We start from the raw sequence: 285,425 nt of genomic DNA, 5'->3' as shown, positions 1-285,425 counted from the left end.
GCTGCTCCCAGCGTTAACCCTTGGGGCAGGGCGCTTGTTTATAAAGAGAGGCAGGGTATTAAATTAAATTAAGGATTGTTAGGTAATCATGAAAGCATTTCCCAGCAACAAAGGGTAGGAAGAATCCATCAGTTTTCAGAATGGAGCGAGGTGAATAGTGGGGAAACCAGACTGGGACCAACATAGTCATAAATAATCTGGAGAGTGGGATAAAACTGAGGTAGCAAAATTTGCCGCTGCTACAATATTATTCACCATAGTTAAGTCCAAAACTGACTGCGAAGTGAAACAAATGGATCCACTCAACTGGGTGACTGGGCAACAAAATAGCCGATGAAATTCAGTGTTAATAAATGTAAAGTAATGCACATGGCAAACTATAATCCCAACTGTACACACAAAATGATGGGATCTAAATTAGCCGCTACCACTCAAGAGAAAGATTTTGGAGTTGTAGATGCTTCTCTGAAAACATCTGCTCAATGTGTAATGGCAATCAAAAAAGCTAACAGACCATTGTGAATAATCATGAAAGTAATAGATAATAAAACAGAAAATATCATATTGCCTCTATATAAATCCCTGGTACACCCATTTCTTGTATACTGCATACAGATTTGATCACCAATCTCAAAAAAGATGTACTGGATTTGGAAAAGGTACAAAAAAGGACACCAGATGTGATTAGGGGGATAGAATGGCTTTCATATGAGGAGAGGTTTACGAAGATGTAACTTTTCATCTTTGAAAAGAGATGACAAAGGAAGGATAGAGGGGAAATCTATAAAAATCATAAATGGTGTGGGAAAAAGTGAATAAGGAAATATGGTTTATTCCTTCACGTAACACAGGGACTAGGAGTCACGCAATGAAATATAAGGGGGACACAGATTTAAAGCAAACAAAAGAAAGTTTGGGGTTTTTTTCATGTAACAAATAGTCTGTCTGTGGAGTTCTTTGCTGCAGGATGTTGTGATGTCCAGTACTATGATAGGGTTCAAAAGAAGAACTAGACAAGTTCATGAACAATAGGCCCATCAGTGGCTGTTAGCCAGGATGTTCATGGATGTTGTTCCTAGCTTCTATTTGCCAGAAGATGGGAATGGGAGGGAGACAGGAATGGAGGGATGGGAAGGAGACAGAGGATGGGTCTCTTGATGATCACCTGTTCATTCTCTCTGGGGTATCTGGCACTGGCTCCTGGTGAAAGATAAGACGTCAGACTAGATCAGCATTTCTTAAACTTTTTGAGACCGTGGCACACCAAACTGTGATAGTTTTTATGCAGAACTCCTTTGACAATTTTCTTCAAAAAATTGTTGTCATGCCAAAAAATACCCCCCACAAACACAGACAGACAACAACATATACAGCAAAAACAAAATGAAGTAATTTAATCAGATATCGTAGCAATCAAGAAGTAACATTGTATCTGGTTTCAACAACAGAAATTATCAGTGCATTTCCCCAAACGCTCATGGCACACCTGTGAGTTGTTCAAGGAACGTAGTTTAAGAAACGCTGGACTAGATGGACCTTTGGTCTTACCCAGCGTGGCCATTTTTATATTCTTACAGAGCACCCAAATGTGTCTGCCCCTGTTGTAACCCACTAGACCCTATTTCCTCGCAGAGCTGAGAAGGAGCTCAGGAGTCCTGAGGGGGTCTCTCTCTTTTTGCAGAGTAAGTAAAGCAAAACAAGAATATACATTGGAGTGTTATATCTCAACAGGGCTCCTTAGCTGACTTGCCCCAAGATGTCAGAACATGTTAGTTTTAGAGCTCTAATACATGTTTCATCCCCTTTCTTTTATAGAGGACTTAGATACAAGGCTCCTGGCAGTTTACTGCTAAGTTACCTGCCCCAAAACTAGCATTTTCAGATCTCTAAATGCCCCTGGAACACAGCTGAAGTTTTCCCTCCATCACCAAAAGCTGAGTGGGCCCCTCTGCTGTGCTGAGGGGGAATGTGAGTGTTGGAGGAGGCAGGAGCTGCTGAGCCTCTGGAGCATCAATCAGCCAGTGTGGAAGCAGAGCGTACTAGTGTGTTGGCTCAACTCTGAGCCCCGGGGGCATTCTCAGTACTGGGTTTGGAGCTAAGACATTGCAGTCAGAGGTGTGACTGCAGCATATGTAGAAATCCCGGAGCCAGCCTTCCTCCAATCAGCTCCAGTAACACTAGCAGCGAAGCTGCAGGAGCAGGGCTGTGTACTCCCATACTGCTGTCCTGCTGCAGTCATACCTCTGCCTGGAGTAAAGACAGGCCCCTGGATGTTCATCCAAAATACACAAAGAAAACAGGGTGTGAAATTACAGTGGCATTTCCCTAGCCTGTGGCGTTACAGCTGGGATAGCGATTGGTCCTTTGCCTTCAGGTGAGCTAGAAATGTAAGGCCTGGTGAGGAATATGTAGTTTAACTACCAGGCAAAGGTCAATGTGGCAACCTGGAACCCATCCTGTGAGGTTGTGAAATGAATGGGAACTGCTGCAGCATAGCTCCCCCACCTGGTCAGACTGTGTGGGGAGCCAAGCAGGACAAGTGGGGTCACCATCACTGGATTATCACGTGCCCAGGATAACTTGGGTGCAGTGCTATCGCACTTGCTGTGCTTGTGGGGAGAGAACTAGGGCAGCTGTTCCCATTCAGATGACCACAGTCCAGGACCTGGGAGGAGCGAGTGCCTTCCTCCCAGTGAGGAATGATGGCACTAAGGGATCAGGTGTAGACTGTTTGTGGCAAATGATTATTACTGCCAAGATGCTCATGGCAGAGCATGAAGTGATACCCAAACGATTAGGGGGAAAGATTCTGTAGCCCCAGTGACTGCTAAAGCTACCATGGCCATTTTCTGCTCTTTGTCCTGTCTGGAGTAATTCTACTGACTTGAATGGAATTACTCTTCATTCCCTAGGGGCCCTTATTCTTAATTTAAAGGCCCATGTATTTATATGGCGTTATGCTGGAATACTTATGGAAGTATATAAGATTTTCCCATGAAGGCCAAATGAATTCAGTGGGCTCGGTGGTGCCGCAACATACACTGAATGGATGAGTAACAATGGGGCTCTTAAAATGAAGTGCTACCAAGCAAAGCCCCTGTACAGAGGGGAGTTCATTGACTCAGTGGCCCAGTAGCGTTGCATGCAAAGACCAAACCTTTCTGAGCACTGCGCACTCTCTCTCTGTCTCTACCTTGGCTTGTATTGTTTTACAAGTGGTAATTGAAATAGATTGAATGAGGGCGGCACGGTCTGCACCGCTCCTCACTGAAGGCAGACATGGCACCTTTTCTCTATTACCAAGCAGAGGGGGAGATGTATTTTGGAGGGCATGTTGCAAGGCGATGGTTATTATTTTTCCCTCCCTCCCAAGCTGTAGATTAAATGAGGGTGGGAGAAAGACATATAACTTCGTCCTCGCACCCGTTTCTGCCTGAGATTAGTTGTCAGTGCTCCTCTCTTCCCAGGGACTCCTACAGTGGTTTTGGAGCGCGAGAGTCTCTGTTTGTTTGGGGAGCTGGTCTGGAATCCTCCCCTTCCTGCCCACTTGCTCTGGCTCTGGACTTCAGAGGCATCTAGGAGGCTCTCGCGGAGGTCTATGCGGGTTTGTGCTGCTGGGAAATACTCACCCCACTGCCAACATGAGAAAACTTTCTATACCGACTTGGGACTGGAGCTGCTGCTACTACTGAGCATTTGCAACACGAGCCCAGGGCTGAAACCAGGCCAGATTACCCAGCAGGGAGATAGCTTAGCAGGTAGAGCATTGGCCATGTAAACGTAGGGTCATGAGCCCAATCCTTGCAGGGTGGGGGCTGGCTGTCAAGGGTCTGGGGCAGGTTAGATTTAACAAAAAAACTCTATCAGGAATGGTGATAAGCCCTACTGTGAGTGCAGGGGACGGGAGCCAATGACCTCTCAAGGTCCCTTCCAGTTTTGTGATATGATACAGACACACGTACTGCTCATAAATAGATAAATCGGCTTTACAAAAAAATAAACATTGCAAAGACATCACTGGCGTTAGCTTAGGCAAGAATTTGGCTCTTCCCTTATTCATCTTATGTGGTATTATGAAGCAGAGATGGTTGTCCCTGCTTCCTGGGTGACTCTGTCCAATATCCTGGCCTGGAGCAGAGACTCCTGTAGAGATGAAGGCACACCCAACAGGCCATGGCGCTCAGACGTGGAACTGGGCTCATTTGAAACAAGTCGGAACCCATATTCAGACCAGCTGCAGCTGTCCCCTTGTTTCTATAACAAGACTAATCAAAATCCCAGATCTGAGCTCCCAGGGGAGGGGAAATTCATGTTCCAAGCTGAATCTGGACAGTGTCACGTGAGCCTATTATTGTCTTTGACTGCCTAACTCTTGCCCGAGTCCTTTCTACAGATGTAGCTCTTGCTCCTCCGTAGTGCCAGAGTAAGGTTGTGTCTGAGGGATGCCAGCATGTGTCAGTAGGAGAGCTGGCCTTGTCCCGTTCGGAGAGGTTCAGCACTCAGCTGTAAGAGCGCCGTGCTCTCACTGGGCACAGATTGGATGTAGATTCTGGTACCTTTGCCTCTCTCTTTCCCATGTCTCTTTTCTGCCCTAAGCACAGTCCAACACCTCCTGCCTGGTGAGCTCCCCAAAGGTTGCTGAACACTCCCTTATGTGGAAGGGAGATGAACAGCTGCTGAGCTGTCCTGACAGAGCTGAGGGAAGGGAGCCTGGAGAGTCTCTCTCAAACTCTGGCCAGTGCTAACCATCCCACAGTCCCATGAAGACGACAAATTTGGGCGCAGGCGTACATTTGCTACCAGGCTCGGCATCTTGGCTGCTGGAGCTTCCTGTTTCCTAAGGATGAAGGTTGGACATGAAGTCTAGGTGTCGGATGGGATCGTGCAGCAGACCTGTCCTTTCCTCTTCCCCTTCCTCTTATGGGGCAAGAGAGCCTTTCTATGCCAGCCTGCATTGTCTGTGAGGAGACACAGTACCAAATGCCAGGCCCGATCTGGAGGGGGCATCTCACTTCTTTCCGCTTGTGATGAAGATAAATGAGCCGGTTATTTTAGAACCAGCAAAGCAATGTATGTACCGGGGCCCTACTCAGAAAGCAGGTAATGTAATTACTGTCTGCATTTGACAACAGCAGATTAAAACATGGCCCAGCTGCATGTTCCTTTTCTCTTTTTCTTTTTGCACATGGCTAAGAAGGCAGCTGGGCTCCTCAGGCCACAGAGCTTGGATGTCACATGGGAAACTCATCACATTCGGAAGGATAACTTAGGTGGAAATTAAGGGCATGTTTACTCTCCAGAGTTAAATGACTTAAGCTATGTCGATGACCGTAAGAGGCTTGAATTGCTTGCGTGCCCACGCAAAGCTCATAGTGTCAGCAGAGTGCTCCTCCAGTCAGTGCTTGTGCATCGACAGGGAGAGCATTGCATCAGAGGTAGCTACCTCACTGTGCAAGTGGCCACCCTTTACCGCTGGAAGCGCTGGAAACTCCTAAGAAATGAGACATTATAGGACTTTTCCTCTCTCTCTGTCCTTGGAGCACCTAGTCTCCTGGCTCCTCTGTGGACCAAGGATGCCCCTACCTCTTTGTCCTTTGAAAGGGTGTACAGGTCCAGTTTGCTAAGTGGGCTAATATGACCATGGTGGGTCTGTCCTCTGCTTTGCTGAGTCAAAGCACCATCCTCTGTGATGGTGTCTTCATTGTGAGTTGAGGGCACTCAGGAGCCTGCAGCAGATGCCTCAAGCACAGAGGTACTGAGAACCATCCACTCCCACTGAAGTCTGGGGTGTTGTAGGTGCTCAAAGTGTGTCTCACTTTCTCTAACTCATCTGAACTCCATGTTGTACTTCTGCCTGAATCTGAAACCTCGTCCCTTTGGCAGCTTCATCTTTGCTGCTTCCAGGGCTTGTCTTTTAGGAAGAGCTGGTATCGACCCCATTGACAGAGGCATCCCCACAGGGCCTGTGTGCTGCAGGGCAGGGGGAAATGTACTTTTCTCTGCTGTAGCCTTTCTCCTACTCAGCCGCAGAATGGCTGGCCTGGGTTGAAAGGAAGGTGATTAGAGGGGCGTGACATTCAATCCCTCTTCCTCGCACTTGTGCGCACTCATTCATTTTTTTGTTCCGCTCCCTTGTTTCTGAGTCCCGTTTTTGGCCATGCGTGAAATTAACAGATGTTCTTAGATAAGCACAGATGCACAGGAAACGAAGCCAACTGAGTCTGAAATGTGTGTTTGTCTGTGTATTCACCTTTTCCGCCTCCCCCCAACTTGTACACTCCATTACGGACAGAAATACAGTCACTGACTGGTTGTTTATGCCCAGGGTGAGGCAGCAAAGATGCAGTGTAGCCATCTCCTGTGGTTTCATCATGATCCTCTTTGTGGCCACTGGTTTTCCTAAAGCCTCAGCTCCTGGAGGTGTGTGGCAAGGTGAAAATTTCAGCTTTTATGCTCGTTTTTTAAAAAAAAATTCTAGCTCTTGTGGTAGCAGAGTAAAGTGTGAAAATGTGACTTGAGACCCCCCCCCCCCCCCGCAAATAATGAAAATGTGGCCCCAGTGGTGCAATCACAAGAAAAGCAATTAAAATAACTCCATTTTTTGGGAGGGCCATCTCATGGTTTCAAGGCAACTGCATGGTCCCCTTGAGGACACTCCAACTCATGCCTGGAAACTCATGTTCCTCTCTCTCCAGACCTGGAGTTAGGCTGCAATTCCCTTTTTAATTCACTGTCCACACTTCAACGGGTTTGAACTCGGTCCAGCCCTGCTTCTCTCTCCCAGAGGCTAGGACAGTGTTTACCAAGGACCTGCCAGCCATCACAGAGCTGTGAGTTCAAAGCATTACAGAGAACACATCCTGTAAAGCAACATGCAGTCTAGAAGCACACCTAGCTTACCAGGTAGCACCCATCTTCCACGTGAGGGCCCTGGCAAGTCCCAGTGCCCTTTGAAGCCCTTCCAGGAGCGTTTTGCACTCTTGATTAATGTCTCCATCAGTTTGTGGATCAAGTGGGGGTCTCCTGAGTTAGAGCTTGTCAATGCTACACACCACCCTTCCTTCTTTATTTCCTGGGCCATCTGACCCATGCTGTCCACTTCACTCAGTGGGTGGTGCTTCTCCCAGATAGTTCACTTGACCTTGCTTTTGCATTATTTATCCCCCATCTGATTTTAGTTCCTGGGGAAAACCAGTAACTCTCTCCGTGGAACTAGAATACTGTCCCAAGTTCCCAAAGAGACCTATAACACTGATAGATCTTACAGTCCATGGATGTTCTGTGTGCTTGCTCATAGCATCTCGTATCTCAAGATGATAGTCCCTGAAGGAGGCTCTGTTATATCTCCCCCACTGGAAACAGCAACCACAACAAAACTCCTTCGCACCCGGAGGTTAGCAATACAATGTGAGCAGGAAAAACAAGGCATGTGCCTTCTTTCCTAAAAATTAATGAGGTGTATCCCAGTTCTCCCGAGGCCTGACTGCTGCTTTTGGAGCTCTGGGGTTGAGGCTGCTCTGCCACTTCGTGTGACACGCCTGCTTGGCAGAGCCATGAGGGCTGCTGTGATGGTGCAGTGGTCCATTCAGGAGGGAAGAGCTTTGGCTTGTCCCTGTTGGTTCTGAAGGGGTTTGTGTGTGTGGGCATACCAGGACAAGCAGAGGTGGGCAAGTAGAAATGTGGCTGGTGCGGAGGGAGAGGGAAGCGCTGAAACCATTTGTGAATTTGGGCCAAATTTGGCAAATAGTTTCAGCTGAAAAAATCCAAGCTTGGGGGAAATAGCAGCCTTTTAATAGCAGCCTTCAACTTCCTGAAGGGGAGATCTAAAGAGGAGGGTGAGAAACTGTTCTCAGTGGTGTCAGGTGGCAGAACAAGGAGTAACGATCTGAAGTTGAAGAGGGAGAGGTGTAGGTCAGATATTAGGAAAAACTACTTCAGCAGGAGGGTGGTGAAGCATTGGAATGCGTTGCCTGGAGAGGTGGTGGATTCTCCATCCCGTGAGGTTTTTAAGTCCCGGCTGGACAAGATCCTGGCTGGGATGATTTAGTAGGGGTTGATCCTGCTTGAAGCGGGGGGCTGGACTAAATGACCTCCTGAGGTCCCTTCCAGCCTTGTGATTCTGTGAAATCTCAGGCCTGTCAGAATGGGTTGTTTCAATCTTTTCAGCAGATATTATTTCAGTGTTTTTGTTTTGAAACAACGTTTTCACAATGCGATGCCAGTTTGAGTTGGCGTTTTGTTTAGAAAATGTTGCTTTAAGTTGACATCTGAAGGGTTTGGTTCACTCGGAGTGGATTTTCTTCTGTTTCATCAGGAAAAAAAAAGGAAATTAAAAATCCGTTTGGGTTTGAAACAAAACACCTTTTAGGGGGATGTTTTCAGTTTAGCCACTGAACCAGCAAATCAATTCTTCACTCAGCTCTGATAGCCAGGAATAACATCAGCACCTCCAGTTCTGACACCATGAACCTCCACCGTTTGAGCTGGGGGATGCGTTGGACGCTCCCTGCAAATGGGAGGGCAGAGGGATGTGGAGGTGGGAAGAGGGGAACTAGTGAGTCTCAGAGGCAGGGCTTCCAGGCTGGGAAAGAAGGTCCCCAGGGTTTCATTCCCTCTGCAACCACTTTTGCTCCTGCCACCCCCCCACAAGGTGAACAGGGACCCCCATATTCCCCCAGTGCAGTGCTAACCCCCACTTTCCCACCTCACACTGTTCACACTTCCCCTGGCTCAAGCTAAAGGAGTGAATCATAGAGCTGGGAATTATAACAGACTCATCTCTTGACGGGACATTCTGGGGGACATGAAACACACTCTGACCCATGTGTTACACAAAGGTGCCTCTCTCTTTCTCTCTGCGTGCATGTGAAAGAGAGAGAGAGAGTGCCTGTTCCAACAGGCCTGAGAGTGAGCACAGCTTTCCAGAGCTGGCATATTAGCGAATGGAATAGCTAAAACCAAACACATCTTATCTGTTGCCTTCCCCGTTCCCTAAACACAGTGCCTGAGTTGTGCATGGAAATTAAAGGGCCCTGAACCCAAATGCTGGGATCAGGGTAGGAAGTAGTTATCCACTGGATTTGCAATGAAGCAGAAGCAGGTCTCCATCTGTCTGTCACACACGTGCACCCTCCATCCTTACTGACTTTCCCCCATCTCTGTTAATTTTAGCCTCCAGGGAAACATCTGCACCCCCCTGCCCTGTGCACAAACATCTGCTTGGATGTTGGCTTTAAACCACACTGTCGGAACCATGACAGACGAAGGTCGGTGGGTGCACATGGCCTGGACTCAGCCACGGAACTGAGAACTGAGGCAGCAGATAACTGCAGAGCCATGTGCCAGCCTGTGCTCTTCCACCCGTTTTAGCCCCCCAGTCAGCGTGGGGCAGGGCAGGTTGGCTGTCTGAACAGGCAGCAAGCAGGCTCTGATGGGACTCACAAGCATAGGGCCAACCCTATGGGTGTTGCAGGGCTGGAGCACCCACAAAACATTAATGTGTGCTTAGAACTCACTGACAGGTAGCTCCTCTGCTTCCCCAGCCTTCTCCCCTGTGCCTCCCTCTTCCCCCTGCCCTGTCAAGTAGCTTCCCCCGACCTCCATTCCAGCACCTCTCACCCGTTGCAATCAGCTGATTGTGATATGCAGGAGTCACTGAGGGGCAGGGATGGGGGATGACCAGGGAAGGGGGTGGAACTGGGCAGGAAGAGGTGGGGACTTGGAAGAAGGGCTGAAATGGGAGCAGGGCCTGGGGTGGGGTGGGGTGGGGCAAGGCAGGATGGGTGGGGGAGTTGGGTGCAGTTGGGGGCTGGCACCTTTGCTCACCAGTGTGAGGGTGGGGAACGCGAGGGCAGCAACCCTCTGAGACAATGGCATGATTCTGAGTAACACTGAACCCTGTGTTTCTGCTGTGGGCTTTACCAGAGAGTTCTCAAGCACGGCCCTGGGGTGGGAGTCAGGATGAGCTAGTAGGTCGGATGCTGGGCCCCAGGGGATGACGTTTAATTGCTCATTTAGATGCAGGCTTCCTGTATGGCCTTGAGTAAGTCACTATACCAGCAACATGCCCCTTTTGCCGCCTGTAAAATGGGAGTAGCGTGTCGTACGTCCACGAGTGTTGTGAGGGTACAAGCCACCAGGGAGCACGGAGCACTTAGCTATGCTGTGGAGGAGACCCGGATGAATTCCTCCACAGATCTGGGGACAGGCCTATTAATGAGGTGGAGACAAACACCGTAAGACCATAGTGGTTCAGCCCAATGGCCCATCTAGCCTGGGACCCTCCCTTCTGACCATGGCCAGTATTATGTGCTTCAGAGGCAAAGAACAAAACAGAGCACAAATGTCTACGCCCAGCTTCTGACATTTGGAGACTGATGGGCGTCTGAACCTTGGTGTTTGGTTCTAACTGTCTTCGCTAATAAGGATCGAGGGACCTGTCTGGCGTGACCTTAGCTGCTTTTTTGAGCCCAGTGGTACTTTTGGCCTTCAGAACGCCCACCGACACTGAGCTCCACAGGTGGACAGGCTGAGAACAAGTGCTCCCTTATGGCTGTCTGGAATGTGCTGTCCATGTGGCGTGTGCAGCCGTCAGTCTCATCGGGCAACTCTTGTGGGGCAGACCCCTTTCCTCAGATCTGGAGATACAACATTTTGCTACATGACTGCTGGTGTGTTATTTGAGAATACAGACTACCGTGGCGACCTCTCTGTTACTACAGAACAAATAACTGTAAGTGCAAAAATCAGTTTCTCTGGAACTGTTCTCAAGGCATCGGCTACTTGCCTTCAACTTTTACAGCAAAGTTCTAGCACTGTATTTGCACACAGACCTACACAACTAACATGCCTCTAAAGTGCTACTAGCAATTTCCCTGTGGTGCAACATAGATATTGTTCTGCTGAATATCCTCCATCTAGACAATCACAAGAAAAAGGGCAATGAAAATAGAAGAGGCGCACATTAAACCCAGCAGAATGCATCTTTTTTGCATGCATTATAGGTTTCATCTGGTGCACTGCACTTGTATGCTACATATATATAACCAGACAGGTTCTGCAGCATATTTCTGCTCTAGAGTTAGGTCTGAGCACGACAGTGGGTGAAACTGAAGCTGGGAGAGGGGAACTCCCCATACGGTGTCCACACCTACACTCCAACTCCGCTCCTTGTAGGCTCTGCCTTCTCCGCACTGTCTCCCTCCTCTCTGCTCACCCATTCCAGCCAAGTCCTTGAACCCAAATCTAGCCAATGACATTGTGGGGAGTGGTGAGAAGCCCTGCTCCTTTAAAATTTCTGTCTAAAGAAAATGCAGCATGTTTTCCATGGCATGCCAGATTGTGAAGACTGGGCATGCAAAAGGTGTTTAATTAAAAGTACTAAGTTTGGGAATGAAAAATGTCGGTCACTAGTTCTGTGATATGACCTGAGATTTGTCAGAGAGCTACATGCAAAAACTTTGTAATAAGGTCAACTCAGTTGTCCTGCTGAAAACAACATGAGATATTATGGAATACCTGGTGCTGCCCTTCTTTGTTTTACATTTCCTTAATCAGCATTTTTAAGCTGATTTTATATTTTAAATATACTCTTAAGCCTTCCTAAAGCAATCTCTCTAGATTGCTACATATTTAAAGTCACTGAAGAAGACATTATTTGAAATTCATCAGTCAGAGCAGTTTAGGGTGTCCATAACAAAGTTCATTGCTTTTAGAAAAAGAGAACACAAATTTATTTTGTGCAGTTTTCATCAGAAGGCATGATTAGGAAATTTCACTATAGGTTTATGTTAAAATAGGTTTCCAGAAATTTTAAGCATAACAATTGATTTTCTGTCTTAGTAAGATATTGGTTTTGGTGGAGGGATTCTCTAAAAACTAGTTCAACAGATAGTCAGAATTAAAAGGGAAAGTCATTTATCCTATCTGCAAGAAAAGGAATGTTGGGGGGCTCTCCTCAATGGGGCTGAAATGAAAGTATGGATGTGTAGATAGGACAGGAAGATTTTGGAAGCAAGTTTTTGTACTACAGTAAAAAAATTAAAATGTGCAGTATGTATTAGGTGAAGAATGTATTTAAATAATTTATTTGAAGAATTTTTTAAAAACGGTGCCTAAAGATCCAAACAGTTAAGCCTCAAGCTGAATACTCAGATTGTGCATCTAAGCATCAATAGACGGATTTTTTTAGGGGTGTTCTTTTAAGATTCAGCCACAAACTAATGAAATGTTTAAAGCAAATTTTAAACTAAGATCCTGTAGACATACTAATGTACAACTGGTTTTGCCAGTAAATTCAGGGTTGGCGCATGCCTGCTAAATGGTTTTAATTACTGCTTCATGGCTCTTTCACAGGTTCAGTGTTATGGGAATAGGTCTGGCAAGCTGGAAAGCTTTTCACTTTTAAGTTAACACAGCCACTTCTGGGGAAGAGTCACCTGTCTGCAAGCTGCAACAGCCTGTAGTAAGAGCCATCAGGAGCTGTCAAAATGGGGATGGGAAAAGGGGAGAGGTGGAGAGGTAACACCTGGGAGAACCATTGCGTCCCTTTGCCTACAGTATCAGCAGCCCATGTCTGAGACCCCTTCAGTAGAAACAACCATACCAGTTAAGCGAAAGTGTGCAGTGTTTTTGTAATGTGGAAAAATGTCTGTTAGAGTCTAATCTGAGACCAGCCAACTCACTTCATGTGTGAGCCAACTTAGAGTGACACTTGGACTTCGGGGTGAATAAGTAATGCAGTATAGCCCTTCTGTGCTCCCTTGGGGGATGCCCATTTTACACAGCATCCTATTGGTCTGATTTGTATGTGTGGGCTTTATGGTAATAGGTCTTAGAAACCCCAACCAAGATCAAGGCCCTGTTGCGTCAGGCCCTGTACAAATCCATACTAAAAGACTGTTCCTGTCCCAAAGATGCCCTGAGCCTGGAGCAGTGCTGCTCAGAGTGGCTAGCTGCTCCCTGTGGCTCTCTGACTGGTGTGTGCATGTGGGGAGGGAGAGGAGAGGCTTTATGAATTGCCTCCACCCCCAGCAAAATCTCTTAGTTCCCATTAGTGGATTACTGGCCAATAATAGCTGAGAAATTTTGATGGGGGCGGGGAAAGTGCAGCACAATTTCTCAGCTCTCATTGGCTGATTTCTGGCCAATAGGAGCTGAGAAAGTGTGGTGGGGCTGGGGGTAGCATGTGAAACTGCCCCCTCCCCAGCACAGAGAGCCACGTGGAGTGGCCTAGGGCTGCAAGCAAGCCTGGAAGCTTGCTTGAGAGAGCTGCTAGCAGCGGGGTGCCTAGGTAAGTGCCTCCTGGCCAGATCCTGCCTCTAGCACACACACCCCAACACCTTCTCTGACCCTGCACCCCTAGCCCAGGCCAGAGTCCTTGCCTGCACCCAGACCCCCTCCCAGACCCTGCACCTCAACCCCCTGCCCCAGGCACAACACCCTCCTCCACCCAAATGCCTTCTCAGATCTCCCACTCTCCCCTCACCCCAGTCCCTTACCCTGAGCTCCCTTCTGCACCTAACCTCTGTCCCAGACCCTGCACACACTCCTGCACCCCTGCCCAAGGCCAGAATCCTCTCCTGCACCCCTACCTCCTCCTGGACCCTGCACCCCTATTCCCACCCCAGGTCACCACCCAACCCCTCTGCATTCTCCTCTCCCCCACCCCAGGTCACAGCTCCCTACCAGAGCCTGCACCCCCTTCTCAGCTCCTCCCCCAGACCAGAGTCCCCTCCTGCACCCACACCCCCTCTGGTGCCCTGTCCCAGGCACAACCCCTGCTTCACCCAAACTCCCTCTTGGACCTTTCCCCACACTCTCGCATGCATTCCAGTCCCCTAGCCTGAGCTCCCTCCTGCATCCAGCCGCCATCCCGCACCACCTCCATAGAGACGTGCAGCCTAAGTCTGGGAGTGCCCACCCCGGTCTCTCCAGACCAGACCGACCAGGGCAGGATTACAGTGCCCTATGTACAGGCAGGGTGCTGAGGCTCAGAGAGAGGCAGTGACTTACCCAAGCTCAGACAGGCTGTTGTCCTGACTCTCAGTCCAGTGCTTGGACTACACAGCACCCCTGCTAGGCTGTATCAAGCACCTCCCAGACACACAGTGTGTGGGAAATGGGACTTGGCCACACAAGGGAATGAAAGTAGCACCACACTCTTAGCGTCTGATGCCATGTGCCTTCCGCAGCCACCACTCTTCTGGACTTCAAAGGAAGCCCTGTCTGCATGAAGGACACAGGACCAGTCCCATGGGAGATAACTGCCTAGAGGACTCCGACCTCCTGGCAGGCACTGGGATCTGTTTTGTGTCTTGTCCTACTGGTCATTTTGGGGTTATTGACCACTGAAAAGCACCCCCACCCCCCATCCCACTCCTGCACTCAGTCAATAGCTGCTCACGGAGCCAGCACTAGTTAGCAGCAGTGGGTGAGCATCTGGGTCAATGGAAGGTGACAGCGGCACAGAGTTGACTCCAAGATTAGGAAAACAGGTTATTGCCCAGCACTAACGAGGCTTGTGAATGCAGCCGGCATCGCCAGGCGCAGGCCTCAGGCTTCTTTTCAGCCAGCAAAGATGGAGCTAAATACTGAAAAGCGATTTTGCTATCTAGCGCCTTGGAGCATTTCCCTCAGAGGAGGAGAAATCTCACGTCTGCAGTCTGCCTCCTTGGCTCTCTGTTAATTCCTGTCACTGTGCTTTCTCCCTCAGTCCTGCCCTGCCTCTCTGTTTCTTCTCAGGGAGCCGTGCCAGCCTTCGCAGCATCGCTACCGTTAGGTGTGAAAGGAAGAGCTAATAGACTGTCTTGCGAAGCGGCAGTGCCTAGCACTCGGGGCCTGATCTCAAGCCTTTGGAAAGATGTTGAATCAGGCCCCCGTTGAACAGCGCAGGTGTGGTTGCGTGCCAGGCACGTGTCCTGCGCCGGAGAAGCTGCCGAGGGTGGACTCCTGGGTGGGGAGAAGGAGAGGAGAATGATAACTGGGTGGTGCTGTGGCAGCTGGTGAGTTAGCATAAAGGTTGCATGCCACAGCCACACAAAGCAGCTATCAGAGGGGCAGCCAGGTTAGTTTGCACTGCAAAAACGAGGAGTCAGTGGCACCGTAAACACTGTCAGTTTTACTTGGGCATGAGCTTTGGTGGGCAAAAACCTACTTCAGGCTGCAGAAGTGGGTTTTGCTTGTGAAAGTTTATGCCCAAATAAATCCATTGGTTTTTATGGCGCCCCAGGACACCTTGTTGAAGACGTAGCTAGGCATGGGCAGTGCAGACGGCCTTTCTTGGATGAAGGAAAAACAGCAGAGCAAGAAAGGACAAACGTCCAACACACGTGTAATATTGGCAGCTCCACATGTTCCCAAATCTGGAGAAAGGTCTCCAAACATCAGGATATCAGCTTCAAAATGGTAACATATTTAAACAAATAAATGTGAGGTTCTTACTGTTTTCCTTTGGGTATGTGAGCCTTTCAGGGTCACGCTTTCCTGTTTTACTCTGAGACCCAGAGCCCTGGGAGCATACTGTATTTTTAGATGAAGCTCAAGGTCTTGTGTAACTACATGACTCCAAGAGCTGTGGCTTTGAAAACCCACCACATCCTAGGAGGTGATACAATCGCAAGAATTGGCAGTGCTGTGTGTGTCTCTTGCCAGCTGCACCGAACTCTGAGAGCGAAATGGCTCCTGAACTGTGCACTCAGGGAACTAGCTTGGGAATTTCCTGGAGAAGGACACAGAAAGCAAGAGACCCCATGACTTCATAGCAATGCTGCAAGCTTAGCTAGGAAGCGCTGTGAGATCCTACTGAGAACCTCCTTACATTAGCCAACAGACAAGAGCGAGCTCTGAGTTAAACTGAGCTGCCCCTAAGGCCTCCTGCAATTTGCGATTACTAAAGTGCGGTTTGTTATCCATGTCACCAGATTTATGTAAACCAGTTGGTAGAGAGTCTAGTAAGAGGCAGGTGACGGGGCCCATCTTGGTCATGAACCCAGCATTAGCTCATCCAGCATGTTCACAAGGTCCTAAGACCCAGATCCTTAAAGGTATTTTGGAATCTAAGTCCCAGTGATTCCGTGGGATTTACCCCTTCCCTGGCTGCGTGAGGTACATGGCAGCTCCATGGCTTGAGCCTGGATGAGTCTCTCCAGGCCATTTTTACCAGTGGGGGAGCCAGTGCTTTTATTTGCAAAACTATTTGTGAATCCATTTGTTGTTATTTTTAAACATTTTCCAAAGTGCTTTGCCTGCAAACCTGTTAGTGCAGTCTGCGACTGCCTGGTGTTCTGGGAATCTTTTGGAAGGGCCCCAAGGCCAGCCAGTACGTTTGAATTTTAACCTTGCATCAGGACAGGAGGGGCGTGAGAGAGGGTGGGAGGGCTGCTTCTCTGGCAGAAGTTTGGGAAAAAGGAAGGATAGATAGTTTGTAATCCTCTGACCTTGCTGCGAGTTCACTGCCTCAGGCTTGTTTCAGCCGAATGTGATGTCCCTCGCTCTCCCAGGATCGAGTGTTGCTTATGGTAATCCTCCTTCACGGTGTGATTGTTTGTGTTTATCCATAAGTATTAAATGCCGTCACTGGAAGTCTGTTCTCCGGTTTGGTGGGGGGTCAACTGTTACCTGGCTGCTTATGCAGCCTAGACAGAGAATCTCTAGTGGAAAAGCAGAAATCTGCACATCTGTGAGCCTACAGATTGCACTGGTCTGCTGCCTGGGAGCCCGCCTCTTCAGGTCGGTGGCATGCGAGCTGGGGGTGGGATTTTCAAGTGCTCAGCATTAAGTTCTCCTCCCACTGACTTCAGTGGAGCAGAGGCAGGCCGAGGCAGCTGGCTGGCACTGGGCAGGGTGGGACACCGGGACATTGACAACTAGTCTTGATGAAGCACATAGCACCAGTGCGAGAGGGAAGCATCCTGCCATGACCCCAGGCAGATGGACTGGATGGGCTCTGATGAGTTCCTTTCTCCCTCTCTAACTTCTGTGAGCTGCAAGTCACCTGGGCAGCTGTCTGCCTAGACCTGCTGGTCCTGTGAGCTCGTGCAAGGGCTTCCACTCAGTTCAGGCAGGTGTACCAATTTCCCGGTCTAAGGCCCGCCACCATCCCTCTGCCCTCTGACCCCTGGTGGGGCATGGGCTGCTCCGGATACCAGCTTCTCATTGCTGGGTAGGGTGTGTGCAAAGGGACAAGGGAGGCGGGTGCTGGGTTACGTCAGCTGCTAGGCTAGAAGCTGACTGTTACGACAAGGAGCTTGGAGGAGCAGTCCCGTAAGTGCTGCAGAACTGGGCCTTGTCCACAATGTAACAGGTGGGCAGAACCCACTGGCCTGGTGGTAGCTCATGGCACTGGCCTGGCAGCCCTGCCGGGCTCCTCGGCCAGTGGGGAAGTAGAGCAGCTCAGAAGCAGTGATCTCAACCCCTGTGAGGCGGGGTTGGCCGTCCAGCTCCCTGGCTAGGACAAGCCCAGTGCTCTACAGCTGATGGACAGATTCCTGCGAGATGTGTGGGACAGAGATCATTGGAGATAAGACTGGAGCCGGCTGCTGTCTCCCTAAACCTGCTCCTCGCCACGGAGCGGACGGGTTTGCCCTTCTCTACCACTCCTGCCTCAGCACCACTGAGACCAGCCGGAGTGTGTGCGGTGCAGAGCAAATTGGTAACCACGTAGTGTGTGTCCAACAGAGGGAGCTCACCCGAGAGGTTTTGGTGGGGCTCACATAAGCCACCATTGTTGGTCTGGGTTTTTGCAGCAGAAGGTAGGTTTGGTTGGTGAGAAAGTCCCTGCCCCAAAGAAGTCAGATTCTGAGTTGGACAGAGAGGACATCATAGGACTGGCCACAGTGGGCTGTGAGGTACTCCTGGTTAGCGTGGAAACACTGATTCCACATCACTAAGCACATGGTGGCTTTGGCAGTGACACATTCCTCAGTCAAGAGGTGTCACTGTTCTGCTAAGAGACTGTGATAATGGACTGAATTGCTTAAAGGTTACCAGGGCAGAAGAACATTGTTACCTCTGTGGCTTTCCAGTGCCTTAGGAGCAGCCTGAAGGGTTGGGCGTCTCTTTAAAACGAAAGTGGGGTTGTCACTCTGCTTGGGCTTTTTCCTTAGAAATAGTAGGACTGTTGAGTCTGATCTTGCCAGGTTTTGTGGCGGGATTCCTTGGTGGCCCAGAGAACTGGAGATTCATCAGCCATTTGATGAAAAAGCGGAGACGCTGAATCTTTCCCAAGGAGAATTTTCTCCAGAGGATTTGCCAGGAGTTGGAGTTAACTAGCTCTTGAGAAAAACAAACAAAACAGCTTTTTAAATGAGCTGACTCAAAATTCCTCCCCTTCTCAATGGCTCAGATTGCCTCTTGATGTCATAATCCCACTCATTCTCCAGTCACCCACAGAGTTTCTCAGCAAACGGCCTATAGGAGCCCTGATGTTCTTAATGCTTTAAATATAGAAGAGTAAACAAAGCATGAGTGCAATATAAATCCGTTCTGGTCACTGTGTCTTGTTAGGAAAAAAGGGAAATCCCGGGAATAGATATTTTGCAGTTGTTTAAATATAACAGTGAGTGATTAACGAATAACCACAAACTGCCCAGTTGAGAGTCCAGAGTAGAACTTGCCATTCAGTTATCAGGAAGCCAGCACTGCCTAGGTGTAAGGTCCTTCACCAAAGATCTGTCAATGCAACAATGGGTTTAAACACAGTTTGGTGAGAAAACACCAGTAGGGTCTCAATGTTTGCAAACCTACGGTTCGCGAATTCAATTATTTATGAGTGGCTGTGCCGGCTGCTTCCCCTGGGCTCCTGGGCGCTGAGCGCCAGCAGCTGCCACTTCCCCAGGGCCCTGGGCAGGGAGCGCTAGCAGCCGCGGGCTGCCATATTCACAAAATTCAACATTCATGAGGGTTCTCAATACGGAACCCTCGCGAATGTTGAGACCCTACTGTATTTCTTCACAGCTTGCAAAGTTTCTGGTTTCCCGTTGTTAGTTGTAGGTTTGTTGTAACCATGATGGTCCTCTGATATTAGAGAGACAAAGTGGGTGAGGTAATAACTTGTATTGGCCCAACGTCTGTTGGTGGAAGAGAGAAGCTTGTGAGCTTATACAGAACTCTTCCTGGGTCTTCTGAAGCTTTAGGTCACTCTGAACTTGTCTCCCTACCCCCTAGAAGTTGGCTCCTTGGACGATATTACCACTCCCACTTTGTCTCACTGGTTTCCCAGTCCAGAGCTTCATTCCCTGAGCCCTGCTTGCTGGGCATTGGGAAGCACTGGTGTAATAGCAGTCCACAACGAGAGGGACCACAGTCCAAGCTACTGCAGGGAGCTAGTCAGATGGGGAGACATTCCTGGAACTGGCTTTGAAACCCCTCAAAGGTGACTCTGTGTGTTCTTAGTTAGGACTGGATCCTGTGATACTCATTTGGGGGAGGCATCATACTCAGTGACGATTCATCTGAGGAAGGGGTGCAGAATCAGGCACTCTGAGCACCAAATCACGTAAGTCCTCTATTGGCAAGCGCCCGCTGACTTTGACATGGTCCCGCTGAATCCAGCTTTGGCCCTGGAGCGTTGATCACTGCAGCTCCCCATCGCCTACTAGTCTGTAGCATTTGTTTTTCTGTTGCTCAATGGCTGGCCCTCTGTGACTGCACTTCCTGATTAACAGGATGAAACTGCAAGGACTATCTGCAGCCCTGGAGCTTGGTATGTTTTTGATCTCGCACGAGCTATGGTTTTTTCTCCGCTCGAGCATCACTCAGACTCCTGTCCCAGCATTCTGTAGTGACGTGTGGGGGCCTGGGAAGACCCCTTCATCATCTTAGAAAGCTCTGGGTTCTCTATTTGCACATGATGGATCCAGCATCTCATTGCCTGGCAACGGTCCTTTCCTAGCAACAGAGGAGAGAAGCAAAGGGGTGAGGAGAAAAGAGAGGGGGCTGCAGCTGAGGAACGGAAAGAGTAGGTGGCTCTCTCTGCACAGGCATCACTATGGACCCAAAGGTATGTGTGCCTCATGGACAAAGCTGTGTGCATTTTTCTGTATGATCTTCAGAGGAAATGCAGATCAGTTGTATTTACTGCAGGAAAATACCTGTGCCCCAGAACCGATGCCCATTTCCTGGGACAGCAGAGGGGCATACACTTGGGTGGAGAAGCAGTGTCACTAAGCCGGTGATGGTCTATTCTAGAACCTGCAGACAACCTGACACGCCCTGGCTCTGTGTTCTCTTGGCATTGTGCATCCTGGTTCTTAGGGAATCAGATGGCTGGTCAGCAGGAGGCTGGGGGGAAGTGAGAGGAAGCAAGAGAGTAAAATCCAAGTGCTCACTTCTAGAGCACCCGCTGTATGGAATGGAACGGCAGAGGCTCTGAGCTGGCGGCCACGACTCCTGGAGGGACGTGATGTGGTGGGAGGATGGAAGCTACGTAGCCACAAGAGATGGGGACTGCAGAGCTGAGCAGGAAAGGGGGTCAGATAGAGACTCCTCTACGAAACACAGGACAGAGAGAGGGGCAAAATGCTGATGGCCGTTTAGTCACCGGTAATGACTGCATGGAGGGGAGAGCGGAGCTGCTTGCCAGGGATGAATAGTTTCACAGTGTCTCAGCCTGCACTGAAGTTTGCTGTGATGAAGCGCTCCAATCTGTCATGGTGACAGTGCAAAGGACAGCACCAGCTTTTCTGCTGGAATCCAGTGGGCATGGTGACTTCTGCCAGGCAGAAGCCCAGGCTGGTGGCGATGTCCTGCTGTGAAGGGAATGGCCTGCAATGAAACTGAGAACCTTTGGGTGCAGAGTTTAATGCTCACGTTGGCATTGCCTCAGCCAGGAAAGCCCAGGGATTCATCAAGGGGATGGCAGCCTGGCTGGTATGCGTCTCCTGCCCAAGTGGGATTTCTCCTTGAGATCCCTTAGGAGTGTCTCAGCCTGTCAGATTTACTACAGCCAGACGTGGGTGCTGGATGTAGGGGTGCTTAGGGTGCTGTTGCACCTCCTGGCTTGAAACTGTTTCCACTATATACACTTTGGTTCAGTGGCCCTCCACATGCCCACTGCACAAACTGCTCCAGCCCCCTCAGCCATGGTCAGTAGGACGTCTGATGGGCCCATCCCGCTCCTCCTTGCCACCTCTCTTTAAGGAAGGCTGAGGCCACCAGTCCTTCTCTCACCGGGGGCAGCTAAGCACAAAGGTCCCCACAGCTTCAGCGGTAGCTCCCTTGACACTGACTCGTCCTGGAGGTGTGTGCAGCCTCTGATGTTTGTCCTGTAATGGCTGATGGGCCTAGGCTGGCTACTGTGGGTATTTTTGCCTGCTGAAGTGTGAGTCAGTCACTTACTGAGCATCACCTTGGCTAATCTGTGCCCTTGTTCTATTTTAAGCTGCTTTGCACTGTGTTTCCAGTTACATTTTCCTTGTCTTAGTGATGGCTGATCCTGTGGAATGCAGGCTCCTGGGCTGGGCCACCTTATTTTAAGCTATGAGCCTTGAGCTGTGAGTCAGATGTCCACTGGACCTCTTCAAAACCCATTGTGAGCATGTTTCCCCCCCCTGGGTTAAGGAGACCTTCCGCACTATCTCAGGAATAGCAAATTAATTGGGAGCTGAGGGCAGAATTCCATACTGAGATCAATTATCAGAGGGGTAGCCGCGTTCGTCTGTATCCACAAAAACAACAGAAAGTCCTGTGGCAGGGTAGGGCCAGGAGAGGGGAGGCGGGAGTGAAAACAGAACGGAGATAGAGCTGGCAATCAAAGTGGAAGCAGCTGAGGAGAGGCTGCTCTAAATCAGTGAGGGCCAGCTGATCTGACTCAGGGCTACCTTTGTAAGCCCTTCTCCATGCAGGGTAAGAGGAGGGTGGTTAAGGAGGGTTTGGAAGGTGAGTGAGGAGAAGGAAGGAGGCTTAGAGGAACACCAGAGACCACAAAAGAGAAGAAAAGTCTCAGTGACTGGGGACGGGGCTGAACTGCCACAGTCTGGGGGTGTGTGCCTGAAGCTCAACCAGAGACTGTGAGGAGCTGGTCAGCCAGAGGAGCCAGACAAAGGAGGGGACTTGCTACCATGGCTGGGACTAGCGGAAGGAGATACCGGGCGAATCGTCTGGGGAAGTGGCCCAGGGAGAGGAGCTGAAGGGGCAAGGGTGAAGCGAGTCAGCCCTCACTGGTAGCGGCTATCCTGGGTCCCTGGGCTGGAACCTGGAATGAGTGGGTGGGGACAGGGTTCCCCCCCCCAGACTGCCCCCTGGCCCAAGCAAGGGTAATGGGGCTCACGTGGTGGGGCCAGTGGACTGAACAGAGGACCTGAGGCCCAGGAATGAGACTGACCCTGCCATGCACCTTATAGACTAACAGATTCATTGGCGCATGAGCTTTTGTGGGCCAAGACCCACTTCGTCAGATGCATCTATTCACGTTACAAGAGGCATCTGACAAAGAGGGTCTCTGCCCAGGGACGACTATGCTCCAATGACTCTGTTAGACTATAAAATACTGAGATCAGGCCTTAGCAGGCAAGTGTCTATCAGAAGACCCACTGTGTCGACTGGAGGTTCCAGCATCTCTGAACAAGGAGGTGCAGACCAAGCAGGCATGGAGGTAGAAACAATGTGCTTCCTTGGTAGGGCTCCTGGTTAGGCCTGATGCATTTTATCAGGGCAGCCTGTGGAGACTTGCCTCACCCACTAGCACCTCACTTGCTTTATAGCAAACAAAGGATGTCTGTCGACAGCACCATCAACCTGGCACCTTCCCCCAGTATGACGTTCCCCTAAGAAACCCTCATCAGTCCAGACTCTCCAATAGGAGACGCCGTGCAGGGCTCTGGGGCCTGTCGAAAACAAGGAGCCCTAGGAAATGCTAGAAGCGGCAAGATTTGAAATACAAGGAGCTGTCACTGGAGCCATTTCTTTGCACTGTTTCTCGGCATGCCATCGCTATTCCTGAGCTGTGCAGACATCTGGGACAGCCCCAAAACGGCCTGTGCAGCAGGACAAGGGTGCAGTTTGAGAGAAAGTTCACCAGAGGCTCATGTTTATGCCCAAATCACCCTGTCTGTGGGGGGATTTGACTGCCAAGGTTCTAGCATGACCCCTACATTGACACTTGCCTGGCTTGAGTCTTTACCTGCATTCCCTACCCTGCAAATCAGAAAACAAACTGTACCCTACAATGTGATTTCCACAGAGCTCCCTCCTGCCAAGCGTGGCCTGTCTCCCTGGTAACTCCCCCTGCACGCAGGGGCTATGGGCCACTTCAGTCCTTACAGCAGGACCTCAGGTGTGCTGGCCCTGCCCTGAGGGGCATTTCGTATACAGCAAAGAGAGGCGGGGGCTGGCCCTGCTAGAGCAATCCACCCTGCTTTAAAGTGGGCACTGCTGCACGTGGCTCCCAGCCAGCATCACCTCCTGAGCTGAATCTATACCCTGGCCAGGAAGTGATCCCTGAAACCACAGAGAGTTGGCTGGCTCAGGGGGCCTCTGATGGGACAAAGCTCGGAGAGGGTATGCCAGGACCTCAGCATCATATGCAGTGAATTCCAGTAGACCTGTGCCTGTCAGCAAGGTGCTAGGAATGTAGGCCGAATGCCTTCACGCTGCACTGATATGGGGCAGAGCAAACTCCGGAGCTGATTGTGCAACCCTGGGGGCACTTGTAGACTTAATCTTCATGTGGTCGCTGCAGTGGTAGCGGGGTGAGAGGCCCTGGGAGCAATGCAAGTGTATCAGGGGCCTTGTACCAAAAGGCTTTGGGTTTTCTGTGGAACCAGGGATGGATCTGCAAGAATTGGCTCCATGTAATTATTGTAACTGAAGAGAGACACGTGGCTCCAGTCAGGGGGACTGTTCCCTGCCGGACGGTTCTCCGTTTGTGCCTGTCTATACTGGATCAGGACTACAGATGACTCCCAAGCCTCTGTCTACTGGATACAAGGGGTCTCTCCAAGCTGCTGCATGTGCACCCAATTGCAGAGCCTTGTAGCTGTAGAAAAACACCATGTCCAGCAAAAATCAGTATAAAGATTGTAAGATCCTCTGCGCAAGGACCAAGTTTCTGACAGCTTGTTACAACATCTAGTGCAATAGGGACTCACCTCTCCCACTGTGGTCTCTGGGCTCCTACTACAGTATAAACACTCAGCAGTGGAAAATAGCCTACAGGGCTACCATAGGCGGAAGAAAAATTCGGGTGAGATCCCGATCCCACAGAAGTGAGTGAACATTTGGTATCAACTTCAGTGAGGGCAGAATTTCACCACCGGAGTCTTTCGCATAGGAAAAGAAGAGCTGGAATAGAGGGCTCAGAAAGGACGAACGGTGCTGAGAAAGCCTCAGTCCCTGATAGGAAGGGTACAGTTTGCACGTGACAGTAAACTTGGCGGAGTGGTAAAGAGTGATGGAACAGGGGCACAGCCCCAAGGGGGCCTTGGCCCACTCACTTAGCATCCGAGTCCACCCCTCCCCACCAGCAGCACGTGCCCGTAGGCTTTTCACTCCAGCCAAGGAGCAGGACAGAGCACTTCTGCTAGCAAGCTGGGTCAGGGCTCACGCTGCTCTGCCCACAAGGGAGTGGAGTTGGGGCACAGGGGCTTGTGTGCAGACAAGCCCCCACCTCCTGCCCCTGCACTCTGGCAGGACCTCCAGGTGGTGGTGGTGAGGGGCAAGCCTCCACACCTTGACTCACTTCCCCCACTGGAGAGCCAGGCTGGCGGAGTGGACAAGCCCCCAAGCTGGACTCCACTCTCCAGCTGGAGCACTGGGAAGGCAGAGCAGGGCAGGTCCCCACACCCCAGCCCCACGCGCTGGCTGGAGCGCCAGGTAGGTGGGAGAAGCAAGGCAAGCCCCCAGCTGGAGTGAGTCAAGCTCCTGTGCCTCCATCCTGCTGCCTGGCTGAAGCACCAATGGAGTCCCCATCCCCTCTTCTGGGGTGAGCACCTAAAGCTCAGGGAGGGCCCCTATCCAGAGTGACCATCACCTCCCACAAGGTCGGCTGAAAGAGGTGGGGGAGGTGGCCCCATCCCTCCTGCGTCCCTCCCTTCCCTGCCCTTGCCCGCTTTCCTGAAGTTCAAACCCACCCAAGTGTCCCCTTGTGGCTACATCACTGTGATGGAAGTAGTGTCATTATACAGACTGCTTGGGATCACTTGGTAAGGCAGCTCATTGGAACGCTGTTTTAACACAGCCAAATACACCAGTGCGCTCAACTGGGGGTCCCTGCTCTTATCATGAAGGAGTCTTGTGTGTGCTAGCTCTGAATCAGCTCCCTGAAATCAGCCATCTCTGGTAGACCCAGCAGGGCCATCCAGCCCTCATCCTCTGTGGATAGGTTATCAACAGGCACACAAGTTCTTGGACCGTTCCCTGCAGTGTTCAGCCTTTGATCCACCATGTGCTCACACTACTAACAGGTCTGGTTTTCCCGCAGGAAAAGTGCACGCCAGCTAGTAAGTGTCCACGCCGGATGAACATTTTGCTTAACATCACGGCACAGAAATATTTGTAGTGACAACAAGAATAAGTTTATCCAAAATTCAAGTGAGAGTGAGTAAGAATATTGGAAGGAAACGGTTATGGTTTTTCACAAATCACAACACACTTTCTAGAAAATGAACTTACCTGACAGACTTTCCTCCTAGCTAAAAAAAGTTATTTAATCACCAAAGTCCTCTGCAGCGTTTTCAGCCCCGGCTGGCTGAGAGCCTCCTTTAAGGGATGCAACATGCTGTTTACTTCCTTGATGCAGAATTGCAGGGTGTCTTCTTTGCCTAGTGAATGTGTCCACACAATTAATTGTCTGTACTCAGAAACAGGGCACCGTCTCAGGGCTCAGTTTTTTTCCTGTGTGCCTTTCCCGTTGACTTCACATCTCTTCATTAACTTTTCACATTGTATGTAAAAGGACAGCTTGTGGCAGCTTACACTGATTAATTTACATCCCAACAGAGAGATACAGTTTCTTACCTCGTGTCTGGAGGATAATCTATTTTTCACTTTTGCTGGTGACTAATACCTTGATGCAGACAGTAAAAATGTGTTTGTACACAGAATTCCTTACATAGTGTCTGTACGTACCTCTCACAATGATATGAACAACCAGAGAGACATTGACTCTTTTTGAGACCTCCCAGGACTTTCTTTAGTGAACTGAAATGTATTCACCAGATGCAAGAATTTTCTGTAATTCCTCTGCACCCACTCGTGAGTTGTCATTATGAGTCATGGGAACAAAGCTTGTGGGTCACATGAGATGGAGGATTGTATCCAGGGAAGCAGTAACAGATAACCAGTTGAACATAAGTTTCCTGTGGTAGATGCTAGCGGAGGGGATGAACACAGTGCTCAGTAGTGTCCTCAGGGGGATACTGAGTCAGAGTAGGGAGGCAATGTTACCTCTGTAAGGCTGTGTAATGGGCACAGATGATCATCACAGCACCTCCTGCTGGTGGCATGGGAATTAGCTGTTCCAGCCTCCTGAGCACCCTCTTCCGGCTGGTGTCTCACTCACTGTTGAGCATACACCTGTTCTCCACCTTATATCAGGATCCATGTCCCGCCCTGACCACAGAGCCCTTTCCTCGGTATGCTGCCCCACTGCATTACCCCACACTCTGCAGTCCTCTCGTCCCAGAGAACCTCAGAGCCCCTAGACACACCTTGACTCAATGACCAGTGACAGGCTTCGTCTAGCCCCTTACCTCAGGGACAAACCGCAGTCTGAAATGGCCACTGATTATTGGTAAGGGGTTGGACCTGCAGCCTTCTGATACCCAGGCTGCCTCCCTACTATCCTCAAGTCTAGTGTCAGACTCTGCAACCTAGGGATTGCCTGGCCAGAGCTCCCCTGACTAGCCCAGTCTTTTCCCAGCACTGCTCTGTCCACATTACACAACTGTAGCAGGCAGCTAGGTCCCAGTTCCTCTCTATCCAGGACTGAAGCACCAGTGTCTGCTCACTCTGGCCAGCCATCTCTTTTATACAGACCTCTGGAGCTCTCTGATTGGCTGCAATAATTCTTCCCCCTGATTGGCTCCCGGGATAGCCCTCTCCCAGGGTTGTTTTTAACCCTTTCAGTATCAAAACAAAAAAAAGTAGTTAAGTAGCACTTTAAAGACTAACAAAATAATTTATTAGGTGAGCTTTTGTGGAACAGACCCACTTCTTCAGACCATAGCTATGCCAGAACTGACTCAATATTTAAGGCACAGAGAACCAAAAATAGTAATAAAGGTGGACAAATCAGAAAAAAAATTATCAAGGTGAGCAAATCAGAGAGTAGGGGGGCGGGGGAGGAGTCAAGAATTAAGCCAAGTATGCAAACGAGCCCCTATAATGACCCAGAAAATTCCCATCCTGGTTCAAACCACATGTTGATATATTGAATTTGAATATAAAAGAGAGTTCAGCAGCCTCTTTTTCAAGAGTATTGTGAAAATTCCTCTTCAGTAAGATGCAAACTTTTAAGTCGTTAACAGAATGGCCCACTCCATTAAAATGCTGGCTGACCGGTTTGTGGATCAGGAGTGTTTTTATGTCTGTTTTGTGCCCATTAACTCTTTGTCTAAGAGAATTTGAAGTCTGTCCAATATACAAAGCATCTGGGCATTGTTGGCACACGATGGCATATATGATATTAGTTGAGGAGCATAAGAATGTGCCCGTGATTCTGTGAATAGAATAACCTGGTTAGGTCCAGTGAAGGTATCTCCAGAATGGATATGTTGACAAAGCTGGTAACGGGCTTTGTTGCAAGGAAAAGTCTCAGGACTGGTGTTTCTGCAGTATAGAGTGTGGCTGTTGGTGAGAATCCTCATAAGGTTGGGAGGTTGTCTGTGGGAGAGAACAGGCCTGCCACCTAGGGCCTTCTGGAGTGTGGCATCCTGATTAAGGATCGGTTGTAGGTCTTTAATAATGCGTTGCAGTGGTTTGAGTTGGGGGCTGTAGGTAATGACCAGTGTTCTGTTCTTGGCTTTTTTGGGCCTATCTTGGAGTAGCTGGTCTCTGAGTATTCGTCTGGCCCTGTCGATTTGTTTTTTTATTTCTCCTGGTGGGTAATTCAGGTATATGAATATTTGGTAAAGATCTTGTAGTTTTTGGTCTCTGTCAGTAGGATCAGAGCAAATGCGATTGTACCTAAGGGCTTGACTGTAAACAGTGGATCTAGTTGTGTGTGCAGGATGGAAGCTAGAAGCGTGTATGTAAGTATAGCTATCAGTGGGTTTCCGGTAGAGTGTGGTACCGATCAGGCCATCCTTGATTTGTACTGTAGTGTCCAGGAAATGTCTCTCTTGCGTGGAGTAATCAAGGCATAAGTTGATGGTGGTATGCAGATTGTTAAAGTCTCTGTGGAATGCTTCTAGAGTCTCTCTACCATGGGTCCTAATTATAAAGATGTCATCAATGTATCTTAAGTAGAGGAGGGGTAATAGGGGACGAGAGCTGAGGAACCATTGTTCCAGGTCAGCCATAAATATATTAGCATATTGTGGGGCCATGCGGGTGCCCATAGCAGTTTCACTAATCTGGAGGTATAAATTGTCCCCAAATTGGAAATAATTGTGGGTGAGAACAAAGATACAAAGCTCAGACACCAGACTGGCTGTGGTGACATCAGGGATGGTATTCCTGATTGCTTGTAATCCGTCTTCGTGTAGAATATTTGTGTACAGAGCCTCTACATCCAAGGATGGTGTTGTTAGGAACTTTTCTGATGTTTTGTAATTTCCTCAGGAAGTCAGTGGTATCTCGAAGATAGCTGGGAGTGTTGGTGGCATAGGGTTTGAGGAGGGAGTCCACATAACTGGATAGTCCCATGGTAAGGATGCCAATACCCGAAATGATAGGGCGTCTGGGGTTCCCAGGTTTGTGGATTTTGGGAAATAAATAGAATAATCCAGGATAGGGCTCAGATGGTGTGTCTGAGTGAATAAGGTCCTGAGTAGCAGCAGGGAGTTCGTTAGGTAGTTGTAATTTCTTTTGGAATTCCAAAGTGGGATCAGAAGAGAGAGGTCTGTAAAATGTGGTGTTGGAGAGTTTTCTGGCTGCCTCCTGTTCATAGTCTGACTTATTCATGATGTTCTGTCCCTCTACTCTGTCATTTGCTCACCTTGATAATTTTTTTCTGATTTGTCCACCTTCATTACTATTTTTGGGTTTTCTTGCCTTAACTATTGAGTCTGTTCTGGTATGGCTATGGTCTGAACAAGTGGGTCTGTCCCACGAAAGCTCACCTAATTATTTTGCATCTGATGAAGTGAGTCTGTGCTCACGAAAGCTCATGCTCAAAACTTTTCTGTTAGTCTATAAGGTGCCACAGGACCCTTCGTTGCTGTTACAGATCCAGACTAACACAGCTACCCCTCCGATACTAATTATTTTGTTAGTCTTTAAAGTGCTACTTGACTGCTTTTTTTGTGTTGATAGTATATAAACTAGCACGGCTCGCTCTCTGTTACCTTTTTATATCAGTGCAGGCAACCTCCCTGTCAGACAGCTACTGGATACTGTCCATGCTGGATGTCTACGTTTTGTAAAAGGTATTGAAAAGGACCAGAAAAGAGCTATGAGAATGATTAGGGAGCTGGAAATAGGTCTTTGCTTGAATTCTATTTTTATAATTTTTACAGATACTGTTTGTTTAAGCATTTTTTCTGTTTTTGTCTATTTAAGTTTTCACAGTGTGGTACATTACAGGGAAACACAATGGGGTCAAAAATTATTTAATGGCAGTAGACATAGTTTCTAAAAGTTAAAGCTTTATAAATTGTTAAACACAAATTGTTAACATCTCATGTCAAAATATACAAAGTAAATACTCTCAAGTCAAATGCTAATAATTTCTCAAGTGGCATTTTTCTTACTTTGCCTGTTTGCAAATTTCAGTTAACCTCATGGGAAATACTGTTTGGATTCTGTGCATGCGGTGAAATTGACATATACTGACATTAAACAATGAACATCTAATCTTTCCATGCCTTGTTACAGAGAGAGACTTAAGAAGTTCAGTTTATTTACTTTAGCCAAGAGAAGTTTAAGAAGTGTCTTTATCTCAGTCTACAAGCACCAGTGAGGGGAGGAGATTTCTTAGAGTAGATGGCTCTTTAACCTAGCAAAAAAGACAAGGGTCATAGTCAGAAGCTAGACATGTTCAGATGAGAATTAAGATGCGTGTTTTAATAGGGAAGGTAATTTACTATTGGAACAGGGATGTGATAGACTCTCCTGCACTCAGTTTTTAAATGAAGACTGGATATCTTTCTAAAGGAGCTGGTCGAGCTCAAACAGACATTATGGGCTGAAGATGAAATCACTGGGTGAATTTTCTGGCCTGCACTATGTGGTAGGTCAGACTAGATTGTGATGCTGGTCCCTTCTCCCCTTAGAATCTGAGGATCTATGAAAAACCTGTGGAACTCACCTCCACTGTATATTATTCTAGAAAAGAACTTAGCACCTCTCAAAGATAATTAGACAGTTACACAACTAGCAGCAGCTGCTGCTGCAGTTACAGTTGCTGGAATAAAATTACAAGGGCTATTAATCCTCATGCTTCAGGACATAAGATGATCACCAGCTGTGTCAGGAAGAAATCCCCTTCCCATACTCAGTGTGGGATTGCACAATTAGATGATTATGGGAGCTTTATGTCTTATGGTGGCAGCATCTGGCACTGATCACAGTCAGAGGCAGGAAATGGAGCACCCAGCTCATTGGTCCATTGATCTGTTCTTGTACGGCAAAGCCTGGGTTGGAGGGATTGTCCGTGATTAGAATGACCCTTCAAAGGCTCAGAGGCCATGTTATGTTATTGCTGCATGCGTCTTACAGTTACATTATGATTGTGTAAGAGTACTAATAAATTGTAGAACTAATGAGATGTAATTACAATTATGATTATTGTGTTCTAATTAGAGTTTTTGTTATAAAATGGCAAGAAAGACAGGGCAGTAATAGCACCAGCAAATTTATTTCCAGTGCCTCTGTGCATCCTGCACAAACAGGAAGGCAAAAGGACGCAGACTGAACTCCCTTTTTATTTTTCTTAGGCGTAAAGGGGTTTCAAGGCTCATCAGCAGTGTTCCCTGTAAACTGAGTGCTTGGGCAGAAGCCCAGGAGAGATTCAGGTGCTGCCCAGCTGATTAGCAGAACACACACAGTACCCACAGCCAACAGCATGTGTTTCTAGAGTGGTACACATCTGCACATGCCTTGCTGCACACAGCAAATTTTCTTCTGCTCATGGATGGAAAACAATTGGAGGGAACAGTGCCCATCAGCCCCCCTGGCAGCTGACAGTCCCATGGGACCATAGAAATTAGAGTTGAAAGTGGTCGGTTAGATCTTCTGGCCCAGCCCCTGCCAGGTCCTGTCTTCTTAGGGCATCTGTCCCTGACTTTGAGCTCACTGCCTTTTAGAACCCTAAGCCCCTTGCTGCAGGTGTCAGGCCAGGATGCTTTTCTTTGAAGAAAACCAGTGAAGAAGAACCAAACCTCATTAACAGCCACTACCCCAGAGGGGGCTGCAAAACCTTTCTGATAGGAGCACAAAATGTGCCACCTCTGATCAGCCCATTGTCCTGTCTAGCCCAGGGTCTGGCACCTCAAGCAAGGCAGATAAATCCTCATAATCTCCCATCCAGCTGTGCCACACTTCGCAGGGTGGAAGCTTCTTCCCTGTCATTTGCAGGAAATTAACTTCAGCTCCAGAGAATGGGCTCTCAGTGTCCTCTCCTCACCTTGTGTATGCAGAGATCACACTGAGTTGGCCAGCTCTTTGACAACCCAGCGTTTGACTCAGCTGGTGTCTGTGTTTATATCTGTAATCACCTCTGGAGGATCATAGGTGGCCAAGGAGATGGGTGATTTCCTGTTTGGCAGATTGATCGTGCACCTGCCAGCCCTGCCTAGGTGGGATCATCATCACGAGCTGAAAGGGAGCAAGACAATGCATGGCCAAGCTCCAGGCCTTCTCCTGTTGTTTCCCCTTCCACTTAATACAACACCAGAACTCATCCAATGAGATAAATAGGTGGCAGGTTCCATTCAAACACGACATACTCTTTCACATTTTGCACACTTACCCTGTGGAACCTATTGCCATGGGTTAGTCTGACTGCAGAAATTACACCTGGGCTCAAACAAGAACTGGAGAAGTTCATAGAACACAAGTCCATTGATGGCTATTGGCCAGTTAGACCAGCTGGAGTAGGTGTCAAACAGGAGGCGGCATCTCTTCTCACACTGCCTGGTACGGAATGTGCCGAACATACCTGCTGGGTCTCTATCTAATTCATCTCTGCAGCCTCTGCATCCCCACACCAGGGTGTCTCAGCTGATCGACTCAGGCAAACACAGGAAGAAATTTGGATTCTAACATCATTCTGCAAGAAGCTGTGTTCCCCCTGCAAATCTTCCTCTATGGTGACACTGCCTTTTGTCTCTCTTTGTACAACATCTTGCACAATGGGCCATGAGTGGGGCTCCCAGGCACTGCTGCAGTACGAATTATAATAATAAAAAAGAATGGGAAGGAGGGACAAAGAGGTAACGCAGCAGCATTCTGCCTCCAAGAGAATTTATCTCCAGTCTTCTCAGATCACCAGCGTTTCTGAGTCTGACCATCAGAGCATGCTTCAGGCAGATGTGGAGGGGACCTGTCAGGGGCTACACAGATCACCCCTTCCATTGTGGCAGCACCAGGGATGATGATGGTTTCTGCTCTCTCTCCACCACACCATCCCATGCTCTGTACTTCCCTGCACTGTGTCCGAGCAGGCATCTGCCTCAGGATAGTGGTCAGGAGCTGGTGCAAATGACTCTACCCACTGACCCTTACAGCCCCTGGCAAGCAGAGAGTAGCTATAGTTCCGTGCACCTGGCCACACCCCTCATCTGCCCCCTACAGCAGAAGCTGGCTCTGGGCCTGCCACACAGCACTCCCCCCAACTCCCCAATGGCCAGGGAGACCCCTTTGCTAGGGGGTATTCTCACAGGTCTCTCTTTGGTGCTGTCATATTGCCAGAGCAGCACAACATGGCCTTTATATAGTGGAGGAGCCAGACTGATAATGAAACAGTTTCTCCGACCTTGCCTTGGTCAGCCCCTCTTGGATTGCTGTCAGAGCAGTCTCCCCCACCCCAGCCAACAGCGGGCGCCGGGCGCTGTCTGTGTAATGCAGCTGCAGCAGGCAGGGTTGGAAGGCAGAGCGACTGGCTGAAGGAGTGCAGCGCCCACTCCCTGGTAGCCCCGAGCCGCTGAGGAGGTAGAAAGTGCAGCTGACGGCTGATCTCTGCAGTGTCGCCTTCAGTCCACTGCATGACTGCTAAATCCAGACCAGGAGTTACAAAAGACACTGAGCAGTGCTGTCGGTGCGCTAGAGAACCCAGAGAGAACTCTCCTGGCTGTCTCCAGCAGCCTCGATAGCCCATCCCCTGTATAGGCCTGATCCGAAGCCCGATTCAACTGGCCTTGCTCCTGACTTCAGGGGGAGCTGGATCAGGCCCTATCACCGTTGCACCAGAGAATGGCTCTCCTCTCCTGCAAAAGACACCCAGTCTGCAGGCTGAGCAGGGCCTGCTGGCTCTGTTCACAGTGCTTTACAGGGGTGCTGATTAGCTTGGAATGGTTCAGCTGTAAAGATTTGGGAGACAAACCCTTTGGTGAAGTCATTGTGGCTCTTGGCTCACACTAGCCGACTCTAGTCACTTGCCAGTTTGTCTCACTGAGTCACAAAGCACTGTGTTGTTAACAGGCATGAAGGCGGTAGTGAGGGATGGTTCCACAGGCAAGTGAGCAGGGACCTGGGGTCCAGCCTCCCAGGGGTGCAGAACTGGTTTGGTTTTCTTCTTTTCTCTGATTGGCTGGCTATGGGCGAACGTTGGGTTTTGGAGCTCCAATGCTTAGGGGAGGGCCCTGAAAACATTTTTTTCCCTTCATCAGCAAAATGACTAGAGCAGTTCCCACTGGCACCTGCATTCTGCTATTTGGAAGCTAACGGGTGTCCTGGAGCAGCTGCTGCATTCTCCCAACTGGTTCCTCCTCTCCTTGCCACACAGCAGAGAGATCAACTCAGAAATCAGCACTCTTCTGGCACTTGTGAGCTGGGGGTTACTGACCTTCATTTGAGTCCACTGCCGGATCCAACCTGTAAACCAGTCTGTCAGTCTGACCATGCCTTTGTTCTGTTCCACTAGCTATCCAGCCTATCCATTTTGTCCACTTATTCTATCTGCTTTAGCTGTTCACCCAGTCCAGCTATTCCCTGCAGCCGGGTCTGTTTCATTGCAAGTGTAAGGGTCATTAGCCTCGGCACTTCTACAATATTTAAAAAAAAATACAATGTGAAGTACAGAACTAGCATACGGCTCTCGCCTTGCTGTACATATGGATCTATCAAGCCATCCATCAGTCATATTTGTTCCTAAAATGGGAGTTTTAATTCTTCTCTTCCTCCCCAGGGGTTTCGGGAGGATTAATTAGTTAATGTTTGTACAGTGCTTTGAAGATAAGTGCTAAGTGTAATTATGATAGTAGTGGGAATGGAGTCTTTCATCTCGTTTCCATTCTTTTTGCTCAGCCTAATGTTAACAATGTACCCCGCTGCCATCACGAGGTTGCACATGTGATGTAGTGTGGGGGCACACTGGGCTGAGCCCATAGAGAGTACAGTATGCCAGGCTGAAGATGGAGATATGATAATAGAGCTCGGTTGGCAGGGCTCCATTTGAATAAACCATGGAGGCTGACTGCTGCCTCTCTAGGTCCTGACGGACTTGCTGCCTGATTGATACGGACAGTGAGGCACACCCAGATGGGTCAGGGAGCTGGATGGAGGGATTGAATCAGCGCTCGCATTGAGCATCGGTACCTGGGGCATTAAGCATGGAATAAAACCTGACAGGGTGTGAGGTTGTGCTGAGGTTGTACTGAGATGTGTTCACTCTTCATCTGTTTTGTAAAGCATGAACTTGGAGCCTGCCCAGCGCCGAGCGTGTGCATTTTAGCAAGAATATACACCATGTTAATAGAATTTATAAACAAACTCTGAGTGGATTTGTGCTAACAACGGAGCTCTGTTCCATGTAATTTCAAGCTGAGGGGAGAGAGGTACAGGATGGGAGTATTCAGGGTGCAGCTAGCTTCATGGTTAGCACTGGAAACGTTTCTCTATCTAAATGCTGCCTTGCACAATAGTCCTTAACTGTCTCTTTTCCTTTCCTAGTCCCAGGTATGCCCCTCAGTGCTCCTTGTGCTAAGGAAATGTGCATACATCATAGGGATGATCAAACTGTTTGCTATGTGCAATGTGAATTATGAATTTTTAGGTTAACGAATTATCTGTGAAGTGATCCCAGTTTCCTTCTAACTGATCTAGGCTTGGATAGGATCACCTGTCACTGGGGTGATGATGCGAGCAGACCAGGTGCCAAATCATGCCAAAATCCCCATGTCTTTACTGAACACTGAGAAATACAGAGGTGGAGCCAGTCTGGCTCTCCTGGGTGTTACAGTTGTTCAAACGGGGATTAGAGTGGTAGGAAAATGTTTAGTGATTAGACTGTAGTCAGTGTTTGTGAGTTACTGCCAACATTAACCTCACTTAAAGTGTCTCTCCCATATTGTAAGGTAATATTTAAGCATTTGTGTACTAGCCTCTGTGGCATTGCAACTCACCGTGTAGATCTCCAGCAGAAGGCAGTAAGTCTTGGCCAGCAAGGAAGGCCCTTCCATGCCAAACAGGCTACTGTGGAGCATTAGGGAAGGCAAAAAAATTTGTTGCTCTGGCCTTCCCCTCACAAAGATGAGGTGCGCCTGTGGATTCCTCCCTCAGATGAGTTTGCCACTCAGAGCATGAGGAAGAAGGAAATAAAAACTCCTAACAAGAAGGAGCTGGGTCTCCATGCTGCTTGGTTTTCTAGGCATAAGCAGCAGGTCCCCAGTCTTCAGTCACTGCAGGATGCCTTGAAAATGATGTCAGAGTAGAAGTGTCTGCCCAGTAGCTGAACAAATCACAATGGGCCCATAGCATGTTTGCAAACACTTTGTTTTGATCCTTTGCTGTTGATCACCTCAGTTAGCAGAGAGATTTTCTGCTCATGTAATTTCACTGGTACATCAGCTAGTGTGGATGCAGCTATTCTGTGTTACCACTTAGTCCCCTTCCCATACAGGAATAAGCTAAACGGGAATAAGCCTATTTGTACCAGTGTTGAGCGGAGGTCGTGCCACTTTACCTACAGCTGTATGGTTGAAGCAGTGCAACTTTTGTTGTGTGTTCTGTGCCTGGGTTGGGTGTGTGGCAGGAGACCTGGGAACAGGGCCTTCTGTGGCATACGTTTTCCACACAGAAAAGCACAGTACAGTGTTTCCCAAATGGTGTTCCTTAGAACCCTGGGATTCCATGAAGGGAGAATACAGGTTCTGCAAGACAACTCTTCTGTGGCTCCCTTCCCTGCCGCTGCTGAAACAGTAAAACTAAATTTAATTGGCTTAACGGCTGGCAGGGCGACAGGAGGGATCCAGCCATTAAACCAACTGAACTGAGTTCCATTATTTCAGCAGTGGCAGGACGGGAAGCCGCAGAGAGCCCCGCACTCGCCCTGCTAGCCGTTTGGCCACACCCCTCCGGTGGGTGTGGCATGGTGCACCCCTACCAGCGGAACACCTCCATGCCAGCCTTCCTTCTGCTGGGCACATGTGGCCTCCTGGTGTAGGGTCCCCAGCCAGTGCCACAGATGGGTTAGTCCGGGGGACCCTTTGGGGCTGAGGTGGATTAATTCTGGGAAGGGGGGAGCGGGTTTGGGGCTGAGAGGGTTAAGCCTGGGGATGAGGGCGCAGGTTTATGGTATGGGAGATAAAGCTTGGGGATATGGGGGAGCATTTGAGGGTAGAGGAGGGTAAAGCCTGAAGATGGGAGTCAACTTTGGGGGCCGATGGGGATAAAGCCTGGGAATGGGGTTCTGCAAAAGTCTTTTGAGTTTAAAAGGGTTCCGTGGTCAAATAAAATGGGGAAACACTGGTGCAGAACGTGGACAGACTGGGGATGTAGTGCCAAAATGTTAATAATCTGACCCCATCCAGAGTGAGCCAAACTATTCCCTTGTGGAAAATGTTCTCCCAGAAGCTTGTTTCCTGTTCTTGATGAAACATACACAAAATGGATCGATCAGGGCATGGCTTGCTTCTCTGCTCAGAGGGGCCTGGTCCAAGAAGCTGGAGATGGGGAGAAGTTGGGACCATCTGGTTCTGAGTCCCGCTCTGAACTTTGTGTATTAAGCTCAGGCCATGCAGTGATGGGTGCTGACCTAAGAACTCGGACATCCTGGTGATTGTATTATGTTTCTGGGTTATTTTCCCCCCAGAGGAAGACTTTCCTTTCACTTGAAGTTTAACTGTCACTGCAACTGACATTTGTGCAGTTTGAAGTATTGCAATGGGGCATAGAGTTCAGATCTCACTCTGGCTTTGCCTTTCGCTAGAGAGACAAGGGGCGGCATCTGGCTTTTGATGTGGGTTCATGCAAAGTTTCGAGGCGTGTCCCTCTGTTGCGATGTAATCTGGCAATGGGCTAGACCTCTCAAATCTGCACACTTCTGGAATGGGGGTGGTTGGAGTGGGGCACTGGGTCCAGAGCAGGCTGGCACTTAATGTCTGGTCTGCCATTTGAATACCTAGTTCAATACTCTCTTCTTACTCACTTGCGCTCTTCGGTAGCCCAGGTGGTTTTGATGATGTGGATGGAATCTTGGAAGTTTCAGTTCTCAGCAGTAGGAATTTCACTAGAACAGCTGATCTCATAGGATCTCAGGTATTTGGGGTGGTAGTCTCAAGAAAGCAGCTCATGCAGTTTCACTGCCTTTGGAGCCTCTACCAAAACCTAATTCATTCTCAAACCTAAATAGCCATGGTCTGCATGTTGCAGAAATGTGAACCTAAACAACAGCCACTCATCCCATCTATGATGAACGTGGAGTTTTCCATCACTGAGCCCTCTGTATAGCATTGGAGGCTCCACTGGATTTGGTTTCAGTGAGTTATCTTTGAAGGGGTTCTAGCACATAGGATAAGTTTTTCTTCAAGAATCACTCAAGCCGTCACTAGAGTGGATCAAATCTTGTCACACAAATGCTGTGTCTACACTTGGGAAAACCTTCAAAATGGCCATGGTAATGGCCAAATCCGAAAATACTAATGAGGTGCTGAAATGAATATTCAGCGCCTCATTAGCATGCTGCTGGCTGCAGCACTTCGAAAGTGCTGCGTTTCGCTTGCGCGCAGCCCGTCTACACGGGAGTCCTTTTTGAAAGGACCCTGCAAACATTGAAATCCCCTTATGCCTATCACATGATAGGCACTTTCAAAGTGCCGTGGCCGGCAGCATTCTAGTGAGGCTCTGAATGTTCATTTCAGCGCCTCATTAGTATTCTCCAGTTTGGCCATTAGCATGGCCATTTCAAAGTTTTTCCCAAGTGTAGATGTAGCCAAAATGTGTTGGGAAATGGCCCTTTTTTCAAACAATAGAAAGATAATCAACACTTCCAGTTTTTGCAATGTTTTCTACAATTTTTACCACAGTATTTATCTGTCATTGTCCATGATTAACTCAATTACTCATTTATTGAGAACTGCATTTCCAGAGAAAAAACTGAGCTCTGATTTCTTACAGAGTCAGCGAACAAAAGATTTAAAAAAAAATCAGTTAAAATGTTGAGGAGAATGTAGTGAAAATTTCCACTCAAAACAGGGCCATTCCAAATTCTGTGAAATGGCGATGCTTATCAAATTCCAAAATCCTTCACCACAACCATTTCTGACTAACTCTCTTCACCAATGAAATGCAGCCACCTCTGGGGTGGAACAGAACAGCTGTTTATATTGCCAACTGAAAATAAAAGAACCATGTATCACAAGCGAACAGATCTTAACCACTGAAACAGAAGTTTGCCCAGGGCTCTGAGACAGAAGGCAACTCCAGCGTGGGGCAAGAGAGAATTTCCTTCTGGCGGTGCCACCACCTCCAGGTTGACTGGGTGGGAAGTTAGCAACAGATGAGCTTCCACCTTGTGAAGGCCAAGAAGAATGTATCATAGTTAATATTAATTAAGGAGTACTCAGGCTGTCAGAGATTTATACACAGGCTTTTAGCTAGAAACTGGTTTTACACAGCTGGGAAAATGAAAATTGGCCTCCTTGGTCATTTCATCTCTGCTCCAAAGGAATCGATAATTATTGCACTAATCTGCATGACATACCAGGGAAGCTGTTCCCTCAGTGATCACTCCCACCCCACCCCTCCCTCCCTGCCAGGACAGGGATGATCTCGGCCGGTCAGAGCATCACAGGGCCTGATCCTCTTCCCTGCCCTGGCTCTGTCAGGAGTGAAACCAGTGACTTGAATTACAACTGGCATGAGGGGGAACCTGGACTGAAGAGGCTGATTTGACCATCCAGTCTTTCCCCCAGGCCAGTGCAGGACTGCTCCCCACAGTCCAAGTCCATGTTCCCTGTCCCACCTCGCTTTAATTACCTTAGCGAATGGGGCACCATGCCCTATGGCTCCACAGCTGGATCTATTCCACTTCCTAGAAATGTTCCAGCTAATTTTCCTTGTTCTTGATTACGTCCACATGCCTCATCTCTCACCTGGAATAATTAATTGCCCTCAGTGGCAGCCCCTTTGCTCTGCACCTCATTCCTTCCCCCTCCTTGGTCAGCAGCAGCTGCCCCCACTCCCCCACATCTTTGAGCTGGCCTTTACCTTCCTGCTCTAGTTTGCTGCCCACATCCCTTCAGTCCGTCTTGCGCATCCCTTCTGAGTGACAGTCCTGCCCCTTGGTGCATGCCAGTGACCACCTCCAACTCAGCTGGGCTGTGTCTTGCCCTGGCTCCTCGAACTACCTTCTGCTTCTCTCTGATGCATCTTTGGCTCCCCCTCACTGCGGCTCTTTGTCTTGATCGCCCAGTCTCTTCCCAGCTCCGCTCCCCAGCTTGCGCCTGTTCTCTCACCCCTTCCAGCTTCCCCTGTCTGAAAGAGAAGACTGGATTTCCTGCTGTCGTCATGGCTCCTTGGACCCCTCTCTCGCCTCATCCCATGCTGTGCTGCTCCCCTGCTTCCTTGTGGGGTCAGCTTCCGTGCTGGTGCCACCGTTTCTCTCCCATTGGATTCCAGGCAGATGTCTCCCCTCAGCCAGGTGAGGGTGCAGCAGGACAGGAGAGAGGGACGTCCCGGGGACGACAATGGGGAGAGAGGTGACGCGGACATATCAACGGGCAAGGGGGATGATCTGTGATGATGGGTCAAAGGGGCCAGAGGTTGCAGCAAAGAAGGTGTGAGCTTGGGGGCGCTGGACGAGAGAGGTGAGTGACTTTAGGGACTGGAAGGAAGGAGGGAAGGAAGGAAGGGCTGTGGAGAAGTGTCCCAAGGGGTGGTAGGAGGGAAGCTCAATGCAACTGCGTGAGACATTTAAAAATGGGCTGGCCAAAGCACTCCAAGATGTACTGTAGGACTGTGTGGGACAGGGGCAGATTCATAGCTTAAGGCCAACCCTGCATGTCTTGTGTACTCAAGAGGCCTGCTGAGGTCAGTGGAGGTTCTGGGTGCACAAGCAATGCAGGATCGGGGCCCTGAGAGCCACTTCTCAGGAGGTTTCCAGGTAAGAGGACATGTGTGCTCCAGTAGAGCAGGGAGTCTGGAAGGAGAGGTTCTATTCCTGCCTGTGCTACTGAGATGGTAAGTCGCTTCCCCTGCTCTGTGCCTCGGCTTCCCAGCCTGTATGCTTGGGATAATGGTTCCTTCCCTTGAGATCTGGGGAGAACTGTGCCACATGTGCGCTGAGTGTGGTTATTGGCTCCAGAATGGGCAGTACAGTGTGTTATTTTCCAGCCCTGGACGTACATTCAACTCTCTGTATGATGGCATATTGTCTTCATTCTGGAGTCACAGAGAATCTCTGTCCCTCTCCCTGCTGTGCTTCAGCCAGCTGGCCTAGAACTGGAGCTGTTGGTGGCTTTCAGGGCTCCCCCTTAGACTAATAAACCCAAGTGGTTATCCCTGTCAAAGACCTTGCATCTTCCCCAGCAGCCCTGCTGCAAGCCCAGAATTAAACCATGTACCTTCCCCTTGCCTCTGCTGTCTGTTCAGTTGCGCTGCAGCCCACGAAGGCAGACCATGCAAAAGGAGTTTTGGCTCTCGTGAAAGCAGCAGCTGTTTGGAACAGGCCCAGGGGGTTATATGCTGTCTGGCCTAATGTTGGGGGCAGCCCACTCCATTTGCTGTACAAATCAGGAAGCTGATTGGATGGCAGCAGAGGAATGGCATCGCTGGTGCTGCAGGGGAGGAAGGATGGAGGAGTGGGAAGAAGAAGCATGTTGACTGTTATCCCTTTATGTGCAGGGGGCCTGCAAACTGACCTCATGATGCAGTGCATGAAAATCCTCTGCCTAGTGCCAGAGGAGGAAGCAGCTCTGCAGAAGATTGGCCTGCTCTTGTCTGCATACAAATCTGCTTCCTTTAGAAGACTGCTGCTGTTAGAAAGGAGCAAGGGGCCTGGTTAATCTTCATGAACGTTATAAATAAGACACTTCTTTTCATGTGTGCTGCCGTCTCAGCAGGGGTCAGGTTCTGTGACTTTGCATAAAGAGGCAGAGCTTTGCTGCTGACTCACTGTGGGGTCCTACTAGCCCAACCGAGGAGTATAAAAGGGTTTTAGTGTGTCTGTGAGGAAGAAAGGAACCAGAGGATGGTAAAGATCCTGCAGAAAAAAAGACCCTTCTGAGGAAACTTAGTCTGAGCTTTATTTATATTTTGTTGGTGGTTACCAATGCAGGCAAGAGCCAAGAAAGCAATAAGTTTAGATTGGATCCCAAAATATTTGTCAGACTTCTGTCATTAACCTTTGAGTTGCACTGCTAATGCAGGAGAGAGAAGGATGCTGAGAGGATTCAGCTGAGAGAGAATGTGTTGGGGTCTGAATATTTGCAGAGGATCTTCTGAGCGGTGGAGCTGTTAAAATCTGCTGGCTCACAGTGAAGTGGTTTTCTCCCAACGAAGCAAAGGGAGTCCCATCCCATGGGCCTATAAAAAATGGAACAACTCGAAATGAAACTAGAATGACCTAGAGAAAAGTGCTGCATGGTGGACAGGATGGGACCTAGGTCTCTTCAGCCAATGATGTCTGTCTTCTATTTGTTCCCAAAGAGCTGATTCGCCCCTGCCAGTTTGAGTGGCTGTTACTGAGATCAAAGGAGTTCTGCCTCCATCCTACTGGCGTACCGTCATGAGGAAGCAGAGCAGATCCCAGGTTTCAGAACTAAGGGTGTGCTCCCCATCGCAGGACTTCACTGATAGGGAGCCATCACTCACTGAGTCCACTTTAGAGTAAATTTCTTCTTAGTGGCTCCATGACATGCATTCATTCCTTCAGGGAAGGCTAGGTCAGGCAAAATTCAAACACCACCTTGTTCATAGCATTTCCCATTTCCTATTGATTTTCTGTTGCCTTTCACAGCATTTGGGCGCAGGCAGAAATCATTTCCCTTGAGCCGTCACCTCCTCCTACTCAGTTATTGCTCCCACCATCCATCGCTGATCCCCAGGGAAGAGGTGGGGCTGTTTTCCAGCATGTGGCCGTTGAGGCTCAACAGCTAGAGGAGGCTGCTGAGAAATGAATGGGTTTCACCAGGTGAATGAAAACTTTGGAGAGCAAATGTGGACGGGAATGTTGAATCTGCGGAGATTCCATCTAAATACTAGGCCAGTTCGGAGGTGATTATTTCTTGGAAGTGCCATTGTATGTAAGGATATGCTGGATGGGACAGTAGCTCCTCACTGGAGACAGCTCACAGGACACTGAGCACCAAATAAGGGAGTTCTGTCAGAAAGATAGATGGGGTGGTTTGTCTACATTTCTCCTCAGTTGATCCCACTGCACTTTACAAAGGCAATCAGTGCTGTTGCCCGACAGGGCACAGAGCTAGGAACAGAACTCAAATACTAGCTGTGATGGGTTGGATCACAGAAATTCTCTTAGGGTTGTTCCCTGGTGTGCTCATCATGCCACTAACACATGCCTTCCTGCCCTCTGGGGCTCACTGCCACCTGTCCTGCTGGGCCAGAAGCTCTGGTCTCCCCCAGCCAAGGCACAGAGTTGGAGTTATCAACTTCCTGCAGAGAAACACAGATGCTGATTCAGTTCAACTCTGGGAGGACTCAGTTAAAAGAGCTCAGCATGCAGGAAACCCACCCACAAAAGGTATCCAAACTCCGAATAAATCCTCCTTATTCTGTTTAAAAGTTTAATACAGAGACAGCTCATGAGGTCAGCCTTCTTTATCAATGAAAGTGAGATATGCACAATGGTTGCTCCCCCCCAGGTAGCCATTATTTACATTGGGCTTAATAATAAACAAGTGTTTTTATTAAGTAAAAGAAGTCTGATTTACATGGTTGCAAGTGAAATCAGACAGATCAAAGTAAGTTACTAAATTAAAATAAACAAAAGACACTAGCTAATTCTAACATGCTAAGGAACTTGTTACATGAAATGCTTACCCAAAATAGTTGTTCTTACTGCAGATAAAATACTTCAAGTCACAGTTCGGTTTACTCTGCCTGGGTCTACAGCTTTTTTCAGAGTGCTTTAGAGTCCTTTGTTTTTAGGTTTCTTTATGTGTGTCCTCTTAGGGTGGGTGAGACAGTTTCAAAGGCCAAATGAAGACAAAGACCTAATTGCTCTGCATTCCTTAAATAGACTTTTCCCCAAGGTGGGAACCCTTTCTTCACTCTCTCCATTCCCAACAAAACTACAAGAATCGAGATAGATTCCAGTACATGTATTTTGCTAGGCCCAACCACAGTGTGGACTTACAGGAAGAATAAAACTATTCATGGGTTGTTGGTTTGAACACTGAGTTGTTAAGTTCCTAAAATATCACTAATGGCCCTCATTAGCACATTTAGAATTAAACCCAGATTCCCACTTCATACTTCTAACTACACATACATGAACAATGCAGGCACAAAAATAGGGTTACATATTTGGCATATTGTAACTTTAAAATTGATATGTTATCTGATTGGTTTTGCATAAAGCTTCTTTGAGTCATACGCAGTCATATTCATAAGCCAATTTTCATAAAGCATAGGGGGGCAGGTACTGAGAGTGAGTACTCAAGGGCTCTTTCATAGCAGCAAAAGACAAAATAAGAACTGATGGCTCAAAGCCAAAGGCAGAGCCCTTCCAAGTAGAATCAAGGAGCACATTTTTAACAGTCAGGGTGACTGACCTGTAGAACAAATGCCCCAGGGAAATGGGGGGATTAAGTCTTCCTGTGCAGACTGGCTGCTGCCTGGATAGATCTGCTTTAGCCAAGCACATGTTCTTGGGCTCTGTACAGGGATAACGGGTGACATTTCATGGCCTGTGATATTCAATAGGTCAGACTGATCCAGAAGTTCTCAAACTGTGAGTCAGGACTCCAAATAGGCAGGGCTGCCTTAGGCTAGCTGGGACCCTGGGGCTTCATCCCTAGGCAGCAGGGCTTGGGTTACAGGTCTTCTGCAGCTGAACCTGTGGGGCTTGGCTTTGACCTTCCCATCCATAGTGGCAGGGCTGGGGCTTTGTCCTCTTCACCCGGACAATGGGGCTTGGACATGCTCAGGCTTCAGTGCTACCTGCTCGTGCAGTGCACTCATTTGTGTTGTCAGAAGGGGGCTGCACCAGAGGGAAGTTTAAGAACTCCTTGACTACATGGTCTGGTGGCTCTTTCTGGCCTTTAAAATTTATGAACCTATAAATCTAAACCTGGGTCACCTGCATCCCAGTCCAGTGCTCTACATAGTAGGAGCCTTGAGGACAGCTGACAGGGATAATGTGTGAAATCCAGGAGCCACAGGAATCAACGGCAAAAATCACATTAACTTCAATGGAGTTACACCAGCTGAGGATCTGACTCTTATTTTTTTAAAATCTGAGTCAGATGGGGGAGAGCTCCTGAATAAGGTGCCCTCCCCTCACTTGTCAAGAGAGGTTGAAAGCTTGGCCCCGTTGAAGTCAATAGGAGCTTTGGTACTGATTTTGAAGGGGCCGGGTTTTCACCCATCGGCTTTGTCAGATGCCCTCAAGGTTACCACTGGAATAAGGAAGGGATCAGGTTCCAGAGTCCAAGAACCTCCATTGAGAACTCCCTGCCAGTTGTTCATGTGAACCCAGCTCCAGACTACTGCTTAAGCACTTTGTCAGGTGAGTTAGCACGGCACCCAAACCCCAAAGACCAGCACAACCCATGCCGTGACAGCACGCTACCCACCTGTGGTTTGCTCACAGAAATGGGCGCTTGCACATGCAGGCTGGGGATTTGCACAGATGAGTGCCTGACCGGCAGGGCAATTGTCCGGCTGAGTTCTGGTGCAACGAGGACCATGCACATCTAACAGGTACAGGTGCAAATGTTGCAGGTTCAGGTTAGCTGCTATTCTTTGAAAATGTGGCTTTGGAGAACTGGGGGCCTGATTCTTCTCTCTTGCTCATTTTTGCTGGCCTAATTCCATCTTTTATGTGGTTGTCATTCCTGATTTACACTACCAGGAGACAAATCAGAATCAGGCCCCCTACCCGAAGGGGTAAGAAGAGCAGAGCGGAAGAGTTTGTTGACGCCACCTGACTATAAACTGCCATCTTGCCACGAACTCCACAGAGACTAGAGCTTTGATCCGAGAATTGTTCTGTGCATTACTCCTCTCTGCAATTAATCTGATCACTGAGCAACAAGGAGAATGACCAGCACTACCCCAGCGAGCACTTGTCTATTATATGTTTAACAAAGGCCTGTCAATACACCCTGCTGCACTGAGTGAGTGTGAGGTGGTGATATATATTCACTACAGAGTGGCTGATTGCTGAGAGGTCACTAACACATCATCCACACAGGGAAAAAATATCATGACATCCATTTGCTTCTCAGAGTTTGTCACATAATAGTTTGATCCAACATTCCTTGTGCACCCCAAAATCCACATGGACTTTGGTGTGCTTGGGTCCGGGCTCTTGGTCCAGCCCAAAGTGGAGATGAGGGTAAGACGGCCGCGTATTTATTCAGGTGTCATGGGATGGACTAAGTCCCAATGCCCCCTGCAGGAGACCAGAGGTCTTGCCACACCCCATCCCAGTGAGAGGAGCAGACGAGGTCCTCCAGGAAGGATACAGCAGCTACCTCTGCTGCAGCCAATCATGGCCCAATATAAAAGAGCTGCTAGGCTAGGGCCTGGCAGGTCCTCACAGGAGCTTGACCCAGACAACTATATATACTGCCTGGGAGACCAGCCGCGCTACGAATAGCTCTGAGTGCGAGCTGAACTTAGATCTGGGTAAGGCCCAGAGCTGGAGTCAACACAAGCTTAATACAAACCAAGAGCACCATGGACAAAGCTAGTCAGATTCTAGCCCCAGAATTTTGCCAAGCAACCAGGCAAGACCTAACGTGGCACCCCTTGGCCACAGAGGGGTGCTCACAAGCAGGTGGCCCCCATTACACTGGGAAATAAAGAAGCATTTTGTGAAAGAAATGGGACACAGCAGGTGGGTATAAGAGAAATTCTGAAGGGCCAGAAAGGTTTTGTGCAGAATCCTACCTCTGTTGCACATATGTGCCATTATGGCTGGAGACAAGCTTTGTATCTGATCACATGCTTCCTCTGGCAGAAGCACCTCGTTGGCTCCAGCTCACAGAAATGTTGGCATCCAAGGAAGGCCTTCTCTGAACAGGAGAGATGGGGCGGGCATATTAATAGGAGTCAGCAGCAATGTCCGGCGCCAGCTCTCGATCTGCTTTTCCAAAACGTTTGGGCTTTCTGGGAAAAGCCTCTGGCTTCCCCGAGCAGCTCACTGACAGGCACTGCTAAGTGTGCAGTGTTGGGCCAGCCGCACAGCCAGGAGCAGAAGGACGAATAGAAAACAGAACTGAAACGATGATAATGCCATTGTAGGACCCTGAAATATGACCTGCAGCTCTGGTCACTGTGTCTCCCCAGGAGAAAGCTGCAGTGGAGGCAGGGGTCTGAGTGGAGCGATGGAGGTGAGGGGCCTGTGGGAAGAGTCCCACATAAAGACTGGAACAGAGTCCATGGTCCCTGTAAGCGAGGCACGTGAGCGGTCACCCAGGAAAGATTCAGGTGCTGCCCAGCTGATTTGCAGAGCACCCACAGCCACGCACACTGGGCAGCCTGTGTTTCCACTGCTGTTGCACATGCCTTGGTGTGCATAACAAAATTTATTCTGCTCCTGCGTGGAAAAGAACTGGGGAGAGCACTGACTGGTGCCCAGTGAGAGGAGGCCCTGGGAGAGCCTCTGGAACAATGCATGGACGAGAGGAGTAAATCAGGCTTCTGGGTTTGCTCTACCTCTTAGTACAAGACCAAGGGATCTGTTGGGTTACACTGAAAGGGGAAGAAAACCAAACTGATAAAGGGAAGCCTGGGTTTTGTGCAACAGATAATCAACCTGTGGAACTCAGAGGGTGCAGAGGGCATTGATGCCATAAATATTACAGCTGGATGCTGGGTGCAGTGAAGAGGAGTTCAAAGGAGATGGATGCCGTAGGAGGTGGAGTTGAACACTATGTGAAATGAGATGGGCACTGCACAGTGATGAGGGGTGCAGTGTGCGTGAATGCCATGTGCATTGGGGTTGAATGTTGTGTGCAGTGGGGGTGGGCACTGCACAGTGATGAGAGCTGTGTCTACACATGCACGCTACTTCGAAGTAGCAGCACTAACTTCGAAATAGCGCCCGTCGCGGCTACACGCGTCGGGCGCTATTTCGAAGTTAACTTCGACGTTAGGCGGTGAGACGTCGAAGTCACTAACCCCATGAGGGGATCAGAATAGCGCCCTACTTCGACGTTCAACGTCGAAGTAGGGACCGTGTAGACGATCCGCGTCCCGCAACGTCGAAATTGCCGGGTCCTCCATGGCGGCCATCAGCTGGGGGGTTGAGACATGCTCTCTCTCCATCCCCTGCGGGGCTCTATGGTCACCGTGGGCAGCAGCCCTTATCCCAGGGCTTCTGGCTGCTGCTGCGGCAGCTGGGGATCCATGCTGCAGGCACAGGGTCTGCAACCAGTTGTCGGCTCTGTGTATCTTGTGTTGTTTAGTGCAACTGTGTCTGGGAGGAGCCCTTTAAGGGAGCGGCTTGCTGTTGAGTCCGCCCTGTGACCCTGTGTGCAGCTGTGCCTGGCACCCTTATTTCGATGTGTGCTATTTTGGCATGTAGACGTTCCCTCGCAGCGCCTATTTCGATGTGGTGCCGTGCAACGTCGAAGTTGAACATCGACGTTGCCAGCCCTGGAGGACGTGTAGACGTTATTCATCGAAATAGCCTATTTCGATGTTGCTACATTGAAATAAGCTATTTCGATGTTGGCTTCACATGTAGACGTAGCCGAGGGGTGCAGTGTGTGTGAATGCCATGTGCATTGGGGTTGAATGTTGTGTGCAGTGGGGGTGGGCACTGCACAGCGATGAGGGGTGCAGTGTGTGTGGGTACCGTAAGCAGTGGGGTTGAACATGGTGTGCAGTGGGGATGGACACTGTGCCCAGTGGGATTGGACACCACATGCAGTGGGGACGAATGCTGGGCATACTCCCATTACTGTATAGTAGAGCCTAGTTGTCCGCAGTCAACATGTCGATTTGTGCCAGAGAGCACTTATGAGTCCTTCCTGCCTTGTGCCCCCGTATGAGGGCTAAAGCCGGTGTCTCTGCCTGTGCTTAGAGAGGATTGTGCAAAGACTGCTTCCTCCCAGCGCCCACAGAGGCACGTGGCTCCCCCATGCTGGAAGGGAGGGGCATGGCCATGACCCCACCACCATCCATGCTGCAGAGTATTTCTAGATGGCTGAGTAATGGAATGTATGCCGCAGCCTTTGGAGACAGTGCACTGCGTACACTCCCCCTGCATGCCCACTAGCACTCAAAAGGGTTATGCCAACTCCCCATGTCCCTAGTCCTCTGACTGCCAGAAACTGGGACTGGCAGACAAATCAGTTCTCAAGAGCTGGTCCTTTCCTAGGAGTTCAAGGATCCAGCTGGCCTGGATATGGCTAGGGGACAGTCTTTTATGCTGTGTCTTGACCCTTTCCCTCCTGAGACCCCAATCCAGTGGGCTGGTAAGATCAGACACCCAGCTGGAAAAAACATGTTATTTCCAGGTGTACATTTTATGGATTCCAGCCCAGAGATACCAGAGCAGAAAGCTTGGGTCCCTCACCATTTATCCTTTGCTTATTGCATTTGCAGAAATTGGGATCCAAGGTCCAGATGGCTGGCCTGAGTCCCAAGAACAGCATCTTAGCATCTTCAGCATCTTATGAGTGCCCAACAGAGTCCACTTAAATAAATTCCTGATAAAGACCTAAGATACAGCTCCTCAGAGTACTACTTTCATACCAAACTGGCAAATGCAGCAAAAAGCCTTTCTCAAAAGAGTTGTTCGCCAAAGAAAACAATTGTTAGTTTCGCTAATTAAAAGCAGCTGATTAAAGGAGTGAAGGGGAATTACTCATCTTGTTAAAGGCAGACACCTGCAGAGCTGCTGTTGCTATCAGAGGAATGGCGACCCATACAACAGAATGAAAAACCGCACCTTCTCATGAAAGGATGCAAATGCATACAAAGCATTGCAAGGCAATGCTAATCAATGCAACACAAAGCACTGTCAAACAATTGACAGCAATGCAATATGGTACAGCACAGCACAAATCAATGAACTACAAGACCAGACAGTACAACACAAAGCAGTATAATATAACACACAGCCAAACAACGAGCGCTATTCAAAGAAGGCTGAGTAATGTAGCACAGCACCACCAGTCAAAGCAATGCAATGCCCCACCAATCAATTGACTGCCATCCAAATCAATTACAATAAATCCAAATCAATTACAGCAGAGTGCAATGGAGAATCAGACCCTTGTGTTTTGTCACTGGAGTCGTCAGTGCATCTGAGACAAACTACCCTGCCAATGTTTATGTCTGGGTGTGTGTAACAAATGTTCTTTAAGAGCGCTGGACTATCTTTGCAGATGCTGCATTCATTCCCCAGTCACATTCTAGGGTTGCCAACCCTCAGTGAATGTCCTGGAGCCTTCAGGAGTTAAATATTCATCTTCAATTAAAGAGTGTATTGTGACGAAATCTCCAGGAATATATGCAGCCATGACTGGTACCCTGGTAATCCTAGATGGCCTCACTGCACTGTCAGCCACTTGCCACTTCCTCACACCTTTGTGAAGAAGTAGCTGGGAACCCCCTGAGACCAGTGGCTGTCTGGGAGCACAGAAGAGTGAGGTACCTCCAGGTGTCTCAGGTTCAGCCTATCTCTGTGCATCTTCCTGGTGTATAGTCTCAGAGAGGTGGCTGAGTTAGTCTGCATCTTCACAAAACGAAAAAGCAGTCCCCTTAAAGCCTAACAATATTATTGATTAGGTGATGAGCTTTTGTGGGACAGACCCACTTCTTCAGATGTGAAGAATCCTGAGAACTGAGAACTGAAATGAAGAGAATTTAAATGAAAGATAGAAAAAAAATGAAATAAAAGCTGATGAATCAGCTAGATAGGGCAGAAGGAAAGGGGAAAAGGAGGGGAAAAGCCCCTGCAAGTGTCTGTTAAGTTAAGTGGGATGCCTGTGGTCATTGCGAATATCAAAGGTGGGGAAATTATCCTTTTAAAGTCTAAGGTAATTGATATGTTTGTTGAGTCCAAGGTGATAATAATCAAGCTTGAAAATAAATTTCAGTTCAGATGGCTCCCTTTGTAATCTGGTGTTAAAGTCCCTTTGTTTTAAAAGGCACACCATTACGTGTTGAATACTGTGCCCTGCTAAATTAAAATGCTCACTTACGGTTTATGTGTATTCAGATTCCTAATGTCTGATTTGCGCCCATCCATTCTTTGGCGAAGTGATTATTCAAGTTGTCCAGTATAAATGGCAGAGGGGCATTGCTGGCACATGATGGCATGTGTCACATTAGTAGAAGTGCAGCAGTCTGAGCCCCTGATTGTGTAGCTGATGGGGTTAGGTCCAGTGATGGTGTCTCCAGTGTAAATATTTGAATAGAGCTGGCAATGGGGTTTGTTGCAAAGAAAGTTTCCGGAATTACAGGTTCTGTGGCACGACGTGTTGTTGCTAGTGAGAATTCTCCTGAGGTTGGAGGACCATCTGTAGGAGAGAACAGGCCTGTCACCCAGGACCTGTGAGAGTGCAGCATCATGTTCCGGTATAGGTGGTAGATTGTCAGTAATGTGCTGGAGGTGTTTTTGTGGGGGGCTATAGGCAATGACAAGCTGTGTTCTTTTATTAACCTTCTTGGGCCTCTCCAGAAGTAGCTGGTTTCTGGGTATTCATCTGGCCCTGTCTCCTGGGTATGTCACTCTGGGCTCGTTTCCCTCTCCAAGGCTCCCTCAACAAAATAAGGGGTTAATTTGCCTCTTTACCATGTCCTTGGGGAGGAACAGGGGAGGGCAGCGAGTGAAGAGATTCTCTAGGGAAATAGCTTTTTAGACCTGGGGCAGCAAGCTGTTTCCTTACCCGCTGAATTCTTCAGGAGCTCCTGCTGGCAGAGGGAGGGAAGCTCTGCAGCCCTCTTTGCTTAGGGGTGATCTGTGCATTTATATGGTCTCTGCTGCTTCTCACCACAGCCCAGCTCCAGAGCCTAGCCTGGGAGTGGCAGAGCAGGGGGGAACAAGGAAGGAGTTAGAGATGAGAAACAACAGGAAGGAGAAGAACACATAGGGCTTTTCTACTCAACAAAGAAGAATAGTTCCCTCTTGCTGCATGGATGCCACCGCACTGGCTCCCAACCACAGCACTTGGGTAGACAGCCCCCTGTGTCATGTAAACCCGCATGGAGTCATTGCACTGGTGCTGTAAAGTGCAGACTGATTGCCCTAATGTCACTGCACCCAAGGCGGCGGATCAGCACAAGGGCTGGACAAGGAGAGCACAGGGGAGCAGAGACTGTTCCTTGGGAGAAGGTTCCCATTCAGACTGTGCCAGGTGCCCTCACATGTCTTTACAGTTGTGTTTCAGCGAGTGCTTATTCAGCCAACTATGAATTCTAAGCTGGGTAGCACACCGGTGTTCCATCCTCCTGAGCTTTGGGTTAAACCAGCCAGTAACAAACATTGGTGACACACATCCCCTGCCCCCCTGTTTTCTGCACAGCTCAGAAGTTCTCCAGGGACGGAGTAAAGCGCTGCCTTGTTCAAACGTTCTGATCACTGCAGCAAGCAAAAAACGATGTCTTACAAAAATTACAGTGAAAGATTAGTACCAGATACGTTCAAAACATGGCATTCCTATGCAAGGCCATCTGCTGTCCCCTGTAGAGAACCAACATCCACTTGCTTGAGACCCCAGGAGAGCTGAAGGGAGTGTTTGATCCTAAGGATGCAGCAGCGGTATTGATAATGCGTTGGCACTTGTGCCTCATCTGGGGATCTTAGTTCTCTCCCAGCAGCTGTGCAACACAAAAGTCAGATGTGTGCTACCCTGGCTTGCTGGTGCTGAGAGTGACAGCCATATAGGCAGGCCACAGAAGCCTCTCCGTTTGGACTCGTGCTCCAAGTTTGCTGAACTGGGTTCTCAGCGCTGTTGTATTTTCATTTCTAAAGCCACAGGAGAATGTTTAGGTTCAAAAATGGAGGTAAGAACGAAAGCTACCATCTCATCTGGGAATCCCATTTCTGTGCAAAATCTAAAGTTGGAGCTCGAGCTACCCAGTGCTACCCCTTTATAATCTCCATGTCTGAGTTTCCTGTCCATTAGCAGCCAGTACGAGAATGGGTCTCTTTTGTGACTGCACAGGTCAAGAACTCAGATGCAAGAGGCTGTCAAACAGCATGCAGATTGTGTCAGATATAGATGGTCTGAGATCAGAACAGTTGTACTACAGGGGTTCCCAGTGTGGAGTGCCAAATGCCTGAGGTATCAGAGGGGTAGCCGTGTTAGTCTGGATCTGTAGCAGCAGCAAAGGGTCCTGTGGCACCTTACAGACTAACAGAAAAGTTTAGAGCATGAGCTTTCGTGAGTTAACTCACTTCTTCAGATGCTGGTCCTGGAAATCTGTGAATGGCTGGCTAAATACAAAAGCAGCTTCCCCTCTCTTGGAGTTCACACCTCCAGATCTACTGATGACAATACAACTCAGCCTGCCTGACTGAGCTAACCTCCTTATCCCCAACCTTGCTCTGGCCTATTTATACCTGGCCTTGCAGATTTCCAGGGCCAGCATCTGAAGAAGTGAGTTAACTCACAAAAGCTCATGCTCTAAACTTTTCTGTTAGTCTATAAGGTGCCACAGGACCCTTCTTTGCTGCTACAAATGCCTGAGGGTGTCACAAACCGGTGTCAGAAGTCATGACTCCCCTGTGCTTCCTATCTGGCTAGGTGGAAAGGGAGGCCCAGTCTAATGAGTAGCAGGGTCCTGGAAAGGAAGAGAGGTCACAGTATGGGAAATGCTGAGAACCACTGAAAGGTGCCTGTTTATATGATCACCTTGCCCGTTACTAGCTGGGCATGAAAGCAGAGTTCACACTGCTCTAAAACCACTGGCTGTAGGCGCTCACACTGGTTGTGTCATAAATATGGTTCTTTCTGGGTGAGGCTGGGACCTATGATTTAAAAACACCATCCCCTGCACTACTCTCTCTACTGGAACCAGCAGGTTTGGGTGTAATTGTAAGTTACTTGTAACTTCCCAATGGCCTGTGCTCTGACAGCTGAATGCTGTGATGGAGAACTACTCCACAATGCCCCTGAGCCAATGCCCCTGCGACCATTCGCCCCTGAGGACTGCTGCTGGGGTTAGCCAGGCACACGGGGTTCTCAAATGGTTCTTTAGAGAGCTTTGTTTCCCAGCAGCAGGTTCTTGGCTTTTGCTCCCTGCTGCCTATGGGGCCGGGCTGGGGTGGGCAGGGCTGTTGTTGCTGGTTTGTACTGCTCTTTATTTGTGACACCCCAAATGCTGTTTTAAGAAAACGAATCGTGTTTTTATGGTGCCGTGAATCTGGACTGTCTCCTGGAAGATGTAACCAAACATCAAATCAAGCCTGACTGTGCAGTTCTGGTCCTTTAATATTCCAGAGACGGCACAAGCATAGATGTCAGGACCCCAACAGGCCTTGGCTGCCCCAGCCTTCCTGAAAGCAGGGTTTGGAGAGACAGCTGGCTGCATTCCTCCCACTTCTTTCTCAGGGGTTTAATATTCTGGGCTCCGTCAGCTACCCCGACACAGGCTGAGCCAGGATTTCATTGAGACTGCCACTGTAGAGCTCCAAGCCAGCCTCCAGAGGCCTCCCCTGTGCCACAGTCTTCAGACAAACGCACAGGAGAGAGTAAATACCATTTTTCAACAATCAGGCATACAAAGGCTACCCAGTACTTGTGCTTTATTCCTGTCTCTTATAATCAAGGGCAGAGTCATTCAGAAGGGACAATGTTTGCTTTATAGGAGACTTTTGAAATAGCCTTCATAAGAACATAAGAACATAAGAATGACCATACTGGGTCAGACCAAAGGTCCATCAAGCCCAGCATCCCATCTGCCGACGGTGGCCAATGCCAGGTGCCCCAGAGAAGGAGAACAGAAGACAATGATCAAGTGATTTATCTCCTGCCATCCATCTCCTGCCCTTGTTCTGAAGGCTAGGGCACCATACTTTATCCCTGGCTAATAGCCATTTATGGACCTAACCTGCAAAAATTTATCAAGCTCTTTTTTAAACCCTAATAGAGTCCTGGCCTTCACAGCCTCCTCGGGCAAGGAGTTCCACAGGTTGACTTCCCCTTCATTGCTATGATGATTCCCACTGGGAGAGGCAGTGATGGAATTAGCTGAGCCCTCTCTGGGGCTAATGCTCTTGAGCATTCCCTGTAGTGATTTCTCCTAAGGAAGGCTGGCACCAGAGAGACCTGTGGGAACCTCCACAATGTAGGTGTCTCAGCGAGTCCTCCCTACCCAGCACTGCTTCACTAATTCATACAGCGACCCCGGGAGGGAGAGGCTGGAACTGGATAAGCCATGGGCTGCTGCAGACCAGTGCTACTGCGCTGTTACTTTCCCACAGGGAATCTCATAAGAGCTATCTAGCGCTGGCATGGGCGCCCCCCAAGTGCTGCTGTCCCGGGACACCAACTACCCTGAGTCAAACCACTTGTTGAAAGACGCTGGGAAACTGGAAAGGCTGCAGCAAGCAGCCAGGAGCTCTGCTTTACACGGGAAGAGACTAAGGGAATAATGGTATCGATTTAGGTTCTCTGAAAGAAGCTTTAAAGGTGACTTGATTACCGTCTGTGAGTACTTCTGTGGCGTGAATTTTTCTGAGTAGAAGGCTGTTTAATAGAGCTTGCCGAGAAACGGTTTTGCTGTGCCCCCAAAATATTTGAGATTTTGGAAATACTTCCTTTCCTGAATTAGGTAGAAAGTTCAAAAGTGTTTATGAACTGAAAATTGTTAAAAAAAAAAAAAAAAATTGTTCCCCAGACAACCAATATGTGGTGGTGTGATGATTACAGAATGTTTCATTTCAATGTTAACCAAATTTCATTTTAAAAATTATTATAATTAGCTTAAACTTTGAAACCCAACATTTTGAAATTTTTTCGTGTTGAAAATGTCCCAGAGAGTCACTTCAACAGTTTTAAAACTTTTTTACCCAAATATTGTTTAAGCCTGGAAATTCACCAAAACTGACTTTTTCCAGCACAAACTTTTGAATTAGACACGTTTCTGTGTTCCCACTATCAATCATTTAACTGCCAAATCAACTCTACTATTTAATCAAGTAGACAAAGGTTATGGTTTGATGCTGGAACAAGTAGGTAAAATCAATCGATTTGTGTTACATAGGAGGTCAGACTAGGTCCTCATAATGGTTCCTTCCAGCCTTAACATTGTACAGATCTGTGACTCTACGTCTTAGAAACTAGTTATTGTGACGGTCAGGCTGGACAGCTGCGGGATGGTGATCCTGTTGGGTTCCAGGAAGCAGGCAGGCCCAAGCTTGTCCATGGCCAAAGGAAGAATAACAAGACAAAAACAAAAGTAACAGAAAAAATAACAAGGACAGGTGTAAGGCTCAGAGGGTCAAAAGCAGGACTCCTGAGGGGGCACCAAGCAGAGAAGCCCAGACAGTGCCTATGGCTCCTCAGAGGCGTCAAGGGAGCCAGGGGATGCCACGCAGAGGAACGCAGCCTGGATATGTGAATCTAGGCCCAGCCTTAGTGCCAGGCAAGCAAGGCAGTTGCCTTGAGCCCTGCACTGTCAGGGCTGTGCGCTCCAATTAATTACAGCATCCGTTGCCCAGCAGTCAAGCCCTGTGGTCAGCGTGTGCCGTCCTGGGCCCCCTCACACTAGTCAGGCCCTGCTGGGCTGGCTCTGCAGAAATGATCAGGAGGTTGTTGGAGGGCCAATACGTTAGCCCTAGAATATTAAAGGGTCTTCTTCCTATAAGCTAAGAATGGGTTACGTGTGGCCAATTAGGGACACCTGCGCCCAATTAAGGGCTGCCTGAGACCTTTAAACCCCTCCTCTGAGGAGAGAAAAGCAAACAGGACAACACCCCAGCAAGGGGCAGGGACAGACACCCCCTTTGGTTTTGTGTTTGTCAGACTCACTTCTTAGGCTCAGCCTGAGGCCTACCCAGAAAACACAGCCAGAAGCGAACAGAACATCTGCCTGCCTCGTGTGGAGTGGATTTACCACAGGCCAGCCACCACCAGAGGGGAAGTGCTACATTTGGTGAGGTGAAGGAGGTGGATTGCCACTGTATGAGCAGACAGCAGCGAGGTGCAAGTTGTATTTTTACTGAACCTACTGCAGGTTTAAGTTCCCACCCACAGCATATGTTCCTACCCCATTTCATACAATGACTGCATGTGCCGCTACTTGTCTTCTCTTTGCACCACTGACCTAACGCCAGAAGGTTCCGGCACAAGCTCATTTTTTACATTCAGAAATAGCTTGATGACCTCATTCATTTGCTTTCTTTCACTGGACAGCCATGGCTAGCCTTGGTCTGATTGTGAAATATTGATGAGCAGCAGGTTTCTTTGCTTGATTTTCGCCATGAGGAACTCTGATTTCTTTTCGCGTTTAATGAGACGCAGAGACAGAGTTTACTGAGGTTCTTTTGAAGTTTGGAGAAGAAGCACAGAAGTTTCTAGCTGCTCCTTAGCTGTTTTTAACTTCCTCTGAGGCTCTGTGAACTGAAATCTGCCTCTCAAGACATTAAAATTTCATGAAACTTTCACAGGCCCACTTGTTTCACACAGAACAGTAGGTGTTCATGGTTCTCTGTAAGCAGCATGCTGCCTACGGGCCCATTCATCCCAACAGACCCCAAGGCACTCTGCTGGCTTTGGGATGAGTCCTGGCCCTAAGGCAGAGCGCAGTAGGAAAGAGCAGTGGCTAACTGGGCACAACCGAAGCCTCTGTGTATGCAAAAATTCCTTCACCTACCACTCAGGTGCAGCCACCTCTGAGGCAGAACCCCTGGAGATGTAACACCCAATAGGGGAATTGTGATTGTACTCCACTGGTGAGTACCTTCCCGCAGGCCAAGGAGGTCATGCTTCATCAGCATTCAGGTTAGATAATGCAAAGTACAGACTGCTGGGAACTGGCTATTCCCTTCCTTTTGGTGGGACCTGGAGACGCATTAATAATGTGTTTATTGCAAATGTTTGTTTGTTCGGTAACACTTGTAGCAACGCCGTCATCCTGGCTGGGATCTGACATCAGTTAAAACAATCAGAAGGTTCCTTTGGAATACAAGACTCAGAGGTGCGATCCTGCTGGCTCTTACATCCCTAGCCAAACTCCCATTGGTTGCAGGTGGGCCACACTTGGGCTGCCAGGATCAGGACCTCCTCTGCCCCCATTACTGAAAGTAGTCTCTAGGCTATTTGGAAGCTCACCGAAGCTGGACTGCGGTTTGCCAGACTAGGGCTGTGGTGAGTTCTTGCTGGGATGAAGTGAGTCCCTCTCTGCCCCCCTGGATCTTAATGCAGAGCAGTGATCTGCCATCTGTAACTGGCTCCTAATCCTTTATGGGATGCTACCTACGCCTTGACCCACTCGTGGATGTGAATTGGCTTAGAACACAAATGGCAGGAGCTCCTCCTCTCAGCTTGCTGCACTCCAGGGACAAGCCACTGCCTGCAGCTTCCTGGTGCTCTCAGCATCGTGCAGCAACCTGCCCTTTAAAAAGCAGTGCAGCACCTTGGGAGTTCTCTGCCAGCCTGGAAGAAGCACAGCTCTCGTGCAGGGCCTGCCACCATTGTCACCTGGCGATCCAGGAGCTATGGGGGTCTCACTAGGACACCCCAGGCTTCCAAGAGTTTTGGCAAAAGTTCCGTAGTACATACCTGGCCTGTCCCTCCTCCCTCCCGCTCAGCCCAACAGCTGTTGGGTGAGCCGGCGGATCTGGAGAGCAAGAAAGAGGGGGCTTGATGGAAGTGCAGTTGGTAGCTGATATAACCCAGGCACTGCTGTTCATTTGCATTTCCTTGGGGCGGTGATGCTGAAATTAATTAAAGGTAATTATAGCACTGCTAGGCTTGTGCAACTGCAGCATGCAAAGACAAAGGCAGCCTTACAAACAATAGGCTCTTCCCTTCAGAGTCTCGATGGAGCATTATTTTAAGAGAACCCAAAGGTGAGCGGAAAGCTGGGGTCCCATCCCCTGTCACAGATGTGCTACGCTCTGAGGGGGGACAAGCTGATGGCTGTTGTTGCTGATGGACGCTGGAGGGCAACGGTGGCAGATTCTAGCCATAGCAGCGAGGGACACGGATGACATTGTAGATAGATGCGAGTGGTGCTGGGGTGGGTATTGGTGGTGTGTGTGATGGGTGCTTATGATTGCTGTGACCAATGGTGGTGGTCATGCCAGCTGCTGGCAAACCTCCATGGGCGCTGAGCAAGACGCTGGTGGTGTTGTGAATGGAGGCTGGGGTGAGCGAGGGACGGTGGCGGCTTGGCAAGTGGAGGCTGGGAGATTAGAGATGTATGCTAATAGCATTTGTGCTGAAAGCCAGCCGCTCTGCTCCTGGGCCCTTGCAGCACTAGGGAAGGACACGGGTGGCACTGATGGATGCTATTACCGCTTCACTTCTAGGCCACCTGTTCAAATCTAGCTGAAACCAGCAGTGCCTAAAGTTATTGGGGCTGTGGTGGCTGCTCCGAGGCATTTATGAGATGAATAAATGTTGTCAGTGCAGCTCCTGCTGGATAGACACTGCAGAAGCCAGCCATCATTTGTGCTGCCGTTACACAAAAGATGTCCTCTCTCCCTCTGCGTGCTGTGCGCCACCTCTTCTCGTACGTGAAAGGGCAATACCTGTCTGGGATCTTGGGATAGGCTGGGCTCCATCTTTCCATTTGAACACTGTAAGGAAAAACGTGTGCACCCAGTTACCTGAGGTCCCTCCCCTTTCATGAGGTTCATCCACACTCACCGGGCAGCACTGGAAGCTGGAGCAGACTCTGAAATGATTCTGAGTCCCACTAGCTCCTGCCTTTTCACAGCAGGGTTTTCTGTCTCGGGCTTCTCTCACGTATCCGTAGGGCCCTGCAGGTGGCTGCTGGGGCTGTGGTTGAGTCCGGAATGCAGTTCAGTGTAGACATGGCAGATCCGTCGGGTGCCACTAGCTCTATTCTTGCACTTCCGGGGTTTCTGCTATCCCTGGACAAATTTCCTTGCTTTCCGTGGCCCTGGTGCTGATCCCTGATCACTCTTTTGCCTATCCCCCGTTATCCCCCACACCCATGGAGTCTGCTAATAGATGTTCATGTTTCTGCAGCTGGTACGTAGCTGTGCTTGCACAGTCTCTTCTCCCAGTAACCCCAAGAAATCCAGTACCTCTTGTCTCCAGGCAGGGGTGTGCTCAGTGCATGGAGCTGGCATGCTTGATGCGACAGTTGTGTATAGTAAAGTTGTGACACTAGGTGGCTTTCAAGGAAAAGGCATTTCAAAACCACATGGGGAGGGGTTACAGAGCAGAGCAGGGGGTGTGCCAGGTTGGGTCACAGTGATGTTCTGGAGACTGTCACTTGACGTGCTGAAATACCACTGAGGCCACCTACATGCTTTTGGGGCACGCCAGCACTCTGTCCTGCTAAGCCAGACCTCTGGTCTCCTCCAGCGGTGGCACAGAGTTGGGGGTCATAGCCCACAGCAGAGCAACACAGATGCCGAGATCAGCTCAGCTCTGAGAGGGCTCAGCCAAAGAGACTTTACAGAGCACCTAGAACCACAGAAAAACCCAACCCAGAGAATAGCTCCTTACACTGGGTTTATTGAAAGATATTTTATTCTTTCAGGAAAGAATAAAGGAAAGAAGTGGGATTTAAGTAGCTGCAAGTAATAGTAGATCAATGTAAAAAGTCCTGTGGCACCTGTAACAGTCAGGGCAGCAGAACCCAGGTGGAAGGCAGCCCAGAACCCAGCCTGGGCTAGGGAAAAGGCAGAGTTAATTAAGCTCCCAGGTGGAAGCAATAGGGTGTGGTACAGGAAGTCGGTTAGCAAGATTCAGCTGAGCTAACTGCTGGAGGCTTAAGAGCAGGAGGAAGCAGAAGGAAGGCAGAGGCATGTGAGGGACACTGAGGGAAGTAAAAAGCAGCAAGAGCAGAGGAGGAGGAGGAGAAGGAGAATGCTTACAGCAGGGCTGGGGAGGGACGAGTGGTGGGCTCCCTTCCGCAAGCCTGGCCAAAAGCTCTGCTAGGGGAAGAGGCAAGGGGCCTGAGCCAAGACAGAGGGGGCACCTTTCCACACACCTTATAGACTAACAGATTTTTCTGGAGCATAAGCTTTCGTGGGCAGAGACCCACTTTGTCAGGCGCAGGTGCCACAGGGTTCTGGGTGTTTTTGCAGATACAGACTAACATGGTTACCCCTCTGGTACAGCTCAAACTAAGTCATTATGCAAAATAAAACAAAACATGCCAGCGAAGCAATTTCTTTCTCTAACAATACCTCTAATCATCTTTTCTCACAAGCTGGGAAGTCTCCCAACTTGGGCCTGATCCTTCCACCTGTTCAGTTTCAGGTGTTTGCAGCAGACATCTCAGATGGTAAACAGGCATCTTCTGCTGTCAGGCAGCATCTCCTCTTGTTTGGCTTCCCAGCTTGATATCCCTGTTGCCAAAGGTTGGAATCCGTTGTGTTCGGTTTAACTTTTCACACCTCTAACGGAAGAGTGCAGAATCCAAAATGTGCTCCAGCATGAGGTGACCTGGCCATGGCTTGGTAACCAACCATAGTCCGGGCTTACAGGCAAAGCAGAACTCCCTCCACAGATCATTGTCCTGCACGCTGGGCCATTAAGTTCCTAAAGTGCTACTAATGGCCCTGATTTATCATGTCTAGATTGGTAAACAGGTTTATACTTCATAATTCTAACTGTAAATGCAAGAACGACACATGCACACAAATAGAATATACACATTCAGCAGATTATAACTTTTATAATGATATCTTACAAGATGTCTTTTGCCCAAAGCATCTCCAGGTTGTGTGTGTTCATATTCATAAGCACATTTCCATAAAGAATAAGAGACGCAATGTCACGGGTGACTTTCAGGGTCTATAATCCATAAGCAGCAGAATTTAAAACTGGGACCAGAATGGCCACTGCCACCAGGAATGAGACACCATGGGACAGCTGCTGAAGGACTGCTGGAGTTGAGACTGATCATGCAGTTTCTACCCTCGCACTGTATCACCTTTAGTGGATGGACCATGTCTCTCTGCCAGTTTGGGGAGATGGTTTTACTGTGTCACTAAAAAGGGGCGTCTACATCCTCCAGAGACAAATTTAAATCTAAACATGTGCAAAAGGAGGTTGATGCAAGAAGATTATGTCAGCCTAACTTTGTGGTGTATACTGAGCCTCTTTCACGGGTCTTCCACGCCTTGGACCAGCTTTTTAGGAAGTTGTTGGGCACATTTTAGGAGTCCTGCCTATACGCCATGTATATGGTCAGTTCAATAGCAGGTTCCTTCTCTTTGTGATGTTTGTAAGGCAGTCATAAGCCAGTTACCCCAGGAAGAAGACACCTCATGCTGTATGGTGGCAGATGAAAAAATTGAATGGGTTGGGTCCATTTTCAACATGCAAACACCCAGATAATTTCTGTGCCAGGAAGGTAGCCCTGTGAAATATTCCACTGAAAACCTGTGGCTGACTGTCCAGTTCTCATCTCTGATGATAAAATGCCATTGCTTCTCATCTAGTGAGTGTTTATTCTTCCACTTCTTGCCAAACAGAGATTAATCTAAACCACCAAGTTGGGTGGAGTTAATACTCCAATCCAGTCTTTCCACTTGGTCCTTTACGACTGAAACAACCCCCCAGCTCTTTTTAAAACCTCGGGTTATTGAGTAGTTCTGTTCCAGGTCTCTCTGCGTCTCAGACCATCAGTGTCAGTGAACAGGAGGCACAATGCCATTGTTATATCTCCGTTGTCTGATCCTCTACAGCAGATCTCTGACTGCCTTCTATTTCAATGGTATCATTTCCACATATGTCCAACAAGAACACCAGAAAGACTTCGATATCTTATTTGCTTTTATACACAGCGTCTTTTTTGGTTAAAAAAGAGAGAGAGCGAGAGTGAGAGAGAGGTGCCAGTACTCAGGCAGCTCCCTGCCCTCTCCCCCAGCCAAATCCCATGGCTGGGGCTGCTGAGGTGCCCATACTCAGTACCAGCAAGTATCAGCACCAAAAAACCCACCGCTTTTCTATCATTCCTGTGGCACTGAACTTGATGGAAAAACACACCGAATATAGTTTTAAAGGAATTGATGTAAATGCAAAACAACTGAATTTAATCTCAGCGACGAAAAATTATTTCTTCTCTGTCTCAACATTCTGGTTTTCGAATGATCTTGTTACACATTTGCTATTTTTAACCTATTAATTTGCTTAATATTTGTGTAGGGACTTTTTTTTTCTTTAGCTGGCAGATACTGCTGCCGCTGAGTTAAAATGGAGAGCCACAAAGCTAGATTTCGTTCCAGTAGAACGTAGTAACACCAAACAAGTACAGGCTGAACTTCTCTAACCGGAATTCTCTTGTCCAACAACATCCATAATCCAGCATGATTTTAGTTAACCAGACAGCTCCCGAGCATGGGTGTGGCCAAGTTTCCCGTAAACCCATAAAGGATGTTTCCAGCCACCAGTCCTGGCTCTCTCTCTCTCTCTCTCTCTCACACACGCACAAATAGTGAAAAGCCCGGGGGTGAGTGAGGGCACAACCTGTGATCTCAGGCTTAGATTCCAGCTCTGGCTCTGCCTAATTCTCCAGCTACAATGAATATTTAATATGCCCTTGCTCTGAATCAGGCAGAGTAGAGCTTTGAAACTCTCTTGCACACACTAGCTAAGTGCCCTAATCACCAGGCTATTGGCTAGTTCACATGGAGTTTTTTTCTGTCAGATATTTTTGCATGAAAAATTTAGAAGGCTCCTGGTTTCACTCTAATGAGGAAGAAAACTAAATCTTGAAAGACTGTGGAAGGCAGAATTCTTGCTTTCTGGCCAGCCATTATTCTGAGTTGAGTTAACCCGTGGCATTAGCAAGCTCCAGGCATTACTACTGCTTCTTCTTTTTAAACTTTATTTAAACACACAGTTAAACAAAACCTATACAAACACATTTACAAGGTGGAAATACCTTATAAATAACAAAATCCAATGTTCATTGTTTGTTAAACCTAGGGAAAAAACAAATGAATATACAAAATCCTGAGCTCACACAGGGCATCCATTGTTGAAGTGAACAAATAGGTAAATGAGTGAGAGCATGTGTTAGTACTGGTGACTCATATATACTAACATTCAGAAGTATGCAGCGGTTACATCTGTGTCAGATACCCTCGTGAGTTTTTTTTCGAGTGTCTGAGTGACAGGCTGGATCACAGAGATCCCCTTGAGGCTGTCACTCAGTGCGCTGATCACACCACTGAGCCCACCAGCCTGCCCTCTGAAGCTCCCCACCACCCTGTCCTGCTGGGCCAGAAGCTCTGGTCTCCCCCCAGCAAAGGCACAGAGTTGGTGTAACAGCCCCTCCTCTGCAGAGTGACATGGGTGCTGAAGCAGCTCAGCTCTGGGAGGGCTCAATCTAGGGACTTGATAGCACTCAGGAACTCAACCCTCGAAGGGGACCAAAATCCCGAATAAATCCGTCTTACTCTGTATAAACGTTTTATGCAGAAAAAACTCATACAGGTCACCTCCTTTATCAATGTGAGCAAGAGGTATGCAGCTGTGGCTCTGCCTCCTCTCCCTCTGTCCCCAGGATCAGTTATTTACCCTAGGCTGTATAATAAGCAATAGTGTTTGTATTAAGTATAAAAAAGTAGTGTTTAAATGATTTCAAGTGTAACAGACAGTTCAAAGCAAATTATTAAGCAAAAAAAAAAAAAAAAAAGCACACACTGGCTAAACCTGATACACGAAGAAACTTGTTATATACAAATTCTTACCCTAACAACTGTTCTAATCGTCTTTTTCAGAAGCTACGCAGACTTTTAGCTTGGGCCCCATCCTTTCCCCTCTTCAGTCTTAGATGTTTCCAGCGGGCATCTTGGGCGGTAAGTGGGGGCTGGGGGAGATGTCTTCTGGTATCTGGCAACTGCCCCTATTGTTTGGTTCCCCCTTTTATCTCCTCTTTGCCCAAGGCAGGAATTTGTTGTGTTCAGTTCAAACTTTTCTCACCTTGAGTGGAAAAGTAGAAGATCCAAAATGGGTGCCAACATCTGTTGGTCTGGCCACATGTCCAGACAGGAGCAACCACGAACCGGGCTTACTATTTGCAGGTCATTGATTTGAGTACTGAGCCATTAGGTCTCTGGAGTACCACTAATGGTCCTCATTAGTACATCTAGATTTATAACCAGATTCATACTTCATATTTCTAACTTCATATCCAAGAGTGACACATGAACAGAAATAGAATATGCACATTCAGCAGATTATAACTTTAAAAACATGTCACATGATGCATCTTGCCTAAAGGCCCTTTGCGTTATACATATTCATATTCATAAATTAATTTTCATAAAGCAAAGGGGGGCCATGACAGGCTCTATCTGACAGCCATTTTTTCTGCTAATGCAAAAGTAGAGCTCGCTAAACCAGCCTGTATGAGACAGGAATTGCAGATTTCCATTCTCTCAGCATAACTCTTTTGGCTGTTGTTGTAAGGGAGGTACACACCATCATGGGCTGTCAGGCCACATGTGGTCAAAGAAAGGTGAGAGGCTTTGCCACTGCTTGTTAGCACCTATGCAAATGACCCTTACTATAAAATGTGGCAGTACAACCTAGTGGCTGCAGCCAATAAAGTCGACCTTCTACTCTGCGCAGCACCGCCTAATGACCAGAGTCAGTAGAGTGGTCCTTCCACTCAGACACCCAGAGTAGGCAAACTGCTCCCCACCACCTCTCCTCAGAGCCCCAGCACTGGTGCTTGGGCTGCTTCCTACCCTTTTTTCACCAGCAATGGTCCCTGGTTCCCACAGATCTCCAGGGTCTGCAGGCCGTACACCTCCTGACAGCGTGGCCTCTTTTCTGGATTCATCAGACAGCCTAGATTCTGTCTAGGTCTCTGCATGCCTTGGCTCAGAGGCCAGGGCCTGTAGCAGCTCCCTAGAGAGAGCAGACAGGCAGCATCCTCTTCTTTCAGCAACCTGCCCAGAGCTATCTGGGCTGCTTCCTTTTGTGTCTTGCCTCCAGGCTGAACATGTCTTCCTCGGCTTGCAATGCACAGTTAACCCTTGCAGGGCCAGGGCGGGAGACGGTACACTGTCTCACAGCCACTGAAATAGTTACTGGTCATACCAACTTGTCAACGCCCCTAAAATAAATGGCCTTCAAGAAGAAAAAAATAACAACAGGTAAAGTTCAGAAAGAGCATGGACTATGGCATTCCAGAACACATGCATTTTTGACACGTATAGGGGATGTGTTCCCAATCTAGCATAAAATGATTCTCTGGAGTCCAGTGATACCTGTGTAACATCTTGTACTGGAAGGATGGCTAGGCTAAAGAACTTTCCTGTTAAGCCAGATATCTTCCCGGCTGTAATAGAAATGCTAAAATCTTTACTCCATTTCATTTTGAGACGGATGTTAAGAGGGTAATGCAAAACATTCAATCACCTATAAGTAATTTGTGAAAAGTGACCATGAGTGGCAGGTACTAGAGAAAAGGGAAGGCAATGCCTTGTTTGGGTCTTAGCGATCAAGCTGGTGGAGCGCAGCAGGATGGGGCTGGGTTATACTACTTCTCATGGCTCCTGCTGCTGCTCATGAGTGCTGGGGAGGGGCTTGGCCCCTGCTGCTGGCGCCAGACCCCCCAGTAAATCCCTAGGACACCTGGGCCCTGTGGGGGCCCCAAAAGTGCAGGGCCTGGGGTGGCCACCCTGTACCATCCAATGGATGGGACTTCTCTGTACAAGGGCGGGGGAGACTGGTCTGCTTCTACTCTCTCACCTTCAAACCACATTAAGAAATATGGAAGTGAAAGTCATTTTCATGGGTGGTAGGTGAAGCCGCAGCTTGGGGAGGCAAGCTGCCTGACTTGTGGCCCTGCCCAGATTCCACCCCTGCTCTGCCCAGGCCCCACGCTCCCCACTGTCTCCCTCTTCTCTCTGCTCACCCCTTCCAAAGGCTTGAACCCACGTGCGACAAATAAGTCTGGAGAGAAAAACACACTTCTGAAATTTCTTTCTAATGTCCCAGGCCTCACACCCCGCCCCAGGGATGGTGCTGTCTTGAGCATAGCCACTGAAAGAAGGAACTGCAGGACAGGGGTAGTTGATTTTTGTTACATGGGTAATCAAAGGAGGCCACTCTGTTCTTTTGTATTATATGGATATTTGCCCATTGGCTTAAATGTGATCTTCCCACCTCATGTATCGGTGCAAGGCAGATTACGATGTATAATCGTTAGCCAAGCTCAGTGCTTGTTAATGCTGTAAACCACCTCTCTACCATGGATGATTTACATGTTTTATTTTTTAACCTATGCAACTTGGCTCTTCGTTGGTTGTAAACATTGGCTCAATACAACTTGTTTATCTTTAATTTTTGCTAATTCTTTTTCTATTCAAATTATCTGAAGTGTACAGTTGGCCTGCATCCCCACGTCTGTGCTATTCCAAAGTGGTATATGAAAACAATGGGAAAAATTGGATGTAATCATCATTTCAACATGTTGCACAATGCCCTGTTTAGAGGCAAAGATTGGATTTTTCCTTAAAGGTGTGGGTAGCGTCTGAAGGTATATAAAAGAAAAGAAGGACCCAAATGGCATAGCTAAGCCTTTTACACTCTCAAATCAAGCTGGTGTGTACATGAACCAACGGGAGGGGAACCACCTTCTAGTGTGACTCAGTTGGAATGTTAGGTAATATAGGTACAGATCCAGCAACCCCAGAGTTCCTCAGGATTTTTAATGGCTTGGTGTAACAAATGTGGTTGTTCTTTATCCGACATAAATTGTATGATGTGCCTATTTAATCGAGCAAAGAGCAAGGGAGTGGCCTTGAAAGGCAATAAACTAATGATATAAGTCATTTGAAGGCAGATATTAATTTTGGCTACCTGTAGAACAATTTGGGGGGCTATTAGGACAAATTTTAGCACTTAAATTAGTAATTTCCTTGCAATTTGAAATGGAAAAAGCTGAACATGAGAAGGATCTGATCTCTCAGACATAGCCACTGTTTCCCTTATTCTGCTAATATGGAAGCCAGAGCTATTTCCAAAAATAACAACTGCATTCAGTAGCGATGAGGATGGATTCTTCAAAATTACACAAATATCGTCAGCATATAAACTGATTTGTTATGTCTTCCTGTTTATAGTCCCAACTTCTGTGGTTGAGTGCTGACATATGTACATAGCCAGTGATTCAAGAATGACGTTAAAAGGAGAGTGGGGGACCATAGGGGCAACTCTTGTGTTCCTCTTTCTTGTTGAAATGTGGGAGAAATAATTCCATTAGTTCATACTGAAGTGAAGGAAGAGTGTATAATACACTGACCCAATTCAGGAATATTGGTCCAAATCCACAATTTGTTAGGACAGCCACAAGATAAGGCCATTCAACCGTATCAAAGTCTTTCTTTGCATCGAGAGATAAGGCTATGGAAGGAGTATCTTACAGCTGAGTTTGCTAGACCACATGGGAATTATTTCTTGTATTAGCAGCAGCCAATTTGCTTTTAATGAATCCAATCTGACCTGCACCAGGAATTGATAAAATAGGTCAGTGGTCAGCCATTTGTCTAACATTTTTCCAATTATTTTGCTATCGGTTTTCAATAAAGGTATGGGTGTTAGCCACTACACTCGCAACCATCATTGTTCTTCAGCATTAAAGTAAATAAAGTAGTTATGTAGTAAGGCATGGTTCCTTTTTTGGAATGGTTCAACTAAGACCTTTGAAAGAACAGAAGATATTTGGTCATGCAGTATTTTGTAGAAATGTGCCTGAAAGCCATTCGTCCTGGGGGCCTTGCTTGGGTTCATATTTTCATTGCCTGTTTGCTCTCTTGTGTTGATAGTTTTGTCCATAAACAACACTGGTTCTGAAGTTGAAGGATTAAAAGACAGGCCTGCAATGAAATTATCAAAATTATTAGAGTCAAACTGCATGTCTGACTTACATCAAGATTTATTATTGATTATTTATATCTGTTGGTTCAAGGATGGCACTCCGATTTACTTGGAATAAGGAAGAAATACTGTTGCTGGCTAGTTCCACCTTAAGTCTTCTAGCAAATAGTTTACCTGCTTTCTCATCCTATTCATAATATCTTTCTTTGAGCTTGTGCAGTGTAAATTCAACTTGGCTGAATAAGCATTCATTGTAATTATATTTGGCACTGATTAGAAAATGAAGTTGGTTTTTATTATTTAGATCAGTCTTTATGCTGTCCCTGAACTCATCTATTTCTGTGTCCAGAAAGTCTAGTAATTTGAGTCTTTCTTCTCTTTTGGGAGGTGTTCTTTAAGCATTCACCCCTTACAGTAGCTTTGAGAGCTTCCCGAAAGATGCTATCTGAGATTTTCTTGTACAAAGTTAGAGATGGCTGAATCAAATATGGAACAAAATTTTGCATCTTTTCGTAGCACGGTGTTTAGCTTCCGCCTAGAAGATACTAATGAGACATAGCCAGTGTCAATGATAAGTACAACTGGAGAGTGATCTGAAATTAATATATTGTCAGTAGATGCCTCTAGACATGCTGGAATCAGTGCTGAAGCACAGTTAAAAAGTCAGGTCTGGCGTAAGATGAATGAATTGTAGAGAAATGTGTATAGTCTTGCTCTTTGGGGTATTTCAGCATCCATGTCTCCAGCGAGGCTGACAGCCACCATGGGCCCTGGGGTAAGGGGGGCTAGCTCCATGCCCTGGAAGGGATGGGGCCAAGGGCTCAGCTTGGCTGGATAAACATTCAGAGGGGCCCAGGGCTCTGGCTACTGCTGCTGCCAGAGTTGGTGATGGCTGGGAGCTCTGGGCCCCTTTGGGGCCATTGCCTCCTTCGCCCTGCCCCCACCAGCAGGCCTGTATGTCTCACACCAAGTTCATTCATTAGTAGTGAGGCTGATCGGCTGTGCTTTGGGAGCTGGTCTCATGCAGTTGGATTTGTGGAGATGGTTATCTTAGGCATCCGGTCGCCTCTATGTTTGCTCTAAGCTGCGTGGTGGGCGGCCACACCAACCAACCCCCCACCACATCCTTCCAGGGGCTTAGGGCAGCCTCACGAGTGCCACCTCTCCCCCCACCAGATGTAGCAACTCCATGCGGGGGCCTGGGGAGGGCACCTCTCTCCCAACCATGGCTGCTCTGTGCTGGGGCCAGTGGGGAGAGGCGTCCCCTCACCCCAGTGCTGGCAGCTCAGTGCTGGGGCCAGAGGAGCGCACCTCTCCCCCAGCAATGAGACCCAACCTGGAGCTACCCCAGAGGTGCCACTGCTGGGAGACAGATGCCCCCAGCTGAGGGAGAGGCACCCCTCTGCATGCTATGCCCAATGGAGCCGCAGCAGCCATGAAAAAGAGCCTCTTACTTGGCCCAAAGTGTCTGCAGCGAGAGAGAGCTAAGAACCCATCCCAGCCAGATCCCTCACCCCACACTTGAACGCTTTGCCTCAGCCTGAACCCCCTCCCCTTCCCCAACGCCCCAACCACAGCCCTGCCACACGCGGTCCACGGGCAGAATGACTTTTGTTATATGAACTGCGGCCTCTGTAAAGGTGCACAAAATGAAAGTCATTCCACATACGGACAGAAACATTAGCCGAACACGCCCAGTATTACAGGAATGCCTTTGTGATCGGAAGGAGTGTCTGAAATGTTTTTGGAAAATTCAGAATTACCACCATTTGGGTTGTAAATGGTCTCTATGATATTTTTTTTTTTTTTTTTGCTGGTTGAAACAGCCTTGGAGAAAAAGGCATCTTCTTCCTGCAGGATCAGACCAAAATGGTATACATTGAACAGTTATACTTTATGAATTAAGATGGATGCGCCCTGTTCTAGAATTGAGCGATGACTGATATTCGACGCATCCACACATCTTGATTCTACGAGTATCTGTAGCTGCTAGATGAGTTTCCTGAAGCAAAGCTACTTGGCACTTTTTAAAGGTGAAGTGTCCCAGGATTTTAGAAACCATGAAATGTTGATTAACTACTCTCCCATTCCAAGTGCACACTCTAAGGCTACATCAGTATTAGACCAAGAAAGTCAACTGCAGATACATAATTCTAGCTATGCCAATCGCATAGCTAAAAATGACGTATCTATGCTCAGAGGACTTGTCAGTCTGTACTGGGGAAGGGCAATGGGAGAGTTTCTCCCTTCGACCTCCTTAGTCCTCCAGTCTTGCACAGAGCACTGAGAGCTTGATTTCACACATCCAGGCTAGATGCACAAAATCAAATCCTGGAGGATCAACCCTCAGTGGGTCAATCTTCTGTGGTAGTGCAGACAAGCCCTAGGAAAATTCATGGCAATATTTTAAAAGATATATTAAAGTAAAGACCCCTATTGTAAAGATACATATGCCCCTGCTGAAATTTAAAACCCATAGTCTGCATTTATACATATTAGTTACTGTTTGGTTTGGAATGAAGTTATGACTTCAACTGAGTCTCTAAGGGTATCAGATACATGAAAAGATCTTTAGTTAAATATCATGTGTCTTCTAAAGTATATTTATAACAGAAAACAAAAATAATTAACAGACTTAAACAAAGCTCTGTGGGCGCATTCATATCCCTGATGGCTTCAGTTCCATCCACTTCTCCTCTCCCGATATTATCTCGTTAAAGTCTAAGTACCTCCAAATACAAATGTAAGTTAAGTAAAATATTACCTTGTAAACACCCTTAAGTATTCTAGAACATGTGTATTATAGTCTGACCTGCAGAAGATTTTTATGGATACACAAATGCGTATGTATGGTTTGATCAATCAAATATAAATTAAATACAATATTTGAAAGAATATGAAGAATACTATTACTATGATTTTATATGTATGTATGTCAAATGCCCTACACAAATTGAGTAACCGATGCTATTTAAGGGTGGGTGTTGGCTATTACAAGGGACCTGTAAGTACTATAACACAGTCCTCTCAGAAACAGAGCTGGTGAAGAGACACTGTCCAGCAGTGCAAGCTGTGGTGCTTAGTGTAGATACTGTAGTCACTGGGCAGTGGTATAAGACCCAGATTAGTGTCATACTGTTACTCTCTAGGCATTGCAGTGATGTACAGTTACTGTTATTGCCAGGAGATTAACAGAACAGATCAGCCTAACTGGTTCTCTGCTAGAGGAGCTAGAAAATTACATAAGCGAATACTACCATATCTACCAGGACATACCGGAAAACAATCTGATGTTTAAATTCACTGAGGTTTGCTTTTCATGATGAAAGACTGAGACCAAAAATAGCAGAATAGATTTTTCAAGTGTCTGCCAAGTTTCAGAAGGAGTTTTCCAAACTCTTAGGGTGCCTGCTAACTGCCTGGTGAAGGTGGCTGGGGACTTGATGCTGTATCTGACACTAGTTCCCCTTGGGATTTGCTTTATGCCATTGAATGCAGCCCTCTTTGTTAACCTCAGCTGAGAAGTCAGGAAAAAGATCAACGTTCTGGCCTCAGTGCAAAGGGATTTCTGCTTTTCCGGCAGCAGTCCTTACCCTTACTTTATCACTGAACGTCAGCAGCTTGAAGATGACATATCTTTGAGCTGACCAGACTCTGCTTTCTTCCACTGGGGGAAGTCCCGAGCCTTGTCACAGGCTAGATCCAAGGAAGCCAGGGGCCAGATCTGGCCCATGGGCCATAGGTTCCCCATCCTGTTCTAGTATCAGGCATTAGATGAGCCCTTCAATATCCAACAGGCAGCTGACTGTCCAATTTAACTATCTCAAGGATCAGTTTCTGAAGAAGCTGATATATCCTTCTCCTCTAGACCCTCAGTAACGCCCAAGAGGTGAAGGTTGTTTCTTCAAGATCTGGTTTCTCAGATATCCTTTTTTCCTTCTGGCTTGTTTAGTCTAGGCCTGACGGAGGCCATTTCTTCTTTAATTTCCGTGGTTTCAATAGCTGCCATTTGCAGCTCATTTTCCAATTGAGCCATTCAGGGTTTTATATCACATGCGTCTTTAGAGATGCCACAGACGTCTTTGGAGATTGAATCCAGCTGGTCGGCGAGGAGTTTTTTCACTGCTGCTCGATCCTGGGCTAGGTTCTGCTTTGTTCTTGCAGTTTCCCTGCATCTGCCGCAGTGATGCAGGCTGAGATCTCTGGTTGCCTCTCATTTTACTATTCGCGTCCCTAGTGAACTTGAAGTTTATCCGGGGGATTAATTGAAACCTTTATGATAGAAGCTTATTGCCAATTTTCTGGGAACATAATTAGTAAGAGACGAATTGATTCCTGTGAAGGGAGGAGGCCTGAGACGCAGCAGCCATATTCCTCCCAGGTACCACATGACACCCCCTTGCCCGCACCTTTCGCAGGATCTTCTTCAGAGCTTTCTATGTGTTTTTGGTTGGGCAGTAAATAAAGAAGGGCAGAACCTCAGCCTGGTGCCAGTCAGTGTAGTGCCCCTGAAATCAGTAGAGTTATGCGGCCTAGCATCAGCGGGTGGTCAGACCTGGGAGAAGAAATCCTGCCACGTTCACTTAAACATAAGGGCATTTTCTGCTTTTTCTCTTCCAGTCCCAGGTCTTCATGAAGGACGTCTCCGGAAGCCAGAGAAGTCGGAAGCGTGCTGGCTGCTAAGTCAGGTCGGTCGCTGAAGCCCAGTGAGGCGCGCGAGGTACAGTATGGCCCAGGTCTGGATTTTGAGCTCTTCCTTCTGAAACAACAGAAGGGTGGGGGGAAAGGGAACAGCTGCAACTTGCCTGGTTTGGAGCTTGTAGCGGGAAAGGCGCGACTGGGGTTATGTGGGGAGCTGTGGAAATGGGAGGCTGCAATGGGTTTCAGTAGCAACTGTTCCTTCCTCTAGCTGGGGGACTGTGTAACTCAAATAAATCTGGAATACACTTCAAATTACTCTAGCAATGTGGCCTCTGTGTGCTGACCTACTTGGAGACAAAGAAAGTGTTCCCCATCATGGGAGCACATCAGAGGCTACTGGAAAGCAGACTCTGTGATTGTTTAGAATATGCCTCTCTTCGCTATCTGCCTCCTCTATCACAGTTACGCTCATGAAAATAAGACTAGGACTCACTGTGAACAAGCCCACCACCAAACTGTGCATCCCATTCTCCCTCCCTAAAGAGGATAGTGTCAGAGCTGTGTCAGTCAAACAGCAATGCCCAGGGAGAAACAAGGAAACCAGCCCCTTGAGCAGCTCTGAGGGGAGAGGAGCTTTCCCTTGTGGGTGGGAACACGGGGCTGAGATGTGCATGATGGTATGTTATTTCCAGGGTAGCATGGGTGGAGCCTGAGGGAGCCACATGGTAAATCCAGCCACAACACTCAACCTCTGCAAAGCTGCATAGTGCTTCCCAGGGCGAAGCAGTGAAGTGTACCAATCCAGGAACCGGGGGCTTCTCCACACAATGCAGCTGTGCGCGCTAGGGGGCTGCCGCAGCTGAATCACTCCAGCACGCTGAGCACTAACTGGCCCATGCAGATTCTGCAGGCGCAAGCTGAACGTTTCCCAGTGTGAGCTGACATGGTGCTCCAGCAGGGTCTGCACAGGTACACAACGTGTGGGTGCACATTCTGTGTCCCTTAGCAAGCCCTTAGTATATCCTTACTAACGAAATCTGTTACTGAGCTCCCTGGAAAATGCGAGATGCTAGGCCCAGTTTGCCACTCCTTATTTTCCCTGGGTAAGTCAAGGGTAACCCCACTCCTATTGACAGCATTATGCCAGGTGCATGAGAGCAGAACCAGAGCTGCTTTGTGTATGTCTCCCTGACTCAGGGCGAGCATGCAGAAAGCAGCCACTGCGTCTGAGAAAATAGCTCCCCGTGGCTTCTGCCGACCTTCCTGAGCACCTGCCACACACGAATGGGCTGTGTTCAGAGAGCCATGGCGGCCCTGAGCCAGCCTGCCAGCTCTCCTTCCTAGGCTTTGGCTTTACTGGTGTAACACAATTCAGCCCTCATCCTGAGCTTAGCTGTCTCTGAGGTCTCCCTCGGGGACTTCTCCTATCCTAGCTCTGTAGCTCCTTCTCCCCAGAGTGCCACTCCCACACCACTTTTATAACACAGGTGGTGACAACAAGCCCCAGCAGCCGTGAGTCAACAGGAATCTGCCAGAAGTTTCATGTGGAATTCTAAGAGCATGGGTCTAAAAGCCCCACCATCCATTAAAGGCAAAGTCAGCCGGTCAGCCAAGCAAATACAGCCAGGCAACCCACCCCCGTTTGAAATGTGACATTCACAATGCACCGCAAACAAGAGGCCTTCATGTTTTCCAGGGCATCCCAACAGTGCAAACAAAAAAAATGTGCAACTTCCACGAACATTCTGCTGGTGCAATAGAACCGTCCTTCCAACCCACCACATGGTTGTAAAATCTCCACACACTCGGAAGTTCTTTGGGTCTTCTGTTTGTTCTGGACCAGAGCAGAGTTCCATGTGGGTTTGCTGAGTGCTTGTGGAACTGCACCAACTAGCTTATATCAGTGTCAGTCCTGACTCTCTTCATGAGTGACTCTTCTGAGCAATTTAATACACAGGAGTTTGTAGCTGACCTGCTGGTGGTGTGTCCTTTGATGTGTTGGAGAGCCTCGTTAAGTTCCCCAATTTAACAGCATTGTAGGTCTCACACAATCCTTCCTCTCCAGTTCATTACTGCTCCAGCTTTCCTTTTCAAACCTCTCTTTTTGATACTCCTTTTTCCCCCTCTGATCTTATCTGACCTACTTAACATGTTCCCCCCTGCAGAGGAGATGACATCTCCTGGGGAACTATGAAAAACATGCTATTTAGGGACAATCAAAGAGATAGGATCATTTCTGACTTTTTGTTCACTCAGATTTTATTTTATTACCAGGGACATTTGCATGAAAATAGGTTCCCTCTTTCTTCAGAGTTCATCTGCTCTTGTAGCTTTTTCAACACATGAAGTCAAAATTCTTTGTCCAATTGCAACCACATATTTCCACAGCAACCAGCTGTCGTGGCACAGAAAGAAGCTAAAAGGGCATCTCAAGCACCTAAGCTCCTAAAGATCTAGGACTATTTCTTTCCATCCTAGTTGGAGGTATCAGTAGAAGTCACCACCGCCACAATTGACTGCACTTGGCAGTGCAGGCTTGAATCATCTTTCGGTGCACAGCCACCCTTTCACAAATGATGGTTCAACATCTTTACCAATTACCTGGATGAGGGGATGGATTGCATCCTCAGCAAATATGCAGATGACACTAAACTAGGGGGACAGGTAGATACGTTGGAGGGTAGGGATAGGGTCCAGAGTGACCTAGAAACTGCAGGATTGGGCCAAAAGTAATCTGATGAGGTTCGACAAGGACAAGTGCAGAGTCCTGCACTTGGGGTGGAAGAATCCCAAGCATTGTTACAGGTTGGGGAGCAACTGGCTAAGTAGCAGTACAGCAGAAAAGGACCTGGGAATTACAGTGGATGAGAGGCTGGAAATGAGTCAACAGTGTGCCCTTGTAGCCACGAAGGATAAGGGCATATTGGGGTGCATTAGGAAATCTAGAGAAGTTGTTCCCCTCTGTTTGGCACTGGTCAGGCCATATCTGGAGTATCGTACCCAATTCTAGGCCCCCCAGTACTTATCTCCCTACTCTGTTGAACACACCTCCAACTCTATATCACCATGGACACATATCTCATAGGCTGGGACATTCACTTGGACTGTCACATCATCCAGCGCCAGTGGTCTCTGCCAGAATCCCATCTACACATCAGTTCCCAAGAACTTTGGACGGTATGCAATGCTTGCCATCACTTCCTACCACTAATATGAAACCAGACCACATGCATTCTCACTGACAATGTTGCAAGGAAGAGCCCAATCTTATTCCCCATGCACTGAAACTCAAGCTATGGAATTGGAGCATCTGCAACAACACCACCTTGACTGCATCCTACCTACCAAGTTACCAAAACACCACAGCAGACACCCTCAGTCACCATTTCTCAGAACAGGATGTGTGGGAGATGAACCCCACCGTTCTCAGAGTAATATTCTGCAAATGGGTTTACCTACAGATCATCCTCTTTGCAACACTGAAGAACTGCAAATGCCCACACTTCTGCTCCAGAGAGGGTTTCATACCAGGATTCCCAGGAGACCTTCCTAGTCACAGAACACACATTGCTTCTGTCTGCTTTCCCACCTATACTGTTGATCCCATGAGTGATACAAAAGAAAAACACAGACCACTCATACATTATTTTCATCATCCTGACATGGCCCAGACAGATTTGGTTTCCTTGCCTTCCTCACCTTGCAGTGTGCAATCCTCATCAGCTTTTCCTATGACCAGATCACCTCTCACAGCACCAGAGCCACATGCTGTACCTGCACCCCAGGACTCTCTGGCTCAAAGCATGGCTTCTCCATGTTTCCAGTATGGAGAAGAAACCTGTTCTGCAGGTAGAACGTACAGTATTAAATAGCCTTCACTGCGCAACCAGAAATACTTACCTGCACAGTCCTCCAAATGGTACCCACAAAAACAACTGTCTGCTACTGGGTGTTCCTGTCTGTGATACTAGATTACATATTAGCTCTTTCAGCACAGGCGCTGAGCTCCCTCAAATTGCACCTGGTGGCCATGATGATCTTCCACAAACAAGTGGGTGGCTCATCAGTCTTCATTCATCCTACTGCCAAACATTTCCTCGTGGCCATCTGGAACATATACCTGGAAGTGCAGCAACCTACAACACCATGGGAACCGGGTCACGCCCTGAAAACCCTTACAGAGCCCTCATTTGAAAGCTTGGCCACCTTCTCCACCTGTCAACGAAGGTCACATTCACGGTGGCAATCACGTCAGCCAAACATGTTAGAGAAATAGGAGCTCTTATGGCAGAACCTCCCTACGCTGTTTTCACAAAAGATAAAATTACGCTATGATCACACCCCACATTTTTGTCAAAAAGTCGCCACCACTTTTCCCATTAACGAACCCCGGCGCTTACCTGCATGCTTTCCTAAACCACACAAGTACACACTCAAAACGACCCTCTGCATGCTCACATAAGTGAGTTGTTGCCTTCTACCTTGACAGGACCAAGCCATTCTACAGCTCCTCAAGACTATTCGTCTCTGTATCAGAACGGTTCAGAAGGGCTGCAATTTCCACTCCACAGCTCTCCAAATGGATCTGTACCTGTATGTACACCCGTTATGCAGCACATGATAAAAGTCTTCCTAAAGGAACCACAGCCCATTCTGCTCGAGCTGTGGCTGCTTTGACAATGTCCCCTAAAAATGTCCCACTAACAGTTACGCAGAGCTGCAGCCTGGACTACAAAGTGTACCTTCACAAAACACTATGCCGTCACAGGTGGTCTTATCACTACAACTGCCATTGGTTTCACTGTAGTCTCCTCCATGTCCAAGACATAACTCAAACCCACCAGCCTTACAGGGCGCTGCTCCACAGACACCAAGAGCACCCCTGAGGACAAAGAAGAAGAAGAAGGTTGCCCACCTTGTCCAGTAGTGGTAGTTCTGCGAGATGTGTGTCCCTGCGAGCGCTCCACTACCTGCCCTCCTCCCTCTGCTTTGGACTTCACCTGTTGAATTCTTGGGTGGAGCAGGAACGGAAGGGGTGGGGTCACACTTACACTGCGTGAGTACCAAAGGTACCACGAGATGGCTACTGAGTATGTGTGACGTGGCTGGGCATGACTACCAAAAATCTCCGATCACAGGTGCGACAATCCACTGACGCCTAAAAGTGGTGCACACATCTCGAAGAACCAGCGTTACTGCACAAGGTGAGCAACCTCTTCATTTTCGCCTGTGTGAGCAGGTGGAGAGGAACTCGGCCTAGGCTCTCCTCACAGCGATCTCTGCTGGGTGAGTGGTGAGGCACACCGGCAAGGCAGGCGCACAGGAGAAGCTTGCCCTCCTGCAGGACTCACCTTTCAAATTGTGTGGACAGAGATCGCCATCCTCCCAGACTGTCAGTGCAACATCTTGAATAAGTACTTCAAGATCACTATGACAGAAAACCTCTAGGGCATTTAAATCATCAGCCCAGTCTGCCCTGTCTCGCCAAGGGGTGAGGGACGTAAGAAATCCCCTTATAGCCCTCTGCTGGCTGCCTTGGGTTCAAGAATCAGTGCCTCAAAGCAGTGCATTTTCATGAGCCTCAGAGGCACTGGGGCAGGTCCTCTGGCCTATGCTGCGCAGATGGTCAGACTAGATTATCATCATGATCCCAGTGGCCTTCAAGCCCAGGAATCTGCATCCCAGCCAGCCGGCATGTGTATCCCAAACACGTCCTGCTGTGTCTGTTCCTCGCCCGTGTAACTTCATGCCCTTTCCACAAGGCGGGAAGGAAGCTAACAATGGCTTGGTGCCTTTTGTCAGCCTGCGTAACACCTCCTCTCACCTCCTCCAAGCACAGCTGCCTGGTTTATTTGTAGCTGCTCTGGTTGCTCCCCTCCCATCCCTCCCCCGCCCAGGTATGAGTGTGAAGCAAACACCACATCTTGCTTCTTTAATCCATCGCTGCCAAGCAGGACATCATGCCAAGAAGGGCTTTAAAAAGCACTGGAGCTATAAGGAGGTTCATAAGAACATCAAAGCTGCCACAATGGATCAGACTATGGGCCATCTAGTCCTGTCTGCCAATGGCCCATACTAGTGCTTCAGGGCAGCTGGGCAGGGGGGATAGAACAAGGCAATTTTGCAGTGGTTCACTCCAGTCTTCCACTTCTGGCTGCTGGCAGAGCTGCCCTGAACACGAGGTTGGGTCCTGGCTATCTTGGCTTATAGCCATTGCTGGACCTGACCTCTGGGAATTTTATCAGTCCTTTTACAGAACCCAGTTATATTTTTAGCCATCACAACATCACCCACAGCCCAAAATCCCCCACTCAAAAACGCCCCGCATGCCAGGGAGAGCTGCTCAGCAAGATAACAAGCAACTGGCGGAAGACCTGTTGTATAATGAATTGTTATAAGTAGACATTTTCTATTTTTAGCCTTGTGATTAGACTCTGAACTCTTTGACTCATCATTAATGTATTGCTGTGGAAGAAGGCTGCAGCCTCAGCTGAATTTTACGCAGTCTTCTAGGCTAATTTGGGGAGCCTTGAAATCATGCATGTAGGCAGACCTACGTCAACTATGCCATGGCACAGTCTTCTTAATTTTGGTGGGTGGGTAACATTCCTTACGCTGATTGGCACATAGTTTGTTCTTTATCTGGCTATTAAGTGATACACTGCAAAGCTGCTATTTATAAACCTCTCCTCCCTTCCCTGTGGTAGCAGTCCAAGTGGAGGATGTGGGCATGGCTACATCTGGGCACTTCTGGACATATGAGACGAAGGGGATAATGGCACAGCCAGTGCAGTGTTCACCCAAATCCCAAACTGCTGACTGCCCCTCTGTTAATGAGTCAAGCTGTCCCTGGATTTAGATTATTTATGTAGCACCTGCCATGCTACCTGGGCACCCAAGCTGATTCGTGTAAGATACTGAAGAGCTCCAGAGAAACCAAATGCCAGGCCCCCCCGCTGTCTTTTTCATTTTACCAGGGGCTACGCCATTGGGCTCACCAAGACAAAGAGCTGCACTGCACAGCTCTTTTAGAACTTGGTCATGTTCCTGCTTAATGGTATTTCGGCAAGGAGCAAAACCCAGAGGCTACCAAGAAAACTCAGCCGCCATTATCTAATAACATCATCAAACCAAAGAGAAGAAGAGAGAGGAGCTAAGAAAAAGGTGTACAGAGGGAAGAGAGAGAGGGTGACCCACAGACAGCTGGAGAAGGGGTGGAGCAGAGAGGGAAGGAGGGAGGCACAGGCAGGCACTGGAAAGTAATGGCTCAGACTGGGATCTGCTCAGGAAGACTGCAGGGAAGATGAGGTCTTTCTGAAGACTGTGAGTTTCCTTATAGGAGAAGAGATCACTCAGCTCTCAGTCCTAGTGCAGCCTCCTGCATGCAGAGCCCAGAATGTGGGATCCAGAGACCAGCCGTGGGCATGTTGCTTGGAGGAGTATTTGTCTGTGGTGTAACGATGCTTCCCTAGGTGTCGACCCAGCCAGTCTGAAGCCCTCAGGCAAACAACAGTGGTGAAAAGCTAAGGGCTGAAAGATGAAGTCCTGTCAGTCCAGTAAAACCTTTGCAGCTAAACCATCCCCACTCCTTGCAGATCCGCTCCCCAGCCTGCAAGAAGCCAACAGCAGCACCCACCACTCAGAGCAAGAGAGCCACCAAACATTGCAGGGCTAGGACTGGACCTGCCTAGCCAGGATCCCCAAGGCACCACACACATGTAGCTGGTGGTGCAGTTGGAGGCCGCCAATCCCCACAGAAGGCTGCACCTCATATCAATAATACTAAGAGCAAGACCTTTATAACATCTCCACTCAGCCCAGTACAATGCAGCTGTAATTTCTGTACCTTTCAGTCATCACTCGTTATAAGTCCTGTAACTTTCCGTAAGCTTTGTTTTGTAGCAGCTGCTAGGTCTATAGGATAGTAAGAAATTGGCTGGTAGATACCATAAGTCTGTAAGAAATCCTGGCTGTTTCTCTGTAAAGGAACTGGCTTTCTCTGAAGTGAGCTTTTCTTTGTGTGAGTGAGGAAAGTTTGAATGTGTGCGTGTGCGCAATGGAATCGGTCCCTAAAGTCAGCCTGTCTGGACATCCAGCTGTTAGCAGCACCCTGATGGCCAGAGAATAACAGGAACTGAGCCCTGCAAAAGAACCAACCCAAGAAGAGCCCCATCAAGAGAAGATCAAAGTCCCATCTGCTGTTACCTGATGACTCATCGTCACACAGTGTCTTGGGACAGTGGTGATAACTCATGGTCATACAGCATCCTGGGAGAGTGGGACAGGGCCAGCGCTATGCACTGAAACATGTAAAAAGATGGGGGCCTAGCGATCAGGGAGGAGTTCTTGCCATCACCACTCTGCAGGAGTGAGTCTTGGCTGGATGGGGAGGCCCTGGTCCCCTCCCGCTCTCTCCAGGATGGATGGTGCCGGCCACTCGTGAGTACTACAGCTGACCAGAGAGCAAGCTGACAAGGGGGGTCCTATGATCAGCTCGCTACCCTGGATTGCAGGCAGACACGCACAGCTATGCCTTGGTTTCTTCTGCTGTCCCTGTGCACCTCTTTGCCTGCATGAGTTCGCCTGTGTAAGTGTGTGAGTGCAGGAGGGTGTTCTTCACTGTGGTCTCAGTGTCAACCCTGCTCAAGCCATTGGCTGGTGTGGGGGACTTGGGCTGAGTAGCGCAGTGGCACCAGACAGCAGGAGGAACCCTAGTGGGGGACTGCAGCCAGCTGAGTGCCACAAAGCAGAGCTCTGTGGCAGAACTCTCCACAGGAGTGTGGAGAGGCAGGTTGGAGTGGACTTGGAGAGTAGCTGGGATTGGCTAGTTCTCCATAGCACCCTGATATAAATCTCTCTAGTCCAGCACCCTTGGGACCTGACCAGCGCCGAAACCGAGAATTTGCTAAACCAGGGGAGGTGGATATTGTCTAGCAGCATTACCAAAACTTCCACTGCTTACCGGGCTCTTAGAAGACATTTAGGGGTAAATTAGAGCTAAAGAATGGCACAGAACACCGAGAGTCAGGACTGTTGCCTGTAAACAAATTTGATGGGACTGTGCAAAACTTGGACACATCCATGATAAGTGGACATCCAACTAACTAAAATCATGCTGGATTACGGATGTTGTTGGAGGAAAGTGCCAGACTAGAGAGGTTCATCCTATACCAACTCCTCCTTCTTGAAACTTCTGGGCTTTCAGTTTCTGTTTTTCAGCAAACTAAAGTGACATGTACAAAGAAAGGCTCAAGCTGGGTAGGATCGGTTTTGTCCTGTACTTATGTGGTGGTGGTGGACCTCAGCCAATCAAAGCAGAGGAGTTAGTAAGACATTGTCTTAAAAATGACAGACGATATATAGGGAAGGACAGAGGCAGTTAGGAAAGGAAAGAGGGAAAAAGGGAAGCCATTATTCAGCACACACACCCCTTTCTATATGCCACTATGCCTTTGCCACAGAAAAGCTGTCATTGCTGCTGGGCGTAAGAGAGACGCTATCTGGGAATATTTCAAAGAAATTCGTTCCCTAGGTAAAAAAGGAAAAAGGTGTCAAGTGTAAGCAATGCAATAGGAAGCTGCAGGGCCTAGTTGCAAGAGTGAAACGTCATAATAAAAACTGCTTTTTGGGAGAAAATGATTTGAATGAAGATGCGATTATATCTGAGGAACAAGGTGGATCAACTGGTTAATAACTTAAATCATTCACTTAGCAATGCATCATTCTACAAGAGTCTCTCTGTGCCTTTTAGTATAAGTGTGATTTCATGTCAACTCCCCAAGCTGCTTGCTATGCAGGATGTGACTAGAAAAAAAAAGTTACCTTAGCTAAACCTTATAGCTTTTTTAATTAGTTAACTAGGTTTAGAATCTATCATCCAAGTATATGGTACAGAAGGCTGCAGTAAGAGAAATCTAAAGTTGCCAGTTGCCACTGAATGTCAATTTCTTATTTTATGTTAGATAATACACACCACTTATTCTGAACATCATGGACGCAGACCATAATGGTGATGACATAAGTCTATTCCGTATTTTATGTCAGCATAACTCAGCTCTCCCAAGGGAACCCCTTCCTATACTTGTTTTCTCAAAAGCGCAGAAGTGCCACTGGCTAAGTCTACACTAAAGAGCGTTGTCAAAAAAAATCCCGGGTTTGTCAACAAAACTCACAGTGCATCCACGTTAAAAATGCATTGTCGACATACCGTCGATGGAATTCAGCACTTTTGGCAACAACCTTCTGCCTCTCCCTCATGAGGCATAACACCTTTTCTGACAGAATGTGTTGATAAAAGTCCGTGTGGATGCTTCAGGGGCTTCTATCAACAGACAGGGATTCAAGCTCACGGGGCAGCCCTGTTTGCTGCGCTTCCAGATGGCCATTCTGTCAGGAAAGTGGCCAGGCGCTCTGGCCTCTCTCTGTCAACAGAACAGATTGACAGAGTGATCTACTTTTGTGTCTGGCCGCAATCTGTCAACAGAATTTTTGTTGGAAGATCTCTTCCAACAGCAACTTCTGTCAACAGATCACTCTAGTGTAGACGAAGCCACTGAATTCAAAGGGGCTTCTTTCAAAATTAAGCACACTCTAAGCACAGCCAGGCTTAGCTTTTTTGGTAAATTGGAACTGGTTCTGCATCCTTGCTAAAAAAAATGTAAGAGTGTGACTGCACTGCAGAGTTATTACGGAATATCTTACTCCCGAGTTATTATTCTAAAACAAACTATTTCGAAATAATGCATCTACACTACAGGGAATCCCCAAAATAAGCAAAACTTATTCTGAAATAGTGCGTCCACACACAATAGAACCTGTTTCAGATTAGAGTCCCTGGAAGCACTACATCCAAAATACTATATATACACAGGAGCTTTATTTCAAAATAAGCTATTCCAGAATAGGTTCTCTTCCTTGTGGAATGCGGTTTACCAAATTTGAAATAAGGTGTCTGCTATTTCAAAATTATTTCTACATAGCAGTTGCATTGTTCAGATGCTTATAATGTTATTTCGAAATAACTTTGCTGTGTAGACACATCCTAAGTGATTATCTGAATAATAGAGTGAGAAGCACTAAGAAGAATGACTACTCAAAATAATTTTTGAATTTTGTTTCAGGGGCCTATTTAGGTATAAGAGACTTAGGCTATGATTAAAGTAAAGTGATCCTTCGACAGAAGTTTCTGTCGGAAGATATCTTCCAAGAAAACTTCTGTTGACAGATCACATCCAGACTGCCAGACAGAGCGAAAGATGGCCACCTAGAAGCACAGCAGACAGGGCTGCTCGGTGTCCCGGAAGCCCGGTCTGTCGACAGAGGGCCCTCCGGAACATCCAGACTGGCTTTCTGTCAACAGAGTCTACCAACAGTAGTGTTCTGCCTCATGGAGGAACGGCAGAACACTGTTGACGGAAGTGCCACGTTCTGTCAATTTACTGTCGACAGAATGCCTTGGGAATGTGGACGCTCTGTGGGTTTTGTTGACAAAACTCTCTAGTGTAGACATAGCTTTAGACTGTCTATCTGAAACAACTCAGAGCCATCCAGTGGTACTTTTAGCAACACTGTTACAACTAAGCGTGTTTCAAGTGTATCAGTAGCAAGCAAAAGACTTCAGTTATCCAGTAAAACCACCACCATGGACAGGTTTCTCGTAAGCACCAGCAAATGCCAACAAACCACCACAGAGGAAAGGATTGTCTTGAATGAACTAGGCACCATTTCTTCCTTTCACATTAATAACAACTTCATTGACATGGCTGTGTCCTTATGATCAGGCTACACTCCAGCTGGTAGAGCAGACATAGGTGGAAGGTTGCTAGATGCTGTCTGAGAAAGAATTTGAACAGTGTGCAAGAAATACTGAGGGGAGATTTGCCAGTTTAAGCATTGATAGCTGGAGCAATGTACACAATCAACCCAGTGATAAGTGCCTGTGTGACAATAGAAAATGGGGTTCCTTATCTTTCAGAAAGAACAGATTCATTGGGAAATACCCACATAACAGAATATTTAAGAAAAGTGGCAGTGGAAGTTGTAATAAACTGAACAAATATTCAACTGTTATGTCTGCAGTTTTGCCAAAGACAATGTTACAAACATAGCAAAGATGAGGAGATGCTTAGAAGAAGAAATGGAAGCATGCTCCTTAACAACGTATGGATGCAGTGCCCATTTAATGCATCTTTTAGCCAAAGACTTACATGCGTCTTCTCCAGGAATTAAAGAAAATTATGTTGAAGTCACAAAATACCATTTTACTTCAGCTTCTCCCAGGAAAGAATTTCCCTCAAAGTAATTTTCCTTCAAAATGTTCAATGGAATTCTATGGTCAACTGTTTGAGCAATTTATTAAAAATTGGCCTATTTTTATAGAAGTTCATGAAGAAAACTGTGATTAAATAGATGGGAGTATCTCATCCAAAGGATCTAACACTTAAAGAGGAATGTTGAGGCTACGTTCAGTATACTGAAACTTGTTATCCATAGTCTCAAACAAACTTCAAAGAAATTGCTGCTGCCGTGCTGATGCTGTCGACATTTGGAAGGCACTTCAAGTGACATTGATGAAAGAAATACCTCACCAGACAGTTAAACTACAGGCAATAAGGAAGTGAATGAATCAAGCACAAACCTCCACCTCATTGTCTCGCAGATATTCTGAACCCCATATATTAAAGGTAGATTCCTAAGATGCTGCTGCTGCCATGGCACGAGCATCTCAAAATCACCCCTCAGTTATGCCCAACACAATTTCAGGGCTGGAGCAAAACCATTTAATCAATACGTGCTTACTGATGATGTTTTGAACAGCGCCACTCCCCTGAACTGGTGAGAATCATTAGCCAGTTACCTTCACACAGAGGTCCTTCAGTTGCTCAGCCAACTGTTCACAGCAGTAGCTTCCTCTGCAGACACAGGGGGAGCATATTCTTAGTTGGGTGATATTCACACAAATCTAGGAATTCGACCAGGAGTTGAAAAAGCCGGAAAACTCTGGTTTGGTCTGTGACTCAAAATGACAGTGGGAGTGGGGGGTAAAGGGCTGAGGCTGTGACCAGTGGTGAGGGGCTGAGGCTGTGAATGACAGAATGGGCTGTGACTGACCAGGATCTGAGTTTCATCTGCTTCCCTTGCAGCTGGGGAGCTCCAGCTGGAGGGCTCTTCACAATACGTATATTCTGACCCTCTCCTAGCTCAAAGCTCTATTCAGGAACATGGCACTGCCCCTTCTTCCTATCCAGCCCCATTGCTTTCCATGATGCAGTAACTAGGTCTGTGGATATGGAGATGTCCATCATTATCTTCATCAATAACCGTGGGCTCAGCGCCCGTTGGTGTCTGATGCCTCTCTCACTATGTCCTTCCATCTTTCCCTGTCCAGTGCGGAGTGGCTTCGTTTCTGTAGACTAGCTCCGCACCGATCTACTACATCATCTGCCCACTCTCTGTGGGGTCTGCCTCTCCTGTTCCAACCATCCATTATGCCGAAAACCAGGGTCTTGATTGTTCGTTGGTCATTCATTCTGCAGATAGCTGTAACTTGTGTTGTATAACCTCCTGTAGTAGGTTCTCTTTCAGCTGTATCTTCCTATATAATTCCTCATTGGTGACCTTCTACATCCATCCTATTCGCAGGATCTTTCTATAACAACTCTTCTCGAACGCCAATATTCTTCTCTTTGAATCTTTCATTATCACCCCGGCACACATCCGTACAACATGCTGCTGAAGACGCACGTTTTCAAGCTGCTCGGCTTCATTCCTAAGCTAATCGCTTTGTTTTTCCAGATCTTATCCAGCTTTTGTTATGATCTCCCACAGCATGCTTGAGAGCAAGTTAAAGAAGTATGGATTGGAGAAATGGACTGTAAGGTGGATGGCAAGCTGGCTAGATCATCAGGCTCCATGGGTAGTAATCAATACTGCAGGGAGTCAGAAGAGGCACCAGCCACCTGCCCCTGCCCCACCCCCTCCCTGCCCATGCTCCACTCACACTCTGCCCTCTCCCCACCCTATTCTGCCCCCTCCCCTGCTCTGCCCTCACCTGCCTCTTCCTGCAGCAGTGCAGCGCCACTCCCGGTGGGTGCCAGGGCCACCCCCCACCCCAGGAGTGGCACAGTCTGAGAGCTAGGAAGCTCATACTGCTCCCAGGCCACACTGCTCCGGCGGGGAGGCAGGACTGCCCCCACACCAATGAAGGGGGGCATTGCTGGGGGAGGGGGTAAGTGTGCCCTCCCCGTGTGTCATCTTTGGGTCCACTCACTGGTTACATCCATGCTGAGCCAGGAAGGGGGCAACCACAGCTTCCTGGCAAGGCCAGATCACAAAACAAGGCATCGTACCCTTTCCCCCAGCCATGGCTCTGAGTAACCCTTCCCATAGACCCAGTGGGGGCTGCCTGTGCACAACCAGCGGCTGTCACTGGCCTTGTCCCCTCTGCTCTGGTGAATAGGCACAGTCACTTGCTTCCGCCCTCGGCCAGGCTGCTGCCATGTCTCACCCACCTCACCCTGCGCACGATGGAGATGGAGCTGTGAGAGACTGAACAGAAACAAAACCCACTCACCCTCCTGCCCGTCTCCATGGCAGGAGGTGGCTGCAGCCACTCAGCTCAGAGTGGGTGATAATGAAGAGAAACATTTACTCCACGGGTGTTCACATGTCCCTTCCCGTGTTCTGAGTTTGCTTCACTCAGAGGATGGGAAGGTCTGTTCCCAGGCTCTGGTCATTTAAAAGAAGAGCTTGGGGCACTGGATGGCGCAAGGCACTGGAAATGCAACAGGCAGGCTAATCCAGAGTGGCCCAACTCCACCCAGAGAGCAGCAGAGCCCGGGGGCGGGGGGGGGGGGCGCATGTCTATGCAATATATCCATATGCTCTGCTATCCGGCTCTTTACTAACCAGTATTCTTGGTTAACTGGAAAATGTCATGAGTGGCAGGGCAGATTTTTTTTTCTTTACTAACCGGAAACAAAGTAAGTAAATTATCCAGACCGCATTTCCAGCTGTAGTGTTCAGCGTGTAACAGTTAGTGTAGGGGGTGATATACGGCACGCTTAACTAGCAGCAAGAGAATGTCACATGCAGTTCATGTAGCAGTCAGACCCTTTGGGATTTTACTGAGCAACAACCCTCTTATTCTGCACAGGAGGTAATGCACACGCACGTTGCTTACAATAATGTTGTGAAAAAAGGCAGCTAGCTAGTAGACAAACGGTTATGAGGAACATGCTTCAAAGAATGTCTGCTGCTTGTTCCGCACCTTCAGCATCAAATGTTGCTGATCACACTCCAGAGCTTGCTGGCTGACGTACAGTCTGAAGCTGCCCCAGCGTCAGAGCGCATGGTGACTTCAGGAGCTGAGGGACAGCAGCGGTGAAGTGCAGTAGAAGTTGTGTGTACATGTTCGTTGGGTCTATAAGTCTATATAATGCCTTCAATAACGTGTTAAATTCCAGTGCGAGACATGAGTTTATCTAGTGCAAGCTGGGCTTGACCCTGCTTTGGGCGGGGGGCTGGACTGGGTGACCTCCCAAGGCCTCTTCCAGCCCTAGGAGTCTCTGATTCTATGAACAGTGATTGTTGGCTTTATACAATGAGTGAAAATTTAGTGTTTTGTGGTTTGTTCAAGTTGCCAACTCTGGGGGAAGGGCTGGGCCCTTGTTTTGGGAACCCGAAGGGTGGGACCTGTCTGGGAGCTGGAGCTGTTCCAAAGCAGTGTGTCCCTTCTGCCCCCAGCACTGTGGAGCTGGGTCCTGCTTGGCAGAGTGGCCGTGCTGTGGTCACATGTAATTTCAGGCTGCAGACTATGCTGTTTCATGACTTTTTGAGGGCAAGGGCGGCAGGCAAGCAGGCTGCAGGCAGTGCTCATACCAGTCACATCCTAATCCCTCTGAGCTCCTAAAGTTCCTGCCACTCTGATGGGAGAACCTGGAGCCAGAGAGAGAAATCAAAGATGTGCAGGGCACAGAAATCCCCTCGAGGAGCCGGAAACCAAACACATGGCCTTTGAGTTTCCAAGGGACCCTGCAGCCTGGCCTGTCTCTTGCCCTTGGTCCTCGTGCGGGTGACTCTGAAGCAGATCTGGTTACTTCCTGGCACTGGGAGCAGGGGGAGCAGCTATTACCAAGCTTGATGCACTCCAGTCCAGGTTCTCTCTGTGGCCATCACAGGCAAATCGTTAGCTAAGTAATACCTTTGCTGGGCAGCATATGGGGGCTCAGTCCTTTAAAGAGGGGGTGAAATTGACCTGGATTCCAAACTCCTGGTAGGGTTTGGCTCCAGGCGGCAGGGTCCTGCTGGACCCTCCTAGGCCTGCTATGGGAAGAGGTGGAGGCAAAGGGGGGGAAGTGCCCCCAGGCCAAGCCATTCAAAAGGGTATGGGGGTCCCAGCAGTTGCCGCTACTGTGGAAGCGGTGGCAGTTCTGAGGGTTGGTGAAGGGTGAGGCAGAATGTGGTCCAGGCTGTGCTGAGGGCTAGCTTCCAGGGGTTCGGAGCTGGGCCTACTCCCACTTTGCCCAGTGGTCCGGTGAGTCAGTCAGCCCTGCTGGACCCACGGGGAGATACGGAGTTTGGGCGGCAGGTATTTTAAGGATGGAACATCGGACTGGGCTCTCACTTTAAAGAAGTGACGCAAAACCTCCAGCAGAGGAGGAGAAACTGAGGCAGAGTGGTCTCTGACTCAGGCAGGGAAATGCTGGAACATACAACTGGGAAGGTAAGAAAAATGCTGTGTGAGAATTTCTTAGTATGGAGCCGCTACACTATGTAACACTGCACCTCAGGTACGCTGGGGGAGGGCAAGTCTGGAGTAATCGCCCTCAAGTGTGGTACAAGGATCCAGCTACACTAGACCCCAGATAATGTTCTCTTCCATGCAGATCGCCCTCTCTGCTAAAACCTCCCTGTGCTTGCCTAGCCCTCGCCTTCCGCTGCCGTATCGGAAGATTTAATCTCTTTCTTCTGTGGGCAGCAGCAGGCGATTGTGTTGAAAGGACGCTGGTTGAAAGTGCGGCATTGCTCTGTCCCTTGTGCTGCCCACTGTCACCCCATTCTGGTCAGGTTCTGCTCCAGTTCACCCTAGATAGCTGTGGCTCTGCCCTTTTCCCAACATGCCTGCGATTTATTCCCTCTGCGCTGAGGCGGCAGCTGCCTGTCAGGGGGGTTCCTGCTCTGCCCCAGCTGTCCAGCTGGCTTTAACTGAGGCCAAGGCGCTTAACTAACTGCCCCAAGGTCTCCCACAGAGCCAGGGACTCAACTGGGGATTAGAACCAAAAGGCTCTTCAAGACCTTAGCTGCTAACCACTAGGCTGCCCTGCTTCATAACAGGCTCCACAAGGGCGGCTTAGGTGAATGCGCATGCTTGCTGCATGGGGAACACTCAGGTTCAGGTCTAGCCTCCTGGTTCACAGCCCCCTTTTTATAGCCTCCGAGCGGGGTCAGGGAAGAGTTCCCTCCAGGAACCTTTGGGGAACTGGGAAAGCCAGGAAGAGTGCTCTATGAGAGGAAATAGCGTAGTTGGGCATCTTCCCTGCAGAGGAGCTGGGTCATTTGCTGCCTTGAAGATGAAGCGTGGTGTGGCAAGGGGGTGCGAGCAGAGGAGAGGTGGCTGAGATGATAGATAAAATCCCAGAAGTGCCAGGGTAGAGGAAAATCCTGTTCTTTTTGAGGCCCTGGGGCCAAATCCTCAGCTGCTCTAAACTGCTGGAGGCCCATGGAAGTCAATGGCATTACATCCCCTCATGCCACGTTCAGCCTTATCCTTCAAGGCAGCAAACAGCACTGGCCCTCCGGATGCCCGGGTTCTAGGCCTGGCTCTGCCACTAGCCTGTTGGCTGGCCTTGGGATGCATTGGAAGCGTGGCCCTTCAGGCTTGGTGCCCTGCTCTAGACAATACCTGCTGCCTCAGAAGAGGGCAGGTGTGAGGTGCCCGTAATGCACCTGGCCAGTCACGTAGGAGGGGGAAAGGATTCTGCTCTGATTGTGTTAAGCAATTAGCTTTCCATGGGAGTAGCTGCTGATTTGGTTGCTATTAGCCTAGCATGAATAGCTGAAAACATTCTTGCTGATGTAGGGTCCTGTCTCCTGTTGTTCTCTCTGTTCTGTGCATTGGCACATCCCCAGGGCTGGGCCACAGCCTGACTATATTATTTATACTCTTAGATTGTCCTTGACATTTCCCTGTCACTTCCCCAGTACGCTCCTGTCCATGGTCTGTGCTGGCCCTTTCAGCACATGGGAGCGCATCTCCATCTGCTGGCATGCACGAGAGCGTGTGCCGCTCTGAGCCACAAAGCCGTGTGATGGGGAAGGAAAAGGCGCCAAAGGAAAGCTGATGGCAGCCAAGGTTTTTAAGGCTGCTAATAAAGGATAAAGTCACCGTTTGCGTTTCTGCGAGCTGTGCCTGTCTTTTCATCAGCGCATTGCCCTGGCTGCTCGAGCAGCTCTGCGTATAGTGACAGGCTTGCAAAACAGACAGGGAACGTTACCTTTCATTAGCGACACAGACAGCTCCTTAAAGGTGCCTGAGTGGAAGAGGAGCAAACTCCTGGCCATTCACTGAACGTTCTTCTTATAGTCCCTCCTCTCAAGCATCCCTCCATCATCATCCACAGCCAGCCCTAGGCTGCGCCCTCGAAAGACATATCCATGAAGGTTCAAGAGAACTCCCCAGGCAATGTCAGATCCCTCTGTTTGATGGGACTGGGCTAATGTGCCTCTTACTGCAGGGACAAGTCTTAACTTGTCATGTGCGTCTAATCAATGGGTCCATACATACACCTGACTACCCACTAACACAGCTGACGCTGGGTGAGATTGGCCAGCTTGCCATAGGTGAGGATTCATCATCTATGCTATGGGTGAGATCGCCTGCTTTTACGGAAGGCTCAGTGGGCTTCACTCCAAGGGCCAACTGGAGTCACAGTGGAGTGTAAGCAGCTGGATTTCCCATGCGTAGAGGGGTGCGGGGTGGGGGGGGTCAACTGGCTGTGCCACAAGGGTCATCAGGTGTTGCCTGGGAGTGGGAACAGCATCAGTGCTGGGACAATCAGCGAGATTCCCTCTGGGGAGGCATCAGCTGGACTGAGCCTGGGTGGGGCTCATATGGATTCAAATGGAGGGCAGGTATTGGTGAGGTGAACAAGATAAGGTACTTTTGCTCTGGTTGCAGAGCCTTTCCTTCCGCGACCAGCAGGCGCTGAGTGGCTTAAAAGGAGGCCATCTGAACACGTTTAAAAACAAGTTTCCTGGGGTATGGTCCAAATCCCAGCTTAGAGTTTTAGCACTGGAACAATTAGGAAAAATCTCATTTGCTTTCCAGCATTCATACCGGCTTTGCTCAGCGTGGCAGTGAAAACCGGCTAGTCAGTGGTGATGATTCTTTCCTAGTTTGCTGGCTGTGTTACCCTCATTTCCACTCTTACGCAGTTTCTCTTTCAAGGTCCCGTGCAGGATGATAGATCAGGGTGGGCAAAATATGGCCTGCGGGCCAAACTTTCCAGTACAGCCCGCCATGATACTCTGGGCTGCCAGTGTCCTGTGGCCCAGCAGGGCTCTTGGGCAGCCTCTCTGCCTGCTGTGGCCCCATACACTGCTCAGAGTGGCCAGCTGCCGGGGCCATGTGCATCTTCGCGCAGTGCCCCTCTCCCAGCACAATCCTCACAACTCCCCTTGGCCAGAAACTGGCCAATGGGAGCTGCCTGGACTGTGCGTGTGGGGCAAGCAGTGTGTGACGCTCCCGTCCCCCACGGGTTGTGTGGCACAGAGATGAACATGGCCCGAGCAGCTGACCATTGTGTGCAATGTGTGTGGCTGTGTCAGGCAGGGAGCCTACACCAGGCACTCCACAACCTACCTCCTCCCAACACCCTGCCCCAGGTCACAACCCAAAACCTCTGAACGCCCTTTTGCACTCCTGGCCCTGGTCACAACTCCCTCCCAGATCCTGCACCCCCTTTTACAGCCCTCCCCCAGGTCAGAATCCTTTCCTACACCCATACCCACTCCCAGAACCTGCACCCCCTCCTGCACACAATCCCCTGCGCCAGCTCACAACTCCCTCCTTTAACAAACTCCCTCCCTGATGTCACGTCCCCTCCTGCTCCCCAATCCCCTATCTGAAACTTCCTTCCACACCCACCCCCGCATCCCACACCCCGCACCTCTTCCATTAATATCATAAAAGAGTGCAGCCCTCGGCCACTTACCAAATTCTTGGATTGTCCCCTCCATTACAACTTATTGCCCACCCTGGAAAAGATGGTTTAAGACACACACCAGGTGTGTTGCCGAGCTGAGAGCAGAACCCAGGAGTCTTGATAACCAGGTCTGGGTTTCCCCTGCTAGCCTGTATCTCCAGCTGGAGCTACAGGAAAACCTGGCAAAGTACAGCCCCGTCCCAGAAGGAGTGGTGATCTATCCAGGCAGTGGGGACTTGAACCTTGGAGCTATAACTGAGCAGCAGAAAATCCTCAGGCCAGGCCCTCGAGTGTCTCGGTAACACCATTGCTCTGGCCATATGTACAGAAGTATTTTCCTCTGACATACTGGATAATGTGGTCATGTACTTGTCTGAGAAGAGACGTTTGCCATCCCGTCACATCACCCTGTCTCCCTGCCAAACACACATCCGGTCCATCACCTCCTTTAAGAGATCCGGTAACCACGGAAACCTGAATAGCCACACGACAGAGAGCCAATCTGGTCCCCAGCTCCTCGTTTTCCTTGTCTCTGGCAAGGCCCTGGCACAGTATTTGACAGCAGGTTTTTGTTCAACCCCCTGAAATAACGGGACAGATGTCTGTGATTTTTCTGATAGTCCAGCTGCTAGCTCTAGTTATGTGGCTGGGGACTGAGCCCTGTTGAATGAACCCACGCAGAGACCAAAAAATAGCAGCTTGCCTGTGTTAAGTAGTTTGCATTTGAGCTCTGGGGTCCACATGGCTCTTAAATATGGCTAGGGAACATTAATTGGCCCGCTTCCTGTTGTTCTAACACCTCATCCTGACTGTTCTTCCATGTCTGAGCCTCTCACGGTGCCATCTCTGCTCCCATCTCTTCATGTCCTGTCTCCTGTCCTTTCTTCTCCTCCCTCACCAGCTCTGTGATAAGCTTTGTTGTCTTTACTTTTCACATGTGCCAGGTGCTCGTTGGGATGCTTTGGGGAGGAGCGGGGTGGAAGGGCCTAAGGGACTGAGAGCTTGGGGCGAGCTTTCCTTCCAGTGATGTGTGCATCTTTTCTGTCTCTGTGGCTGCAGGATTGGGACCAAAGGGAGAAGTAGCAAGAAGCCTCCTGGGGTCACTTGTGAAGTGATGCTATAGGAAACCGCAGGACCATGAAGGGCTTAGGAGATAACAGGAGCCGCCACCTCTCTGACAACCTGGACTCCCCTCAGGACTCTATTTATGCCTCCCAAGACAGGAATCCTTACCTCCTTAGTCCCACCGACCCCTACCCCATGGACCCACGGTTTCCAGCCCAGAATTCCCTCCACAGTGACTGTCTCCTCCCACTTAACAACCAGATTTCCAACAGCAGCACTTTTCCCCGGATCCATTACAACTCCCATTTTGAGGTACCGGACGAGAACCCCTTTCCAAGCCATGCCCAAGCCACTAAGATCAATCGCCTCCCCGCAAATCTCTTGGACCAATTTGAGAAGCAGCTGCCCATCCACCGGGATGGCTTCAGCACCCTCCAGTTCCAGAGGAGCGATTCCAAGCACCGGAGTGAGAGCCCCGGGCGCATCCGACATCTGGTCCACTCTGTCCAGAAGCTCTTTGCCAAGTCGCAGTCCCTAGAGGGCCCCACCAAGGGCAGTGTGAATGGCAAAAAAGGCACAGAGGACCCAAAGCAGAACCGGAGGAGCAAGAGCAAAGACCGGGCGAAGACCACAGAGACCAAGCGCAGGCCTAGGTCCAACATATCAGGCTGGTGGAGCTCAGATGACAACCTAGACAGTGACACCTGCAGCTATCGCAACCCAATGGGCCTCATGACCCTGGGCAGGCAACCTGACCATAGCCAGCCTACGTACTTCATGCACGCGTATAACACCATCAGCGAGCACATGCTGAAATCCTCCAAGAGCAATAACGACCTCAAGGTCACCCCTTGCACCAACATCCCCATCAGCAACGACTCCAACTACATCAAAAGAGGCTCCTGGTCCACACTTACCCTTAGCCATGCCCGGGAAATGTGCCAAAAGGCCTCTGCCACCATCGACAAAGCCCTGCTGAAATCCAAGTCCTGCCAGCAAGACTTAGCCTATCATTATTTGCAGGTGGGTGCCGCTCTGGGGTTTGTTCTGCTCTCTGTGAGGCTGATGGTCCTCTTGGTAGGGAGGGCTCTGGTTCAGGAAGCCTCGAGGCACCAAAGACTTAATGTGTTCCTGCTTCTTTATCCATCAGCTCAGGTCATCCTGATTTCTCTCCTCCTCCCTCAGAACAGAATTGTTTACAGGGCAGCCTGCTGGGGTGTAACCAGCCAGGGGAATAAACAGCCACTGCAGATCAAGTCTTGATCGAAGACCCAGCTGGCCTTTAAAAGCATAGCTCCAAAGGGCCCTGGTGCAGCCACGTGTGCCCAGGATGCCCCAAGATTGCTTGGCCAGAAAGGGTAGCTCCAGGGCTCCCTGGCCCATTTCAGGTGCACCTGCAAAGTATTGTTTTCTGGCCCAAGACCCATTGCAAATGTGATTCTTCAGAGCAAAGCTCTTGTTACCATGAAAACAACCCAGTTTCACCCACTAATTTGATGTGTTCTGTGTCTGTACAGCATCTGGACTGCTGAGCGCTAAGTCCAGGGGTGGGACTGCTAGGTCCTACTGCAATACAATGACAACAATTTACCATGACCCAAAAGTTCCAGAAAAGGGCAGCTGAGTTGTGCCCACAATGACACGCGTGTTCCAGACCAACATGATAAACCACTGGTGCACTCTGTGCTGTGTGTTCCCCTACGTGGCTCATCCACATTGAAAGATAAAAGCCTACTGCTACCACCCCCCTAGTTATTTAGTCCTTTAGCCCGTGTGGTGGCAGCTGATCATTTAATGTTGAGGGGTCCAGTGTTCAAATGGTGCTGGACAAGTATGGTCAGATATGTCAATATTTCAACAAGTTTCCAAGGGGTATCCGTGTTAGTCTCTTTCAGCAAAACCAACAAGGAGTCCTGAGGCACCTTGAAGACTAACAAACTTATTTGGGCATACGGTTTCCTGAGCTGGAGCCCACCTAGTCCGACGCGAGGAGCGGAAGCTTCAGTTTGGCAGGGATATACAGTAGGGTCTCGACATTTGCCACTGCCGCATTCGCAAATTCAGTTATTCACAAGTGGCCTCACTTCCCTGGGGCACCAGGCAGGGAGCGCTGGCAGCCACTGCTTACCCCAGGCTCTGCACCCTGAACACAGAACCCTTGCGAATGTTGGGACCCTACTGTATTTACATGAGAAGATGGGAATGTTACATCACTATGTGGAAGACCAGTACTGATGAGGTCAGTTCAGTCAGGGTGGATGTGGCCTACTCCCAACAGATGCCCCCAGGCCCAGCATTTCAAAGGGACCCAGAGCTCCACCTTCCACTGCTACTACTTAGGCAGTGGCGGACAGAGCTCCAGGCCCCTTTGAATTGACCTGGCAGAACTGCTGCATGTGGCTGTGAGGGAGGATGAGGCCCAGTGCCGGGGCTCAGGTGGTGCAGAGGACCAAATGCCCTAGGCATGGCCCTTTCTGCCTTTGGCTCCACCCCTTCCAGGGCAGGGCACTGGGCCTCCCACCACCTTGCTTCAGTGCCCACGGCAGCTGTTGGTGCCACTGAATTTCAGAGTACCAAACGGGGGAAAACACTCTGTCTGTTCAGAGCCAGTCCGATAGTATCAAATTTGTGCAGGAGTTCCAGCTCCGCAGTTTCATGCTGCAGTCTGGTTTTGAAGGTTTTTGCTCAATTATAGCAACTTTCATGTCTATTACTGAGGGCTCAGGGTGGTTGAAGGGCTCTCCTACTGGGTTTTGTATAGTATTGTTCTTAAAGTCTGTTTTACATTAATTTATTCTTTTGCGTAGAGAATGTACATGGCGGAGGGGCACCGTTCACCCTTGATGGCCTATGTCATATTAGTAGAGGTGCAGGTGAATGAGCCCCTGATGGTGTGGCTGATGTGGTTAGATCCTATGACAGTGTCACTAGGGTAGATGTGTGTGCAGAGTTGACAGTGGGGTTTGTCCCTGGATCAGTGTTTCTGCAGTGTGGTGTGTCGTAACTGAAGGTCAGTATTTGTTTCAGGTAGAGGGGCTGCCTGTAGACGAGGACTGGCCTGTCTCCCAAAATCTGTGAGCACGAGGGATCGTCATCTAGGGGAGGTTGTAGATCCCTGATGATGCGCTGGAGAGGGTTTAGCTGTGGGCTACTGGTGGCATTTTATTGCTGTCTTTGTTGGGTCCGTCCAATAGTACCCACCTGTCTCTGTCAATCTGTTTCTTCACTTCCCAAGGTGGGTACGGTCGTTTTGATAGCGATCCTGTCAATGTTGGTCTCTGTCGGAGGGACTGGAGGAAAAGTGGGTGTATCTTAGGGCTTGGCTGTGGACAATGGATGATGTTTGTGTTCTGGGTGAAAGCTGGAGGCATGTAGGTAAGTACAGTAGGTTTCCGATATAGGATGGTGTTTGTGCAAATCTCACTTACTTGCACTGTAGTGCCCAGGAAGTGGATATCAACAGGTGCCACTTAAAACACGAAACCTAAGTATGCTTAGGAGAATAAAAATGGAATGCCGGCCGTGGGGTGTAAGCCACTGGGCTGTGTTTGCAAATCACATCAGAGACATCAGTGCAGGGCCATCCCAAGGCATACGCCAAATACGCAGCTGTGTAGAGCACCTGGAAATTTGGGGTACCAAATTCCCAGGTGCCCCTTCTCAGCTGCATGTTCCTGTATGCCTAAGTATGGCCCTATTCAGCTCTGCTGCTGCTGTGCTGCAGCCTGGCTGGTACTGTTGCTGGCTACCCCTGCCTCTCTGTCCTGCCAGCAGCAGCAGGGCTGCGTTCTCCCTTCTCGCTCCACATGGTCTGCTCAGCCTGCAGCCAGCCACTCATGAGGGCTCCCTCCTGCCAGGCTGGGGGTGGAGAGGAGCTCTCATCCTCCATAGCTCTGCGCCAGCCCCCAGAATCCTCAAGCCCAGTAGAAGCCCTGCAGGGGTGTGGGAAGGAAGCCCCTGCTCCAGGCAGAAGCTATGTGGGGGTTGTGGGGGAAGCCTCAAGCTGCAAGCCCCCAGCAGAAGCAGCACAAGTTGGGACTCTGGGAGTGGAAAACCCTGAGCCCCACACAGAAGCTGACAGGGAGTCTGGGGGGAAGAAAAGTCCCAGGCCACCGGCAAAAGTCATGTGGGGGCCCCAGCCTCAGTGGCTCTTCCAGCAGTGGGTTTGTGGCTTTCAAGGCACAATCAGATACTGAAAAGCAGCTTGTGCCTCAGCCCTGTCTTCCACTTCCCACAGGTCAAGTGACTGGGGGATTTATTGGGCCGGGAACGTTGTTAGTTGTTTTCCTGTGGGTTACCTTTGGTTACCAGGTGAAATCAGCAGCCACAAAACACTCCCAGCCCACCCCGCACTAAATACTCAACACAGGGAAAGCTGCAGTGCCAGTGAGAACAGCATGAAATCACAGGGAGTAACAGAAGCCCCTCCCACACACACAGGCTCCCAGCCACCAGCCCTCCTGAAGTCACCTGGCCAGATCCTCCAGGCTCTTTTCCTAAATCATTACTGCTTCCCGGGAAGTTTGGCCTGCAAGAGGCTCTCCAGGTAAAAGGACCCATCGCCTTGTGAAATAGCTAGTGAACTACTACAGCTCAGTGGCTGGAGCATTGGCCTGGTAAATCCCAGGCTGTGAGCTCGGCCCTGCAGGGGTCTTTCAAGGGTCTGGGGCAGGTCAGATTTAAAAAAAAAAAAAATCGGTCAGGGATGGTGACAGATGTTGCTGTGAGTTCAGGGGACGGGACTGGACTCAATGAGCTCTCCAGGTACATGTATATCTCCACTCATGAATTGCTTGAGAATCTGACCGGGGCTGTGGCCACAAGTGTATGTCCAGCACAGAGAGGAGGCAGGCAGCCCAGAGCCTGAGCTGGTATAAATCGGTGCAGCTCTGCTGAAGCAGATAGAGGTGCAGCCGCTGGGACATGGTTCCTTAGTCCAAGCTATGCAACCACGAGCCAGGACTACACACCCGGCAGGATGGGTTGTGGACTGTCCCTGCAACTGTCTGAGCAGCAGCAGCCAGGGCCACATCCCAACAAGGGGGCTGCTCCTCATGTATCACCCTAGGATCTGGGGTTTAGTCCCCACACTTCCTATGGCAGTGATGGTCGTGGGCTGAATCCGACTTCTGAGATGAGATATCTGGGGCGTCAGGAGGGGCAGGGAGCTGAGCTGTGGTGCAAAAGGTGTTACTGTGAGTTCACTGGCAAACGAGGCTGAGCACGGAGTGGCCTTGGGCCACCTGTGTAGGCTCAGGTGGCGGCAGGTAAGAGTTGGTTGAGCCCATCTCTCCTCCCCAAAGCCAGGCAAAGCCTCATGGTGTGGGCTGAGTTTCCCTTGGGCACAGAGGGTTCTACCCCTCTGCAAAGCCAGCCCAGAGCAAGAGTCTGCTGCAAGTGCTCACACTCACCCAGACAATTCCTGCATCCCCTGAGGGTGGTCTGGAGGGCGGGAGAAAGTCACGTGCCTCAGGTAACCTAGGTTAGGTGCTCTGGAAGCAGCAGTGCTGAGCTCTCACAATGATTGTCAGCCAGAGAAGGCCGTGCACTGAACAGCAGAGGGCAGGGAGGGGTGTCCTCTGTCAGGGACATGGGCAAACTCCAAACAGACCCTGCTGTTTGCTTGCTCTGTTACTGGGTGCCTGCCTTATGTACTCCTGGGGAGCAGTGCAGTGCAGTGACTGAGGTGGCCTCTCCCTGGCTCCCAAAGGAGCTCTGGTGGAAGGCAGCCATGCCTTGCAGGAGTCCTGGGTAAAACTGGAGATGGGCCTAAGGGGCAAAGCCAGGCTCCAGCCACAGGGCTGATCTTCCCCACAGCTCCAGGGTGTGTGCGGCATTGAGGGGGGTCTCCAGAAGAGACAGCTCAGTCCTGAACCAGCTGCCCCATAAGCTAAGAAGTGTTTACTGAGGGAGGAGCTACAGCAGGCCCTACCCCGAGCTCTGGCACAGGCCTGGTGCAGCTCCTCCCCCAGTAACCACAGGCCTGGTTTGAGCATTGAAAAGGGCCACTGAATGTTTTTAAATCCTCCAGTTAAGCTCTGCACGACCAGGCCCAGGCACAGGGCCCCCAGACTCTAGGAGCCTGGCCAGCGGCTATTCACTGCCTAGCCAGAAGGGTCCTAAGGTCTCACCAAGAAGCCAGCCCTCCTGTGGGTTCCAGACACCGAGGGCCAGCTCCATGTTACCAAGGGCTCCTCTGGCCCTTCAGAGCTTTTCCCAGCTGCCAGTGCCTGACCCAGCAAAGTCTGTGGGACTCGTCCCATTGGCAGTGGAACGAGCCCTCGGTGAGGCGTCTGGACGCAGGGCTGTGTCATTGGCCCCACGCTGGAGGGGTGACAAAGGAGTCACCAGGTGCAGAGGGATGTGCCTGGAGTGCTGATCTGATGCTCCTCTTCCCGCCCCCCCTGTAGTCGTGTGGTCCTGAAGGGGTTTACGAGTTGATTCAGATGATTGGGGATGGAGCCATGGTCCACTTCTGTCTTACTTCTGCTTAGGTGAGGGGACATCCCCCGCTCTGACAAGGTTGCATGAAGCAGCGAGTTCCCATTGTGCCGCACTGCAAGTGGAAGGTGTTTCTTGTGCACCTGGCTGTCCCCTTGCAGGAAGGGCTCTGCGGTGAAGTGCAGGAGGCAGGGCTCCTCCTGCTGGTCACTGAGGCGTTAGCTCTACAGCCGCTAGAATGCCCACTTCCGGCCGTGCCTCGCCGGCTGTTACCTCCATGGCTGTGCTCCCTCCCCTTGTACCAGCACCTGCCCCCCGGCCCCCCCCAGACCACAATGCCCTTCTCTCAGGCTACTGCCCTGCCCCAGCGCCCCCGCCCTCTGGGTCCTTCCCTCACAGGGACCCGCAGGCCCCGAGAACCGTGGAGTCCAACGCGCTCCCCGCTCGCCGCAGGTGGCAAACGGGGCAGCGGGATGTAGCGAACGCGGCTCACACGGGGGGCGCCCCTCCTGCCTCTACGCACACACGTCCCGCCACGTGGGGGGACAAGCATGTGGTGGCAGCGGCGGCAGCTCCAAGCCGTGGACTCCAGTGGCCCCGTGGGGCGGCTCCCTCTGTGGGGCAGTCGCACGGTGGCTCCGATGAGTAATCTCGGGGGGCGGTGCCTAGCTGGGCGGATGGGCCGGGGGGAGGATGTGGCGATCCATTCAATTTCTCTTGGACACCGCTGCCGTATACCCACTGTGCCTCAGCGACCCGCTGCCTGTCATCGCCTCGCTCCTGAGCTCGGGGCAAACTGCAGCCTCAAATGGCCACTCGTTGGCAAGGTGGTGTTGGACCGTCCGCCCTCTTGCAGGCCTAGTGCCCTCAGGCCTTGTCTCAGCCCTGCGGCCTAGGGCTTGGCTGGCCAGCTCTGCCTGCTTCCTCCAGCCCTGCTCTGTATTAGGAAGCCCCTGTAGTTTCTCTGGCAGCTGGGTCCCTGCTGGTCCACAGCTAGAGCAAGAACTTTCTCATCTTTCCTCCGCTCAAGGAACCCTCTGCTTATACAGCCCTCCGCTGGGCTCAAATTAGCTGCAGCTCTGGTTGGCAGCTAATTGCCCCCACTGCTGGCTCTTTCTGCCTCAGCCCTCTCCCGGGGTAAGTTTAACGCTTCTCCTGCCAAAGTGGGTCAATTACATTAGCAGCTGAAGTGAGGTCTCTAATGTACACCACCAAACGGCCATCACATGGTACTGACTGAGCAGGGACAAACTCAAAGCGACCTGGTTTCATTGTTGTTCTTGTTCAAATGCTTAATTCTTATTTCAGAGTACCCAGGGTGTGCCCCCAGCCAGCTCCCTAAACCAACCGTCAGAGGCGCTCAGCCACCCTGTCAGAGCTCTGCCCATAAACCCCGCCCTAACTTAGGCTTTGGGCACCTCACTCTCTTTTCACTCCCACTGCTTTCACCCTGGTGTAACCCCACTGACCTCTGCAGAGTTCCTTCTGATTTACTCCCATATAAGTGAGAGGCGCATCAGCCTGGCTCTTTTTATTGACATGGAAACAGCAGCAAGATGATGTAGCAGAGAACTAGGAAACCCAGTGACCGTCACCTTATTTTTCCACTGGGTTGGGGCACAGGATCTGTTTCTTTAACACCAGAGGCTGCATCTAGGGGCCAGATTCTCAGCTGTTGTCAGTCAGCCTAGAGCTCAGTGGTGCAGCTGCCGTTTACATCACCTGGGGGTCTGGTCCCTGATCTTCACTCATCTCAAGAGGGCAGAGCTCTGGGACTATGAACCAGGGGTTTAAAGGAATTTGTCTGCAGAGAGTTGCCCTGTGGAGTTCTCAAAACCACCAGGTTGCTCAGGCATGTCTGAAAATCTGAGTCTTTAGGTTCCTGAATCCCTTAAAAACCTACTACTGTGCCAGCGAGAAGTATCTGGGACACTGGCAAGGATCTTTTTACTGGCCTTGTGCAATCACTAATGACTAAACCTGTTTATTCCACTCTGGTGCATCACATCCAACTGCTGTCCACCAAAAGAGCTTTTTGACTTTGGTGCCCCTGAACTGGTTGTTTGAGCACCTTGAGGAGGCTTTGACCTTTGCATCTGGATTTCTGCTTTGGCAGGATACAAAGTAGGGGAGGAGGGAGGGAAGGAGAGATGGACCACAACAAGCAGATGGTTGCCGCAGTGTGTCCCTTGGTTTCTAGTCAGTGAAGTCAACGGAGATTGTCACCCAGAGGGTGTTTTGTGGTACATATCTTGTGTTGGTGTGGAGGCACTGAGGCTTTGTCAAAAGGCTGCACCAGCAAGGAGCTGTTGGGCAATAGAGTTCAAAGACATTACTCAGGTGGCCTCTCAGAATATCCAGCCCCCCTGCTGCATAAGGGGCTGTGTTAGCTTGTGACACCTATACCTAGCAGGTCGTCCCACTTAGAGCAGGGACCTGAGCCTAGGGAGACATGAGTTCTTATCCCTACCCTTCCTCTGGGTCTGTTGAGTGAGTCACTTACATCACAATTTTCCAGTGATGTGTGACTGTGCCAGCCCAACATGTCTGAGGTACGTCTACACTTACTGGAAGATCGACTCCTTCGGGATCAATTTTCTGGGGTTCGATTTAGCGCACCTAGTGGGGACATGCAAAATCGACCCATCAGGACTCTACGGTCGGCCCTGGTACTCCTCATCCTCGTGAGGAGTAAGATAGGTCAACAGGAAAGTTCTCCCATCAGCCACCCTCTGTGTGGACAGTCAGAAAAACTGATCGATTCCAGCTACACAATTGTCGTATCGTAGATCGATTTTTCAGCCTAGTGCAGACCTGCCCTTTGAGGGGGTTATGAAAGTGCTGGGCAGCTGCCCTGGGAAGCCAGGCCCCTTTAAGGTGTCTCAGGTTGGGTGCCCAAGCTCACAAGTTGGTTTTGCAAGCCGTGGCTTTACCCTCTCTGTGCTGCAGCTCCCGGCCTGCAAAGGGGGGCAGGGGGCAGCAAGCCTTCCTTTCTCCCATGCTTTGTCTTACCCCGCAGAGCCACTCTCCAGGGCGGGGACCCTAGCAGCGTGTACAGACCTCGCACCGTGGAGCTCTGATCTTGGCTAGGGCTTGAAACTGTACATTCAGGTGCCTGCATTTGCCCATCGGGGGGTGCCATTCACTGCCTCTTCTCGCAGGCGCTCCCCTGCTTTGCATTCCCACCGGGTCTCCAGGGCTGGTAGCAAGCTGAGAGAGGAAGGTTTCCATTTCCCTTGCTGGGTTTTGGTCTCCCTCTGCTCCCAAGCAGTCAGCCCGGTGGTAGGTGCACAGCTGTGCGGGCTGGTGCCAGAGGGGCTGTCAGTGCTGGGCTGGTGAGTGCACCCGACAGGTAATTAGCATGGTGTGGAGCAAGCGGGCGCAGAAATCCAGTCTCCAGTCAGACATGGCTTGGAGGCTGCTGATGTAAAAGTGCTTCCAGAAGTGTCTTGTCACCTTCATTAGGAAAGGTCAAAGCCAATCACCCCGGCAGTGATCGCAGGACAACAGGGCTGTTATTAGGGCGATCCATCACCAGAGCCAGCTCACCAGCCCTGGGACGCGCAGCAGGTAGCAGCCACATCTTACAGAGCCATGGTGGCTCCCAAATAGCTCCTGTAGCCCGTCTGGACAGCCATGCTGTCCTGTGGCACACAGCCTGCACCACACTCTGGGGCTGAGGTGGAGGTCACGGAGGTAAAGCACTCCCTGAGGTTGAGCCAGCAACTGGGGCTGGGGCAGGTGACACAAATCTCTCCCCACCAGAGCTTTGCACTGAGTGAGTCACAAGTGTCAGGAGTTTGGCAGCCTCAGAGCCCATTGCTGTGGCAGCAGCTGATCACCTCCTCTTCAGGGGGCTCCCTACCCAGCAGCTGGAGGAACCCAGCCTGGGCTGACCAGGGGCAAGTGGGTTTTGGGGGTACTGACAGACAGAGGGCCAGGGAGTCTTCGGAAGGCCAAGAAACCCAGGACCAAACCCCAGCCCAAAGCGAGTGGTGTTTGTCACCATGGTAAAGCCCACAGGCTGGGCCTCCTCGAGCACAATGTTGTCATTTCTCTGGTTTGGAGCCTCTGCCTCTGATGGGAAATAACTGCCTGAGCCAGCTCACCCCTCAGAGAGTGGGTCCTAGCCCTGCTGGCTCTCATGGGACTTGTTTCAGATTTCAGCCAGAATCACCCACAGGAGCTGCAGGGGCACCCGCAGGGGCATTGTTCAGCCCAGCCCTCACAGTGATGGGGTCTAACACAGTCCTCTGCACCAGCACGTTGTGCTGGGCCTGGGCTGCCCTTTGCCCAGCTGTAAAGAGACACACCAGGAATTAGGCCGCATAGTGGTGATAGAAATTCCCCATGACAATCTCCAGCTTCCTATGCAGGGTATTGGCCCCTTGCTCACTGCCGGGACAGAGGCAGGGAGCACACGGAACCATGGCTCAAGAGCAGCTTAAAAGATCCTTGGCCATTTGTAGCTTTCCTGCGTCTTCTCTTTTCCTGAAAGCAGCTGGTTCTCGGACACCAGATCCAGCTGAGATGGGCCACTGATCTGACCTTCTCTGACAATTCCTGCGTCCCTACCTCCGCTCTCTTTCCTTTCAAGCATGTTGCTCTGCACTAGGCCCCTGAGTTTCCAACTGCTACCCAAAGGGGCCACTTCGGGACTCGGTCTGGTTGGCTTTTTTTTCCAGTGAAAACCCCCAGCGAGCCTGACCCAGACCCCAGCTACTTGTGGTCACAGAGAGTGGGGATGAAATGCCAACAGCACAGCAAAGCTGCACAATCAAGCGGCATCCACACTTGGTTAAAGTGGGAGCCTTCCTGGGCTCAGACCCCCGCCCCAGGTCTCCCCCACCCAGAGCTGTTTGTGACCCCATGTTGACAACTCCTGTGTCACAAAGCACCCCTAGGGGACTTCACGAGAAAAGACCGTTCTCCTTCAAGCAGGGTGTTGGGCTGGAGGATGCAAACAAGAGGACGAGCATTGTTTCACATTGGCCCTTCTGTTTGAGGGCACTTCAGCATGAGACGCACTTGGCCTTTCCAATCACTGAGCAAACAGTAACTACTTCATCCTCTCAGCAGCCCTGGAGGGAGGTAAATGGGATTCGCTCTTCAGCCGAGGTGGAGTCTGCAGCTCAAGTGATGGTCACTGGCAGCACTTCACTCCTCTCTGGTACCAGTTCCAAACCAGCAACACGTAGGGCTCAAGAGGGGTATGGCCATGAGCAGCACTTGAAGGAGGAGCTGGGGTCTGAGCTCAGGATTTGTCGATAATGCTGTTAGACAATATCGACCTCCGGTGGTCCGGCAAATTCTCTCATTTGGCACCAATCAGGTCTGAAGGGTGCCAGGCCAGAGAAGTTCAACCTGCATTAGAAAGTGAGACCCAACTAAGTCTGGGGGCTGCAACCTGCGGCTCCAGAGCCGCAAGTGCCTCTTTAAGGACTTCTTTGTGGCTCCCAACTCTATAATCACAAAGTTAAAAAAAAACAAAACAAAAAAAAACCCCCTCCTGATTATTTTCAATACGCCATGAACATCTAAAAGCCCCAAAATGAACAACTCCTATCTGAATAGCAAACAATGTGTGATCTCAAAACATTGAATAACTCCCCCTAGCATCCTCCAGAAAGAGAGATGGTTCGGGTGTGAAAGTCAGGAATACAGCAGTACAAACACACACATGCAAAGTGTGAGGAAACGGAATATGTAAAAAGTTTGTGAGCATCCTGCAGTAAACACCTATCGCGTTACAAATCATTGCGCGTGCGCTGTTCTTAAAAACGGGTTACCAAGAGTACGGTTTGATATTATTTATTTAGGACCGTCTCATATTCACATGCACTACGGCTCTTGAATTATTGAGTTTTTTACCAAAATGGAAGAAAATGGCTCTTCTTGCTATTTTGGTTGCCAACCCCGGCCTAAGTCAATGGTCTTTATTCTCCTTCCATCTGTCTCATCCCAGGTGTTAGTCCATTGACTGCTCTATGAACCAAACACAAGCTGACAATTTGTGGTGGCTGGGGAAGATTAAAAACTGGCATCTCTGCAGCCCTGTGTCCAGTCCCATACCAAGAGAACCAAACCACGTCACTGCGTGAAATCAGTGGCGAGCTGGAAATGCAGAATTCCTCAAAGCAAGCTATTTCTTCACACCCTGCTAGCTCACTCAGCCTCTGCTGGGACTCAAGAGCGCTGGCCTGTTGCACAAGGCTGAGTCTCATCTGCAGTGCAGAGCCAGCCTGCAGCATCTTCTGCCTCAGGAACTCAGAGGCAGAGACTGTACAGGTAGCTGGGCCCAAGGAAGGGATGGATAGCTGGTGTAATCTAGATGCTGTGGTATTGGTAATCAAACATGATGCTTCATGGCATAAGGCGGTGATGCTAGGAGTCAGGAAGGACTGGTTTTGCCCATGTATGACATAGCACAGCTGGTCCGGTACATATTACTACAAGGGGTTTTCTCCATTCCTTTGATGTGTCCGGTATTGGCCACATCTGGAGCCAGGATTCTGCTCTTGAGGGACCTACTGTGGTTCCTCCAGCTCCCGTGTTCTTCTTCCTCCCAGAGGTTCCTTCCTTCCTTCCTAGACACAGAGCATCAAGGTGCTACATTGTTCTTCCAGGTGCCTCAGGGAGAGTGGAACAATACACTGTCACGGGACAAAGACAACGAGATCCCATGCCGGCGCATGCGGAGCGGGAGCTACATCAAAGCCATGGGGGACGACGACAGTGAAGACTCAGAAACCAGCCCCAAACCATCTCCGAAAACTGCGGCTCGGAGGCAGAGTTACCTCAAGGCCACCCAGCAGTCCCTGAGTGAGCAGAGCACCACACACAGGTAACTGTCTCAGAGCTGCTTTGCACCCAGGGGCTTCAGCATCAATCCCAGGTGTGGACGCTGGAGTCCAACTGACGGCATCCACATCTAACCTGCAGCATTGCATGCTGGGCCTCCAGTGTCCAGGTTAAAGTTGACATCACAATCATTTTCTCTGGCTGAGTGTGAGCGTCAGCCTCATGGGAAGTTCTGAGTGCTGCCCTCGTTTGGGCAGGGTTAGGGCACCCCACCAGAGGGAGCTGGGAAGTGGGGAGCAGGAGGAGGAGGAGGCACATGGGGAAGATGAAGATAAGTTGGAAGACTGGAGCAGTTGTTTGTTCCCTAGTGATCCTAAAATAACCCTCCTTGTTAGAACTTGCACAGGGATCTCTGTCTCCAGGGCATGTTGGTTCGGAGGGTAGGAATCAGACATAGGGACAGGTCCTGAGACTGTGTATTCTGGTGTGTATGTGGAGCTACACTGGTATACACCTAGAAGAATCTGGCTCTTAGCGAGGGGTGAAGCTTAAACAAGATGAAGCTGCTGAGACATGGAAGATGGCTTATAGCAGGGTGTTTCCTGGCATGGCCACATGTTCACGTTCATAGCCTGGCCTTGGGACCCCTGCATCCTTTGATGTGCTGCTGTAGCTAACCCAAGAGATTCAGGGGAGCAGCTGTAAGTGGAAGGCACTGGCAGCAGGGTGCATGGCGTGGGAGATGGAATTGGGTGGGTCACCCAGCTGGGTGGAGAACAACAGCAGCAAAAGATGAGCGCAGGAGAGGGGAGCCACAGCCAAGTGACTGGAGGGTGGCAAGGGAGACTGACAGCTGCTCCCTCCCAATCTGTGGTCTTTCCCATCACTAGTTGTCTTGCTGCTGAGTGCCAACAGCACTGGACTGAAATTCACAATGGAGACAAACAATGCAGCCAGGTCAAGTGAGGACAGAGAACTTGCCCCAAGGGACCAGGCGGGTAGCTGGGAGACAGGAAATTAACCAAACGTGATTCAGCTTGAGACACTACAAGCTAACGTGTGGGGGGAGGAATCAGAGGCACCAGCGAGGTGAGGAGCAGCAGTGTGCAGAGCCCATGGCTGCAGATGAGATGCAGCTTTAGCGTGTGATACGGTGGGAGGGAGAGCATGGCGCAGAGGGTGGCATTGCGAGAGCATCTGGTCACCAAACAGGGAGTAACAGCCCCTGTCCAGAGGCTCTCCTTTCACCACACCGCTGTGAACTCTGGGACTTCCATGGGGGTTCTTGTGACTCATGGGCAAGGAGAATCAGGCCCTGCAGATCACGGGGGCATCAGGCCCTCGAGTACCAGAGCCAGCTTAGCTCACCTCAGCCCCGGGGAAATGCGGACGAGCCGAGGGAGCACAGCGACGCTCTGACCTCCGAGGCGAGAGCAAAAGAGAGAAATCCAGCAGCAAGGCTAAGTGCCAGCAAAGGGGAGACAACGGGGCTGCCTCAGGTCTGGCCACTGACGAGCAGGGAGGAGTCACGTGGAGGCACAAGATGAAAATGAGCCAAGGGAAGACTCAGGCTCTCTGGCAGGGAGCTCTCAGGCCGCACCCCGGTGTCCTGGTAGAGCAGTGTGATCCCTGGCACTTGGGCTGGTTAAGGCAAAGCACTAGAAAACGTGAAAACATGGCCTAGCAATCATTAGCAAGCCAAGGGGAGGAGGTGACAGCTTTTGTTACACCAGCTTCTACTGGGGGAGAGCCAAGCTTGGAGCCACACAGTGCTCTTTGTCAGGCAGGGAAAGGTACTCTGAGCATCACAGGGACCGGCGCCGCTCTGACCCTAGGGCTGGACTCAAGGGGAGTGAACAGGGGCTTGTCCGCGCTACAGGTTATGTCAGTGGTATTTATGTTGCCCAGGAGTGCGGCTGAGCCACCCCACAAGCCAGGTGCGTTGCAGTTCCCTAAGCGTGGCCAAGAGCAGCACTACCCCTCTCCCGAAGGTGGAGTAGTTATGCCAGCAGAAGTGCGCCCTCCTGTCTGCACAGAGCATCCTCACCAGACGTCCGACGGCAGCACAGTGGCAGAGCTTCCAGAGCAGACAGCCCGAGATCGCGTCCCTGCCGAAGTCCTGTACCACGTCCCACATCCTGTCCTGTGCCCGGCTCTCGCCTTCTCAGCTTGGCCCCACCCTTTCCACAGTGGGCACGAGGCAGGGGAAGATGTGGGCACAAAGTGGGCGTGTCCCGCCTAAATAAAACGCCCCACTCCAGCCATGGGCTGCCCTAGGACTAGCTGGAGACTGGCGCACTCCACCCCTCTCCGAGCGATAGCCTGAGGCCTAGCACCATCTGCTGGCATTTCTGCCTTTTTCCTCACCTCCAGTCATTTCGAGATACCGCCTGCTTGGTGTACCCTCCCCTCCCAGGACCGGGCTGCTCAGATCCAGACCAGCCAACATGCATCCGTAGCACATAGCTACCGCTCCTGCCCATTCAGGGCTTCTCACCAGCAGTAGGAATCAGTCCCAAAGTTGCCCATTAAAACTGACCTGTGCTTGGTGGAAAAGTCAATGGTTAAGACTGTCTGCTGCAAGACAGGGTTGAGTCTCTGCTCCTGGCCAAGAGAAAGGGGGATATGACCTGCCATACTGAAAGTGCCGGGGTGAGTGCAAGACTAAATAGGGAGATGCCAAACCTCAGTTTCTTGACAGACTGAACAGACGTGCGGCACAGGGACTCGGGAGTCCTAGAGTCTCATCTCAGCTCTGCTACAGACTCAGCCTACGTCTATACTTGCATCTCTCTTTCGAAAGAGGAATGCAAATGAGGGAAATCGAAAATGCAAATAAGGCACTGATTTACATATCTCATGCTTCATTTTCAGAAGAGATTCAGGTAGACGGGGCTCTTTTGAAAATAAACCCCATCTTTGAAAGAACCCTTCTTCCTGAAACAAGATAGGAAGAAGGGCTATTTCGAAGATGGGGTTTATTGTCGAAAGAGCCCCGTGTAAACTGCTTTGTTTCTTTTGAAAGAAGCTCTTCTGAAAAGAGATTATGCAAATGAAGCATGAGATATGAAAATCAGTGCCTCATTTGCATTTTCGATTTGCTTCGTTTGCATTCCTCTTTCAAAAGAGGAATGCAAGTGTAGACGTAGCCTCATCGGGTGACCTGGGCAAAGCATTTGTGCCTCAGTTCCCCCAGTGGCAAAAAAGTCTTAATAGCGTTTAAGTACCTCACAGAACCATAGAATCGTAGAAGATGAGGGTTTGCAGAGACACAGGAGGTCATTGAGTCCGACCCACTGCTCAAAGCAGGACCATCCCCAACTAAATCATCCCAGCCAGGGTTTTGTCAAGCTTTGCCTTAAAAACCTCTAAGGATGGAAATTCCACCACCTCCCAAGGCAACCGATTCCACAGCTTCACCACCCTTCGACAGGTTGAACCTCCCTAGTCCGGCACCCTTGGAATCTGATCAGTGCCAAATGAGAGAATTTGCCAGACCACAGAAGGTCAATATTGTCCAGCAGCGTTACCAACACGTCCACTGCTGACTGGGCTCTTAGAAGACATTTAGGGGTAAATTACAGCTAAATAACATCCCGGAACACTGAGAGCCAAGATGGGTTGCTGGAAACAAACTTTATGGGACCATGGGAAACTTGGCCACGCCCATGATAGGTGGTCATCCAGCTAACTAAGATCATGCCAGATTATGGATGTTCCTAGGTGAGAGAGTTCCAAATTAAAGACGTTCAACCTGTAGTGAAATAGTTTTTCCTTATATCTGACCTAGACCTTCCCCACTGCCACTTGAGGCCATTGCTCTTTTTTCTGTCATCTGCCACCACTGAAAATAGCCTGGCTCCATCCTCTTTGGAGCTCTCCTTCAGATAGTTGAAGGTTGCTGTCGGATCCCCACTCTTTCTTCTCTTCTGAAAACTAGCTAGGCCCAGCCTCTCCTCAGAAGTCATGTGCTCCAGCCCTCTACTCATTTTTTGTTGCCCTCTGCTGGACTCTTTCCCGTTTGTCCACATCCTTTCTATAGTGTGGGGCCCAAAGCTGGATGCAGTACTCCAGATGTTGTCTCACCAACACCAAACAGGGGGAAATAATCGCTTCCCTTGAGCTGCTGACAGTTTGAGGAAAGTGATGCACTGAATGCCAAGCAGTGGAAGGGTATGGGATGATGCTCCCTGCAGGCCAGCTGAGGTCAGCCAGGGGCTCCCATCCTCTTGCCTCTGCTGGTCCAGCAGGAGCCTAAGGCTGTTAATTTCCAGGCCATAGCTTGAAGTGACATCCTGCCATCCATACTCAGACAAGCCCCTCCAAGGGAGATAGTCTCAGAGGGGTAGCCCTGTTAGTCTGTATCCTGGCAAAACAAAGCAAGCAGTCTGGTAACACTTTGAAGACAAATACTGTTAATTAGGTAATGAGCTTTCATGGGAAAGACCCACTTCAGATTCTGGAGCAAAACTGAGAGGAAACTGAGACAAGCTAAGGAAGCACTGAGTAAACCATGCCTCAGTTTTGGGCAAGTTCTCTCTCCCAGCAGACAGTTGTCTGGGTAGTGATGGGGGTAACCATGAGGGATAATGTTGCTGTCACTGTTAGTGATGCGTTGGAGAGTGTGAGAGATGGTATTCAACCTCTAGGACTGAAGCAAACCCTGTGGCCTCTGTTCGTCTGTTTGGAAGCAGGATGAGGGAGGCACAGGATTCTTCCCTAGGCTGCCCATCAGCACCTCGTTCACTGGCTGGACACAAATACTTGCCAAATCACCTGGAGGGGTGGGGGCGGGCGCAGAAGATATGGGGGAGGCTTCCTCACAGCCCTGAGGGGAAGAGAGGGGATTATGCGGCGGGTGATCACAACGGGACCAGGGACATCAGGGCCAGATCCAAAGCTCATGTGTGTTGGTGAGAAGGCTCCTGTTGAGGTCAGGGGGCTTTGGATGAGGGCCTCAATGGCAAGGTTGAACTGACTCCAGCAGGAGCAGGTCCAGGCTGTTTGCTTATGGGCTCCTTGGAAGCGGCCCTGAATTACGCACTGGTGGCGGCACAGAGGCTGGCAGAATGAGCCCAGCTGCCTGTCTTGTAGGCCCCCGGGGTCACTGCATGGCACTGCCCATGATCAGCCATCCAGAAGTGTCACTAGGCTTTCTTTTAAAATATGGCCTGTGGCAGTCTGAGGCCCCTGCTGGGCTGGCTGAGTTCGGGGAGGGAGGGGCTCAGAGCTCTGTGATTCCTGCAGCTTCAGCGAGCCCAGCAAGGCTCAGTACCTGAGAAGCAATTCAGTGGAGAAGCACTGCCACCCAGTGGCCATGTGGGGTTATCTGCCAGGTGTCCATCTCTGTATAAATCCACGTCCCAAGACATTAGCCAGTGTTCCTGTATCCTAGTCACTGCCCCGGTTAGTCCTGGATTCTTCCCAACACTGTTTCCCTGTCTGGGGTACGGCCAGGAGGATTTGTCCATCCCTGAGCAGAGAAATCAGAATTGTTTTGAAACGGCCATCTACCATCCCATGCACTAGCCTGACACACCCCTGATGTGGCCTACGATTTCTGGGATGTGGCCTAGAACGTGTGTAGCAGGGCCTAGCACAGGTGTGGAACGAGTATAGAGGCTGCCGGATCCGCTGTTTGTCCTGTGTCCTGCATAAATCAATCTCCCTTCTCCCACCACATCCCACCCCCTTCCTCTCACACCTGAGAAGCAGAAAAGAGGCCACCTGTCTTGTTCCTTCTAGGGAACTGAGGTGAATGTTGTTCTGTTTCATGATTGTTCCTTCCTAGCTTCAGCGTTCATGCTGGAGGAGGGAATCCGTGCAATGAACGAAGGCGTGTCCGGTTGTCAGGAATTATAAATCAGTCCCCCCAGAATCACCCAGGCGGGTCTTCAGACTCTGCCTCATGGTGCTGGAGCTTTGAGGGGGCCGTTTTCAAGCTTTTCTCTGCAGCTACAGAAAACTGAGGAAAGCTGAGCTGCCAGCTCAGACCCTGGAGCTTAACGAGAAACCACAAACGTTGCAAGTCTTGCAACCAAACTCCAAGAGTCAGCAACTCTTTGTGTCCTATCGGAATGGTTGTGAGAGCCCCCCCAGTGACAGAGGTAGATAGAACAGAGTATGGACGTGACACTCCCTACAGCACAGCATTGCATGTCGACAGACGCCTCCCACTGCCTGGGCTCTGAGCCCTGTGTCCTGAGCAGGGCACAAGCTGCAAGAAGAGCGTCACAAGAGAGCACTAGTAAGCAGCGTGTGTGGCACGGGGTAACTGGACTGTTACAGGGGCCGCTTTAGCCTGTGTAATTCAGCAGCCCCGTGTGCTGAGTGTCGCCCGCCCATGCAGGGAGGGACAGGCCCTGCCCGGAAGAGTTTGTGACTAGAATGGCTCAGGGATCTCCTAGAAGAAGTCGTTGTCCGTCAACCCCCCTCCTCTGACCAGCCCCAGTGGCAGGCAGCCTGGAGCCGGAGGAAAAGCTCAGAGTCGGGGGGTGATGTGCCCAGGTCAGCACTAGCACAGCGGGGAAAAGACTCCTTGTCTCAGGAGTCACTGGCCCACGTGGCCCCTGAGTTTCATGCTCACTGTTAATGTGGCAACCTAGGGGAAGGGACTGGAGGGGAGTCCAGCATAGCGGTCAGTGCCTCGGGCCTGGGCTAATCCCCTCACTGCGCTGGATTAATGTGGGGGAGAGGGACAAGGGCGGCACCTATTCTCTCCACTCCCCCATCCTTTAATTTCAGCACTCTGAAAGGCATCACACCTCTGCCAGCCGTGGGGTCCGTCTGCCTGAGCTCAGCATAGCCCAGCCTCCAGGCAATCAATATGGGACTCAGTCCTGGGTTCTTGGTACCTGGATGGCTTCTTTTCCTTGTGCTGCATAAATGAGCCAGTGGAGGGTGCCAGAGGGCAGCGTCTGCCTCAGCATTTGCCCTTCCCTGCGGGTGGAAGGCTCAGCTGCTTGCACTGAGGGCTATTTGCCACACTGCCTGGAAGTCACCAACTCCCACGGGCTGCCACTGTCATTTCCTAGCACTGCTGGGCTGTGGCTTCCCCTGAGTCGCTCTCTTCCTTTGCTCTGCAGGAGCCTGGACCGCCTGGATTCTGTCGAGATCATCTTACCTCCCAAATTCCCAAGCTGGGAGGAAGAATACAACCAGCTTCCTGACAACATCAATGAGTCCAGCTGCATCAGCCAGGTGAGTGTGAGCAGCAGCAGTTCCACCCAGAGCTGGCAGCAGCAGGGCAGGCAGGGTCCAGAGGAGGAGCAGGGGACTGGTGGGCTGAAGGAGAAGGGGTAGGTGGGGAAAGGGTCTTTCTTCTACCCACAAAACCAAGCAGGGTACATTCCGCTGAGGTGAAGCTACTCTCTCGCAGCATGGCCCGTACACCTGAATTCAGCCCCATAGTCCCTGCTCTGAGTCCAGCAAACAGCTCAGCTAATGCACTTTAATCCTGCCCTGTAATAGCCCCCTCCCCTCTCCATCCTCCTCACAGCTCTGCCGATACTGCTAAATGCAGACCCAGCAACCCACTGGTATGTCATTCTTGGGGCCCACCACAGCCCTGCCGGTGGAGATAAATGAGGGAAGTACCAAACCTGCTGCTGCCCTGGGCCGTAGCATCTGCACATCTCTGCCAGTTCAGCTCAGGGCTTGTTTACACACACCATTGCACCAGTTTAGCTAAAGGAGTGATGTCACAGGGAACGAATTAAACCAGTGCAGTTTTGTGGGGGAACACTCTGTGGCATTTTAACCCTGGTTTATGTCCGTTTAGCCTGCAAATTAGCAGGTGGAAATGACACCAACGTAACCTAATTTACACTGGCATAAGAGTGTCTGCACACACTACTGCAGTGATTTCAATCCGCTGAGGCTGCGAGAGATGTGCAACCTTGGAAGTATAGAAAACCTGTTAAAGTGAGATATACCAGATGCTCTGGTCTCTGGGATTCATAATGTATGCTTGTGTCCGGAAATATTACCTGTATCTTTGGGAGCTAGGTATTGTATTCTACCTCCATGGCAGCGGCTAGAGAACAACCTCCAGGACTTAAGTCAGTGAGGGGTTACTTACTGCATCCCTCTGGAGCTATTACTTCTCTTGGGAAGTACCACTGGCTGGAGGAACTGCAGAGACTGGTTCAGATGGGGTTCAAGAGGCCCTGGAGACAAAGAAAAAGCTTGTGCTGGAAAGGGCCCACAGGGGTGGGGGGACTGTCTCTGATCCATGAACTGAGCTGAGATTGTAGCCAAGAGGCAAACCCCTGCTTCCCGGGGTTGAAAACCTGGGAAACTCCTAAGGTCTCCATGTGGAAGATAGGTAACAGCCGGTAAGCACAGCGTGTGTGTAGATGGCGTTGTTTTATTCTCTGCTTTCTCTGTAATGCTTTTGTGCAAAAGTAAATGTACTGTGCTTTGTGAGAGCTGGGAACCGCTGTCATTGTGCCTGGGCAGAGTGAGCAGCACTCCGGACTCAGGTTAGACCTGCTGGGATAAGCACAGTGAATTGCAAACTGCACTGCAAGACTAAAACCTGAAGGGGAAGGGATGTGAGTCACAGCCCAGAGAGTGGTGCTGACTGGAGGCCTGAGACCTAACGGGGCGACTTTGAGCAGGCCACAGAACCCTGGAATTGGTGCAGCCTTTTCTGCCATCCTGGTCTAAGTTGGTGGGTCCCTCACCAGCTGGGGAAAAAGCAAGTGCTGTGCCTAAGAGCAGGTCTGCTGCATGTGGTGCCTCTGCGCCCCTGCAGCACTGGTGGTGAAGATGCTCTGAGGAGCTGGAGAAAGCTCTCCCATCAGCTGAACGACATCATCTCTGCGAGATGCACTAGTTGTGACGCTCTCCCCACAGCACGGCATTGTCTGTGTGGAGAGATAAGGTCTGTATAAGTACAGTGCTCAGGGGTGTGGATGTTTCACTTCCCGGAAGGATGTAGCTATCCACTAGTCAGTCTATAGGGCAGACCTGGCCGAGGTGCTTTCAGTCCCTTGCCTCATTCTCTCAGCCCTTAGAAAGAAAACGTGCCCTTCCCTTAAACCCCTGGCTGGAGGTTAGACAGGCTGATAGCCCTTAAGCCTTTCCAGGCTGTTCTACCCAGTCACACCAGGCCTCCATCAGTAACAACAGGCCACAAGTCCCTATGCGCGTGCGCACACAGACTCAAACACACACCGTGCTGCTCCTGAGCCTGCCCTGCTCACACACTGCCACGTTTCCATGGTGTGTGCCGTGGTGGTTTGAGCCAGGGACTGGACATCAGGAAAGCAGCGTTCTGTTCCCATCCACTGGTGGGTGCCAGAGAACAAGACGGGCCAACACGTGAAATGTTCCGATCCCGATGTTTGGATTCTGGGTTGTAGCTCTCAGTTTCTCTGCCTGTGAAATGGGATAGATCTGTGTAAAGCACTTTGAGATCCTCAAGAAAGACGCTAAACAGATGCCAAACGTTATCTACCAGGGAGTATTATACAGCTAATTCTCGTTAATGTGCTGGGTTTTTTGCTATCCAGACCCATAGCTAGGGACCAGCGCACTCATTTCGTGTGTGACCAAATCTCTGGGGCTGTCTGCATTGCAGGTTGGGTAGACATTAGCTCTGACTGAGCTTGCACCCTAGAAAGAGCAGTGCGACCATGGTGGGGTGAGTGGTGGGGAGGCTGCCCACTCCCAGGATGTACTTTGCATCTTGGACAGGGCTGCTAGTCTCTGCTGCCATTCATGCTGTGGTGGCTCCATTGCTATTTTTATTGCCCTAATTTCGTCAGAGCTAGCCAGGGTATGGCTGTTCAGTATCAATGATTTAGCTAATGACAGAGAGAGAATACTTCTGAGGGGTGCAGCCACTACCATGCTGGGGTGGTGGGGCTACACCTGCTTTGGAAGAAAATTCAAAATGATCTGAACAGACTGGAGAAATGGTCTGAAATTAATAGGATGAAATTCAATGAGGGCAAATGCAAAGTGGTGCACTTAGCAAGGAACAATCCACTGCCCACCTTTAAAACTGAGAATGACTGCCTAGGCTGAACTACTGCAGAAAGGTGCTGTTGTGAATTTCAAGCTAAATGGGAGTCAACAGTGTTACCTACACTGCTGCAAAAAACCATACCCCACCATTCTGGGCTGTGTTATTGTTGTAAGCAACACACAAGAATTAATTCTTCTGCTCTGCTCCATGCTGATACCTGGAGTCCTGTGCCCACTTCTGGGTGCCGTGTTTCAGGAAAGATAGGGACAAATTGGAGGCAGTCCAGAGAAGAGCAACAAAAACAATTAAAGGTCTAGAAAGCAGGACCTGGGAGGGAAGACTCAAAAAACTGGGCTTGTTTAATCTGGAGAAGAGAAGACTGAGTGGGGACAGGATCTATAACAGTTTTCACATACACAAAATGTTGTTTCAAGGAGGAGGGAGAAAAAATGCTTTTGTGAACGTCTGAGGATTGGACGAGAATCAATGGGTAGAGAGGTTTAGAGGGAATATTAGGAAAACCATTCGGGTCTGGGTAGCTAAGCACCAGAACAAATTCCCAAGGGAGGCTGTGGAATCTCAGTCTTTGGGGTTTTTTAAGAACAGCCTAGACAAACAAGTGAAAAATGGTCTAGCTATTAGCAGTCGTGCCTTGAGTGCAGAGGGCTGGATTAGAGGACCTCTCGAGGTTCCTTCCAGTCCTACACTTCTGTGGTTCCAAGTTGGAGATTGCACCAGTGTAGCCGTACCCTATGTCTGAGCCCAGGTCTGTATGGAGAACAGCTGGGTGCATGACTCTCTCTGAGCAGAGTGACTTCTCAGCTTGTGCTCGACCCCAGCTAAGGTTACTACCTAAAATTCAATCTTGCTCCCAATTAAATCTTTCCCTGACTTCACTCGGCACTGATCTAGGCCCCAGGTATGAATGACCTCAAAAATATGCTGTGAGATCCCAGTATACAATACTCACTTCCATTTCAGTGACTATTGGCACTGAAAAGGTACCAGTGTTACCAAAGGGAAGAAACCAGTGTCTGGATCGAACTCAGCCCTCGTGTAACTCTACGCTCCACTGGAGTTCGCAAGGCCTGACTTTGTTCCTCTGAACTGGAGGTGTGTTTTGCAGCAATGATGGGGTGTGCAGAGAACTGAAAACTTCCCCTGCAAGGCACAGCAAGCACTGATCCTAATACAGCACTTATCCCAGCCTGGCCATCTTGTGTGTCTCTCCATGTGTGATTCGGTGGCAGATTGTGAGGCTGTTTGTGATATCACTTGTTGTCCTCCCAAAGTCAGGCACTGTATTTCTTCCTCGTTTGGCCATTTCGAAGAGCTGCCCAAAGCATCTTTCATATGTTGTCCAGTGAAGCAGATTATGGTTTTCTCCATTCCAGCATCTCTCGTGTCATGTTGGTTTGCAAGGCTGCCTTCTAGACTACAGAGATGAGCCCACGTCACTGAGTTTTATGCAGATTTGGATCTATGGCCAAACTTCCCTGAAGTCTGGAGCTCTTCAGAGTTTGGTTTTTAGTTCAGCCCTTTATAGCTGTGGGTACCAACAGCCAAGTTCCATTCTGAAAGTGATCCACGCCTGAATCTTCCAGTTTGAACATCCACATTTCAGAGCTGACCCCCGTCTCTGTAATGCCTCAAACCAAACCCCCAGACTTGCATCCCCATAACTTTGGGGAAATTCTGAATCCAGATTTTTACAGTGATACATCCTGGGCCCATGACCAGCAGTAAGGTATCTGCTGGGGATAATATTCAGGGCAGATTTTCAGATCCTGTCATGATGGGCACTGCATACAATAGATTAAAATAGAGGAATCAGTGTTTTGTGTCTTTACATTCTCAGTCCAGCAAGCAGCTTGTTGTCCTTTTAAAGTGAAGCAAATACTTTTTGGCTTTGAATAGGATTGGCTGTGTCATGGCTCTGCTGGTGAGACGGAGCGAGGCGGGGGTATTAGCACAGTGTGGCCTGTGCCTGCACTAATACTCATGATGATAGCACGGATAGAGGCCAGGCACTGGTGGTTTTACCACCCAGTTATCTCAGCGTGTTCTGAGCAGGGTTAGAGGATGTGATGGTTAAAATATCCTTTCTCTGTCTACCCCAGCGCTTCCACTCTTGCTAGCACCACGGAACGGGACGGATGCCAGCACAAGGGCAGGAGGTGGGCTGGAATGCTCAGGGCAGACCCTGCTTCGTGGGACCAGAGTGTGTCCTGATCTCATTGCTGGTTTCTTTAGGCAGAGCTTTGGGGTTGGAAGACGAATATGAAGCCTTGGCTGAGCTGATGCCAGAGGCTGAACCTTTGTGCGTGCATTGCAAGCAGCAGCGGGAAGAGTCCTCACTCTACTCTTTTTTCAGAGAGTTCCCATGTATGCCAGGGTGTCCGGGCAGGGCGTCTGCTGGTATTTTGTCTTGTGGTTATTTATCGTTAGTGGTTGTTGTTGGCCTTCAGCATTTGCACCTGTGTTTTACAAACAAAATGTGTCCAGTGGCTTCTTTGTGGCCTGGGAGAGTCCTGCAGAGTTCTGTCTTGTATTTGTGCAGCCATCTTAGCAGCCAGGAAGGAGGCAACAGCTTCTGCTATTCTGACTATTCAAGAGATGTTCAGCTAGGTGGCAGCAGAGAGGGTAGCAGCTGCAGTTCTGGGGGGACTGTCTGCTTGTCCCCCACTGTCTGCAGTTTCTGTGGAATGACTCTGTGTTAAAAGAGCCCCAGGTCTTGTGCTTTAACCTTCTCCAACTCTTTCTTCCAGATATTTGGACAGCCCTCATTTATCCCACAGATATTTACACATGAAGAGCAGGTACCGTCCCTCTGACATTTTCCTGTCACCCCGGGGAATGTTTTTCTGTTGCCTTCTGTGGATGTCTCCCCCGACCAGTTCACTGAAAGCCATGTGTCTGAGGGTGCAGCACCCTCCTGAGAAACTGAATTGGGCCATCCAGTAGGGAGAGGAAGAGAAGTGGTGGGAGGGGAAAGACACAATAACCGTCCTACAGAAGCCTCTGGTGTCAACACGGGGTCAAATCTTTCCTTCACTGAAACCACTAATGCATCTTCAGAGACAGTCTCTGTGTGTTTTTTGGCTACGACCCTTTAACCAGTTGTCTGGCGTGCCAATAACTGCGGAGCGTGAGCAGGGTGTGGGCTGTCTGGTGTTTGCATGGCCCCACTGTCCTGGGTTTGGCTGTGCCAAAGTCATCAGCATTCAAGACTCCAGCCTGGATCTTCCCAGCCCAGCTTGCTCAGGATCTGAGACCTTAGGATGGGAGCCAAGCGGCATCCGGGAGAGTGCCCCAGGGCGATGGCTTGTGTACTGTGGAGAGTGAACAGCTGCACCTGTGAAAGAGGAGAGGCGTGTGTGAGAGAGGGTGTGTCTGAGAACAGGTGCCAGAGCCTCCCCTCCCACGCAGCTTTTCTGCTCCCATGCCATGCAAGTCAGTGGGGCTCCAAGGAGGGCTGTACACCTCCCACCCACGATTCCAGGGGGACACCGGGGAAAGGGTGAGAAGCAGCAGACGTTGGGTGTGAAGGCAAATTACAGAGGTGAGGCCAGGAGAGAGAATAATTATTCTTCCAGTTAGACCAGAATACCTTGTTGACTCTGTTTATGGCTGTGTTCATTAATTTCAGCTCTTATCTCATCTGAACCCCTCCTCATGTAAATCTGACATGATTATCTGCTCCTGGAGCCAGGCAATGCCAGCCTGGGATGGGCCCAGGGCATACAGGAAGCAGGGGGTGCTGAGGTGGTGCTGGGATGGGGAAATGGGAAGCCGAGAATGCAGCAGCCGTCAGAGGTTGCACTGCCTGGTCTGCAGGTCCCCACCACCTGATGGGTTCTTCACATTTAGCCCTGGGGCTGAGTTCCTCGCGGCAGCAGTGCAGAACCAGACTGCTCACTGGATTTGGGGTCGGGAAGGGACCCCCCACAGGACACGGGGAAGGGGCCTCTGCAGGTTTTTGAGGGCTGACCAAGGAATTTAGTAGTACCTCGTGCCCCTGCAGAGCCGTGCCAGTGTTGCGCAATAATTCGCCATGTGTGGAACTTTGGCGGGATTTTCCACCGAGGATCTCAAAGCACTTTGCAGGTGCCAGTGCGTTGCCCCACAGCACCCTGGCAAGACAGGCAAAGAGTTGATTTCTGTCAGGCCAAAAATGCCAGTGGATGGGAGATTTCCCCACTGGCTCTGACCACTGCGCCATGCTGCCTTGCTGCAGATAAATCTGATCCGTGTCTAAACACAAGGCCTGGATAACAGCTGCCCTGGGAAGGCTGTGCACTCAGCAAGCCGGGGCAGGTGCAGGTGGAGGGGGCGGGTTCTGAATAGGAGGGCAGCTGACCCTGCCTCTCTCTCCTGCAGACAAGGGAGGCAGAGCTGAGTGACCAGTACGAGGCGGTGTGTGAATCAGCCTACAGCGAAGCTGAAGCTGAATCAGCAGCTGTGGAGGTGCTGGACCTGCCTCTGCCCAGCTACTTCCGCTCCCGCAGCCACAGCTACCTCCGAGCCATCCAGGCAGGCTGCTCCCAGGAAGAGGACACGGCCTCCGTCCGATCCGTCTCACCGCCTCCCGCCAGCAGCATCAGCGGCAGCAGGACACTCCCCAGCAACAGCAGTAAGTGCTCCAGGGTCTGCGTGGGGGGAGAGGTCTGGGAAGGCAGGGGACTTGGGGTTGGGGAAGCAGACTGAATGAGATCGGAGCTCCAGGAAACAGGGCCACAAAGAACGAGGGTCTGAAATCAGAGGCCCTGGCTGCCGAGGCCCCACTGGAATGTTACCCCTGTGCACTGAACTAAGTTAGCTACCTGGGGCTTCGTTAAAATAGATGCAGAGCTGTCAGGCCAAGGGTCAGTTGCTCCAGCACTGCTGGGTGTGCTAGGAACAGGCTAGGTGCCCCTGGTCTGGTGCAGCTGAGTCGTCTCAACCCACCGGAGTCCAGCCAGCACCGTGGTGTCACCCTCCTCACAGAGCCTTTCCGGGCCGGGTGACTTGGTGCATTTGCCTCTTGCTCTGTACACCAGAGTGGGAATGAACCACGGCCATAGGGAGCCGCTGTTCTCTGTGGGCCTGTCGCAGCTCCACCAATCAGGGAAATTGCCAGCCACGGAGAGAGGCCGTGGAGCCCAGTCCCTACAGGAGCCGAAGTTAGAGATGAGTGTCAAACGGGCCCCAAGCGCTGCTGGTGGGGGAGGGTCCTTGTATGTGAGCATCGCAGACGGCCTGTTTCGTGCCCCCCGAGGACTCTGGAACCAGAGAGCAGGGTCTGTGCTTTGCCAAGCAAAACTGTCGATTGGAACTCCCCATTCTTCCCGTGGCCCTGGGGCGAGTCAGGCTCCAGACCTGAGCTTTGAGGTGCCCTTCAGTCCCTCACTCCACTCCATACTCCCACCCCGTCTGCACCTGGCAGCACAGGGCACTTTGACAAAGGTGCTGCTGCCCAGACCTGTGGGACTAGACGTCATCATCATCATCATCATCATCGGCCGTGGGCTCAGCGCCCATTGGTGTCTGATGCCTCTCTCACTATTTCCTTCCATCTTTCCCCGTCCAGTGCGGAGTGGCTTAGTTCCTGCAGACGACCTCTGCACCAATCTACTATATCATCTACCCATTCTCTGTGGGGTCTGCCTCTCCTATTCCAACCATCCGTTATGCCAAATACCAGGGTCTTGACTTTTCATTCATTGTTCATTCTGCAAATATGCTGGAATAGCTGTAACTTGCATTGTATAACCTTCTGCAGCAGGTTCTCTTTCGGCTGTATCTTCCTACATAATTCCTCATCGGTGACCTTCTCCATCCGTCCTATTCTCAGGATCTTTCCATAACAACTCCACTCGAACGCCAATTTTCTTCCCTTCGAGTCTTTTGTTGTTACCCCGTCACACATCCGTACAACATGCTGCAGGTCCTAAATTCTCTCAAACTGAGGGGCTGGTGAAAACAGCAAGACTCTGACCCCTTGACATGGCCCCAGGGCCTCGTGTCCATATGGACCAAGTAGGGGTACACTAGCCAATCCTTCAGCATCCCTATTCTGCTCCTCCTCTCTCCTGTGCACCTGCCTGAATATGTCCATGTGACATGAGACATGAACGTGACATGAACGAGACATGAACATGTCCACGTTGGCTGGGCTCAAGGTCTGAAATGTGGCAGGCGTGGGTGGGGTTTGCAACGCAACCCAGACTCCTGTAAAGAGTGGATTCTCTGTACCGTGAAGTCTTTAAATCGGGGTCTCAAACTCATGGCCCCTGGGCCGTCAATGGCAAGCTGTGAGAAATACAGGCCATCAAAGCGGGAAGGGAGGAGAATTATGTGCAGCTGCAATCACAGTGGGAGGGCAAGTTATGGAGCTGGAATGCCATCAGCCACGGTGGAATTGGACCAGACCAGCAGGAATAGCAGTTGTGCATCATGGGATCTTTAAGGGTTCTGAGTGCTCCTCGGTACTGCGGAGGTGGGTGCCCCACCCCGCCCGGGCGGAAGTTTTACATCTCATCCCACAGGCAGCTGCCTGTCAGTCGGTCGGTCGGGCCAGCATCACGCTGGGGAATGATTCATGCAGCCGTGAGTCTGCAGGGGGGATGCTTATTGACTGACAGGCACCACCAGCTGCTAGATAGAGCTCAGAGTTCTCCCTCTCAGATTGTAACAGACCCGGGTGCTTCTTAGCTTATGACAAAAGCATCACAGAGCTACCTTGTGGATCTGTGCCACCTCACTCTCTTAGCAGAGCAAGGAAAGTGTGCCTCTTGGGCGTCAAGGGAGTGCTGGTCTTGAGCACAATTCATTGCACACTCTTTCCACCTCCACCCTCTCCAGGAGGTCTCGCTCCAAGGGGAAGGTTCTGTTTCCCCGGGCTGGACTGACAGCTGTTGGCAGACTAAGGGTGATGAAGGCACCCACGGCTGGCCTAACTCTGCTCCCACGGGAGCCAGGGATACCAGCTGGGCGCCCTTTTGAAAACAGCACCTGACTGACGTGTTCCGGAAGACGTGGTGAACGGGGGAGGGGGTACTCCTGGCTTTCAGCACCTATTTGCAGAGAGATCAGATTGCTACCACCACCACTTGTTTCATCAGTAAGAAAGTTGGTCAGCTGTCTTGGGGGATGCAGCAGACCGGGGACGTCCAAGGAAGTGGGGGTGGGGTCAGCTTGGTACCTTTATCTCATCCTCCTTAGGAACACCCAAAATGTGTGTATCCCTTTAAATCGCTCGACTTGGTGGTGTTTGCATTGGGCCCCAGCTGTTCCTGAGTAACTGGAGATCACAGTCGGTTTGGGTCTGAATACTTCCTTTGCGCCCCCCTAGCACACTTGCTGTTGTCATTATCCATTGCCTGCAAAGTTGCCGGTGCCTCCCAGCGTCGGGCGTGGCAGGCAGCGGCTTTGTCTGCAGGCAGCAGTGCTGGATTTTGCAGCTTTTCGGTATATCGCTTTGGCCTGTTGCTTTGGCTGTGGGCAAGAGCAACGTCATCAACTACTCGGCCTTGCAGAAGGGAGAGAGGTGGGTGCCTGGGGGGCGGGTATCATGGCAGAAGGCCAACGCCTTCCCAAACTGCCTCACCTGGTGCTGCCCCGTGCTCCACCGGAGTCCCCCAGGTTCCCTCCCCCAGCCAGCTGGTTTGGTGTCAGAGGATGGGGCTCACACTGCCTGTCCTCCTGGCACTGGGGCCACTCTGGCTGACTCAGCTGCAGGGGCACTTTCTGGAAAGTGGCCTGGAAGGCAGGCTCAGCTTGAGGAAGCTGGAGCCGTGCCTCCAGGCTCTCCTCTCCGGGGCCAGGGGAGGATGGGGCCATGCTGCCCACTGGCTTTCCGGAGCTGGCTAGGGCCACGGCACCCACTGGCTCTCCAGAGCTCTGCATCTGGAGCGGGCTGGCGCTGCACCACCTGCCAGATATCTGGAGCTCCAGGGCCAGGCCAATTTGCAAATGGGCTAGCCCGGGCTGGAGGACCTACCCTAGGCAGGGGTAAGGGTCAGCAACCGCACTGGGAGGGCTGGGCAGAGGCCAGCAGGCCACAGTGGAAGGGTCTGGGTGCTGGTGTGTGCGGAAAAGGCGGGTATAGCTAGGGCCTTGCCTCCTCGAGCCATGGAGTCACCCACCATCATGGGCGGCAGGGCTGGGCTGCGCTGCTAGTTCTTGTCCTTCCAGGTGCTGGCCACAGCACACCCTTTGGGCATCCAAGGAACAGGTTTGAGAAAACAGGCTATGGGATGGGATTCCTAGATGCTAACAGCACCTGACAATGTACAGGAGCCCGGAATAACCATGGGGCCTAGCGCTGGCACTTGGAATGGGTGGCGATGCCCCAGGCTTGCAGTCGTGCCAGCATGCAGCAGTACCACTATTGCCAGGAACCTACAGCTGTGCTGGGACCATGCACGAGCATACAGTAATTGCAGCCCTGGGATCCTGCAGCCAATAGGAGCAGCCAGTAATGCCGGATCCCAGTGTTAACACATGCCGGACTCTGGCAACACAGAGAGCCAGCAGCAATGCCCTCTGCTAATTAGGAATTTGAAGGGCCCTAATAACATCAGCTGCGTCCACAAGCCCATGGAAATGTGTGTACCTGCTTGTCTTCTTCCTCATTTGTCTAGAGCGCTGCAGTTGCATGCAGCACTTCCCCTAGCAGTGACGTGGTCCCTGCTCCAAAGGGATTACCGGCTGTACTGATCAGGGTGAGACTGGGCCCTGGCAGAGGTAACAGCCAGGGGCGTGTAGAAGGAGGGTGAAATAAACAAAGGAAAGTTCTGCACCAGGTTGGCTACTTCACATGCTGAATGCCCCCCTGCCAGGCCCTGCACAGCTCCACTCCCACCTCCGTCCCTCCTGTGGCCTTACTCAGCTCTGCAGCCGCTCTGCTGATGGCTCCCCTTACATTATTACCTTCTCAGCATCCCGTCTTCCCTCATGCCCGGACCTTGCCACTCCCTGTGAGCCCAGCCTGCTGCCTCTCCTCCTGCAAACCTGCCAGCCCCCACCTCCTCCCCAGAAGGAGCCGGCAGCTGGGGTCCGCACCACTGCTCCAGACACTCAGGAGAGATTCCAGTGCTGCCCAGCTGATTAGCAGGGGCCCCACAGCCAGGCTGAGCCTTTCTACTGGTGGTGCAGGTTCCTGTGCCTCGGTGCACAGAAACAAATGTACTGCTGTGATGGGGTTCTGGGGTCCCCCAAGCTCTGCACCCCGGCCGTAGGCAGGAGAGTCTCTCACTTAGCAGGAGAACAGCGGGTTTATTAGCCGACAGGACACAGCATCGTACAGAGGAGTCAGTGCAGCAGGCAGAGATAGCCAGTCCAATTCATGTTGGGGAGAGGAGGCCCCGAGGGGCCCCCAGAGCTGGGGCCTTGCCCCCTTCTTTGTCTCTCTCTCCCTCAGCCCAGACTAACTGCTTCCCAACTCCCAGTTTCAATTCAAACCCCTCAGGCTCCACCTCCTCCTTTGTCTGCAGTACAAAGGTGTTACGTGGTCATCAAGGTTACCCTCAGCAGGAGCCCCACACCCTCTGTGAGCCACTCACATACACACAGGTATCCCCCACTCCATCACATCTCTCCCCACTTCCAGACCGAACTGAGCGGGGTCACTTAACTGGTGACCTGGGGAAGTTTGGGGCTCTCCCCTTGTGACAGGGCATCGGCTGTACCCTCTGTTCTCCCCTCGATGTGCACCACCTCCACGTCATAGTCCTGCTGGGGGAGGCTCCAGGTCAGGAGCTTGGTACTGGCCCTTTTCATGTGATGCAGCCGGGCAAGTCCCTTTAGTTCCCTCTGGTTGGTTGGTCTCCCTGCTTCTGCCTCTGGTCCATCAGCCACGTTCTCAAATCGGGCAAGCAGAGCCCATACAGATGCTGCAGCACCAACAGATCAAATAGTTCTTTTCTGGTCTGGGCCCTGCCCTGTCTGACCACCAGCCCATACAGCTGCTCCAGCCAATGTTTGGATTTCAGTTACAGCCCAGTAAGGGAAGGTACAAATGCTTCCACCCTTGGCATTTAGCCAGACCACCAAAATGGTTGTGTGCCTCAGTTTCCCCTTCCATGCCACACAATAGGTTTGGAATGTTCCTCCTCATGTGAGAGGTTGCAAGACTAGTTACAGGGAACAATGGTGACATTTCAGAGTTACAGACTCCTTCAACATACAACTCATGCTTCTACATCCATGTCCTCATGTCACATGGCTCTTTCCAAACCTTTAGTACATGGTACAATTCTACAGCTTTTGGTAGCAGCACCCCTTGGTTACAGCAGTTAGCATGAGTAACAGAACAAACCCATTGCAACTGTACATTTACGTTGCTCTTTGGTAGACCACAACCTTTGTGCAACATCCTTGAGAATCTGGTATTTTGGGGATAAATGGCTGAGGCCTTTCTTAGCACCATCAAGTTTTAATCTTCTCCCTTGCCCCCTGGGGTGGAAATTTGATCTCTCTGGCTGTGCCCTCCCTTTTAACAAGAGCTGGGCCATTGATGATCTCAGGGAGACGGCCCCTCCCAGCCAGCCTGGAAATTTGTAAACCAAACTGCTTTCTGAGAGTTGTTTTGTGAGTCCCAGATGCAGAATCCACATGGAGGAATCCCTGTTTATCCCTTACTGGCCCACCCGGACCACAGCTCCTTTGTCCTTCCCCCTCCAACTACTGCCTCTCCATGGAATCAGAAGTGGAGTCCAGTATAAGAATATAAGTGTTTCCACGATTTGGAGATGGGGAATTGCTGGCCCTCTCCTGCATCCTACAGAGACTGACTGTGCAGCTGTTTTACTTGGTTCTCACAGGGCTGCTCACACTCCCTGATAGTTTTCACTTTACTTGCATCAACTTCCAATTCCTGAGAAACTTTTACCCTGCCTGCTTTGGACCCTTGCAGAGCACAGCCAGTGGTTTCACACTCAGGCAGGTCCTGGCCATCAGGAGCTGAAACAAACTTCTCCCCAGGCAAAGGGTTGCTCTGGTGCTTACAGACAAGCACCTTTCCTGTTCACTCTCCTCCACCTCACTCCCATTTTCTGCAGTCCCCACAGATGGGTCAGGAAAAGTTTCAGGGAAATTCTCTTCCTTAAGAGCTCCCCCAAACAATAACTCACCCCTGTCTGGCTCCACAGGGGCACTGCTCCCTTGAGCCACAACCAGCTCCTGGGTTTTACCTACACCCAGGATCACTTCTGGCCCATCAGGCAGATTCCCACGTAATCCCCCTCCAGGCAGACAGCCAGTACCACCGGACAGAAGGTTAGGGTCTCTTTCCTCCCTTCTGCTACCAGCTCCTTTATCTTCATCAGTCAGCATAACTCCATTGCCCATCTGTTCTTGTGTCCTGGCGAGAGGATGACTCTGGTAGGACAGAGTCCTCTCACCCCCTCCCAGTAACACCTCAGCATCAGGCAAAGAACAAGTACCAGAATCGTCTGGTCTCTGGGATTCCCTGATGATACTAACTGGATCAGACCGAGTTAAAGCATCATCCCCCCTGAGAGACACAGAGGTAGGCCCACTTCCCATCTGGGCTTCAGCTGCCCTCATATCCAGCTCTGGGATCTTGGCTCCATCTCGAGCCCCCACAGGCTCAGGCAAAGGATTCACTTCCCCAAAAGCAGAAGCACTTTTCTTGCACCAAGGACCAGTGTCCTTAGCAGGGATACCACTGCCCATCCCAGAGCCATTCCCTCTGCTCCAGCCCCCATGGCTGGATTCAGAGACACACCTGGAATGCTCTTTTCTGGTGGATCCTTCTCCAGCCACCCTAGGCTGGGGAATCCTCCTCAGACAATGGGCTAGTTTCCTCATTGGCACCTTTTCCAAACGCAGTCTCTGCTCTCTCCCCAGGCTGCTGCTGCTGTTCAACACAGACAGACAATGGGAGACACTCTCTCCTTTGTCCCAGCCCCCCGGCTGGTCTCCACACACACACAGAAGGTGAAGCAGCTTCTCTCACAGACAACTTGCCATTCCCAGTGGATCAGCTGCTTTCCTGCACAGACACACAGGCACCTTCCTTGGCCCAGGCCTGGAAAACTCTTCGCAGGTCTGTCTTGGCCACTAGTAGATGATGGGTTGGAATCGCTCCTTCCCTCCTTGAGCTGCGGCAGGCCACTCGGTTCAGAACTCCATGCAGTCCAGGGTTCCCTGCCCCGATCCGGGCTCACCTCTGCAGGATTCTCCCCAGCCCTCAGCTCCGCCACTGCACATCCACGCTGCCTTGTCCAGCTTCTTTAATCTCGATTCGGTTTCCAGGTGCTGCCACTTCACAGCGGAGTTGCTCAGCGTGGTTGCAGGCTCTCAGGCTGATGCCCTCTGCACCCCACAATTCCTGGAAGAATCCCTTCAGTGTGCCAGGCTTCTTGCGGGTCACAAGCTGCCCGGGGTTAGGCCATAGGCCCCTCTGCCCTCTGGGACCGACTCCAACAGACTCCCAGCGGAACCCCTTCTTCAGTGTGACACCCGCTCTCAGGGACCATGAGCACCCTGTCTTGGGAAGGACTCATTCAGCGTCAGCCTCCTCAGGGGTCACTTGTTCCTGGGGGTTGGGCTCTCGGCCCCTCCACCTTCTGGGACCGACTCCAACAGATTCCCAGGAGTAACCCCTCCTCGGGTGTGACACCCCCTCTCGAGGACCACAACCGCAGTTGCTTGGGTTCAGCCGCAGGCCCCTCCGCCTTGGGGAACTGCACCTCACTGCCCTTCAGCACACCTGGGTCTCGCAGGCCCCACTTCTTCCGGGGCCCCGGTCACTTACTGCTGGCTGCTCCATCCTCGGGGTGCAGAACATCCCACTTCTGACACCAGTGTGATGGTGTTCTGGGGTCCCCCAAGCTCTGCACCCCGGCCGTAGGCAGGAGAGTCTCTCACTTAGCAGGAGAACAGCGGGTTTATTAGCCGACAGGACACAGCATCGTACAGAGGAGTCAGTGCAGCAGGCAGAGACAGCCAGTCCAATTCATGTTGGGGAGAGGAGGCCCCGAGGGGCCCCCAGAGCCGGGGCCTTGCCCCCTTCTTTGTCTCTCTCTCCCTCAGCTCAGACTAACTGCTTCCCAACTCCCAGTTTCAATTCAAACCCCTCAGGCTCCACCTCCTCCTTTGTCTGCAGTACAAAGGTGTTAAGTGGTCATCAAGGTTACCCTCAGCAGGAGCCCCACACCCTCTGTGAGCCGCTCACATACACACAGGTATCCCCCACTCCATCACAACTGCACACACGGTGGGCAAATTCTGCCCATGGAGGGAACGGATTGGTGGGAACGTTGCTCCACAGCACGGCTGTAACTCAGAGCTAACTCCGCTGACGTCTGTGGGGCTTTACAGCAATGCCTCCCTCACGCTGGGCTGCCGCCCTTGCAATCAGCAGTGGGGCTGGCACTGGGTCCCCCAGACTTAAAAGCTATGGGGCATTTACAGCAAGGGCTCCCCCCAACTCTGGAGCAAGCCCCTTGCAGATCTCAGGCAGCTCCACCCCAGCCTCCTGCAGGCACAGCTATGGGCAAAGGCCCTTGTGGAGTTGAGCTCTTGTGAGGGATCCGATGGCTGTGGGGGTACTGGGGGTGTTCTGCTGGGTGTGGGGGAGAGTCACTGGCTTTGTTTCTGGCAGTGGCCCCTAGAGCCTTGGACAGGCTCCTCCTCACCTGGTTGTACTGACCTAAATCAATGACTAAGACTAATGTGTGGGATTCAGAGTCAGGCACAGTGTGTACAAGCCACGCTGAACCTTACCTGTCCCCTGCCTCGCTGCTGGGCTGAGTGAGAGTGCTTGAGTGGGCCCCATTCTCCTCTCACTTGGGCCTGAGCCTGCTTTGTTCCTGTCTAAGTGAGAGGAACACCAGCCGATGGCTGGGAAGACACCCCTGTGTCCTGGCTGGAGGCTCTGGGTGTGTGCCGGGGGTGGGGCTGTGGTGAGCTTTGGCAGCCGTTGTGCCTTTGATCAGCCCTACCACTCCGGTGCCGCCTGCAAATGACTCTGCTGCCATTTGCACATTACATGGCAATTAACTCACATTTCACAGCCAGCAGGAGAACAGATGAGCTGCCCTCGATCCCATCTCAAACAGTTCCTCTGTGCCTTGAAAAGCAGGAAGCAAAAAAAAAAATGCATCCTGGTGAAGGCCCATGTTAGTCCTTATCATCACAAAACACAGCAAGCAGTCCTGTAACGCCTTAAAGCCTAACAATATTATTTATTAGGTGATGAGCTTTCATGGGAAAGACCCACTTCTTCAGATCTTCACAAACAAAAAAGCAGTCCTGATAATCACCTAATAAATCATTGTGTTACTCTTTAAGGTGCTACAGGACTGGTTTTTGTTTTGTGAAGATACAGACTAACACGGCCACCTCTCTGAGATTGCTTCAGATCTGTTCATCTTTAAGGTGCTACAGGACGGCTTTCTTTGTTATCTGGTGAAAGCTATTCAGCTAACTGCCAGGATTTTTGCCGGCAGCCGTTCAGGGTCCTATGCTAAGACAAAGAGCCAGTCTCCCTCTCATGCCCAGCCCTAGTTCCCTTTCATTAGAAGCAATGCTGGCCTATAGCTTGCCTGATCATCCTCAGCTGAACGCCAGAGAGAGCCATGTTCAGAGAGGGCCCCTGAGTGTTTCTTTGGAGAGGACGGGGGAAGGAAGGCTTTCTCTGACAGATACCTGAGTGCCACAATCTCCTCATCAAACACCTGACACTGCACAACGAGTGGCCTCCCCACTGCTGTCTCTCAGATCTCCCAGCCCCGTGACAAAAAAGAAACACACGTGGCTCTGGCCTTCCTGCCATGGGAGCAAAAGTCACTGAAATCCAGTGACAATCCTTTTGTGGCAAATACACCTCCTGAGAGTAATTAAACCTGCCTTTGCCTGGCCCTCTGAGTGACAGCTATGAAAGCCTAGCCAAAAGGAGGGGTCTTCTAGAATAACAGAGAGGTAATTCAGTATCACTTGGGAAGAGTCATGTCCTGACCTGGACTACAAAGGTAGACTCCCAACTGGTGGGAAACCCTGGCCTCATTAGCTTCCAGTACAGACCATGCTGGTGTCCATAAATCATTCTCTGTGGTCCACCCGTGCCTGCAGAATAACAGAGCTGCCTGAGAAGACAAACGGTGGGCACGTGAGTGCCCTCCATGGCCCTGACGCAGCGTGGAAGCCCCGTTCTCTCAAAACCAGCAGGTACTTCAGGGATATGGATTATGCCTGTCACCTCTGCGTATGTCACGTGCCTGAGCACCTCAGAAACTGTCACCACTACCACTTTACCCAGTGGACTTCCCAGTGCCAAACTGATTATCAATGAATCTGTAGTGGGTTGTGGTAATCAGCTTCCAGAGATGTTTATAGCAGCCTGCTTCGGGAGGGGAAGGCGTGTGGTGTGGCACTGGAGATTTGGGGCGAGCTGCTCATAAAGCTCCAGAAACAAGGCTTTCTTCATATGAAAGTTCCTGGTCCTCCCAGTATGTGTGACGATGTTATCCCACCTGTCTGTGCTGGTGACCCTGCACCAGAAGCACTGGGCCACGTGTGGGCCTGCTGAACATCAGCACGATGGCAGGAGGACGAACTGAGGGATCTCCCCTTCCTGGCTCATCTGGTATATATACATAATGGGGCCCCTTAGTCCCTCCCAGCTGAGGAATCAAAACTGAGAGACAGCTGTAGGGTGCAAATGCGAGTGCAAAAGCTAGTCAGCAAGCAAAGTTCAGTGGCTGTAGGTGAAAGGTTGATGCTCAGGTGCAGAGACCCATAGCAACCCCATTACTTCTCCCATCAACCAGAGCTGCCCCACACCCGCCTCCCACGAGAGAAATTATTTTTCCCTTCAGATTTTCTCTTTCTTGTTGACCTAGATTTCACATTCCAGAAATAGCTTCCTCTGGCCTCGCAGCAGAAAGGGATTAGAGTGTGTGTGAGAGAGAGACAGAGAGAGAGCAGTGAATGTTCCATGCTGCGTGTGTAAGAGACACTGGGATCTGTGTGTTCCATGCTGGCTGTGTAGGAGAATGAGATTTATGATTATTTCTGTGTCTATTTTTCTCTCTCAGGTCCTCTCCCTACCCCGGTGGAAAAGCCATAACTGTGCACTGGGCACTCCCTCTCCCCAGGAAGTCGATAGCATTGTTCCGTTACATGGTATGATGGTGTTTTCTGCCATCATCAACGACAACAGCAAACCCCCTGTCCACCTCCATCAGTGAAACCTAGTTTAAACTGCACTTTTTGGTAGTGGTTTCAGAGTCAGTGTGGACAGGCCCTCTATTTGGGAATGTTCCCTTCTTGGTGCTCTGAGTATGTCTCGGTATGACTGTGTCCCCGGCATCCTGGCTGGGACATGGCCTGGAGCAGTGGGTGAAAAAATGTGTAATTTGCACAGAATCCCCTGCAAATGGTAACAAGCTGAAAACATCAGGGAGGGGTGGCTGCATTGCAGCCTCAGACGTAGACAGAAAAGTGCAGCTTGCATGGTAGCTGCCCTGAGAAGGGGCACACACATGGAAAAGAGGATGTAGCTATAGCGTGCAGACCAGCACTATGTTTGCCCCAGCAGTGTGTGCTTGCAGACAGATGGAAATGAAAGTAACTGGGGATATTTTCTGTTAGCTCTGGGAACCTGATGCCCCTAGACAGTGGAAGCCACTGAGAGAGATCAGAGGCCCAAGCAGTAGATATAATATTTGAGGACCTTCTGTACAAGGAGGGATTAGAAAGACTGGGACTGTTCTGCTTAGAAAAGAGATGACTCCACAGGTGATGATAGATATAAAATCATGAATGCCATGGGGAAAGTGAATTAGGAAATATCATGCACCCCTTCGCTAGAGCTAGTGGCCGCCCAATTAAATGAATAGGCCGCAAGTTTAAAACAAACATAAGGAAGTCTGAAGGGATAACTATGTTAGTCTGTATCTGCAAAAACTAGGAGTCCTGGAACACCTTAAAGACTAATCGACTTATTTGGGCATGTGCTGTCATGGGTAAAAGCCACTCACCCATGAAAGCTTATGCCCATGTAGATGGTAGTCATTAAACTTAAGGACTTATTTCTTCACACAGCCCATGGTCAACCTATGGAACTTACTGAGAAGGAATATTGTGAAGGCCAAAAATATAACTGGGTTCAGAAAAAGAATGAGATAAGCTGATGGAGAATGGGTGGGTCCTGCAGTGGCTATAGCCAGGACGATCAGGGACACAACAATCTGTTGTAATCTGGCCTCAGTACACTGCCCAAGGGGCACAAAGGAACTGGAAAACAATGGCAGCCGTGGGACCCATACTACAGTCCCTAGGCCACTCCCTCCTGCTGGGGTCATGTGAGAAGAGACCTGACCTCTCCATAGTTGTACTCTGCTGGTTCTCAACAGAGCAAGAGGCTCTGTGTAAAGCAGCCACAGTGCTTCTCTGCTGTACTGTGGGGCCTACAGAGAGCAGGGTCCCCAGTACCAGGGAGCCACAACTGGCTTCTTTGCAGCCCTCCTCCGAGCTGGGCCCAGCTTCCATCTCAGTGTCTCTGCCTTGGGGCCTCTCTGTTGCGGATATGTGTTATTATTGGACAGTGCCACAATTGTACTCTGCATTTGCAGGCACATGAGAAAGGCAATGTGACTGCTGTGAAATGCTAAAATTCCTGGGATCTGATCATACTGGGAGAGTCACACAAAGATCTGCCAGTTCTTTCAGCAGGAGCTAAGTGCATCTCCCAGGACAATAAGGTTGAATAGGGATTACTCTGTGTGTGTCTGTCCCATGTGTGCACAGGCTTTTTCTCTTCTTTGCCCTGTTCTCTGTCTCCCACTGGACTGTTGTCTCTCAGTTGCCTCGGTACCTTCCTCGCTGCTTTTTTCCATCTGACAAGTTACTGTCTGAGTATCAATAAGGACTCAGAAAGAGAACAAATTAGATATTTATAAAGCCAGACAGAGAGCTCTCTGTGTCACAATGCCTCTGCCAGGGGTTATTCTGCATTTCCAGGATCTGCACCTGCTTCATAGGCAGGAAACAGTTGGATCAGCGTCTCTTGTTTTCCTTGGCAAGCTATAGTGAGGTTCTGGAGCAGCTAAGATTAGATTCAGATCCAAAGTTGTGTGGTTCAGGTCTGGATCCAAGCCCCTGCGGAGCTCAGAAAAGAGTGGCTGGGTCCCAGGCAGAGTTCTCCTCTGGGCCCACCTCCCTGTTTGGCTTTTGATACTAGCTCACATACATCAATAATGATTCCATCATTGAAAATCAGAAAGCACATCCAAAGTACAAATCCCATCTCACCGATGCCTGCCTGGAATAGGAAGTGTCTGAGTCGTGGGGGTGGGGGAGTTTCCAATGCACTCTCTGATTTCTCCTCATTTTAAAAACCTGCCCTGCAGAGTATAGTGCAATCAAAGTCATAAATAAATTACAGCGCCCAAGACCTTGTAATTCAGGTAGTACACACACTCCTTGCAGGGGCAGCACAGGGAACCAAACTACCTGCAGAGCCAGAATCCCATGACAGACCAGACCTCCTGTATAAAGCTTGTCAGGACAGAGCTGCTGCTCATACAACCATGGTCGCTGGAAGGGCAGCTTTGGAACATAGGTTCGGGTATGCTAGTCAGACCATGTAGTGGGTGTAGTCAATCACCTGGGTTGGCAAGGACATCTAACTGATGATCTAACAGACCTTCTCCATCTTATTGTACAGCCTCAACATGCATATTTTAGGGTTACCATATAGAAAAGAGGACACCCTGAGAGGTATCTGTATCTGTATCTGTATCTGTGTCTACCAACTCATGTTGTATTAATGTGTTATTCATACATGGGTGGGTAAATACTGATATAGGTACACTCCCTCTCAGGAGTGTCCTCTTCTTGAAAGGTCAAATATGACAACCCCAATATTTTCATTTCTTAAGAGCAGCTACAGCCGAGCCAGGACAGGAGCAGACTTGGGCCCTACTGGGCGAGGTTGGGGGGACGCTCCATTCCAGGGTTCCCAGACTCCAGGGGTCAACGAGTCTGTTCCCAAGAGGACTGTTTGGGTTGTGCATGGTTCAGTTCTGCTCCTGTGTGGATGAGAGTTATGCATGGGTTGGATTTCATAAGCCAGTGTGTTCCTGGAAGGGTGGAAGCTTGTTTTACCAATTCTTTTCCTCCCACTGTCAGTTCTAACTGTAACCCCATGTTCCTGGGCTGCATCTCAGCGGGTTTAATATAAGGCATAAAACCAGGTCCACACATGACTGCAGGTGGTGTCAAGTCAAATGAGAAGTAAGCTAAATTCCCCTGCCCCATGCTTGAGGCCTTCTCAGACAGAGGTGTGCTGGAGGTAGAACCAGTGAACACAAAGACCCAGCCACTTCCATTCGCCTTTCCAATTGTCTGCCTGTCTCTCCTCTAGAGAAAGACTCACCTCTATGCCAGAACTTGAAAGGCCTGATCCAGCTTTCAGTTACACCACGGTAAACCAGGAGCAACTATATTCTTCTTACTGGAGTTGCTCTAGATTTACACCACTGCAGCTGGGAGCAGAATCCAGACCCCAGGGTGAAGTCCAGCACCAAGTGTTACCTGAATCTGGCCCTGCCCAAAAACCCGTGAGAGGAAATCACTGGGCAATCCTCAAAAGTCTGGGGCCAGCTCTCCTGGGGAAATCACAGTGAGGAAATCATGTCTCCCAGTCTTTACTGTACTAGAAGAGCAGGGGTCATCCCCAGCAGAACTCAGCCCTCCCCACTGAGCAAGCCTGGGATTATATAAAACCCCGCCAGGGGAAAGGAGCAGCTGGAGGAGAATGAGGGCTTGGGGGGAAGCCCCTCAGCCAAAAAGCCTTTTGTGTGTGTGCGAGATTCTCTGGGCGGAGAGTCGTGCAGAGGAAGTTGTCGCCATGGCACCCCGCTCTTTGTCATTCGCTGGGGCTGCCAGCTCTGTGTGGCTGAGCCTGGCTGGCAGCTTTGTGACAATTCGTCTCGGCTGCAGAGCTGGGGCGTGAAAGGCAGGTTTGTTTGGCAGAATTTCACCTCCAAACTCCCCAGCGTTTGCCGTGATCCGCCCCTCCCCTGCTGCCGCCTTACTGAATCCCCAAGGGAGGGCTCTTTCCAGAAGCCCCCTTTGCACATTTTCCCATCACAAACGTGATGCAGAACACCTTGAAGATGCAGCAGGGTTTGCATGTCTTGAGGATAGTCCCGCACCCCAGGGGTTGACACTATCCCGCTGCCCTCCCTCCCCAGGGTGCACACAGCCTCCTTGCAAGTGCCTCCCCTTTCTCTCACTCTTATGGCTGAGGGTGTTTGCCTGCACCACAGACCATGCGTACAAGCCCGACCAGGCTGTGGAGTGAGGAGTGTGTAACAAGGTGCTGTAGTCGCTAGCAGATGAGATCTTAAGTCACCAGTATGTTATTTATAGCCAGAGATTCCCAATTTGGAGTTCATGCATCACTAGCCAGTGGTCCACTGGGAGCTGGCAGGTTACAGGTTGCTGGGTATCCTCCTTCTTTGCAGGCGAGAGAAACAGACCAAATGGGAGGGGAAGCAAAAACCTCCAGGACCAGACTGACTGCCCTGAAGAGTTAAACGGCCAGTAAGCACAGGCCTAACCTCGTTGCTCCATGTAAGACAATGCTGGGGTTGCCATGGGGATATGCTGAGAGATGTGAATGTGAAGGGCTGGGTCCATGAAGCAGTCTATTAACCTACTGAACACATGTGGGGGAAGAGCCTCTTTGGGCAAAGGTTAAGAGGTGGATGGGATAGCCCAGAGATGAATAGGATTTAATTAAACAGCAATCGTTTCTCAGCCTCTTGCCCGTTTCTTTGTCTACGTTTACCCACACTTGGGTCCAGATTCTGAAAGGTATTTAGGCCCCTAACTGCCATTGCAATCAATGGAAATTAGGACCCACCCCTTTGAGGATCAAGAGTCCAGGCTGGCTGTTCCATATCTGACTTCTGCATTTGATGCCATCAGTCATAAAGTTGTATTGCCAAAGCTGTATATCGCCCTGCCCGCCTGTTCTTCCCAAATACATGGGGCCTTCAGCAGGCATAGATGGAACTATCTGAGTGATTGCAGTCTTTCCCATTTTAAGGTAGTGCTGGGCAGTTGCTTGCTTGGTTTTGATGACCCCTGTGGGGTGCCAGAAGGCTCCGTTTTTTCATTCCTACTGTTCGACAAACGTACAAGCAGGACACTAGAAGAGTTAGTGAGGAGACGCAGGCAGCAGTGTGCTCATTATGCTGATGACACTCCATTGTGTGTCTCCATCACTCCAGTCCCAGACAGTACAGTGGAACAAGCAAGCGAGTGTCTGAGTGTGGGCTTGCAGAAGGTTAGTGGGCTACAGTTCCGTCTGGATAAACTGGAGATAAGGTTAGTAGGCAGTTCAGCAAGCAGCTCAGAGAGCTGAAGATTCCCACAGCACCATTGACTGAAGTAATGTGTCTGCCATATGCCTCCTTTGTTCAGATTGTGCGTTACTTCTAGACCAGCAGAGGTCAGCTGGAGCCAGGAGTCCTCTCTGCTATATGCATCCTCTTCCTGCCAATGATTCTTACCACCATCATCCATTCTTTGTTTTGCTGAGGCTGGATTACTCTAATGTTCTCTCGATGCTAACACCTTGTCATTGTTTCACAATGTAACTGCCTCACAAGTAAAATGTAATTGCAAACCTGGAACGTATGACACCAGTGCCATGGGAGCTGCAGGGGCTGGCAGTGTTTCTAGGTAGGGCAGATTTTCACCTGTGAATCTCTACCTGGTTTAAACCTGGGAGACCTATTCTATGTCCGTGCTGTAAAGTACAGCCAAGATTGGCGGACATCTGGCATCAGACCCTTCTGTTCTAAATGAGAAGTGCCATGAAGCCCCTTTGACTTTGCTTCCAGAGAGCTCAGGATGGCTCACTTTCTGGGGACGCTGTCTGCGGAGCCCATTTATTTTCCTCAGCTTGGAAGGCAGCTGGAGGATAAGCTTCTGTTGGGCAGGCAGCAATACTCAACTCCTAATACAGCTCTCAGAGCTCTTCACAGGAGTCGTGTGTGAGGCAGAGCAGTGCTATTGTCCCCCTAGGGAGGGCAACTGAAGCACAGATAAACTAAGTGACTTGCCCAAGGCCATACAGGAAGTTAGTGGCAGAGCAGGGAACTAAACAGAAATCTCCAGCGTCCTCAGCTTTGGCTCCATCCACTGGATTGCTCAACTCTTTGTGAAAATGTTGTATTGGTAATTCACTAAATTCTGCGAGATCTCAGCTGTTTGTCTGTAGTCCTTGGGGCCTCTCCTGAATATACCAGAGGAACCGAGAGCAGGACCAGGCCAGAGTGATTAACCTCTGTGTCTCAGGAACTCAGTATAATGCATGGAATAAACATAGATGAAGGGGAAGTGACATAATCCCCAGTTTCCCCTGCCAGCATTCAGCACTGAATGTGACCTGAGAGAAGAGGGGAATGATTAGAAAGGGGCTCAGAGGCCTGGTAAGACAAAGCTTAAGGCTGCCCCTGGGCTCCCGGGTTAGCTTTGGTCTCGTCCGGTCCACGACACCCCTCTTCCCAAGCACACATTACACGGTGCCGGCAGCAAGGCCAGGGGGCACCCAGCGCAGCTCCCAGGCCAGGCAAGACAGCAGGGGACTAGCTGCCCCTTGCAGCAGGAATGCCAGGGCCTGTGCTGCGCGCCCTGCAGTCCCGGGCCTCGGCTGCCGCACCGAGCGATGGAGGAGCAGCAGCCCCCACCGCTCCCGGGTGCCTGGAACAGCCCCGGGCTGCGCACGTGCGCGTCCGGGAGACCAGCCGGGGCTGGCGTGAGCGCCCCGCGGCGCCACCCCTCCCAGCCAAGCCGGGGCGTGGCCAGGCCGGCTCCCCGGAGCCCCGCCCCGGGGCTGTGCACGGCGGCGGCGGCGGCGGGCGAGGCAGTCCGAGCGAGCTAGCGTGGCCCGTGCAGCTCTGCCCTTGTCCCGCCGCCCCGGGCTCGCGAGCCCCCGCCCCGGCCGCCGGGGCCCGTCCGCCGCCCCGCAGGAGGGAGGAGCCGCCGCCCGCTTTTTGTCTCCCATGGCTTTGTGTCTGGAGCTGTGCAAGCGATGTGAGTGCCGGCCGGGGGAGCGGGGCGGCCGTGGCGGGCTGCACGGGGGCCGGGCGGCTGCGAGCTCATTTTGCCTATATTTGTACCGCGCCGGCCCCGGCCAGCTGCATTTTTCTCTGGCTGAGCAACGAGGCGGGCGGCTCGGGCCCCTGTGCCGGGCCTGCTGCCGGCTCCCGGGCGTGAGGGCGGGTTTTCCTTTGACCGGCAGCCGGTGAGGCGGATTCCCTGCCTCGCCCCGGGGGTGGGTTGCACGCGGGGGCGCGCGGGGTTCGTGCCTAAGGGCCCGGTGGCTCCCTGGGTCCCTCGGCGGAAAGCCCGATTGATGTTAATTGGGACCAAAACAATAGGCGCCCCTAAACCCGAGCGCGGGTCTGCAGGAGCTGCGGGAAGGAGCCTTTATCTCCGGGCTGGGGAATGGGCTCTGTTAACCCCCCTAAAGGAAGCTCGTGGGACTGTTGCAGGGTTGCCATCTATTGAACTCTGCCAGCGCGGCTCTGCGCCTCTAACTAGCCCTGGTGAGGTCTGGCGGCACAACGGGGCCTGGCGAAGGACGTTCCCCCGTCGCAGTTTCTTTCTGTCCATTTCGGTTGAGTTTCTCCTCTCGTCCTTAATGTCTGAGCAGCCTGGGTAGATGATGTGGATGGGCACCTGAGCCTAAAGCTGCCCCTTGGTGCCTCCCACCCTTGCAAGCCTCTGGCGGAGGTGTTTTGAAATTGTCTCTCAGGTTGCCTGGTTGCCCCTCGCTCTGGTCCATGGGTAGAAGGTACTTTGCATGTTAGGTTGGAATCCTGGGTTTCTTTCTCACCTGGCACATTCCTCCCCCGAACTCAGAAAGCCCAAGCGACAAACTGTCTGCAGTGCCTAGGGTGGGAAACCAGGCCGTGCGCTAGGGAGACTGGCCAGAGCCTATGCAAAAGGAATCCTTTGCTCCTATTGTCAGCTCAAGGCTTTGTTGCCAACACATGGCCCTACTGGCACATGATTGCAATAACCAGAGTAACAGCCTAGGGTGGATCCACCCATTTGTCCGCAACTCAACAGTTCAGCCTGTGCATTGGGATGCAGGTCCCTCTGCCACTGATTTTTGGGATGCCCTGTGTGGAATTCCATAATGCTGCTGCCATAAAGGCCCCCTCTTTGCAGAGGGTGGTGAGAGAGGGTTGCAGTACTTCCCCAGGAACGGGAAGTGAGAAACTGAAAGTGCATTACAGTGCTATAGGTTGTGTTGCTTGAGCATGCCCGTCTGTAGGCTTCTTCTGTCTATTGAATGCAAGAACTATTACCAAGACTTCAGCAGCATGAAGAAGAAATACTCTGGCTGTAGGCGGTGGGCTAGTTCAGAAGTGGTGAAGCCTGAAGCTTAGGTTAAAGCTTTGCCAGCCCTGTGTTCTTATTTTCTTACCTCTCATAAACTAAGTAAGGTCATGCCAGGTCAATACTGCAGCTTTCTAGCTTCATACTAAAGACTTCTTAGAGGTACGTAAGTGCTGCAGAAGAGACGTTGTTGTTGTTGTTGGTTTTTTCCATGAGGTTGCAGTCTTCCTTGATGGGCACTGGCTGTTGTTGGAAGTGTGTGCTGTTTTGGGGTTGATTTGTTTGGGGCAAGCTGCCTTGTGAGTGAAACATAAAAATTGCAGCCTGGAGTGCTTTTGTGGCTGTTAAGGCCCTGTGACTGTTAACAGTGACCAAAGTGGGTGACAGATTTACCTGTTGTGAATTCTGCCTTCAGAATCACTTGGATATAAGGATATTTATGCCTTTCTTAAACTGTTCGGTGTTGCTGTACGCTATTCTACAGGAGCGATGATCCACTGGAGAGACAGCTGTTCTTGCGTGAGGCATTTTGGGGCCCTTGAGTGATTTATTTCTTGCTCTAGTCAATCTGCGAAACACTTTCCTTCTGCTTGAAAAGCACTGTGGAATTGTACCAATTTATTGCATATCAATCACTGTTTCCATTCCAGAATTCTAAAATACTCTGACACTAACAAATTAAGCCTTGAAACAGCCCTTTAAGCAGAGGATGTATCATTATCCTTATTTTATTAGCTGAAGAAGCGGACTTTAAGTAGCTTGCCTAAGGTTACACAGGAAGTCTATGGCTGAGACAGGAATGGAACTCAGATGTCCTGACTCACAGTCCAAAATCTGCCTTCAAACAGGTAACCTGTAATTTTGGATTCTTGAAAACACACCAGTCCTTTAGGAAGGAATGAGCCAAATTGTCAGATGGTGTAAGTTCTACTCATAGCAGTAGACAGGTGTGTTCTCACCAATCTGCCAAAAATCCACTGCATCTCTAACCAGATTAGGAACAGATTCCAACTCCATCCCTGGACTCTACGTGCAGTCCCACTCATTTCAGTTTCAGAGTAAGTGATAAATATAATTGAGAGTGGCAGATTCTAGCCCTTATAAATCTCTGCCATATGAGGAACACTTTAAATGTAATATTTAGCCACTAAGGGCAACACTGCCTGTCCCTGTAGAGTTCAACAGGTGGCTTCAATAATCTTCTTAAGAAGGGCTGACTTGGGATTTTGAAGCCATCATTTTTAGACATGAAAGGGGAAAAAAATCAGCTCTCCACAAACTGGCAAATCATTATGCCCTTCTGCTTTTATCATCCAACTACAGTTCACACTGGCTTTTGTGACCAGGTGCATGTCAGATAGTTAGATGCACAATTACCCAGTGTTTGCATGCATTTTTGCTAGATTATTTTAGGCCACTTCTGACTATTTAGCCCAAGTTTATTTTGCTGTTTCAATCCCACATGCGTAATGAATGTAAGATCTGCAGCATGGTGGCACTCGCGACTGGCTTGTTCGTATAGCCAGACCAATATACTTTAAAATAGCTTTTGATATAGTTGAGAGGCACTTCAAAATTGTGTTTTCATATCAACTTGGCTTCCTTTTTTTTTTGGACATGCATCTGATGACGGGGGTCTTATGCTCCAAAAATATGTTAGTCTGTAAGGTGCCACAGGACTTCTTGTTGTTTTTGTGGCTATAACAGCTACCCCTGTAATAATTGTTTTTTCGGACATCTGTACTTTGCTCAAATGTATGTCACCCAGGCAGTTAGCATCACGTTGTTACTGTGATGGAGAATGGTATATTTTCTTCCTGACGGTGCACACTTACCTGTCTTCAGAGGTAAGATTACGGAGCCAAAGTGTGCTAAATTTTGTGCCCTGCCCCACCCCATATTTCACTTGATGTTTTCTGCTCTTAAGCAGCTGCAGATTTTTCCTGGGTTGAGCTTGTGTAATTGGATTCAGTTCAGTGCAAGTTACAGTAATGTGTGTGAGCTGGGAGGATTAAGGTTTTGTGGACGGGTGGCCTTCTTTAAGGAAACATCCACTTTAATTTCTGCCTGGAAAAGTTGCCAGTATCACTCGCCTGTCACAGCAGATTTTACAACATTACCGATAAGTATAATTGCAGTTCCCTACGAAAGCAGATTAAAGTCCATGCTGCCAGGATCAAGTTCTACAATGGGTTGTGTTTTAAGACCAAGTGATGAGCTCAGGTGTGCACTTCAGAAGGATATGAAAAATGGACTCCTCACTGCAACCAATACCCTGGCTCCTGTTACTTTTTTGCTTAAATGGTGAGGTTTTTTAATTATTTAACTTGCTAGCCCACATAGTGAGAATTTTGTCCCAGCCACTGGGAACAGCCAAATTAATGACTTGTCGGCATTTTGTCCCCAGTGATTGTATTTGTCCCGAGTGGCCCTTCAAATGTGCCACTAAGGAAGGGAATAATGGTCCCCTTTTTGCCACAGACTTCCAGGGTGACCTTGAGCAAGTTTCTCCCTCTCTGTGCCTCAGAACTCTGTTTTACAGAGAGGAATAATAGCACGACCCTGTCTCACAGGGCAATGTAGGGATAAATGCATTAGTCATAGGGAAGTCTGTAGGTACAACAATGGTAGCCATATGGAGCTAACAGGACCCTTAGGAGGTTGAGTGGGGGAAGTGGAATGGGGCTTCTGTGCTTATCAGGAGACCGACCTGGTCAGGGTCGATCTTCCAGGGTTTGATTTTGCATGTCTAGTGGGGAACGTGTGGAATTGAACTATCGGGGCTCAACAGTGGACCCTGGTGCTCCTCGTTATCAGGAAGAGTAAGGGAGGTTGACGAGAGATTTGTCCCATCATCCTCCTCCTGTGAGGATGGCCAAATAAGTTGATCCTAGGTAAACAATTCCAGCTATGACAGTTGCATAGCTGGAATCGGCTTATCTAGGCTTGACTTTCAGGTCCAGTGTAGACCTACCCTGAGAGGGCCTGGAACTCATCATCAGCACAGTGAGTGACTGCTGCTGCACCATTCCTGTAGTTAGAAAGAGGACAGCTCACCTGACCTGAGGCTGAGGAGACTGAGTGGTTTTCTGATATGAAGCCAGCACATGTGCTGTCTGATTGTGTGGCTGTTTCAGACCCCTGGAGTGTGTGTTAAGAGATGAGCCCAAAGAGGGCCATGGCATGCAGTGGTCTGGGACTCACTTCCAGGGTGGAATTGTATGCTCATCCCAATGAATTCACAGCCCTTAGGGCCTTGTCTACGCTTTTTTGGAAATCACTGCTGCAGGGATCAACTTCCCAGGGGTTGATTTAGCAGGTCTAGTAAGGACCCACTAAATCGACTCCTGACTGCACTCCTGTTGACTCTGGTACTGCACCAGAGTAAGAAGAGTTGACAGTTTCTCCTGTCAACACCCTGCTCCCCCCACAGCGGGGTTGCTGTGCCAATTCAAACTAAAGTGTGTTGACTCCCACTACACCATTCACATAGCTGGAGTTGCATACCTTAGTTCAACGTTGCCCCCTAGTGTAGACAAGGTCTAGGATAATGCAGCCTCTGATAGATGGGCAGGACAGGATTCCAACAAATCCAAAGATAACTGGATAACCATATGCTGGGACTCTCCCCTAACAGACTGAGTAATAGAGTCTGTGGTACCTCATGTCATCTAAGCTGTGATCTATAGAAGCGTGACCCATGTAGCATTTGACACTTATAGTGCAGACTTCAGGCTAGGAAGAGGAGGGAAGGAGCAAGTTGACTCCAATGCTTTTCGTAATCCTTTATCAAACATTTAAATAATACAGAAGCAGTTATCAGAGGGGAAATAGCAAAGAGTTCTGCTGCTTCTCACCCTCTTTCCCCTGGCATTCTTACCTTCAGGCAAGTCTGTATTGTCATACAAAGGACAACGAAGTAGCTGTGCCTTTGCAGAATCGCTGGTGCCTGTGCGATGAGGCAGGAGGAGGAATTGTCTTAGAATGGGATCAGCCAGAATACCAGTGCCTGCCCTGCTGCTCTTTCCTCTTATCAGCCAGTGCATTCTGGAACTTAGTTCTTCTCATTACCCTGTTGGCACTTCCCTTGTGAAGCTTGTCAGTTCCCTTTACATCACCAGCAGGGTGGTAAAAAATCTGACGAGAGTGACCTTCACAGCTTGAGGATGTTACAGCCATTTTCAAAATAAATCAAAGAGCAGAGTTTGGCTGTCTAAAGAGTGGGATGAAGAAATAATTAGTGTTGTAATGCCATGAGCTCAGTTGGTGGTACACACATTCACCAGTACTGCTAGGTAAAGTTTTCAAAAATACCTACATGCTTAAATCATGGGAGCCCCATTTTTCATTGTCTGTCTATAGGATTTAGCCACCTAGTTGGCTAATTCACTTATTAAACTACCCACTGTCTTCAGTCTTGTTTTCCTATCTCAATGGATGCAGATAAAATGGGCGGGGGGGGAGCCTTTCTGCAGAGGAGAGTTGGAAGACTGGGTCTCTTGGTTTAGAGAGGAGAGGAAGAGATGAGATACAGAATGAGGGGTATAGAGAGGTGAAGTTAGATATTCCTTTTTACCCTTCGTAGTAGCATGAGACAAAGGGGACATTAATGAAACTAAAAGGCAGCGTACTTAATAGTAGTTAAAAGGAAGTGATCTTGCTCAATATAAAATATCTGTGCAGCCAAGAGTTTAGTCAAAAAGGGGTTAGATATTTATGTGGTAGCACTTAAGGATTCCAGTTGTGGATCAGAGCCCTTTTGTGCTATACGCTGTACAGATTTAGAAGGGATGTAAATCCTCATGCTTGAGGGCATCACCACTACTTCCTGGCGGGGCTTGGGAAGAGACTATTTTCCCAATAGACAAATTATTCTGTAATTGTCCCTTATGAACATTCTTGTACTAGAAGCCTCGGGCGCAGATACCGGCCACTGCTAGAGACAAGGTACTGGACTAGAGGGAGCACTGATATGGGATGGTAGTTGCTATGTTCATTTGTTAATACGCAGTGTACAACTATGTGAGACTCTTCTTGGAGTTAGTCCTCCTATAAGAAAAAAGTTGGGCTTTTGTAGGGGAACCTATAATACAGTAGCTGCCACTTTGTGGCCAAAAGTTGCTCTGCGTGCCTCTGCCTGTTTTCCCCCTCTTCATTGGGCACCAGAGATCCACCTTCCTCTTCCTTCCTGTCCACATTCTGTTTCTCTCGAGCTTAACAATGCTACTGTCCTGCCCAGTCTCTTTCAAGTAGGTTTATTTGTCCAAATATTAGCCCACAATAGTCTAAAATAATCTTTCACTTAACTATTGTCGTGGGATTTCACAGCCTCCCTTCCAAGGAGTCTCTAGTAATCCTGCTTGCAGCTTCCCAGTCCCATCCAGCTCCCTTCTCACAACCAGCTCATTTAGCCAGCTCCACTCCTCTTCTGAATCACCCATTCCAGGCTACAGCCCTAAGCATCTGGCCTTCTTTTCCCAGGACCCAACATCTCTGTTCATGTCACTCCTGTGTGGTTCTTCTCACCAGGCACAATCTGCCCCAGTCACTTCTCCTCTTGTCCTGTGACAGTCCTTTATAGCCCTTGGGATAGCTCTGCCTCTTTTTTAATTGGCTCTGTCAACTCCACCAGCGTAGACCCACTCACAAGGGCCATCTACTCTGTCAGCACCTCCTATCTTTTCCACCTTGGAAACGTCATCCCAGCTTTCCACTTTTACCCAGATGTGAGGCCCTGAGTCAGTCATGTCCTCCTTGCTCACAAAGCCTGGAAGGAGCTCTTTGGAACCCATGAGTAACCCAACACCAATCCCCCACAGTCTCTTGTTTAGGAGCGTGCCAAGGAGATTCTGGGAATGAGAAGGAGCATGGCTAGAGTATTCTGGGCTGTAGCTGTTCTAAACTGATAGCATATCCAGTAGGCAGCGGAAAGCTTTGAGAGAGACCCCAGGGTTTGCTGTAATCGTATGCTGGGCTTGAGCAGGCCCAGAATTCAGGGAGCACAAAATGATTTAAACTTTAAAGCCATATGTACCGTGGACTACACTTTCTGTGCTTCTGTTCTTCATCACTCTCGGCCATTTTGGGGCTTAATTCTGAGAGGTTCTTGGCATTGGCAACTCTAATTGAAGGTGTTCAGGACCTCTTGGGAGCCAAAAAAAAAAAGCCTGGGCACAAGGAAACTGGCTGGAGTCAGCCAAATGGCAGTACATTGTATTTGGCCCCCAGCATATTGCTGCTTCAACAGTAGGCCAACCCATTGTTTGGGGGCAGCATGGGGCATGCATGCTAAGAGCCTCAGCCTTATGCTTAGCACTAAGGTCTGATGCTGGTCAGGAAGTAAAGCTGCAGAGTGAGACTAAAATTTCTTCATGTGCTATTGGAGATTTCCACATCTAATTGTGGGCATTAAATATTACACTGCATTTTAATACTTATTGTTCTTGTGCCAAAATGCTTACCAGAGATGCCAGTGCCAGAAAACAGTGCTGATTACTAAGTGGGGACTGCTCAAGAAAGCTTTTTACAATTTGCTGTCTAGGGCAAATGGCATTCTGGCTCCTCAATGCAGTAACAATCTGAAGGGCTTGTGCAAATGAAATCCCGGTGGAAGTGTCATACTATGCTTTTGAAGACTAATTAAAAGAATGAAAGGAGACCCACCATGTGGTCCTGTCACACATGCAGGGATTGTGTGTGGCTGTGTCAGAAGCTGGGCGAGAGGTGTAATATATCCCCGCCCTGACCAACTCCTAGATGTGTAGGAAGTGCAGTTGAACGGGGAGGTGGCCGTGGAGAGGGATGGCTGTGCGGGGGGGGGGGTTGTCCCCGCGCTTGACTCCACTCAGCTCTGGGGTGCCAGGCGCTGTACACTGGGGATGCCCCGCTCTCACTCGCTGCTGCGCTGCGGGGGGCCGGGGCGTTTTGTGCCACCGGTGCGCGCTGCCTGGTCCCAGCAGGGCTGTGCCTGGGGGGGAAGGGGGGGCAGTACCATCTCCCCCGGTGGGGGGGGGGGCTGGCTCACACCCTGCGTCTGTCCAAGCTGTCTCTCTCCCCTCCCCCCCCTCCGGCGGGCTCACATTCCGCCCTCCCCGGTAAGCACCCGGGCTCCCCCCTTCCGCGCTTTCCGGCCGGGGGTGTTTGCAGCAGGCCGCAAAAGGAGGTGCGCGGCGCCCGCCCGCCGTGGGCGGCCTGCCTCGGCCCCGTCCCGCGTTGCCCGGCAGCCCGCAGGCGGGGGCGGGCCGGGGGAGGGGTCGGCAGCGTGTACGCTGCCTCCCCCCCCTTCCCCCCGCCGGGCCCGAGAGCCCGGGGCTCCGCAGGGGAGCAGCAGCCGCTCCCGGCCCCGCCTCTCGCTCCTGTTCGCCCGGCGCGGAGCGCAGACAGCCCCGGGACGGCCCTGCTTGCGGAGCGCGGTGAGAGCGGGGGGACCCCACCGGCGGCGGCCCATCCCGAGAGCCCCTGGGTGGGGGGGCAGTACCTGGCCCGAGCGCCCGCAGTGCCCAGTCCCCGGGCGGGGGGCGGGGGGGCGGCGCCCCATCCCTAGCGCCCCTGTGGGAGGGGTAGCATATGCATATACTCTCCCTCTGTGTTTGGTGGGGAGGTGAGATGCTCTCCCCGGGTCCCTGTGCATGTATGAGGGGGAGAGTAGGCTACACGCCCTGCCCCTTTTCATGGGCTGGGGGAGGGTAGCCTACACATACAGCTGGCTCCTCTGGGTGCCCCCCCATTTCTGACTCATCTGGGTGCGGAGGTGGCCCACCCCCTTTCTGGCTTGTTTGTAGGTAGCGGGGACCTATGCTGTCTGCGTTTGTAACATGCTCCTCTGGAGCCTGCTGGTTTGCAGCGATCTGATGAAGTGGGGCTGTCCCACGAAAGCTCATCCCCAAATAAACCACTTCGTTAGTCTTTAAAGTACTACTTTTCTGCTGCTTTGCTTTGTTGGGAAAAGAAGGGGATGATGTGTTTTGTAAAACCAAAGGATATGCCCTTATAGGTGGTGAGTGTGTTGATGTTTCAAGAGGGTAGCTTGACAGCTATGAAACTTTTAGGCTTGCAGCAATTGACAGTGAAAGAAGTAAAATGTTTATGGGTAAAACTTTTATTTAGGATTAGCTAGGAAAGTATGTATTAGGTCTTAGAGAATACTAAGTTAACAGTGTTGGGGCTAAGACATACTGGTGCTTCATATCACTGACTTCGCTAGATGTTTTTTAAGAACTTGTTTAGCGTATCCCATAAACCAGATATTTCTAAAAACACAGTTATGTTGCTGTCCCTCTGAGGCAACCCAAATCTGTCACCTTGATTCTGTCATATTTATGAAAGTCTCAAAAGATGACTCGGGTGTTACCATTTTCAGTTCCTTAAAAATTGTCTTGTGGCATTTCTTCTTTAGTGTAAGAATGATATAGTTTCGTTTGTAGGTAAATCATGAATCCAGATTACATTGTGATTTATGTTTTTGGTCTGTCAAATGCTTTCTTACTTGACTGAAAGGGGGAAGAGTTGAAGTGCCAATCCAAGGGTAATTAGCAAACTAGTGAAAGTAAAAGGGAAACCAGAAGTATCCCTAAATTGACAAGGAACTTGTTCTATTCCTGGATCCTCTTAAAAGTTGGAGTAACTGTAATGTTTACTCAAGTCCATTAAGAGGTGTCACATGCAGATGGCCATAGCACTACTGGCAGTAGAGAAAGTTTTGAAAATGCAATTATGTAGGAATGAAAACTGGTTTGCTTATTGACTCTTCAACTTTGCTTCTTGAGCCAAGCGTAGATGTCCATTTACAGATTGTCAAATGCATCATAATCCATTTTTAATCCTATATACTGTTCAGTATGATGTGATTACTAAAATCCTTAGAAATCTGTGATTAAATACATAATGTGTTGGTTCAAATACTGCTCTATTTGATCTTTACAGTAAGAGTAGAGGTGTGTGTGTGTGTGTGTGTGTGTGTGTGTGGTTTTTTTAAGGTGGTTGTCCTTACATTGTCCTACTATTTTTTTGCCTCTGGATTCTGGTAGCTTGAAGGGACATTGATACCTGAGCTGATTTTTTCAAATTAACTAGAAATGTTTTGGGATAATACACCTGCCCTTGTTATGTAGTCTTGTGCTTTCTTTTTTTTGTTCCATTTCTTTGTTTTGTTGTAAAGAGATCCATGCATTGTATCCATACCAGCAAACTTCAAATGCATAGGATTCTTGCAGTGGTAAAAGCTGCACTACAGGAAGGCCACAGACATTTTACCACTTGTTCTTAGGGCCTGCCTATACTGGGAATACTTGCACCAGTGAAAATCCAAAGCATAGATGGTTTTGAGCCAAGGTAATCCTACTTATGCAAGTCCCTTATTGCACTGATGCAGTTCATTTGCATTGAGAGCTTGACTTGAACTAGGTGGCATGGTGACAAACACTAGAGACCTGCCTTTGGCAGTAGTTTCTGTTGCTACCAACAATGGAAGTATCAATGGTGAATAAGGTATCTGATGCTTTTCTTAGGCATATTGATGAGCTCAAACAAACACAGGAAATGGTGAAATTGACTATACACAAAGGGCTGTCAGACATGCAAAGTAATAAAGCTCTGAAACTTGAGTGCTTTTCTCTGATGTCTCATCTATAATCATCTCAGAGTTAGTTGCAGTACAGTAACAAAATCTTCAATAGAACTGCTCATTTGATGATGTTAAGTTGATGACATTTCTTTAAAGCACAGAGACTGATGCTGCTCCCACATATGCTTGTGTCCCAGTGAAGTGAATGTGCAAAACTCTGTGTTCAGTTACTTCATTGAAGTTACTGAAATTGTTGCATATTTACAGTTTAACTGAGCAGAATTTGAGCTAATGAGTTGCATCCTTGACTTACAGGACAGAATTGGGCCAATTGTTTGTGAAGGCTGATATCGTGACAACTGTCGGCTTTGAAGTAATCCTTTATATTGAGATTGCTTTCTTTTGGTACTTCAGTTTGTCTGTGCTTCCACTTTGAGTCTAAGGGGCTGTGAATGTCTCATGAAGTAATGTAGGGGGCGGGAAGGGGAAGATAAATGACTTCTGTGTCCCTTCTGTCTTCTCTAGAAGAAATTGTACAGGCTAGTAACAAAAAAAAAAAAAAGCCACTCTGATTTCTGTCAAAACAAAGCAGCCAAATAGCACCTTAAAGACTAACAAAATAATTTATTAGGTGGTGCGCTTTTGTGGAACAGACCCACTTCTTCAGACCATAGCCATATCAGAACAGACTCAATGTTTGAGTCACAGAGAACCAAAAAAGTAATCAAGGTTGACAAATCAGAAAAAAATTATCAAGGTGAGCAAATCAGAGAGTAGAGGGGCAGAAGGGGGTGGGGGGAGTCAAGAATTAGATGGACAAGTATGCAAAAGAAAATTTTCTGGGTCATTATAGGGGCTCTTTTGCATACTTGGCTTAATCTAATTCTTGACTCCCCCCACCCCCTTCTGCCCCTCAACTCGCCGATTTGCTCACCTTGATAATTTTTTTCTGATTTGTCAACCTTGATTACTTTTTTGGTTCTCATCAAGGTTGACAAATCAGAAAAAAATTATCAAGGTGAGCAAATCGGCGAGTTGAGGGGCAGAAGGGGGTGGGGGGAGTCAAGAATTAGATTAAGCCAAGTATGCAAAAGAGCCCCTATAATGACCCAGAAAATTTTCTTTTGCATACTTGTCCATCTAATTCTTGACTCCCCCCACCCCCTTCTGCCCCTCTACTCTCTGATTTGCTCACCTTGATAATTTTTTTCTGATTTGTCAACCTTGATTACTTTTTTGGTTCTCTGTGACTCAAACATTGAGTCTGTTCTGATATGGCTATGGTCTGAAGAAGTGGGTCTGTCCACCTAATGGATTTTTTGTTAGTCTTTAAAGTGCTCCTTGACTGCTTTTTTTTTTTTGTGTTGATAGTATACAGACTTACACGGCTTTCTCTGTTACTACACTAATTTCAGTTTTCATCACCTAATAAATTATTTTGTTAGTCTTTAAAGTGCTACTTTACCGCTTTTTTGTTTTCATTACTGTAGACCTTGCATTTACACACAAGCCTTTCTTTTTTCCTGAATGTTAAAGTGCATCTAGCTCAGTGCTAATGAGAGAGTTTCCTAGCTCTTGCTTTGATATTCTGAAATTTGTTTTATTTATAAACTTAGGCTATGTCTACACTGGAGCTTACAGTGATGCAGCTGTATTATCTCTGGTGCAACTTCCTCTATGCCAATGGAGAGCGCTTTCCTATTAACATTATTAATCCATGCCTGAGGAGCAGCAGTAAGCTGTGTTGGTGGGAAAACTGCCTTGTTAACTTGTGTTGCTGGAGAGCTGGGATGTGGGAATATTCACACTCCTGAGTGACATGCACTGTGATTGTATAGGTTTTGTCTACGGTACCACTTATGTCCTCCTTCAGCAGAATAAAAGATAGCTGAGATGGTGGTTGTAAGAACTCCCTTTGTACTGTAGTATGAGCTGTGTTTACATCATCTGAGTCACAAATGTCAATTATTGATTTTGACTTTAAAATATTGGCAGCTTAATTTATCGGGAGACTCATCCTATTGCTAGCTTGTCCTCACTGCCAGGTTACCTTGAGAGTTCTGTACTAACTGAAGTTCTGTCCTCTCACATGAGCTCTTAACTTGAGCTTGAGAGTTGGCTGTCTTGAGAGGGGTTTGTAAGATAAATCTCAAGTTAGCAGCTGCCAGGTTGTGCTGACGCAACTACTCTGCAGTGTACGTGCAGGGTAGCGCCACTTGAGTGCTGCTGGTCCTTCATTGCCTTCCAGCAGTTTTTCCCATCACATGCCCAGAAAGAGTAGCCATTCTTCTACCTTCAGGCTGTAATAAGATGTGTTCTAAGTCTCGTGGCACATGTCCTTGAACATGGTAGCCTTAGTGTGTGTGGTTGCTCTTACTTGAGCTAGACTAATGGAAGAGGACTACCTCAAGTGTAGATAAACCAAGTTCACCGTACAGTGAAGACACAGCCTAGGGCTTACACAACTGTTTCTGCAATACTTAAGCAATTTGTAAAATTCCTTTGCAAACCAAAAAAATTAAAAACCTCCTGAATGCTACTAGTGCTGCTTTGCTAAAATCTGTAGTGAAGACTGCCTGAAAAGGGAGTGACCTAAAGCCCAAATCCGAAACCCAAGGATGCACACTAAGCAGTGAGGCTTTGCTCTGGGTTGTTGGGTTTGGGGTGTGTGTGGGTGTGGTTTTGTGCCTTGCCATGGTCACTCTGAAGCAATAGATCTGTGGGACAGAAGAAACCTCTTCATTACGAGCAGGTGCACTGTGCGGATTAGGGTAGTGGCACAGCCATGAGTCCTTCCTGCCTATTTCTGCTTTCTTGTATCTTCTGCATGGGATCCCCAAATCTTGCACTACTTATTGCACTAATTCTTCTACTGGGCCAAATCTAACCTGGTGAGCCAACACTGCAAACCTCTAGCACCTGTTTAGTCCACACACAGTCCCTACTAAGATGTGCATAGATTCATGACCCTTGTAGAATTGCAGTTGCTCTGAGCAGAGCTGACTGCTATATCATCCACTACTTCCTGAATCTGCGCAGGTTTGTTGATAGAGCAGTCTTCTGAAATAGTAACTGCACCAGTGCAGTTGTTTCTCCCTAAGTGATGCAAAATACTTCTGTCCCCTTTTCAGTACCAGTTTTGCCAGCACAGGGCACTAGCTCTACTTTTAAAGCTGAATAAGAACTGCTTTTAGCTTCTCTTTTCCCCCATCTATTTAGGACACACCTGAGAGCAGCTGAGGCTCTCCTTAACTTCTTTCTAATCTGATGAGTTCCATCAAGGACAAGTGCAAAGTCCTGCAGTTGGGACAGTAGAGTCTCAAGTATTGTTACAGGCAGTGGACTGAGGCTAAGTAGCAGTGCAGTACAAAAGGACCTGGGGATTACAGTGATGAGAGATTGGATAGGAGTCAAAAGTGCGCCATTGTAGTCAAGAAGGCTAATGACATTTTGGGGTGCATTAGGAGGAGCATTTCCAACAGGCCTAAAGAAGTTATTCCCCTTTATATGGTGCTGGTGAGGCCACATATGGAGCATTGCATGCAGTTCTAGGCCCCCCAGTATAGAAAGGAGTGTGTTCAGCGGAGAACAGTGACAATGAATGGGGGCTGGAGTATATAACCTATGAGGAGAGGCTGAGGGATTTGGGCTTCCTTAGTTTGTACAAAAGAAGCAGCATTGAGCTTCCTAAAGTGGGGGTCTCTAAAGAGTATGGAGGGAGGCTGTTCTCAGTAGTGAGGGATGGCAGAACAAGGAGCAATAGTTTCAAGTTACAGTTGGGGAGGTGTAGGTTGAAAACTATTCACTGGGAGGGTGGTGAAGCACTGGAATGTGTTACCTAGAGAGGGGGTGGATTCTCCCTCCCTAGAGGTTTTTAAATTTGACTTGACAAAGTCTTGGCTGGGATTTAGTTAGGTTGGTCCTGCCTTGGACCAGAGGGCTGGACTCTGACTTCCCGAGGTTTCTTCCAGCCCTAGGCTTCTGTGATTCTTTGGTTCTTTCAGCTTGGCGTGGTCTCCTCACCTCTGAAATCTTTACCCACAGAATAACAGTGAAAGAGCACAAAGGTAGAAAATGTTTTCTCTCTCTCTCCAATCTGCAAGCCCACTAATGCTTGCAGAGAGGGCTAAGCATGGATGCAGTGCATTATGTGTAAGATGCTTATATACTGTTGCGTGCAGTCAGTGGGACAGATGGTTTTCTCAGGTAAATTGGCATAACTCTGAAGTAATGCCAGGTTATATACCAGCTGAGACTCTGTCTAGTGCGTCCATCTTTGCTTTCTCCTTAGAACTGTGACATACCTGAAACTTCTGCCCATATGGCATCAGCTGTCTACCTGTCATGTACCCCAAAAGGAGTTTTGTTTTTTTTTAAAATCTCTTGATTTTTTTTTTTTTTATACTGGCAAGAAGAGAATCCTGGCTTGAGCGAAGCAAAAACAATGGCTACATTCTGGTCCTGGACACGAGCTCCTCTTGGAGTCAGGCTGAAGCTAATGGTGTAATTAAAATGGTTGGCTTCCATGAAGGGGTGTTTTGTTTTTTGCCAAGGTTTGAATCCTTTTTTTAAAGGGAAACTGGACAAACTTTAAATATAATGTTTTTATTGCTGTAACCATTAAGCTAACATGTAATCTCTGTAATACCTTCTCCCACTGCTGTTGGTTGCCAAGGTGTTTGTGGCATAAGAAAGCTTTATTTTTTTTCTAATTGTCCGCTACCTGTTTGAGTCGGGCCTGTCAGTCAGTCGTGGAAACAATTGTGATGTCAAATTTGTTGCACTTGTGAATGAATCAGACAGGAGGCTGGTCAGGCTGCAGAGCTTCTGTTTATTTTGCCCACTGCTGGTAATTGTTGAATAAGAGAGAGAACAAAATGGATCAAAATGGAATATGGACAAAGCATGAGATTTTAAAATTTGAGTTATGGCTGTAATTTTAAGAACTTCTGTCACGTGGGAGAAAAATTGAAATAGTTCTACTGCACCTGTTTTAGAAACTGTGTTTGCTGACCTTTAAGTTTGTGTCAAGACCACATTTAAAGAGCATGGCAAGAAGCCTAAAATCTTTAACTACAATATTACTGATTCACTCGACCCTACTAAAGATTTGATTACAAGTATCTCTTAAGTTACATTTCAGTTGCAGCAGTGTGACACGTGATTGATTCTAGCTTTTTTAGACACAAGCACCAGATAGTTGAGGCTTGTTGAAGGACATAGGATACCACAGTTGTTGAGAAGCCTGTAGGGTGGCTTTTTGCTATCTTCTGCACATAGTGGAAGGATTTCCAATTCCCCTGACAGGGAAATGCTTACCCAGATGGCGTGGAAGCCATGCAGTCATAGCACCTGTGATGTGAGGTGACACATGCTAACATGATTTAACTTGTTGCATGTCATAATGGGAAGAACAGAATAGACATGGAAATAGTAGCCATGTCACAAATGTTTATCTTAGAATTTTCTGTCTCTAGTTTCTGAGGCTTCCTTGTAGGGTGAGAGCAACAAGAAGTCCTGTGGCACCTTATAGACTAACAGATATTTTGGAGCATAAGCTTTCGTGGGCAAAGACCCACTTCATCAGATGAAGCAGGTCTTTGCCCACGAAAGCTTATGCTCCAAAATATCTGTTAGTCTATAAGGTGCCACCAGCCTTCTTGTTGTTCTCGAAGATTCAGACTAACATGGCTACCTCTGTGATGCTTGTAGGGTGAGAGTGTTACATAGTGTGGCAATTGCTGTGCATAGTTAACATTTTAGGGTTTTTTAAAAATATATTGCTAAACTATAACACATGCATCCTGGTCCATACTGATCCATTCTTCTTCAAGTGGTTTTTCACATTGATTCTGATCAGCACCTTTGGGCTCAGCTTTATCAGGGTTGGATGCTGACTCATGTACTCTATACTTACTGTGTCTGGATCATTGGGGTGACAGAGAGAGGCCCCACTGAGCTGGCAACAACAGTAGCAACCCCCAGTCCAATGGCTTTTTTGGCATACCATCAGGCCCAGGGCACCACATCTAGAGGGTCACAGTCCCTGATGTCAGAACGTGGGCTATACCAGTGTTCTGGGGACAGACCTATTCTGCAGGGGTCTGAGGCCATCTTCTCCCAACCAGTTGTCACTGAGATGCCCCACCTCAGGACTAGCCCCTGCCACAATCTACAGCCCCCAGTGTCTGTAGTGGCAATGGAGGTCTATGTTGCCCAGCAGGATACCTGGACCGAGAGGAAGGCCCAGTTCCATGTCTCATCGGTTTATCTTCTCCACCAGATGAGGCAGTGGTGGGAACATTGAATTCAGAGCCACTGCTGATCAACCCTGGGGCTCACCAAGACCTGCTCAGGCACTATTGCCCACAGCATGCGGCTGCATACCGAGGAGATCACAGAAACTGAGGGCATGTTTTCCCCAGAGGATCCATCATGGGTGGCTCTGTCCCAATCTAGATGATACAGCACTATATCAGAATATTGTAGCAGACCCCAGTCTTGCTCCTTCCAACAGCGAGAGGAGTTTAATGGTAAGTAGTTTGTCCCTTCAGTGGGAAACAAGTACTTATCCTTGAATCCAGTTACGTTCTTTAGTGATCTCTGCCAAACGCATCCAGAGCAATACGAGTCACTTCGGACACCAATGAAGCCAAGCCCAAATGTGCTGATTAGAATGGATGTAAACAACAATTATACAAAGGTGAGTAAAAGCCTTTTCTTTTACATGTCCTTGCCAGTTATTTCAGATTGTGTGGTGTGATCATGCAAGGACTGAAATGAGACTGGTTCAGTTGGCCTGTCAAAACCTTTGGATAGTTTTGTCCATTGAAAAACAAACCTGTCAAAACTGAGTCATTTTATGGAAAAGTTGCTTTCAACCAACTTTGCAATAGTCAAAGTGGTTTTTATTTCTGTTTGTAAGTTTCTTACTTGGTTTTGTGAATGGAAATGATTGGGTGGGAATGATGTGCTGCCTCACTGAGTGGGCATCATATGGATTCCTTTGATTGAGGAACTCCAGGACTGTCTGTGCTCCCCAAAACTCTGGGTGAAGGGGGCATTGCCTAGGAGTGGCAAATTCCAGTCCTCTGTGGCAAGGAGGCTGTCGTGCTTCTGTTGTCTTTCTGTGCAGCCCCCTCCCTTTCCTTTTCACTGTCAGGAATCTTGAGCCCATGTTCTCTGAAACTGGGGTGTATTCCATAAGCAATAATGCTCAGTAATAGTGAAGACACCTGAGTGACTGCAGATCACAAAATTACTGTCCTGCCATAAAGAAGACAAGTAGAACACACTACATCTTGCGCTATGTATTTCTTCATTGGGGTTCATCGAGTTAGTATGAGGTTGTGACCCTACTGAGAGAACTTGTTGACACACAAACTGAACTAGTTCTCTAGCTTCTAATGTTGCAAGCTAGGTCAGTAATGTGAATATCAGCCCTTTCTGTCTTATGCTACACTTTGTCGTAAAGATTCTACAGGTAGAGATGACTGACCCGGTAGTACTGTAATAATGGAGTATGGTGGTTGGAATGCAAGCAGATAGTTCTCAAACACAGAACAGATGTGGTGGAACTAGGTACTGTTTTATATTCTTAATTGAACAATTGTAAGTGACTGTTGTAGACCAAAGCTAACATTTTTCAAAAGTAAGCAAGTTTAAAAACTTTACTCCAAGTTGACTTTTAGTTACAAAAAGACTTCATCATGAAAGGCGAGCACATGGGTTAAAAATAGATTCTAGTGGAATGTTAAACCTCTACTCAGTAACTGTGGGTCAGTGAAAGGTAGAAGAGAATGATCCAAAGCAAAGATGAGCACACTGCTTCTTAAGGCTATCCTGGAAGGACAATATATATCAGCTCGCATTAAAAACATCAGGGCAGGTCTGTGCTTGCCCAATTTTTGCAGTCCACTTTGAGCACGATTTCTTAAAACTCTGAAAAGCTGCTTAGAGGAACGAATGATAGAAGAAATAATCAAAACTGTTATGGGAGAGACTGGATTGTCTTAATTTTTCCAGATTTTCTTGTTTATTATCACTGATGCAACTTTAACAGTGGGAGCACTAGCTGACAAATGGTACCAGTGGTGGATTTTTTTTTTTTTTTAACCACTGTCATTTGAGCCTGGTGCCATGCTTGTAGCTGTGCACGAATAGGTGTTTTTCAAGCCAGGTATTGACAAAGCCTAAGAATATCATCAGTTGGGTTTGTTTTTACACTTCCACAAGAAGCACTTGAAGCAAAATGCTTAAATAGGCTTTATAGTGAGACTATCTGATACTTTAGTTGTTGACAGTGTTGAAAGTTGGTCGTGGAAGGAGCCCCTGGTAGGCCCTATAGAATCCCCATGAGCTTGTCCTTTTCATGTACCCTTTGCAGAAAACAATTTTGTAAAAATTTGACACTTTTTAAAAGCACTTGTGCACTCTAAACCTTAGGTATCAATAACTGAAGGCTTTTAAAATTTTTAATGACAGCCCAATAAATCCTCGAACCAGTTTCCTTCCATCACTCTGGCTGATGAGAAGCAAGCTGCCTTCTTCCCCTCCCCCAGATCTGCCGTAAGTGTGCATAAGGAGAAAAGCAGAGGCAGGCTTGAATCCTTGAACTTTCTTTCCAAAGAAGGAAGCTATTATCTCAGCCTTGGGGAAGGATCTTCCTGTATCTCCTAACCAGCCTCTGTTAATTTTAGAAGGCCTTGCATCCTCTCAGGGATTGAGGGCCTAGAATTTGAGAGTAACATGAGAATGGGGAGAGGAAGACATTTTCTGTGAGTCCTTGCCGGGAAAAGCAGTTGGCTTCACAGAAGAAGTTGTGTAAAATTTCTCTTGGGTCTTTGAGCATGTGCGATCTTAATGGTAGCTGTAGTTTCTGTTCAGCAGAAGACATGGATAACACTGTTCTTATACTGGTGTATTTCCATGGCTATCCCACAGCTTTCTCAAATATCTATTGGATAATAGATCATTCTTTGAAACTATACTTACAAGCTCAGTGCCTTAAAGAATTACAAAGGCTACTCTTGTTGCTCCTCATTTGGACAGTGTAGTCATCTGTAAATTGTATATCTAGACAGCTCATTATAGTGTTATTGAAGGACACTTTTGCCAGGACTAGTAGAATATGGGTGAAAGTTACAAAAACAAAGATTTTGCACATCTGCCCACAATGTGATGATTGTTCAAAATCCTTCTTGTGTTATATTGCATCTTTTAAAGCAGTGAAGATCAGCAGCTAGGGATCTCTGTAGCTATATCATTATCAGGCTGCAAAAAGCAAGATCCCCAAGTTTAAATTTGGGCTCAGTTTCTAATGTCGTATATCCATTAAATATCTGCTTATGGGGAGCTCCTGTGACTTCACAGCAATAGAGGCCACTTACTTGTGCACATGTGAACACATTCACGTGACTTATGCAGATTTTCTTTTAAAAGACGAGTCATGTTCCTATCCTGCATAATTTCCAGGAGAGATTGGAATTTCTCCTTTTTGTTTCTTGAAGAAGAGGTTTACAGAAGAACTTCCTTCCATCTGAGTTCAGAGGGATTGCTGTGAAAAATCTCATATACCAGAACAAGTAAACAAAGAGTCCACCCTAGGGAATTGTGGTGCTGCAGGAGACAGGAATAAAGAAAATAAACTTTGTGTAAAGTTAGATTTTAGGTCCATAGTAAGTGTTGAATATCCAGTAGCTCCCACATCCAAAAAACAGGCTGCTTATTTTGGCACCTAAACCTACACTGTAGGTCAGGACTGGGCAAAATATGGCTGACCAGGTCACCGGGCCCAGCCTGCAGAAGCAGTGGGGAGCCTCAGGCAGGCTCCCTGCCTGCCCCACCTGTGGCCACCTCACCCCCACCATTGCTTATACCATTGGCTTTAGGGTCCTGTTTGTTTTTTCAGTAGCTGCCAGCCCTGCGTGAAGCTTTTTCCCTGACCCCCAGCACAATCTCATTGGCTGGTTTCTGGCCAATGGGAGCTTCCTGTGTTTGGAGCATCTCTCCTCCTACCCTCAGTCTCATAGCTCTTCAGACGCACATGACTCTTCCATGGCTAGGCAGGCAGACCCTTCTTTCCTCCAACCCTCTTTCCCTCTGCTCCTGCTTTCCTACCCCACATAACCCAAACCTTCTGCTCCCTCTCCTGCACCCAGATCCCCTCACAGACCCTGAAACCCAATTCCTTGCCCCAGGTCACAACTCCTTCCTGTCCCAGGTCATAGCCCAAACCCTGCACCCTAATCCACCACCCCAGGTCACGACCTGAACTCCTGCACCCCTGCCACAGGTCACAACCCACACCCCTGCACCGCAGTCCCCTGCCTCAGGTCACAACTGCCTCCTTCACCCAAATTCCCTCCCAGACACCAAACACCTTCCTGCACGCCAGTCTCTTACCATGAATTCCCTTCTCTGCCCAACCTCCATTCCAGATCCCACGCCTCCTCTGTTAATATCATGACAGAGTGCAGCCCTTGACCACCTTCCAAATTCTTATAGTGGTCTTCGTATCAAAAATTACTTCCTACCCCTGCTGTAGCCTCTGAGGCACCCAGGTCTGAATTTTGGCAAATAAGTGGTCCAGATTGTTATCACAGCAGTGCTGAATCTGAGCTAGTGTTTTAAATACCAGAGTTCTAGCCAAGCATGGATTTCTTAGACTGTAGTGGCTTAACTCGTACTGAAATGTTACACTTAGGCTTCAGTTTCCTTACTTCGTTGGTAAGTGGTGGGTACTTGCTTCAGCTCTTCTTAGGCTGTGCTCTGTATCTTGCAGGGTTCACTAACAGGATTCCGTGGGAAGAGAGGCAGGGGACCCAGAACTAGATAGCCTCAAATACTTGATTTTTTTTATAAACTGTAGCTTTGTGGTTTCCCTGCAGAATCTGAACTTGTGGCATCAGCTGTTTGTCCCCATCCTCAGTTTCTTCTCTCCCTCACCTCCCGCTCTGTCCGATAGAAGGCAGCTCAACGCCTCTCTCTCTGCTGGCGTAGTGAACACTTTTCAAGCTAATAATGGACATGGTATTATGAAGCTTTACAGTCTGTCGTAAGGGATAAGTCAGAGTGGAAGCCAGCTTTAAAATTGGTGATACTCTTATTACAACATCCTGTTACTGTTTACAGCTGTTACTTCTCATGCACAGACAAGCCCAATAGGAACTAATAAGCAGTCTGATGTTAAAATTCATACAGATTGCATTCTAGATGCAAAATGTAAAGCAACTGTCAAATATTCCTTAGTTCTTTTGAGATTTTTATGCATCTAAAGTACAGGAACATAAATCTGCCTCAAATGGTGTCATAATGGTAAAAACTGCTGTACTGAACAGTTTTTTTATAAAAAAAACAAAAACAAAAAAAAAACCTCATCTGTAAGCTAACTGAACCACAAGAAGATTCTGTTATTAAAATCTTGGACTGGTCTTCCTGATCCACATACACAAGGCCACAAATTGTCTGTAGACTATTTTGTCCTTAATTTGCTGCTGGCAGTTGATAAATCTCAGAATTTGCATCTGACACTCCATTCACACATGCTGCCACTCTTCCAGGCACTTCAAACAGGTGTGACTTCTTGCTGTGTGATGCACAGCCATAGCTCCAAGGAGCATCTACAGCCCAGGGCTGAGAAGTACCACATATGCGCTGAAGAGTAGGGAAGGGCAGAGAGACAAGCATTACAGCACAGTTATTAAATCATAGGCACAGAATGAAAGAGGTATGGGATATGCGCTTCCCTGAAAACCTTTTGCTAATTCTAGTACCTCCACCTTTCCAGTGCGTAGGTTTTAGCTATCTTGCTGTAGAAATGAGCATAGTAGAAACTTGCTTGAAAAAAAGAGAGTGCAATAACAATTGTGATGGGTAAGGAGCCCTTTGGGACTATTAACTGATGTGCAGAGACCTTACTGAGGCTGTTTTCCGTGCCAGCTTGGGCCCCTAGTATATTCCTCGGAACTGCAGACCTTAACTGAAAACAGCTCAATGCCTTACCCATCTCTAGCACTCAATCCTTTATGTTCAGTCTAAATTTCTCCTCTGCGCTTGTGCAAAAAATACAGCATCCAAGATGGATTCTGGCATCAGGTGACATGGCCATATGTCTTGGTAGGACCCACCCTAACTCTTCCTCTCAGGCTCATAGGAAAAACAAGTCTGTTCACAGATCATTGTCCTGAGAATTGGATCATTAAGTTCCTTGAGTATGACTAATGGGCCTTGCTTAGCCTGACTGCGTTCGTAACACGGGTTCATAATTCATATTTCTGATGTCAAATAGAGGAATGATACATGCACACAAATAGGATATATGCATTCAGCAGATTACCACCTTTCCTGTGATCTTGCATGCACTATTTTTCATAAAGCATGTTTCACTTAGATGAATTCATATCATAGCATATTTTCATAATGCATAGGAGCATAACAATATAGATCTTTAAGTCAGCAAAATGAAAACTATTGTTCTTCTACTCCCTGCACTCCAAAACAGCCTCTGTAAAAAGAATAGGAAATACTTATTTGGTTTTCACAGGGGTGGTCTACAGTCAGTTGTTGTGGATTTCAGTCTTGTTCACTCTGTCTCATGTTGCTTAATATTTTCCTTGGCTTTCGTCTCACCAAATCAGTGGTTGCCAAACTTTTCGGCATCACGCCCCCCCTTTCAATTTTTGAGAAACTGTCACACCCCCCTCACTACTTCTTTATCATCATCCAACCCTCTTTTAAAAAAAATTCAATTTGTAATTTTGCAATAAACACACAAGCTTGATATAAAAATGTTATTTAAAATTAAAAATAAGCACAAATAATTTTTCTTAGCCTTTGTGGTTGCCTGGTATAGAGCCACGTGCCTGAGCCCCATGCTAGCCGCAGGAGATGCCCGCGCCAGCTGCCTGCCCACCTGAGATCTGCGGTGCCGCAGCTGCCCACCCAAGCTCCACGCCACAAGGGTCAGCCACCTGCCAGCACCTGGAGCCAGCAATCCACTTGCCTGCCAGCCACCCGAGTCCCATGCTGCAGGGACAAGCTGGCTGCCCTGCAGCCCCCCACCCCACCTGTGGGTCCGCGGCCTGAGCTGCCACCTGACATCCTGAGCCACCAGAGCCCCATGCTGCCAGGGCCACCTAACCCCCGCACCAGCCCAAGCCCCACATTACTGGGGCCAGCTGCCCAAGCCCTACTCTGCTAGGGCCAGCTGCCTGAGCCCTACAAGTCCCGCAGGCAGGCTGGCTGGCTGGCTGGCTGATCCCCACAAGCCCTGCGAGCCACCCACCTGAGCCCGTCTCCTGCCCTCCCACAAAGCCAGGCACCCCCATCCTCCTCCCCAACCCACACTCATTCTCATTTGCAGAAGGCAGCCAGCTCCTCATGGGTCTTTGCCAGCTGCCTGGTTTTTATAGCAGCTGCACCGGGTCAGCCACATAAAGTGGCAGGGTCTGAGAGCCAGAAGTAAAGGCTGGATATTTCTTCAGGTGGGGGAAGTAATAGGGGGGGCTGGGTCACCTTGCGCCTCCCCTAGAATTTCTTCACGCCCCCATTTTGGGAAACTATGCACTAAATGATCAGCACAAAGACCCATACCTTTATTGCCTCCTAAATTCCTGTTTCTTCAGATAATCTCTTCACATGTTCCCAGATGAGTTATACCCAGTTCTTCAAAACATTCCCACTAGTCACTGCCACATATGAAAGAGGAATAGTATTGGATTGAGCTGGGGGGGGCCAGGGGGGTTATGCGGAATGAGTCTTATTTTGGAGGGAGAGGCACATTGCGGTGCAGCCTCCCATCAACTGTTATGTGTTAGAGAAAAGTCCTTCGCGCCGCATTTTGGCTCCAGGCAGTCCTGAGCCAAGCAAGGGTTTTAAGCGCCTTAGAAGCCATTTGGCTCTTCATGGAGCACTTTTGAGATTATAGTCTTAGTGGACGTGTAAATTTCCCAGTGAAGGAAAGGAAGTGGAGAGGTGGAGCTGCCTCTGGTAGTTATGGTCGGGGATGGGGGGGGGCAATGGAACATGCTGTACTTTAAAGAGAGCTAGCACACCAAACATTCCTCTAGATGTGCTGATGTAAGATGTTGGCCCAGCAGACTGATGGAAATGTACAGGTTAATGGTGCAAGCTGACAAAAAGCTCATGGTTGTATAACCCTGAGCATTCTCTGCCTTTACCTTTCAAGGCCTCCTAATCTTAATGTTCCCAGGAGCTGATGATTAGTAATTAGCTAAGCATCAATTTACAAACCGTATTTAGTGCAAAATACTTGATTACAAAATGCTTAAGTTTAAAAAGAAAAAATAGCAGCTCTGCATCTTGGCTATAGTTAAACTTGTTGTCAGCAGAAAGGCAACATGAAAACTATTGTGGTCTTTACTGGCCTATGGTAAGTCTGTGTGTGGGCACAGCATTAGTGTTTCACCAGCTTTAAAATATTAACTAATTTCAAGAAGTAGTGAAAGTTTTTTGACTATTAGAGAAAACAGACTGCCCCTAATTTAGCATCTAATAATGGGATTAATTCACAGTCTATCACATGGGAGCCATAACTTAGCTCTGTAGTTGTATAAAATGCTCCATTCAGGGAATGGGCACTAATAAATGACGCTGCCTTTAAGGGCCAATTTTTGTGTGAAGGGCCAGCTCCCTTAATTATATTGCTAGCATCTCCAGTTTCCTTACTTGGTGGCAGTATTTTTTTAAAAAAGACAATCTTGACATTAGGAAAAGTAATCAAACAATATTCATATGGGAAAAAATATGTTCTCACTTTCACTTCCCTCCACCCTGCCCCCAAGTGCTCTACTTCAGTTTAGCTGCTGTCTGGCCGCATCTCTAGTCAGTGACTGAAATTCCTGTTTCAGCTTGTAGCTGAGTGAGTAATCTTTCCAGACAGGCGTAATAGTTCCCGTAGACAGCTGTGTAATGAGAATGTGAGGAACCTGTTCCCTAAGCAACCAAGTATGTGGGCTGCTGCTAGGCAACCAGCCATCTGGAACCCAGTGTGTGTTTCCTGGAATGTACCAGCCCATTTGGCTGGTGAAGAATTAACAGACAGTTGTAGCTGGGAGTGGAAGAAAAGGCAGCTTCAGCATTTTACCAGGTTCATGTGATTTCACTAAGACAATAGAAATTGGACAAAGGATTGTCTTTTAAGGTTATTTTTTTCCTTATAGTTTATTCATTTCTCTGCAGTGATGTTTTTTAGTGGTAAATGCACTCTGCTACTAATAATGTAAAGGGTTTTCCAGTTGGAAATTCATTGCCTGGGTATGAGATTCCCCCTCCTCAATTTTTCCTTTGAGAAAAACAAAGTCCCATTGCATGCGCTCCGGCCTTGCATTTTGTCTGAAATCGATTAGGAATAATTCGTATGAGTTCCTTTTTTAGCCCACATTAGAAATATTGATCTGTCTCTGCTTTAGTAATAAAGTTTAAACCACATATACTGGTTTGACACAAGTGGTCCAGGTTGAATTATTCCTGCCCCACTGGCCTTTCTACCTTAATTCTGGCTGAAATGTAATAACTTTGGATGAGGGACACTTTTCTGAATGTTAATCGTTGGTTTTGGTGTATCTTTGTTCAGTTACAGTCAGTGATTGATTGGTAACTCACAGGTTTCTTAATTATCTCTTAACTTTAGCTATAGCAGCTGGATTCTGGGGATTTCTTGGAGTTTTTTTTTTTTTTTTTCTTTTCTCTGTGGAGGTTTCTGTTAATTTAAGAAACTTGATGTCAATAAAACCCTCAATATTGTGTTATAGTAAAGACAGTCCAATGGTTACCACAGTAGCCTAGGACTCAGAAGACCCATTTCCAGTTCTCCAGACCTCCTGTTTCACTGTCCAAGTCCCTTAGGTCATGTCTACACTACCACTTGGTACAGCAAAACTTTCATCTGTGGAAAAAAAAACGCTTCCCTGAGTGACATAAGTTCTGCTGGCACAACTGGTAGTGTGCACAGCATTGTGTCAGCAGGAGAGCTCTCTCATTGCCAGGCAGCAGCTACACAGGCAATCTTTCAGCCACGTAGCTACCTCCGTATAGCTGTACCACCTGTAAGCTTGCTCGTATACACACCGCTAGAGTGCTGCTGTTCTTGTTGCTGTGGGGATGGGAGAATGGCAGTGCACAAGGCTCTGCCTACCCTGATCAGGAAGACCCAGCAGGCAGGATGTAGCCTTCGAGGCTCAGGACTACAACTGCTGCAGTGGGGAGCTGGTGCTTGTACTCCAGCCACGCTGCAGGAGTGGCTAAGCTCTGAGTCTCAAGGACTGGATCCAGGCAAACCATGGGCTTTTGGTTCCCCACGCTTGTCTTAGTGTCTCTATGGTTCAGTTTCCCATCCCATTATTCCCATCTGTAAAATGAAGATAATATTCCTTATCCCTCTGTGTCACACAAGGATTTAAGTACATTAAAGATTCAGGTTCTCGGACAGTGCAGGGATTGGATGAGTATGTGAGCACTTTAGACTGATGAGAAACAAGATGTGAAATCCTTAAGCAGACTGGGATGACAAGGACAGTGACACTTTCATTTTGTGCTGCTGTACACATGTTTCAAGCAGACTGATCCCTTTGGGATACCCCAGATGAATGCTGAGAAACTTGAGTAACTCTGGAAATCACTGGAACGGATGACTGACATCCCAACTGGCAGCATAAATTGCTGCAACTTTTGAGTTTTCATCCTAAAACCAGCCTGGCTATTGAAAAATAGTTGATGAGAACAGGACTAACTGCTTTCAAGTTAAAGATATGCTCAGTGCCAATAATTTTCCTTTATTCCTCCATCCTCATGCGGTATTCAAAATGGCTGGTGCTTTCAAAGGGTGGAATTTTCGAAAGTATTCGGTGTTGGTCTGTTTTTACAGTGAAGTCAATGGAAGCTTTATCACAATTTCAGTGAAAGCAGGATGAGAGTATCACTCAGTGCTGTTGAAAATGCATCACTACGGGAGCCAAGCATGTGATTCCCTTAAGGCAGGCTGAAAATCCCAACTGGTTCATCTCTAAAGCAGACTCTCTGTGGAAACCGTTCTGCACTTGTTGTTTACAAGATACATTTTCTTTTTCTCCCCTGCTCTTAGTGAGCAGGGAGAGATTTGGAGGACAGCTCAACTGGGCTGTATTTTGAAGCCTTAAATCTGTGTCTCCGTGCTTTAACAGCAGCTTGGTAGGTGGTTGTGGAGAGAGTGAAGGGTAAGAGGCAGTTTGTCACATGGTGATCAATGAGCATTAGTCCTAACAGTTGGTTACAGGGAGCGTGTGATTATGTTGAGGAAGGTCTCCATGGAAACAAAACCACAGCTGTTTGGGGGCTCCTGCTTTTCTTCATTGTGACAGGTTTGCCTTCTGAGTTTCCCCGCTAGTTCCCAATCTGAGCGGACTATTTCATAAGCTTCAGCACTTGTCTTATATGCTGTTTAGCATAATAAGAGCTGTGGTGTTGTCATGGTGCTGTTTGCCACTAGGTTTAGACTTGCTTTATAATCAACAGAGTTTCTCTTCCACCTGTCTAGAGTCGGGTCTTGTGGAGCCAAAACCCACTGACTTTGTGTACTGCTTGCATCACTGCTAAAGCAGATGGGTTAGACAGCACCTGGATACTAGGGGGATGGGCGCACAGGGAAATATAAAGATCAACAGAAAGGGTCAAAACGTACATATGGGTCTTAGATCTGGCACCCCACAGCTGTTACTTTCCAGACTACTAGTCACATGAGTACTGGGGCTGTGTACATATTACTCAATGTCCACACCCTCCAAAGGCTATTTTGCTTCATTCTTATTTCACCAGGGTTTGTCCTTCTCTGGGACAACCCAGTGACTAGTTTTCTTCAGAGGTGTTTCCTAGTTCTGCTGAAGGAGTGTCTCAGCTCTGAAAACCTGTCTAGTAAACTGCCTTCGTTTTGGAGGCACTTCATAATCTCCATATCAAGAACACTCTTCAACACCTTCCTCCTCACCCCACTGTAAATGAGTCCAGGTACTTTCCCTTCTAACCCCCAACCCCCCCCCCACACACACACCAGTCCTGTTAGCATATTACCTTAATGTTGTGAATGAGATCAAGAAAAATGCAGGCAGTAACTTTGAGTATATTGGTGTTTACTGGTAGTGTCTGCTCTTGTTCCCCAGCACCTTACAGTTCTGGACAAAACTCTTCCACAAATAACTGAGGAACTCCATTGACTTTGTTTTGGAGACAGCTGTTTTCTGTTGAAGTTTAAAAGATTTGGGGGGAAGAGGTTTGAGGGAGGGGAGCAACACAGCAGTTGGAAAGCTGAGAGTCTGTAGTTTATATTTTCTTGAGGTCAGGAAAAAGGGACAAACTGCTTTGTGGGACTGTGCAAGAGACCAAAAGCAGGAGATGAACAGGCTTGCAGTGATTTAGAGTTATAATGGTAAATGTCAGTAAATGTCTATTTTGCCATGCACATACATACACGCAGGAGAAAAAAATCTTTCTACTAATAATGGTTAGTATTTACAGACAGTGTAAAAAAGTGCTCCTTTGGAACTTACTAGACCTTGGTTTCAGGATATATTAACTTTGTATATTTTAACCTGACCCTGGCCATTTATGCTTCGACTGTTTTGAAGGCTCAGCTTTTTGAATCCTCACATCTACTGTTAAATTATTACCCAATCCCCATGAGTTTCCACAATTGTTAAACAGATAAAACTCAAACTTCATAATTTCAGTGGTAAAAATGTTTGTTTATAAAAATAGAATGCTTTAAAAACAAGCATCTTTATCACCTGCCAATTATTAAAATAATGAATTCTGACATTCCTACATATGCACAAAGCTGTAGATATAGTAGTGTTTCTGGTACAGCCCCTCTTTATGGTTTATTCTAAATCCTACTGGGAGGCCAAATGGTCAGCAAGTCAAGGAGAAGGCACTGAATCCATAATGGCAGAAAGCGAAAGAGAGAGGCCCTATAAAGAGCTCAAAATACCAATGGATATAAAAGAGGAAAATGGTGGTGTGGGGTGTGGTGGTTATGGTAGAGATATATAAAATTGAATGTTGTGGAGAAGGTGAACAAGGGAAAAAATGTACTTGTTCCCATAATGTCAAAACTAGAGGACAAACTAAATTAATGGGCAGCAGGTTTAAAACAAATAAAAGGAAATTATTCTTCACACAGCACACAGTCAAAATTTGGAACTCATTGCCAGAGGAGTGTGTGAATGCTAGGACTATAACAGAGTTTAAAAAAGAGCTAGATAAATTCATGAAAGTTAGGCCCACTAATGGCTATTAGACAAGCTGGGTAGGAACGGTGTCCCAAGCCTTTTTTTGTCAGAAGCTGGAGATGGATGTCAGGAAAGAGATTGGTACCTGTTCATTTCACTCCCTTTGAGGCACCTGCCACTGCTGGCAGACAGGATACTGGATTAGATGGACCTTTGGTCTGACCCAGTATGGCTGTCTTGTGTTATAAAATACTGCTGCAGGGAAATTCCTCTTTCAAACTTGTTCCCAGTGAAATCTGCTAAACTAAAGAAAGGGGTGAAAATGTGTTAGACTTCCCAGCCCTTAGAAAGGTTTTCACTAAAACACCTGCACCCAGCCACACGTCAGCTGCAGGTGCAGTTTGATATGGGTGTGGATGGAAATGTACTACTGTGTGCAAATGTGAGGCCGGACATTTTTGGGCTGCTTCCACTTGCCACAAAATGTTGTGGTCTGGGTCCTTAGCTAAAAGGTTACAGGGGACATTTAAATTGTGAGCAAATAGTTTGGCAGTTGTGGAACCATTGCTTTCAAAAATGCTTGCAATGTTTAAAATTCTTAGAAAATGAAAGTTGGAGAACAACAACAACAAAGACTCAGCAGATTTGGAATTAGGGTGGAGGAGCTTTCTCTGCGATATTATGTTACATACGTTTCAACTAAGGGATATTCCACGTTAACCCAGCTACAGCTACAGCTTCCTCATCTTTCAAAGCAATTGCTGAGGTGTTCAGAGTGGTCAAGGTATTAGTCAGTTTCCTGTTACAGTAAGGAGTTGCACTGCTAAAAACCTCCCATATTGTTTGGAAATGTGTTGTCTCCTTATGTGTAGCTTGGTGCAAGTCTCCGGGTTTAGAAACTGTCAGAACTAGTGTGGCAGGCAGGTTGAGAAATCTGTTGTGCATTTTGATTCCCCCATAGGTTTCTACAGTATAGTGAGCAGTTTCCCCTTAGGATAACAATCCTTTGTAACTAACACACTGGCTTTTGTTAGTTTTTAATCCTTTTAATGATCAGTTTTTCTTTCCTTCTAATTTGAATTGCTTTTCTACTCATTTTACTGCTCTCAGCTTTGGGCAAAGAAGGTATCTTCGTCCAGCTTGCTTCCATTTCCAGTCAGCTGCTGCTTCATCTGCACTAGCACAGTTCTGTTGTCTCTTGGGTTGTAAACACTTAATGGGGGAAACAGCTTAAATATAAATACGAACGCAAAACCATTGTGAATGGTGAAAGCCTCGCAAAACCGAAACATGGGTGTTGATTGTCTGACAGCAAGTATCTAGTGGAACAGACTAGTGTGACTGTTGTCTGAGGGTTTTAACTGGGTAGGTGAGAGCTGGAAAGAGAACAGAGGCTCCCCGCATGCTGGGTTTCCCATTTTGGTTGCGGAGAGGCTCTGTTGCACTGTTTTTCTTCATATTGCTCATGTGCGCACACGGACTCTGACATATTTCTCTGTTACTTGCCCTGGAGAGTACAGAGTGCGGTTTGTTTTTTAGCTGATGAAGCATTTAAAGTAATATGGGTGTGAAGAGCTGTTTGCACAGCTTTCTGGCAATAGTTCTGCAATACCTTTTGATAGCTGATGTATCATCTTGACATTGTTGAATGGTCCCCTCTATAGATGCAGCAGCTGCAGTTGTGACCTGAGAGCAAATGACAGTGGCAAAGATAAGGAGCGGGTTGTCTCATGAGGGTACGGTTGAGAAATCACATGGAACAGTGTGTAGGGAGCCTCGATGCTGAATAAGTAAAGAGAAATTTCTTCACTTTTTTTTTTCCTTATATGCTGCTTTCCCACAAGTTTAACAAAAACATTGGTGGGTCACTTATTTAAAGTGGCTTGGAGAATTATAGGCTTTCCCGAAATACTTTCTCTTCTCTCAGCAAATGGGGACAATCCACAAACCCTTCCATATTCTAGGGCAGGGGTGGGCAAATAGCCTCTTGTGTACTACATCTGGCCCATCAACCAGTTTAATCCAGCCCTAAAGCTCCCACTGAAAAGTACTGTCTGTCGGGAGTGCGGGGGGGGGCTTTCCTACTTGGTGTGTGCCAGAGCTCCACGTGGTGGGGGCCGCAGCAGGCAGGCTGACTGAGCACCCTGCAGGGCTGTGGGACACTTCTCCTCTAGTTCCAGCCTTGGAGGGTAATGGCAGGCTGGAGGATAATGTTTGGTGGGCTGTATTTTGCCAAGCCCTGTGCTGCAAGGATACACAATGGCGAGGTCTTCCGTTCCTTATTTAGAGCAGCGTCCCTGAACCTTTCCAGACTACTATACCCCTTTTGAGGAGTGTGATTTTCCATGTGTACCCCAAATTTCATCTCACTCAAACTTGGACTTCAGCTTCAGCAAAGTTGGGCTTTATTCCTTCGGCCCCAGCCAAGTCTATGGCTGGCCTTGGTGACACTAATAAAATAATCACATTTGAGAACTACTGAACAGTATACAAAACAGTATAACTGAGTCATTGTCTGAAATTTGAGTCTGTACCGACTTTACTGGAGTTTTTGATGTAGCCTATTGTAAAACTAGGCAGATGTCTGGATGAGTTGATGTACCCCTAGAAGACCTCTGTTCCCCCCCGCCCCCCCCACACACACAGACATACATGTGCCGCTGTTTGAGAGCCGCTAACTAAATCACTGGCAAAGGTATAGAATAAGTTTGTCTTTCAGCACAGTTCTGCCCAGCTGCCACCTCTGTGTCTGGTGTTGGGCTTTTTGGAGGGGGTTGTTTTGATTTAAGAGGGGAGTTACAGGGGAATTGTACTTTCCTTCATGTGGTCTTCACTTTGGTGAGTGAAAGTTAACATTTACCTAAGAGTAGAGAGAAAACAAAAGACTAGTTTAGGAGAGCAGCGTTAAAACTGCAAGTCCTGCTGCTTCCCGGGGAAAAGGATCTGAAGCTTAAGGTGATAGTATTTATAGTTGGACTCTAAAGTCACCTTAAAAATTTGTTTAAAAGCTTTCACAACTGTAAAGGGCTCAGAAGCTTCAGGACATATACTGTTCCACAGAATCTGAGTGCCAGCAGCCTCCAGCCTCTGTCATTTAATGTTGCTCAGAGCATATCTCATGGCAGTGGCAGGGGAAAAAAAACGCTGTCAGACCCTTAAAAATGAGCACTCCCTTTGCTAGCAACAGCAGTGTTGCAATGCTGAGATCTCTTACAGTCCTCAGTGTGTACATACAAGTCCTTGATGGTGGTGAAAGACTACTTGTATGCCAGTGGACAGAAAAGCAGTCCAGGTGGGATGCTTTGGGGAGGTTTTCTTTTGTTGCAGAATTCCTGTGTTTTTAGGGAAGAAGTATTTTAAATTACCTTTAAATATGCTTTAAAGAAAGGGGAGAGTGCTGGTGTGGAAGGGGTGGAATGATCATAGTCATCATTAGACTAGTGGGCTGCAAAGCTGAGTTGTTCTCCTCTGGCTTTGTCAACATGTTACTGATGCCTAACAGCTTGTCCAACTTGTGGTAGGAACAGTATGGTCAGCCAGCCACTGGTCTCTCTTCTTGGGAGTATGACTGTGTAGCACAGCAGTGTTGTTGCTGGAAGCTCCTTGAGTCCTACATGTTTGTACTTCCATGTTGGCTACTACCATGGGGTATATCTCTACTAATCAAGTGCTGTAATGTAGACATTACCTAGGTCAGCCAAGGGGGTTTTCCCATTGATGTCATTAATTCATATCTCCGAGAGGTGGGAGGTAACTTCTGCTGACCGAGCCTTGTCTACACAAGGGGTTAGGTCAGACTGAGTACACAGGGCACAGACTTATCAGCCTTCAGTGATGTGGTTTAGTTGATCTAATTTATAAATTAGAACTGGCCATGCTCAAAGTGTCTCCTCCACCCCAACCTAGTGACTGGTCCCTGTATTAGGTTTACAGTGGCACCGGCCTACATTCAGCACACAGACCATTCATTGCCCTCCTCCACCTGCACTCTACCCTGAGGCCCCACCTGCTGCCTGTTCCTCCCTTCTGTTGCCCCCAAGTCCCTGCTCACTGCGCTTCCCCCAGAACCCTGTGAATGTAACAGGCAGGGCCATGGCAATAGAGACCATGCAGAGGTAGGACCTCGGGATGGAGCAGGGCACAGGGTCCCAAAAAAGTTAATCCAGCCTGGGCTAGTCCCTCGATAAGTCATCTTCTGATGCTAGCTGCTACTCTAGGTCCTATCTCCAGTGCAAACTTCTGTTAGCATACCTATGTCAGTCAAGGGTCCGAAAGGTGTGATTCCTGACCAACATAGATCTGTACTGGTAAAAGCCCCTTGTGTAGCTATAGCAGTGCAGAAAAAGCAGCACTTTTTCTGGTACACCTTATTTTACTTACAGGGAAGAACATGGTTTCTGTTATAAGCTGTCAGTAATTGGAGTTCTTTGCTAGTATAGTACGTACATGGCATACTTGGACAGGCAAAGCACTCCTAGTTTCACCTTGGCTTTAGTTTTGGTTGTAGCAGTCTGTGACCTTGGCGCAAAAGTCACAACGTTTGTTCTTGGCCTGTAACTTCTAAAGGGGTCATTAGAGCTGCAACAGCAAGAAATCCACCCTTCCCCCGCCACAGAAATTGAAGAGTGAAACAAACTACAGTGAAATGTCTACCTGTGTAACTCTCAAGGGCATTGCAGTGTGTGGTTCCTCATGAATGCTAATAGCCTCTGGCTGAGTGCTCCCTGCTCCTTGGGCCCTTTGTCAGCATCCTTCCTCTCTCAAGGCAGCCAAATGAGTCGCTTCCTCCTTCTGCGACAGGTGACTCATCACTGCTCTGAATGAAAGGATCTCTTCCTTGCATGTGTAATCAGTCATGGGAGTGTGATATTAGCATAAACTCTAAAACTGTGTCTGTGCTGCAGAAACTTCATAGTAAACAAACTATGCACGGTCTTTGAATGAGGGGATTAATTCTGTCACATCAGTGGCGCTGTTTTTAAAGGACAGCTATCATCCTCTTTTAACGGATTTCCTCAACTCTCTAATTTTCTTGCCTTTCTTCTCTTCCCATCCTCCTCTGCAAACAAAAACAAACTATTGAAGCATTGGCACACTTCAGTTTAGCTTTAGGGGCAAACTGAACTCTTCACACTGCAAACCTTCTACAATTTGGAAAACCTACTGTGGGCTGAGGAATGTGCCAACATTTTCCTGGCAGGGCTCACTGTGTGTCTGGTACACTTATTGATCATAGCTTCAGAGGATTCTGGTCTGTACATTTTTTTTCACATGCATACAGGGGTCACATTGGTGGCAGCAGTATGGTACAATTCCACCCCTGTGAGTTCTCAAATAATTCAAGTATTTAAAATATTACCATGCAACTCTGTCATCCTCCAGTTTAGCTTGTGTACTTTTAGGTACGGCTAGACTAGTTGAGCCTGTTTTTTTTTTAACTGGGGGTTTACTAGTGATGTATCTCCACAATGTCATGGTACCAATATGAGATCATTCACTGTAAAGTGCGCAGCTCTGTGATTCATCCTCCTGCCTGCATGGGGAGAAAAATTAACAAGGTTGATACTTTATTCTGATACCAAGTAATAAAAATGTTCCAGGTCATTTAGGTGAAAGGGGCATTTCTGTCAGTTTCAGGTATCTACATGGTTTCATTACCAGAGCATCCAAGTACTTCGCGGTCTTTGATAGACGAAATCACATCTGTAATATGTTCCAGGCTTTCTGCAGACGTCTGTGTATGGCCTCTCTGAGTCACTTATTTGGTTCTCAATAGTGAGATTTTATTCAACTGTAACTTCTAGAGACATAATTGGGTTGTTTTTAAATGAGAGCTGAGGTTCTGAAGAATAAGATAGCAGCTTGAGAGGTACTAGTCTGAGAAACCTGCATGTTTTCCAAAACCAAGGTACATATCTGAAAAATTACCTTCAGGTAGGCTTTGACACATTAGATTTTTACCGTGCAAACCAATGAAAACATTATCAGTAACCGCTGAATTATGGCTTGGCAGAGTAAGAAGAATGCTGCTTTCATTTGAGTTTGATTTAAGGATGTTCTCTTTTTGTATTTTGGCACGAGATGCTAACAATCTGTTTAACTCTTATACAGCTTCAATTTTCGTTAAAGTTGGTGTCTATTGTCATTAAACCGCCCAAACCCTCCCCCCACCGTTTCTTAAACAGTGAAGATTTAAATCTCTACAGATAGGAAAAAAGGCTAAAATAAACACCAGTGTGACCTGTGAGATATTGTTTTAAAAAACTGAATTCTGTTAATCCTAACTTTAGGCAAGAGAGTTGCTATATTCCTTTGACCCAAATTTCTTTAAAGGCTGCAGTAAAAACTTTTGGAAGGATGATGAGGAAATGAAAATATCATACTTAAAATGCTACTAGTAACAGTTCCAGTAATTGTTACTGCAGATGGGCCTGGGAGGGGCTGTGGCACAGTAATTTGCCATTTAAGTATATATCTCATTCTTCAGTCTTTCTCCTAAGATTTCACATATGGGACACTTGTCAAACTTGCCAAAGAAAATTGTGATTCCATCTGAAAGGGGACGAACACTTTGTGTGTGAATCCTTGCAGTGTGGGATAACAGATTTTAAATTGGAGCCCTTATGTGTGATATGAGCTGACACTTCCTTTAAATCAGGGGTGCAGAACCCCAGCCTGCAGTCCTGATCCAGAGCATGGCTTGCCTGTATCCAGACTCCAAGGCTCAGGGTTCCTCTCCCAGCATCTGGCCTGCAGTAGGGTGGGAGGTGGGGAGCCCCAAGCCTCACAGGCCAGATCTGGCAAGCAGGGCTGGATCCAGCCCACGCTGGGGGGTGCTGGAGGACAGAAAGTGACTCCATGACACACCACTCACTGCCATTTCCCCAGCAGAGGACAAGAAGTGGGGGAAGTGGCAGCACTGCCCAGAGGCTTCATCCCACCACTCTGATTGGCAAGAATTTGAGCCAGTCAGAGCAGTGGGGTAGGGTGCAGAGCCATGTTTATCATGGAGGCGCTGCCTACGTAAGCTGCACACAAGGCACTCAGACCCCACGCACCCGGACAGCTCCTGCCCCCTCCTTCCCAGACCCCACACTGTAAACCCTGTGGCACCTACCACCTGCACAGGTCCCCCACCCCCAGGCTGTTCCTGTTCCCCTTCCACCTAGTTCTCCCCACCTGCAGCCCACTCCTGGCAGCACCCTTCCACACTGACTCCCTCATTTTTGGACCTGCCCTGGAGCCCAAAAGGGCCCACAAAATGTACTAGCCCTGCTGACCACCACCCGCACATCACCCTGGGTCTCCTGGGCTGCTGTGCCAGGGGAATGAGGGGATTGTCTTTTCTTTGTGTTTTGTTTTTCAGTCTTGAGACTACATCAGTGAGGGTTTGTCTATGGGTCTGTCATTCCCCACTCCTGCTTTAAATCCTTGACATCTGTAGGCAGTTAAAAGCATGTGTTTAGATACTGGGTTTTCCTAGTAATTTTGTTTTTTTAATAAAACCTGCCTTTGCTAAACAGGTGGGAAATGTGTTCCTGTATAACTCTGGCCCTTTCGGCCTAGGAAGATTTCTCAGTGCGGGGGAAACATCAGTGAACAGTAGAAACACAACACAACACAACTTGCTTACAGACAAAGCAACATAAATGCATATTACCTTACATGATGCTGTGCATCAAATCTCCTTAAGCCATGATAGCAAATTGGGAATGGTCCTGGGATGCTAGGGCACTTGAAAAAAAGAGTTCCTGAATCTTTAAGGTGCACTTGTTCAGAGGCTTGTGTATGCTTTGCTCTAGCACAGGAAGGGAGTGAGTGTTTCTGTTCAGTCCTCGCAATTTTGTGGCTGAAGTGTGTCCCATGGCGTGCTTTGGGGGTGGGAGGGAGAGACTTTGCTCCATCTTCAGCCTCACTTCTTTTAATTTTGCTTATATCCAATACATTTGAATGCATTGTATGGTGGTTATGTGTTACTGCTGCTTTTCCATGTATGTGCCTGCATCTAGTGTTACAGGTTGAACCTCTCTCATCCAGCACCCTTGAAACCTGAACAGTGCGGATGAGAGAATTTGCTGGACCACAAGAGTTTAATATTAGTCTAGCACATTAGCAACACTGTCACTGCTTATGGGGTTCTTAGAAGACGTTTAGGAGTAAATTACAGCAAAATAACACAGAACACTGAGAGCCAAGACAGGTGGCTGTAAATAAACTTCATAGGACCACTGGAAACGTGGTCACACCTGTGGTAAGTGGTTGTCTGTCTGGCTAACTAAAGTCGTGCCAGATTATGGATGCTTATGGACAAGAGAGTTCTGGATTAGAGGAGCTCAGCCTGTAGCTAAAATTATTTCTAGCTTTTGTAAACTACATTGGGGTCCTCCTGTATAAAAATTTTGTGACATAGTATGAAAATGGAGGACTCTTATGTTCGTTCCTGGACTTTTAAGAAAACATTTCACTTTTTGTTGAAAACCTGTTACTGGGGCTGTGACTCTCTCCTTTGAACAGGACACACTCAGGGTTAGTAAATGGTAACTTGGACTAGCTTTATGGGATAAAAACCCCAACGTTAGAAATAAGAGTGTATACACATTTCTTTTGTTGTATTACCCAAGGATCCCAGCTCAGGCACTAGGGCCCGTTCTGCTAGGTGCTGTACAAACACAGAGCCTGTCCCTGCTCCAGTGAAGGCACTTTCTCGGGTCTGCACAGTATGCAGTAGTGCCTAAGTGAATAAAAGTAGAGCCCACTGTTTGCATAAGATGGCTCAGATCAGTCACAGGCTGGTGAGTCCCTAAAAACTGCCCCTTTGATCTGCTTTCCTGTTTGACCCAGCGTGGGATACTGACACTTATAAAACTGGTGCAGGCAGAGAAGAAGCCCAATATATTAGACATCTCTCTTGTGTCATAAGCTTAACCCCATTCCCTGGGAAGCAGTTACGCATCTAGGAAGCTGAGATGTTTACACTCTTGTTTTAGGAAGGTTTCTTATATTCATATATGTAAAGTCCTCACTATTTAAAATATCAGAGAGGGAATGACAGAGCTCTATAATATTCACGTTAGGCTAGTTTCTTGGCCTGTCCTCTCTGACAGTCCCTTCATGATGTAGTTTATGGGGCAATCGGTTTTCTCTTTCTTCCATTTAAGGCTGAGGAAAGCAAAGTCTTTCTTTGCAGAGAAAATAAAGGTAGCTGGTAGCAGATTAGAAACTTAATACCGGCCCTGGCAACAGAGACACAGAATGTAGGTCAAGACATTGTAGGCTGATGTAATTATTGCCGGTGCACCCGCAGGAAACTAAACCTGCTGTGCTGTATGTCTATGACTGGAGAGATTACAACTAAAAGACAGCGGGATGGACCCCTCCCTTTTTAATGCACACCTGTTCAGAGGTGGGGTAATGTTGCTGATCTCATTTAGGTGAAAATAGCCACTCTTCACAGTTATTTAATTCAGGGAAATGGATAAATGGGATTTGAAGAAGTGGATTTTGCATGTCTTGCATAGTTGCCTTTAGTAACATCATCTGCTTCAAATTGTTTTGAGCCTGACCTTCATTATGTGTGTATGAAGAGATTGGGATGGGGCCAGGAGGAAGAATACGACAGCGTCTCTGATCTCTTTGGTCCAATGTCTGCATTTGTTTTTCTGTTTGGGGTTTTCACTCCTCTGCTTGCTGACTGTTTAGCTGCACTCCCTTTTAGCGTTTCCATGCTGCTCTCTGGAATTGCTGTCGCCTCTGATTGGAAGTCACTGTGCCCAGAGTGACATGCTAATTAGTATTTCATCTTTGATGTTAGCTAGTCCTGGAAGAGCATAAATAGTCTTAGTTTTGCCCATATAGGGACAAAAATCACACCAGTGCCGCATCTGATTTGCATCTGTTTTAGTGTTTATCATCCTCTGTAGGAGCGATATGAATGAGGGAGGAGGAAACAATTGTACAGTGCATGTCACAGGGAATTGATGGGGCGCTGATCTCCTCCTAGCCATTAATCACTTTACATATAAGTGTAAATTATGGTTTTGTTACCCTAAATCAGGGCCAGCAACCTTTCTGAGATGGAGTGCTGAAATTTGACCTTTTGACCATTATGCATGGTCCAAGTGGCAGTGATACTTTTTCAAGTCACTAATATGCCTATTTACAACAGCTTCATTAATAAATAAATTACGATGCAGAGCTTTACCATTTAGGTGGTGGTTGGTAGCATTAGCCAGTCTTTTGTTAATCCCCAGGCAGCCTGGCTTTGAGCAAGCTCCTTGTTGCATGGGGGAGAAGGGGTGGGCTGAGCTAGGGCATCTCATGCCAATGAAAATTGGCTCATGCCGCTATTGGCACCTGTGACAGGAGTTGCTAACCCCTTCCTTAAACTTTTTGGAGTCATCATGCCCAGAGTGTTGACACTGATATATCACAAGAATGAGGTGATAGGTGGGGACTTGCTTAATATGTCCTATGTTACATTTGAAAGGTCTGTGAATTCCATAATCGTTCACTCACTGGTCATGTCCCCCCATTTAATGTTCAAGTCTCTGTGGTAAAAATTAATAAATTGCTAGAACAGATCTAAGTAGGGCAGAGGATTTAAAACTTATTTTGCACAACCATTTAGCAAGTGCCACTGATGTACTGAAGTGTGTCTTGTGCAAGCCAGAGGATTAAGGGTGCTTCTAGTTCCTGTGTGTTCGTACGCTATAGCCAGAATTGCAGGCTTTCTCAAGGTTTCAGCTGTGTACATATTCCTCCTTTCTTTCAGCTCCCTGTGAGGTAGATTAATAAGCAGTACCTGGAGTGCACTCTGTAATTTGACTTGCAAGCAAGGCCAGATCTGTGAATCATCGTGTAATTAGTGGGAAACAAGTGGATACAGCAAGTAATGACTGAGTTGAGTGCAGGGAGGCAGGGTACATACATGTTGAAGCTACTGAGAGTGGCAGACTGCGTATACTCTTTTAAAAAAAAATTGTTGCAATGTTTATTTTGGTGGCAGACTTCTGTTAGAATTCTAAGGCAATTTAGTATTCCACACACACTACAGATACACCAAACTTGCCCTCAGACAGTTTAAAAAAATTCAAAGTCTGCTAATGAAAGCAGTACTTAAATGTCTAGTCGTACCTGCTGTGAATACGTATGGTACAGTGGCTGTCATTGGACCGGGACCTGTAAGTCTGGGCCCTTTCTTAGCCGTGCCACATGCTTGCTGGGTAACTTTGGACAAACCGGTTAATCTGCCTGTGCAGACACAAAGTTGGTAGCCACATCTCTATCTGCAAAAAGGATCCACGGATACTGGTATCCACACCTGCAGATACCCCCGGATAAAAAGCAGATGTCTGCAGATATGCAGAGCTCTTTTAATGGTACTGGTCTATTTTGTAAAGTAGGTTGAGATCGAGAGGTGAAAAACGTATGATTTTATATTAAAATTAAGTATAAAATATTTTTCCATCTGCTGAAATGGATTTTAACCATGGAAGCTCATGACCTAATAAATTTGTTAGCCTCTAAGGTGCCACAGTACTGCTTGTTGTTTATGAAGTTACAGACTAATATGGCTTCCCCTCTGAGGCTGTATAAAAGCTACAAAAATGATATAAATATGCTTTGGTGACTAGACTTGTATATTCACGCTACATCATTCTGTGTTCAATTTTTTTTAAAAATTCCACGTCTGACAAGTTGCTCAACTATTTAATTAGTGCTAGTCAAAAATGTACTTTCATCAGCCAGGGGGAGTGTGGGAGTTGTACCCACTCAATTAGTAAATGTGGTTTTAAACTGATGCAGCTTGCTTTCTAGACTGGACTTAAAGAGGTTTCCTGATGGCTTGGCATTAGCAAGTAGAGGTGGTGCTCCGTGTAGAGATTTGCCCCAGTTCCTTGGCTAAATGTGTTTGCTAAAAATTGTCTAAATCAAGTTGTGCCTTGATCTGTGCCACTTTGTTGCCATCCTCCAACACAGTGTGTGCTTCATCTCAAGGTTGCACTATGAATGTATCTTAGTCATTCAGAATGCAGCGGCTTGGCAAGTGAATGGGTGCCGTGACACCTCTCTCATTTAAGCAAGACACACAAGATAAGGTGGTTATATACTTATCCATTATTACATGCTGGTATCAGCAGCTTGGGGACTTTGAGCCCCTAATTTCAGAAGTTGTGTATTTAAAGTAGTGGTCTCAAAGCTGTATGCAGTTTCAGGTAATCACCGTGATTCACATTTTCAAATCTGTCTCCACATCCATGGGGGCAGGAGAGTTTGTGAGGTGTTACCTTACAAATTACCAGTGGTCTGAGAAAAATCAAATAGTTATAACTGTTTGTTAGTTGATGTCTCAGTGACATTGAGGGACAATGGCTGTTACGGTTTTAATTTTTTTATTAGAAGTAATGGCCATTGTCCCTTGATGCGACTGAGAAATGGGCAGGTGATTCACTGTGTCTGGGCTGGCTCTCTCAACCACAACAACAAAACAAGTAAGGTGCTTATTGTGTCTTTTGTAGCAGTGGCAGATTAGTTGTATGTAGATATAAAATAAAACATGGGTGGTGATCATGACAGCACCGACCAAAGGCATGTTGCAGATAACCAGTGGAACGGGACTGTGAAGAATAAGGACCTCTGAAAGTGTTGGTTAGGTGCTGCTGGATTTTTTTCAAAAGCTCATTCACGTTAGCCCTTGACAAGCAATCAGAATGCTATCTCAGGCAAAGTGAGAAAAAATTATGAATGTTCGGTGTAGACGCTGTTCTGAATCTTAAAGATAAGAACTAAAACTGGCTGAGAGTGAACCAGTAGATTATCGGCCAAGGCTGGCTGGAAGCAACAGATGAAGACAAATTCAAATTGCCAACTTCCGAATGTGTTTTGTCTAAAAACAGCTTTGCCAGGAAGCCTATAAAAGCCCAAGTGCCCCTCCCCCAATCAGTTCAACTAACCTCGGGTGTATACGTGCAGCATTGCAGGGGCTCAACTCTACCAGAGTTCTCTGTAAGCTGTGTGCTTGTATGGCCGCCCAGAAGAGATTCACATGCCACCCAGCTGATTAGCAGAGCGCGCACAGCTAGGTGTGGGTTTTACTGCAGGTGCACTTTCACGCATGACTCAGTGTGCATAAAAACATTTTTCCATGTGTTCATTGAGGGGAAAATATCCACATGGATGAAAAAGATTTGTGGGAACATTGAACTGTACCACATCTGGTGAAGATGTTCTATCTCAGTGGGAGAAGCTCTCCCTCTCCCACTGACATAGCGCTGTGCATACAAGGGCTTATATCAGAGTAACTTATGTCATTCCAGGTGGTTAACTCACATCTCTGAGTGCACTACACAACATTATACCAGCGTGGGCTGTAGTGTAAACACAACAGAAGCATTTTATTAACTTGTTTAGATAGCGCTCAAAACCAAAAACACAACCCCCCCCCCACGTTTGAATGGGAAGGTTCAGATATTGTGCAGCAGAAATTTTGCTGTAGAAGCATTTTTATTACCATTCTTGCTCTTTGCCTAGGACTGCTCTTACATAAATGAACGACTCCTGCCAGCAGTGCAGAATGCTACCCCGGTTTAGCCTGCACTTTGCTGCAGGTCCGGCACCTCCCTGAGAGAAAGTCACATGACCACAAAGTTCTGCAGTGTTACCTTGTTTCATCAGTGCAAAACACATCATCCGTAAACTGGAGATTAACAGCAGTGAGCTCATTTTTGGGTGGAGAGCTGGCAACCACTGAAACAACTTTGTTTGAATGTGGGTGTGCAGGGAGAGGGGAGGAGTGAGCAAAGAACTGTCTGCAGTGGGGCGGAGATCCCAGTGGCATTCTCTTGTTCAGAAATGAGCCACCCTTTGTGGGATGAGCCCATTAACCAGTTGACTTGGAATGCTGCTAGAAGCAGGATGGAAGTGGGCATATTTCTGCAAGTGACCAACCACACCATCTGGGTTATCTTTTGTGAAATTGCTGAGCTGTTCCCCCAGAATGCTCTCCAGTGTCTTCTGAGGAGCTAAATGTCAAAGTTATGACAATGTACTTGAGTAAAATTGCTGGAGTTTAGTTTAGCCTAGACTGAGGGAGGGAAAGACTGTGGTCCAGGGACCAAGATCTGGCTGTGTTTTTTATTTTGTGGTTTACTTTGTTTTAGCCTCTGTTTGTTTGACAAAATAGATTTAGCTCTGTTTGCTGCTGGAGTCCCATGGGCTTTTTTTGTCAAGGTTCTGCAAAATACTTGAGTGTGTTTAATTTTTAATTGTGGCATTTTCCTGAATTTCCTCGACTTCCTGATGGGTTTCCTGATTTCCTCTACTTTTAATGTTGGATTCACACCTCTTTAACTGGAGAATAAGTAACGCTGTAATGTCAGAATTACTCATTTTTGTAGACTTTCTTTCCCAGTGAAGTCTTGCAGTTACTGCCTCACACATCAAGACCAGTTCCTTTGGTGGTCACTGAGAACAAGCATAAGAGGGAATACCCACCTATCTTCAAAATGAATCTCCAGGGCACCCAAATCCACATACAGCCTATGGAAACTGGACTCCTGCGCCTGGTGTTTACCTAGCTCATGTGTTCTCAAACTGTGTCATGACCACATTTAAATGAGCTCACCAAGGCTCGTGTTGGCCTTGGGGACCACCTGCAAGTTTGAAGCCTGAAGCTCCACTCCCCAGGACAGAAGCCCAAGTTCCCCTGCCTAGGGCTAAGTTTGCATGCCCCCTGTCCGTCTTCCCCCCATGACGGAGCTCAGGTGGCTGGGTCTTTGGTTCCTTCTGGGGTTGTGTTGCAATTTTTGTTGTCAGAAGTGGGTCACAGTGCAATGAAGTGAGAGAGAGGCTGGTCTAGCTCTTTCATCCCAAATAAAATGTTTTTCCAGTGAGGTTTCCTCTCCTCTCCTCCCATGCTTGTCTGTTCCATACAGTATGGTGAGTGGTTTGACAGAGCTCTGTTGTCTCTCGTATTTTGCTTTCAAGTAAAGTTTTCGTTAGGATAGTGCCTGATTTACTGTCCCAGTCATTCATTCTGTGGCGTGGTAGGTTGAAACAGTAACCAGAAAACTATATCTGTACTTTTGTATAGATTTACATGCCAGCAGGGAAACAAAAACTAGTTCCCATTGTAATGTTACTGCAATCTAGGTTGTGTCATAGAACCTCATTGTTGTGATGGCAGATGACCTCATCTAACTTCCAGTACCTAGTTAAACTTCAGCAACCTTTGTAACAGTGTTAGTAGTGTTGTCATATTTAGCTGTGGAAGTATGGAGAGTCTGCATGGGAAGGACCCAGGTATTTCATAAAGGGGTTGTAGCAGCACTACTATCAGACTGGGTGGGAAAAGCTAAGCAGGTTGGCTTCTGCTTGTCCAAGATATAGACCAGGTTTACATTACAAGCTTTTGCAAGTTCAGCAGTATTTGGGAGAACAACAACTTTTTTTTTTTTAACAGTATTTCTATACCAGAAGTCCTAGCACAGGCACAGCTTGCAGTAGCATAAAAGAACTTCTGTGGATATAGCTTATTTCATTGAGGGGACTGATTGATTGATATAACCTTCTAGGCAAAAGTACTTCTTTGCCAGCATAAGCTGTGTGTCTATGCAGGAACTTCTGCCAGTATAGAAATGTTGGTAAAAATTTTCTAGCATAGCTCTGGCCATAGTAAATAACAGTTTGTCACATAATCATCTGTAGAAAATGCCAGGAATTTAAAGGAGGTGACTGGAGAAAATAATCTGCCCCTCCAGCATGGTGTCTAAAACCACTTGAAGCAAACATGCAGGTTCTATGCTGACTGTGCTTTGACTGTCCCCAAAATGAAGGATTCCAATCAACCCATCTTTATAGGGTGCCACTGTGCAAAGACATGAGAAGTGATTTAGGCTGTTTCTATCCCATTGGTTGATTATCTGATAGTATCTCGTGGCTATTTTTCACTGTTGTTCAGCACTTGGTGTGGGTGATTTAATGAAATAAACTAGCTGGCCGATGGAAAGGCACACACTTACTTTTGGTTTGCATAAATGAGAAGCTGGGCTTCCTGTGGACAACCTGAGACAGTTAAATTCCCTTATGTGCTAACGCTAGTGGGCTGTCACTGTCACAGCCAATGTGAGTGTGAGAGCAATTTTATTGGGAAGCATGTTAATATGAAGACCATGTCCAAATTCAAATCATGACATAACTATGTGTGCCTTTAACAAGTTAAAACCTCAGGGGAATCTGAAGGTACACCTCTATGTCCACACTGGGCTAGTAACACCTTCAGAATCCTAATCTAAACTCCTAAATAAGACCTTCAAAGTATGCGAAGACCTACTGTGTGAGCTTCTTTGTGGACTCTCGCTCAGTTCTAGAGATGGTAGTGTACACGTATGTCTCTTTGTTTGGAAGTATCGAATCCTAAGTGGCGCGCACAATACTTCTTACGTGTCTTATGTTTTAAATGCTGGCTTGTGATGGCTACAGACTAATTTATTGCTAGCACTGTCCTGTGTGCAGAACCACTGTACTGATGTGCGCCCTGAGGGCAGTGGTGTGTTTATCCCTATGAATCCAAGCTGACTTTCAGTTACCTGAACTGAGCTGCATGCTGAGGAAGATGCTGAATATCTGTTTCTGCTCTCAAGTTAGTATTGGCAAATAACATGCTTTGCACTAAGAGCCAGACTTTTAAAGGTATTTAGAGATCAAAATATGTAGCAAGGCCCTTCTGACAATGCTGGCATCTTTGTGTCGTTAGGCACCTAAATACCTTTGAAGATTAAAAACAAAGCCTTCTGTATTCTTAAAATGCTTTGTGAACTTTATAGCTGTTGTCTGATAGAAGAAACCCTTACAGACTCTTTCCCTCTTGTAGGAGCAAACAGCAGCCTGGTCCGGATACAGAAACTTGTCAACTGCTGGGAACAAAGAACAGAGATTTGGCTTTACCAAGACACTTAATACAATTTTTTTTTTTTTAAAACTCAAAATTCCACAGAACTTCTTGGTGGTGGCTTTTCCCTATCAAACACTCTAGTAATGTGGCTGCTTTTCTATCTTCTAGCCTCTCACATATCATGTTGTTTCTCTTGAACTTCATTGCAGGATAGTGCTAGCCTCACCTTGCCCCCTAAATGCTTTGGTGTGGGTCACTTGGTGCAAGCTGCTGGTATTCAGTTGGTGTTTCTGCGTTTCTTCAAATTTCTACTTGGAGATTTCTCCTGAATGTTGTTAATTGACCTGCTTTTTCTTTCTCTCACTGTGTCTCTGTCACATTCTCTTCAATTCCCCTCTCGCTCCTTCCCACCGCTGCTGTTGTAGGTTCATCGTGCCTAGTGGCATATAAAAAGACACCTCCCCCTGTCCCACCTCGGACCACCTCGAAGCCGTTCATCTCTGTCACCGTGCAGAGCAGCACTGAATCAGCCCAGGATACCTACCTGGATAGCCAGGATCACAAGAGTGAAGTCAACAGTCAGTCGGGACTGAGTAATTCATCAGACAGCTTAGACAGCACCAGACCACCCAGTGTGACCAGAGGCAGTCTTGTGACTCCAGCCAGAGATGCTCCAGAGTTACCCCAGAAAAATGCCACTTTGAAAAGTGACAAAGGAACTCTGACTAGCGAAGAGCCTAAGGTGGAGAATATCCCCAAAAGGAAGCTATCCTCGATAGGAATACAAGTATGAAATTGGTTTTTCTCCTTTGTGTAACAGAGAATGTTCTTAACTTATCCATTTAGCATGTGTATTGTAATTAAATGTGCAGCTGAACCCACCTGTCTAGCTAAAGACGTTAACCAGTTTGTCGAACAATCATCCAGTGCACCTTAAAGTGAAATACAACAAAATGTTCTTGTAACAAGACAGTACAGATTTAAAGCCTGTGTCACAAAGCTATGGAGAGCTGTTAAATGGGTAATTTGCGTTAAAGAGCCTCCTTGCCAAAAGTGCCTGTGCACAAATGCAAATGTGTGTGCTATATACTGTATTTTAAGGTCAGCCTGCAGGCTGTCAATTCATGAGTACGAGGCATAGCTCCATTTAAGATTCAAACTCTTCTCTTACAGAACAATTCAAGCACATGTGGGGTTGTGTACAACACTCTGTCTCTAAGGCAGTCTTTCTGTGGGAGTGCCCCTCCTTCACTGGTATTGGTTCTCTGAGAACTTCTGTTGCTGGAAGTCAGCAATCTTCAAGCTAATGAAAATCAGTTGCTAGCTTTATCGCTCAATGAAAACTGCTTAGAAAGAAGAGTGTATCCAAGCTTTGTCCTGCACAGGCCACTTTAGGGGTTTATTTAATATAATAATATTTCAACAAAAAACAAACTTCTCCAAAGCTATTTGCTTATGGATCAAATTTCAAATGTAGGTGCCTAAACTCTGTTCATCAGTTGTATGTGCAAGCACCTGCTCATGTCACCTTATGACATGGTGACGTAATAACCTTTGAACGTATATCACAGAAGTAGCCGTGTTAGTCTGTATCTTCGAGAACAAGATGTCCTGTGGCACCTTATAGACTAACGGATATTTTGGAGCGGAAGCTTTTGTGGGCAAAGACCTGCTTTATCAAGTTTAAATGCAAAGCATGTGGGTTCAGCAGGTGTGAATATGGGTTTCAAAGTGCAGTTAAATGCACATCATCTACAGCTTTCAGACTTCCCAGTTCTGTGCACCATGTTGAAACAGCCCTTTCTCCAACATAAGCAGCATCTCTGTATAATCAGGTCAAACACTTGTATGTTGAAGCCATAGCGCTGGTAACCTCTCCTTAGGCTAGCAGTATTGTGCTGTCTGTCCTAGAACAGCCTTCAGATTGGTTTACAGAAACTGTTCTCGATGTGCACGTAAGTGCAGCTCTCCTGTTTTCAAGCATGTATTCTAGCAGCAAGGTTTTTCGTTTTGTTTTGTTTATCGTTTGTGTATTTTTTTATTTAATAAGGTTGACTGCCTTCAGCCAGTGGCGAAAGAGGAGCCCCCTACGCCAACCACTAAATTTCAGTCCATCGGGGTTCAGGTAGAAGACGAGTGGCGGTAAGTAAAAGATGCAGATCTACCCCTCTAAACTGCACTGTGCAATCTAGCCTAGACCCATGTCTCTCCTCGATTTCTTATTTAAATACTGTGTTGAGCAGCCCATGTTTTTATAAAAAAAAAAAAAAAAAAAGTACTTGCTCTGTAATGTAAAGAGCTAGATCAATGGGAGCCTGAAATAAAAACCAAACCCAAGATGTAATTATGGATGTGTGTCAGTCAGTTTGTCTAAATGGCCTATTGCAGTAAGGAAGCAACCTTATAATTTTGTCTGTCTGCATGTGTGGAGTGTGCATTTGTGTGTAAGGGGGTGGGGCTGGAGGGAAGCAGGCTCAGCTGCAGACACTGTAAACAAACCCATTGCATTGTGTACCAGAGTGTGAATCCAGCCAGGCTGAGGGAGTTTCTTCATTCTCTTGCTCCTGCTTTTTTTTGCAGGAACAGCCACTCTCGCAGTATGTCCTCCAAACAGGATACCGATTCCGACGCACAGGAACCGAATCACTCTAGCTGTAAATCATCTGAGAGAAGCCTTGCTGATTGTCCCACTCGCCACAACTCCGTCAGCGTTGATTCCAGTACCAGGCAACCAGCCAAGCCCTCCCAGTTCAAGAGAAACCTCTCCTATGGAGATAGCAGTGACCCAGCCCTAGAGCCTTCATCTCTCCCTCCTCCAGACCCTTGGCTTGAGACGTCCTCCAACTCACCATCAGAACCGACACAATCAGGAGCCTGCAGGCGGGACGGGTACTGGTTTCTGAAACTGCTACAGGCAGAAACAGAAAGGTTAGAAGGGTGGTGCCGTCAGATGGACCAGGAGACCAAAGAGAACAATCTCTCTGAAGAAGGTGGGTGTTGAGAACTGCATGGCACTGGGGAGGGCAGTGGGGTATAACTGGAGGAAAAGCCTGGGGCTGGGCAGGGTACGCTGGCTCAGACTGCAAGGCTGAAAACCCTGGGGGCTGGAGGGTTCCGAAAGCTCAGTCTCCAGGCTGAGCACAAACATCTACACGGCAATTTTTAGCCCCGCAAGCATGGACCAGCGGTAACTCTGCTGCAGGTCTTTCATCCCCGTGTAGACATGCCCTGAGACTAGGTACCATGTGGAGCAATCTGACTAAAGAACTCGGGACGTGCTGGCTAGGAAGGGACTAGATGGGATTATTCTGGATCCGCACAGAGCAGACAAAGAGTGAGGTTATGTAGGAATGTAAATGTGGTTGATGGTGCTACAGCCGGCATGGTTTTTACCTCCAGCTCAGTTGTAATTCTACAAGCAACACTCCCCAGAAGTGACTCAGACAAAAGTCAGTGCTCCATAGTTTTGAAGGTGGGGGGTGGCTTACATCACCCGTTTTCTCTTCATTTCTCCACCCCCAGCCTTCATACCTCTCCTCAGCAATGCTGACTAGCAAGCTGGACAGGCAGTGCAGAGCTGTTCCTTACTCTGGCTGGGGCAGGATTAAAGGACCAGCCTTTGCTCTTTAACTCTGACAGGAGCTGCAGGCTGAGCAGCCCTTACTCATTTGAGTAAGGGAGTAATAGGGGAGAGGGCCATATCCCCTTATTCAGTATTTTCCAGCAAATTATTTAATGCAGCATTAAATCTGCTTGTTTATTTGGAGAGTCCAGCTCATGCCCAACCACTCAGATCCAAATATTAAAACTAATTTTAAAAAGGCTAGAAAATGACTAGGCAAAAGATCTCTTGGCAATATTCTGCCGCATGCTCCTGCTGTGCCTTCAGTAGTCAAAAGCCTGAATGCTTCTCTTGATAGCAAGGGGGGCAGTGGTTTCACACTTCAGGGCTCCACTGAGTTTTTAAACCTGGCTGAGAAAAGAGGTTTGATCTGCTGTCCTTGTGATCCTCTTATGTTTTGGAGTGGGTTACAGTCAGTGCTTGTGCCTGGAGGTCAGGGCATTGCCTGTTCTGTGGTGGCTTGCCTATAGATCATGCCTTAAAAGGCTTTGCTATTCAACCTTGCCGCAGGCTCTAATGATTTTAGTGCCCTCTTTTTTAGGAAGCACAGAGCTATAGACATCAATAACACTGCACAAACTGGACAAAAAGTGGATTAGTCTATTGCAGCTGGAATGTATAGAATTAACTCTCTTGGGGTCTCTGAAATTCACTTTCGTTTAATGTGTGTTGGGGAACAGGGCTTCAGGCATCGCAGGCTGGCTACACTGCATAAAATAACCCCACACAAAACCTGCAGCTGTGTGTGTCTGATCCTGGGTCAGCTGACTTTGGGCTTGCAGTTCTCACACTATGGGAGTTCAAGTAGCCATGTAGGTGGCTCCAGCCCAAGCCCCAAATTTCTACAATGTTGTTTTTAGCTCCGCAGCACCAGCCCGAGTCAGTTAACGTTAGCTCTGAGACTTGCTGGTGCAGGTCTCTTTGCACTGTAAAATACCCGAAAATGACTCCTCTGCCTTGGATCTTCAGTGAGGCTTTACTGCAAACAGATAATCTTGTGGCCATGTGACTGTGTGCCATCCTCGATTGGTCTCTTGGCGGTAGAACAAGGGAGAACAAAGTATACAGAGACCAGAGCAGTGCATCAATCACTAACAGTGACACAGCTTGTTTAAAACATGAGTGAGCAAACACAATTTTGCTCATAGAATGAGTATGTGCCCAGGTATACAAATACCAAGACACATCTTAAGTTTGAAATATTCTCCGTTGGATTCAGCTTTTTTAGTATATAACTTCTTAAAATCCTTTCTCTTTCTTTAAAAGTCTTAGGAAAAGTCCTCAGTGCTGTGGGCAGTGCACAGTTACTAATGTCACAAAAGTTCCAGCAGTTCCGGGGCCTCTGTGAGCAAAACTTGGTGAGTAAAAGTAACTTTTGTAAAATGGCAGTTGTCTAACCACTGCTCTGTACTGCTAAGATGAAGCAGCTCAGTGTATAATACAGCCGGGCCATTTCCTGGCACCAATGTTGGATTATGCTTTATTAAATATCAACTAAACAAGCTGTGCAGTACCAGGAGATTTACCATCTGTTCAGCAACCAAAGAGGGGTAGCCTGGCACCTCACAAGTTTTCTTTTTGTATGTGTGCAACATTAAAGCCATGTTCTGCCTGGGGTACCTCTCATCATTCTCACTGATGTCAGTATTAGACAATCTATTGGAAGAGAGAATTTAGCTAGAAGTATTCCTCTGGGAGGGTGGAAACAAGTGTCTGCCTATATAAACTTGCTCTGGAGATACTACGTTCAGGGTGCCTGCTTGAACCATGTATTTTCTTCTTCTCAAATACCGTTCAAGGTGAACTGCAAAGGTTTAGCCTCGGTGGAGGGTTTGTAAAAAAGCCCTCCAGACCTCGGTATGCGCTTACTTTGTATGGCTGATGGAGCCTTCCCATCCCCAAAGTACTGATTCCAGTTGCTTGTGAAGTGCTGTGTGTGAATCAGACTTTTTCAAACATGGCAAAGATGCTTGTCCTGGCTGAGATTCAGTAAGGCAAGCTGGCAGGTTTTAAAACCTAGTTCTAGGTTTATCCCAGGATGAAAGTTTTTAATCTTTAATAACTCTTCAGTCAGGGATCTGTAGCTTTTTTTAAAACCTTCTGGGGGAAATAATTTAGCCTTCAGGCTGAGATATGAGTCCAGCTACAGCTCCAGTGGACATTTCTTGGAAAAGCTGTGGGCCATGAAAATAAGAGGGTTGTGTTAAATGACTGCTTTCTGGTTTTGCTGATGATAGCTGTAATGGCATTGCACTGGCAGAGTAATCCTGGGACTAGACTTTAAAGAGAGCTCAGTATGTTGGGTGCACACTGAGTGCTGAGATCTCTTAAAATCTAACACAGTCATGTGTGCTGATGCTCTGAAAGCCATGTGTATGGGCAGAGTTCCTAACTCTTTGGAGAAACTTCTGTCACCTATTTAGAATCTTTCAGGCCAGTCTTGGGTCACTGTTAAACTCCAGCCATACGGCTTCAGAGAGAATATATTTTGCTTCTGACCAAATTGGAGCAGAAACAAACAGCTTGTTTGCATTTTTGGGCATTAGGTGGCACTCCAATTTACAGGCTATATTCCATTTGGTTTGATCAAATTTTGTCCACTCTTCGCTAGCTGGAGCATTACTATCGCATCTGGATGCCTGAATAGGAAACCACAAATAGTTTGGTTTTTGAACTCAAATTTAGGACTTTCAGCATGGTAGTGCTGCAGGATTAGCACTAAGATAAGCAGCTGTCTTGCTTCCTGCTACCAGCATGTACTTGGATTCTAGTTTGGGCCTCCTCTATGGTAAACATTATCAGGGTTGATGAGAACCAACGTGAGTAGCATTTGTCTGTGGGAGAGAAAACTATCTCTGGAGATTGATCAGAGGCTGTGTAGTAAACTCCAGCTACTAAGATACAGCACAGATATCGCCACCTTCAGTCCAAGTGCTAGTCACAATTTTTTCACTGACTTGTATAACATAAACACATGGCAATATGTATATCTTAGAAGAACCCTACCAGAACAGTAGTGACGGAGAGAGAGCTGTGTTAGTCTATCAAAACAAAAAAGCAGTCATGTAGCACTTTAAAGACTAACAAAATAATTTATTAGGTCTTGAGCTTTCATGGGACAACCTTGATAACACTTTTTCTGATTTGTTCTTAATAACAATTTTTGAACCTCTGTGCTTTATATTTTGGGTCTGTTCTGGTAAGGCTATTGATCTGAAGAGGTGGGTCTGTCCCACCAAAGCTCATCCCCTAATACATTATTTTGTTAGCCTTTAAAGTGCTACATGACTGCTTTTTTTGTTTTCCTGCCAGTGCAAGACACTCTACTGCATGCACGTCTCTCCTGGGGAAAGAATGAGAGGGAAAAGTGTGACACACAGTCGCGTTGCTTAATGCACTGTTGGAATGTATTCTGATGAGCAGAGTATAGAACTTGTACAAAAGAGAACAGAACATGCACTGCATGCTGAAGATGAGGTATTTGGTTGAACTTGTCCTATGGATACTAGAAGGAAACTTCTGCGGGTTCAGTCTCAGCCAGTAGATAGCTACATGAGCGGAGAATTGCAAAGATTAAATGTGTAAAATGGCACAGACTGTTGTTTCTGATTATATTTTTGTCTGATACTCTCTCCCTTGCAGAACCCCAATGCCAATCCCAGACCCACAGCCCAGGACCTAGCTGGGTTTTGGGATCTCTTGCAGTTGTCCATTGAAGATATCAGCATGAAATTTGATGAGCTCTACCACCTAAAGGCTAACAGCTGGCAATTGGCAGAAACTCCAGAGAAGAAGGTGAGCATGGAGCAGTTCAGCGTGGCCAAAATGTAGTGCACTCTTCTGAGTCAGCAATAGCCCATCTGCTATAGTGCTGTGTTGGTAAACTACAGTCTCATGGATTAGATTTCTAGGATGGCTGCTGTCTTTTTTGCTGCGTGCTCTGTGCCTTAACGCGTGAATCATAATAGTGGTTTCTTGCATGCTCAGAAACAGAAGTCTCCTTCCTCCTACAGGCACACCTAACCTCCTGTGAGGTACATCAAGAAGATTCCTATAGGATAAATTGAAACCATTGATTTTTTGAAACTCATGAAACTGTCAGGGTAAAGGGTGGCTTAGTAGATAGTGTACATTTACATAGCTGGAGGTGACAAGCTTTTTGTTCAATGGCTGCCAGATAAAGAGGCTAAGTTTATACTGAATAGGCTGTAACCAATGCCTGCAAAAACCACGTCACTTTACACCCAAGTACGTGCTTTATTTCTATGCCTGCATCCTACATCAGTTCTGGGCTGTGGGTGTGCCTGAGTCACTACTCACTGTGTATTATAAAACTTGTATTGCACACCTCTGTTCTGCCTCCCACTGTGTTACTCTTCTCAGTGTGCTTTTGACCCATCCTTAAGCCCTAGGAGCAAACTGCAAACCCAGATCTGCTTCACAGGGTGGGATTCTGGGCCACCTAAGGCCATGGTCTGATCTGTGGGAAAGGTCAGAGTGAAAACTTATGTAACACACCTGTCTTGGATCAGGACCCTGTTTCCTCCTACACATGATGCTGTGTTGCTGAAAGGCACGCTCCCCTTTGGGCCACAAACCATCCCCTCTCCTAGCTGTCTCAGAAGAGAGAGAACTTTTCTATGTGCATTTTTATTTTAAGTTTTGTCTGTCTTCTTACTGTCTCCTTAAAGGAAGAGAAGAAACCACCCCCTCCCGTGCCAAAGAAGCCAGCCAAGCCCAAAACCCCACTGAACCGCGACAAAGCCTCTGACTCGGTGGATAAGCAACGCCAGGAAGCTCGCAAGCGTCTCATGGCAGCTAAGCGGGCTGCCTCTGTCCGGCAGAATTCTGCCACGGAGAGCGCGGACAGCATTGAAATCTACGTCCCTGAGGCACAGACCCGCCTTTGAGCAAAGGGGAAGAGGAAGGAAACACGTGTTTTTCTAAATCATTAAAAAGGAAAAAAAAAATAATCTCTAAACTTAGTGTGATTTATTCGCTCTGGAGACTTCAGCCAACCTGAGAAAAGGGCTCCCAATTCGGCTTTTTTTCTCTCAGCGTTAAGTAATGAAGATTTTTAAAAAACCACACAACAAAAAATCCCCCTCTTGTTTTCTCTCCCCGGCTGTGGTGTTGCTGAACAGACCGAACGGACTCTGGGAGGCCCCAGCCCCTCAGACTTGGAACTTCAATCTTTTTACTTGTTCAATGTAATGAGAATTATTAGCTTGTTTACAAGAAGAGGACGACAAAAAAAAAAAATGAAGCCTTGAGCACTTGCCATGCTGTGTTCTTTCTCCCTCTCCTCAACTCTGTTCTTCCTTATCCTTAGGGTTTTTTCTTCTACCTCTTATTCTAACCTATCCACCTCCTCTCTCCACTTTTTGCATGGCTTTGTTTACTGTGTTAGAAATAACCTCTCTTCCACAGAGCTCCCGAAGAGAACATCTGTTCAGTGTGTACTGTTGTTGCACTCTGCTAGCAAGCGGCTTTTCTTTGTTTTTCCTTGGGGGGGTGGGGTGTAGAGGCGAAGGGCAGGGGTAGGGCAGCACGGTTCCCATATCCGTGTATTTGATTGAAGCAGAAAGAGGGAAAAATCTGGAATGTAATGCAGCCTGGAAGCAAATGTGTGCAATAAGATGTGAGGTGGGGTCCCTTGGCTGGTTCCAAAAGATGGGCCCTGCTCCAGGCACAGGGTGGGAGCTGGAAGGCTGGTGTGGTGGCACACGTCTGACACACTGCATGTGTGTGCACACAGGCAAACTTATTTTGACCCCTTCTGTGAATTTTATTTTCCTTGATAATTATTTTGTTCAAAAAACAGCTGCTACTCAGCGGGGACCTGTCTGAAGGGGGAGGAAAGGGTGTAATGACATGGTATTGTAGGGTGGAAGACTGGGTTTTCTACCAATAGAAGGGAGAGGGTAGCCAGTGGCAGGCTAGCAGCCTGCCTACCTGTATGTATGTGTACATATGCACATATACACTTACTAGGGTCTGTATATTTAATGCATACACACATATACATACCCATACACACGTGCCAGTGGTGTGTTAAAAGCACCTCAGTCAGAGTGGGCGTATGTATAGCATATATTTTTACATGTACTATATCTAGATGTGTGTAAAAGTGTGTGTAAAAATATATACCCTGTGTGTAATCAGATTATTTTCCCTGTATCCTGTGCTTTTTTTTTGTGCAGGGGAGGGGGTTGCTAAATATTTTGATTCTTTTTAGCTCCTTCTCCCCCTCACAGCCCCTTTTCAGTTTAGCTGCTTGGAGTCGGGACGGAATGCCAGCGTCACATTCTTTTCCACCTCCCCAAAAGGAGCACTTGCCCCCACGCTGAGCAATCACGTCATTTGAGTGGGGAGAACTTTGTGTAAGTTTTTCATGTGGGGGAAATTCCAAAGGAATTTAAACTAGGGTGTTGGTGATCCAAAAGGCAAAATAAAATAAAAACCTAAACCCGATCTAAATGAATTCTGTGTTTATGGATCTATAGGGTGACAGACTCCATCTACTAAATAGCTCTCCTAGCTGGGAGTGAGGACCTGTGAAAGCTTGACCATCAGCAAAGTGGCTGGAATCCCACATTGGTTGTTAACGTTGAGTAGATGATGTTGATTTGCTGGATTTTGTTTTCAATTCAGGCTTTTTAGAGTTTCTCAGCAGTCTAAAACTAGAAACCCAGAATGTGAATTCATCTTAATCGTGTTTCCAGAGGTTCCCAGACTGCTGGGGCATGGCTATAAAGCAGCTGAGCAGCTCTTTTCTGGGCTTGGTGTTGTGGGCCGTGGCTTGTTTTGACGAGCTTCTGAAAAGCCTCTCTAAATGGTGTGGGGACCATTCACATTTCCTCGGTCACATACCTGGTCTGCCGCACAAAGAATTCCGAGCTTGTTTCTTGGGTCCTGGCCAGGCATGTTGAAGCAGCGCATTCCCCCATGGCCGATGCTATAACGGGTTTAGCTGTATTAGCTATCGGAAGCAACTTTAATTATACAGGGTGGCCCTCCCAGGTCCAGCACTCTCAGGACCTAACTTGTCCTGACTTAGCAGATTTACCGGACCAGGGGAGATTCCTGCCTCCAGCCACCAGCCTGCCTTCACTCCAGTTCCAGCCCCAGCCAGCCCCCTACCTCCAGCCCTGGCCTTGAAGATGTTGACTGCTGTCTTGGCTCCAGTCCCATTGATGCTGAGGGCTCTGGCCCAGGCTGTGGGTCTGCTGCTGTGGGTTCCAGCCCAGAGTTCTCTGATCAAGGAACATCCATGGTCCAGCCCTGGACCAGAGAATCCCTTTTGTAGAGGTACAACTTGTATCAGTATTTCCTTGCTATTATGGAGGAATAAGGGTTAAAAATGCAGAGCGAGCTGGCTGAGAGGTGATGTTCAAAACTACCCTCAGTTTATAGCTCTGATAGTATCTCTTCCCCACCCCGCCTTTTAAAAATATTCTTGGGTTTTGGTTTTTTTTAACCTGTAGGTCAGAGCTGAGAGCTTTTAACCATGGACATGAGTTCCTTGTAATGTCTGTGAATTGATGCAGTAGGCTGTGGGTATTTAGACATACTGTCTGGGTGTGATTGTATGCTAGCGTATTTCAGTGTTCACTACAGTGGTTTGAATGCAATCTGATAAGTCTCCCATTTCTCCAGCATACCTCATTGACCCCTCCCGAGGGCCAGTCAGCAGGTAGGGAGATCTAATTTGTACATTAGATTTTTTTTTTTTTTTTTTTTTTTTCTCCAGTAGGGTGACAAGGTAGCAACAGAACTACCTCCTTCCTGATCCAGAGCTCAGAGCACGGCTATTGACATTGAAATAAGCTTCTGCCAGTGAAAGAGGATGTTTCCACTATCTCTCCCTAGAGAGGATCATTCTTGAATCCGGAAATTAAATTGGGATTTAGACACCATGAAGATACAGCTGAGTCTTTGGAAGGGCATGCAAAAATCCAGCCGGCCAAAGGGCGGCAATACGTCAAACCAAATAAGCTCTTTCCTTGTGCCTCCCACAGGCCTGTGCTGATCCTCTCAGTTCAACTATAAATGCGGGGAGGGAGGGAGGGAAGCCTTGTTTGATCTTGACTCATTTTTTTTCCCATTCTGTGCAGAAATAGTTGTTTCAGGTGTTCTAACTGCTTACCCAGTCTGGTTTCCTCCCAGTCAGCCCCAGAATGCGGAGTAGTTATAACCTCGGCTTTCTAAGAAGTGGGAAAAGAGGAAAGACTGTTCCCAATCTCTAGGCTAGGATTGGCCTAATCATATAGCAATAGCATTAGTCATTTTGGGAGTAGGGGAAGTAGTGCTGTCCATTTCAACCTTTTACAGAGCACCTTGTTTTCAGTAGTCTAAATAGCCTCTAAAGATATAGCCCCAACCGAAGTGATTGGAATTAGTCTAGCCATAGTGGTTAGGAGAATCCCAAGTCTGAAACCTACTTCTTGAAACTATGCTTAATAGATGTTTCTAATTATCTAATACTGTGTGGGTGTGATTAAAAAACCAAAATTGTAGAGTGCTACAATTATAACATGATCTTGTTCTTCACTCTTGAGTTGCGCTAAACTTCCCTCCCTGACTGAGCCTCTGTTGCTTCACTTTAGCGCCACAGCAGAAGAGAGAAAATTAACGTGGGATCTTTTTTTTTTCTTTCCAAAACACAACTCAGACTTCCACATGAAGACTTGAAAGTTGCAGCCTTGTACCTAGACTGATGCCCAACACTTTGTAATGTGACCCTTGTTGCCGTTATAGACGAGTAAAAAGATGGCTCCATGTTGGTGCCTTTCTGTTTTTTGTCCCTCGCACTTTGTGACTTTGTCTGGAGGTGCTGTTATGTTGGTTGTATTGCGTCAGCACGCAGGTCCCAAGGCAAGGATCAGGGCCTTAGTGTGCTAGGTGTCATACAGATAGTCTCTTCCCTAGAGAGCTTGCCCTCCGGGGTTATATGATATGATATGATGCAAATTGGTGTCTGACCCAACCTATTGGGAGCAGTGGAAATATAAGGTGATGGTTGATGGAAGATGCAGTGTATAATGACCACCAGTAGTCTGCCTACCATCTGCCTGGACGTGATCAAAAGAATGTTCCAGGTATTGCCAGCAAGGAAGGGAGGACAAGGTATTGTCTCTGCTGTGATTCGCTGCCCTAGTAAACTTGTCGGTATAAATGGGCCCATCCAATGGCAAAGAAGCCAGCAGTCTGGTTCCTGTGCACTCCTGCTTTGGGTGAAATTCACTAAAGAACTGGCCTCACACAAGAGTGCTTTGTTCTAAAGGGTGGAAGTATCGTCCTGCCTGTTACTGCTCACTGCTTAAAGAGCTGGGAAGAGCATAGGATGGGTTTTTAATATGTTTGGGGTGAAAAACCCATCCTATGTGTAGTTTCTTAGGCATTCTTTGTTTAGATGTATAATCAACCTCTGTTTGGCTGTAGCATATGGGACTCACTCAAGGCCACTTCTACAAGTTTCTGTCATCATAGTGGGCTTTGATATGTTCCTCCCCTTATGCCACTATAAATTGGATGCACTAGATCTCTTCAGCAGAAAGAACTTCTATCAGCCAGTTTATTCCACCCTGTGAATTACCAGGCACTTGTGTTCAAGTATGACTCTTAATTACAACACACTGGTGGAGTTTGTTAGTAAGCGACCTCGGGAATATAGGCCCCAATTCCCAGTGATTGTACACAAAGGGAAACCGGTTACGGATCATCCCAAGATCTTCCTTCCTTCGAACGGGTCCCTTCACTGTTGATAAATTCACGTCCATATTGTCAACTGAAAATAGATCAAAAAAGTGTAGGGCAGGGGGTTCCTGCCCCACTACAAATGATGGCTTCTTTGAACGCTGCTTCCTGCAACATTCTTTACTTCCTGCTCTCCTGCCTGTACCAGGGCAACTTGTAGATGAGTCACTAACTCACAGAGCCTGTTATTGCATCTGTCCTCCCACATCCAGGGGGATCTCACCAAGCAATAGGGTGACAATAAACAAGAAGGTGGATTTTTATTAAAGACAAGTCAGGTGGTTAAGATAGAAAAATCTCCAACTAAAAAGTAGGATGCTGATGGAGGATAATCAGGGAGGCTGCTTAAAAATGACACATTAACCACAATCTACAGCCTTCCTCAACAGAAGCAGACAGCCGCTGTCTTCATGGCAAAGTGTAGGAGTTTCAGACTAACAAAGTGTTGCTTTGTTTATTTGTTTGTGCACATAGAATCAAAGAAATGTAGGATGGGAAGGGCCATCAACATCCTGAGGCAGGACGCAGTAACCCTAGAACATTTGCAACACGTTTGTCCACTCAGCGTTTAAACAAACACCTCCAATGACAGAGATTCCACATGCTCCCTTGGAAGCTTGTTCCAGAGCTTAACATTAGAAAGATTTTCCTAACCTAACCTAGATCTCCCTGAGTGCAGATGAAGTTGGTTGCTTCACGCCCTGTTTTCTGTAGATGTGGCGGACAGTTGGTCACAGCCCTTCTTATAGTCATGTTAACATCTGAAGTGTCATCAGGTCCCCACTTAGTTTTTTCTCAAGACTAAACACTCCCAGTATCTTCTAACCTCTCCTCATGGGCCAGGTTTCTGTCCTGCTGTTGCTCTTCTCTGGGCTGTCTCCAGTTTGCCCAAGTCTTCAGTGTGGTGCTCAGAAGTGGGCACAGTGCTCCAGCTGAGGCCTCACCAGCAACTACTAGAGCAGAACAATTACCTCTAGATTCTTCCAAACAATGCTCCTGTTAATATGCCTAGAATGACATTTGCCTTTTTTATGCAAATGTATTGCATGTGATTCATGCTGACTTTGCAATCCCCTGTAACTCCCTGTGCTCTTCAGCAGTGCCCCGGCCCAACTGCCTCACCCCAGGTTTGTAGTTGTGCATTTCATTTTTTCCTTCTGACGTGTAGTACTTTTACTAAATTTCATCTCTTTGATTTCAGACATTCTTTAGCTTTATTTATGCTAAATTTGTATTAAGACTGGGCACTACATTTTTCAAAGGACTCAGTGCCCTTTGTGCACCAAATGTTTTGATTTTTTCTGAAAACTGGCCCTTCGTAATTGGGGTCCCTGGTAGAAGAAACAGGCCTCCTCAGAAATTAGCTGGTTAGGTCCAGCTTATCCTGGGAAAGGGCGTAAGGAGTCTGGGGCCATGGGTATATTCGCTTATCACCCTACCCTGCCTGCACTGATCTGGTGTTTTGCCTCTCATCCAGCCTTGTGCTCTTGTCCTGTCTCTTGTCTGTGTCTGCTGCTGTGATGGAGGATCCAGAGCTGCTGAGCATCTGTCTCCAGTGATGCTGTGATGAGCCCTTGCCACAGCTGTGCCATGGGCTCCCATTTGGTGAATTCCAGGTGGTTTTGCAGGAAGAAAGTGGCAGTGTTGTGCATGGGTGTACGGGACATCTCTGCAAGGGAAGAGGCCATGTAGTTGCTTGATCTGCCCCAAGGTGGTGGCAGCGGGAGAGGAACAGGGTAAGCCACTGTGTCATCCTTCTGTACCACCAAAGAACCGTATGATGCTGTCGTTAGAGAGCAACAGCCAAGGCCCAAAGTTCTTCCATGCCGGGGGGAGGGGGGCGGGGACAGCAGAAAGTGCAGAGAACCAGTCTTCTACAGAGCTGCTGTACGTGGCTAGAACTTGGAAGGGAGCATTGTGGTGCCCAGGCATGGTCAAAGTGTCGTCAGTGAACTAGTTCCTACTACTTCCCCGGGTACCCTTAGGTGACCACACCCTTGAGTGCTATTAGCCCTATGGAGTAAGAAGATGCTCATCCTGCCAGCAGGTTAGGTAATTTACAGATGAGGGAACTCTACAGTTCTAGCCATGCAACTCCTGCCTCAACATAACAGCCGACCAGCGAGGGAGACAATAGCCCTGCCCACCCACCGTTAGAAGTGGAGCATTTGCTTCCCCAGGCATTGGCTCCGCTCAGCGGATGCCCTCCAGACTGCATGGGGCTAACGCTGCCCCCTCCTGCCAGGCTGTGAGCTGCAGGACAGGTCCAGCAGCAGGTCCCAAAGAATGAGATGTTCCCCATATCGCAGTGGTGGCCCACTGTGTCATCTGAGCTAATCCAAGATCCACACTGACCGTGCATCTCTATCACATTCCAGTTTCTTTCCTACCCTACTGTGGCTTCTTGCTCCTGCCCCCAATTGGGTGATGAACTTCCCCTCTAAGGCTGTGTGCCCCGACAGCCGCCAGAAGAAGGCAAAACACAAAGAAGAGACTTGGCAGAGTCCGGAGCAGCAAGTACAGGTGAGCTGCCAGGAAAGAGAGCCAGGAAAGGTTGACCTGCTAGGGAGGTGGGGAGAGTCCAAGATGAACATCCCAGCAGGAGTTTGCTCTCTTACTGCTGGTAATCCTGTAGCATCATTAGCAGGGACTGCAGCAGCCCACAGTTAACCGAGAATGAGGCACGATCCCTTAATTGACTACATGCCCTGCGTTCCTTGTTTCGAGCCCGCTCCACAGCCATTTAGGCTGGAATCCAGAGCAATGACCTTCGTGGTGAACTAGCAGGGGGTGAGAAGAGAGACCCTGTTTTGTCACCCACCAACAGATGTGAACGTGGCTGAAGGCTGTCAGAAGCTGTGGCGCAGCAGACACAGTAGGGAACACTTCAGAGTACATAGGGGGGCCCTAGCCTATCGGGGATAGCTCTGTATGATGCAAAGATCCCCAGGCTGCAGAGCTGAGGCCATACTCGATCGTCTTCTGGAAATCAGCCATCCTCCAAGGGGAGCAGGTGGGGCCAACTCTTTTAGCTCATTCATTAGCTCTGGGCCCTCCAGTTAGGCATGCCAGCCATCATCACCTCATAATTTACCAGCCTTTGTTTGGTATTGTTTTGGAAGGGACAGTGTTGGTGTCCAAATGCATCCACGGAGAATTCTCAACATTGTGCTGTGGCTGCTCACATGACTGCCCTGCTCCCAGCTGGAGAGGACAGCCCTCACGTGGTGGAACGTGTCCCTGCTGTGTTCCACTTGGTCTCCCTATGCTTTTCTAGGGAGTGTTAAGCCATGGGCCTGTGGGTGAAGCGGGGGGTACAGAGCTTTGCCCACTATCATTAGAACTCACTGGGGGGCAGAGGTTGGTATGATGCAAATTTTGGCCTGTGCAGTTGTCTCCTGCCTTTGCTTCTCCTCTGCCTCCTGGCCGGGGTGAAGAGCTGACCTGAAGGCTCCTGCCTCGTGAGAGAGCTGTGCATTCCTTAAGGTTCAGCGCCAGAACGCAGCAGGCAGAACTAAGGAGGAAGGCGCCAGCTTTCATGTATTCTGAACTCTCTTTGAAGAAGTAGCTTGAGCTCCTTGGAAACAAGGGAGCTGGGCCAGCTCTGGCCTAATTCCAGCAGCCGCAATCTTGCCCTCTCTTGCTGGCCTGTATTAGGGCTTCAACCTCTTGCGTGCTTGTGTTCCCTGGAGGCATAGTAGCTGGCACTCTGTCAGCAAGAGAGGGGTCCCATGGGGCAGGGGGCAACGGCGTCCAGATTATGCCAACAACACAACATCCAAGCCCCCAAGCCTTCATGCTTAGAGCGGAGGAGAAATGTGTGTGTTCTGAGCCGGGTGTAAGCTTGTTCTGAACTCACCCTTCAGTTACGTTAGATGTTTAAATAAAGCTGATCTAGAAAACAGGGATGTGTGAACACACACAAGAGCCTTAGGCTGTGGGTGGGGAGAGCGCAGTGAGGGGAGGCACAAAACAGTCACCACCCGGGAAGCGTCAGGGGCATCTACCAGGAAGTCGGCAACCCTGTGTGGTGTCAAGCTTTCACTTAGGCTAGTGTCTCTGGTTTGCAGGCTCTGGGGCCCCTGCCATGCGAGGTTTGCATTGGAGAGATGGGCGTTGGCCCTGTAAATGCATCTTCTGCCAAACCCTCTGCCTCCTTGAGGGAGAGGAGAAGGGCAGGCAAGAGGGGAGAGCTTTGCAATTGTGGTGTGTGCTGCAGGGCAAGGTCAGTTTGATGCTTCCATCTGAAACAGAAACAACCGTTTCTCTGCTCCTGCCCTGCTGGTGTAGCTGTGCTCCAGCCGAACAGGGTTGCAAACCCCTCATTCCGTCTCCAGGGCTGAGTCTATACAAGCGAATTTTTAGCAACCCTTTCCCGGGGCGGTTCCCCACTGGTTTTTCTGCATCTGGGAGAGCCCTAGGCCGGGCTTACATGGGGATTGGTCCCCACTTCAGCCAGGAATGTAGTTGTGAGGAAAAGCTTTGGTGGAGCTGAACTAACCTGCAGCTTGCACTGGTGCAGCCTTGGCTATGGGCAAACAGTCTGAAAGTCCAGGTTGTTGTTATAAGCAGGATGCCTCCAGGACAGGAGTGATCCCCTCCCTGCTCTGCAGCTGTTCTGCACCCTGCCTCAGAGCTGCCCCTAGCCCATGCTCTTGGGAGCTTCCTGTTTGCTCATTCTAGGTGAGGGCCCATATATCCCTGATTTGGGGCCTGGATCCACCTGATGACTTAAGAATCATAGACGACTAGGGCTGGAAAAGGCCTCAGGAGTTATTCAGCTTTGATACTGAAGTGACAGTCCCCCATCCCCAGTCCTGGTCATCTCTGCTGCGTCCCACAAGCTGGTTGCAGGGCGCCCATGAAACGAGCAGGACGGAAGCCCAGATTTATGCGTGCCAGTGGTTCTCAACCCATGGCCCCATCACCATGCAGCTGTGGCTCCTGCAACATCCTAAAGTAGTGTATGTATTGTGTGGGTGCAGCATATGTAACACACACAGCTGCATAGGTAGCCCACTAGGGTGAGAACCATTGGTGTTGGCAGCTGAGCTGGCCCTAGAGCTGGGCCCACCCTTATGGAAAAGAGAAGGAACCAAAGCAGGGCTGCAGACTTTCCATAGGGGACTATTGCAGTGAGCCTAACCCTATAGAACTGCCTAGAGAAGGGGGTCTAGAGCAGGGCTGTGGCTCTCTACTGGGATGGAGGCTGGCTCACTAAGCTCTCTGGCCAGGGTCACCTCTGGGACACTTTCCCACCAGCTGCGATGTTAGGGACCTGGAAGCGTCTGTTACTTTTGGATCCCTTACACAGTAACCACGCGAACTGGTGCCACTTTGGAGCAATTAAGGACAAGAAAGAACACTGCACTGGAATTCAGGCTCCAGCTGTGAAAATCAGGATGCTCAGCGATCTTCCTCTGGGAGGGAGCCCAGAGCCCCTAGGACTCTGGCCCAGGTGGGGTTCCTCCTCCTGCTTGTGTTTGTATGGGGGGTGTTCCTTTCCCATGGCTGCTGTCAGGCTATCTTCCAGGAATTCTCTGTGTGCCTACGAGACCATGTGCAGGAGGCCAGCAAGTAGTGCTCTGGGCCAGGTGAGACCACCTCGAGCAGCCAGTGGCAGGAGTGATGCTCCTGCCCTGCGGCAAAGGCTGGGGCGCCAGGAGTCTGAAGATGAGGCCACAGAACTGTCACTGAGGCTCCGAATTTTGATTCCAGCACCAGCAGCTGGGAAATAGCCCACCTGGACCTAGAAGGCCATCGGTGCGGGAGTGAGACACCTACCCCCGGTGCTAGGGAGAGTCAGGGAGCCATGAATGTAGACCAGCCAGGACCACTGGGTGTATCTCCGCCGACCTCTTACATAAGCCTCACTGCTGGTAACACCAACAGAAAGTGTATTCCGAGTCTGAACTTGTCTAGCTCAGGGCTGGACAATAATTGTTAGGTTGGGGGCGGGGGGGTGGGGGGGAGCCCAGTTTTGGTACAGGGTCAAGGGCTGTACTTTTCTACAGAGGGTTGTGATGTCTGGGGTGGGGGTTGGGTGCAGAAGGGAGCTGGGGCTCAGGGTCGGGTGTGGAGTCTGAGAGGCAGTTTGGAGGGAGCTGGGGCAGGGTCTTGGAGCGGGTATGGCTGCAGGGTCTGGGAAGGAGTTGTGACATGGGGGGGAAGGTTGATGCAGGAGGTTTGGGTGGTGAACTGGGATGGGGGGGTGGGCTGGGGTGCCAGAGACTGGCTCTGGTGGGGAGGCACTTACCTAGGCAGCTCCGGGCCATCCACCCTGCAGGACCTTGAGGCAGGCTCCCAGCCTGGTGCAGCCCCAGACAGTGCAAACTGCTGCCTGCTCCATGAGTCTCTGCTCCAGCTGCTGGGTGGGGACAGGGGACGGGTAGAGGGGGCCGTGTGCTGTCCCCACTTCCCAGCAAAAGCTTTCTGTGCCTGTTGTCTGCAACTGGCCAATGGGCGCTGAGACTTTTGCTCGGGGGCAGGGGCAGCATCTGAAGACACCCTCTTCCTCAGGGGCTGGAGGAGGAAGCCCCTTAAAGCAGTGCAGGGCTGTCCTGTACCTGAGGGTCCCAGGGGGTGTGGGCCATGGGCCATATCTGCCCCACCCAGCTCTAGCTCCAGTTTAGACTGACACACATGCTAGCAAATTTCTGTTCTGTTCCCCAGGCTGCTCCCTATAGTCACCCCTTAACCGTCATGCTGAACAGCTTCCCCTACTGCGGCCTGTCGAGGTCCAGCAGCTTTTCCAGCCACCCTCAGAAGGAAGGAGGGATAGCTCAGTGGTTTGCACCGTGGCCTGCTGAACCCAGGGTGCCAGCTCAATCCTGGAGGGGGCCACTTAGGGATCTGGGGTAAATAGATTTAAAAAGGGATGGGGCTTGGTCCTGCTAAGAGGGCAGGGGACTGGCCTCTGAGGTCCCATCCCTCTCTATGAGATGTATATCTCCATAGATTACATTACTATTATTCTCATGCTTTGCTGCTGGGACTGGCCAGCACCAATCAAACCATTTGTCCAGCTACTGAAGCTGCCTGGCTCCACGAGACAGGTGGCTCCAAGGAACATGAACACACAGTGCCCAGTGAGGGGTTGAGGCTGCTTTGTGTTCCTTTTTGCCTTCCACTGACTGCACCTTTCCCACGTGCCTGCACCCAGAAGGCTGCTGTGGGCGTCCCAGGAGAAGCAGGTAATAAAATGAATGTTATAAAAGCATTTTTTACTCTTCAGCTGCCAGCCAGGGCGTTGAACAATGCAGTTGCTTTAGCCCTCCTAACACTGCCCATCCTCACTTACCCCGCCAGCTGTTTGTTGGGAAATGTATGTCACTGCACTGCTGGGATGGCTCATTGGCCTCCCATAAGGCTGTCCCTGGAGCTGCCCGCTTATTTCTCTGCCTGGCTCGCCACGGTGCGAGCAGCAGGATGCGCCCCCATTGCTTCAGCGTCCTGCGTTGCCCTCCTGTTCTTTCCCACAGCGCAAGGTTGCTGCACCCACCCGACTCCAGGGGCCATTCAGTGCTGCCACCTTTCCAGCGGTGCATCACTTAAACCTGTGGGGCTGAGCCGCTGCAGCAGTCCACAGAGATGGGCCAGCCAGGTTGGTTCACGGCAGGTTATTCGTGGCTGGTTTACTGGGGCTGGTCCCTGAAGCTTTTACTTCATAGAACGGTTTTTCTTGGGTGGGCCAGTTCCCAAAGATCCATTTGGGTCACAACAGCATTGGAAAGTGCACCAGGCGCTCTGGAGCCGGCTGGGCTTGCGCTGGGGCCGAGAGGATGGGAATCCGTTCCCGAGAGCTGGAAGGCCCGTGTCACCTTTCTGAACACCCGCCCAGCACCATTCCCAAGCTTGCCAGGGCCTCCAGTACCTGCGTCCAGCCCTCAGCGCACACAGCTGGTGCTCACTGTGGGTCAATACATCCCATGATCCCCCTGTCCCCTTCATGGGGCTGTGTGTGCAGCTGCTCTGAAGCGAACACGGCAGATGAGCCAAGTCCAGGTCTTCCAGGAGGTGAGATGCACCCATCTGGGCTATGCCATGTTCTCAGTCACCTCACGCTGGCCCCCCTGCTTGCCCCTCCTTCCCTGCAGCTGGGATCCCGCCCCAGCCAGCGCACCCACGAGACCTGCTTCCCCTGCCACTCTGAGGCCGGGGTGGGCAGCTGTATCTCAGAGACATGGGCTGATGCCGCAGGAGCAGCCCCTGCAGCCCTATTGACCCGGCCTTTGGACAGAGTGTAACAGCCCCTGAGAAAAACCAAACCCTGCTTGCTCCTTGTCTGGCTCAGCTGCTCCCTCAGCCCCTGGCACAGAAAGAGCTGTGAAAAGAAGGGCAGAATTGTGCCCAGGTGGGCCTGGAGCTGGGGAAAGCTCCTCCAGCCCTCAGTGCTGGGCCTGCCATCACTGGTCACCCCCTACAGACCCCTCTCACCCCTACAGACCTGCCTTGCCAGCTACCCCAGCCCATCCCGTGCGCAGGTATGTGGCCCAGCTGCGTTCGGATGGGGCCACGTCACCTTCCCTACCCCACACTCTGCCTTCACCAAGACAAAACCTCGAACGGACAGCGTGCCCCACCCCCAGCCCTTCCCACCGCACACTAAGGCACAAGGCAGCTTCTGAGGCCCTCTTCCTGCTACGAACAGGCCACCCCCCGCTCACCCCAAAATAACCTACCAGCCTTACGCCACTGACTCCCCAGCCTGGGCCGGAGGGCTGTAGTTTGGGGTGTCCCAGGGCAACCCCTCCACAGGCCCCACCCCCTGCTTCTGCTCCACCCCTTGTTTCCCCCCCGCCCACTGTCTCCTTCTCTGAGCAACACGGCTGGGGAGTATCTGGGGGCCTAGCAGGGGACAGCAGAGGCCCCCCCCGCCACCCAAACCCACCGATCACAGGAGCAGGGACTGGGTTGGCTGGGGGCCAGGATGCTCTGCTACCTGCAGCTGCAGAGCTGGGGGCGGGGGCGGGGAGTAACAGACTGGGAGAGGGCAATGAGGCTGCTGTGGGGTGGTGGCCCCTGCTGCTAACGTGCTCCCAGCCATAGAACGGTTGAGGCGGCTGCTGTGGCTACCCCCGCCCCCCCCCGAAACATGGGGCCTGGGGTGACTGCCACCCAACCATCTTATGGCTCAGGTGACTGCCTCCCCCCACCACCAAGTCACCTGCCCAACACCTGTGCACCTAAAATCCAGCCCAATAGCAGAAAACAGCCTAAGTTCCCCAGCCATGGGGCCCTGGGCCCGGACTGGTTGACCGAGGGCCTCCGTCACTTGCTCCCAAGCAGAAGGAGGTGGGTTTGCGAGGCACCAGCAGTGACGCTGAAGTATTTGTGTGCACTAACCTGCCCTCTTGGCATCCAGTCTCTGTCCACGCTGCCTGCCCCTGTGCAGGCCTGGGCGCTGGGCCGCTCCTGGGAGGGAGATGAGGTGATTGACCTGCCTCTGTTTTTAAGGCTCCTACTGGCGTGGGGCCAGGAAGGCCTTAACGTTTGCCTCGGCCAAGGCCGGGTGTGGCCCTTCTGAGCTGTATTCTGTGGCCTTAGCAAAGGGGCCACCACCAGCCCCTTAGTCAGTGGGGGGGGGCGGGTAGCTGCAACGCAGGCATTTCTTGGGCATCTTTGGTGGAGCTGTTCCTTCCCCCTCGACAAGCTGGCTCCTGGGCCAGGCATGTACCTGGGCTGTTGCTAGAGCAAAGCATGTATGCGTGACTGCCTGTCACGTATATCACCAGCTCCGTGGGTCCTTGGGGCTGTCAAGGCAGCCCTGGGGGGAAACCTGACTAAACTGAGCAGGGCCGTTCTGTCCAGCCTGGCAGAAATGCACAATCCTGGCAGGCCTGGCGCACGGCCCAGCAGAAAGGTGGCAGCTGCAGTGAAGGCAAGTTCTCCCTGTCGCAGCCCTGCTCTACAATCAGGCCTACTGGGCTAACCAAGCTGTGGCCTAAAGGAAACCAGAGCCCACTCAGGCGGCCGCTGCTGCTCATACCATCAACCACACCTTACAACTCATTAGTGCCGTGATGGGGAGCAGCTGAGCGTCACACTGCACCACCACTGCTAGCAAGGCTCAGGGGCTTTTTCCAGCCAAGTCTCTAGCATGCGGTGAGGCACTTTTTTTTTTTTTTTTTTTTTGGGGGGGGGGGCCTGACCCACAAAAATCAGGTGGGGGAGGGCTGCACAAATTGGACACGAAACCCACCAGGCCCCCATGTTAGGCATGAGGAAAAGCCCCTGCAGCTGTGGCGCCCCAACCTGAGCAGCAGGAATAACAAGAGCCCACCCCCCGCACCCCCCCCCAAACGCAGCTGCTCAGTGGGGGTAGCTCATGTGGGAGCCTGGGGCTAATAGCGTCCATCCCCCCGCCCCCCCCGGTTCTGAGGTGAAGGTGCATGTGGAGGCGCACGCTGATGGGGAGCTGGCGGGGTGTGTGTGTGTGTGTGTGTGTGCGTGCGTGCGTGCGTGCGCGCGCGCGCTGCCGTCTCTGGGCATGTAGTAGGGTTCAGGAGGGTGGGCTGGGGAGGGTGGTGGGCAACCTACCTGGCACAATTCCAGGAGCGGGCACAGGTTGAGCTGCTCTGGGCACTGCAGGGAATGTGTTCTCTGCAGGCCCCCCACCCGCTCACTCCCATTGGCTAAGGACCCTCAGCCAACGGGAGCAGAGGGAGGTAGCGCCTGCAGAGAGCAAGACCCTCCAGTGCCCAGGGCTGCTTCCCCCCACGCCCCCCCCCCACCCCGGCCAGGCGGAGCCTGTGAGCGGGATGTGGCCCACAGTCTGCCTGGATTGGGCCCATGAGTCTAGGGGATTTCCCCCCGCCCCCCCCCCCCCACTTCCACCACCACCACCACACAGAGTGGGGAGCCAGCCCGGTACTCCAGCACAGATTGCACTGGTGCAGTAAGGGGGGGGGGGCGGGGGGCCGTGGGGGCAGCCCTGAGCCAGCTGGACTGGCTCAAGGCACACTGCGAGCTGTAGGTTCCCCTTGCCTGCAGCGCTGCCTTTATCCGGTTTATATTGGCAGGTACCTGCCGCTGGGGCTGTCGAGCTTTACAGCACATTTTTGTGTCTATGGCGCAGATACTTTTTTTTTTTTTTTTTTTAAATCTCAAACCCTGCTAATGTGCAGCTACCCACTTTCTATCCCTGGGGGAATCTGCAGCCACTGATATCCATGGTGCAGGTCTGCTGCTCCAGGTGTGGCTGCAGAGTCCAATTCTGCCTCCACACAGGGCTCTGCCAGCAACATTCCCTCTAATCTTTTCGGTCCACATGCGGAATAAATTCTTTTGTGCCCACCGCAGCACGCACAAACGCCCCACCCCTAGAAACTAGCGGCGGGCGCTCTGCTACTCAGCCAGGCAGCAGCAGAATGTCTCCTGAGCTGGCACGCAAGCACCCAGCTTACAGCAAATGCTGCCTACAAGGCTCTAGTTTTCCAACAAGAAATACAGCCAAACGTGTGTTTTAGGGAAAAGCCACTGAGCCAGGAGCCAGGATGGGGAAGAACTGAGAGGTAGGTGTCAGGCCGGCTAGGGGATAACCCATGCTCTGGGGCTGCATCCAGCAGGCTCTGCCGTGCTGGTAGAATGCAACGGCCGTAGGCCTCTGAACGCCCACTGCGGGAAAGATCATCCCAGCCAGCACATCTGTCGGGCTACAGGGGCTAACGGCAGGAAAAGCCTGACACAACGGGGGCTGGGGAGGAGAGTCCCAGCCTGCCATGCTGCCTTAATTCCTTCTCCTGTCACTGCCTAGGCAGCGGGTGGCCTGCCTGTCAGTGGTGCTGGCCCTGCGCCAGCTTCCAGCGCTCACACCATCATGCCAGCCTATCTGTACTGCTGCCACAGGTCTCCAGGGCTTGCTCAGCTCCTGCCATTGTAACCTCCTTTTGTGTGATCCAGCATATCAAAAAATACAGTTCCTGGAGGACCCTGGGGACAGCAAGCCTGCAGGAAGAGCCCCCCAGCCCCAGCCCCAGCCACGCTCTGTAGTACCCTGCCCCCAAATTCCTGCATTGTATCTGCCCCCACCAGTCTCCTGGAATCCCCCAGACATGTACCTCCAGGAACGTAGTAATGTTTAAGAATTCTTATGGTAAACTGTGTTAAGACTAGATTAATTCTGACTCAACACATGCACGCCAGGGTTTCATCAATCCCCTTCAGTGTCACGTCTTTGGTTAATTCTGCATCACTGTCCCTGTACAGGCAAGCCCAAGGAGTCAAGACAGAGGGACGGGGCCTCTGCGCCACTGCAGGAGGCCCTTTTGGAGTTGGGGAAGCTGATGAAGAGGGAAAGGAAATAGTCCTGTGCTGGTTTCTAGGCACCGGCAGGAAGCAGCTGCCTCTGTCACATTAACCCTGAGCTGCCCCCACTAACAGACCCATGCAGCGCACCAGCCAGGCGTGGGTGTGGGACCAGGTGTTACACCCTGCGATTAGTTCAGCACAGGACAGAAGGGTGGATGCGCATGAAGTCTGGGTCACAGCACCCTTAAAAAGGAAACCACCTGAATTGGCAGCAGCTCAGCTGACAAGGCAGCAAGCACATCCACTATATGCCCCGAGGCGGAGGGTCTAGACAGAGCTTTTCCCTGTGTGGGAGGTGTTTATAGGCCAGGTGACCTTGACCTGGGTCTTAGTTGTAAGCCAGGGGGAACCTCCTTCATCCACCCCAAAAGAGAAAAGGAGAAACCAGCCCACCAGGCCCTGCTGTTGTCTCAGTGGGACGCTGCCGTGCTGCATTTCTGCCATCAAGGGCTGTGAGGAGACACCCCAGGCCCTCTCAGAGCCAATTCCTGGGGGGCTGAGATGGCAGCAGCCCTGGTCCTGTTTGCCACTCCTGGGGCTAGTGGGCAGTGTTCTCTGGCAAGAGGCTAGCCTGGAGCTATTCACAGCAGCCTGGGGAAGGGCAGTTCTGCAGCATGCCCCAGCTGCTGCCTGGTTCTCCTCTCGGCTCCAGGGCTAGGACCTGGTAGACCACTGGGGTTGCACCCCAGGGGTCTCCATCTTGCAACTGTCATCCTAGAAGGTGGACAGTGATGTTATCACAGCTCCCGCTCAGCCCTCTTCCTGGCCCCAAGTAGCTTCATGTGCTATTCAGGGCCCAGCAGAGACAAACAATAGAACCCTTGACCCTCAGCTGCCATGAGTGTGCAGGGAGGCGGGTGTCTGCCGGCTTTAGCGCTCAGAGCCCACAGCCACAAGAGAACAATCGTGCTGATCACTCCAGCTCCTGCTTCAGCAATGGAGGCAACAGGTTTCTATCAGAGTCACCCCTGCCAGACCCTTTCCCATCACAGCAACAAAGCCAGGAAAGAAACCAGCTTGCCTCGCAGCTCCCAGGCATTTAGAATGGGACCTTGGCCAGGTGCAGACTCCCATTTCAGATCTGAGCCCCATTTTAAACACTGAATCCAGCTTGTTACATGTACCACAGTTCAGAAGGCAGCTTCGGATCACCTGGCCTGATGTATAAATAGGGGAGTTAATAAGCAGCTAGAAATGTAGACATGAGTCACAGCATACCGTGTATTTAAAAAAAAACCAAACCTTTATTTGACAAAACAAATCCAAAATTTATTTACAGTAGTTTTTTGCTCCATAAATTTCACTCAAAGGGCTCATCTCTCCCCTTGCTGCTTCCCTCTCCACTGACATCCAAGCTCAACCAGGAGGGACTTTACCAGCAAGATGGTAAACAGGACACAGCTGGGTGGTGCCCATGCTGACTGGAGCCTTGTGGTTCTCCCCCTTCTTTTCTGCTCAGCTCAGTCCCATGAATTTTCCCTCCTTGCTGAAGGATCTACCCTGCCGCCCTCAAGAAGCCAACAGTTGGGCCTTTCCCTTCTAGAATGGCCAGGAGGTAGCGAGCAAAGCAAGGTTTGCATCCTCCAGACACAGATGGGACTGGGAGATAAAAAAAAAAAAAAACCCTCATCCAGCATTGTTGTCTCTTCCCCGCAAAACACACTGCTCTGCAGGGCAAACTGCTAGGTCAATGCAGGCCAGACAGCTGCACTGCATTGAAAATAGGCAGACAACATTACCTCCCCGGGACAGGAAGCTGCCAGGACAGAGTCAGGGTAGTCCCCCGGCCCTGCACCACGTGTGGGCCTTTGTACCAGCACCAAGTAGGTGAGACGCTAATCAAAGCGGAATAGGAGCATTTTATATCCACCGTGCGCGGGGGCTGCAGCTCTCACACACTGCCCGGCAACGGGAAGTCACATGGGTCAGATTTTGAAACATAGGAAGGGATTTCCTCCCTCTGCTACAAGTTTCACTGCTTTCAGCCCCGTTCCCAGGGCAAAAAGGGAATTTAAAAGGGAGAGGCGAAAAATTTCCCTGCTAAGCCTTCACTTTTCCCTTCACTGCCCCAAATCCCACAATGCACCATTCCCCACTGCCCACAAGTTCCCATCTGCATGAGCATCAGGTATACATGCCAGTCGTATCCTGCTGATTTTATTATCACTATTCATGCAACATAATAATTAGGCTAACAACCTAGGATTAGTGTTCTCAAGATAGATACATAGGTAGGTATATACCACTAGTTAACTTACATTTACCGCAAAACAGCAATATTAAACAGGGGGATGTTCATTCGCCCCATATTGTTCCCATTTCTGCAGCCTCCAAGAGTGACAAGTCAATAATGAAAGGTGCACAGCCTTTATCTCACAGCTGTTTGGATTCATGATTGCTTTGCGTGCAGTTTGTGGCCCAAGAATTCTAACCCTACACCCCCACTGGCAACTGCAACTAGTCACAGGGCTAAACAGACTTCTTGTTGCTGTTTTGCTTTTGGTCTTGTGGCCACAGCGAGATTGTTTTTGCCAGCTCAAAGCGCACGCGAGATCCTGCTCTGCACAATAAGCCAGTTGGCCACGAGGGGTCACCATTGCTCCACCAGCATGGCAGGGACTACATTCAGCAGGATGAAAGCAAAGGTTTGAAAATGCCAAGGAGCATGTGTTTCATGGGCAGTTGATTAGCACATCCCTAGCTTAACCAAGACGCTGCTTTCCAGGGAATGCCTAAATGCCTTCTGCAGGCTAGAGAGGTTACATGAGCAACAGAACACACAGGCAGTCCATACCCACAGAGATTCCCCCTTTTCTCTGAAAGAGGGTATCACAAAAAACAAGAAGCACAAGTTATTTCACAGTCAAGATTCATTTCCAAGCCCATTCCCAACCCCTACTAAAAATGCCCTTTCCTCTGCTCTTGGTCGGTAGCCTCCCAGGACACGGGAGCACGCCTCTCTCCCTCCACAAGAAGAGGTGCACCTCTTCAGCAGGAACGTAAAAGAAAAAAAAAGGGAAACGGTGGAAGGATTTACCAAAAGGAAGAAAAATAGAGTCACAACCAAGAAACGTTTTCAGCATGCAGGCTGCTGAAGAGCACCTCAGAGGTTTTACTGGCAACAACATTCTTTCAACAGAAAAAAAAATGCCACAGATTTAAGGTTTCCAGTTAGTTTGATATTTGCCCTTCTCCAGGCTTCCCAGGGCCACTCCAGGCTAAACCTTCCATTCTCAAAATATATACAAGGCAGAAACAAAGATGCGGCCCAGAGATGTTCAGGGGAAAGTCTTCTCCTCCTGGCGTGTTCAAAAACCCAGAAGGATTCTTCACCCCCCCCGCCCCCCAAACACACACACTTTAGATGGGACTTGCTGGGTCTGTCATTTGTTTTCCTCCCAGGGTCAGCAGGAGAGTCGGCAGGGTTCTCAGGGTCTTACGCAGCCGAAGAGTCATGGTAAGAAGAGGTTAGCCAACTACAAAAAACTCCCTCTCTCCACATCAGCCAATAAGATCCTTCCAAGAAGCCAGGTCTACCTCCTTCGGGCCCCTCAACAGAGGGGATGTCACCAGCCTGAGGTAAAAAATCCAGGGTGGAATCAAATGTGTGCGTGCTGGGGTGGGATGCTGGACCGCCTCTGAACGTGGTGACAATGAAAAGGATCACCTGTCCGCCCCAGATGAAGCTGCTACAGTCCACTAGGGCTGCTCTGTGGGGAGCTGAGCGTGGCCGGGCTCACTGCGTCCCCTCCTGGTGAGAGAAGGCTGCATCTCAGCAGAAGGCCTGGGAAGAAGGTCTTCACTGCTGAGAAAGACAAGAGAGGAGAAAAAAAAAGGGAAAACAAAACCAACCCCTCAGCTGCAACGACCAATCCGACAGAGCCCTGGAGGACAGGAAGGGTGGGCAGACCCAGCCGGAACCAGCACTGGGCAGGTTACTTGGAGAGCGGGGCAGCCTGGGCCTCTGCGTGCCATAAAGGGGGCAGCTGCCCATTCTGCTGCTGCGATTCAAGCTCAGCCGCCTTCTGCAGGGCCACCTCTACCAGCAGCTGGAAGCTGCTGAAGTCCTCGCTGAAGAGCTCGGGCGGCGTGGGGGGCGGGGTGTTAAAGAGTCCGTTGGTGGGGCTTGCTGCGTCCGTCCTGGCCAACAGCGCCATGGTGCTGCTCGTTGTGCTCGGCTGAGGCTTGGGATGAGGGTCCGGCTCCATCCGAGGGAAGGGGAGCTGCTTCTCCGACTCAGCCCCGTGGGGGCTCCCTGTGGTCAGGCTGCCGGCCAGTGGCTGCGTGGGGTGACAGATCACCTGTGGGCACACCGACATGGACAGCACCTTGGGGGCGGCAGCAGGAGCAGCTGGAATGGGAGCCGCTGGAGGCATCACCAGCATCCCGGAGCCCGCAGCAGCCCCTCGGGGCAGAGCCACATCGGTGGTCTTGCCCCCCCGGCGAGAGATGGTGAACTGGTTGGGGTCCTTGCCGTCCTTGCGCAGCATGTCGGGGAGGAGCCGCCGGCGGGCGTTGATGAACCAGTTACAAATCTAGGGAGACAAACGCAGCTGGGTCAGACCAACTGCCCAGCTACGCTCCCTCTCATTTCTTCCACCCACGTGCCGAGCAGGTTCTCGGTGCACCAGCCGTGGGGGCGGGGAGCATTCTGCAAACTGGCTGGGCAGCTGCCCCAGCGCTCAGCGTGCAGGGAACGCTGCAGCCAACACAGCCCCTCAGGCGAGAGGCCCATGCTCTGCAGAGGCAGGGTGGTGCACCAGGCCCTCCGCAGCAGGAACGCCAAAGCCTCGGCCACGACAGGGGTCTAGCCAACACCGGCTGCAGACATGCTGCCTCCCTAGCCCACCATTTGACCCCTCTGTCCCACCCTGAGGGAGGACAGGCTGAGCTCATGCCATCTGCCCCCTCCCTTCCCCTTGAGCTGCTGCTGGTCCAGGCACATCTAAATGCAGTCAGAGCTCCAGAGGTGCTCAGGGGAGCTAAAATTCAGCATAGCCCGCTCTGGGGCAGAGCCAGCTCCATGCACAGTACGCCTGGCACCAGGGTGCTGTACCTCTGCTGCCTCATGGGCATGGATTTAGGTTCCGCCCCCCGCCCTCTGCCCATGGGCTGTGTTACCCTCTGGCTCAGAGCAAAAATTTGACACAGGCTGGGCCCCAGATTAACCCCCATCAGTGACTCAGGACATGGTGCTAACACTTGCAGCCTTGTCTCCAACGAAGCTGAAGTCTGGCTAATGCTGTTTCAGCAGAGCTGCAGCTAACACGGCTCTGAGCCCAGCCCTGCTCCAAAACCCAACAAGAGCTTGCCATCCAGGCTGGTGGGCCCTTAGCAAGCCCTGTCACTAGGAAACCTGTACAAACAAGGGCATTGGAACTGTTCCGGGAGAACCAGGCTGATGGATGGGAACGGGAGAGAAAGATACAAACTCACGGCAGTAATCAGAGTGCAAGTTTTCCCAGTTTCCCTCTTCAGAATAACCAGAAGGGGGGGCAGTGAAGTCCAACTGATTTGGCCCCAAAGACCAGCTGCACTTTGTAACGCAAATGTTACACAGTGTTACCTCTTCATTGCTATGATACCTGATGATATTACATCTGACAAAGTGGGTCTTTGCCCACGAAAGCTTATGCTCCTATAAACCTATAAGGTGTCACAGGACTTCTCGTTGTTTTTGCAGGTACAGACTAATTTGGCTACCTCTCCAATACTGATTGAATTACTTCATTTTGATTTTGCCGGATATGTTGTGGCTTGGGTTTTGTTTTGTCTGTGGTCTGACAACAATTTTGAAAAAAAAGTTTTCATAGGTGTTCCGCATAAAAATGTCATTTGGTGTTCTGTGGTCTCAGAAAGTTTAAGAAACATTGAAGTAGAGAACGTAGCATTTGTACAGGGCCAACTCCTGCTATAAGATTCCCTTGAGCTCAATGGGCCCATAGATCCTTGATCCAGAGACAAAATTTCCTTCACCTAATGCAAGGTCTTTGCTAAACAAACAGCAGCAGTCCTGTGGCACCTTAGAGACCACGGTCATGAGCTTTTGTGGGAAAGCCCACTTCATCGGGTGGATTTGGAATGGATTAGTTTAACATTCTTGCATGCTTGGATGCAGGTCAGCCTTACTCAGGCATGGAAGAGACCCTTCCACATGACTACTGCTAGGGCAGGAGCAACTCAAGACTCATCTGCTAATAGGATGTGGGTTTAGTTATAAAGCTTTAACTGTTTCAGTCTCAAGGTCTATTGTCTACTGAACGTCTATCCTCTCCCCACTCTCCTAACGTATTTCCCATTGTTGTAAAGATTTAAACAGATCAGTGTTCTTAAAACTGGTATTATCCATACAAATAAAACATGCATCACACACACACACACACACACACACACACACACACACACAATTTTGAAATCATTTCACACCACCACAGAGGCTGTTAATGCATAGTGAATCTACAGCTAAGACGACATAGTAAAGATAACGTTTGCTATTTTGGGTTACCTTTTCTTCACGGGAAGACAGCCCTTTCCACTCGATATACCATTAATACTTCAGTGCGTCTTAAAGCAGTACTGACAAAATTGCCATTTATTTGCCAACTGGCAAAATTATGGTCAGACTCTCAAAGGAGCCTTCAAATATCTGTGCACTAACTGAGCATGGCTCTGCAGGTGAGCCCCTTGGAAATGCAGCTGCCATTTATTTAATTTGCTCTGTAATGGATATCAAGATCTAAAACAAAAAGCTAAATAAAAATCCCTGTGTTCCCCATAGAAAGCAATTAAGAGTGTGAATCACACAAATTGATCTCCCTATCAACAGCTGTGTGAAATATTCCCCCTGAGGACAGATGAGTTACTGCAACTTGGATGACTATTATGATCTCTGAAACTTTTTTTTCGACTTTCAGACAATAGTTTTGCTCTGACACCCTTACAAAAGTCACTGTTTCATGCCATACAGACCCTAAGCTTGGAAGCTGCATGAGAGCTCTCTCGGAAGTTCTATACATGGAAGGCTTCGAGGATCAGACAGAACGCGTCTAGAGCCTGGTTTGATTTTCTTGAAGAGGCACCATCAGAAAAACTATAGGCCCAGTGGTGCCTCTCCCATGCTCCCACTCATGTCAGATTTGTCACTGCATTTCAACACTAGCAGGACTGGGACCCAGCATTTAACACCCACCTTTCTTAAAGAGCATGAAGTAATGATGTAGACTATTTAACAGGAAAAACAAAACAAAAAAAACAAAAAAAAAATTTTAAAATACTATTGACTTTGTACCACTCTTGTCATTTGCTTTCATTGATTTATGTCACTCAGTGTAGAGAATGTAACTGGAAGGAAGTTCTATCTCGGCTTTACCAGGATAACTGCCGGTAACAAATTAGGGCCAGATCCTCAGCTGATGAAAATCTACTCCAGTCTTCTGAACGGACTGGGGTTCTGCCCAGTCACAGCAGCTGAGGAGCTGGCCCCTTAACGAGGTAATTACAGAGCAGTTATGTTGTTTCTAGTCAGCTGCACCCTGCGTGTTAGACATTAGCACAAGGCTGTGCCTGGATTCACAACAAAGTGCCTTCAAATTAGCATTAGTACCCAGCAGTAGGCTTCATAACTAACCAGCTAAGGCAGGACCCAACCTTAACTGTCCTGCTCCCCTTTAAAGGAAACCCCCAAGCTTATTTTTAAGTTAACCTTTACAGCACACAGAGCTCAGCAATCACTGATGATTTCAGCCTTTCACATAACTGACCTGAAAAGAGCCGAAAGCAACAGCTCCCACTAAAGGTACTCAGCACCTATCAGCATCAGGCCCCATTATGGATGGGGTGGGGGGCCTCCGCATCTGCACTCCTACAGAGTAGGCCCGTTGGGCTCCTCCATATTTTGTTTGTACGGGGGCTGAGTAAGGAAGGAGCCAGTGGGGGCGTTAAGCCAATTGCAACTCACAGTCAACAAAGCTTTTGTTGAATCTGCAGGTTTCCTGGGATCAGGCTCAACGGTCTTATCTACTTTGCCAAAAGTTAAGAGATACATGGCTTCCTGGTTTCCCTGGAGACAGCATTGCTGCTCTCAGCCTCCTGTCTACCAGCCTCTCCCCCTCCCTCTGAGGGATGGTGGACAGAAACATATAATCACAATCACCAGACTGGGTGGTGGCTGGTACTTAAACCTGATTTTTAAGAGACTAAGAGCCTGGGCAACTGATAGCAGTTCAAATGGAAATGTCAAAGTGTGAACCACCAATGCCACCAACAGAGAGCGTTCTGGCCCCGGGACACAGTCCTACCCCGAGGTACGCCCGTTCGGGTTAAGAGAATTCAAATTTACAAGGAGTTTGATTCAAAACCTCAACTTCATCTTATGAGGCATTTCCTCGAATTTACATAGACCGATTTGTATTTCGTGCGCCTCTGCAGGACGCGGATGCCCTGCAGCAGCAGAAAAGCCGCAGCTCCAGGCAACGGCTGCCCACAGCTGCATCCCAGCAGCGGTTTCCCAGAGCCCCCGGCCCAGCCTTTACCTGTGGCCGGTCTGGGTCTCCACCTCGGTGCTGCAGCAGCGGTACGCCCTGGCCTAGCTGGCAGCTGCAGGCTCCCAGGCACTCCTGCGAGACGTGGCTGCTGGGCGCGCAGCCCATCCTGGCCCCGCCCCTGCCACTTGCATAAATGGATGTAAATTTTGGGGCTCAGGAACACATAAAATTTTTTCCCATTGAAATGAATGGTAATTACATTTTCAGCTTACAAGAATTGGCCCTGAGAGGAGTTTTTCAGGAACGAATTACCCTTGTAAGGCGGGGGAAAGACTGTAGTTTGTTTTCTCTGGGACTGCAATGAGAAAGGCTCGCTCAGATCCCCCCGCTTGAGTCACTGCCATCACACTGATGTGCACCCCGGCCCGTGCAACGGATCCATGGGGGTAGGGTGGGATGGGAGTAACAACTTGTTAGTACATGAAATTCTGCTATAGGGCACTTACGCACTCTGATACCCTTTGTATTACTATTATTCCTACATCCCAAACGTATAAGCTTAGTCCGCACCACCCACTGGCCCAAGCACCCTGAGCCAGCTCCACGCTCTCTGTAGCATCACTCAAGCAGCTCCAGGGTTCCCAGAATGACCGGGAAGACATGTTTACTGCCATATGCTGAATGCATGTCTGCCCTGCTGCTAGGGGTCAGTCAAATGGAACAATACACGTGGTCAGATTGTCCAACCACCTACAGAAGCTGCAGGTCACTTTGCCAACCTATATGTACAGTTCGGACCTCCGGTCATGTGACTGTGCCCTGAAATCGGGTGATAACCGGCCTCTGGCTTATCGGAAAAGTCTGGCCTCAATCACCTTCAAGGCTTGAAGGCCTTGAACTTCTAGGTTCAGTTCTCCAGCAAGTTGCAAGAGAGAGACAAAAGACAAACAACATTAGTGGAGTCGTTACAGGGACAGCGGAAGACAGATCATAACTGGCGACTCTTGGCTTCTGCTGTCCCACTCTAGCAGGGTTAGTTAGACACTCGAGCAGGACAAGAGTGGGGTGGGAGGGGCGATATGGTTGGTGACACTTTCCCTAAGCCAGTCCTGGCACATTGGCTCCAGAGAGCCATGCCATGCGTGTCTGGAGAGGTCACCTTTCCAATGTTATCCACAAACCGAGGTTAGTCATCACTTGCTGTCACTAAGGATCCACACAGTTTTTCCACTAGAAATTTTTGAAGGCCAGATTCCTGCTGGGGGACTTACACTCCAGCCCCGTTCAAAGGAATCAAACTCCACCACCATCCGTCTGTTTCTTTTCTCTGTCCTACACCTTTGTGCAGCATTGCTCTCCTCTGCTCGACAGGAGCCACGTTCCACCTCAGAGGGGGCTGCATTCAGCAGGAGGTGACGGAATACCAACACGAGGCTCTATTTTTGAAATGCTTTGGAATTAAGATTGGAGAGTGGCTGAAAAAAAAGCAAGTCCTTGTGCTGCTCTGTAGCACACATGCACAGATACGGATGGCCCAGCACTCACCCCAAACATATACAGAGCTCCAAAGAACACACAGAGTAGAGCCCCCAGCAGACAGGGCTGGGTGGTTGGGTTGCAAGGGGGCTGGCCACTCAGCTGCAGAGAGGAAGCCTGAAGTGATTGGACTGGGAGGTTACTGACGCTTTGGTGGACAGTGTCACTCCTGCTGAGCTTGAACGTGACCGGAACACTTTCCATGGTGCAGCACCTGGCGTACAGGAGCTGCAGCCAGCTCAGCCTCTGCTCCAACACAGCCTGACCCTCCCGTAGCCCCTCACCACACAGCCCCGGCTGACTCAGGTGCTGTCTGGACATCTTTAGGCAGTCTGGGTTTGCAGGGGCACATTTACAACCTACCACTGATCAAGTTCAGCTGCGGAACGCCTGCCGCTGGCTGGCAGGGCTATGGTTCGCCACACGACAAACACCACACATAAAATCGAGCCTTCCAGTGGTCACGAAGGGGGAACTCTCACAGCACCACAGTCCAGAGCACAGTTGTGATGCTGGGATAGGCCACAGCTGGACTTCCACAGCAAGGAAAGGAGGGAAACAGCTGCCTAGTGACAGGTCAGCCCTGAAGCTGCTAGATGTCACCCAGCAACGAGCTTTAGGGCTAGAGGATCCTGGGTGAGGGCCTCCAACCCTAAATCTCTGAGCTGGCAGCCAGGATGCCTCAGCTGACCTCAACTGCCTACCATCACACATGGAGGCATGGAACGGGGGGCACTCGAACTGCACCCCACAATGAATTGCGCCCTGGAGTCTGATTGCTGAACGCGTATTAATGCCTCAGAGCCCCATCATGCACTTGCTCTTGGCCTTCAGAGGTCCTCATGTGGTCACGCCACAGTGACCCTGCAGGGGTGAGCAAGGGATGAGCCACTATGGCACAGCCCATTCAAAAAGGGGCACTGTAATCTTCCAGCCACGCACAGACGGATGGAAAATTTGCTCTGGGAGGTTGCTGTTCCCCATGCCAGCTTCCCCAGACTGGACTGGAGGGAAACCCTCACACTCGTTCAGACAGATGAAACAGCCTCTGAAGCAGCATGCGTCCCACAGCTGTGCTGCACCCTCTTCCAATGGCGTGGGTTCACATTCAGACCAGGTGCGAGTGGGTGTCACTGCACAACAACATTTCAATGACAACTGAGGTCTAATCACATTTCGCCACTGGCAAATCCACCAGTTTTTCAAAGGCACTACTTGACAGCAATACAGGGGGCAGCACGTGCCCTTTAACTGAGCATGCATTACGAGCAACAGTCCGACAGTTCCACCTCCAAAGACCTGGCAACGCACAGGAGTAAAAATCCCAAGGCAATTTCTGTAAGAGTAGCAGCTACAGCCAATCCCCCTCACGGTTCTACAGAACGGGGCTGTTTTACGAAGCACTGGGAGGTCTCCCAGGAGCAAAGGTGCTGTAGATTACAGCCCGTAACACTCTTGGGGATCTTCACACGCGCTCTCCTTTGCACAATGCAAGTACAACACTGTTTTCTGCCAAGTATTAGGCAGGGCCAGGTTCCACCCCCGTGTGCCCTCCCCCCCCGCACCCAGTCACAAAAATACATCCTCTGGGGGGATAGAAAACCTCGAGGGAAGCCTTGTTCTCACCTGCAGCACAGAGAGGCTGGTCTGTCCAGACAGACTGAGTTTCTCCTGCTCAGACGGGTATGCATTGAACCTATGCTCATACAGCCAGTCTCGGAGGATCTTCACCGATTCCTTTGGGAGGTTCCCCCTTCTTTTCCTCTTGTTTGACTGCAACAGTTCCAGAGAGGCGGTCCCATCATCTTCTCCCAGGTCGCTGTCTGACATGATGGAGCCGCCTGCAGGCTGCTCCTGGTTAAAGCCTAGCGGAGTGACAAGACAGCCTACAGGTTACGCTGCATTCCATCTGGTGATCGGCCTGATGCAAAGGGGATAAATTAACCCACGGGGCTCAGCCAAGGGGCTGCTTGGGCCAGAATCCTGACCCCAAGAGCCGCTCACTCACATAGCGCCGTGAAAGCATCGCTCTCACCCTAGTCCCGAGCAGACCCCAAACACTGAGGCAAATGCCCGGCACCTCCAGCGCCTGCCCTCCTCCCAGATTTACGGCCTTTTCGTCCACCGCCTTGCGGGTCACCAGTGCGTGTTTATCATCGAACCCCTTTGTGTAAAACACACCGAAGCTGCAGGGAGCTCTGTGCCTCCGAGCAACACTGCAGTGACTGACAGGACTTCCTTTAGCCCCCCAGGGCCCCGATCGGGCAGATTCCAGGAGCATCACGCTAAGCAAGGGCCTAACACCGGGGAAAATCCCACATGTGGAGCTAAGCACGGGGAGAACTTCCGCAGGCTCAGAGCCCAGCTCTGGCCACCGGCGCACTGAGACTCCAAGGGAGGCCCCCCTACTCCTGCCAGCCGGTGGTGACAGCCCTGGTAAGAAAAACCCTTTGATCTCGCAGATCCTCCGTGGGCAGCCTCGGGGTATAAATCCAAACCCCTCTGCCTACCTTGCCCGGGGCCTGGCCGGCTGCGCGCCCCGCAGAGCGTTTACACGGGAACGCTCCGAGCCACTTCGGGAAACACTTGGGCGACAACAAAAAGTCTCCAAATCATTTGCGGCGGCTCCCGGCCCCTCCCCCACGCAGCTGCAGCCCTCTTCATTAATTGATACAGCCCCAGCCCCACCCCCCGCTGGACGGGCGGAATTCCAGCTCGCCCCCGGTTGGCTCCTGGGTCCCTTCCCCTCCTCGGCCATGCGGCAGGGGGCGGCTCTGCTCCCAGGCACAAAGCAGCGCCGGGGCCATTGAGATGCGAGCCCCCCCGGCTCGCGGAGGAGCCGACCCGGTGGGGGGGGACAGCAAATTTAAAAGACGCCGCTTTGCTCCAAGGTCTCCCCACCCGCCCCGGGTCCTAAAAGTGCAACGGCCCCTCTCCGGCCAGCGGAGCACAAAGGCAGCTCGCGGGGGTGGGGGGGGGCGCTCACCCCCCCCCCGCCTCCCCCCAGCTCCGCCTGGACTCGGGAGAGAGGCGCAGAAAGGAGATATCGCGTGTGGGTCCCCGGCGAGGTCCCCCTCTCGCTGGGGGACACAAAGCGGTCAAGGCGACACCCCCCTGCGCCCCCAAACCCGAGCTTGTAAACGACCCTCCCCCCCGCTCCGGCTGGGGGAGTTTGCAAAGTGGCGGCCTGGAGCCCGGCCGGTGGGGGGGGGCCGTTGCACTTTCCCCCTTTCTTTAAATCCCTGCCTCTCTCAGGCACAACAAACCGGGACTCCATGTTTTCTGCCTGTTGCATCTGCAATCTTACCCCCAGACCGCCTCCTCTTTCTCCTCGGCCCGTCCATGGCATGCGGAGGGGCTCCGGCGGGGCCAGCTGCACCCCTCCCGGGGTGGAAAAAAGGAGATTCCCAGCCCGCCCCCCACACACACACCAAAGCCCCCCGGCCCGGAGCGGCGCGAGCTCGGAGGGCGAGGCGGAGGCGCCCGGAGAAAGTTTCTGTCTCTTCCCCGGAGTGACAGATGCCGAGACAGAGTTCTCTTTGTTCCAAAAGAAACAGGAACTTGCGCGGTCCCCCCCCACCACCCCGCCTAACTTCCCCCCCGCTCCGGCCCCCCCCCCAGCTGTCACCTCACTCCTCAGCAAACAACTCCCCCACGCACGCGGGTTACTCAGCTCGGACCGGGGGGGGCGGGGGGGGCGCAGAGACTGGGAGAGCCGGAGCGGGTGGAAATCAGCACAGAGGAAATGATCCCCCGGGGGGGGGGGGTCCCGGGGGGAAGAGGGTCATTCCCGGGGGGGGGGAGCGCGGCAGCGAGAGGCGGGGGGCAGGTTTGCGCCCCCCCCACGCCGCAATGTGGCCAGAAATGCGATCAAACAAAAGAGCCCCCCGCCGCCCGCCCCGCTCCATACTCCAGCGCTTTGAAGGTATTTGCCCTCCTCGCCCCAGCGCCGTTTCTTCGCAGGGCGATGCGGAGTATCCTGCACGGCTGGGCGGCCTCCTGCAAACCCGGCGGCTGGGGAGTGGGCGCTGCCGAACCCCCTCCGCCAGCCCGGCCCGGCCCGGCCCGGGGGAGCCCGACAACCGAGCCACGCTCCGGCAGCACAAAGCTGGCCCGCAGACGCGCCGCGCCCCCAACTTCCCAGACTCACTTTTCCGCCCGGGTTCCATCTCCCTGGCCGGCTCCGCTCCCGGGCTCGCCCCAGCTCCCAGCACACCGGCTCGGGGAGGAGAGTTCCCCCTTCCCGGCCCTTTGTGCCGCCTGCGCCCGGGGAGGGGGCCGGGGCTGGGGCACCAATACCTGAGCCGCCGCCTGACAGCTCCGGCTGGAAACCACCTCTGGGGCCTGACGTCAGATCCCCCTTCCCCGGGGGCTGCTTCCACTCCGCGCGCTGGGGCGCCCCGCTCGGGGCCAGGCGGGTCAAGCGCAGCCGCCCGGGCTCCCCTACCTCCGCTCCCGGAGCCCTGAAATGCGGGGGAGCGGGGGGAAGGGCGGTGGTGCGCCGCGGAGACTCTTCTGCCCGCCCTCTCGAGACACACATGGGTAGAGGGCGAGTTGCAGCCTCCAGCCTGTCAGAGGGAACCTCACCTCACTCGTGGGGCTGCAGCCTCCGGGCCGGGCCAGGCCAGGCCAGGCCACCGGGTGTTGCCGAGCTCCTGCAAAGCAGCAGTGTGAGTAGCTGGTTGCTCGCTGGCTCCTGTGAGTCCGGAGCGGCTCCACTTTGCTCCCCCCTTGGCACTAGCTGGCTGGGTTACACTATTAGCCACCCCCCTGGGTTTGGGGCTTCGTTTGTGCAAATGGAGGCAGATTTTGAGGCTGGGTGTCATGGAGAACATTTCATGCCCTGAGTTTCCTCCTGTCTCTTACCTGTTGGCAGGTTACCCTTGCCTTTAGGCCCCAAGTCACCAACGCACATGCTTTCTTTTAGGCCCCACAGGTGTCCCACGAACGTCAATACCATGGTCCGTGCGCCTGATCGGAAGCGTATGCACACAAGTGTTTGCTGCACCCAGACATTTAACGCAGGAGATGCTGAGAGCAGCAAAATCACATCCAGCAGCTTTCGTCATCTCTAGGCCTTTACGTCCTCAATCCTGCAAGGCAATCCATGGTACCCCAGACGGGCTGGGTGGAGCAGCCCTATGTCTTGTGTCAGGACCCTGGCCTGTCTCCTCAGCAACAAATGCAGGGAGAGAATCTTGACAAAAAGTTGAGTAAAATATAAAAATAGAGCTTATTCCTTTCTTTGAATAGTAAAAACCTGCCATTTGGGTGAGCTGTGTCACTTTTTATTTATTCACATGGAAAAATCAGAATCTTTTGTGGGCATCACTGGGTTGCGTTAAAATTGGAGGGTTTAAAAAAAAAGTCAGTGGCAGGGAGTCACAAGCACAGCTGGAGTGGGGAGGGAATTTCGTTTTGTAATGAGTCAAGAGTAGGTCCTTGTTAACCGTGGATGTTTGACAGGGTTCACTCCCTCTGGGACACCAGGCATTGGCCTCTCTCAGAAGTCAGGATGCTGGGCTAGATGGACCTTTGGTCTGGGCCAGTGTGGCCATTCTTATGAAATGGAATGTGGAGGTGAGACCTTGGGACTCAGGTTTACCTGAGGTCCGTGACAACCTTCTGGTGAATGTCCAGGTTGTTCTCCAGTGTGAATGGCATGTGGGTGGGGGAGTCTGATTCACTCTATCTAAGCTGCCCCGGGATGATTGGATTTGTTACTGGGGTAAATGACGAGTGTGTTTACTGCAATATTTTTAAAAGATTGTCAAGGCCCCGGAGGAATGGAAGAGAATTCGCTCGGGAGCTTCATCAAATAAATATCGGTCCACTGTGGGTGAAGAGACCACTGCATGGTTTGCTGTGCGCCTTGCAGCAGCAATCAAATTAAGGCTGTGTGTCTACTCCTAAAACGCTACAGCAGCTGAGCTACAGTGCTGTACCTATGTTGCTTGGAACACCTTGGTGTAGACCAGGGGTGGGCAAACTCTTTGGCCTGAGGGTCACAGGTATGTATAGCTGTTGTGCAATGAGGCGCAGTGAGGCAGGAGGACTGATGGGTATGGTGGAAGGCAGGGGAGGAGTCGATAAGGGATGTAACCAAGGGGGGAAGGGGTCTCTGGGTGTGGCACAGGGGGCTTTATCTGGGTGGTGGCAGGGACTCCTAGGAGCCTTGCCAGCAGTGACGCTCAGGTGGCCATTCCAGGCACTGCCACAGGCAGATGCACCCTAGCTTAGCTGGGCTGGGTGCAGCCCCTGGGCAGTTTCAGAGCTCTTGAGTGTGGGGCCGTAGGCAGCTGGGAGGCAAATGGGCACAGGCCATACCATGTGCATTCGAGCGTGGCCTGTACCATGTAGTGGGGAGGTCTACCGTGGAGGGATGGGCTCCTGACCTGGAAGCAGCATGGTGATGTTGTGCCTGTGGAGTGTGGCTGTGCGTTTGCTGGAGGATGGCAGAATTGTGAGTCAGGGAATGGGGAGTGCTAGGTAGGTGGAAAGGGGCACACCCCCTATCCTGCTCCCTGGCCACAGTGGGGCAAGCCCCCTATGCAGAGTTCCGGAGCAGAGCAACCGCCGATCCTGCTCCCTAGCTGGAGCACCAGGCAGGACAATCTCCCAATCCTGCTCCCTGGCCAGAACGCCAGAGCAGGGCAAGTCCCATGTCCTGCTCCAAGGTGGGAGCTCAAGAGCTGGATAAAAAAGCCTGCCAGGCTGCCCATGGGCCATAGTTTGTCCACGCCAGTGTAGACAGTCACTATAATAATGGGAAGAGTTCTCCAGCTGGTGTAGTTAGTGCATCTCCCCAGGGTATAGACTGAAATACTGCCTGCACCAGTGTTAGGCTGGTTTAACTACCTCTTGCTGGGGTGTGGATTGTCCCATCACTGAGATTCATAGCTCTGCCAGTGAATGGATCTTCCCAGTGCAGAGCAGCCCAAAGGAAGAGCTGGCGTTTGACAGCTATGGTACAGGTGTGCAGACATGGCTGGTCATAATCTCATCGACCAAGATGCAAGACCATCTGTGCATGATGCTGTTCTGCTGTGCAAGCTGAAGTTCTCCTTTGGCTTAGGGCCCAGGTCTTTGAGTCATGGGCCTAACTCCCACTGTGCCTATGTATCTGTGAGGCTCTGGTCATAAATTGCTCATGCTCTTTGGTGCAAGAGGCCTGGGAATGGATTGTGCCCCTGCTGTTGTACTCAGTGCCCAGTGGCCAGTAGAGTGACAACGGATGTTCAGGAGGTTTGTTACATCATCATTTGCTGCCTTCCTGCACCTCAGCACAAGGGAACCAGCCCGTGGGCCAGCAGTTTCGAGCTGAGTTTAGATGGAGGGGGCTGACCTCAGTAGCAGTTCAACAGCTGAGTATTGGTTTAGGGGAAGTTGTCCCAAATGGTGTTCTGCGGAACCCTGTAAAGGTTCCAGGAGAAAAATCCATGACAATAACCTTGTGTTATTTTTAAAACATAATAATTCATATTTAAGCATTTATGAATTTTATTAAAAACAATTTGCATTTGTGTTTGCCACGATCAGTGCCCCTGGGTAGTGCCAGCTTAGCCAGAGTGCGGTCGATGACGTCATTACTCAGTGCTGTGTGTGCAGCCAGTCAGTGGTGTGATCACCTTTTACATACCATCATAAATCCCTGTACTCGCTCGCAGGGAGCATGCATCATTTTGGGGAGCCTTATGTTAAGAATATGCAGCTTTATCCAGACATGCAATTCATCAGTTGTTACCTTTCGCCAGCGCATTCTTGTGCAAAACTGGGTTCTCGAATGATGCAGCAACAAAAACTAAATACAGAAATCGACTGAATACCGCACCAGATATGTGAATCCAACTTTCCAGTATTAAACCAGATACAAAAAGAATTTGCCAAGAGAAGAAGAAAAATCACTCCGCATTGAAACCTGCCAGCACAATGCATATTAGTTTTTTAGCTTTATTTTTTGTACACATTAAATGTGATTTTTGTTTTTAAATACGTGCAATTAAACTAGATGTTGATCTCATGACCTTGTCTAGCATTTATTATTATCCTTGCTTCTCTGTGGTCTACTTGTTCAGCTCCATATATAAGACAGTTACTCGGGATTCTGCAAAATTCTTTCGAGTTGAAAAGGATTCCGTGGCCAAGCAGAACTGAGAAACACTGGTTTGGGGCAGAGGGTTGCTCCTCTCCATCCGTAGTGCCCCACTTCTGGCGGGGTCAGGCTCATTAGTGAGCGAGTAATAGTGGATGAGCAGTAAATTTGCCACTGTTCGTGAAGGTCTGATTCAAAGCCTATGCAGGGCAGCAGCACACACAAAGCCAGTCCTGCCCTGTACACTTCTGAGGACAGTGGCGGTTTTGCTGCTGGCTGCAGTGGGAACAGGATCAAGGCCCTTAGTCTGGAGTTTAACTGCCTCTGGATGTGTGAACTGAGCTGATTGTCCTCAATGTGCTGCTGTCTGGGTGCGGGGGAGGTGCTGAGGGCTGTGCGGAGAAGGAGAACAAGAGAAGAGCAAAAGTCCTTCTCCTGGTGGAGCCCCTGTGAGTCAGAGAGGGTTTGGGAGATGGGGAAGGACTGGCAGGGTGAGGCAGAGATTCCAGCCAGGGCATCTCCTCACAAAAAAGTCAGTAGACGCCTGAGGGCCTGAAATATGCAGCGGTGTTGTTACTAGTACAGCTCGTATCTCACGTGGGGGGTGGTTGTGCTGTTTTCTGTGGGCCACGCTATTGTCTCTTGGGGAGATGGGCTCACCCTTCAGCCAAGGTAGAAAGCATTTACACTAGTGGACCGTGCTACAGCTCCAGAAGGGTTGCTAAGCCTGTACTGCTGTGGTGCTAATCTGCCTCATGGAGTGCTGTGGTATACTGTACTGATATACCCCCGCCAGTAAAGCAGTCCTAGTGCAGACACGGCCACAGTTATAGTCGTCCAGCCGCAACTGTGGACACAACCCTACCGGTATATATGTACTTTTGTGAATAAACTCTACTGCTAGAAGCTCATTGATACTGGTATAACTACACCCCCACTAGGGGGCTGCACCATGTGGACTAGGCTCTGATTTAGAACCTCCTCTTGTAGTGGGCACAGCCTAGGTTCCACTCAAATGCTGGTTTTCCTCTGCTCCCCAGGCAATTTTCTTTTCTAAATTGAGCCAGACCTGGAGAAAAATTGGAGGAAATGGTTTATGAACATTGCTCATACTGGTTTAAAACCAGATCAGTTAGAGCAGCGTGCAAAAGACCGAACAGGCTGGCGTGCTCTCGTACGACACGCGTATGACAACTTTGAAGAGCAGTGATGCATACGCCTCATCGATGCTCCTGAGAGGAAGAAAGCAACAGCAGCAGCCGCACCAACAAAGCCAGGACAATTCCCTTGCCCCCACTGTGAACGCCCAGGCCGTTCAAAGCTTGGGCTCCTCAGCCACATGTGAGTCCACAACCGATGAGCCTGGGCAAGCTCAAAATGTCATCATCGGACACGACGGACTACCTACTATACCGGTATAACTGCGCCTCCACTAGGGGGCTGCACCATATGGACAAGGCTCTAAATCCCCCATGCAGAACCTCCTCTTGTAGTGGACACAGCCTAGGTTCTAATCAAATACTGGTTTTCCACTGCTCCCCAGGCAATTTTCTTTTCTAAATTGAGTCAGACCTGGACAAAAATTGGAGGAAATGGTTTATGTCCTCAGGCAAATTTTGTTAGTCACCCAAAGATGCCTGGCTGACTACACCTAGCTCCTAACACAGGCCTTTGAGCTAGAAACCAGCAGAGCTTTAGACTGAAAGTAGAAAGGGAAAATCAAGGTAGGAAGAAAAAAGCTTGTGAAAAATCTCAGTGGGAACCTGGCCTCATCTTTAGGTACCTAAATACCTCAACAAATCTGACCCAGAATGGTTAAGTGGTGAGCTGTTGCTTAATATCATTGAGGGGTCACTTGGGCCCTCTAGTCATCCCTTTAATTCAGTTCAGGGTGCTAGACACTTTGAGGGAGATGTTCAACGTATACCCCATTGACTGGCAGCAGGATTTAGGGTCTAAGTCACTTAGAGCTGTTAAAAATGTCACCCAGGCAGCCAGCTGCCAATTACGCTGTTGGAAATGACCAACTCCAAAAGCCTGGGGGTGCAGGGGTGCAGGCAGAAAGTGTGTGCCAGGACAAAGGCAGGACTCAGATAGGAAATGTAGAGTATTGCAAATGCAAGCTGCATGTGTGCTACCGAGTAAGTCTTTGCATAGAGGTTGCCAGAGGGCGGCTTCTGGGGACTCCACTGAGTGGCATGTTCACCAGTGGCTGTGTCAGAGTTTCCTTTTCAGAGGTGAGGGAGACGGGAGGGGCTTTTCCAGAGCGTCTTAGCAGAACCATGGGGAACCAAGAACAACAAGACGTCTTGCGGCACCTTATAGACTAACAGATATTTTGGAGCGTAAGCTTTCGTGGACAAAGACCCGCTTCATCAGCTGCACGAGTGGGTGGGTGGTTTCACGGGGGTATTTAAAGACTGGGGTCCCACTAAGGTCCCATGGCGATTCAGGCTTTTCACAGGCTTTCGCAGGGTGGCACAGAATACACATCTTGGACCCGGGTTTTCTTGCAAGGATTTTGCTGGTTCTTCAGCCCTCTCCTGGTGAAACCAGCACGCTAGCTGCCTTGAAGAAAACTGACTCCAGTTTAAACAACAGCACTTCCCACACCCTGTCCACCTCAGTGCTGTGTGAATTGCAAAGCCTAAGAGGCCCATTGAAATGCGAATGTCCTTAGACCGGGCAATTTAAGAAACAATCAACCAGCTGGGTCAAGGGGCAGCTGAAAACACAGGGGAGACTGGAGAGGGAGATTGGCTGGGCTTAGGGCCTTGTCCACCCTGGGCATACTGGAACCAGCAACTCGCTACTGGAGGTGGGGAGCTGTACTGGAAGGCGAATGTGGGAGTATTTACAGCGAGCGGTTCTCTGTACAGCCTGTAAGAGGTCAGCAGTTAGGAGAGCTGCTGAGCTGCTGCATGAACTGGGGCAAGGCAGTCACTGAACCTAGGTGTCTTGCTTCCCACCCCAGCCTTTGTCTGTCCCATTCTTTTAGGCTGTGTCTGCCCCGCAGCTCCACGGCTGGAGTGAAGACACTTGCTGCGCCAATGGAACGGTTCATCCACTCACCTCAGTGGTACCGAGGTTGGCTGAAGAATAACTCGTGCTGGGGGACACAATTTAGGTTCTGGGGAGACACACGACCACCCCACATGTTGCCTCTGGAGTGAGGAGCAGCCGCAGAGCCAGGAGTGCCAGGGCAGCAGTGAGCCAACGCCTCAGGGAGCATCTCCTGGCAGCCAGGCTGCACCGGCCGGGAACGGCTCCTGAGGCATCACTTCCCAGTGCTGGGCTGCTGGGGAGAGACAAGAGTGTGTTGGGGCGAGCTTGGAGCTGTGCCACCGGCCCTGCTTGTGCAGAACTAGCCTGTGCAGAGGTAGCCCAGCTCAGGGAGCGCAGCAGGGAAGGTTGATGGGCACCAGCCCCCACAGGGCAGTTGACGGGCCCCAGCTCCCTCAGTGCAGAGAGCCAGGGGCCCAAGTGGCCTGCACAGCTGCCACCAACTTCCAACACATCAGCTCCTGGCGGGAGGAGGTGGGTTTCACGCTGCTGGGCGCAACTTGCCGTTTGCAAAGCTCTGTGCTAGACGGAGGGCAGACAGTGGAGAGGGCATGCGACCCAAATGTCCCTCTGCTCCAGTTCCAGCCCCCCAGCAGCTGTATGTCCTCCCGCTGCCCTACTCGTCCCAGCCTGCGTACATCCCTAGCCAGGGTAGTCGCACAAACAGCAAAGGCTTGTTTTCTGCTTCTGTTTCAGATGTGGATGAAATCTCCCGAGCACGGTCCAAGAGGGCAGAAGTCTCGCAGGAAAACCAACCTTGCAAGATTCAGGATAGCAGAGACCTTGCTTGATCAGCTGGACCCAAGAAATGTCCACCATTTGGGGGCAGACATCTCATAAGAGCAGGACTCAGCACTTCAGTACTGTTGAATTCAATCCTGAACCCAGTCACAATTCCCCCTTGAGCCGAAATCCTCACCCCTCCCCTAACCTAGCTTTGCCTTCCTGCACTGCCTGGGCCCTCATTTCAGACCCCTCTTCATCCCCTGGCTGCAGCTGCAGAGCCAGAAAGCTGCTGACAAGGCTGTCCATTTGTGACAAATGGACCATGTGGGCAGGCACAGAGGTACCTGTCGGAATCAAGAAGATATACTCACGCTACAGAGAGCCGCCCCCTGGAGAGTGTCAGAGCAGGGATTGGATTGATCCAACTTTTTCCAGGGTTCTGTTTGCTCTGTGTTCTGTGTGTGCTGTGGAGCAGGGAGATAATGGCCCCCTGAAAGCTCCTTGTTTGCTTTCTGGCCTCCTGAAGGTAGGGGGGAGATTGGGCTAAGACTTAAGTGATTGAGCAGTTAATCAGTGACTTCAGGCTGAGGTGGAAGGGTGAGAGGCAAAGGAGAGTTGAAGGGGTAGTGAATGGTCCAGCCAAACAAACCTGGCAGGCTCCCTCCATAAATTCCTCAGGGTTGCCGATGTGTCCAGCACAGACACCAAACATCAAATGGCAATTAATAGGCAGTGTTTTGGAGGGGAAGTAGCCACAGATTTAGCCCCCGCTGCAATGCTTTGGGAGCAGCTGCTCTCCATAGTGAAAAGTGTTTAAAAAGTAATAGATGCCGACTTTATTGAATAAGGCAGGTTGGCACCTGTATTATGCACCAGCTGGCATCTGAATGCCAGGGCCAGCCTACGGGGAGGGGCAGTGGGCAGGGCAACTACCACCAGAGGGTTTGAGATGAACAACATGGAGGAATGATAACTCGCTTAAATAAACAGAGGCAGATGGCATGGAGAGTGGGCTGCTTGATGATTGTTGGTTGTTATTTAAGTGCAGACAATACGCTCCCCACGCGGCAGGAGATAAAGGAGCCTGGCCCTGCCTTAGACAGTCTATAAACCCCCTTGAGCACTGGCTTGGAAGAAGCCAGGGTTAGCCGAAGCCAACCGCGCCTTAGAACTTTGAGGAGTGGGTCAGAGTGCCATCGGCCAATGAGAACGCTCCGAGGGCTCCCACTGGCTGCTCGCGCTCGTCATAGAGCACTTGGGAGGTGTAAGTGTGGTACGGGGTAAGGAGCACTGCACTGGGAGTCAGGAGACTTGAGGTCTATTGACAGCCCTGTCTGTGATTTGAGTCAAGAGACTGCACTTCCGTGCACCCTTTGACAGTCTGGTCTTTTGGAATTGTAAGAGCTTTCACCAGGGTTTTTCCTAGCAAGATCAGATCCCATTGTTATCCGCTGCTGGTCACAATGGTAGGAAATGGGCATTTTTCCAGCTGTGTGGATTAGATATCTCACTGGGGACATGCACCTACCCTGTCTGCCTTCGGACAGTGGCCAGGGTCAGACAGCTCAAAGAGAATGAAATGAGCAGGGCAGTTTCAAGTGGTCCATCCCCAGCTGTCCAGTTCTGCCTGTCATAGGCTTGGGGATGCACAGAGCATTGGGTTGCATCTGGGGGTGACAGGTTTGTAGTTTTTGGTGGTGCTCAGAATGGGTTCAAGCCCTGCTTCCCCCAGCCCCAGCCCCAGGCTCTGAGGGGGAGTTTGGAGTGGGAGAGATGCAGGCTCTGGGGACAGGAAGGGTGCGAGCTCTGGGCTGGGGCACGGGATTGGGGTGCAGGTATCAGGCTCTGGGAAGGAACTGGGGTGTGGGCTGTAAGCTGGGTTGGGGATGGGTGCACAGGAGGGAGTGAGGGGTGTGGGTTACCTGGGGTGACTTCTGTGAGTAATTCCCTTGGGGCGCCGGGGGATTTCCTTGCGCTGCTATTTGTAAGCACTGCCCCCACAGCTCCCACTGGCCACAGTGGCGCTCTGGATAGGGACAGCGCACACAGACACGTGCAAACACCCCTTTTCCCAGTGACTGCAGGACGTGCCAGCTGCCACTTCCAGATTCCGAAGCTACGTGGTAGTGCTGGTGGGGGGCCTAGGCCCTTTTAAATCACCCCAGGGCAGCCGGTGGGGCCGGGGGTAGGGACTTGTCTCCAAACTTTGTGGATAGAGAACCTCCACGGGCATGACAGGCCCATACCACTCGCCAACCTGGTTCCATCCCCAAGCGCCTGTGAGATGGGCCTAACTGCCAGGAATGTACCCAGTTCAGTTTTGAACTTATTTTTGCTTTTGGCCTTCACACTGTCACAGGCACCGAGCGCCACAGCCGGGCTGCGTCGCTTGTGACAAAATGCTGCTTTAACCTCTTGCTTGTTACAGGTTCAGCCTCCCTGGTCTGCCACCCTGGAGACCCGAGTGGTCCCAGACCAGGGATTTTGCCAGATTAGCAGTAGTCAGTTCTTCCCCCAGCTGGTCTCAGCCCCTGCTCCAGGGCTCCCCTTCCCACTGTAGCCCACAACTTCCCAACGCACCTTCCTCCCTCTGCAGGCTCCCCAGCTGCCAGCTCCTGGCCCCTACTACCACTCCCCAGTTGCAGCTTCCTGCCCAGCCCCAGCTGTGGCTTCCCAGGGCCGCAGCTTTCCACGGCGATGAGCCACTGCTCCCTCGGCTGGGCTGCCAATTTACCAGCCCAGGCCACTGTTCCCTGCTGCTGCTCCCAGCCCCAGCTCCCTGACTGCTGACTCCCCCCACCTCGTCGCCAGACCAACTGTCGCTGCCCTGGGCTCCTGCCCCTGATCTGGCTGGTTCCTCCTCCTCCCATGCCTGGGAATCTCTGGCCCTGCAGCGGGCATGGTCCTGCATGACGACAGATGTTGCTGAAGGAGAATGCCGGATCTGGGAGTTTTCACCAGTAATTGGCTTGAGCGATCCCTAGTTCTTGTGTTACGTGAAGGGATGCGTAACACTTCCTTGTTCACTTTTCCACCCCAGCCATGATCTTATAGCCCTCTACGGGCGGTATGATAGTTATCTCTTTTCTAACCCAAACAGGATTTTCAATCTCTTGTCCTATGGAAGCTGATCCATATCCGGAGTCACTTTTGTTGGCCTGCACCTTTTCCAATTGGAATATCCTTTTTTGAGATGGGGTGACCAGAGCTGTACACAGTACTACAGGCGTGGGAAAACCAGGGATGTGTATAGTGGCATTCTGATATTTTACACCCTTTTGGTATTATCTCCCCCTTTCCTAGTGGTGCCTGACACTCTATTCGCTTGTTTGGCTGCCACTGCATGTCGAGTGGACGTTTTCAAAGAACTGTCCTCGATGACTCCAAAACCTTTCTTGAGTGGTAGCTGCTAATTTAGACCCCCTCATTTTGCATGTACGTTTGGGATTATTTTTCCAAATGCATTAATAACTTTGCTTGTCATCAAATCGCATCTGCTACTTTGTTGCCCAATCACCCAGTTTAGTGAGAACCCTCTGTTCTTGTTGGTCTTTTCTGCGTGGAGATGGTGAAATAACCTTGTGCCTCAAGAAAGCCCTTTCGAAGAATCATGGAATCATGGAACAATAGAGCTGGAAGAGACCTAAGAAGCCATCAAGTCCAGCCCCCTGCCCAAGGCAGGACCAAACCCCATCAGATCAGCCCAGCCTTTGAGCAATGTTCCCTCTAACCTTTCCCATCTATGTATGGGATCATTTTTTTTATCACTGAGGCTTGTGTAGCTGTGCACCACCAAGAGAAACACAAAACCCTAGCTGTGGGCTCCCTGCTAATCATCTGGATGGCATTTGAATGTCTCTTCAGCAGGTGCACCACTTAAGGAGAGCACTACATCTGAGTGCATTGTGATCAAAGGAGTGTTTAACAATGTGAGGACTCATTCCCATACACCTGGACAGATCAACCTGCCCTGGGCTTGGCTGTGAAGTATTTGTTTTCGGTTTGGTGTACGGACAGCTGTGCCTGGAGTAATCTGATCTCAGAAGGTCCTGCGGAACAGTGTCTAATCCTTATGCTCTCATCAGCCAGTGGGAGTTTGTTCTGAGGATATAACTCTTATCTCGCTTCGTTGGTTCGGATTATTGTCACACTAGTCCCTGGGTGGAGTTCCACAATGGGAGGAGATTTCCTGCCTTGGGATGCTCCTGCAGTTGAATTAGGCACCTTTATAATCAGCTGTTGCTGGGAGGCAGTGTGGTGTAGGGGTTAGAATCTGGGAGCTGGGAATTCGTGTTCCGTTGCCAGTTCTGGCATTGACTCTCTGTGGTCTTGTGTAAATTCTTTAATTGCTTCATGCCTCAGTTTCACCTCCATAAAGTCAAATTGACACATACCTGCTTCGTGGGTACCCCAAAAATGAGGCCCCCAAAATCAGGGGACACTGTAAAACTTTGGCCTAAATGTCTAGTTCTGAGAGCAACACTGAATAGAAATACCACTGCGTTCCAGGTAGACAATCTAAAAAGCATTAGCTCTGAGATGTTACTTACCATGTTCATATCAATAGGGTGTCCAAGGGCAATCTAGTCAATTTAATAAATGAATTCAGAGTATTCCAGCGACTTAGCCTGCCTTCAGTCCCAGCTGGTTGTTGTGGTTTTATAATCAGTTTCTTAATTTTTAAATACATGTGTTTCACTTACCTTCCGAGGAGAGCGGTGAAGAAATTGACTACACAGAAGGAGCTTGTCTAAAATTCTTGCACTTGAATTAGACCAGGGTAGTTGTTGGGGGCCCCTGGAACTTTTGATGTAGATTCTATAATCGTTGTTGTCAACATGATTGGCTTGGAGTCCTGTGCTTCACCACACCCCAAAAATAACCTCCCTGTTGTTTGCAAGTACCATGAAGGTGTATTCTCTTTTACTGTTAGGAAGTGTCATGCAATAAGAGATACAATACACCTTCAACCCATGGGACAAACAGTCACAGCAGTCTATGTTCAGATATCTGACCTGCATCCAGTGCTTACTTTGTGCCAGCGGCTGACTTGGCAGTTCACAGCCCCAGGACCTCTGAGCTTGCTGCATCACTTATGAATGGGAAAAAAAGTTGTGTGAGCCCCAGAACTTCTTTCATTACCAATGAAGCACTGCATGCACCCTTCCATCCAGGCTGAGCCGTTGGTGCCTGTCACCTTGGCAGCTAGCTTACAGACAGGGCTAGACATGAACGAGGCATTGCTATTGTAAGTATTCTAGCAGGTGGACACTGTGGACACTGAAATTGAGTTTAAGATGGAGACACCTAATCAGCTTGGTGGCCAGCGCAGCACTGAGGGACCTTCATAGCTTTAAAGATGGGGATATGACTCTCAGATAGTTTTCAGCACTCTTAGGTTGCTCTTGACTAAAATGGACAAACTGGCAGCTTTTCAAATAAGCTTCCCATGTTTAAGAAGAGCCTCCAGTCTGCAAGGGAATGACTGGGTTCTTCAGCTGGCAAGGGCAGACCAAGAAGCTTAGGCTGCAAGACAGAAGCAAAAATATGGGGTGAATGTTCAGAAGATCTTCACAACCAGACTACAGAAGCAACTCTGCCATAGAACATGGTGCTATGAAAAGAGGGGAGGCTGATGTTGCTGGAGACCCATGGGCAGACCAGTCTCTCAGGGGCTGCACAGGATCGAGACTGCAAATTTGGACATAGCATTGGGAAGATGCGGTGGATAGCCCCACGGAGGGCTCTTCCAACCTGGCTGTTTAGAGTTTTGGAATGAGTCCCATATGAGGAGAGGTTAAAGAGACTGGGATTTCTCAGTCTAGAAAAGAGGAGACTGAGGTGGGATATGATAGAGGTATACAAAGTCATGAGTGGTATGGAGAGGGTGAATAAAGAAAAGTTATTGACTTGTGCCCATAATATCAGAACTAGATGACACCAAATGAAATTAATGGGCAGCAGGTTTAAAACTACTAAAAGGAAAGTTCTTTTTGACCCAGCACACAGTCAACCCGTGGAACTCCTCGCCAGAGGAGGCTGTGCAGGCTGGGACAATAAGAGAGTTCAAAGAAGAGCTAGCTAAATTCGTGGAGCTTAAGTCCATAAAAGGCTGTTCACCAGGGGGGTAGGAATGGTGTCCCTGGCCTCTGTTTGTCAGAGGCTGGAGATAGATGGCAGGAGACAAGTGGCTCGATCATTGTCTTCGGTCCATCCCTTCTGGGGCACTTGGCACTGGGCACTGTTGGCAGATGGGATGTTGGGCTATATGGACCTTTGGTCTGACCCAGTAATGGCCATTCTTATGTTCTTATGGTGGATATTACAGATGGCTGCTCAGGACAAGTTATCAAAGACAGAAGGCTACCACATGCAGTAAAACAAGACGACTTGTAAATCAGGTAACTGCACATGCGCTTCTTTGTATTATATCCTTTATATTTTATAAGTAATTTCAATTTTCTGAATCCTTTAGATCACAGGTTCTAAAGCCACAATACTACAACCTCTCAAATAGCAAACAGTATTTTAAAAAAGAGGGGGCAGGTTGTATGTTCTTTTCATGTCACTGTTCTTAAGGTCTGGACTTATACTGGATAACGACTGCTGGAAAACAAATCCAGATGGGTTTAGGATTCCCTGCAGCTAACGTAAGATACCCTGGGAATCAGGCTGGGTAATACCTGAGTGGGGCGTGTAAGGCGAGCGGGGGGATCAAAGCATGCGTGGCAGGTGGAATTCTGGCCCGAGGTTTTCTGCTCCACAAACCCAGTGCTGCAGCGTGTCATGGGGCGCTCCTATCTACCTCTCAAGACTTGAATATTGACCGAGGTGGGAGGCAGGGCGTGGAATTGGATAGATCAAGGCCCATGTCAATTCTGACAAATCCCATGTCCTATCTCTGAGTCCAAGTGTAGTGAGCACATTGGGAACGTCTGTTCATTCCAGTGGGTGACAGCCCCATACTGGTGACACCTGCTGTGCCCAGCTTAATGTGGGAGAGGGTGCCTGTCTTAGAGACTGAAACACTGGGGGAATTGCAGGGCAACTGCTGAGGATTATGGGTAGACATTGTCATCAAGGTGCAATGCAGAACCTGATTTGATTGTTCCTCATGGAGAGAGGCTACACTGGAAGGACATTTGCTAGCTCCCAGCCGAATGGTTTGACAGCACAAGAACATGTCCTGCCCTTGGCTGATGTGATTGCAAGATTTGTGCATGGCAAAGCCACCCCAGGACGATTCCAGCTACACTGCAGAGCTCCATCACCGCCCCTCCCCACCCCATCCTGCAAGAATCTGTGCCAGACAGGCTGGGGCTTGACAGGGGTCTGTGTGCTCTCCTAGCCTCAGGTGAAAGGTGCTATTGAAGTGCAAATTATTAGAGTGCAGAATGGGGCGGGGCAGGGCAGGGAGGGCAACAGTAAGGAGGGAGTCCCAGTGGCTTAGAAGAACAGAACTCCTATAGCCTAGCTAGCATGAGCTGTTCTGAACTAGAGGGAGAGGGTCTGGGGGTGGTTGCTGGGAAGAGTCAATGGCCAGCAGCTAAGCAGCAATCTCAACGGCCCCCCCAGGCGATTACGCTCTGGCTGGCCCTGGATCACGTGCATGTTGCCAAATTCTACCGCGCTCAGTGAGCTGAGCCCCTGGTAACTATTCCCCTTCCCTCTGGCATTGCCTCCTTACAACACTTGGATTCTGGAGGCCAGATCTCTGGGGAAGGGGAGCCACTGGAAAAGGTGAATGGAGTCGAGGGATGGTGGAGGTGTGTGAAGGTCTGAGGGACAAGGGCGTGAAGATCTCTCTTCTCCTGGAGGGTGTTTGTGTGGGGGGCCAGCTCATCCCTAATGCAGAGCAGGGTTAAGGCCTCTTGTCAGGTGCTTTAAGGCATTTGCCATGGGATCAGCTGGCTGGGCCTCCGGGCCAGAGAGAGCCCGGGTGCTGAGGGAGGCGGGGCACAGCAGGTGTACAGGAGGTGGGGTGGGCACCTCTCTGCTCTAGTCATCCTTGTCTTTTGCTCCGTGCTTGAGGATGCGGGTGAACTCCACATAGTTGAAGTTGCCTTTCTTGTCGATGGGGGCCTCTCGGTACATCTCATCCACCTCCTCGTCCGTGAACCGGTCCCCCATGGTGGTGAGCAGCTCACGCAGATGGTCTTCATGAATGAAACCTGGCAAAGAGGCGACCGATGGCCGGGAAGATGAAAGAGAAAAGAGACGGAGTTAGTGCAGGGCCCTGGAGCATCCGAGCGAATGGAGCCAAGGAACAGAACTCTGCATTGGCCCTGTGGAAGCCCTGGCCAGCTCAGGGACAGCCCAGGGTGACCCAGCATACGGGGTAGGACCAATTACACTTACACAGGGTCAGCCCTAGCTACGCAGCATAGACATTACAGGGACCCAGGGCAACATCCTGTGAACGTTAACAATGGCACCCCAATGAGATAAGAGGTGCTGCAAACAGGTGGCTGGAGAGTCAAATAAGAGTCCCCGAGGAACAGGGTGCCCTATGCCCCCATCAGCTCCAGAGTACCCACAGCGGGGATTCACACTGCCAGGTGATCCAGGAGGGGGCTGAAAGGGGAAGGGGTGGCTCAAGGGGTGCAACGTATCAGCACCTCCTTCAGGGAGGAGCTCCTCAGAGACCGCCCATGGCAGGCAGTGTTTTCTGAGTCACTGGCCCTGTGGTACCTGCAGCTTAGACAATGCCCCTCAGTCGCAGCTCTTGGGAGCGCCAGCCGTCCCCATCCCGGGGCTCCGAGCAAGGACAGTGTCCTGCCTTTGCTCTGCAGACATGCCAGGGGATTGCTAGGCCCCCTCAGTGAGCTTGCCAGGGTTTTGCATGAGGGTAAAAGTCTCGTCCTTCAGGATGGGCACTGGATGGCCCCAAACCATCGCGGAGATACCAGATGCAGCCGGCCTGACCCCTTTCATCGTACCTGTCGCGTCCTCGTCAAAGCAGGCAAAGGCATTGCGGATGACATCCTCTGGGTCGGTGCCATTCAGCTTCTCTCCAAACATGGTGAGGAACATGGTGAAGTTGATGGGACCAGGTGCCTCGCTCATCATGCCCTCCAGATACTCATCGGTGGGGTTCTTCCCTGCCACATGGAATCAGTGCCGGGTGAACCTCTACACTCCTGTGCCCACCCAGCCCAGGGGCTCTGAGTGCCTGAAACACAACTAAAGCCTCATGATGCATGGAGGGGTGATTGTTCCCCATTGTACAGGTGGGCAAACTGAGGCACCGAGGTGAAGGAACTGTCGAGAGGTCAACTAGCTGGCCAGGACAGAGCTGGGAATAGAACTCGGGGATTTTGATGGCTAGGGCTTCTTTCCAATCACTAGGTTAGACACAAATCCAAGGTGAGTGCACAGTTCAGACACCAAAATCGCTCTTCCGGAGCAGTGTTCCCTGGGCTGCGCACTTGTCTGACTGCTTGGGAGAGATTCATATGCTGCCCAGCTGATTAGCACAGCGCCCACAGCTCGGTTTTGTTTCTATTGGTGGTGCACATTCCACATGCCTCCATGCGCGTAGAAAAATTTATTCAGCACATGGATGGAAAAGATTACAGCAAACATGTTCAGGAGGCAGAAATGAGGCCCAGAGCCCAGCTGGTCATTGGTCTGGAATGTCTGGGGGAAGAAGTCAGGACCTAACCAGTTATTTCTGTGCATTGAGTCAGTCTGGGACCTTAAGCAGCCGGCACCGGCTGGCCCTCAGGCTGCATGTTGGGCGCATCTGGACCATCCCCAACCTGTATCTTCACCATCCCTCTGTCCTGACTGAACGTTAAAAGCACCAAAGTCGCCTCCTCCAAAGTGACTGGGGCACTGGGGCGCCCTGGACATCAGTGGCCCAGACCCTCAGCACCCGGCTGCCTAACACCCCCGAGGAGCTGAGCCTGTGGGCCTTGTGAAGATGTTGCTCTAGGGATTGGGCCACTTGTTTGCCCGAGTCTCCAGGCCGGGCAAGTAACGCGCTGGTGAGCATTTGCACTCGCACATGAGCTCTTGTGGGCCACGTTCACACCCCTGTGGCGTCATCTGTCACAGTCGGGGAGCTGGGCCGGGCCAGCGCACGTCCCTCCAGGGCCGGAACACCACTTGCTTTCCACACACCACAGACTGGACCCTCAGGGTCCCACCAGCCCTGGAGGAAAAGAGCCGCGTGGCGGCTGGACACTGGCGCTCGAACCGGGCCTGGCTGGCTGTGTAGGAAAGCTCGTCTCCTGACATGTCACCAAGGAAGTCTGATTGACCAGCAGAGGGGAGGGAATCCCAATCTGCCCTGACTGCTGCACGCAGCGGGGGGGTGGCCTTGTCTGGCAGTCTGTTCCTCCCCCAGGCTCAGGGTCCCCTTTCCCCACGGCCTCAGCCAGCCTGCCCAGGCCTGTGCCCTCTGGTGGGGGCAGCTGGAAACAGCTCTCTTCAAACGCCCGCATACACTTAGCCCAGCCCCTTGGTTGTGTGTGCAGTTGGGGGGATGGTCGCGGGGGGGCTCTGCCGCCCCTATGGCTTCAGAACTGGTTTGGTAGCCAGGTCAATAATTGACAGACCTCCAGGGTGGCTGCGAAGCCAGGGAGGAAAGAGGAGAGAGGAGGTTGGAACCTCCCTGGCCTGCAGGAGCTGGCAGCTTGGGCTCTGCGCCTCTCCCCATGGGGCCTTTGTACTGGAGGACCCTTAACAAGCCAGGGCAAGGCCAGCTGAGAACCTCATTTGCACCTGACAGGGCACTCCAGGGAGCCAGTGTACCCCACACACCTCGGTGGAGGTCAGTGTCCCATGGAGTAGCATCTGGACCCCTTCCCAAAGAACAAAAGAGTTTCCTCTATAGCCTTAGCTGAGAACCAGGTGGCTTTTAGCTCAATCTGTAGAGGCACCAGCACTAAGGTCCCAGGTTTGAGCCCCCCCCCGTGGGCAGTTACACCTGCTCTTGCCTTGCAAGTAATAGAACCAGGTAGGAAGCAGCAGGAGGCCTGGGCAACAGGACAACAATAAAGAGTGTTTCCACTGACCTTCGCCCACTGGTTGCAGTGCTTGGCCCCAGGGGGATCACTGCCCCCTTTCCATGGAGGGAGAAACTGAGGTACAGTAGGGCAGTGACCTGGCCAAAGTCACACACACACAGGCTTGATGGCACAGCTGGGAATAGGCACCCAGGCCTCCCCTCTGGTGTTCTAGAAATACCCCCAGGGTGATTTCTGAAGGTAAGCTGGCATTTCCCTTGGGGGCTGGGCATTTTTCAGGCTGTTTGCTGAATACGGGCAGAGTTTGTGTGTGGGAGACGCTCTCACAGAGCTGGCCAGAGCATGGCCCAAGGCAACGCTGTGTTCCTCCAGCCTTATCGTCCTTAAGTTTTGCCACTTTAATTACAGTCAAAGGGCCCCTAGTGAGGTGCAATTACCGAGATATAAAAGGGCTCCGATCGCTATAGCTCCCCGGGTTCACAGAGCTGCGCACACAGCCTCATGCCACAATAACCGCGGCCTGGATAGCACCTCACTGGCACCGCTGTATTGGGTGGTAGATACACCTGAGCATGTGGTGCCAAGGCCGCCCCAGTCAAACTCTTCATGTGTAGACCAGACCTGAATCTGCCCAGCCCAGAGGCACACAGCTGAGAGGTGAGGCCGGGGCCTTGGGCATGGGCAGGGGACCCAGCTGGAAGTGTCAGCGTGAATTATTTCACTGCTGGCACTTTAAGGAGATGCCCTCCAGACATGACACTCCCCACCCCCATGGTCAGATTGATTTGAATGGGGCTGCGTTTAGCTCCTCTTTGGGAACCTTAACACAGGACAATGGTGGGGAAGAGACTGAAGGGTGAAACACAGCAGGATGGAGGCAGGAAGGAAGGTCTGTGCTGCTCCTACCACAGTGGAGCCCAACCTGGAGGCCCCGGCCACTACTGCAACATACATATAAAATAAGAATCAGCCACTTTCTGTACACCGAGAGGCGAGACACCCCTGCAGCATGTTGGGGAGATTGCTGAGCCAGCATACTTGTACTTAAGCCTCCCGGGCTGCTCTCTGACAACCCAGAGTCCTCTCTGCCCGGCAGCATGACCTGGGCTAGCAACAAGCAGGAGTCAGGCCCCTGCAGGTACTAGCATTGACCAAGGGCTGCATTTCTCCTTGGGAGACTTGGGGAACCCCGTCAGAGGCTCTGCTGTGCTACAGGGATACTCAGCACCCCCCACCCTGCCCCCGGTGCTCAGCCTCAGGATTCTAACAAGGGAAGGCTGGCAATTTGCAGCCCAGACTCCACTAGAGATGGGCCCCTGCTGGCTGCCCGAGGACATGTTCTGGACTGCAGCATCTCCTGAGCTGTGTTCCCTTTCCCTTCCCTTCCCCCCACCCCACCAATGCTGCCTGCTCCAGGAACTGACTACATATCTCCCCAGCTCCCTCCCCAGAACCGGCCTCAGTTACCAATGATTCTTCCCTGTTTCCTGGAGCCACAGAGCAGACACAGGACAGATTCTGGAGTAAACCAAGCGTATGGACGGTCTTAGGGCTGCTGTGGCTCAGCCTCTGGTCCATGGAACCCCAAGTGGCTGGGGTGAGGCAGGGAGCGGAGCTTCGAGTGACATCTGGTCCAACCCAGCTTGCAGGCGGGGAGGGAGAGACCACACATGCTAGCACTATCCAAAGCAGGGACAGAGTTTTTTCTCGTCTATGCAGGAGGGACCCTGCGGTGGCCTCACATCGAGTTCAGTCGCTGGGTGCCCAGCCAGAACTCAGCACATTTCCCTGCACACACGCGGCTGTGGTGGGGATGGGGCTGGTGTGTTTTCCTGCCAACGGCCTTGTGCATCTCTCCCAGGACAGCGTGAGGGTGAAGGAAGGAAATAGCGGAACAAAAGAGTTTGCTACCTAACCCACAATCAATGCTGTCGCTGTCGCCCTCTAGTGGCTAACACATGCACAACCGTTTTAGCTGCTCCTTTCCTTCAAGCCGTGAAAGCTCCGGCTTGCGGATTAAGAGCTCCTGGGTGTGATTGTTCAAAGACACACCAGCCATGGCCCGTAGTTACATTTACAGAGGGGTATGTTGCACAACAGAGCTGTACCGGTGCAGATTCCTAGTGCGGACACATCGCAGCAGTGTAAAAAGTGACGCCCATTGCGCCAACTCACTTTTTTCACCATTAAAGCACGCCGACACCAGGGGACGCACTGGTGCACCTGTGGCAGTCTTGCTTTACCAGAAAGTTCCTGGCATAGCTAAGCCCCCATCCCTCTTTTCAGCTCTGCTGCCAGTTTCACTGAGGGTGTAGTTTATTTAAATAGGAGGGTGAGTGAAGCAGAAGAGACATCGGAGCCCGTGAAGGTTATTCTCAAATACACCTAGGAGGGAAGTGTTCTCCCTGTTCCCAGAGCACAGACCCTTTGGCCCACCAGCTGAGCCATGTGGGAGCCCTGCTGGATTGGTCCCTTCCAGCCCTAGGATTCTATGATCCTACGATTGTTACCTAGAGAGGCCAGCATGTCATGCAGATCCTCCTTGTCAATGAAGCCATCACGGTTCTGGTCAATCATGTTGAAAGCCTCCTTGAACTCCTGGATTTGCGACTGGTCAAACATGGCAAAGACGTTGGAAGTAGCACGCTGGGGGCGTTTCTTGGTGGTTTTGGCCTTGGCTCTCTTGCTGGACATCTTGACAGCTGGTGATCTACCTCCTGAGAAAGACAGGGAAAGCAGAAAGGAGACCTGGTCAGCCACAGGAGGAGACAGAATCCACAGGGGTGGAGCGGAGTGCTGTACTTGAGAGACTGAAGCAGAGGCAGGGCTGGGGGGTCATGTCATGGAGGTTCTGGTCCTGATTTGTCTGCTGGCCGTGCAACCAGACCACTTGTTTAACTGCCCTACCCCCTCTGCTTCCCCATCAGTAAAATGGGGATAATCATACATCTCTAACTGCCCTCACACAGGAGAGGGGCTGATTAAATTAATTCGCTGGTAAATTATTCTAAGGTCATTGCAAAGTGATAATGATTGTAGAGGACACTAGAGGTGACCACCCCCTTAAAATTCAGTTTTATTGCAATTGGTGCACAGATGCAAGAGCAAAGACCTGTTTTTCCCCCTTGAAGAAGCCCCTGAATTCCTGTACTGAGCCCAGGATATAAAATAGCCCCACATGTATTTCAGCCAATCACGTCCCTTTGGGTTGCAATACAGAGCTGCCCCTTCCCATCGTCGGTCTCCTTACAGCTCTGGGTGGAGTGAGGCTGTTTTCTGTGGTTGCGTGGTAGGGAAAGAGAGATGCTGCTTTTACATGTGGCAGGGAAGTTTAGTTATTGTGACACACTGGAAATTGTTAAGATAATAGGACATCTCTTTAAATTGTAAGGGGTTTCTTGGTCCTGCTTGCAGGTTAGGGGTTTCAGAGGGAAGAGGTGATTGTCTGGATTTCCTGGTACATTCTGCAAAGAGTCAGTGTGCAACAAAGTGGATTCATAGTGATTCTCTACCTCAGAGAGCAACCTGCTTTGTTTCTTTCTGTGCATGGTGTTTGTAAGTTAAAATTCTGAACTCCAGGAAATGAAGTCATGATATGGTATGACCTACTAACAAGAGTATTTATGATTTTTTTCTCCTTGTGCATGCCATGAACGTAATAGCCACAACCTGATGTGAGGTTCCTTCAGTGTAGCAAATTGGAAATGCATTTCCCCATGGCTGCATCAGCACCAGTCCAAGCTATGGTGAGAGCACTGCTGTTAGTTTGGCACCAGGGCAGTCTGAGCTTGCGCTAGAAGAATGAATGGCTAGAGAACCAGTGGCCAGTCTGCATTAACACTCCTATCTCTAGCCCCTACAGATGCTGAAGTGCAGGTGGAGCGGTTCCTCTGTCTGTCTCTACGCCGGCCTTTATCTAGACCTTTTCCAGACTCAGGTGGCACTCTGACTCACCCATGCTTGCTCCATAGCTGTAGAACATTGAGAAGAGAAATATGCTCCAAGTGCCACCCTGTGGGCAGTCACCAGGGCTGTACCTGTTGGTCTCAGACACCAAACTTCTCTCTGAGCACCCAGCAGCTCCACTACAGGGACACACCTTACCTCCTTTCCCAGCTACAGCTGAATGCTAGAGGCTGTGAAGATACCTGCGGGGGGGATCCGGCATCAAGTCTCAGGTCTGGTGGCCTGTCAGTGCCTGGTGCAACAGATCCCCCCTCACCCTTCCCGGGAGTGTGCCAGATTTTCCATCCCTTGCTGCAGAGGTAACTTCACCCCACCCCGGGCGTGTCTGAGAGCGGCATTTGGCCCAACTTTAACCAGAAGAGCCCTGCGCCATAAACAAGCATCTCTCAGGATTCTGGGGTGAGGGGGCTCCATCGGGAGAGAAAGGCCCAGCAGGTGCATGCTCCATAGCTGCCTGTCAGGCACCCCAGTCTCCTGAGCCGAGGACAACCCCGCAGCTCAGGCAGGCTGCCCCCACCCTTCCAGTCCTTGCCGGGAGGGAGTTCTAGCTTTGCAGAGTCACTATTCTGAGGGAAAGAATCTGGCCATCCTCCCGTCCCAGCCCTTGGATCACACAGCCCTGCAGCCATCTGCTTTCCTTGCAGGCTGCAAACACACAAAGACCAGGGCTCTGGGCTGCCTTCCCAGTGCGGCCCTGTTAGGAACGAGCAGGAAGTTGGTTATCTGCTCCTTGCACATTCCTAGCATTCCGCTCCCCTCCCCCTGCCCCCTTTGTTAGCCAGGCTCAAGGCTGGCGGAGCTGGGCTCATCCTTGCAGCAGCCGCTTGCTATGGGTTAGGGGTCTGCCCCCCAAGCAGAGCTACGGACTAAGCTGCAATATCGGGGGGAGGGCTCTGAGTTACACACAGAGGGGCCTAACGCGTGCACCCAGCCCCCTGCACAGCAGCCAGCAGTGGCCACTCTAGTACGGGCAGGCTCTGCCAGAGCAGGGAGAGCATTAACCAAGCATTCAGCTCACCCCCACCCGCAGCCCCTGGCAGGGCCAGAAGCTCAGAATACAGCCCTATCTTCCCCAGCCCCTCAGCAGGACCTGGCATTGCAGCCAGCAGGGGCAAGGCTGAGCAACTGTCTGCCAGCACCTCCCCAGCCTTTGCCATGGTGGCTGCTGCTATCATGCCCTGCCTGCTTTCCACATCCCACCAGGTCTCCTTGCACTGCCCTGTCTGCACACTGGCTGGAGGGCCCCCCCGGCCCATCATTCCTGCTCTGGTCACCTGAGTCTCTGTGCACTTACTCTCCAAGGGGTGTGAGTGGGCTCCTGCACAGTTGAGTATTTTCCCCTGTGGCCTGGTTGCCTCTGATTTTCTGCTTCGGGATTTAATCACTCTGGTAACGTCTACCGGCCTCCTCCGCTTAGTGCGTGACTCTGGGGCACTGCTCCTTGCTGCCAGATGGACTCCTCAGCTACTTGCTCCATTTCATCCACTCACTCAGGGTGGGAGAGCTCAGTTGATTACCATGGGCTGGTGACACCTTTCATTGATTCCCACATGGCTTTATTCCCCCACCTGCCAAGTGCAGGATTCCAGTCATCCTTTCCCCTTCTTGCCAGGCTGGTGTGCAGGGGAATTAGGACACAGGGGAAATTCCCCTCTTCAGGGGGTCTGTGTTACTTCCTTAGAAAGTAAAGAGCGATTCGACACAGTTTGAATCGGGATGGGAATTTTCTAGGTCATTACAGGGGCTCTTATGCATACTTGGATTATACTAATTCTTGACTGCCCCCCACTGCCTTCTGCCTCTCTGCTCTCTGATTTGCTCACCTTGGTAATATTTTTCAGATTTGTCAACTTTGATTACTATTTTTTGTTCTCTGTGCTTTAAATATGGAGTCTGTTCTGGTCTGGCTCTGGTCTGAAGAAGTGGGTCTGTCCCACAAATCTCATCATCTAATAAATTATTTTGCTAGTCTTTAAAGTGCTTATCTGTCCTGCTTGCTGTGAGGGAGCATCTTTGCGGAGCTAAGGAAGATCTCTGCCAGCTCTAAAACTTGTCCTTCCCTAACAAAAGTTGCTCAATAGAAGGGATTCCCTCATCCATCTTTTCTCCTTTCTACACTGGTACCTGCACAGGGGAGACTCTGGCCCCAATTTGCTATCACTGCATCCTCTCATGCCTTTCTCCTGCCCTCAGCCACGCTCCCTGCTCCTCCTCTCTGGTGCTAGAGCTGGTCAGAAAATGCGAATTCAGTCCAATGCAAAAAGTTTATTTTCATTTGGAGGTGAAGTGAGGATGAGACCTTTGGAATTGTTGTGTGAAAGACACACAAGAGAGCACGAGCCATGGAGTGTAACCCAGCTTTCCCCACTCCTGCTCCCATCCAAGTAGTCTGACCATCCCACCAGCAGCTAGCTACCACTGGCAGGGCAGTTCCTGTCCAGGCTTTCCATCCTGGACCCAAGAGCCTGCCTCACGAAGGAGTCCTCCAACCCCACGGGCTTTGGTGGGAAGTTTTGATTTTCACAAATTGGCATTTTCCAAATTAAAAAAAATGTTTGTTTACAAATATCATAACCCAGCTCTGGCTGGCTCTAACTCACACTCTGTAGCTCCCATCTGATACCCAGGGATCCTACCAGCTCCTATTCCCTTACCAGCACAAATCCACCTCTTCCTCACATCTAGCTATACCTTCCCCAGCCAGTTGCCCCCCCATGTTCTTCCTCCCAAGGAACGAGTCCCTGCTTTAACAGCTGGGCACCATGGGCCAGACTCTCAGGTGGCAAAAATGGGTATAAGTGTGTTGCTTTCAGTAAACCTCAGTGGATTTACACCAGTCGGCCACATGCAGATGGCCACATGCAAGGCACTTGCAGGTGAGGTTATGCTTCATTATCTGGGGCTGGGGAGAGGGGAGTCAATTTAACAGCAAGGAGCCATGGAAAGAGTCAGAGTCAACCAACGATTGTTTGTGGGCAAGGCCTCAGTCCATGAGATAGCCCACTAGCCAGCGTATCGTACCATGGGGACCTCTTCAGACAGAGATCCTACAGGGCACGGGCTGGGTTCAGGGACAGTCACAAGAATCACTGGGCCTTTCTGACACCTGGGCCGTTTCTAGCTTGTCTGCATGCAAACGTGCAGCGATTGGTTACAGGGCTGGTTCGAAACTGAAAAAAGCTGGGTGTGAGTTGGAGAGTGTCTTGTGTCAGCTTATGGCAAAGCTCTTCCTTGCTGACTTCAGCTAACCTGCATTAAGCCTCTCTGAGGCTGGCACATGAGCAGGGCCTGGCACTGCTTAACTGGCTTGATTTTTAAACTCATTCACCTCAGCCATGGCCACTGTCCTGTGCAGACAATGCCTTGGTGCAGCTGAAGCAGACACCAGCCCCACAGCGATAGCAAGTTCTAAGCCCAGCTCCCTAGCACAGTCGAGGGAAGAGGCCCCACAGCAGCTGCAGGAGAGGCTTAGTTCAAGGCCGCGGCATGCCTCTTACTACAAGCAGGTGAGAGTCCTCAGCCTCCAGTGTTGTTTGCCTCAGGCTGGGGGCACTGATGGGCCATAGCTGCTTTCTCTGCCCCCCCAGCCCCAGAAGACTATAACCTGTCAACATTACCAGCCAGTTAGTTGTAATAATACTGGGCACTTACATGGTGCCTCATACATCTGAGTCCTCCAAACGCTGCTGGGGAAGCAGGTCAGGATCATTTCTCTCCTCTCCCCATTTTCCAGCAGGTGCGTTTCACCCCCATTTTGCAGATGGGGAAACTGAGGCAGAGTCTCATCTTTCCAAGCAACTGCAGATTTTGGGTGCCCAAACTGAGATGCTTAGGGCCTGATTTTCAGAGGTGCTGTACAGTCACAGCTGCCATTGTCTTCCAGGCCCAGCCCCTCTGAAAGCCAGGCCTCCTCCTCTCAGGTGTCTCAAACAGGGCACCCAGGATTAATACACATGATGAACCACACATTTGCAAGCAATTTGCCCAGCGTAATTCAACAGCCAGCAGGAGAGAAATGAGGGTAACTGGGGGGCTCCGGGATCCTAACCCCTTGGGCATGGATCTGGCCGATCAAATTCAGCATTGCCTAGTGGATAAAACATAGAACTGGACATCGGGAGACCTAGAGGCTGTTCATAGCCTTCCACATTATGACTAAGGGAAGCCACATCACTGCTCCCTGCCTCAGTTTCTCTGTCTGTAAAGCGGGGTTAATATAGCACGCACCTGTTAAGTGGGGAAGGGGGTGACATGGAATTCATGGTTTATGGTGCATGCGGGAAGGGCAGAGGATTCTTACAATCGGTATGTGCCCCTATGCTGGGCTGGAGAATACGCCTGCCTGCATTGCTGGCTTAGGTGGTGTGGGACACAAAGCAGTTAAGGCACCATGTCATGTTGCCTTAGGCAGCACGATGTCATGGTGCTGCTCAGGGCTCCCTGCCAGAAAAGAGGCCCTGACTGCTTCGGCCACCTAGCGTGAGCTGTTCTGGGAAGGTGGTCAGTGATGTGCACCTGGGCCGCAGCTGTTCACAAATCTGATGGGGAGAGCACCTGGCACATCCTGAGCCCCTGCAACAACAACCAGGGAGCAGAGGGCTGCAGAGGTGCCAATCTGCCAATGGGACAGTTCAGCAGAGATGCACAAATCATCCTGGATCTGACCCAAAGTCCAGTGATGTCTGTGAAAAAGCTTCCATTGCCTATGACGGGCTATGTAGCTGTCCTGCCCCAAACTTTAAAAGTACACAGCAAAAGTTAGCCAAAAGCTAGGAGAACAAACACCGGCTGCTCTCTAACCTCGTGAATTAAAGTTATCCACATATTTTCCCTGCACCTTTGGTGCTCTGGGGGCAAACGAACACCTGGGGTTGTTTTCCCTGCTCGATGTGTAGCTGGCGCGTGCTTTTGATTGCGCAGAGTTCTGCTGTTCAGGGGCCTTCGACCACAACGTTCTCTGGTTGAAGGCTCAGTTTCAGGGCCTGGCTTGGCTGGCACACAACCTTTGAGCTATTTAAAACAATGCCGTAAGTCTCCAAGAGCTACTTTAATGGAATTCCTGGAGGGTGTTTGCAAAAAGACCCACCCAACAAATGATGTAGCTAAGCAGCAGAAGATCAAGTAGCTTCCCTCAACTGCACATCAGAACATCTAAGCAGTGCAGTCAATGGGATGTGGTCATCCTGGCTACCTTAGAAAGCTGACCCCACTGCTGGCAATGGCCATTAATAATGGGCTCCCTGAACTAGTGCTGGAAACAGCTTCATATGTGCAGGAAATGGGCACAAGATGGTTCTGCTGTAACGGGGCTGAAACCTGGTGCCATCTAGGGGAGCAGATATAAGGATCAGGGTCAAATTCCCAGAGTGGACAGGGCATGATGGCAGGGCAGGCCCATTTGTCTGGCTTGTTCTTGGTGTGTGCAGCAACATGGTTTTCAATAGACCCTTCTTGGCACATCCACACACTGCCCAACTGTGGCTGTGCCAATGTATTCTCAGACGCTTAGTGCCCAGCACTGTGGCTGGAAGCAGGGAATTTTGGGTAATTTCCAAATACCCTGTGCTGAAAGTGAAGGGAACTGCCTGAACTGGTGTAGCCACAAACCCTGTGGACTTCCCATTCACCATGGGGAGAAGTGAAGTAGATGGCACACACTTAGCCAGACCTGAACCAAAGTGCTTCTCCCAGGTACTGTGCCCTGGAGGTACAATCAGCACATGCTAATCATCTGGGACAGCGGTGGTGTGGAGGAGGGCGTGTAATCGGCGGGGCGGGGGGTTATTTACAGTAGCCTTCTCAGGCTCAATGCTAGACAGGAGACCACCCTGCTCCAGAGCGTCCACACATCTTCTCTGCCCAGTTTGAGGCTAGAAAATAGGTGTTTCATGTCAGCCCAACTGCAAGGAAGGATCAAAAGCCCAGTGAAGATAAAGGGCAACTTTCCACTGACTTCAGTAGCCTTTGGGTCCAACCACATGTCAGCGCTGAGCAGAATTAGAAGGCAGAGGCTTCCAGCCTGTGCAGAATCCCCTTGACCATGAACAGCATTTCCTAACCAGTGTGTCCGGCACTGCTTTCTTCTCTTCAGTGGGAGTGGTACTCTCTCTGCAATAAGGCCCCAGGCGAGAGCTACCTGTGATGTTGCTCCCTTCCTTACTAGCACTGAGCACTACAGGGCCAGGAGGTAGACCCTCAAAAGCCAGGACACTAGCTGAAAAAAAATCATATTTTGTAAGTCCACTGCTAGGAACAGTAGCAAAGATCTCAGTTATCCGAATACTCAAACGATCTCTGCTTGTTGGCACAGTCCGGATGCGCAGCCTTACTGCTTTGCTGTGGTCCTTAACCGTCATTTGCTTTGCAGGAAGACATGGTGATCCCATGACGCCAGATGCTGTACAACACAATAGTTTACAGGGACTCTTAGCAAACAGGACAGACAGAAGAGAGGGGAGGGGAAACAGGCAGAAGGAATGCTCAAAGATGATGGCGACATTTGGCTTAAGTTGCCAAGCCCCTTAGCTGAATGTTCCTCCTGCTGGGATCAGGAATTAAATGGAGAACAATCTTGGCATTAAGAGGTAAAGTTAATAAATGGGCTTCAGTGTTACGGCGTCACTGAAATGAATGGGGAGCTGAGTGTTCACACCTCTGAGAGCCATTGTTTCAGTAGGCCTGGTCGTAGACTCCCTGATGTACACTGCTGTGCCTGGTTATATTGTAGCTCCGTAGCTGCAGCATTCCTTTCATGAAAGCAGCTGGATATTTGCAATCAGGCCCTCTAGCAATCCGGGGTGGAGGTCTCTGGGCTCAGAAACATCCACAAAGATAGGAGGGGGAGGAGAAGAAAGTCACCCGCAGTCATTAAGCTGCTCCCTCTCTCTTCTCTGATGCTATAAGGAGGGGAAACAGCTGGGGCTGGATGGGGACCCTTGTCTACACTGGCGAAATGTTGCAGATCTGTCCCACTTCTGCCAGTGCTGGCTCAGCTCCACCCACGTGAGCAACATTGAGAGCCCCCGGGAAGGTGGCCCAGTGGCTGTCACTGGTGGTTTTAACACCAGGTCATTTAACTGCACAGAACAGCTCTCAACAACGTGGTTGTCAATATCAGCAGTGCTTAGCAGTGGTATGGTACCAACCAGATGCTCCTCCACCCTGGGAGCTGCATGGGTAAGAAATTCAAAGGGCAAAACTTCTAGTACAGACACAGCCTCAGGGCCGTGTCTCTGTTTAGCAGGGTTTCTATGTGTGGAGTGGATGGGACAATTCAGCTGGGAGAGGGTGGATTTGGCGTGCAGAGTAAAAACCCAGCTGGATTGAGGTGTAATACCCACCGGGCTGCCCTGAGCTGGTCACTGCACTGGCCCATCTGCACTACAAAGAGGGATGTTAGAACATGGGCAACCCTCGCTCTGAAGAGTAGCCATGCCCTGCTCCCCTGGGACTCCGAGTGCAGCTGGGCCCTGGATATGGGCATATAGGCCAAGATTCCAGAAAATCAGGCCTCTCTAAGGAGTCTCCAGCTGGGCTTCCTTTGAACATGTTGGCCGTGGCTCCCAGCCGCTTGGAGCCTATACACAGCATTCTGCACGTAGATAATGACTAACTTCTTTCTGCTGTTGAAAGCTCCTTTCCACCTGCCTAGGCAGGAAAGTCGGCATCTAAAGCCAGTGACACATGGGCTTTGTTTTCTTTTGACTTTCTGTTGAGCTCCATGGGGGAGTGAGGTTAAATAACCCAATGACCTGGATGACCCCAGATTAAATCCTTGCAGCGTAAGTGGCACCTGTGGCTAAGCACTGGGGGAAAAGAGTTAGTCTCTTACAGAAACCCATCCACTAACCCAAACCTGTCCCCAGGTCACTGACATTCCTGGGCAGAATGTGGACAACCAGCACAAAGTGGTATCTGATCAGACAGCACATAGTAAGCATGTCTCATACCCTGCCCCAGGGCTGAGCCCCCAGCTGTAACAGGGGCATAAAGTAACATGACGAGTTACTTCCTAGAACAACAACAAGTCCTGTGGCACCTTATAAACTAAAAGATATTTTGGAGCATGAGCTTTCGTGGGCAAAGACCAGATTCAGCAGATGCATCTGATGAAGCAGGTCTTTGCCCACAAAAGCTCATGCTCCAAAATATGTGTTAGTCTATAAGGTGCCACAGGACTTCTTGTTGTTTTCCTAGAACAGAGGGTCCTCAGATGTGAAGCTGCAGGCACTGAGTTCCCAGGGGGCCAGGAAGCAGGATCCCCAAAGCACAGTGCAGCAGGAAGAGCCGATTGCAGTGGAGGATTCATATTGTCCTTTTAAGCTTTAGATATTGGCTCTGGTGACCAGGCTTCACCTCCGTGGCCCATCACTCAGATATGCTTCTTTTCCCAGCATGCTTTGCAAGAACTGGGGTGCTCCTGGAGCCAGCTGCAAGTTTTGTCTCGAGACAGAGTGAAGCAGAGGAGACTTGTGGATGACCCACGCGCCACTCAGCGTTCAAAGGTTTAAGTCAGAAGTCAAGTTTGCAGCCTGCTCCAGCCCTAAGAGGAGGGTATTTGGGCACTGAGTGACCCCCCATGTCCCTGCCCTTTAAAACAAACAGCTGTTTCCTCAGCTGCTGAAGCCACAACCAGCCATTACTGTGGCAAGTGACTGTGACGTCAGCCACAGCAATGTGGTGTTGGTACATGGGCTCACCTGGCCTGGGTGTGAGCAGCCACACCACAAAGTCCTTCCTGAGCGACAGGTCCCTGCTGACGCTGCGCTCCCTGTACATGTCAGCTAGGAATTCTGGGGGCTCTCCCCGCTTGCTTTACGCTGCAGTGAGCTGAGCTGTTTTCTGCTCCCTTCCCAAAGAGACATCCTGTCTGTCCTTCAGAGCACACAGAGACTCATGGGAAGGCAGAGGTGCATGCCCAGCCTCCCAGGGATCCAGCCAGCATCCTCACTGCACAGTGGGCTGGTTACCAGCCCGGAGTGAAACCACCACTCACCATCTGACCCTGGGACCACAAGCCTAGCTTGCAAGCACAGTCGAACTCTGGCAAAACGGCTCGTGAACGGGCAGGGGATTAGGGCAACACCCAGCTAAGAGCCCAGGCTGGCTATGCAGTAAGAATCGCAAGGAGGCAGTGTAGAAAGCACAAGGTGTTCAAAGCAGGCTGCGTGGCCGTGTGGGATGAGCGCGGGGCCAAGCAGATGGACCCCAAAGTCCTAATTTTAATTCCGTTTGTCGCCCAGGTCAGGGGGCGTCCCCTTCTCTGTGGCTCAGTAAAACAGGATGATGGGTAGCTTCCTTCCCCGGGGTGGATGGGAGAGGAATTACAAGTGTGTAGGCAGCACTTTGACGATTTAAAAGTACCAAAAATTGCTAGTCGTGATGCGCAGGCAGCCAGCACTTGGGGAAAGAAACTCAGGGCAGATTAATTGGGTCGCCAAAGCTTGCCAGAGCGTGACTGTGGCTCTTTAATCACACCCACCCACCCACTCACCCACCCACACACACTGATCATCCTTGATGCAGGGAGCAACACCCAGTAGAAGCCACCCCAGAATCCAACAGGAACTCATCACAGGAGGAGAAAGGCTGCTCCCTTGCCGCCCTCCCTCCCCCAGGTTTCCTTGGAGAACCAAAGCCCAGCGGGACCCTTTGCCACGTAGGATCCATGTGTGGGATGCCACGTGCTGATGCCAGCTGGGCACAGCACAGACCCGTCTGGGCTTTCCTTGGGCTGGTTCCATGAGGAACAGCCCTTGCCCCCCAGGATCAGCCGAGCAGATGGCATCTGGGCTATGGTCAAGTCTTTTTAAATAAAGAGGGCAGGGACCCCACCTGTCTTTTCTGTGCCTCCATGAAGCCTGAGCAGGATTTCTGTGCCCAGCTGGGGAGGTCTGGGTGCAACAGGCAGGAGCAGCAGGTGGGTGGATGCTAGTGGTCTCTGTCCCCACAGCAGCCTCAAGTCACCTTTCTAGGGTTCATCCTGTGTTGTAATGGGGAGGGGGCATTGGTGCTCTCCTTGCCCTGAAGAAGAGCCTGAACTGGATTTTTACTCCCCATCCAGAAGAAATTCAGGGCCGTGCCCAGGGAGGGGAACCTGGCCCAAGCAAATGGGGGGACGATGATGTGGGACGGTGCTTAATTTGTAATGAAAGAGGTGCTGGGGCTCAAGCAATGTTTCTTCTTTCATCATTGATCTTGCAAGCCTAGGCGTGTGGGGGCTCTGAGCTGCTGGGCCCGAAGGAGCCAGGGCTTTGAACTGCTTGAGCCGGAGGTGTCAGGGCTCTGACCTGCTAGACCAGGAGGTGCCGGGGCTCTGACCTGCCCGGCCGTGGCACAAACTAAGCACTGATTCGGGAGCACAGTGCGACATCTAACTCCTCCCACTGGCCACACAACATGCCAACAGTGATGGATAAAGAATGTAAATGCCCGGGGGAAATGCAGCCATCTTTGATGAGCAGTGACTGTTCGCTCTCAGAGCACCTCACCCTGGAGAGCACTGCCCCTGCCTCCCCTTGCCCCAAGGGTTACATGTTTCAGAGCCCTCCCAACACCCCTCTAATAACCCCCACTTACAAACACTCACCAAGAGGCTCAAGGGGTGGGGGGGGAAGTATTTGGGACTAGGAAGCCAGCCAGATGTCTGGTTCTAATGGGCCTCGCCTGAGCAGGGCAAGAGTTATCCCAGGGCTCCAGACTTGACAAATGCAACCACGCTGCTGTGTGTGGCCAGGTGCTATGGGGACTGAAGAGGGTTTGCACTAGATCTGGCCCCTCAAGAGGTGACAGCTAAGTTGATTGATCGACTTGGCTGCATTGACACAGGAGGCTAAGTCAACCGAACTACGGCGCTCAGCGTGCATGGTTTTTCAGAGCCCGGAGCACCGTACCTAGGTTGACCTTAATTTTAGGTGTAGCTCAGGTGTTAGGATTGAGGGAGCAAGGAGTAAATCAAGTTTTTCTTAGTCCAAAAATTGTATTGCTCAGTTTGCTCCATAGATCCCCAGGAAGCTGTCTAAGACCACTAGGCGATCACCCAAGAGAAGGCAGTGAGTATGTTTTGTGTGTCTGGGAGGCTCTTTCCTTGCATCATCTGTAAAAGGACACAGCGACAGAAGGAATCTCACCCAAGAAACCCAGGGGCAGGCCTCCGCGGCGAGCTCTGAGCAGCCGCGCAGCTGGAACGGCCCAGCTGGGTTCAGTGCATTGCGGTGTGCTCAGGACGCCATCATTTCCAGGCCCCTTTTTGCTTCCTGGGAGAAGCTTCCCTGACTACCAGAGGGATCCCCACTGAGTAGGAAATCCTGAAAGAGCACCGATGGCTGTGACCTGCTCTGTGACAATGATCTACCCGCTTGTCTCTTCTCTGGCATGGCCGAGGGGCCAGGCTGACAGGTATGTACGCACACTGGCGGGTATTGACTTCCAAACACCATGCCTCTGATGCTAATGGGACTGTCTGGAGGAGCAAGTGCTCAGCGGGGCTGTGAGAGGGGAGGGCTCTGTTGCCTTTCACTGACATTTACTCCCTCCTGTCACATCCCAACGGTGACAATGCTGTGTGGGTTCATGCTGCTAGACCTGCTCCCTGGGGATGCCTCCAGAGTTTTTTGCTGCCAGCAGAGGTGTTGCTCGGTGAACACCCTGCCATGGCAGCACCCCGAGACCAATGACCCCCAAACACACCCGGCTTCAACATCTTGCCTGAGGAAAGGTAAGAGGCTGAGCAGCTGGAATACAGATCTAGAGTTTTCCTTCCCTTCTAATGCAGGCTCAGACAGGACTGCGTGGAATGCAAATCTCTCTACTGGCAGCTGCCATTGTGCGAAGACACCCAGCAAACTCTCTGCACTCAAGTTCCCATCCCCTGCAGATGGCTCAGGTCCAGGCTAGTGGGTGCGTATGCCATGCCAGCTGTCTAAGAACACAGGCATAGGTTTGGTTAATTACCTTCCATTCACATCTATTTAGTTCACTAGACTGATAAACAATTAGCCAAGGCAGAGAGGAATTTCCTACCATGTAACTCCTGACAGCGCAGCAGGCAGCTTTCTTATCTGACTCCAACTTTCTTTCCTTTTCTGCAATGAAATGCTAAAAGCACCAGGAACCCTCTGCCAAAACACCCCTTCCTGTGGTGGAGGAGAAGTACTCGCACAGCCCATTACTGGAGATCACAATCTATTTCAGCAAAGAAGCTTTTTTTTCACCGGCTTCCACATCTTTCCCTGAGAGGTTCAGATGCTGCAGAGCTCTGGTCTTGGTCCACGAACTTGCGTTCATCCCTAAAACTGCTGGAAGTTTTTAACTTGAGACTCAAAAATGTACATGATTAGAGAATCTTCCTGAGCCCTCCGATTTCATCCCGAACACACTTTAGCTTCCCCCAGGAAACCACGCCACGTGGAAAGTGAATCAATGAAATGAGCTCTTACCTGTGTCAGAAACAGTTAAAAACCCAGAGATCCCAAAGGCGTTTCTGACTCCTGCAAATAGAAGAAATTAACTAGCTGTTTTAATCTCCCTGGCTGGAAGGAGCTGGGTCATATGGCAAAGGCAACCAATGGAGAAAGGCGTTTACCTAAATTGTTCCCACCCACCCCCAAGGATTTGGCCATACAAGGGAAAAGAATGCTGTGAGCGTGTGGCAGCAGCCCAGCTGTGGGACACTGGAGTTTGGGATATGAAAACAAGGGGGTGGGGTGGGGGGAAGAGGGCTCCAGGGAAAGAGATGATTCTGCCTTATATAGATGAAATGCTGATGGAAAAAGCTGTAGAGCCCAGCTTGGGGGAGATGCACTTTCCTCTATAAGGGGCTTGCACGGAGAACTTCAGGTTGCTTTTTTGGGACATGGCTTTTAAACAGAGGCACAGAAATAAAAGGCAGGAGACGCCCTGCACGGGGCTTGGAGAGGTATTTCCATGGTACAGCTGTATCCTGTACAGCAAAGGGGCTGGGTAGAAAAGGTTGTGTTTATATTAGCCCCAGAGCTAATGCTCCGGCTCTCGTACCTGGAGCGACTCCTGCTGGGAGACTCTGGACTGGAGTAATCGTGAGCTTCTCTTCAGACAAGCTTCCTGGTGTCTGTCGGCAGCTCGAGCACCAAGTCGTCTAACCCTTGGGCTCACACATTCCCAAAATACCAGACGTTCCAGCACTTGCAGGAATGCCACAAGCCCACCCCTGCCAACGTGCCCCGATCCCAGCAGCATGACTTCACACATGCAGCTAGCGGGGGTGGCAGAGTGGCATGAACTTCGAAATGGTATCCCCCATCCACTACCAGAGAGTATGATGTCCAGGTTTGTCGGAGTACTGCATGGGGAGAAACCACCCAAACCCAACCAGATGGGCGACCTTCCTATCTGGCCCAGGGGCCTTAAGTGACCTGGCTCCGCCACTGGCTCACTGGGTAAGCTTGGGCATGTTCCCAGATTGCTCAGTGCTTCTCTTTCCCCACCTGTCAAGTGGTACGAAAGAGGCTTTGTAAAACATTTGGAGATCAGCTGTCCGACGGGTAAGCGTTCTCTTTATTAAATAACTGTGGCCCAAATAGGCTGCGTCTTGCCAGTGCCTGATCTACGTGAGTGCTCGAACCGTTGGCACCTCCAAAAGAGTTGACCCAGCAGCGTGTGATTGCTGCGTGTTTGGGCTTCCAGCCACCCAGGCTCATAAGGAAGGGTTGTGTGTTCTGCCATTGAGGCTCAGAATAGGTGTTGGATTCAGTTACTTTCTCTCCCTGGTCCTTCAGTACATGGCCAATCCAGCCTGTGACTCCTCAGGTGTGGCTGTGCCATCTTCCAGGCTGGTGCTGCAGGGGACTGACCTGCCCAGACAGGCATTTCTCACCATCCCAGGTATTTGTTACAACTTCATGCTGGTGCTATTTATTTCCAGCCCACATCCAATGATGCTATTGGCCCATATCCCCTCTGAGTTGTACTGCGGTGCCCAGGCCTTCAAGGCAGTTCCTGGGGAGCTCTGAAGAAGTCCTGCCCCAATGGAGCTGATTTGCCATTGCCCGGCACAGGCTCCGTCGCTCCTGTTTGCAGCTGAGGTGAGCTGGCTGGGTGTGTGAGGCTGGTGGTTAGCACTCACATCCAGCTGGCAGCAGCTTCTCAGCCACATTCCCTTCCTGCTGCCTGGTCTGCACCACAGCAAGTCCAACCGTTCACCTCTCCAGACTGGTTTACACTTTGACAGTGATGAATGTGGGGGCCCAATCCTGCAGGCTCCCACGAGGAGATGCAGCACCGTTGAGATTGCACCTGGAAAGTTTTCTGGAATCTGGCCTGTAGCTTGTGACCCTGCCAGCTGCAGAGGGCTGTCAGTTCCCTTCCACTCTGCTGGAAGTAGAAGATGCTCATAGCCTCCTACAGCCAGGCCTAGAGCTGGTAGGAAAAAAGGGGAACGTACCAGTGAGATTTGGTGTGTCTGGGGAGATGAGTTTCTTTCTCTCCTCCCCACCCACCCAGTGAAGTGCTGCTTGCCTACGGCAAGCCCAACCATGCCCGGTTAGCTCAGAGCTGTATGACTCTCCAGCAGCAGTAGGGGCTGTGTCTCCCCGCAATTGGGCTGGGCAGTGCTGCGCACAACAGGGACCTCTCACAGCCTCCGCTTCTCAGAGCCTCAGTGAGAACAGCACTGGGCCTGCCTGTGAGAAATGCCAAAGGCAACTACCTAAATAAATAGGGCTTCAGAAAGAACTCCTGGCTCAGCACTTTTGCTGGTGTAAAAAAACCAACAAAACTTTGGCTCTTTGATGAGCAGCGCTGGGGGCCTGTGTCTCTGACAAAAGACCCCAACGCCAGAGCACAGAGCCGGCGATTCAGGGCTGACTGAGTGAATCGCAGGGAAGAGCCCTGCTCACTGACTCACTACAACCACTTCCTGCCAACCCCTGGATTCTGTTTGGAGACTTCCTAGCCAAGCCAGGACACGCGAAAGAAAAGGAAACAGATTCTTTTTGGCTTCATTCAAAGGTGAACGACGAGGGAAAGCAGATGACAGATAAAAGCCATTCAGTGCTCTGTTCCATGGTATCCTTTCCCATTAAAGAGGTATGGCTGGAAGATGAGCCAGCCAGGTATCGCTGATGGACGTTCCTCTGCAGAGCGTCAATGGCTCCAAAAATGGGCAATCAAAACGGGCAACTAAAATGATGAAGGGGCTGAGCCACATGACCTGAGTATCAGAGAGGTAGCTGAGTTAGTCTGTATCTTCAAAAGCAACAAGAAGTCCTGTACCACCCGATAGACTAATCAATATTTTGGAGCATAAGCTTTCGTGGACAAAGACCCACTTTGTCAGATGACCCATGAGGAGAGGCTGAGAGATTTGGGCTTATTTAGTTCGCAGCAGAGAAGCCTGAGGGGTAATTCAATAGCAGCCTTCAACTTCCTGAAAGGGAGCTTTAAAGAGGATGGAGGGAGACTGTTCTCAGTGGTGACAGATGGCAGAACAAGGAGGAATGGTCTGAAGTCACAGAGCGGGAGGTGTAGGTTGGCTATTTGGAAAATCTAGTTCCCCAGGAGGGTGGTGAAGCACTGGAATGTATTACCTGGAGAGGTGGTGGAATCTCCATGGCTAGAGATTTTTAGGTCCAGGCTTCACAAAGCCCTGGCTGGAATGATTTAGTTGGGGTTGATCCTGTGTTAGGCAGGGGGCTGGAGTCAATGACCTCCTGAGGTCTCTTCCAGTCCCAGGATTCTGTGAAATAGTCTGAAAGGCATGAAGAGTTCCAGGACATGTTGCCCTTGAATGTCAATTGTTCTACAGTTTGGGGGACTGATGCAGAAGGAGCCAGGGGTTAGCTAGTCATTGCTGCCCCTCAGGCCAGCAGCTCTGCAATCCAGACTGTAGCTCTCTCCAGGGCAGAGCCTTGGTTCTGGCCTGCCCAGGGTTCTCTTATCTGTAATCAAAACAAACAGCAGGCAAGTAGCACTTTAAAGACTAGCAAAATGGTTTATTAGGTGAGCTTTCGTGGGACAGACCCACTTCTTCAGACCATAGCCAGACCAGAACAGACTCAATAGTTAAGACTCAATATTTAAGTCTGTTCTGGTCTGGCTATGGTCTGAAGAAGTGGGTCTGTCCCACAAAAGCTCACCTAATAAACTATTTTGCTAGTCTTTAAAGTGCTACTTGCCTGCTGTTTGTTTTGATAGTGTATAGACTAGCACAGCTTCCTCTCTGTTACTTATCTGTAATGTTCACCTTTGGCTTTTAAAACAAGGTAGGGAAAATAAAAATCAATGCTGACACCTACTGGTCATTCTGAGAGATCTTGTGAGGAGACCAACTGAAAGCAGGGCCTAGCCCAAAGCCATTACTCCAACAACACACCCATTGAATGGGGGGAAGACATGGCGGGGGGGAAAGAGTTTTACAGGGGGAAGTGTAAGAGTCTGAGCCCATAGGGCCCTTTTTCCTCTCTGATATGCCCAGGAGGTATCCTGGTCTCCAGGCTATAAGTCTGACTGCTTAGAGTTTGGTTGCAAAACATACACACTAATGACAGGGCAGAGTCAGGAGCATGATGGACCAATGTCATGGCAAGGCAGTGTGGCCTAGTGCAGGGGTCTGCAACCTGCGGCTCTGGAGCCGCACGTGCTCTTTAAGGGCTTTGTTGTGGCTCCCACCACTAAAATTGCAGAGTCAAAAAAACCAAAAAATCCTCCCGATGTTTTCAATACATGGTGAACGTTTAGACCCCAAAATGAACAACCCATATATAAATAGCAAACAGTTCCCCCTGGCCTCCTCCAGAGAGAGAGAAGGTTTGGGAGGGAAAGTCAGCAGATGGTGGTACAAACACAGGCATAAAGTGTGAGGAAATAAACTATGTAAAAAGTTTGTGAGTGTCCTGCAGTAAACACCTATCACATTACAACTCAGGTGGTAGCCAGGGAAGGTGACCATATCTCCCTGTTCTAAATACAGGACAGGGAGATATGGGGGAGGGGTGGCTCCTCCCAGCTCTGGGGAAGTAGGAAGAAGGCAGCAATTCCCCAGCCTCCCTGCGCCCTGGGCCATGGCAGCCCCTGAGCTCCCGGGAACCTCAAGGAAGCAGCAGGGATGGGGCAATCACGGCACTTCCCCCCCACCCCCCCGCACCTTCCCTGAGCCTCAGTGGCAGGGACAGGGCAGCCGCGGTACTTTCCCCTGGGCCTTCCCAAAGCCTCAGGGAAACGGCAGGGATGTGGCAGCCACCCATGCTCCCTCTGCATCCCTGAGCCCCGGAGAAGGGGAAAGCAGGCTAACCTGTGGGCTCCCTACTCTTCAGTGCAGCTGCTGGTGGAAAATACAGGACAATTAGTCTGTTTTCTCAAATAAGTTGGGACACCTTTTTGGCATCCCAAATATGGGAGTGTCCCGCCAAAAGCTCCCTACATCCAGGGAGGTGGAAGCACAAGAGTAGAGAAGACACCCACATTTATATCCGCATGTTGTCCCACCCTGCTCAGCGCAGACCCAGAGGATATGGGGTAAAGCTCTCACACCCACTCTGGCCCCTGGACATTATTGGTGAAAAGCACAATAGAAGAGCTACTAGGAATTATTGCAGCTGCTGCTTCTGATGGAGCTGCAGTACTGCAAGTGAACTGAGGGGGTGTGTGTGGGGGGGTGTCCCTGCACGGGGCAGGAAATGTCCCCAAAACAGCCCAGTGCCATAAGATCTGAGAAATCTAATCCATTTTTAAACTGTGCCTCTCTCTGAGAGCAGCAGGGCAGAGGTGCAGGTGCTTGGAAGGTCTCTCTGATGCCGAGACAGATAGGAACACGAGCCAGAGCTGAGAGCAAGGACATGTCTACGCTGAGAAGCTTTTTTGTCAAAACCCCCTTTTTGGCTACATACCGCCACGGAGAGCATTCCCACGGCAATGCGGCAAAAGTCTGCAACAAAGGATTTCCACCTCCCCGAGGGATTTTTGTCCCTCCCCCTCTCTTTGCTATCCACAGTCACGCAACGTGCACAAAAAGGGTGCTACTGTAGACCTTATCGAACTCCCGGAGGCTTCCCATCATGCCCAGTAGCCACGCTGGCCTTTGCTATGAACGCTGGTACTCTGCAGCCAGGTAATCAGAACGCACCCCAGCCCCTACAAGCCCTGGGACTTTTAAAATCCATTTCCTGCAGGCTGCCCCTGCTTGGAGTGCTCTCCTGGGGTCGTCTCAAAGAGTCAGAAGAGGCCATTGCTCCAAACACTCTCCTGCGCGGAGCATGGCTGAGCTTTTAGATCTGACCAATGCATGGGGTGAGGAATGGGTGCTACCACAGCTGCAAGGGACCGGCAGGAACTGGGACACAGACTGGCTCATTTCTCTATCCCTGTGTGAGAAGGAGTAGGAGTAAGACACCCTTCAGTGCAGAGCTAAGATAAAGGAACTGCGCCAGGCATGCCACAAAGTGGGGGAGTCAGACAAGCATTCTGGGGCTGCACCCACAACAGGCCCTTTTTAAAAAGAACTGGGTGGAATCCTGGGACGCAACCCAGCGTCCACTGCTGAGAGCCCTGGGCATACTGCAGATGTCACTGAGTCAAGAGGCAAAGGGGTAAACCCTGGGCATGAAGCCCTGGAAGAAGAGGAGGAATAGCACAAGGAAATGGGTCTCCCACCGGGGTCACCCTGTGCTGCAGGCAGCCAGGAACTCTCCACTAGTCCAGAGGCTAATGGGAATTCAGAGCAGCAGCAGCATCTGGCACATGGAGCAAGGGAATAGACATATGGTAAGTTGCTCTCCTGGAGCGTGGTGAGGGGTGGGAGCCAGTGGCTGGTTTCCGGCCACCCGGCTATGCCCTGCCTGGCTTGGCCTTAAGGCATGTTTGCACTCAGAGATACCAACTGCATCTTGCTGGGAGAAGTTGTTGAAGGCTTTTCTGAGGTGCTTGTGAATTTTCTCCCGGAGGTTCAATGGCCATACCGGGGTTTCCCCACCCCCTGGTAGGACACTCTTCCAAACCATTCTTGAATCTGTGCTGGTGGTATCAAGACAGCACATAATTGGGCTGTATAAGGGGGTAGGTGCCCCCCACCGCTAGCATCCAGAGCGCGGATGTGCCTGTTAACCCTCAGCAGGGAGCTGTGCCCCGATGTTATGACAACCTGTTGACAAACGGCGGATTTTTCTGCAATACTTTCCATGTACATCTGCTGAACCAGGCAGGAATGTTAATTTCATTGTCCTCCATGCACAGCCCTTCTTTACCCTTAGATCTCCTCCCCACCCCGACATGCTCAGCATGTCTGGAGAGGTCTGTGTCTGCCTGTGCTGGAACAGGGACAGGGCAGCTTCCCTTCAGAGGGATGCGTTTCTGACAAATGTTTCCACCTGTATCAGGGCTGCTACAGTCACTCCTTAATGGTCACTTTTTGCAGGCCTAACCCTGGGAAAGCAGCCGAGCTGCTCTGCTGACCGTCTTCATAACCTCAGGGGGTGGGAAAAAAGAAAAAACAATGGGACAAGCAAGGACCTAGTCAGGGATGTTTTGCAACACACATTGCTCCAAATGGACAGGAGGGAGGAGAAGCAGGCCAAAGAGAAGAAAGATGGAGAATGCACCACTGATTACCTGCTGAAGCTGATGGAAAATCAGTCTGCGCTGAGGAGAATAATCAAGATGCAGTGCGAACCGACCTGGCAAAGACTTCCCTGCCAGCACCTTCATCAGAAGTCTTTACCCACTAACCCTCCCTGTGCAATCATTCGCCGTCCACCCTGGCAGCACCTGCAAAACGCTCCTCCAGCGCTCCTCCCTCCAGGCCCACACACTCCTCTTCACCCTCTGGGAATGGCTTTCTAGCAGCACACTGCACTCCCCAACGCAGCTGTGACTTGGACTGCTGGACATTGACACCGTTGCAATGCGTTCCCCAAAGCCTCACCCTCCCTTGCAGCAACCGTTCTCCCTCGCCGCGGTGGGACCATTAATTGGCACTGAGGATCAAAGGAACAGCTGATGCCGTGTTCAGTGAGTTTATTTTGCGTTACACCGTTCATAGCCATCTCTATGGCCCCGGGGGGAGCCTGGAACATCCCTTGGTGTCATGGGAACGCTTTGCTCAGGGGAAGCTGTGGGACGAGGCAGGGAAGCAATTGCAAATCAGACAAATGTCAGTGCCCCTCATTGTCAAAGTGGTTCCTCAGAGCCTCCCTGAGGTTGACGACCACTCTATGGGCTCCTCCGACAGCACGAGGGTCCGACTGTTCAAAATGTGTGCCCAAGCGCTGTGCCTCAGCATCCCTCCGCTTCCTTTCACATAAATTATGTAAGCAACAGCACAGAGCCAAAACCACGGGGATCTGATACCCCCACAAGGTCCAGCCTCCCACAGAGACACCTCCAGTTCCCCTTCAGCCTGTCAAAGGCACATTCAACAGCCCTGAGGCATCAGCTCCTTACTTCCGTCCAGGTGCCCTGTGTAAGACTTCATGACCCAGGGCTACAGGGGATAAGCAGGGTCACCGAGACTCACAGTGGGCATTTCCACATCCCCCACTGTAATTTGTGGTCTGGAAAGTCCCTGCCTGCAGCTTTCTGTACAGGCCACTGCTCCTGAAGATGTGTGTGTTATGCACTGTGCATTTATGTCTGTGAAACACTTACAGTGACCCACAGGTGCCTGAAGCACCATCAAGAAGTAACCCCCCCCAGCGGGTGTACTCTCTGGCAAGGTGGGCGGTGCTATAACTGGAATGTGCGTGGCATCAAGTCCCCCTCCACAGGTTGGAAAGCCCATTTCTGCAAAGCCAGCCACCATGTCATCCACATTTCCCACAGTTACAGTCCTGTGCAACAGAGCGTGATTTATGGCCCTGCACGCTTGCAGAAGTGCTGTCCCAGCAGTGGACTTGCCCCCTCCAAACTGATTTGCAACTGACCAGTAGCATTCAGGGATCACCAGCTTAGAACATAAGAACGGCCATACTGGGTCAGACCAAAGGTCCATCTAGCCCAGTATCCTGTCTGCCGACAGTGGCCAATGCCAGGTGCCCCAGAGGAGGTGAACCGAAGACAATGATCAAGCGGTTTGTCTCCTGCCATCCATCTCCCACCTTTGACAAAAGGCTAGTCACCATACCTTACCCCTTGCTAATAGCCATCTATGGCCCTAACCTCCAAACATTTATCGAGCTCTTTTTTAAACTCTGTTAGAGTCCTGGCCTTCAGAGCGTCCTCTGGTAAGGAGTTCCATAGGTTGACTGTGCGCTGTGTGAAGAAAAACTTTCTTTTATTAGTTTTGAACCTGCTACCCATTAATTTCATTTGGCGTCCTCTAGTTCTTATATTATGGGAACAAGTAAATAACTTTTCTGTATTTATTTTCTCCACAAAGCAGTCACCATATGCTTCCCTACTGAGAAAGAAGCTCTCCTTCATCTGTCCCTGTGCTACATGTTGGGGGTCAATTCAGTACACTGCTCCAGGAAGTATGCTTTTCACATCCTGAAGTTCTGTAGCCGCTGGTCTGCATCCCACACCTGCACGATGATGTCCTCACACTAAGGCACTGAGGCACGTCCTCAGGGTGGTGGACTGAGGAAGGCCTCCATGGACTGATCTCTGGGGGTTGTGCGAATAATACGGAATAAGGTGCCGTTGACCAACAGTACCTAGGAGAAGGGAACTGATTCCAAACCGGGGCAGACAGAGGCTGCTAAACCTTTTTTAGGCCCATCAGTCTAGGAGAAGGAAACTCTGATCTCAAACCTGCGCTCTCTCCCTACAGGGAATATGTTGCAGTCCTTGTGCCTGTGCATGATGGTTGGTGTGAAAAGAGAGAGTGGGGTTGGAACTCACACGCCAGCCTCACTTCAATCAGGTCACGTGTGACATATCTCTCTTGACACTAAAGAGTTACCTCTTGATAGAAGTCCTACAATGATGGGCGAAGCGGTGTCAGATGCAGGAGGAGGATACCACTGAAAGCATTTAGGCACAACCCTGAACATGGGCAGTGCAGATGTGATGGTTGTCTGTTTGCAGAACTGGAACAACAGCAGCTCTGGTATCCTGCCTAGGTGACAAAGCAGCCCGATTTAAGGGCAGTGCTGCTTTCTTCGAAAGACAAGGGGGAGATCGAAACAGAAGCTACGCTTTGCTTCCTGGAACATGCACACATTTCTTGATAGCGATGATCACCATGAGCGCAGGACAGCAATCGTTGGTAGAGAACTTGCATGTTATAACATCCATGTTGCAGCCTTAAGCGAAACGTATTTCTGGTACCTGCCAGTTCACAGAGGTTGGAGCAGGCTATTCATATTACCGTGTGGACAACCCTGAGGATCATCCAAGGCAAGCAGGGGTTGGCTTCACGATCGGGACTCCACTAGACCCACAGCTTGAATCCCAACCACACACCGTCAGTCCTCGCCTCATGACTGCAAAGCTTAGCCTGAGGCAGGGACAATGCCTTGTGCTTGTTAGTGCACATGCTGAACAAAAAAGCAGTCCAATAGCACCTTAAAGACTAACAGAATAATTTATTAGGTGATGAGCATTCGTGGGACATGCCCACTTCTTCAGCCCATAGCCTTACCAGAACAGACTCAATATTTAAGGCATAGAAGACCAAAAATAGTAATCAAGGTTGACAAATCAGAAAAATATTATCAAGGTGAGCAAATCAGATAATGGGGGGGGCAGAAGGGGGCAAGGGAGTCAAGAATTAGATTAAGCCATGTATGCAAAAGAGCCCCTATAATGACCTAAAAAATTCCCATCCCGGTTCAAACCACGTGTTAATGTGTCGAATTTGAACATAAAAGAGAGTTCAGCTGCCTCCTTCTAAAGTAGTGTGAAAATTCCTCTTCAGTAAGACGCAGATTCTTAAGTCATTAACAGAATGGCCCACTCCATTCAAATGCTTGCTGATCAGTTTGTGGATCAGGAATGTTTTTATGTCTGTTTTGTGCCCATTAATTCTTTATCTAAGAGAGTTTGAAGTCTGTCCAATATACAAAGCATCTGGTCATTGTTGGCACATGATGGCATATATGATGGTAGTTGAGGAACATGAGAATGTTCCCGTGATTCTGTGAATAGAATAACCTGGTTAGGTCCAGTGAAGGTATCTCCAGAATAGATATGTTGACAAAGCTGGTAACGGGCTTTGTTGCAAGGAAAAGTCTCAGGACTGGTGTTCCTGCAGTATAGAGTGTTGGTGAGTATAGAGTTCCTGTTGGTGAGAATCCTCATAAGGTTGGGAGGTTGTCTGTAGGAGAGAACAGGCCTGTCTCCTAGGGCCTTCTGGAGTGTGGCATCCTGATAAAGGATAGGTTGTAGGTCTTTACTAATGCGTTGCAGTGGTTTGAGTTGGGGGCTGTAGGTAATGACCAGTGGTGTTCTGTTCTTGGCTTTTTTGGGCCTATCTGGGAGTAGCTGGTCTCTGGGTATTTGTCTGGCCCTGTCGATTTGTTTTTTTATTTCGCCTGGTGGGTAATTCAGGTTTATGAATATTTGGTAAAGATCTTGTAGTTTTCAGTCTCTGTCAGTAGGACCAGAGCAAATGCGATTGTACCTAAGGGCTTGTCTGTAAACAATGAATTTAGTTGTGTGTGCAGGAGGGAAGCTAGAAGTGTGTAGGGAAGTATAGCGACCAGTGGGCTTCTGGTAATGGATGGATAAAAAGAACCACACAGAAAGCAAACAAATGGTTCGGTATTGGCGATTGGCATCCTAGCTGGTGAGTGTGGGTGCTCAGCACCTCACTATCTGTAAAGCGCACTCAACAGAGGACAGTATCTGGGCATTAAAGCAGTGGTTCACATTTGCATAGTCTTCTCCACAGAGGGCCTCAGACAGTTGTGCTCTTCACCCCCGGTATGGATTGAGAGGCTTTCATTGCTAGGTGTCAGGTCTGGAGGGTGTTGGAAGTGTTTGTGTTTGCTTGGGTGAGAAGGCTACTGTGGACCTGTGCATTTAACTCTAACTACAGGAGACCAGGATGAGACTCGTGCAGGGGAAGGTTATCACACATCTGCTTTGAGGTGCAGATGGGGGAAGTTCTTGCACCTTCCTCTGCAGCATTTGGCATTGGCCACTGCCAGAGGCAGGATACTGCGTCAGATGGACTGTGGATCTGACCCATTCTGACAATTCCGATATTTAACAATATGCACTGAGCACAGATCATTTTGGGTTCAGTCTCACGCTGCCACTAACCAGGTAGCTTGTTCTACCGCCAAGCACCCTATGCATGGCAGTGTTATGGCTGGTGAGTTCCAGCACAAAGCTCTTTCTGTTCCTCTCTCGAGGAAGCTACAAAGGGAAGCAAAAATCTCAGCTATGTGCACCTGTTCAGTATAAAATGTAGGTAACTCTGGGCTCCTGGCAAGTGGCCAACGCAGCCCTGGTACACTCTGTCCCTCCCCATTAAACCTAGGTCATCAAAGAGCATCCGACATGTTCCAGTTTATATCATCACAGTTCCTTCAGCGCATACAGGCCGTCACATAGAATTCAGGGGGGGGTGGTTTTAATTTACATGAACCTGCAGGAAAATCAGCTTTGTCATTTTTTAAATATTTGGCATTGTCATAGGACCTGAAAGCAGTGATATTTTTATAGATTCGTTGCATTTAAGACAGGGATGGCCTGTCAGAGAAGGTCAGATTAGATAATCTGTAAAACAGGCCATTACATTTTATCCAGTTATCCATGTATTGAGCCCAGTAACTTGTGTTTAGCTGGAGCATCCTCCAGACATTTTATTTCAAGACTTCAAGTGTTGTATAAAGTCCACCACTCCCCTGGGGAGTTTGTTGCAGTGAAATACATGCTTAATTTTTCATTTGCGTTTATCTGGCATCCGCTTTCTTGATATACTTTTCCTGATAGATTAGAGGCCTTAAATTCCCTGGTGTTTTCTTCTTTCCCTGGTGTTTTCTTCTCATCAAGGTACTTTATGTTGTAATCCAGTCCCCTTTCAATCTTCCCTGTGAGAACATAAACTGAGCTCATAGAATCACAGGATCCTGGGGCTGGAAGGGACCTCAGGAGGTCATCGAGTCCAGCCCCCTGCCTAACACATGATCAACTCTGACTAAATCATCCCAGCCAGGACTTTGTCAAGCCAGGACTTAAAAACCTCTAAGGACAGAGATTCCACCTCCTCTCTAGTGAAGTCTCATGAAGTCTCTTGCTGCAAGGCATTTTCTCCAGCCATTGAATAACTTTTGTGGTTCTTTTCTGCACTCTCTCCAATTTTTCAACATCCTGTTAAGAACACAGACCCCAGGACTGTACATAATACTGCAGTATTAGCCTCACCACAGCTGCATGTAGAGGTAAAATCACCTCCCTGTTCTCTGTCACTCATCCTCTGTTCAGACATCCAAGGACCATATTATCCCTTTTTGCCTCAACCTCGCACGAGGATCTCATGTTGTTACTTGTCTACTGTCACCTCCTCCACCTTTTCCAGTTGTGGCTTTCCAGGAGGCATCTCCCATTCACTAGGCGTGACCTGTAGTCCTCCTTCCCAGATGGAAAACTCCGCATTTTGGCTACACTGAAATGCATTGTGTTTGAATGTGTGCAGCTTGCCAAACAATCCAGACCATGCTGTACGCCTGCCTGGTCCTCCGTGTTACTTCCCATTCCGCCAACCTTTGACTCTGCCACGAATTTTGCCAGCAGTGATTTTATATCCAGGTCATCGATGAGAATATTGAATAGCATCAGGCCTACAACTGATCTCTGCAGAACCCTCGGAGATGTCTCACATTTGATGATCACTCCCTACGGATGATTCCTTTTTGAGACCTGTCAGTTAGTTCTTAATCCATGTATTTGATCTGTAGGGCCCAGGAATAGCCAACCTCTGCCTCACCGGGTGACCCATAGTTTGAGCAAATATTGCAGATTCCCTACTTTCTTTTTACTGCGGACTATGTGTTTGGTCCCGGCTGGAAGAAATTCCCAGGGTGGGACAGCAGAGCAGTTATCACAGGGGTGGGCAAACTAGAGCTAGTGACCATGTTTAGCCTGGCCCATTAGATCTTTAACTTTGTTTTTGCAGTTCCTGCCGGGGAGCAGAATTGGGGACTGGCTGTTGGTCCATGCAGCTCCTGGAAGCAGGGGCAGCCGGGGGGCTCCACACGTTGCATCTGCCCCAAGCACTGGCTCTGCAGCTCTCATAGTCTGGGGATCACAGCCAGTGGGAGATGTGGAAGTAGTGCCTGCAGATGGGCACTGCATAGAGCCATTTGGCTGTGCCTCTGCGTAGGAACTGGATGGGGGACATGCCATCGCTTCTGGGAGCTGCTTGAGATATGCACTGCCTGGAGCCTGCACCTCTCAGCCTCCCGCACACCAACCCCTGGCCCAGCTCTGATCCCCTTCCCACTCTCCAGAACCTTTGGTCCCAGCCCAGAGCACCTTCCTGCACTCCAAATTCCTCATCCCCAGCCCAACCCCAGTGTCCCGAACCCCACTCCCACTTCTCAACCCCTTGGTTCCAGCCTGGAGCACCTTCCTGCACCCAAACCCCTTATCCCTGGTCCCACCCTACAGCCTGTACCTCCAGCGGGAGTCCTCACCTCCTCCACATGCTCACCTACTGCCCCAGCCAAGAGTCCCCCCATATGCTGAGCTCCACTTTTCTGGCCCCACCCCCAGAGTCCACACCTCCAGCTGGAACCCGTCTTTCACCATAACCCCCTATTGCAGGAGCATTCCAAAAATGCCACACAATTTCCATTCTGATATTGGCCTCAGGCCAATAAGGTTCCCCACCCCTGAGTTAGTGGAACAAGAAGCTAAAGATGTAAATGTTCTGCCACCTAGTGGACAAATGGATAGTAGCAATGCACAGCTCACACCATGGTCCGGATTCCTCCAGCAACGGGGGAGATGAGTAATTCCCATTCCTGGTATAATCATCATCCCCACCTAACAGTTCAGAAAACAGAGGTACAGGGTGTCTAAATGTTTTTCCCAGAGTCATTATGTAAGCAGTTGGCAGAGCTGGGAACAAAACTCAGTTCTCCTCACTCCTAGTTGTCTGAATTAACCCAAGATCATTTAGTCCAGACTGGTAAACCGGCTGAGAGAAGAGGATAATCTCATGCCAAGGTGCTAGACCAGAATGTAGGAGACCTGGATTTCATTCCTACACTTGCCATGGACTGTGCGGGTGAGACCTTGGGCAAGGCATGTCATCCTTCTCTGCCTAGTTCCCTGTCTATAATAAGTGAGAAGAATATGGTCCTGTCTCCCAGAAGTGCTGTGAAGTGCTCAGACATAATGGTGAAGTGTCATATAAGCAGATCAATGAAAGAACTTTTTCTCTCTCTACATTTCTCTCCATTTTCTCTCCATCCAGTTTATAAACATGTTGTATACTTGATTATGGACCAAAAAGCAAGTATAATGGGGCTCCTCTCCTTCCCAAACGTGTTATACCTTTACAAGAGATGTGGTGCCTATGAAAACCTCTGGACTAATTTAGCTGTTCTCATCAGTCAGCAAATTATGGTTTGCTGGAGATGAAAAGTACAGTTCGATACTTCTGGTCTCGATCACATCCACAACCTTTCCTTAAGGTTTGACATTTCACATTCAGGTATCAGGAACAGAATTTTGCTAAAGGGTTTGTCTTGACTAAGAAAAAATAGTTGAGTTTCCATTGGGCTTAGGTGCCATGTGCAGCTCGGTTGGAATTAAACTTGCCCTTTTAATTCATCTAGATGCAGGGAAACACTTTGCTGCTCACTTAGCCTAGATCTCTATTAGGAAAATATGTCAAATTCAGGTAAGGTGCAGTATGGCTGCATGAGATCAACTTGACATAAACTCAAGCACTTTTCCTAGTCAAGATAAAACAAACCACACAAGTCCAGGCTGTGGACATAGCTTTCAGCTTAGATGTCTGTTATCCATCTCCAGTCCACAATTTCTACCAGTGTCTTTCAAGATTGCCTGAGTGTACAGAGTATGTCCTAAAGAGGCTCTTCGATTGAATCAATCATAATATAGGTCAGCCAAGAGAGGCTTATTATTCCATCCCACGTTATTTCACTGGGAGGCAGTCGAAGTGACTCCCAGCTCACTTTCTTGTGAGAAATACAATGGATTTAGGCTTAATGCTATTGCCTTCTTAAGGCAGGGATATAACAATGGCCACGTTATTAGGGCCCAGCTGATTGTTTTAATTGCAAATACAACCAACAGCATGATTTCTGAAGCTGGAACACAACTTGCAGGTCTCAAGCTTACCCCACATTTTCTATTTTAAGGGATATCCTGAGAGTGCCTCGAGTCCTGTATTCAATAAGGAGCTCAGACCCATTTGATCAGATTCAATGTATGCTGTTTCAAGTAATAGTCACATAACAGGCAATATATGGTGATGATATAAATGTAGGATTTTGTAATACAAATAATCAATGGGGAGTTTTGTCCCCTAAAAAAATCTCTCCATACTTGTGACCCTCACCACAATATTATCTGAGTTCCTCACCATCATTAAGGGATTTTATTCTTGCAATACCCCTGTGAGAGAGGGAAGTACTATTCACATTTTATAGTAACTTGCTCAAGGTCATACAAGACGTCTGTGGTTGAATTAGGAATTGAAACCAAGTTTATGGAGTCATAATGCAAACCATCCTTCTTAATATCTCACTGTAAGCTTGGCCCAGGACATTTTGTACAGTTGGCCTCTGTTTCCTCAGATAGGCTATACAAGTGCTGTTGCTATAGGTGTCTTCTGTTGGAAGAGACATCATACTGGGAAACTGATCACTTGTGGTCTTTAAAACCCCCTGAGTATGTTATGTTAAAACTGGGGTTTTAATGCAGGTGCCTTTAGCTTTGAAGTGTGGGTAACTACATTCTGTCTTTCCACATTTTCCAGAAGTGTAAATCAAGTATGCAGATGTTCTTGAATGTCCTACTGTGGCTGTAGACAGAAGAAAATGTAGCCTAATATTTAGAATACAGGATAAGTAGTCAACACTGCCACTGTTCCTGGGACTGCCATTGGCTCTGTGCGACTTTGGGAAAATAACTTCTCTCTGTGTCTTAGCTTCTTTATCTGTAAAACAGCATTTTCCCCTATTGTTTGAGCAAGAACAGCTCCTCTATTCTTGCGATTCCTCACCAATTCCTCTTTTGCCCAGAGACCCACATTGCTCTTCCTCTTGACAGGGACAGTTCTAGGCTACACAGTTCCTGACCTATATGGTGAGCAAGTTAGACTGTCTAAATGACCGGTGTCTGTACTCTGCTTTCTCGTCAGAGGTTTTTGAATAGTGTAATTGCCCCCAGTCATAAGCGCTGCCTAAGCCAGCACATATGTGTGTAAGATGGAAAGCCTTGCAGAGAAGACTATCTTAAAAACGGAGAAAGAAATTACACGCCTGCTAATAACTGAGGATCACCTCCAGGTAAGAGGGATTCAGGGCATGCGGGGTGAGCACTGGTCCCCTAAGTTTTTTGCATCCATGGGCAGAATATATATTATGTGCACCAAGGCTTAAGCTGATGTACACCACCGGTAGAAACACCGGCTGCCCACTGTGGGTGCTCTGCTAATCAGGGGGCAGCACCTGAATCTCTTCTGGGCAGTCACCCAAGCGCTCAGCTTATGGCGAACAGTGGGGTGCTGAGGTCCTGGGAGGCTCCAGGCCAGAACGACGTTGTGGGCTCCCTTGCAGGTCCCCCTCCTCCCTGAGGCAGAGGCCCCACCCCCTCGTTTCTGAAGCCCCGCCCCATTCTGCAGCTCCTCTCTCCCGCTTCCTCCTGCCCCACCCTCCAGGGAATAGCAGCAACGCTTTTGCGATTGATCCCTCCCTCTTGCCGTAGGCAAGGAAAGGCTCCTCCCCATCGTACGGTGGCAGGGTCTGGGTTCAACCCCGCCGCTCCCTGGCACGGAGAGGTGTGATTGGCTGAACCCGAGAGCCGGCGATCACGTGGCCGCTTCCCTTGCAGTGACCGCGGGGCCTGAGGGCAGCGGGGCGGCCTGTGGTGAGGCCTGTGGACGATGAGCGGCGCCCGGCGGAAGGAGGAGTCGCCACCGCCGCATCCGCAGCAGCACCTGGTGGCCAACGGCGGCGGCGCGCTGCGGGGGTCTGTGTGGGGCAAGGCGCTGCGCAGCGACTCCGCCTGGGAGGACAAGGTGCGGCTGGGCCTTGGCATGGGGGGCCCGGCCCGGCCCGTGCTCGTGCTCGTCCCCCCCGGCTCTGGCTGTCCGCTGGTGTCACCCGTGGGTGCTGGCCGGGGCGGGGGGCTGCCGCCGCTGTCCGCGGGGGTCACCCTTGGGTGCTGGTGTTGGGGGCTGTCGCGGTCAGGGAAGGCCCTTTTCGTTTATTTCCTGTTAGGTTTTCCGAGGGTGTATCAAAAGCAAAACAGACCGGTCCCATTTTCCTGGCGAGACTAAGGCGCGCGACGCTCGGGGGGAGGTTTCAGGCTCTCTGTTGGAGAGCGGGTCTGTCCTGATTTTATAAGTTTTCTTTCATAGTTGGAGCTATAAAACTTTTCACTTAAGCAGCTAAAGGCACTAAGTACACGTAACCAAGGCTGCTGCTTAGGATGCAGTGAACGACTTAGAGCTGGCTTAGCCCAAGTTTATGCTATGAGCTAAGGTGTTGGTACAGTAAACTCTTTCTTATCCAGCATTCTATTATCCAGAACTCTCAAATAAGTGGCATGTTAACTATAAGTAAATTTTAGTTACATTTTCTATGTGTACAGTATAGTGACTGTAAATACACATAAATATGGTACAAGTTTACAGTGTACGGTACTACTGTTGGTGAATAAAGTATGCTTCATACATTTTTGTTTGTTTCTTAATATCTAATTTTGTCATTGTTTGGTGTTATACGTTGCTAAGTATACCTCTCTATTATCTGGAATATTTAAATATCTGGCTACCTCCCAGTCTCAGAGCTGCTGGATATGAAAGAATTTACTGTATAGATATGTTTCTAAGGGGTATGAAAAATTCACTCCCCTGAAGGGTGCTGCCATGCCAACCTAACAGTGCTAGTGATGGGAGAGCTTCTGTCTACACAACAGGGTTACTGCCACTTGTGCGGGTGGATGAAACTTTGCCTTTAATGTAATATTTTCAGGGAGCGGTGCAGTTGCATGGCTTCAACTGACTGACTGCGCCTCTGTGTGGCAGCATGGTTTCTCAAAGCTGGGGGGAAGCCCCACTGCAGTGTCAGACAGCCCTGCCACTGGGCAGGTAGTCTCTGCCACGGGGTTTCTTTCCTGCTACCCCCAGCTGGGTGAGTTCGGGGCTGGAGCACTTTCGAATTGCACTTAACTCGCATTAAATCGCATTAAGCACAAATTGAAATTGCACATACTGGGGGATTACTGTAATGCTACAGCAGTGATAAAACAGTGAATGGATTTCAGAAATCGGCTGGCATAGATGGAGCCTCTAGTACTTGGTGCAGACTTATCTAAGCTTAAAAATGCATGTTGGCATAGTTGTACCAGTAGTGGTATATTGCTTAAACCCTCTTAGTGGCAACAATTTGTCAGTATAGCTTAAGCCAGTTACCTGAACAGGTAATTTTTGCTTGGAGAAGGCCTACTTTGCAGGTGTAACTGTGCTTAGAATATGTTTTCTGCTGGCAAGCTATGTCATTTGAAATGAGAGGAAAAATTGCACTCTTGACTGATATAGCTTTATTGGTAAACTTTTAAAAGGTAGACCAGATCTAAGGCTTAGTGAGCTTCATTTGCTCACATGTACCACCTCTGCTGCAGAAATACAGTTCTTCTGTAATTTATGTCAAACAACTCATTCAGTCTTTCTCTGTTTCAATTCCCTATCTGCAGTAGATGAGACTAATACTTTCTTACCTTTATAAGAGTGCTGTGAGAGTGAAGTTAACTAACTTCTGTTAGGTGCTCAGATATTATGGCAGTCATATAAATAGATCTCCAGCTTCCTGTTTCTTCACTTGCTCTCTGTGTATCCAACTAATCTTACTGTCACCTTTTGAGTGTCCTAAGTGATTACAATGCCATAGGTGGCACTTACGTCATTGTTTAGACTAGTGGCTTAAAAGGCTTATTTGTTGTTCAGGTCTGAAAAACATTGCCTGTAATGAGATCTAGAAAGTAACTGGTTACAAATGTTCAGTGTGAGTTCTACCACTTACGTGTATTTATAGGGGACCAAGGTCTTCTCTGTAACACCAAGTGTTAATTACAGAGTAAGTGCACTTGGGATTTTTGCAAAGGTAGCTAAGGGCAGGAGTCAGCTCATTGGTCTGTTTTAGAGTTAAATTAACTTTCTACCTGCACAGTCAAAAAAAAATCAAAACAAGGAATAAGCCAAAGGAAGCCTCCAAATATTAGTTCTCTTGTAAAATGGTCACTCGCCTGAGCTATCTGGAGGGTAGCACAGTGTAACTTGTGAGGCTGAGTGTGTCTCGTTGTCATGATTTAGCTTTTCTGCAATATTTTTCTAAATCTCATGGCAGCTCAATAGTTAGTTATGGTCTCTTTCTGTTTCATTAAAACAACACATTAAGGCCTGGATTCTGTAAAATGGATGCTTATACTTGACTGTAAGCACATGAATTGTTTGGCTTAAATCATTGGGAGTACCCTTGCATGTGTAAAATTAAGTTCCCTCTTCCCACATGTCAGTTATAAGGATTCTCCAGATCTGAAGAAGTGGGTCTGTCCCACGAAAGTTTGTCGCCTAATAAATAATATTGTTGGTCTTTAAGGTGCTAGAGGACTGCTTCCCTCTTTTTTGCCCTCCCCTCCACCCCCGCATATGTGTTTGTGTATTCAGAGCTGTGACTAATGCAGGGCTGCCTCTATCTCAGGGAACAGTTATTTTTTCTTTTTATGAAGTTGTACCTGGAGATGACAGAGAATCTGTCAAACCGCTTAACTGAGGGCATGTTAAAATAAGCCTTAGTGTCATTTTATATTAAAAAAAAATCAGTATTAGTATATCTTGATTCATACTTTGATAGCAATTTTTAAAAAACCTCCACATTTAGAAGAACCTGGGCTCTGATTTTGATGTTATTTTTAGCTAGTATGGTAACATTTCTGCATTTCCTGTTATCAGTAAGCTGTGATTTCAGACTTTTTGTTGTGATAGAGCAATCACCAGATTGATGGCTTGCATTTTCACTGTGGGCAGTCAGTCGTGCAGTAACAGGTCTTCAACTCTCTGGTGCGGTTGTCAACACAGCAAAGGAGTAACTTAAGCACCTGTCGATACTGCCACAGTGTCACCTGAGCATCTTTGTATGCAGATGTTTCTTTAAAAATAACATTGACTCTGAACAAAGACTAGGTCAGATTTTTTTCTGAGTTATGCCAGTGCCCCCTGTCTTTAGTGAAGTTACAAGGCGCATTTGAAAGCAGAATTGAATTTTGGTTTGACTCATGCAGCAGGGTAGAAAACAAGCATTCCTAGCTTCATGACCTCAGAGGAGAACAGGAATAGAAAGTTGCGCATTATTGTTATTCACTTATCCAGATGTGGCTCTGAATACACACACGAGATTGAATTTAGGTATGAGCAGTTTTTAGTCTTGTTAGGAATATAATTAAACTTTAAACAGTGCTTTTTCCATAACTCTGATTTTCTCTGCCCTCCAGCAATCTCATGGAGAGTCAAAATCAAAGCCTTTCCTAACTGATAATGGTCTTTATCTCCATAATGCATACACACCAGCTTCTCTCATTTGTGGTTGCTTGAGTGTGCTGATTTGCTGGCAACATGTGTTTGTGGGTGGTGGGAAAGACATCAAGAATGATACAGGTTTTTATAACTGGTAAATATAAATAGCGGAATCGTTGGAGCTAGGAACATTTTTAGTAACTAATTCTAAAACCAATGGGGTATCTGTTCTGTGTTCAGCCAGCAGGAGGACTGTAAACTAAAGCCAGAACTTAGAAACAAGAGAAAATCTGTTTATTGCCATTAGCTACTTTCAAATACTTAATATGTCAAGAAAATATATATAATTTCCTTTCAGAAAGCAAAGGAGATGTTCAGACCCTCAGTTTGTCCATGGTAGCTGCTTGAGAGGTTCTTGTAAATGTTTTATCTAAACTAGATGAGGTGTATGAGATTATAAACTCTGCTGTTTTTCTTATTTTTTCTCTCCTCAGGATGAGTTTTTAGACGTGATCTACTGGTTCCGACAGATCATTGCAGTTATTTTGGGAATCATCTGGGGCGTAGTTCCACTGAAAGGCTTTGTGGGAATAGCAATGTAAGGGTTCTTTTCTCTTATCTGACATGTTTGTGGGGATTTTTTTTTAGATGTGGAGGCCATAATATCTCTAGTCTATTTTTAAGACAGCAAAGCAGTGAGGTAATGAAAATGCATTGAAGTCTGACATTCCCTTTAAACACTGTATGATAGTCCAAAAAATAAATTGTGGTCTCATGAGACAGCTGGCACCTGTAACTCTCCTCTCCCTGCACCTTTCTGAATGGTCCTTTTTTGTTTTTTAAAACCATTCTCAGACTTACTGGAGAATTGTCCAGGTTCTGTCTTTTAGAATGGTGATTTTGAATATCTACCATACCAAGGTCCCTTTTTTCTAGTACTGGGATTCGATCCCATGTAACTAGGATGGCTATGAGAGAGACAGAGTATTTGCAGCTTCCAAGTTGAGCACCCTTTTTGTAGAAGCCCCTTTACACTGTCCTTGAAGGTGATAAAGTGCAGTCACAGGGAAGCAGCAGATTGGGTCCTGAGTGCGTTGGGGTGAGATGAGTGAGCCCTGTTTGACTTTGAGTTTAGTTTACTACGCTTAACTGGTGCTGAAACCTAAGGATCAAGAGACTCACTGTATTTCTGTCCTTGGGTTTTAGCTTTTATGCGAGTTACCTCCTGACCATTTAACCACCAGTCCCTGCCTGTATGGATAGGAGGGATAGCTCAGTGGTTTGAGCATTGGTCTGCTAAACCCAGGGCTGTAAATTCAATCCTTGAGGAGGCCATTTAGGGACTGGGGCAAATAGACGTCAGGGATGGTGTTTGGTCCTGACAAGAGGGCAGGGGACTGAACTAGATGACCTC

The 285,425-nt window shown here is 49.6% G+C and overlaps 4 protein-coding genes across 10 annotated transcripts in view; 2 read left to right on the top strand and 2 right to left on the bottom strand.

Annotated features, from left to right (window-relative positions):
- The first annotated feature begins 64,564 nt into the window (after positions 1-64,564).
- Positions 64,565-197,960, top strand: DLGAP4 (DLG associated protein 4). 3 transcript variants are annotated; one of them, XM_075011397.1, is made up of 13 exons: positions 64,565-64,642; positions 73,296-73,395; positions 94,580-95,608; positions 107,653-107,870; positions 114,913-115,027; positions 120,572-120,622; positions 122,184-122,436; positions 188,280-188,641; positions 189,905-189,996; positions 190,435-190,844; positions 192,743-192,834; positions 195,119-195,271; positions 196,168-197,960. In XM_075011397.1, exons 3-13 carry the CDS (start codon positions 94,658-94,660, stop codon positions 196,384-196,386), a joined length of 2,916 nt encoding a protein of 971 aa, XP_074867498.1. In that variant the 5' UTR covers positions 64,565-64,642; positions 73,296-73,395; positions 94,580-94,657; the 3' UTR covers positions 196,387-197,960. The 3 variants fall into 3 exon arrangements, with proteins under 3 accessions (XP_074867498.1, XP_074867499.1, XP_074867500.1); XM_075011398.1 differs by lacking the exon at positions 120,572-120,622; XM_075011399.1 differs by lacking the exons at positions 64,565-64,642; positions 73,296-73,395; positions 94,580-95,608; ... (2 more) ...; positions 120,572-120,622; positions 122,184-122,436 and adding an exon at positions 140,667-140,867.
- Positions 197,961-214,770: 16,810 nt separating this feature from the next.
- Positions 214,771-228,228, bottom strand: TGIF2 (TGFB induced factor homeobox 2). 5 transcript variants are annotated; one of them, XM_075012008.1, is made up of 3 exons: positions 227,863-228,228; positions 225,190-225,428; positions 214,771-218,079 (listed from the first exon to the last, which is right to left on the bottom strand). In XM_075012008.1, the coding sequence occupies exons 1-3, from the start codon at positions 228,101-228,103 to the stop codon at positions 217,480-217,482; spliced, it is 1,080 nt and encodes a 359-aa protein (XP_074868109.1). In that variant the 5' UTR covers positions 228,104-228,228; the 3' UTR covers positions 214,771-217,479. The 5 variants fall into 5 exon arrangements, with proteins under 5 accessions (XP_074868109.1, XP_074868111.1, XP_074868112.1 ...); XM_075012010.1 differs by lacking the exon at positions 227,863-228,228 and adding an exon at positions 227,714-227,855; XM_075012011.1 differs by lacking the exon at positions 227,863-228,228 and adding an exon at positions 227,474-227,601.
- A 13,613-nt stretch (positions 228,229-241,841) lies between these two features.
- Positions 241,842-262,945, bottom strand: MYL9 (myosin light chain 9). Its single transcript, XM_075012184.1, has 4 exons — positions 262,821-262,945; positions 248,928-249,134; positions 244,384-244,545; positions 241,842-243,615 (listed from the first exon to the last, which is right to left on the bottom strand). Exons 2-4 carry the CDS (start codon positions 249,109-249,111, stop codon positions 243,443-243,445), a joined length of 519 nt encoding a protein of 172 aa, XP_074868285.1. The 5' UTR covers positions 249,112-249,134; positions 262,821-262,945; the 3' UTR covers positions 241,842-243,442.
- Positions 262,946-280,271: 17,326 nt separating this feature from the next.
- RAB5IF (RAB5 interacting factor) overlaps positions 280,272-285,425 on the top strand; it is a 7,892-nt gene continuing 2,738 nt past the window's right edge. The window contains exons 1-2 of the mRNA XM_075011956.1: positions 280,272-280,516; positions 284,506-284,609. Of these exons, the coding sequence (XP_074868057.1) occupies positions 280,382-280,516; positions 284,506-284,609 (239 nt within the window). The 5' untranslated portion in view covers positions 280,272-280,381. The remainder of the gene's footprint in view (positions 280,517-284,505; positions 284,610-285,425) is intronic.

The sequence above is a fragment of the Carettochelys insculpta genome, chromosome 17 (genome assembly GCF_033958435.1).
Source record: "Carettochelys insculpta isolate YL-2023 chromosome 17, ASM3395843v1, whole genome shotgun sequence".
In the NCBI taxonomy this organism is placed as follows: Eukaryota; Metazoa; Chordata; order Testudines; family Carettochelyidae; genus Carettochelys; species Carettochelys insculpta.
The sequence above is the reverse complement of the archived record's forward strand: the minus strand, read 5'-3'. Positions and strand labels throughout refer to the sequence as shown.

Excerpts from the sequence above, each read along its gene's own strand:
- TGIF2 (XM_075012008.1), bottom strand. The coding sequence starts at position 228,103 with ATGTGTGTCTCGAGAGGGCGGGCAGAAGAGTCTCCGCGGCGCACCACC. Across the intron at positions 225,429-227,862 it reads GCTGTCAGGCGGCGGCTCAG|GCTTTAACCAGGAGCAGCCT; the intron begins GTATTGGTGCCC and ends TCACTCCGCTAG. Across the intron at positions 218,080-225,189 it reads CCAGCCTCTCTGTGCTGCAG|ATTTGTAACTGGTTCATCAA; the intron begins GTGAGAACAAGG and ends TTGTCTCCCTAG.
- DLGAP4 (XM_075011397.1), top strand. The coding sequence starts at position 94,658 with ATGAAGGGCTTAGGAGATAACAGGAGCCGCCACCTCTCTGACAACCTG. Across the intron at positions 115,028-120,571 it reads AGTCCAGCTGCATCAGCCAG|ATATTTGGACAGCCCTCATT; the intron begins GTGAGTGTGAGC and ends TCTTTCTTCCAG. Across the intron at positions 189,997-190,434 it reads CAGGTAGAAGACGAGTGGCG|GAACAGCCACTCTCGCAGTA; the intron begins GTAAGTAAAAGA and ends TTTTTTTTGCAG.
- MYL9 (XM_075012184.1), bottom strand. The coding sequence starts at position 249,111 with ATGTCCAGCAAGAGAGCCAAGGCCAAAACCACCAAGAAACGCCCCCAG. Across the intron at positions 244,546-248,927 it reads TGACATGCTGGCCTCTCTAG|GGAAGAACCCCACCGATGAG; the intron begins GTAACAATCGTA and ends TCCATGTGGCAG. Across the intron at positions 243,616-244,383 it reads CTTTGACGAGGACGCGACAG|GTTTCATTCATGAAGACCAT; the intron begins GTACGATGAAAG and ends CCTCTTTGCCAG.